Below are 258,394 nucleotides of genomic sequence, written 5' to 3'. Positions count from 1 at the left end.
AATGGTCAAAAAAGATTGTAATATAAATTAGATTATAGTTAGTCTATAGTTACTACAAAATTTAAGAAAAGGATGACTCCTATATAACTTTGTATCTAGCAATTTTTACTTAAAACTGCCTAAAGCAGAGAATATTCATTATTAGTAACTAGAATAAACCCATAAACATTAATTAACACTTTCATACTTGTATTAAATAAAGTGAGAATAATTGTCTATTGTGTCATGCTAAACTTAAAAGTTGAAACATTATAACTGATCAGGTCTCAAAAAAAAATTCATTAAAAGTATGGACATTACCTCAAATTGATATGTTTGCTTAGCAATGTCTCCGTCAAATACTATTTAGGGCTTAAAATATCGCAGCTTAGAGCTATTAAGCGCCACCAGACTTGGCTAAAATAACCGCTTCATCTTAGTTACAAAACAAAGCTTAGGCAAAGAATAAAGTCACTCAAAACGCTGAGACTTTAATAAGCGATCTCTATTATCGGAATTGATTGATTGATTGATTGAATCCTTTACACTCACTTGAGATAAGGCGATATATTAATTATTTGATGGAAATTTTGAGAATACTCCACTAAATTTTCTGTTCTTTTTTGGGGAATAATATTGGAATTGTTCCCTGATTCACAGAAGTAATAATAATAGTTATCAAGACAACTATTAATTTAAAACGCGCATTAGCAAGCAAATACTTTGGAATTTGAATAAGATCCCCTCTTTCTAAAAAATAAAAAACCTATTAAAACATCTCTGCAGTTTTTCTATAAATAAATCAAGAATTACCTAATTGACTATCATTTTTTTTATTATTATTTTTTACTCTGAGAATTCAATTAATCTTAAAATCGAAAGACAAAATTTATAGAGTATTCTGCAAGTCCCATTGCTCTAAATTGCATGTTGAAAATTTTGGAAGGACTTAGAATTTAGAGAGAATCTGAATTTAGTCTAGTCAAAAAAAGGGAAATCATTTTCCCAGGTCTATTTATTTCTGTAATAGAAAAAAACGGCAGACTTTTTTAATTATAAATATATATTCAATCGGCCAAATGGTTACATTTAAAACTATATCCAGGACCAATAATAAAGCGCAAAGTATCGTGAATTCTGTTCCTCCGTAAATAAATAGATTTAAATCAAAACTCTTTACTTTCTTTCAATGACGTTTCATTTCTAGAAAGTACAACATTCATGTTTATTGAGGACTTCTCCAGTCAATGGTGTAGCTTGGCCTACTTTTCCAGCTTAAACATTACCGTTTCACTAAACAATCCCATAGGTCAGACTGTAGTTAAAAAGAAGAACAGAAAAAAGAAAAACTCACTACCGAAGTATTTAAAATATAAATTAGTGAATTGGTGCTGCTTTAATGGTAAAAATAAAAAAATATAAATGAGAAGAATGACATTTTTAAATTCCAATTGTTTGCATTTTGTTTTTAAAAAAAATATTACAAATATATCAGCAGGACAATATCATAAGTTAACTATTGATTGATTATTGATTATTATTATTAATTGAATTGTAAATATATAAACAAAAATTATTAAAAGAAAAGAAATCTCAAAGAGCAAACTTCACTCCATGAGTGATCACTTGCAAAATTGTAAATTTAAACCAATCATATAAAACCTAATTTATTAAAAGTAAATATAATTTAAAAAATGTTTATATGAAAGATTAAAAAAAAAAAAAGGTACGAAAAGAAAAATTCAACATTTTGTAAATAATAAAAATATTTGTAAAAATATAATATAAATAAATATATATATATATAGAGAGAGAAATATACATATGTACGTAACAAGAAAAAATATTTTCTAGATGTTGTAAGATTGTAGGAAATGAAAGGGAAAATCTTGTGAAAATATGTACAAAATATAATACAACAACGTGCAATTAATACTTTCTTTTGTTAAGTACCTAGAGTTTTTCTTTAAATAAAAAAAAAGAGTTAATTTTCTAATTTTAACAAAAAAAAGGTACTACGCGTTTTTCTTTAATTTTTAATTACAAGCCAAAGATTTATTTTGTTTTTGTTTTTTACTAAAAATAAAACTGTTTACATAGGCCAAATTGAGAAAGTAAAAAAAATTCATTTTTATAATTAATATTTAAAGGATGTTAGTCATTGAACTGTACGAATTGTTATGTCAGAATATCTGACCTTTTAGCTGACTGAGGCAAATAATATGTACAACTCAGAAGAAATCAAAATGAAATCAAAGACTGCTTATTTTTCCGATATAGTGCCCTGATTAAAATTACCAATCTTTACCTAGCATTGTTAACAATTTTGTCAAGAATTAAATCTTCCATTCGCTGCTAGCCTGCTGTATTTTATCATCCAATAGTTTTCCGGTAATGTGGTGTGTATGAAACTAATCCAATTTTCGCTCATTTCAACGTTAAACTTGAGACCGAAGAGTGAAGAGGCAATATTATTAACTAGTTCATTAAAAGAATTCACTAGTTTTGTCCTAAATCTCTTAATTTGTCCCAGAACATCATTTTAGGGCAGAATTTGGTTCGTTCCACAATTGAAAATGGCAAATTAAGACTAACTCTAGAATTATCTCAAAAGCAGAAAATCGATTTTACTTTGCTCGCCAAAATAATCTTCAACGCAATCTTGACCCGATTCAATTTGACTGAATTAATTGAAAAATTGTAAATTCAGTGTTTTATCAATTGTTTTAACAATCCTGGCACATTTACAGTCTTTGTTTTGTTGTAAATTTTGTATATATAAATCAGCAAATTCACCTACTGGTAAATAAAGAAACATTTTATTTTTACATGTAACATTCCTACATTGTACTTGGAAAACTTGATCCTAGAATAAAATAACTACAATGAAAAATAAAAGCAAGTTCTGTAGAAATAACTTTTTGGTATAAAAGAAAACACATTGTTCATTTATTTGTTTTATTCATTGATCTTTTGATGAAATTTCTGTTCAACTTTTTAAATTAAGTTTGTGTATTTTTGTTTTGTTAGCGCTATTTCTTTTAATTTATTTTTCCATTGATGTAAAAAACAATATCGAATAATAAGAAGTTCTATATAATTTTTTTTTATATACAAAATAAATAATAAATATTTAAAAAATACTAAATCATATTACAAAATAAAATTGAATATAAAAGGAGTATACAAAAAAGGGTGGTTTTTTACGGGGAAAGAGATGAAAATTTGGAACAGAATTAGTGTTAAATTTAAATGTACCTATTAGTAATATATTCTTATGTAAATCTAACGAAAAGGAAATGTACATCTATTGAACATTTTGCTAGTTATTGTCGAAATTATCATAGTTGGGAAGATTAATTTCTTGTTTCATATACAATTTATTTATTTTATTTTTGTAAATATTTTTTGGGTGGAAAAAAAAAGATGGAAAATGATGCATGTTTCTGCAATTTCTTGTGATTTATGTTCCAAGTCAAAAATGAAAGATTAAACAAAGAAAATTAATGACTGTTAGATTAATACAGATATATTGAACAGGGTTAAGCCTGTAATGGTTAAAAGAAAAATACTTTTTAAAAAAGAAAATGAAAGTATTCCTTTTATTATTGCGTTTTATTTGTTTTTGTTTTATTTATACCTGTTTTTCTTAATTCGCTCCCTTTTTATTTTAGAATTAAACGATGATTTGAAGTTTAACACAAAAGCGGCGAATTAGTAATGAAACTTCAGAGACTGCTTTACTTTACACACATCATCTTGAAAGATTGTAGACAATCTATAGGCGAACAATTTTGCCCAATTTTTTGAAAATAAAATGATCACAACCAGTTGCCTTCAAAAAGAAAAAAACGCACCCAATAAGTTATGTGCACAAATTATTTTTATAACTTTATATTAATGGACTTACCGGACTTCTCAACAATTTCAAAGTAAGTAACAAACAATTATTAGGGAAAGTGTTTTATGCTGTCATTTATTCTCCTAATACTATTGGGAGAAAATTCTATTGATTCCAAATAACGTATTTAAATCGAAAGAAAAAAGTACCGTTAAATATTGTTTCATTAAAATTTATCATAAACACATTTGTAACTTTATGCTTCTGTTCTCCTACAGAACAGTTTGTGACCAAATCTTAATCACTTACTGTTCATTATTTTTGGTGACTGATTCATACTTTCAATAGGATAAAAAATTAATGCCAGTTTCAGTCAAGATAAACTTTATTATGCCGAACTTTCGACCTAGGGACTAGGTCATCTTTAGGGCTAATTGACAATGTACTATTTTACATCATTAGAGGGTTGGTGTGTCTTCTGTCTTTTCTATTCATGGACTGATAAACATTATTATGCCGAGCTTTGTTCAGTTCCTGAACAGAAAAGACAGAAGACAAACCAGCCCCCTAATGATGTAAAATAGTACATTGTAGATGTACTATAGCCCTAAATATAACCTAGTCCCTAGGTCGAAAGCTCGGCATAATAAAGTTTATCATGACTGAAACTGGCATTAATTTTTCATCCTATTATTAATCACCTGCGTTTGTAATTCAACCCTTGAAAACATTTAAGGGAGTCCAAGAAATGTCTTCTGAATAATATTTCTTACTAAGAAGAGATCGATAGGGTCGATAAGAACTTTTATTTTATGAAGAAGTTGATGGTAGAAGGTATTATGAAATTTGGATAGATCTTCCCTAAAATCAATTAAGGATGAAATTGGAATCACAAACATTTTACAAGATAAGCAAGTTCATTCTGAAAAGAACCATTTTCATTAATATTGTTGGGAACTGTACCACGCTTTCCTGATTAAATAGGTTGGATAACAAGGAAACAGGAGAGGAGTATTATTGGAACCGAGAACTAATCGAGATTACCGGTGGATTGCTGGCATTCAGTAAGTTCCAATCAGTAACCTTTAATAGCCTCTCTTTACACTTTCTTTAGTTACCAATTTGTCTTATTATTTTATTAGTGTAATCGTTTAATTAGAACTGCAGTAGTTCTTGTTATAACGAGTATGATATCTTCTAGTAACCCTAGCGGACCAATATGTTATGTTGATGTCATACTCGTATATCCAGAGTAATAAAGAGTCTGATCTGGAAATTAAGCTCAATACTAAGATTGAATAGTAGTCACTGTGTTACTGTTCATCTGGTGTACTTTATTTCAAGTTGAGGTGAATCAATGGTATTGTGCATTAAAATGCCTTTCTTCACCAAGTGTTGAGTAGGCATCAAGAAGTCAGTACGGAGGTATAAATTAATTGGAAGATGTTCCACCATCACTGAATGGGAACGAAAATTTACTTCAGCAATTTGGAACTTTCCATGATGTTTTGTTCTCGAATTACGAAAACCATTCACTGCTAGATAAAAATGTAATCTACACCCAAATTTCGAAATATCTAAAGATTGTTTTTTTTTTTTATTTACTCATCATATCATTTATTATATTCTATTATTACACACGATACAATTCACTTTTATTTTATGTTACACATTATATAATGTTGGTCTCTTTAAAAACTTTACCGGAAGAGCCAATCCCAGCTGCCATCGCCCGTTCATCATTGGAAAGCAGGCCCTATAATCTGTCCTATCCATTTAGCTCTGTTCTATAAGTTACAACGGCTGTTTGACGCAATCCGGGAACATGCGACAATTATATAAAAAGAGTAGGCTCTTCGTGCACACACGCGCGCGCGTGTGTATGTATGAGGAGAGGGGTTCCTATTGTAGCTTCACTGCGCAATTTAAACCTATTAATATTTCTAACACAGCTTAACAGTTCTTGTCAACTACCTTACAATAAATATTTTATAGAATTAACAGCTGGATAGTTCACAAATTGGACCATCTGTTTTGTTAATTTCAATGGATCGTTCTGTGAAGATATCTAAACGTCAAGGTCTGCCTTTATTTGCTGTAATATGAAACACTCGTTGTGATATTTACCAAACTACATTCTAAAAAATATTTATCAAGATTTCAGGCACTAAGTTTACCATGAAATTTTTTAGATTTTATGTATCATGATTGTTTTTAATCTTTACATTACTTGATTCTTTTATTAATACCAACAATAGTTTTTAATTAAAATTTTATTTATAATGTGGATATAATTTTGTGAAATTATATCATGTGAAGGATGTGTGTCTATGTACATGAAACAATATTTTAAGTTAGCTTGCACCCACTTAATCCAAAAGTGCTATTTAAAAGCTTCTAGACAACTCATCTCAGCAGTTCTAAATTATAGAACATTTTTTTAAAATTTCTGTCAGAGTTACTACCTTCTTTACTTCTACAAGATTTTCTGATACTGCTGTTCTCCTCCAAGTAACAGCAAAACTGATTGTCTGATGATAGGAGCATTGTCTGAGCAGCAGAATATTTTATTAAAAACGGAAATATAATAACTTTGGCACGAAAAATATAGCTGACGGAGCAAATACTTGACTCAAATATTTATTTCATAAATGTGCCCTGATTTGCTCTGCTATAAAAATAAAAAAATTCAATTGTTGTGATCTGAGCAAAATGTATTGGTTGTGTACGCAACAAATATAAGGGGGAACTAAGTGAATAAACTTTGTACAAAAGCTTTAATATTAACATAGATTTTATCCGCCAAAAGCACTCATCATCCATCTTCATCGAGTCTGTGTACAAAGCACTTCGCCCTTTGCTATCCAAAGAAGCTATCGCAAAGGAAGAGCAACAAAAGCTATTTAAAGCAAACCTATCAAAACAAGCAGATCCAGACTTTAGCTACCCAAGCATCCAAAGAAATCGGACAATGGTTTTGCTTACAATTCTACACAATAGCAAGAGGAGATAATAGCTTTTTAATGTTGTTTTAAGTCACCCCAGCGATTTTGCTGTGAAAAAAATAAGCCAAGCAACTCACTAATTTATTAAATCTGAACAAAATCACTTAAAATGTACTAAAAATCATACTTCAATTGTACATACAACTTTGTAATTAAATCTATAACTCTGGAGCTCAGACAAATAGACATTTCAGTCTTGAATAATACCACAAATAGTTTGTGCCCCGTCACAATCTGACAATTGACACTGATCTAGACATTCAGTTAATAAAGCAGCTACTAACAACACTAAACTACACTTTTTCATTGTCATAATTATTTTGTACAGACTCTAGTCTCTGCAGCCATTAATGAGAATCCTCCATGCCGACTGCAGCGCCATGACCATGAGATCTCTTTCAGACCTAACCATCCCGTAGTCAGAGAGCTACCAATGGGTAGTTTCTCTCCTCCTGCTACGTTTTGACAGACTTCAGTATTCACATATTTACTTATTGTGTTCTTATTTACATGTATGAAATATATAAAGAAAAAAATAATACAATTTTCCCCCTAAACCAATTAGGTTTTAGGTTTGTGTTAAGTATTTGTCTTGCACTTCTGCCATACACTTATCAAATTGATTGAATAGAGAACTTACAAATTACGATTTGTGAATGTACACTGAAAATAGTTGAGAAATGTTATTAAATATGACAATGTATTGATAAAATATCTAAATGTGAGTAATAAAATGTAAGTTATGACAAAATGTTATGCATTGCTGAATCATCATTGCTTTTAGAACAGAGTCCGATACTAATTCGAGTCGATTAAATGTACCATGTTTCTAACAAACAAAACTTTTCTTATTATCTAAAATTATTCATAAATCAAATGTATTGAGAAAAGTAACTAATAAATATATATAAATATGGAGTAAATATACTTCCAATAAATGTTATAATTACGTGTAGAACAACAGCAACTTTAGTCTAATGAAACAATTGTTTGGAAGGAAAAAAAGGAATGGGAAATAAACAAGTATTTTGTTTCTTTTGTGGTCTATTGCCGCAAGGAAAGTGTGTGACAATACAGTGTGAATATCTGAGCAAACTCAGAAAGAAAAACAGGGCGTGCAAAGTGCAATTCATTGTACCACTCTAAGCATGCACACGAACAAAACCTAAATTAAGGTACGGCCTACCCCACCAAATCAAAGAGGACCAGACACTAAAAACTGATAGGGGAAAGCAATGGCCTTGCTGGAAGAACATGCGAGTTAATTACCGGATAATGTTTAGAGCGGATACAGTGGCCTTCTTTGGAAAGTTGTCACAATTACGTCCGAATGTGTTGTCATGGAAATAGTATCCTGCAACGAAAAGGTAACAATAGAAGAAACTATGCAGCTGTACAATTCCTAATTCTCAGATATATTTATAAAACTCTGTCAGACAAATATAATCTAAATTGAACTGGGACTCAGCTATAAAATTTTAATTTTAATTAATCGAAAAAACCAAAGTATCCAACGGTGGCCTAACCTTAGAATAGCGAAAATAATTCTCCTCCAAAATGCAGGGCAGTTTGGGAATGAAATAGTTATACTTTATTAAAGAATATTGATAAGTTCAGGGAGATAACGACACATCATTTTTTGGTGACTGAATATTTAAACCAAAGAGAAGATTAATTGTTGCCAATTTCGGCCTTTTTTATTTATTTATTTATTTTTTATTGGCTTAAATGTCAAGTTTTCCTCCCTAGGACCTGTCATCTACTGGACTGTGGAACATATTTTACACAGAATCATTACCAAATATTAATTTGATCATAAACTTTACATTAGTTATTTATCTTTTACTTATTTATTAGTATTAGGTCAAAATGCCAATTATTTTTTATATCATCTAATTAAATTATTAAGTTAGTAATTTAACACTATATATTACATACAATTAAACAAGAGAGAAGAAAAAAAACAAACTTTGTTATCTGAAATCTAAAAAAATATTGCCCAAGGAAAATCTCATTTAACAAAGCGGAAAAATTGTTACCATTTTACCATTTATCTTGTTAACTGCCCGTAAAGTTTTACTGGACGGTCTCCTCAGTAAACTGCTTCTCATTAACTTAGTTCGAGAATCAAACACTATAAATAACTTAGTTCGAGAATCAATTCTAAATTAAGAAATTAATTATATTTTTTTAAACCTAAATTAAAAAACAAAAATGTTAGCAGTTTAGATGAAGAAATAGTCAATCAAGTTAAAAGATGGAATTTGATTCTTTGTCGCTCTTCTATTATCTGGAATTTTAATAAAATTTTAACATTTTTTAGTGAAGAAAAGATCCAATTTTTGCCTGACACCTGTGTGCCTCTATCTTTTAGGTGAACGTTTCTAAATAATTAGTCCAGAGATACGGTATTTCCTTTTACGTCACTTTGGCTTTATTTTGAATACCGTCCACCGTACCGTCCTCTGTGACAGAAAGGGGTTTCCTGAAGGTCCAACCATAAACCAGAAGAATGGGAGATTTGATTTTCAGATTCTTATTTAGAGACAATATTATTTTGGTGAAGGTCAACAATTTTTTATTAGATTTTTTTTTTTGTGAGTAAATTTTCTTAGCACTTTCTTTTTTTAAACCAAATAATTGAAAACAAAGACCTTTATTGAAAGAAAGTAACTTTACAAGATTTTATTACTGCGTAAAAAGTGACTCAACCAAATAATACAAAAATAAAGTTCTAAATAATATTCTAAATACTTATAGATAATTATTATAAATTTTAAATATATCTATAATCTAAATAATATTGAAAAATCGCCAAACACAAGTTTAGTTAACTTTTTGTTTCAATACCTAAATTTAATAAACTTTATCGAGATAAGGCCAGGCCACAAATATAGATAATCACATATTAAAGTAGTGATAAAAACCTTGCACCCTTAAAAATATGAATCTCAATCCAAATTTAAAAATTAGATCAGGTCATTTAACAATAACCAATCAATAAACAATTTAAATGTGTATTAAAACAGATAATAATTTAAGGGAATTTTTTAGATCACTTCTTACTAAACCCATCCTATACCGTTTGCCAATTATCTATCCAAGTCTGTTGACTAGTCTAGCTACTCCATAAGAAATATCTATAACGAATATCTTTTAACTCGCTTTCCATCAGGCAAAAACTTATGAGCAGTTCTTCCTTTCAAAGACGTAGAACCAAAAGAAATTCTTTTGGAGATGATGCCCAAGTTTTACTTCTTTTCCTTTTATCACCAAATCCAGTTAGGTCGTCTTAGAAGTTGTTAGTACACATTAACTGTCTTCTTTTTCCGAAGAAGCTCGTTCTCGAAGAATGGACAGAACTCAGTGCTTGTTACTAGTATAGGAAACCCAGCCTTTATGCACGTAAAGTCCACTTCGAGCTGCCTGCTGGGAACGTTTGTTTTTACTTAAATATTGTTAAATTTAAAATTGAGAGAGTGGAAATCATGTGGAAAATTTCTTTTACTTCCATAGTGTGAAAATACAACATTTGCAAGAAGGATGGAAAAGTTATGAAAATAAATACCACGGAGGGTTTGTAAGTGGCTGGGTAGCAGGTGGGAAGGTCCAAATTTAATGTCAAGATTGTTGATGGGTCTACGAGTGGGACTACATCCATCACTTGGATCCAGCACGTGTCTTCTTCTAGTGCTTCCAGAATAAACAAATCCAACTCACTAATTTACATTAGTATTTCGAATGATGTTTATTCATTGATAAATAACATAAATAAATATTTATTTTTTCTTTCAGTGAAATTATCAAATAATAATTTCCAAAGATAAAATTATAATTTTTATTTCTTAATAATCATTACAGGCCAAAAAATCTCTCTCTCTACAATATACAATCACTAAATAGTGATGGTAAACAATCAAAGTAAATAAGGAAGAAACCGTGTGTTTGCAGACCCGGGATCTTCTTGGGTCTTGGCAACGAAGACACAGTTTTCTCTTAATAAATCCTATTCTTCAAACAATAATAAAACTCCTTTTTGACAGGATGTGCGTTTTGTGTAAAATAAAGTTTCAAATTTACTCAGTCTTGTTTATTTATAGTAGCAATTGGTAATTCATTGCAGATGTTCTTTTTATTTTTGATTTTAATAGAGAAATAGAGCGATTAGAGAAGATTTAGATTTACAAGCTATACCTATCTTTTCTTGTCTCTGGTGGTTACTATTTAAGGATATGAATACAATAAAAAGAAAAGATCTTTAGTTCCATTGCATTGCATTCCATTGAATACAGACTGCAGCTGTTGCTTTTTTACTGTAGTCAGGATTTGGAAGATGAGAATATAGTGAATTATGTAACATCCTGCCTCGTAAGTTCAAGTAAGATTCTGTGATGAAAATTTGGAAGAAAACTTGAGCGTAATTTGAATTCTATTGTCATTAATGAGTATAAGCATTGGTAAGTGGAATGCTGACTAGTGCTTTGAAGCACTATTCTTATGTTAAGAGTTGCCAAGAGTCTTTATCGTAGTTAATTTTGAAGTTAAACTGTACCTTTTTTTACAATTTTCATTTCTACGTTCACATCTTTACCTGCTAACTAGTGCTTGTTGATGAAGTTCTCAATAAATTGTTTATTTTATTTTCATGAGTTACATGTACTAATGATCAAAGGTATCTAAATTGGGGTGGACAGCTTTGAAACTGCAAAGAGCTGAATTAATGGGCAAATAAAAGGGACTGCAACATGGTAAAGGCTGCACAGGGTGTGAAGACCGGGTAATATGCTCTTGTTTTGAACCCTTCTAGGTTTATAAACATCAAATATTTGTGTATACATTAAATAGATTTTAGCAAAACGAATTTTCGAGTTAGTTTGTATGACCTTCTATTGAGCTGGACCTCTTTTATCTTCCTCCTAATTTTTTAAAGAGAATATTGTTACCTCCAGCCAATACGATCAACATTGCTCAATACAGTAGTTATCAAAGCTTTGATTTTCGTGGTGATTAGGTTGATGGTAAAATATCATTCTGCTAGTTAAAATGTTTGCCATTCAGAAAATATTTCTCGAAACTTTCTGGTACTAGAAAAAAAGAAGCTGCAAATAAAGAAACTAAACTATTAGATATCTCCTTTTTGTTTTATCTAAAGTTATCACTAATAATTTTAGGTTAAACACAAATTTTCCAGTATTATTCTGCATTCTTGAAGGTCAATAGTTTCTCGTTAATAATTGCAAATTACTATTATAATATTTGTCAAAACAATTTGTCAGAAATTTCAGTTTATAACATATTATCATTGTTCCAATATTTGCTATTTTGCTCATGAAAACATTACTTTAAAGTGTCCCAATCTTCTTTTGAAATATACATACATAGAAGAGTGGGTGGCAAAGCAGCATTAGATTTATGAAGATCACTGTTAGAGCGTCACTTAACTGCAAGATGCATGCATAATGATTGTTGTTTATGTGCAAAGTTAACTATAAATGCGCATATATAATTTATTTGGTAATTACATAATTGTTTTAATAATACCAGCTCACTTAATGTCGCTTATCAAATAGATTGTTCTGTTGCAATCTTGAGCAATAAGGTTGTTATATAATAGACGGATGTATTCATTTAATGAAAATCTCAAAGCATGGTTTTCTAATTACTAGTGTAACCTTCAAAAACTGGAAAGAGTAGTAAATAAATTAAAATTGAAGATATCTTTATGTCAGAACCCAACTTACGTAACTCCAGTGATTTTACAGATCGACTAAAATGGAAAAAAAATAGTCGAATTTTTCGTTTTGTCCAAAATTGTCCGACAAGAATTTAATGAAAAATTTAAAAAAAAATTGACAAATTTAAATAGAGTTGAGAAGTATTATTAATTCTTAATGAAACTTTAAAAAAATAGCTACGATAATAAGTCAATAATTTTAAATTTAGAGTTAAGTTATTTAAGTTCAGTCATATTACGCGATATGACGCGAAATGAAATAATCTATTTCTGTCTGTTCTGAGAATTCAAACAATCGCTCTCTTACGTTGCTTTGCAATTTAATGTCGCCTTGTTTTCCTGAAATCTTTTTAAAAATGCAGGAACTTCTACTGAAAGAAACATGAGACAATACAATCAGACTTTTAAAATTTATTTGATCTGAAAAGTGAACATAATTTTTTCTTCAATGCTTATATTATTTTTAATGTTAAAATATACGTTTTATGCAATCTCTTTTCACAGACTTCATCATACAATTCGTACTTTTGATTCTGAAAATATTTTTTCCTTCAAACTTTAGAAAACTTAAATTTCTAAACAGCACAGAAAAATCTGAATTTCTAATTTAGACAGTTTTTTAAGTCAATCACACTTTATCTAACTTTTGTTTATTTGTCACTTTTTTACTTCAAAGCATTCTGAAAAACTAGCTAGTAGCCATTTATTACAAATAATTTTAGCCATTTCTATGAAAAGCAAATAAAATATTGTAATTACGTTTATATTCTGTAAAGTGCGGTCAAGATTAATCGATTTACTTGCATTTGATTTACTAGCCACGGACTTAAATTACTTGATATAAAGAACTAAAACTCTTTCTAGGCCTGAGAGAAAGTTTAAAAATAATACACTGTCTTCGTATAAAATAGATTTATAAAAGTATAAATGTCTTAGTATAAAATAGAAAATACCGTGATATATGTACATTTGGATACAAAAATCCGGTTACATTTATTTTCGGATCCGGTTATTTTGAGGAAATATCAAATTCGAACATACTGTTTGAGTTAGTTACTCACTCACGTTTACACATACAGACTGAAACACAAAACACTCACATGAATTGAATCACCTTTTTACGAAGACAGGGGCCCTCAAAAACTGCAAGATCGAAACGTTCATTTCAATGCCTTTTGCAGCATTTCAGAGATCATGAAAGTGGGATTTTTTATTTCAACCTTAGGGTTCGAATCAATATGCTCTAATTACTTTACTACTTCTATTATTTCAGCTTTTTCTTCGTAGATATGTTTAGTGTTTTCACCGCTTACTTCAATCGATTATTCCTCATTTAGAGTACATTAAAGTGTTTAGAAGTAAATTCTCAGAGCTATGTTATGAAAGGATTTATTCTTATTCTTGGCCCTGGATTTGAACTGATGTTATAATACGAGGAATTTAAGGAAAACAGGACACCTAATCGGTAAATGGATGTAAAGCTTAACTGAAAAAGCAGGCAATAACTTTAAAGCAAATTCAGTTAGGCTCAATTTGATAACAAGAGTTGATTCGATAATAATTATACCAGAATTGCAATGTCCGTCATTATACTATCTATGCTGCACATCACTGCATGGCTGGTCATACAGCTATGACCCCTTAATTAATTATCTATGTTTAATCTTGCTCTTAAATAACAAAACATTTTAATGTCGGCTTCAGACACGCATGCCATAAAATATGGCTCAAACAGAGAAATGTATGGACTTAATTGCAGCAAATGTGGGAAGTACACTTCAATTTTGAATATTCCTAAAGCTGTACTTTGACGCCTAAAACCATTTATTCAAATAATTTCATTGATTGTAAGAAAAAAAAAAAACCAAGATAAAAACTATTTCTACGACTTATTTAAACGCTTTATCATTCATAATGATAAAATGAAATATCATTATTTATTTAAATCAGTGGTGATTGTAAATCTATCACAAGCTCTTAATCTAACAGCATGAAACTTTCATTTTATTGCCCATTTTTATAAATAATTTGAATGTAATCGATAATCATTAAATCTAAATAGTATTCTTGAAAGGTGAAATTGATAATTTGGAACATCATGTGATTTAGCTCAAAACTACTTACAGAAAAATGAATATATCTGCAGATTAAAGGTGTTTGCTAAGTGTAATCTAAATAAGAATATATATTCGTTTTTCAAACCAATGAACAAAATTACAGATCGTAATCAATATACATTAATAACTATTACATATTACTCATTCGCAAAATTTATGACATAGGTCTTCTCCGACTTCTACAGAAATCTTATTAGATAAACTTTAGGTTTTAATTATAGTATAGTAATTACCACCATAACACGACATGGAAGGGTTATCTAAATTGAAGTTTGCAACTGTAGACTTGGTATGTAAGTTTATATGAACAACTACTTGAAATTTATTGTTTGAAAGGCCTAAAATAAATCAGAACTTTTTAATTAACTGAAAATGATTACTTTACCAGTTAGATTAAAGTTGAGTATTCTCGGCAGTGAAGAGGAGTAATATTCTTATTTTGCAAAAGTTAGATCAAATCTTGTTTCTTGGTTCTCGAGTAATATCTTGAAGTAGAAAGAACTGAATTTTTGACAGACAGTGATCTATTAACATTTTCTCAAGACTTGGATTTAAAATACATATATCCACAAGTTAGTGTCGGATAAGATTCCTTAAATCGAAATATTATGATAATAAGCGATAAATTAGTAGCCAATCTCTGTGGACGATTAAACGATACCGCAAAGCTTAGGTCTATTGCGGTATTCGGTTTAATTCCCTATCTTGGCCTTTGGATTTTATTTATAATACTAAAAAAGTAAAATAATTGCCTATTTTTTCAAGGGGGATTTGCGACCAACTGCCAATTAGGTATCGTGAACGGAGGCGACTAGCAAACATACTTTACTGCCAAGTTCTCATATTAAATCTTAAATAAAATCCAATGCCTAGGCCGGGAATCGAATCCAGTACCACAATACCTCTTAGCTTTGCAGGTCTCGCCTGTATCCGCTCGGCTACCATGGCACCTTTTTAACTTTTACCAATAATATGAACCAATATTATGAACTTCTTAGTAAAGTACGATAGCTTTTCACGTCCTTTCGCGGCTCCATAAACTTTATCGGATGAAAAACCAGTTTTAAAATTAAGTGGCCAGAATTTATTACTATAAACATAAAGAATCTACACATCCTTTGCTCGAGAGTTGTCTATAATAAAACGTTGAAGAAAAGGAAAAGTTAATTTTTTTAAATACTATATTAGTTAGAGATAATTCCTAAAGAGAGCATTCTCAAACTGGAATGGTTAGATCTGGCAACATAGGCCACGGAATGTAGAAATTGCAACGGCCGCCTTTTCGTTGCTTAGCAACCACAGCGCCAATTATCTGCGACCGCCTCAGCTAACTCATTCTCCTCACAATCTCCCGCTAAATCTCATACCCTCTCGTTCTAACAAACTGGCCACTCATTCACTCCATCGCACTCACACCACTTAGGAGACCCCCACCCACACTTTAGCGTGGAAGTGCAGGAGAAGTTCACGTACGTGCACTACACCAGTTTCTACTTACGCACACCCACGCTAGAAATATTCCAGGTTAAAGTTCGGCCAATTAAAATTAATGAAAAAATTTAAAATACAATTAACTTTCTACAAGACCAACTAGAATACAACGTTAAATTATTATTATTATTAATGTATTCTATTTAGGACTCTTTAGAAAGTTATTACACCTACGTAACTCTCACGATCACAATGGTTGACAAAGGAGTATCTGTACAGTTCTATACCTTTAATGATTTCCAAAACTTTCATTGTTGAAGATGAACTTATCTTAAAACATTAATCTCGTCTTAAATGTTAATTCTATTAAACTCGCGTCTGAAAGATGAGCTGCCAAAGCTTCTCTAAATACCAAAAAGCAACAACAGCTGTTTCAGATTCGCAGTAGTAACTATCTTTGTTTCAACTGCGAATTAGATAATCCCGGATTATCCTAAACTTCCTAATATAATAATCCTAATAATTATATTCCAAACACCAATAATAATCCTAACATCCTAAACAGTCTGTAACATCCATCCCTGATCTAGTAAATTATTGTTTAAGATTAAAAACCCCTTTGTTCGGGGAATCTAGGACGAAACTCGTAGCATTTTTCACTGTTTTTTTTGAACTTAAATTATGAATTATAAGAACGACACAGAATATAACATCCAGCCTCCGCTCTAGTAAATGGTTATTTAAGATTAACAATCACTTTTTTCGGTGAACCTAGACCGGAATTTCGACTTTTCCAAGGTTTTTTCGGAAGTAGACCAAACATTTCTTAAGATGCCTGGTTGTTTCTGGTGTTTCCTGGCCTACCCGACACAAACAACATTTATTTACATATACCCAGTGCATCCTGCAGGGATAATTGAAGTGCACAACTACCTACATTTTGTTTAGCAAACCCATAGGCAAATTCTAGTTCAACATCACATACACTTACACTAATACATGTCTAACAGTCTACGAACAAACGTGACACAGAAATGAGCTACAATACATCTTTAAGGTGCTTAGTGAATTTGGATAGTCTAAATCTAAGATTATAGTGAAAAAATAATTTTAAATTTTTGTATCCCTAATCCTTTAGCTGCAAACCTATTCTCAACCACACTTCCCTCCAACCCCCGAAGACGGCTGAGGCGCCGTTGGCCCCGTGACCAACTGGTAGACTAATGATGGTCATCACTGGATGATCATCATTCATGATTGCCACTCCATTTTTATTGTACGCACAGCATATTTACTTATTGCACTGTACGAGTGCAGGTGTAAATTTCAAATAGAAGATAAAAAAAAAAAAAATTTGTATAGATTTTTTACTGCTTCACATAAACTGTATTAATTAGTAGTACCAAGAATGAACTTCTGTTATAAAAGAAATTAGATTAGAGTTAATTAATCTTCATCCGAAGAGAATATATACCCTAAAAGCCGTGGTAAGACAATTGATCTCTTCCTAAGCATATAAAAATAGGAGGGAATTTGTTTAAATATAGAAAGGATTTTCTTGATGACGTCATTCTCTAGAATGTTCTCTTTAATTATGGTCTAGCTTGTTATTATTGCCTCCTATGGTCCTAGCTCTTGAAAACACTATTTATAGAATTAATGAGGATGGTTAAATATAATATAAAAGCGAATCACAACTCTTTATTATGTTTTATATTGATCTATCGTTTTTATTTATAAATTAATCAACATATTTTCGCGTTCTTCGCTTTTATTGCCAACTATAAAATGTAGTTAATATGTAAATGAATACTGAAAATATTATATTTTATTGCTAGTAGAACATAATGAAGATTATATCCTTCTAAACACGAAGTTAATTTAAGCAACGAGTACCTTTTTATTCTATATGGTATTCGTATGCATTCACGCTCTCCAAGTTGTAGATGCAATCTCACTATTTCTAGTTCTAGTGCTAACATATAGAAAACCGGTTTTATTCTTTTACAATAAATTCTTTATCTATTAGGACATTACAAAACAGTTCAAAATCATTTAGCTGAACGTAAATGGAATAAGAATTTCTATAAATGAAAGCGTTTTCATATACCATTAATACTAAACATATGGTTGTATACTTCTTGTCATCAGATAGACATTTTAATGGCAATTACGGTTGTGAATGTTCTACAACTAACTTTGGACACTTTAGATCCAGAATATACACTCTATTTGGAACATTCTTCACCCTTTACTTCTTTCTCCATTTTCTAGCTGGCTGCAAATTGTTCGAACTTAATCTTTAATTTTCTTTCTTTCCTTTAATTTCCGTACTTGTACTTTCATTGGAAAGATACATGTTTTGGGATACACAGAGCCTGTGATTGTTTATTTGTGTTTATATTAACAGAACATTTCAAAATGTACAATATATACATATATAAAAAAAAAAGCACAAACATGGTAATTCATTTTGGACCTCTTAAAACAAAAGTTTTCGGACGAACTAAATCGGAAATACCGTTTTACAGAATAGTTTCTGCTTTTTATTGAAATTGTCTATTAAATTGATTCATAAAATACTAGCGGAATGTAACAATTTAGGGATGAATTCAGCAGTAGCATTCTGAAATTTAGGAATAATATATTCTCTTTAGACATTAACGCTGTTCTGCATTCAAATTATAATCTAGACTTCAGAAAGATAAGTTGTCTAACGCTGGGTGAGCAATATTTGACTCTGAGGGTGCCAATAATTATAAAACATAAATTAATTAGTCAATTGAGGTTCTGGTCAGCCTCGTTCATTTCAAATTACTTCCTCTGGTTTCAGAAACAGTTTCCAAGCAGATACCTCCAATTGCCCTGTATGCAGCATTCCCGAAAGAGAGGATTTACAGCACTATTTATTAAAATGTATGAGGCTGCAATCTTATAGAGATAAATACTTGAATAAATACATCTCTAGTATTTCAGATGTAGATATTCAAGTGCAGACTCTATTAGATGTAGCCGATATTGATAAATTAAATAATTTATTTTATTTTATAACAAGTGCCTTTAAAATGAGAAGTTTTGTTTTGAGTTTATAAAAAATACTTTTATAATTTTGTTTTGTTTCTAATTTTTTGTCTTTTTTTGGTTCTTTATTATTTTTATTCGATTAGAATGTATATTTTTAGTTTTCAATTTAAGTTTTTATTTATGTTTTATAAGGTATTATTTTATTTTATTTAACCAAATTCCATTTTTATAGAGTAGAACCCTGAAATTAAATAAAATTATTCTGTTCTATTAAATTGATTCAAAAATTTTTCCTTTTGACTTTTAATATTTAATCCAGAACTTCCCTTTTGAAACTTTTCTCCAAGGAAAATTCGATGGAGGGTACTTTGCGGAGGAGGGGTGATTCTTTCATCTTAAGTACCATTTTGGCTTATGTATTCTTCTATTTATTACATACTATTTATTGAGATATATGTGTTGATAAAAGTTCGAGTTAGAAGGAAATACCTCAACCGGGTGTAAATCAATTCCTAACTTCACACTAAATGGAATTTCTATTTTTATTTGATTGTTTCGTATTTTCTGAAAACTGGCTCCAACTGTTTTCACCAAACTTTGTAGTTTACATTGTCAAGAGTTCAATTACTTTTATTATTATCATTTTTTTGTAAAGAAAATTCTTTGTTGAGAAGTTTTAGTGGTCAAATCGCAATGCTTTTTTCTAGGAGTAAGGGAAAGAATGAGCTTAATAATTAAGTAGATAATAAGTTAAGTTTTGGTTGATTTACCTCTAAGGTGTTATTTCTGTGTAATTTATGGTTTTATAAACTGTATAATTGTTTGTAAGAGGTATATATGTTTCAAAAATTTGAAGTTCGAAGAAAATTTATGACTTAAACAATGAGAAAATCGTGTGTTTTTAAACCTGGAGCTCTAGTCTGGGCGGAAATACGCCAATTTGATGGTTAAATTCAAGAAGAAGCTGTGACTGCTTAGTTTTAGCATTTCTCTAATTATTTTGTTTTACTTTAACCAAAGCAAAGTTAAGGCGGGAAAATAAGCGCGCCAAAGAGACCTTAAATGTGAGCACGAAGAAATGGTAATACGTGATTGGTTCAAGAGAATTCTCACACAAGATATCCGTCCCCACTTCTTTCGCCGTTAAATGTACCAACGGCTAGAGCCAAGTATCCCACTGGAACTGGAGTCGGTGCGGTGGGCAGGCTCCTCGTCTTATCTCTTCCTCTTCATCCTCGGCCCATGTTAGTGGAGTGTTCAAATCTACACTGAGGTCAACTGCTCTTAGTACATAAAACATGTTAACGCGTTCTTAGCGTCTCAGTAAAACAGTGACCTTGTACGCAAGATTACCACTTGTAACGTATTTTCTAGCTTTGGTTTAACTATTAACTACCAATTATTGGTTTTAAGCTCAATTTGTGATTATTTTTCTCTTGATAAAAGATCTTTTAATCACTTTGTAATGTAGAAAGAAAAGTTGAATAAATCAAAGATTTCACAATTTTTATGAAAGGTCATAATGGAACACATTTAACCAGAATAATGTAGGGTCAATAGAACCTGACAATGTATGTATTCTTGTGAGGTGTATTTGAGCATGTGTGAATTTTTGGTGTATGTTCGCATGCTTGGTGTGCATATGTGTACAAAAGTACCCCTATCGAAGGAAGATTATTTTCATGATGTTGCCTGTACAATTTATATAAACAGGATTGTGTCAATTTTAAATTAAAATAATTAACTCAACAATAACATTTACAACAACAATCTGAATCCGGCCAAAATACGATTGTTTTTATAGATTTTCTTACTAAGGGTGCTCTCTGCTGGTTCAACAGAGAGGACAGGAGTATTGTAAAGGACAGTTTGTCCTGATTCATGACCCGTGATGATCCGAATGATCTGGACCCAGTTATATGACCGTATATATGACCGTACCCAGTTATCTATAAATGCATTTCTAGGATAGTGGTACATATGTGCGTGGTAAATCTATACATGTTTCTTGCATATTTTTTCATTTCTGTTATGTATGTACAGGACTTTCATTGTAAATGGTTAAATGAAATGCATGGATAATGTTAGTTAGTTCATTGGTTATAGATTAAAAGTTCCGGTACGTGACATGAATTTATAATATAGTCATCCATGCATGCGTTATGCCCAGCTACATCTATTTTATGTGAAAAGTACAATTAAACAGAAAATGTTTTGAACTGATATATAATATAAAAAAAAAGGCTAAAGTTAGGTGAATTGCAATAAAAATTGTACAATAAAACAATAAAGTGGTTAATCAAAGTTTGAAAGAAGTAAATATTGTTTCAAATTTTGTCCTAAATCTGAATTTAATTTTACATTTGTATCACAACTTCTGATCTTGAAAGTAACGCTTGCCAGATACTTTCAATTATCTGGAATTCCCATTTCCACCATCTCAAAATCTTTCCACTTAAAGGAATCTCACCAAGCTGTTACCTGAACGTTCAAGGAATATTCAAGTTTTGCTTTCTATTAATTACGATGCTTCAACAACGGAGTAATTTAGGTCCAGAATTTTTTACTATGTACTATCAGCTCCCGACAGCGTTCGGGAAAACATTGACTGCTGTAAATTACTTTTTTAAGAAGAAAAAATCTAAGAACAGCCAGTTGGACACGAGCTCGGGTCACTGCGTGGGTACTGCTTCTTTTTTTGAAGCGTCCAACTATCTTGGAAAGAGGTGGATATGCTAACTTCACTAGAAATACATTAAATTACGTTATTTTCTCTTATTAGCTCATGAAATCAAATCCAATTCCAAGATAGGGAATCAAACTCAGTATCTTATTCTTCCATTCAGTATCCTCACTTCCATCAGTTATTTGGTTCCTTCTTGATACAGATCCTCAAAACAATTGCGATCTAACTTAATGACATCATATAAGTTCTTTGAAAGCAATTTAGCATTTAGCAATTTCATTTTACAATTTAAGTTTCCGAAAACTAATATTTAGCATGTTTGTTCAGAATTTCAACTATAACTTCCAGGAAGATAACTATAAAGTTTTGTTTAAAAAAACTCTACAAGAGGAAACGGAAATTGTAGTTTTTCCTCATTGATATGTAGTTTTATTTACTTCTAACGATCGTGGAGTTCCTTTTTGTATGTATTTGTGTTTAAAAATTTTTATTTTTATTTTCAATGTTTCAACTAATTCAGCATTGGTTTGGAAACTGTATGGCACACATCTGTTTAAAAGTAGGATTGTGAAACTGAAAACAACACTTTTTCTCAACGACTTAAATAGTTGATTTTTTTTATCTTACTTTTCCATGTGATCCATTACAGGATGGACAAGAAGGAATACGATAGCCAGTTTCAGTCATGATATATTTTTATTATGCCGAGCATTCGACCTAGGGACTAGGGTCATCTTCAGGGCTAATTGACAATGTAACATTTTACATTATTCATTCTTCTGTCTTGTTTGTTCATGGAAACATCAACCCTTAAATGATGTAAAATATTACATTGTCAATTAGCCTTGAAGATGACCTAGTCTCTTAGGCTTAAAGCTTGGCAAAATAAAAATATATCATTACTGAAACTGGCAAATTATTTTTTCATTCTATTAAAACTATGAATCAAAACTAATGAACAGTGACAATAGCTTTTATGTTTTCCCTCTTTCAATTCTTTTAAAAGACAAAAAAAAATTTAAGATGATCAAAATTTTAATTAGTTCTGAAACGGGTGCAAATCATTTTTTTCCAGTTCCAGATTTGGTGTGTTCAGATTCCCAAAGTACAGTCACAGACTTAAAAGAAATAAGAGGCAAAAGAAAAAGTAAATAAGACAACGTAAAGAGGTTTATATCTTCTTTTTACTGCCTTAACAGGAAATAATTAGCAGGAAATAAATCCTAATTATTTTTAATAACTTCTTACAAGTTTATAATAAATAACTACCCAAAATATTAACGTCATTATTCTAAAATTTATTTTTAGTTTCGATTAGTAATAGAAAATATATTTAGGTTGCCAAATGAAATTTTGTAATAATTTTCTTTTAGTGCAACTTGTCTCTTGCGTGGATGGCAAGAAATAAATTAAGTTATTTTAATCTTTAATACTTATTACCTTCTATTTTTGGGTTGTTTGAAATCATTTTAGGTGCCAAATAGGACACTGTCTGCAGTTACTGTTTGTTTCCATTACAATGATTAACCAAAACAAATATTTCTTATTTGGAAAGAATCTATAAACAACGCACAAAAAATAAGAGAATAAACTGCATTCTCAAAGTTCGAAACAAACTTTTTTAGATATTTCTCCATCATAGAGAATAGTTAACTGCTCTAAAATTATGAGAACTGATAGTTCATTTAAAAGTGTTTCTACTTTTGTTATATTAGATATGTAAAGTAATCGCCTATTTTTTCAGGCGGGCTTTACGTCCAACTACCAATTAGGTGTCGTGGACGGAGGCGACTAGCAAACATACTTTACTGTTAATTTATTCTATTAACCATTAAATAAAATCCAAGGTTTAGACCAGGGAATCGAACCCAATACCACAATGCATATTAGCTTTGCAGGTCTCTTAACCGCACGGCTTCCGTGGCGTCTTTATTCTTCGGCGGTACATATACTAAAATTATTATATTAGATATGTATACATAATATTAGTGGTTCATAAGTTTGATTCTACATACCATAATTGTGTCAATGAAAGAATTATTGAAGGAAATAGTAAGAGTATTATGTCCGAACTATGTAAAATCAGAACAGAGGAGACCCTAAAGTAAGATGGAAATCAGATTATTGTGGTTATAGCGTCGTACAGGGAAAAGGCCTTATTAGGTTCAAGAAACACCATCATAGAGTGAGTTTATTTAATCCGGAACCTCTGTGTAGACAGTGACAGGAAGATGAAGTAACGGCTACTCGTATTCTGTTTATCAGATATTTGTTAAATTAGAGCCAGAGCAGTTTATATCACAACGAAATCTAGTGATTAAGATCCTGGACCAAGAAAGAAGGGGAAGATCTACTGACTAGATTAACTAGAGAATGGTACCAACAAAAATCTAGGCTGCAGAGCCTTGTTTAAAAGGACCTGCCTCTTGTCACAATAATAATTCAAATCAAAGGATGCATAATGCAATTTTGCAAGGATTCTATTCGCATGAAGGTATAAACTAGTCAATGTTCTGGGCTCCAGTTCTTCATAATGGTTATGAAGGACTTGCAAGTGGCAGTTGACTACAACTAGTTATATTTTATTTGTTACGAGAAATTATGAGCTTCCGCCCGAGCTTCGACATCTACTAGGTAGTTGAAAGTTAAGTCCACTCTAAAAAAAACAGTCTACTTACTTTTTTAATGCCACTTTGCTGGGTGAATTATGTGTTTTCTGTTGTTTTTTTTAAAGCTATTTGTTCATAAAAACTAAGTTTCTAGAACATTTTATATATTTCTGTAAGAATGTTGGTTCAATAGTTTTTAACATTATTTTTTTTAAACTCTTAACTTTTCCGAAGTTATTTAACAGAATGACTGATCACTTTGGTGAAAAAAAGAATATTTATTTGAATAAGAAATACTTCAGAAAGGAAAACTAGCAACCATTATGCGAGACAACTTAGTGACAATTAAAACCCATTAGCGCTTAGAAATGTTTGGAATTTCCGTGATTAACTACAATTAACTTTTCTACATGCATTCCAGTTTAAAAATTGTACATATTTGATGTGAAAGAATGGATTTGTGAACAACTCAAGACATCAATTTTTTTTATCTTGTACATTATTTTCTAGCATCTTTCTAGTCTGAATTGATATTGAGTTCCATTTTGTATTTTTGTTTTTCCCCGAAATTCCTAAAAATGACAATGAGCGAAAAGTTGTCTCTTAATTTCTTAAAATATTTGGTGTTTACAAACTTGTAAATATAGATTTTATTATGAGAAGTTGCTAGGAAAGAGGATATTTGAAGCAGAATGAGATTAGTGATTATTGAAAGCATTGGTTCAAAATTTACTCAAAGGATAGAGGTAAATTTCTAAAATAAATTCATGTAGCTGGTAGGAAATACATCACAAAACTTCGTCTCGTTGCCGTAATTGGCTCTATGACAAGCACTTGCAATTAAGAGGGGTATATCTTTCATTCGATAAGATTATTCTCCAATTCGAGTTAAGGTTTTTTTTTTTTAGACAGAGTTTTGGGATTATTAATCTTTACGTTCCCATTTTTTATTTTATGTTCCACGAGTTGTAGTTTGAGCAAAATGTAACTATGATTTTAATTTCTGGATAATGTACGTATATTTTTTTTGTAAATAAAATCAATCCTACTCTTCAACGGTAAGTATTCTTCCAAGACTTTCCCTTAGAAGAATGGTACGCAATGATGTTGGTTTGGAATATATCTGCCCGCATTGACATACCTTTCAAACTGACCAATTAGTAAAGATAAAAGAAATCTTAGGACAATATGGGCAAGGTAGTTTCCCTAAGAACTCTAGAAGACAATAAAAGAATGGAAGCCCTTTACGTGTTCAATCTGTTCCTGATTATCACAACATTAGAGGCGAATGTTAAATAAATCTATAAAATGCATCGTGTTTTATTGTAATTTCACGTTAAACTTAGTATCAAACCGTGTGACATATATTCAATAAAACGGAAATATTGTCAATCCTAATTAAAGCAAATGAAACATAAAATATTAATTTAATTGAAGGCCACAAGTGAAATTTTATACATCTAATCCTGGAACAGATCCAAACATGTGACTGGTATAAATTGTTGAGATAGTATTTATTTATTTTATTTTTTTCAGTTAATAAGTGATGTAATCGTGCCGATTTCATTGGATCTGTTTTGAGGTCCCAAAAGTATGAAAAAGTGTTTGTTTTTCAAATTAGTATCTCTCTCTCATTTCCCGTTTATGGGTATCTATCTCCAGTAACTCAAAAATAAAAAAATCAAATTACTTAGATAACACTGGAGGATGCGGTTTCCTTCAAAAAATATAGCTAAACTTTTTTTTTAATTGAGCATTAAAACAAGGACTTGTTAGTTGTGCTTGAATCTTTTTTTTTTTTGTTTAAATTAATTTAAGGATGATTTCCAGAGCAAAAAAAAACGCTTTAAAAAATATCTAAAAAGATAAATAAATAAAAGAGAAATGAAATAAAATTCTAAAATATTCTGTTTTTAGCACAAGATAAAATATTCGCTTAATGAATTATGTAAATCGTTCCCGAAGCCCAATTCACGAGACAAGAATTAATACTATAAAAGAAATGGCACAAAAGTTTTCGCAATCATCATCCTTTCTCTCAAAATAAAGAATAATATTCAACATATATATTTATAATAATTGAATTAGAAAATTGAAGTCATTTTTTTTTAGCTTTTATATATAATCTAAAAAATCTATAGGTTGATATATGACCTGAATAAACTTGACAAGTTTAATAGACTAGAACCGGCGTAATAACTTGCATTATTTAAACCTTTCTGGTTTCACGATCAAGAAATACTACTTTGTTAAATTAGGTTTTGAAATGACACTTTTTTTTTTAAATATAATTTTGCATTTTATACTCTACATCATTTTAAAATAACATACTCGTAACAGCGAATCCCAGCAATCGATACTCACCGTAATCTATTTGCTACTAATTCACACTACAATTTCTTCACAAATCTAACAAGAGTGCCTAAGTTCAATGAACATTACATAATGGGAATAACTCTGGTGGTTAGCAGCAAAACTACATCAGAATACTTTGAAAAAGTTACATAAAATATCATCATCATCACAAATCCTCAATGCTTAGCTTGCAGTTGTAAAACGCTACCAGCAGAAGTACTAGTGAAAATGAAATGTATAGATTTTTTATTTTTACAATTATAGGATTATGTGATGCATCTGCTAAATTATTTTAAAATTAGATATTTTGTGATTATATAACATTCTGAATTAAATTTGGCATTTTTATTTAATATCTCTTTCTGTTCGATAAATTAAACAATTTAGTTCCTTGAGATTCTAGAAGAACTTGGTGAACTTCATGAGTGAACTGATTTTCTTAAACATGGTATTCTGCAGGCCACCAAGTGTTATTACTATTAGATATCTCCATTTTAGTGAATCATGTGACATATTTACTTTTCCAATAATATTCAAAAATATTAAGCGTATGAGAAAACGAAAAGCAGAGCCATTATAATGTATCTGAGAGACATCTACCGCCTTTAGAAGGAACTCTCTCGTTTTATTCTTAAATCAATAGAGAAATAATTTATTTTACGCCTCATTTATTTTGTATGAATTGAACCCAGGGCTTTAATAAAATTTATATATTTATAAAATCTTGTAATGGTTTTTGAACATATTTTTTTAAATTAATGTTTAAATGTTCCTCTTTAATGTTTGAAAAATAACTTCTCCTTGTAGTTGTCTCCTGTTAGTTGCAACTTTCTTCTTTTAGCTTTCTGGGTTCTTTTATATTTTCATTACAGGCCTATTAGTTTTAATTTGATTTACAGTTAATTAATGCAATTAGAAAGTCTTTAATATTCCAGCCAAATGACTTTGTTTTAAACCTGGCCCGGATAAACACTTGTTCCATCAATAGTTCTCAAATTCACTTCTGGTAATTTTTTACTTTTTTCCTTAAAGCTTCATCATAGCGACAACTATCCGACTCTGGTTTTACAATAAGGTCAATGACTCCTTTTACCGCCCCTTATTTCTTTATCCCAGTGGATTTCTAAGTGCGGATCATTGCTGCACATTTTCCCTCTGTTTATCCAGTTTAAAAAAAAATTAATTATCTTAAAAACATTAAATATGTTTAGTTATGAACTATTGAAAATTACCTAAGAGGTTTTCAGGTAAGTGAAAATCAAAAGATGAATAATAATAATAATAATAATAATGTGTGTTTATTTAATATTAAATAACGATACAAAATAATAAAGAACAGAAAACTAAGAAAACCACACAATGCATGGACACCAAAAGATGAATATAATATTCTTGAAATGGCGGATTTCCAATAACGTTGAAAAAATTATTGCCAATTTTTTTGTTTTGTTATACGTTAGCTTATTTTCGATTTTCAAGAGTCTCTTGAGTAGTTAAGACGACAGTCAAATGGACAGTCCCTCTAAAGTACTCTTACTCCGATCTCACTCACACATGCAATCGCCCAAAACACACACACACACTCACACTAAATGTTTTTCCTGTGCAGTAATGAGTGGTTCACTTCATCAAACACTTCATGACTCATAATTGTTTATTACTTAAGTAAAATTAAGTAGTTACCCTGAAAGCATGAATAATAACTCCATTTGCCAATTATTTTTGTGGTACAACAAAATAAAGTTCTTACTAATGTAATAAAAAAGAGTAAATTTAATATTATTCCTAACGCTTCTCAAATTGTATAGCAAGAGCTCAACACATCTGTGAAAGTACACTTCAAGTTAAGATTCCACTTCTAGCCAGACAGAAAATCGGTACAAATCTCTGGAGAGACACCTAAGTAGTATGCCATTGTTTCTTTTACTCGTTCGATCTCACTTGCAGGGATACAATTGGTTGCTACAATAAGGAAGCTCGCAATGCCCTGTTTTTCCCGCAAAAATATCTTTGGATCCAAATTAAGAAAATCCTGAAAACGTGATTTTTGTTATTTAATTTGTAAAGTAACCTTAATACCTCTATTTACACCTTCGCTGACGACACTGCCATTCTCTCCACACACTCTGACCCTATCCTCGCAGTACGCTCACTACAGTCCCACCTTCACTCAATAGAACCTTGGTTAGAAAACTGGGGTATAAAAATTATCCCAACTAAGTCTAAATACATAGTCTTCACACTCAAACGTCAAACTCCGCCACCTGTCTTCTTACATCACACACCTATCCCACCAGCCGACCATGTGCGGTACCTTGGAATGTACCTAGACAAGAGACTTACCTGGAACCCCTATACGAGACTTAAACGTACCGAACTAAACAAACGATACAAACTTCTAGCCAGGCTACTCGACAAACGCTCAAAACTCTCACTACAGCACAAACGACGTCTCTATACAGCCCTTCTCACACCAATATGGACTTACGGACTCGAACTTTATGGAACAGCTAAAAAATCCAACCTCAACAGACTACAAACACTGCAATCCAAAATACTCCGCCGCATACTAGACGCACCATTCTATGTTAGCAACCACACTATACATACAGATCTCCAAATTCCACTCATCTCCGAACTTGCCAAAATTCGATATAAAAATTTTCACCAAAAACTCTCACTTCATCCCAACCCTTTAGCTGCAAATTTGTCTACAACTACGCTACCCTCCAATCCTCGAAGACGGCTGAGGCGCCGTTGGCCCCGTGACCAACTGGGTGACTAATGGCGGCCATCACTGGATGACCGTCATTCACGTTTGCCACGCTATTAATATACGTTTATCGCATTTACTTATTGTACTCTGTAGGTACAGGTGTAAATTACATTAAAAGGATAATTAAAAAAAAAAAAAATTTGTAAAATATTGTTTATTGAACCATAATTGCAAAATGTATTCACATTTCCAGTGTAGAAGTAGATTATGAAGGAATAGTAGTAAAAACATTTTTTACTTCATTGTAATAATTTGATTAAACAATTAGTGAAAGTAATGCAATATTCTATTGCCATGGTTACCGCTGCTAATTTTATGCTGACGTGACACGTGTGAAGGGAGAATTAACCCTCTTTTGATTTCCAACCCTCGTTGAAAAGCCTTGGCAAGTTTATACGTTTCACTATTTAGCTTTAGTTTACAAATGTTTATTTTCAAAATTATTAAACATTTGTTACAATATATTACATTTGTATATTGAACATTGTTTGTATTCTTTTTATAATAAAAGAAGCAACAAGGTAAAGAGTAAAAATCGATAACAATTACCTATTAAAAATGGAAATTTCTAAAACTATACATACAAACTTCTTACAGAATGTGGCGAGAAATGTTGTTTAACTAAAAAAAAAAAAATATTCTAGGAGTGCTTGTTGGATCCTAATGGACCACCTTAGTGGAATCCATCAATCCATGGCATGTTAGCGCCGAGGGAGAAGAAGAAGGGCTCAAAATGTAGCCACAACCCAATAGTGTGCTCCATTTATCAAGGGTTAATACCAGATATAAAGTGGTAAAGTGGTTTTGGGCCGGAACATTATTGCACAGGCAGCACACCACCATAAGTAGGTAACGAAATTTGTTACATTAGTCAAACAATAGTAACTGTTTATTGTAATACGTTTACCAACCTATTTGTTTCTTACTACTACTACTACTAAATGTAGGTTTGTTCAAACGTGCTTTGTTAAACAGGTGCTTTTTTTAAGCAACAGAATAAAGAAATACTACAATTTCAAATAAAGTCTCACTTAACTTAATTTACCAGTCGCTTCCACAAGATTACAAATCTTGTTTTCCAAAGTAGCAACTTCTTTCTATTGTAGTTGTTCTCGACTGAAAATAAGGTTGCACAGTCATATGAAACTGATGTAAACCAAAAGAGGTTTTCAGGTAAGTGAAAAAAAAAAATTAATAGAATACAATGCAAGAAAGCGAAACTGTCTCTAGCAAATCATAAGAAGTAGTGAATCGCAGCTTTTTTGGAGAGATCAGTCCAATCCATTAAACAAGGATAAGGAAGAAGTTTCATCTAATCAAAATAGAATTCTGTTACGAGTTAGAAAAGTAATTTTACGAATACCATTCTTTGCTTTTCTTCATTTAGCTGCGCTTACGTTAAGACTGAAAGTACCTCCACATCAAATGCCATCGTTCATCAACCTTTGCTACCATGTCTTGTACCCTTCTTATTCATCCATTCACATTCAACGATTCTTTCAGAAACTGTAATAAATTAAATATATTAATATTTTTTGTGTAAGTGATCAATGAAAATTTTATATAATTATCTTTCTTTCCGTACACACATGTTCTTCGCTGTAAGTTAGGATAATCGTGAACTTCAGATTGTAGCGTGAACTTCCAAGTTTCTGATGAAATTCTGGCTTCTATAATCTGGATTATGCCTGAGTGATTAAAAAACATCATTCAGTAATTTATCAAACAGCTAACGTTGATTTTCTAAACGATATTGATTACTAAACGTGTTAGACTTAACTAAGTACGCATTGAATGCTTTTTTCCCTCAGTTACGAGGACTTTTGCTTAGAGCTAACTCCAGTACTTCGATCGTACTACCACATCTCCTAGAGAGGGTCTAGTAAAAAACTTGCAAGCTGTCAGTGTTTTAATTAATTTGCTAACTAAATTACTTTAAGATCACATTAAATCACAGCATCACTTTAATGTACAGTCTAATGTATTCTAGAATCCGCTTGAAATTACACTTTTTGGGAAATTATTTGAAGTAAATGCGCTAGTTAATGTTCAGTTCCTAGGAGTTGCTAAAATCACGAATTCTAATAAAAATTTGTGACTTATTCAAGAATATTGAGAGTTAGAAACAAGACACTAGAAATTGACACTTTTTGAAGCTATTCTATTCAAAAGCATATTTTAGATAAACATTATTTTGTTTTATTTTTTCAATTAAAGGATTTAAGGATATTTTCATCTAAAGTCATCGGCGCCTGGAGCTTCTTTCATTGCAAGGCCGAACAGTGTTCTCTCTTTGCAGGCAACACCAAATAGGAAGCTGTAAGAAGCTCCTAAAAAGAGAAAATCTAAGAGCAAGCAGCTGGGGATTCGAGCCCATGATTTGCGCGCAGAAGTCCAGTACGCTAATCTCTTCCTTTTACTAATTATTATTATTATTATTTCTTTTCTGAATCTCAAATAACCTTAACAATGTACAGGTTACCAGCCCAGAGCACATTATTAATGATCACAAAGACATTTGCCGACAATTCGACATCTGTTTAACCGCTTTTTTACAGTTGGATGTCAATATTTTGGTTTAATCCCAATGGAACTCTGCCACTTGCCGAAACTCCTTATCGTACAGCAGAACTTCAGGTCGATAAGTATTCGGACTGTTCTGTCAATGAGCAACATCCGGTCGTAGAACAATCTGTTCTGTAACGTAACATTCAAATACAGGTTGAAGCTTATATTGGACGTAAGGGGCACTTCCATTAACTAACCTAATTTTCATTGCTATTATTAATTAATATTATTGTTTAGTTAATTATAATTATAATTATTATTGAGCAATGTTAGACATGTACAATACCCTAATGAGCCATTTTCTATATGACATCTCCTCCAATCAAATCAATCCTCAAAGAATTAAAATAACTGGTAGAAATCTATCATGGTAAGAATAACTTCTTTTACTTCAAATGAAATATTTTAATATTTGTAAAGATATAAAATTAAAAATTAAATTTTATGCACAAAAAAATGGTCAAGTGGATAATACTAAAGATAAACAAAAAAAAGAAGAGCTATCGTGTCCTCAAATCTACAACCACATCAACTAACTTCCAAGAAAGAATTTACTCTTAATTTTAATGCGATTCAATCAAACAATTATGGTATAAAGATTGGCCTATTTTGCAATCTACATACAGAAGTCAAAACCAAATATTATGTAATAAGTGTTAATATCTCTGGACCTTCATAAATCTGAATTCATCTCCTTTACAAGAAATATGATTTTACTTACACAAGTAAGGGAAAGTGAACATTAGATTTCTGGATTAACCAGGACGTCCTTGCTTGCTTGATTCGCAATACTCCTTTAAACAGAAAAAAGGAACATAGAATGGCAATACAATTGATTATTGGAGTTAAAAGCCGATAAAAGTTTGACCCATAATGTAAAATTCCTAGTAATAAATCCGGTTCAATAATACTGTAAACATAAAATAAATTCTGACAATAAATAAAAGCCAGTTTACTCAGAATGAGGGAAATGATCTCACACATTGTGCACAGTAAGTAAATACAATTTACAGAGACACTTGATTTTTAACCGTTGTCTTAGGAATGTGAAAGTTCTATATTTGTATTTATGTACACATTTTAAACCCGCATTAGTTATATATTGCGAATGCTAGATAGATATTAGTGGAAACCCGGATCTGTCTATTTAATTTATTGATAACTTAATCTTGTTTTTTTCATCGGTTTAAACTGGTTTAATTTTAGACACATATTTTCAGTAATATAAAATTATTTATTATTTTGTTAAAGCGGCTACTATATCAACTGTGCTTGTTTTTATTATATCATATAACTCGTTTTGATGTCATTAATTTGTACACATGTGTTTCCACCGTTTCAGAAAAACTTGTTTGCCGTCGGCAATTATTCCATTCTATTCGAAAAAATTAAAATTACAGCTCCATTTCTTTCACAGTTGATTCTGCACTAAAACAACTTACATAGAATCCACTTTATTAAAATACACTTGCTGGAATAGAGGCGATACAAACGTTTTAAGAAATAATTTATCAAACTTATATAGAATTGAACTACAACTTTCAACCCAAATTGTACATTTCGGATTATTGGTCATCGCTATGTGCCTCTATAAAACAAAAACAAACGTTTGTTAAAGTGAAAAAAATCTACAAAATTACAGTAGTCCTTTTTATTATTATCTTGAGGATGCCTAAATTCTGACAGTTAGAATCCCCACAGAAAGTTAGAAACATTTATTCACTCAAGTTTAGAATCGTTTTAAAAAAAATACAAAAAGCAAAATATATTAAACTATTTCTCATTTATTGTTGAACGGAATTCCGAACCAGTAATTCGTAACAAACAAAAATAAAAAAATTGCAATGGATTCCACCTAAAGTTTAAGAATGAAATTTAGCACTAAGAAAGTAATAACAGACAAAAATTATTAAGATAGAGAAATACCTAAATGTTGGTGGAAACGTAAAAAGATGGACCGGTAGCAAACGTTTTTAAGACAAGAATAAGACTTGACCCATTTTATCAAGTGCAATAGTGAATCCAAACTCATTTTACCAGAGAAAGAATTTTGAAGTACGGAGGATAGCTGGAGAAATCCTAATGAAAATAAGAATCCTCGCAAAAAACCTTTGGGATGTGACATTGCTGAGAAATAGTATTAGATCTAAACCCTGGATCAGACAAGAATAAAATGAATGTAACCTAATCATTAAGATGTCTATCTGCGATTAAGTTATGTTGAATCCACTGAAAGCTTCTAAGACAAAAATAAATTATATAAAAGAAAGTAATGAATCTTCTTCGATAAGCGGCATTTTCTATTTAACATTTCGATTTTCGATTATACGACCGCAGACCACACGAATTAGTTCCAACAAAAGTAAATAAATAATTAAAGCTTCATTGATTGCATTAAATAAAGTATTACATCTAGGTTTATGTAACTCCAGTGGTGGAAAAGTACTAAATACTTTTTCAATGATCATGTAGCTCATGCGGGTACCCCTGCCTAATAACACGAATAACATTCACACAACAAAATCTGGCGTGCAGATGAGTTAATAGGTTAACAACTGCTTGAGTTTAGCAAACGTCTGGATCTAGATCATCATCATACATATATGTACATTCTACACTTTACCGTTGTTGTCTACAGAAAATGAACGCACAATGACTTTTAAAGACGCTGTGGTGATCATTAGCTTCTCTCTACATAAACCTACAGATAGATTACAGTGTTATATCAATCCTAAATGAAGTCATTGAAACCATTTCTGTTTTTTGCTTTTAATAAATGATTCTTTGAGTGTATTATGAAAGTAAATAGTTGACTAAATGCATGCTCATACAATATCCATTTTTATTCAACTAAAATTGCCGTAAAAGGTGTGCTAAAGCGAGCGTATTGGTTATATATTCCTTCATTCTGAATAGATGTACCATCATTTCCAGCCCATTCAATCTAATAGCATATTATTACCCATTTTTCTAACAGGGAGTAAAAATTCGTAAGAGGTAATGTAGCGACTAATTTTTCTTTACATCATTTCCAAAAGAAAATGGTTATTTGCATTTACATAATGTGCCTTAGAAATTTACAATTCTATTCATCAGTAATTTTAATTTTTTTCCCCACACTTAGTTCTTCTTTCAGTCTTTAAAGATGAATTTTACTTTCTTCAAAAATATAACAGTAATAATTAATATTAAGTGACAATCACTTTGGCGCTTCCGATCTAGAAGTTAATTAGCGAAAAATAAAAAAAAAAAATTATTCAAATAAATGGTTGCATAAAATTGAATCAATTTTTTATGGATTCTATGAGATCCAAGTCTCATGAACGTACCAAATGTTTCAGCCGAGCATGCGCTTCAGGCCTCAGATGACCACGTTTTACTCATGGTCACTCATGACCAATGATACGTGCTATATTCAATATCATCCAGACTTATCTCATCAAAAACTCTATCAAGGAATAATTGTCGCCATGGTAAATGTTAATCCACTTTTATTTTAACAAAGTAGGAGTGGAGGATAATTACTTCCCTGAATGATTTTAACTAGGATTATTAGAAGTTCCTAAAGAGAATTTAAATTATTGCAAATTATTTACTGCAATCTATTTTAGAGGAATTAATTTGCTGGATTATAATTAGTGGATACTTAGTGTTCGTTTAGGGTGTAAGGATGAGCTGCTGTAGAGGAATGAAATTTTAAGAAAACAAGTATTCACAAGATCTTTAACGAAAGGGATTTTGAGATCATTATGGATGGTGATGTTAGAAATATAAATAACAATATTTAACACACAAAAATAAGCGATAAAATAAAATATAATAATAATTACTTCAAATAGCTTTTCTTTAACAAGCCGGATCTTGGATAGAAATCGGCACCATAAGGAATGTGATCATTCCATGCACTTGAAATGATATCCTGTTTCGAATACTGGCGAATAATACTGGCAAACACAGCCTGGGAGCTGGCTCGGTAGCTGTGAGCTCAGGGCAGTGAATTTCACCACTTAATAATATTCTCATCGCGAATGACCATCAATCTTCTTGATTAGAGGGAATTTAAATTTAATTTTTAATTGAGAAAAATAGTACAAAATACTGTAATGTAGCTCTAGATTGGATCTTCTCCCAGTCGGCTAATATCCCTTCTATCGTTTTAGGATCTCAAACATCTCAAGTCTGACTTCAAACAAATCCTAAGGCTCTTCTTCCTGTCTGCAGATCGCATACACTTTAAAGTTAAAAGAAAGATCCTTATTTACGTAGGAACTCCTAAGTCTCCCATAATTAATTCTTCCAAAAGGTTTGCCAGCATTTGGGTTCTTAAAAAAAGTTTGTATTTTTTTGTGGCAAAAAGAAAATGACATTACAATTGCCGACATAAAGTTCTATTCTTTTATCACTCATCGAACTTTCCATAAAAATATTTCTTACAAGAGAGGTATTCTGAACTTGCATGGAGTTTTGGCTAAAATTTTCTCTTTGGAAAGACTATGTTATACCTTACACGCTCTCAGTATATGCGCCAGCCTGTAAGACAAATTTATTGGACCCGCAATATATGAAAATTCCGAGAAAGAAATGACTGTCACAGGACATTTGCTGTAACATGTATAAATATAATTAGTTTTAATGATATATTGATTTATCAATCATGATTATTTGCGTTCTATACAACCCAAGGATTTGCTAACCAGCTGAAGAGTATGTTAATGCTATCTAGTTGACGAGTAATGCTTTGTGACAGAAACGAGCTAGCCTTTCTTGAGGCATATACAATAATTTGATTCAGAGATCAATACGCTTCAAATAAGTATCCTTAAATTCCTGAACGTATCCTTTGCATGACAAATGAGTCCGAAGAATTTCTAGTTAAGTTCAAGACTATTTATCAATTATCAATGTATACCAAAAATGTTAATAATGAATAGAAATAATTGTAGTCTTAAGGTCACAATCAATCGATATCTAGCAACTGTAGTTATGTAAAACTAAAGGTTTTCTTACTTAAATGTCACGAACTGACTTGTACGCTTTTAATTGATTTTTATATTTATGTAAAAACTATTATATTTATTTAGTTTCTTTAATTAGTATTTTTGTTAATTTATTTTCATATAAATTAATTCAAAACACTACATTGCAGGCAACAATTTCAAGCCAACTACACATTGGTTAAAAATTCAAATTATAATCAATTTTATTTAACCTTTTGCCTTTTTTAGAAGGTGGTTCAAAAATTATCCCCAATTTCGAAATGCATAATATAATAGCCAGCCATTAATTCAGTTTTAGCACAATCTGGTAAAAGTATTTTTTTTTTTTGCTTCTTTTTTTTATTTATATCTTTCAACTTACATTTATCACATGACAGATCTTGAAGGGAAAGCCAGAAGATCTTTCAAAGCCGTACTTAAAAACCCATCCATCTCAGGGAATATTGACAATGATACAATGGTCATGCGGTTATCATATTAACTTTCAAAAGTTTCTTTCTATTGCATTCCTCACTTACAGTAGACTGTAGCTACAGCTAAAGTTGCCAATAACATTGTCCCATTTAAAGTTATTGATATTATAGTTGTAGAAGCTCGACAGTTGTAATCTAAATTTTTCGCTCTTCAGTAAAGTTCTTGAATGAATTTATCTCAATTTTACTTTTATGAAATTTTGCTTAACTTTATGATTTCCTTCTTAAGATGCATGGATACCGCTCCAAATGAAACCAATTCAAATTCAAATTTCGACATGTATACAAATGCCAGAAAAAGTAAATTCGACTGTTAAGCTTTGCTTGAGATATGTTTGTTTAAGGCCGATACACAGCAGCAAGGTACAAAGTTCATCGCTCTAATTGCTTTGACCAGGAAATATCCATTGGTGTGTTGATATGACAAAAGAAATAAAGCGAAAAACTTTGTATATATGCGGTTTAATCCCAGGTGAAAAAAGAAATATGTTGTTTATTAACAATAAAACAAAATTTATTTTATCAAAAGTTAATTTGAAAGCGATTTAAAAGCAAAAACTGCTTAGATCCACTGAAGGTCCGTGTCACAGAATTCATTGGCTCTAATTTCCCATATTGTAGAAAACAAATATTGAGCAATTTATGTATTCGCCTATTACCAATACGTGTATTAAGTTATTTTATCTGACGATATTTCTACAACTCTCCCATATTGATTAATAATCTATCATTTTCTTCCTCAAATAAAGTTTATCTTAAATTGCGACGTATTTAGGAATAAGGTCAAAAGTCGAATATCATTAGAAATTAAATTTTTATTTTTACAAACGTTATGTGTCAGACACTGCCATGTAATATGTCGCTACAAAGGAATAAAAAATGTTCTTATATACGTAGCCAATACAGATGGGAATCTAGATTATTTTATATTGGTCTCCATTATTGGTTATCAATAAAACATTTCGCTCATTTCTTTGAGGCAAACTAACCACACCATCAATTCCACGTTCAAGTAATGTACTACATTCTTTCAACTAGCACGCACTCAAGTTGCAGTTAAATAAATTAACCTACTTTACATTTAAGGAATTATTACTTTCTGTTTTTGTGCTATTTGGTTTTGTTTGCCTTTTATTATGTTTAGAAATTACCAAATGGAAAAACAGAAATATAGTTCATGCTAGCTCAGCATTCTCATCCTGCACACTTAATCAATGCCCTTAACTCCTGGTTAGCAAATCTGGTGTGGACCCACAACCACATTATTTCTCCTCATACTAATATCAAGGTTTTCTTAGAAATATTAATAAATATCGTTGGTATCAACAATAGGTAGACAATAATAAAGAACTTTTTAGAAATGCGACTCAGTAGCGCAACTTAAAAATTACATTTCATGAAAGAATTTCAAGCAAAAACGATAGCGCTTCACTTGAGGAACAGTTTAGGAAATATTAAATAAAATCGCTACAGAATCAAGCATTCAAGGAAGACTTCTTTTCCAAAAGTGGAACTCATTAGCAACGTAATTCTCAGAAATTTAACAAACTCATAACAAGGTATATTTCAGTAAAATGGTGAAATTCCTAACCCACTAAACTGAATTTCTGTCAAGCCCAGAATACTTTTTTAAGACGCTATATAATTAGTAAAGCATGACAGTCAGAATTTACCTCCCTGCTACTCTTTTGGGACTGTGCAACTCTTTGGAACTTGGGCTGCCAAGTATGCTTAAAAGGCCAGCAACATTGGGCTGAAAACTTTATATTTTTAACTCAAAACCAGAAGCTAAGATGCATTTCAAATTCATTAAAAGGTATAAAATAATTCATTTTGGCTGAGGCATTCAAGAACAACGTAGACGGAGAAGAATTTTCTAAACGGAACTTTTAGATGAATACAAAAGTTTATTTGCTATTGACTTACACGATATGTCAAGTGTCCCAAAAAAGTATATATTTACCCAAGAAGACTTCTATGGCCCTCAAGAGTCATCATTGTCTTCCAGAAAGAGTTGAAGAAAAAAAGTTGTTTTTTTCCAAGTAACAGAGCTTCTAAAAAGATATTTAAATTTCACGATTGTGTAAAACTAGAGCTCTCTACTTTCACCGTTAAAGGCATTTAGAAAATATATACAATGGTTGATTGCAAATAAAACAAAAAAGAAAATAATTTTGTAAAAAATGTTTAATAACTTGAAAATTTCAATTTAAGGAATCTTTTTTTTTATTATAACTGAGCTATCTTGATAACAGTTTAAAGAACTTGGGAGTGTTGTGAAGTAGTGTTGCGTAAAAGATAAAATTGTCTAGAAGATTAAGGGAACTTTGTTGAATGTGGCATCGTAATGTGGGTTATGAAATCTGGGCACGTCTTTCTATTTGAACAGATTGCTTAATACAACTGCCTACTTTCTGGAGTTAAATTGAATAAACACTTCAGATATAATATGTAAGTATAAATTCCACGATCAATAGACTCTGTGTGTGAATATGAATATCAGAGCTTTAAAAAAAAAAACGAGAAAAAAGAATAAAAGAAAGATGGCTCAAGTTGATTAAAGCACTTCCTAAGGACAGTGGCCTTGAAAATGAGGTCTAAAACTCTTTCCAAGGAGAAACATTTCCCTGTTGGTTTTACTAATTTTTTGGAACTTTTCAAAAGTTTTCCTTAACTTTTAAATTCTTCGAGTTTAAAGACACCATGTATTCAAAATAGTAACCAATCAGCACTGTTACTATATTTATAGGTTAAAAAGGGCCAACTTAATATTAGAGCAATATTAAGATTAAAATATTAATTAATGATTAAATATTAATTAAAACCACTCCATTGAAAATTCACTGAGGGAAGAAATAAAACTTTTGTGATTATTAGCGCAAATTTATTGAATGGATGGATATCTTCCATGACTTTGTTGAGGTTGATAATAGAAACTCATCCTTTTCTTGAGATGATTTGGCATTGCTCCCAAAATCCTCCCATCTTCCCAATCTTGATAGAAGATAGATTGTTTCACTATAACCAATCTCAGAGCTAATCTCATTTTGGTTTCTTAATGATGCTGAAGATTCTAACTTTTTTTTTTTTTTTGTTGATTTTATAGAATTTGTATTGCCAATCCCAGCATTGAGTTTACAAGAAAATGATTTTTCTTGACTGGGAATTTTTGGCTTCAGTCAATTTAAAAACTAGACCATTGTTACTTTTATCGTTTTAAACAAAATAATCCACAGTTGTAGCATCAAACAAACTGGAAGGTCATCGAAGAACAAATTTGAGCGATGTAGATGTTATTTGAAGTTTTATTAACTTGATAACGAATAGCCTCCAATACATTGCAGTTTCTTAATTAGTATTAGTGAAACTGCAAATGTCATCCCCTCTCATCAGTTTGGATTTCGTCAACAACACAGTCCCATACACCAATGCCATAGAGTAGTGGACGCCATTTCTTCTTCTCTCGAACGGAAACAATATTGCTCCGGGGCCTTCCTTGATGTGGCTCAAGCCTTTGATCGGGTATGGCATCCGGGGCTGTTGTGGAAGTTAAAGAGAAATCTTCCTTCTACTTACTACTTAATTATGAAATCTTATCTTACAGACCGTTTCTTTCAGGTTAGTTGTGGCTCTGCCACTCCTGATTACTCTCCTGCTCTAGCCGGCGTCCCTCAAGGTAGTATACTTGGTCCTCTTCTCTATACTGTATATACAGCAGACATACCGACTCACACTAACACAATACTATGCACTTACGCTGACGACACCGCCATTCTTGCTTCCAGTTCCGACCCTGTAACAGCTTCCACTCACTTACAGACACACTTAGACATACTTGAACCTTGGACCAAAAAATGGCGATTAAAATTTAACCCTCAGAAGTGTCAACACATCACTTTTACTCTGCGACGCCGTACTTCTCCACCAGTCAGCTTTAACTCTGTACCTCTTTCTCCTGCAAATTTAGTTCGCTACCTTGGGATGTATATCGACAAACGACTAACATGGAACCCACATACTAAACTAAAAAGACTGGAACTCAACAAACGGAATAAACTGTTACTAAGACTAATTGGCAGACGGTCGAAACTTCCAATAGAACATAAACGACTATTATACAACACCATACTTAAACCAATGTGGACTTATGGACTTGAACTGTGGGGTTCAACCAAACGCTCAAACTCACAAAAAATCCAGGCCTTTCAATCAAAAATTCTCCGTCAAATTACAGATGCTCCATTCTACGTTTCAAACTCTTCTCTTCATAAAGATCTCAACATACCCTACGTGACTGAAACAGCTAAAACTAAATACCGAAAATTCCATAACTCTCTTTCTCTATGCTCTAATCCTCTAATCCAAAATCTCGCCTCCATAGCTATTCCGGACAACCCCCCACGGCGGCTGAGGCGTTGCTGGCCCCGCGACCATCTCATGGATTGATAACCAACTCAAGCGGGAGTGTTGCCAGTGGGCAGCTTCTCTCCTCCAGCCAATCACGTCCATAGCATCATTCATCGGATTTGCTGATTGCATTGTTTGTTTTGTAGATAGTAAATGGCAAATAAAATTAAAAAAAAAAAAAGAAAAAAAAAGTATTTAAATTCCTTGATTGAGAAAAATTAATGGATATTCAGCAAGATTTGGTTGTGAAAAAGATATTCAACTGACTACGAAAGTAAGTTTAACAAAGACTTATCTTTAAACAAGTATTTATAGGAACTGTCCACTCCGACAAAAACTGCACTAAGAGAGGGCCTTGACACTGAAGCTAAAATTGGCTGATCTAATTGGCTAATGCACTTAGAGTAAAGTTGGACAACCGAAGATCTGAAGGTCAATGAGGCAAAGATTCTGTCTAACATTCTTCTTTTCTCAGGAAGGCTTAAAGTACTATTAAATACACAAAGTAATGCTATTTTCAATTAATAAATGAAGAGTCAATGTACTGCTGAAGCAATTGATAAAGACCGTGCTCGCATCTCCTTAAACACCATGACATCAGTTTCGAATAGCTTTTTGAGATTGTTGAACTAGCAATCAAGTTTACTCCCAAAGTCCTCTGAAATGCACACTTCATGAGTCATTTCTGATTTGTGAAGGAACGATAGATCTCTTAAAAGTTATTTCATGGCAAACCTGACTTAATCATGTCCCCTTCTATAATTGTATTGATCTATTCAAAAGTTCGTTTTGCTAAGATACGCCTTTTTTAGTTTGTTAGTGTAGATATATGGATGTTGGAAGTCTAGAACATTCATTTAGATTTAAGGGAAAGCAAAGGGTTTTTATTTTCAGATATGCCAATTAATACGCTTCCATTTATTCTACAATTTTTCTCATAATATTCAATCATGAGTAAAACATTTTTATACTTTAAAACGTCTAACATTCAAGGGCAACGCTGCAGACGAAAGTCAAATGTTTACATTTTGAAGTAATTACAATTGATGGCGATTTACGATTATATAAGAGTGAGGCGATAATGTTTTCTTTTTACCATTCTCACGCCACTTATCATCCTTTTCTCACACTTTCTATTTGTTAATGCTTAACTCAGTTTTTAGTGATTTTCAGAGTTGAAGAGGATTAATTTTGTGATTTTTTTTTTCTCGGAAAATCAATTGCAACAGTTGCCACTCCATATCGCCAGAGTAAATCGCAAAAAATATAATGTAAACTTATTAAAGTGAACAGCTTAAGTGGAGCTTGATTATCTGCTTTTCTCTCTTAATCTTTAACCATACTTCGCCACGTTCACAGACCATGTTAATCAAAAGTTCTTTAGATAAACTATTTATTTTCTATTTATCCTTGTATCCACCTATAAAAATATCTAAGCAAATTAAAAAAATAGAAATTGTGAGTCTTTAGAGTCACAATTTTAAAAGAAAAGCTGCATTGCCACTTCCGAGGCTAATTAAATGTACGATAGAAGAAGGCTATCATATCCACACAACATACTGTAAATTCCACATAGATCATATTCTTCTGACGTTGGACACCTGCTAACATATCAGTCACTAATGTTATTATACCAAACGTTTGGCATATAGAGGAAGCCCTAACGGACCAGATTTTAAAGCATAAAAAGAGAAGATCAAATAAAATAAAAACTATAGTAATTATGTCCGTTTTTTCATCTCCATTTAAGTGAAAGAAAAATTCAAAGACGTCAATAAAGTGTTCTAGCAAAACTTGACAGTGGCAGGACTTCAGAAAACTGAAGTATGTTTTTTTTTTTTTTTTTTTTAAGGATGAGTCTTGATTTGGCTCTCTCCCTAAGTATTTCTCTTCCCTTATTTCAAAACGAAGAGATACATTTTTGGGTGTTGAGAAAACGTGCTCAAACACCTCAAAATTTTCTACATCTGAATGTTACCACTCCCTTAGGATTTTTTGCTTTTTTCTTACAGAATATTTGCGCAAAATAGTAACAATAGTGTTGATACCGTTACTGTACATAAAACTATTGATTTTTTTTTAATAAAAGATGTGTCATTTATACATCAGGTACTTATTTGATAGATGGACTTAAAGCCTGCCTGAAAAATAGGCATTACTACTATACATTTAGTAAAATTCTATTCTACAGGAACATGATAAACTACTTAACGTGCATGTAATGCACTCTCCGGCCTACTAGTCCACCTTACTTCCATCAAAGCCAGTGATCTCTTCCATTGACTAGCTTTTAATAATATAAGAGTATAATATAATCTTAGTGGTTATATAATATTCCTGTATTAAGGGCAAGTTGTGAAAGTTTTAAACAAAAAATTTCCTGCAGTTATTGAAAGTATAACAGTTTAACAAGATGTTTTATTGAGGCTTTACTGAAGTAGTAAGAAGGCATAATTTGAAATCAGACTATGAAAACTAAATTCCCTATTACAATTATTTGGATGGCATTAACAATACCCAATTAATTAATGTTAGCCAAGCATAGTCTTTAATTATTAATCATTATATCTGTTTTTAGTTTATATCCAACTTCATTTTTTTTTGTTAAACTTGTCACTGGGTATAAACCCGTTTTTAAAGAAATAAATAAATGTTCTTTTTCACTTAAACCTCATTAAGGTACACTTCGCTTTTTGAAAATAAAATGAAATTCAAACAAGACTAGTATATTTTTCTGATAAAACAAACTACCAAAGAAATGAAAACAGCAATTAGCATTTAAGCAATGAATAATTAGTTAAAATTACATAATACACAGTTTTTACAATAGCTCAGTTCAATAAATATTTAATTATTGTACAAGGATGATTAATGCTTACGCCACCACATATTACTGAAATTACACCAAGTAAACGGAGTACACACATGTGGTGTGCATAACAAATTTATTACATACTTATTGTACTTGTGCTTAATATGTTTGTTGTTATAAAACACTTCTAATCATCGGAAAGTACTTCTACCTCATTCTATCAGCTTATACTAAATTATAAATGATTCGTGGTTAATTAGTAACAGTTCTGTGTCTCCATCTAAGCTACATTTACTTTATATTTAACACAGAAATAGGCCTGCATGTTTTCAATGGACATCAACTTGCAATTGTATTACACGTTACTCAGTTGTAGTTTATAGATTGTTATTGATCTTAAAGTAATTTGACCAAAACTAAATTAACTTGAAGTATGAGTGAATGTAACTAGTCTTATAGTACCCTGTTTCAAAGTAGTCTAGCCCTCCTTTAACTGTAGAGCTTGTGACGTTTCACAAAAAGTCCTGTACCTTCGTCAAGTCAGAACTGAGAAATATTTCCGGTTTCATACCTTTGTACTTGTCAAGTAGCATAAAAAAAAGGATATGATGCAGCTCCCTATATTACTCAGCCATTCTGTATCCTTCTTTATTCCACAACAAACAGGCTTAGAGTTTGGCTTACTTTACTCCAATTTGTAAAGATTAGCTTTCATAAATTTTATCCAGCTTGACGATTCTGCTGCAGTTTAGGTCTAAAGTAACATATTTTACACGATAGGGGATCATTTAAATAAAAATACAATTTAAATAACTGTCTATACTTACTAACAGTGCGCTGAATAGGATCTACTCCCAATTACCTAAAATCCAATAATCCAATAATGAACAATGCAAATATTAACCGTATGGCAGAAACTCCTGAACTCTTTATGATAGATATTTTACCAGAGACCGTAAGTTAAAAAAAATTGTTTATTGTTGAGTAAACCCAGCCAACATGATAGTAACAGCTTAAAGAATAAACAGATCTAGCAGTTGTGAATAGAAATCATATACAATACTCCTTAACAAAAACTTACAGTTTAAAATGTTAAGTATAAGGGTTGATTAAACGCCAAAAGGTACACAAATCAGCAAGTACCCAACATTTCATTAATACTTCATTAATATTTAAGTAATTTTACTGCATTAAATTTCATTAATATTTTTTTGAATTTATTAGAGGTCACAGACCCTTATGCTGGCCATTTTCGTCTACAAAATATTTGTTCAAATAGAACACTATTTCTTAGATTGACTGTAATATCTAATCAACAAACTATTAATCACAGGTTAAAAAAAAAAACTTTATAAAAAAAATATGAGGTTAAAAAATTCAAAAACTTTTTTCAAAAATGCTTGCACCAACATTCATCAATGATTTTGTTTATTTTATTTATTTATTTTTATTTTTAAATAAAAATCTTCGGTTTAAGTTCGTAATTCGATTAAAGCAATTGTTACTTTATTTAGTCAAGCGTTTTTAATAATAGGTAATAATTAATCTGGCTTTATCGCAAATAATATAGTTTTCTTCAATTCTCAATCTAGGTATTCTTACCGCAGTGTTATATATTTGGAATATAAGATATGCATATTTTTATGACAGCTAATTATACCAGTATTTTACCTACTATAAGTAAAATTAGAGGGACTACATTAAATTACAATTGAGAAATGAATAATTATTGTTGAATAATTTACTGGATATTACCTATGCGTTATTTGTACTCACAAATACTTCGGTAAGAAGAATTCTAGACTGAAATATTGTTTTAAATCCGTGATTCAAATTTAAACAGTAGCCGACTCTAACTTTGTCTTTTTCTATTTTAACATGCATGTATATGTGACTACTCAGAATAAAGGGCCTAATAAAGATAAATCAGAAGAATAATTTGGAATAAAGCTATAATAAAGTACCTATTTAATTACGAAGACATAATATACATTTTATCATAATTATAACAAAAAATAAAATATTATGAATGAACTAAGGGAAGGGATTAGCTATGCGGTTAGCGTATTGGATTCCCACGTGGAGGTTCCGGGTTCGAATCCAGCTGCTGTCCCTTAGATTTTCTCTTCCTAAGAGCTTCTTACAGCTCACTGGCCGGTGATGGACAGTGTTGTCTGTAACGAGAGAACACTGTCTGGAGGCCGGCAGTGCACTGAAAAAAACTCCGGGCGCCAATAACCTCAGATGTTGACGCGATTTAAATCAATAAAAAAAAAAATTATGAATGAACTGGCCAGCATAAGGGTCTGTGACCTCTAATAAATTCAAAAAAATATTAATGAAATTTAATGCAGTAAAATTACTTAAATATTAATGAAGTATTAATGAAATGTTGGGTACTTGCTGATTTGTGTACCTTTTGGCGTTTAATCAACCCTTATACTTAACATTTTAAACTGTAAGTTTTTGTTAAGGAGATTTTTGGACTTTTTGGATAGATTTTCCTTTTTGTCTGTTTTGCAAAGTTACATATCTGCTTTACAGATTTTATTAAAATTTGGAATAATAAATTCTACCATTATAACCTAAAAAGGTGTTAAGTCCGAACCGTAACTACCACTGGAGCGATCTTTTTAAAGAATGATTATAGTTGCGGTCCCCCAAACCATCCTCAATAACAATTTTTTAGAGAAAGCGTTTTGAATAAAATAGGAAGGTATTTGTACGTAAATAGCAAAATTAAAAAGCGATTTCAGTACTTCCTTTTAAGAGGAGTAAGAAAAATAAACTGCGATTACAGTACTTCTCCCTTAAAGGCAAATATTTTGAATCGAATTCATTGATGTAAATAGGTTCACTCATTGATAATTTTAACGATTGCAGTACTTCCTCTTAGTAGGTGTAAGAGCATGGTGGCACTTCACAGCCACGTAGAGGAGCTTTAACCACTTCTTCGTGGTAAATTTTATCCAAATCGAACTAAGCGTAATAGAAATATTGGTAATAATAGTATTAGAAAAGGCCTTACTTGGGTGGGGCAAACTCCCCTCCTTATGAGTCATAGCGACGAGACTTTTAAAGTGCAAATCTGTACAAAATTTCGATTCGAATGACACTTTATTCATGAAAATCGGTTCACGTTTCGATAATTTGAAACGATTACCATACTTCCCCCTAATAAGGGTAAGAGCAGAACGTCGTTTAAATGTTACGTAGGAGTGCCCTAAACCTTTCATCCTGCCAAATTTTATTAAAATCGGGTTAACATTTTCAGAGTTATTAGTAATAATAATTTTGAGAAGGGGCCTCACATATATGGGGCTAACTCCTCCCCCATTTGATGTACAGCGTCGAGACCCCCAAAAGGCACATCTACATAAAATTCCGAAACGAATGACACCTTATTCATGAAAATCGGTTCACGCGTTTAGGCGCTACGTTGTTTACAAAAAAGGTAACAACAAGAAGAACAACAACAAGAACAAGACCAATTTTTGAAAATGCCGTTTTTGCTCATTTTCAGTAACTTTTTTCTCTTAATATATTAAATCTGGGTCTTGATAAAAAAATTACAGTTATAAAGGAGGACTTGCCCTATAATTTAAAGAAAATTTGGGAATTTTATCTTTTATAGAAAAAGAGAAAAAAATTGTCAAAGTTGGGTGCTTTTCAACGTTACACTTTTTCGTGCAGTTTTTGATGATCAACCCTTATACAACTGTCCTACCGGACAGTTTTAATCTAGCAAAAACTAAATACTTGAAAAGTAACTGCTAAAAGGTTGATAGGTAAATCTGAGACGAAGGATCTAGAATTTTAGCTAAATCCAACAATAGTTGCTCACAACCTGTCTGTATTCGCCGGATGTTCTGCGTCGTGTTGAGGCTAAGCACGAAGCCACACAGAAGAAATTTGGTGCCCATTATCTTGTTTATCAAAAACTGGCTTTTGATAAGAAATGTTGCTACACACCTTCAACTGTAAATAAATTTACAAAATATCTCTGTCAAATCAACATTATTTAAAATTTATGAAATAAAAAGAAATTATCTAATTTCCCTCTACGTTGTAACATAATGAACCATAATTAACTTTATTATACTTGAATTTCTCCTTTATATTACCTAATACTATTATTGTAACAAAGTGAGTAATTTCCTTAAAGTTGATAGTAAATTTTTACAAATTTCTTTTCCTGTTTAATTTTTAACTAGTAACCTCGTTTTTGACTATTGTTATGCCAACAATATAAATGCCAATACATTATCCAATTTAAGCTGATTTTATTGATCTTACTAGCTGGTGAGAAATTTTCTTAAATATTATGTAGAAGTTTAGTGTCGAAGATAATGTTCTACCGATAGATATAGGGTAACGTTCCTTATTGATTGGGTACTGCGAGCTTTAACTCACACCTGGGTCTCGTATTGCTCCTGGCCCAGCCACTACAGCGTTTCAACCAACTCTCCTGTTAACCTCCACACCTGTCCCTCTAAACTATTGACATACTATATATATTTAATACGCTCAATATATACAATAAGTTTCCTACAAAGATACGTTCTACGCTTTTAGGAGCACCAATGAAATCAATACTCACATGACGTTGATAATAAGAGTACGCAATCTTCGTCTACCATAATTCGAATGTCATCACCTTCTTTAAGTGAATTAATTCGTCACGTATATTTAAATTTATTTATTTATTAAAGCAGCATTGTTACCGTTTTCGCACCAAATAAAGATGAATAAAATTTGTTCACTATTTCAGAACGTTTTCTTCACAAGTAACGTTAAATAAATAAATCCAGATATTTCAAAACGAATTTTAAAACTCCATGTCTACCAGCCAGTATTTCAAATCAATCTAAATCTACCAATCATGCTACATGAATATTTCATATTTCAATCATTTCTACGAATACTCCAGTTCTTTTTATAAAAAAAACAAACACAAAAATCAAATGACGATCCAAGTTTTGTATGCCCTCGTTAATTTGTTCAAAACTTTTGATGGATACTATAGAAGCATAAAAGTATTTGGAATTTATTGCTTCAATCTGAAAAATATAGAGCTATTGATTTTAGTGGTGCAAAAGTATTGAAGAGAAGTAGAGAAGATATAGTGGATTCGTTCGAATGATCATTATCAACGCTCTTCTACAGCACTAAAATGCATTTAGATTAAAAACTTTAATAATGTATTTACATAATTATATATTTGATGAACTTTCGAAGTAGTAGTACGCAGCAATTTAGTTTCTTTTAGACGTACGAGGTGCGTGCACTTTATGTTGGCTGAATGAGCTGCATCATAGAGGGCAATGCATATAGTTATTCCAAGACAAAAACATGTCACTCAAACTACAATCAGTTAAATGCATCAGAAACATTTTAACATTAGTTCAACATAATTTTGTACGGAATGTCCTCCCTTTGCATGTCTTCTGTTCTGAGCTACGAGTATAGTAAACCACCGCAAAATTCTTGATTACCCGAAGGAAGAGAAGTCAGAATACTAAGTATTGAATTATGGTTACTTTAACTGGTAAGTCCGACAAAGTGATGTTATTTCTCCAATTGCCTTGCAATAAAACTTCTGCTAACCAACTTCCGAAAGCGGCGATGATAGCTGTTAAATCGAAATAACCTTTTTTTAGTATTCTGGCTGGTGATATGTGTCTTAAGTTTCCCATCAAGCTTTGCAAAAGAAAGTTTACGATTTTGTTTTCAGTTTTTCATCGTAATCAATTTAATTGAAGAAAGATTAAGCTCCTATAAAATATCGATTAATTTCCGTTTCCAACGATTTGCAATTCATAAACAGAGCAGTAATTCAATGAAAACAGATTATTTCTTTTAGTCTACTCCTAAAAACACACTCGTGAAAAAAGAGAGAAATACCTTGTAACGCAACAAGAAATCAACGATGTTCTGGTCCTTCATCTTGATGAAGCAACCATTTGAAAGATAACAAAGCATTAAATATGCCATTTTTAACTCAAAATAACCTGGAGACTTCTTAGAACTTTAGGCCAATCCACTCAAGCAGATTAACTCTGAGTGGGAGGGAATTATCTCCATATATAAGAAGCCCACGCTACTAGCTCGTATTCGTGCGAAGTCGCTGTCCATTCTACTTCTTTATTAGTAGAGATGTTTGTGTGATGAAAATTAGTAATCAAAAGATAATGGAAGCAATTTTCTGCCGCTAAAATTACGCGGAAAAGATTTCGATAAAACGTTCTAAGTCAGCTTCAAGCAAAAACGTTCTTTAGCTCCTTTTTTTTTTAAAAAAAAAATACATGCTAATGTGATATTATATTGTAATGATCTGTTCAAAAAGTGCGATACGTTATATCGGTAAATAGAAATACAGTGTACATCTTGTTTTTGTATCAAAATTAGTCCGGCAAAAGCAACTATTGCAATATTTTGCAAAAAGATGTCTAATCGTATAATTATATAATGAAAGAAGACATAATATCTAAAAGGAAATGATACCGGAAAAGTGTTTAATTAAAACTGTCCGGTAGGACAGTTGTATAAGGGTTGATCATCAAAAAGTGCACGAAAAAGCGTAACGTTGAAAAACACCCAACTTTGACAATTTTTTTCTCTTTTTCTACTAAAGATAAAATTCCCAAATTTTCTTTAAAATAAAGGGCAAACCCTCCTTTATGACTGTAATTTTTTTGCAACAACCCAGATCTTATAGGTTTCGAGAAAAAAGTTGCTGAAAATGAGCAAAAACGGCTTTTTCAGAAATTGTTGTTGTTGTTCTTCTTCTTCTTCTTCTTCTTGTTGTTGTTGTTACCTTTTTTGTAAACTGCGTAGCGCCTAAACGCGCGAACCGATTTTCATGAATGAGGTGTCATTCGATTCGGAATTTTATGTAGATGTGCCTTTTGGGGGTCTCGACGCTGTACACCGAATGGGAGAGGAGTTAGCCCCCTTTATGTAAGGCCCCCTTCAAAATTATTATTACTAATTACTCTGTAAATCTTAGCCCGATTTTGATAAAATTTGGTAGGATGATGGGGTTAGAGCTCCCCTATGTAACATTAAAGCGACGATCTGCTCTTACACTAGTTAAGGGGAAGTATAGCAATCGTTTCAAATTATCGACACGTGAACTGATTTTCATGAATGAAGTGTCATTCGAATCGAAATTTGTACAGATTTGCACTTTAAAAGTCTCGTCGCTATGCCTCATATGGAGGGGAGTTTGCCCCACCCAAGTAAGGCCGTTTCTAAAACTATTATTACCAATATTTCTATAACGCTTTGTCCGATTTTGATAAATAGAAGAATGCTTTGAATTTGATTTTCCTTAACGAGAGGTATAAAAATATTCCTTATACGGAAGCGAAATCCAAGATAGCGATTGTTTTTTCCTTAATCAAAAATTCTCTTACAAAATAAGTGAATTCTCTCGAAGATTTAATTTATTTTTTTGCTAATAAAGAAAGTAAAAATTACAATAATCCTGATGTTATAACTACTAGAGAAATTAATCAACCTGGAGATTTCTGATCCAAACTAGTTATGCGTCATAATTTTTTAACGAGACGATTAATAATTGCAAAGAGTTCTTTTAAAGCAAATGAGCATGTTGACGTTTTATATTTTATAAACGGACATGCAGTCGAATCAGGGAAAGATGCTAGAGACATTGAATAAGGTGATGATTGTCTTTCTTGTGATACATTTTCATAAAGTAACACCCTTTATATTCGCAATTATTTGTTTAAAATATAGCCAGAGAAATTCACTCTCTGTGTTTGATAGGGGAACAGAGACAGGCAACGCATGCTCAATGCTCACTGCTGCAAGCTTACTTTGACGGAAATGAGGTACACAGGAAGTTCTTTATCTTCTTCTCAACCATACTGGGTGCGCTACAAATGGATGAGATAAGTTGGACGAGTTAAGCCCGTCTGTTTTCTTACAGTGTGTGTGTGTGTTTATTGTATGTTCGTATTGTGTTTGTGTGTGTTGAGAGTAACTTACCTTGTGCTCTTCTACATCACAGTATGTGTAGTTTAGGCCTGGCACGGTTCCCAAATGAGTCCCTCATGAGCTTTATCTTCCCTGCACAAACCAAATCCTTGATTACAACCCTTTTGTAAGTTTTGTTAGGATTGATTAATTTTTTATTTACCGAAATAAACTATAGTGCATGAATTCTGGAGGAGAAAGTTAAAGTTAATTATGAAACGCTGCAATATTTTATTATAACACACATAAAGTAGTCAAATACTTTGTAACATATCCTAAAATTGTAATTCTTCCTAATTTCCGTGCATTTCAAAATGCTTAAATTAAAGCATTATTTTATTGTAAGCCTGTGAATGCGCTTAATGCAGTTTTGTTTTTCTTTTTATTTTTGCCAGGAGAGAAAGATTGGTTTGTTTCAGTCCGTTTGATTTGCTTCCGTACAGTTGTGATTCTCTGGTTTTCATTTTGAGGTGTATATGGAGCTGAATATTAAGAAGGAAGTCTAGCTCAAACTCTTACTTACTCGATGACCCCTTAAGTCAAAAATAGACAAAAAAAATTGCTAATTTTTAACTACTGATACACTTGCTTTGGGGAAAAAAGGCAAAATTCAGTTGAAAATGAAACTAGGCATGGTCCAAAAAACCTAATCCCCAGCAGTTTCAAGAGTTGTTGACATCGTGGAAATCAATAGGGTTAGAGATGGCACTATTTTCTAAAGCCGAAGTGGGAACGACAGGATCTTGGGAGGATACCATGAAGAAGACTCTCGTCAGAACATTTTACTCTTCTGCATTAAGCCAAAAATGGCGTTCTTTGGCGTTCTTTTGTCCTTCGAAAAACCAAAAATGAGTGGAATAAGCAATTTTAATCAAAAGATAAAAATTGTTACTTAAAATTCTTTTCTTCTTTGTCATAGGATGAAATATGCTCCTCAACATAACCAGATTTTGAGTAATACGTTTTACAGAGACGTCTATATGGTGTATAAGGCTACAAGAGGATGCCAACAGCAATCTATTGAGCTACAGAGTTAATACATTACATTCAGCTCTACACAACATATATAAATTCATTCGCTCTGATAAACAAGAACAATACTATATAACAAACGAGATTGGTTTAGGCATTATTATTGTTTGTTCACTTTTATTTACCGTTGAACCAGATTCAATCACTAAATTGGCAACATGTAACCGCTGGTCTCTATTTAGTTTATCCCAAATAACAAACCTTTTCTTTTATTTCGATCGCGTCGTCTGTAAATTAGATCTAATATGTACTAAAATGAAGGGAAAAGACTTTCAAGAACTTTTAATTATTAGCGATACCAAATCAGTAAACTTCACAGAAAAGTTGAACGTGGTGAACGAATCTAAAATAATATCCATTACTTGTCCTTTAAATTATACTTTATATGGCATGATTCAAACAAATGAAACAGAACTGCAACAAATGATACATTTTTCAAAACAAATACTAGAAGCGAGTTTTCAGAAAATCTCAGAAATATTAATCTAGTAATGTGATACTTCCAGTTCATCAGAACTTATATTAACATCTATCTATCAATAGCACCTTAATAAAATATCAAATTTGAACTTTTTCATTTATTTAACCCAAAACAAAATTGTGATTAGCACAGAAAAACAAACCAAAGAAACGATTGTTTATTCAACACAATCCAAAATTGTCTCCTCCATTATGAAAAGAAAATAGCATCATTAATCGCCTAGTTTAATAAGATTTCTACTAATTGACAAGCGGCATGTTATATACGAGCAAGAATGCAGCTAGAGACTGAATCCTATGGACACGCCCAATGGCGCACAATTACTAGACCACACTAACACAAGGAGAAGACCAACTTCTCATCACATCCATCGTCAATAAGTCTTAATAGCAATTTAAACTTAATTGAGATGCTTAGCTGAGAAAAAAAATAACAGCCCGACTGGAGTGGGAGATAGTCGGTCAAAAGATATATTGTTAGGGAGAACTCAGCGGAAATTAACTCGTACTAGCACTTTCGGAGGGAGCATTATAGAATATTTCAGATAAACCGGCAATTACTAACTTAAGAGCGATGAGGGTGCACATATACACTCAAAAAAAAAATGTTCCCTTTGAATAGATTCCATGACTCAACATAAAGTCGCCAGTTAAAAAGCATGAAAGAGCAGGCTTTCAATGAAACTAGAAGATTCAATTCACAAATTATGAAACTCAGAATCAGTAGAAATCATGTTACTTCCTCTTTCTCTTAAAAAAAGGAAATACTGCAATCAAGCAGCTATACAAATGCCAGATTTTACTGGAAATGCAAGTTTATAAGATCCCTGTGGGATGCAAGGAAGTTATTTACAAATCTGCTAACTAGGCACCAGTCTGTTATAAGATTATAAAGTGTTTTGGGTAAAGCATGAAATTTTTCTGCACGTTATATTGAAATTAAAAAAAGTTAAGGCGTTCGAAGTTGTTCTAAATTCTGCAACAAAATACAGGAATTTATTGCTGAAGTGGTTAGAACTCTTGTTAGAATTGATTGAAAACAGAAAGAAGTAACCTCAAGAGAAGTAGGTGTTTAGTCGTCCAGCAGTATACAATTGGAAAGATGGTCCATGAATTTTGAGTTAGAAGTCACCGCAATTGAAAAGGCTGCAACCAAACTGTGCAGTAAAAGTCTCATTAGGAAGCAAGTCAAGTCGAATTCTTTGTAGACTACCAAGCATCTATACTCGTCCTGGCCTCTAGCATTTGGGTTTTATGTATTTAGTTAGTACTATCCAAAAGATATTGAACTGCTTATGCTAGCAAAATGAATGATCTTGCTCTAGGAGCTACAGAGGCATTCAGAGCAACGAGCATGTGTGCAGGCTAGCGAAGTACCTAAAAAAAGCAATAGAAAAAATATGTTTGTCCTCTATAAATAAAATGGAAAAATTCGGAAAGCTTTACAATGAATGAATTTGCGCCTCCATCACTTGTACAATCTCTAGTAATCCTTACAACCATCTTCTTCATAAATTAATCAATAATTCATCCTAAAATGGATTCAATTCGAAGTATTAGCATTTTTATACATTAGAGAAGTACGTGACCGCAAACAATTCATTTGTTTGTATATTGCTTTAATAAGTGTTTCAAAATTATTTCGATTACTTCAAAAATAATAATAGAATAATAACTATTGGCTGTTCAAGTTTCAAAGGAAACATTCATCTTAGTTTCACAGAAGAAGATCGGTGCTATTTATTGCTTGATGAGTGCTCCTACACTACCGGCTAATAACATGTTTCCAGGGATAACGTAACAACATAACCACCACTTGCCTTTTATTCTTCTTCATTAACCTTCAACAGTCTGTTTATCTATTTTTACGGCCGTACCATAAAATTTATTGTCTGAGTTTTATCAAAGATAATAAAAAAAAAAGTCCAGAATTTATTAATCGTTAAATTATTTTCATCTCACCTTATTCTGAAACATAATTATAAAACTTATATCTGTATTACAAAAATTAACTTACATTTTCAACTTTCACAATGAAGAAATGAAGGCTGTAACGATGAAATATTCGAAATTGAGGCAGAAAATAAAATTTTGCGATCTCCCGAGAACAAAAAACAAGGGCTAGTAATCACAAGTATTGCTGAGAAACGTCGGAGATATCGATCAGCAAGAATGCAGCTGCATAGAATGGCTGCCCTTTTATTAAATTATTGCGCCATACAGACACAGAAAAAGTAACCGCCTCATTAAGAGGTTCCTTAGGTGTAAAATAATAATAATAATCGTTGGTGGAGTTGCATCTTATATGATGAAAAAATAAGCCCTTCAGGTACTGAATTTTTACAGCTTCTACAACTCCTTTCTACCACTTTTCTATTGGCAGAATTCAAGCAAAAGAAATTCAAAAATCAAGCATAGTTTCGCTCCTGTGTCTAACATTAGGAGCAAGGAATCTTGCACCAGATAAGGTTCGGCACAATCAAAGTTGTTACTTAAGTAATTCTAAAAACAAAACGAAGATTGTTCCTCAAGAAAATCGTATTTGTTTCTTCTTCAATGCTCGGCTTTGATTATTTGAGTAAGCGAACGAATTTGCAGTTTTTCTAACCGCTAAATTTTGGTTACAGTACGGCTTCCAAATAATGGAGATTTACTCTGGATCTTACAGAGCGTAATGCATGAATATAAGACCTTTAAAGTGTTAATTAAATATCAGACTGGATTTATCAAAGTAATTCGACTTTTCTTGGTAAATTCCTTAATATTATTACAATTCCTGAAGATACATTCAATAGATTAAACCTTCTTACACACTCCATCAATATGCTGGTTAAAATAAGCTCCCCAACAAGAACACTGTAAGGTCCGTTATTACTTCAATTTAGGAAAGAATGTTTGGAGTGTATGAAGTCCACAATAAGTTTTTTTTACCAGTCCATTAATTGCTGTATCCTTCTAAATATTTAGGTACAATATGTGCTACTTAGGCCAATCATTTTGGGGATTCAGGTTTATTGATCTTCTGAGTGGCCTCTAATGGAGTTCAAACAGAGATTCTGTGAAAAAAGAGACCTTGCATTTGACTGAAAATCGTACATGAACACCAGAAGCCTCCTAAGTCCTAACTTAGCTGCTTGTAAACTCCGACTGATACACCCATCTAAGCAGAAGAAATGCCTCCATTCCTCTAGGCGAACAATGTTCTCTCTATCAAATACGATAGGAACCAATAGAGTGGTGGGTAATTATTGTAGCAAACAATTTATAGCCAACAACTTGATGGAATACAACTCTTTGATATTCTGTTTTGGCCATTTTCAAACAGCACATCGGCCTTACATCTCCCATTCAAATAAAAAATGAGAATAAACGGTACAGAACTGCAGCTATACTCTCCAATAATAGACCAGACTTATCTCCCGGCGTCTACCATTTGTTTCAATCCTTAGCAAATTTTTTTTTTCAGAAGAAAATTAAATAACCTCAGCGAAGATAATACTGAAGAGCAAGACTTTATTATTTTCAAACATAACTAATGGTGCAGGAAGGCATAGAGATGGTTAACAATCAGTCACAGGAGATTATAATTTAAATTTAAAAAAGTATTAAAGGGATTAAAAACGTAATTCGTACTAAAAAAAAAATACATATATCCCCTTACATTTGCAACATTATAAAGTAAATGGATTTCTTAAACAGTCAATAAAACACAGCTTTGGACAATACAGTGTAGAGTGATAGTATATTTAGAATGAAATTACATGTTGCTTCATCTTAAACATAAACATGAAAGTAACTACTTTGTCCACTCAAGTAGCATGCTTGTGCTTTGCGCAACCAAGCAGCACAATTCAGAGCTCCAATTAGCTGGCCTTGCCTTACAGTAGCTAGAACTACTACCAACTAACAGAGAATGTTATAGTTTACTATAAAAATACTAACTACAATAAAAGAAATTTATTCTTTTGTTAAGACATAGTTTTAATATTTCAGAAACTCTTATTTATTCTATGAAACTTCAACCCACCATAAACTTGTTTCTCACAACTTCTTAAAGAATTACATCATCTGAGAAATAAAAATAATTATTTTTTAACTTTATATGCTTTAGTCATGAACTACTTTTATAAGGTATCCTTCGTGAGAAATACATAACTAACATAAAAATAACATACATTGTGTAATAATATGTATGTTACTGATCAACTAGAGGTATAAGAGTATAAGATCCCCATAGGGTGATAATTAAATCAACATTTGTATTTTAAGTAAGTACACAGTTTATCGACCAAGTATGTATGCTTTGAGTCAGGCGACTCTTTAAGTAAGCGAGTTGGACCAAAAAGTTAAGTTGGAATGCTGAATACGGGTCACAATATCTAAACACCCATGGAATTCTGGTCCAAAAAATTTGTTAATTGTATGAAGTTCCAAACCTATGAGCAGCTAGGTTTGTTTTGGAATCGGTGTATGAACTGGATTTTAGGTCTTGAAACTCCTTCTTATATCTCACTCCCATAAACAAGCAAAAGCCTAAAAATACTTTTAAAAAGAGGTTAAAATATTCAGCAGAAGATTAATAGTAAACAACTTTCACACCATGAAGTTATTCAAAAAGGGCATTGAGGTAATTTTTAAGAATATTTCGAGCTTTGATCATGTGTGTTTTTAGCACACTGCGGGAAGTGCTAGAGATTGATCAAGCTTGAGGAATATCATGAGGATAGAAGTTAAATAATATTGGTTAGAGCCCAGATCCTTGGGGAGTGCTGACTTTAATAGGATAACGTTGGGTCTTATAGTAATTAAGCCACAATTAATGTTCTGTCGTCCAGAAAGCAGCATTATGTTTGGGATAGATATGGAGGCTAAATAAAGTAGTTACAGATAGAAATAAAACGACAAAATACTCCCAAATTGAGGATTACAGAATAATGGTATACCCTTTTATTTTCTTATCTTATTATTACTTTATTTTTGTTACATATTCTTTATTCTCCTTACTAATAAAATACATTAGATTCAATTTTGTTTAGGACTTTTTATTTATTGTATTATCCTTTTGTTCCATATCATGAATTACGCTCAATTATTTTTTGGAGGTTGGAACTTCAAATAGATTACTCAATACTTTTTTTTAAAAAAAAAGGGAAGATTTTGTTATTATTATAGATGAAAAATTTGCACAATAACTAATTTTATGAATTAAATAAGATTATTATTATTTTTTTTTTTTTTTTTTTTTTTTTTTTTTTTTTTTTTTTTTTTTTTGCGCATCGACTGCTTTGGCCATTAGCGCCCACTAATAATGTTCTTTTCACTTTCCAAATACTACTCGAGCTGGGAAGATTATTATTATTGTTATTATTACTATTGATTATTAGATATTGAAATAATCAATAAATTAATGACAATTATTATTCGTTAATAATTAATGTATAACTAATCAGCAATAATATTGAAAGGTTTGGATGGAACTTAATACGTCTTTTTATTGATTTCAAGGCGCCTCTATTTCAAATAATTAGATAATTATGAATTTCAGCTTGTTTGCCTGATTAGACAGCATGCGATTACAGTAAGAAGAGAAGAAATAAAACCATTTATTACTTTCATTTATCCGTTGATTTCTGCTTCGGTATTTTACGACGGGAGCTCAACATTCAAGATCAGATAACTGGATGGTTTTCTATACAAAATGCTTATCTAAATCCTCTATAAACTTACTTGTCTGGTTTTATATTGTCTTATTGCAATATAGTGCATTAATGTCTGCTATTTATAATGTGAAAATTAACAGTTGATGTAACATTGATATTATGCAAGGCTTGGTGACTATTGAAGAGTTATTTATTACCAATCAATCACAGCTTCGTTCCACTATCCAACCTGTTAATAGATAATAATCATGAACATCTTAATGATTCTATCCTCACTGAACAGGATAAAACTATGTATTTATGATAATACGAGTATTATCGTAAGTAAAACTTTCAAGTTCAGGACAAATTAAGTGCAATCAATTAATTCTTATCGATAAAAAATAAGAAAGGTAGTTGTTAGACAAACATCTAAATAATTATATAAAATAGTCTGATTTTTGCCAATAAAGTAAAAAAGTAATTAATTTCAAAACGAAAGAATTTAAAATAATTATCTTTCTTAGTCTCTTGTTGCAAAATAAATCTATTTTGATTGGTAATAGGAGCTCTGAAGTTAGATTACTATACGATTACTACAACGTACTAGTTAGAGTATCATTCTAGGTTGGACATGAAGATGGTGATGATGGTTGGTGGATAGTGATAGCACTACAATCCTTCAAGAGTATCTCAGCTAATTTATTACGCTAAACATAACCACGTCGTTGCAGAGCTTAGGGTAAGCTAATAGACTGGAGCAAAGACACACGATTGTTATTTTTATTTTAATTCTTTTACACAACAGAACGTTGCGCCTAGGATGTTTTCTTCTCACAACATGCTTTTGTCAATCATTTCAGGACAAATCAGATTCCATCTTCTTTACTTCCATATAGGAGGTTGACTTCGCACCTAGGAGCAGGTTAACAAAGACAATATGAGAATTTGTCATCAAAAATATTAATGAGCCTTAATGGAAATAAATCTATTATAATTGTAACCAAGTTCCATCAGTCCTGTAATCAGTTCTATTCCTGAGCTCTGTTCAACTGTAATCTTCGGCTAGAAGTGAATATCAATCCTGCAACATGAAATTAAAAATCTTCAAAGATTTCTCAATTTCAAAAATTTTGTACCATTGCACAATTTCTATAGCAGACAGAAAAGCTAATCTATTTGTAAAATATATTTGAATTTCTTGATTGAACAGTTTTATTCAACGCAATTGCAAAACGCTAAATTAAGGAGCCCAGCAACTTTATTGAACATAGCTGCGCCAACAGTTCTTAGAATTACTAATTTAAACTGATTTCAGGAACAGGTAATATAGAAATAGTATTGAAAAGTATGAATAATAATAAATAGTAGTATGAAAACGTGCATAAGAATGCAATTAGTTAGAATTCATTATTACCTAAATATGTATAAATTAATAAATAAAGCTGCATACCCATTCCCTTTAACAGAATTACATTGAATTGTGGATGAGATTTCAAATTAATATTTCTACTGTGGAATTTATTTAGGACATTGTTGAAATTCAACTTTCGTCTTGGGCTTGGATTTAATTAGTGCTGATGTAGTGGGAATTCAGGACGATCTGTCATTCCACCGCATTTTAATGGTATAACTTCAATTTACCCATGACTCTTTATAACGAGATACTGTGCGGAAAAAATGCATTTACAATTTTAGCAGAGCATTAGCATAACCATAATAAAAATTCCAGAAAGTTTTAGGGACTCAACTAAAGTTCCTGTTATTGATACAAGCATCTTATGTCTAATATTAGATCACGTCACATGACAGATTAATATCAGCTGTCAGAAAAGATAAAAAAGAGGGGAAGTCAGATATTTCAATATAGATATGATTAATACTCACTGTCAGAACGGAAATGTGAAAAACGGGTTTCATAAGACAACTACTCTAACTCTCTTGTCATCCAATCAGCCGAATCAAATCTCTCCCTTTTTTTTCACTATTGCATTCAAAATTATTTTTACTTCACTTATAAATCTCTTTTTAAATAGGTATCAAGTTCTCATTTTTGAAAATACATATTTTGAGGCTTTCTAAGGTTGGAGTAATAATGTAATAGTTATATTTTTCTACAATTTTAGTGGGAGTGTTACATCAGAAAATCTTAGAACAGTATTGATATCGTCAAAGTAAATAATTAAAAAAAAGTACATACTAAAAGCCGAAGCTTTCTATGTGGACAATTTATTATTTTTGACTGTTTTTTCCTTAAAAGAAAAAAAAAAAAAAGATATCAGGGGTAGCTAAAGAGGTTTACCACGATGAAGTGGAAACATAAGGTTGACTTTAAATACCTTTCTAATCAATACTAAGGTTCAAATCAAAGAGTGTTTTTCAATTGCCAGCAAACTATTATACTTCTGGTGCTTCTCTTCAGGAACTGATTGTGGAAGTTTTGTATTATACTACAATAAAGCTCGCTTCGGTGGTGCGTATATTAAAATGGAAAGTTACAGAGAAGAATAGCATGACCCCTGAATTGCTATTGGAAGAACGTCCCTAAACATCCAACTTATTAATCAGGTACCAAATGTACTGTAAAATTTCCTTCAATCAAGACAAATTCCTGAATAAGTGCAATGAAAGAGGCCATATTAAATTCTCTAGGTAATAAAAATTCCAATTTTGAAGCATATTTATTAGTTAGGTAATAGAAAGTTACTATATTAAAAAAAAAGTCTGTATTAAAAGAAATATTACTTATCAAATTAGCACTTTTAATAATATTTTGGAATCATAGCCATAATTATTAATCATGCCATAACTTACACCAAATAGTTTTAAGAAGGTAGCCAATTTTTCTTTTCTTTTTATTTATTTATTTTTGAATGATATGGTGACTAGTTAATGTAATGCAATATGTTTAGTTGGTGAATAATATAGTAAAGACGGTGAACATACCGGAGCCGCCTTTGTAGGCCTTCAAAGCGGCTTAGTGGTTCTTAGTGAATAAAATCCCTTTAGTTTGAACCTTGTCATAAATGACTGAATGTCAGATTGAGGCAGCAGTGAATGTTGAAGAAAGATACCCATCTTGTTTCGTAGGCCTCCAGTTTCTTTCATTTTTTTAGCAACATTACAGAAATTGTTTTGGAGAAAACTCTAGAAAGTATAGAATTTAGATGTTTAGATTGACCATCCTTTTATAATGTATGATAAAGAAGAGATCACATATTATAATGTTCAGAAATGTTAAAATTAAAAATAGAATAAATAGTGAGCGCGGTGAATGATGAGCAGTAGCGGAACGTGACCCAAGGATTGCGGCAGCCCTTGCACAGTTCCTATTTTTATTTTAGATCTATTTTTATGGCGACCTCCACTTCAACTATTTTAATGCCAATACATTATGACATTCTTTTTGATATATTTCAACTTAATGATATCATTACAGTCTCTTTTCAACTTAATTTTGTAATTACCTGTACTTTTTCTAAAAGCTTTTTTTTTTTAAATTGTACCCAGAAGTGAAACGTCAATGAAACAATCCTTCATTTAAACATAAAATGCTTCCCTCTCCTCCTCTAAAAATTCGAAAACAGATACTTTTATTATCTAGAGCCAATAACGGCATTTCTTAATTAATAGAGAAATTACATGGGAAATGTTAAGGAACTTCAAAGTTCAATCAACATGACATTCGTAGAAATAGCTGAAGTAAATAAACGTGTGAAAACCCGTTTACTTTGGTATTTTTAAGGTTTGCTTTTTCTAGAAGGCCACTTCTTAATGAATGCCCTAAAATGTACTAAAAAAAAAATCGGACTAAAGAGTACTTGCCTTTCTAATGCCAAATTGTTAGACTATTCTTTTCTTTTTGCTCTTGTTTCCAACTTAACTTAAAATGATGGTTGCGAGTCGTAGATCTTCTGCTCTCTTCTAAGATTGAGTCAAAATCCACCAAAAAATGTACAACCCTGATTAGGAGAGCTTACCAATAATGATCTTTTTGAAAAAGATCACCCGAAACTAATTGATTCCACAAAAGGGTGGTTGAAGATGAAATGATAGATACAAATAAAGACCTATTTCTGCGGACATTAAATCTTCATTACAATTAGTTCTAAGAGCTGAGAATAACTTTGAAAGAAACTCACTTGCTTTGGTAAGATCTATTTTGAATTATAACACAATTACTGAAATAGGGTACTGCTTATACTTACTAGTCAATAGGCACTCAGCAAAGATTCTATGAGTTTAGGAGACAATTTCTTTTCTTCTTCGAGAAGGTTGAAGGTTTCTTCTTCGAAGGAGGATTTAGAATTTTCATAAACAATTCTATTTGGATACTTGGACTAAGCAATCATGTTTGTCAAAAAAAATCAGATTGTCTCGTGATAAAATGAAGGATCTAGTGAGACCTCATGAAGTTTAATGGAAGATGAAGACTCATTATAATTAAGATTGTGAAGCGCAAATGTAATTAACGATGAGTTTTTTGATCAAAAGAAATATTATAATAAAATATATAATAAATAATGAAGAGAGAGGTGACTTCTTTTTTTAATTAAAAACAAAAAATCCATCAATATTTAATTATTATTTTTACAAAATATTTTATATTGAACAACTTCAAATTAAATATTTAAAATAACGAAAAAGTATTCAGAATAAATTTATTAAAATGATTAAAAATTTATTAAGGAATATTTATATGAAAACCCAAGCTATTCTTCTTACTAAAAAAAAGTCATCTTTAATTAATAGACATAACTTATAGCATCCGTAGAACATGAATAAAAACATATAACCAATTGAAATCATTTTTCATCCGAGAAAACCTTCAAGAATCTACAGCATTAAAATAATTAAACTATTTTAATACGAAACATTCTTTATGGTTTTCTAGTTTTACAATAAAAGTTTATTTGTGATAATTTAAAATAAAAGTTATATTTAAGTTTTTTATTTTTAAAGAGTGTTGATATTGATTTGATGTTTTAATTGCTTTTAAAATCATCAATACTTTTCTAATTGTGTAGGTAAGCCTAAAATTAATATATGGTTTTTTATTTTTACAAACATCAATTTTTTCCTGTTTAAAAAAGATAAGGATAAATTAAGTGGTGTTACGGCCTGATGTTTTCATATTATATATACATACATATCAAAATATGTCCTTAAATCGACTTATAGCCTAATTATTAGGTGTTAAGATATAAAGAGATCATCGAGAACTTTTTACTTTTGCGGTTGCAAAAAAGTTTAAAAAGCACTGCCTTAGAGGACCAATAAAATGTGAAATAAAATTGGAAATATATAGCAAAACTATTGTACTCTGAAGAATTGAGTTTTGAAGTTGATTTGTTTGCTCCTATTGTCTGAAGTTCAGCGATGAACTATAGAGCTTTATACCTAAACACAAGTTTTTATCAGAACATAAGAATTTAGCCCCTGATTTCGACATTTCTTTTAGCCCTTCCTATTCCAAAAAATAAATAACAAAAAAATAAATATAGAATTTTTGTAATGTTCCTAGCAATCTTACTTCAAAGTGAACTCCAACTCTTCATGTTCTTTATTCCCTCAATAAACAAAGGAGAAATAAATGGCGATGGTGCAATCTAGCCTACATACAGAACCCAATTTAATTTTGGAAAAGGGCCAGATAAGGGACACAATTTTTGGCATAAGATAAATCTAGGTCACAGAATAATTTATTTACTTTACCTGGCCAGAGTTATAAGCTCCTTATAAGTAAAGATACCGCCAAGGTGATCAACTCAATAATCTAGCCTCAGTGTATCATGAATAAATAGCAAATATAATACACCTAATTATTAGAATATATTTGGCTAGCCGCCAAAGTATACATTTATAACCAATATTAATTTTTAAATTATTAGTAAAGTGTTAGATAAATATTTATAAAAAAAAAAGTAGAATTTTTTAAAGGTGGATACACGACCATTTCAATAGAAAGGAGGAAACATATCTCCTATGGAAACACTACCTGAGGAACAAGAGATTTCCCTGTGTTTCTACACCCGTCTAATGTATCCGCAAAAATCGTACTACGAAAAATAAGAGCTACTTTAATGACTTCATATTAAAATTTAAATATTTTTAAAGGAAAGTTTGTGATAAAAAGGAGTTTCAGTTCTCAAACTTCATCGAGAAATGTCTATCAAAGCCCTGAGAAAGTCAACTCCGTGCTTTAGAATCCCATTAAGGCTTTTGAATAGAGTAATAGAGTTCCCATCTAAACCAGAACGACACTTTAAAAAAAAAAAAATCATTTACATACTAAAGCATCTGTAGGGCCTAACCCAAGGATCTCAATGAGAGGAATATGCCCCTCAGGGCACACATATTCGACATTGAGTGATAATATTTTTATTTAGCTGTAGAATCATTTCAAGCCCTTAAATTTTAGCCTCATCTTTATCCGTTCTTTAAAATATAAAGGTACAATATCGAACACTATTCTCATGTGGTCTTTTACAAGAATGCCTAACTACCCCCTCTCAAAGAAGTGCCCTTAATTGGATTTCCTGGAAAAATCTTTCAAATAAAAGTTGTAGACCACCATAAGTACCATGAGTCAACTGAGTTAAAAAAAAAAGAAAAAGCGAGCTAGTGTTTTTAAAAAAAATCTTGAAATCTATAAAATCTAATCAATAAAATGTTATTTTCGGATAAAAGTGATGGAGCGTTTTTGAATGCTACGTTGAAATCAGCTTCCGTAGAGGAGCCTAATCTAAATACAACGTTTCAGCTTCAACTTTTGTTTTTGAGATATTATTTATTGTAATTTTTTGAGGTATTACTTTCTCAAAAAAACACACACAAACATGTAAATTAGTATTATAGTGCAAGTGAAAAATAAAATCTCTTAAAAAACACTTTTTTGGATTTAAGGGATATTTATAGTGAAAACTCGAAATTAAAAATGTGCCATCATGATAATATTCTAGAATGAGTAAGTAATTAAAACATTGTAAAATTTACAATGCAGTTTCAATGCGCTTGTTTTGAAGATACACCAGATTAGAACTTGCTCAGAGAAATGTCATCTACAAATGTACTATTCTAAAACTAATCAATTGCTTATAATAAAACAGGGTCAAGCTTAGTTAATATTTCACACTGTGTCAGCAACTTACAGAACAAATTTAGAAAGAAGTTTGTAGAGAAAATCTTGGGGAAAAAAACACAATTCTGTCAAATTTCTTTTTGAAATGAATTGAATTATTTATTGCTTTTAAGTTTACACATTACAAGCAAGGAATTGTATGTGGTTCAAGTAACGGTTAGTGTTTTAAAAAAAATACAAAATAAAACTTAAGAAAACTAGAAAATCTATTGTGGGAAATAAAATATTGATAATGAAACAGGGAGAATAAAAAGGACAAGGCATTACAACAAATAATTCTAACAAATAAAAGTGGTTTTAACACTTGCTTTAATTTTTTTTATGGTAAAAATGAAAAGAAAAAATAAAATAAAGTAGAATCATTTATTGAAAACCATGAAAATTATAAACAAATTACTATGGCTTTATTCTTCTTTTAAGAGATAATCAAAGAAAAATTTTATTTAAAAAAAAATAGCTACAAATACAATTCTGATTATGTTAGTTTTTTTTATAAATTTGTTTAGTTTTCAAATACAGGATGACATATTAGCTACTTGCAGCTATTCCTTGCCATGTTCAAGTGAAAGTGATGAGTAAGAGCCTGCGCAAACCATGCGCTGACAATGATCCAGACTAGTCTTCAAACATTTCGGGAATTAGAGCATGAAGTTACTCCTCCAGAATGACGGCTTAAATTTAACTATCTAGTAAAAAAAAATAAATTTAACTTACTTCCACGCTAGTTTAATAAAATTTCAAAACATTCAGTTGGAAATTTGAATAAAGTTTCAGTGATGTGACCATAGGAATGGAATGAATTTTTATTGGCTAATAGAATTACAAGAGAAATAACCAGTATTTCTCCCAGTTTATGAATAAAACGAAACGCAATCAAGTGTTCCCAATCTGGTTTGGAATTAATTATTCATCAATGTTTATTGAATATTCATTTATTATGCTATTTTAGGGACTGAATTCTGATTTAATTCCCAATTTATATAAACTTCATTAGTGGGAGTTATGATGAATGCCAACTACAGAAACAAGACAGAAAATTCACTAAATGGTTTTTAAGATTTAAGCGGTTAATGAACTTTTAAATTTTCTATTGTTCACTAGACATAATTCTGAAGCAATCTTAATACACATTAGTAAATGATTGTGAATGTCGAGATTTGCATTTCATTAAAAACTTTAATTTAACGCTAATGGTGATTCTAAAACCCCCATATTAAACTAAAATTGACGAATTTTTGTTTACTATCTTTGACTCACCGTTGGATTCTAAAAGATGCTTCAGTATTGTACTAAATTCTAAGATTATTTATCAATTGCTTTAATGCGGCAAATAAAGCAATTTAAGTTTTTGCTTAAACCAATTTTATCTGTGAGTGATTTTATTGGTACAGATTATTTTTAAGAAAAACTGTTGGATTAAGAGAGAATCTCACATTATAATACGACAAATAACCAAGAACTAATCAGGGAAAGGAGCAGCTTAGTAATTAGTTATCGTTTACTGGATTCCAACGCGGACATTCCAGGTTCGAATCCAGCTGCTGGCCCTTAGATTTTCTCTTTCTAGGAGCTTCTTATAGCACACTGTCCGAAGGCCGGCCGTGCGTTGAAAAAAAGCTCCGGATGCCGATTCCCCCAGATACTGACGCGCCCTAATTGCAAAAAAAAATTAAACAAAAACTAGCTCATCAGATTCATCAAATAGGACAAATATTACAAAACAGTACCGTAAAAATTTTATCAATGCGCCTATTATCTACTTATAAATTATTGAATAAGATGATGTAATCTACCAAGACTATTACTCCGAACAGATCAATAAATATATAAATGGATTGGTTGATGTGTGTTAAATACATTCAATACCGTAAGAAAATAATAAATACAATGCTTCGCCATTACAGTTATCGCTCTTTAATTGCAATGATAATTAGGTAGAAAAGTTTACAAATAATTTTTACTTAGTTTTTGTTTTTAGTAATGTATTGTTGGCAAAAGTTTAAAGACTTGAGAAAGAAAGAATGTCACCTAATAATTTGAGGTTAGCAGTTGTAAATAATTTAGCAAGATCAAATAATGTATCATTATTTTTGTTGACCTCTTACCACTTCCAGGAATAGATCCTTTTTTTAAAATAATTTATTTAAAATTTTTCCGGGTTTCACCTCTTAATGTGAACAATGGCCCCTTAGAAGTAAAATTTTATTAAAATGCTTAATTTGCAGTTTTGGTCTGATTTTTTTTTTTTAATACTCTTCATGATAGGCTTCGATAAAGGGTGGCGAAAAATCGAGCCAGTAAGCTAATAAACCATAAATTTATAGCTTAAGGGTTTTCTCTTGAGTAAGCAGGTCTCTTTGTGCACAGCAGTTGGCTCCTGACAAACATATTTCCATCCATTCATAGGGACTTTGTCTCCTTTTATTACACCATCAGTAATTTTATTTTTATCTTATAGAATATGTGTGCTAAATTTAGCAAAAGCCGTGCAGCGGTGAAGAAGCCAATTTACAGTAGAATCTCTGTTGCAATCGGTACCCCTGATAATCGAGAATGTATCTCATCCACAGAATTAAGCGGCAAAAGTTTGAAACACAGATACATTTAAAAACTTGGGAGAGGTACGAAGCTACTTCTTGTGGCTACATACTATTGAAACCATGGTTCCAACCTATGTTTTTACATAATTAAATCATAAATTTTCATTTTTATTTATTGACTCTTCCTCCAATAGTTCTGCAATCGGCACTTTCAGAAAATAATCGGACCTAATCTCTGTCCTAATTAGTTTCTAATCAAGGTGTTATTGTACACATTTAGCAATGTGTCAACCCGCATAACAGTCGTGTACTGCGTTGTTGTGGTATTGTCTCTCTCTTTCAGTAAACAAACTATCTTACGATGAAACTTTCTGTCAAATCAAACTACCTGCAAAGTTTAACAATTTGATTAATGTAGTTGTAATGTACCTCCGTCAGGTTAAGATGAATTTTACATTCACCTTTTTATGAAATCTTTGTACTTAAGGAATTATGCGATGGACAGATTTATATTGCTCAAATAACTTCAGAGAGCAAGAAATTATACAGTGCTCTTTTGAAAATAATTATTAATTAACTTTTCTAACCATTTGCTTTTTAATTTAATTCTCTACTTGAACTTGTTTTGCATTTATTGTGCAATCAAGCAGCCGGATGTTTCTTTCATTAGAACAACATAAACGTAAACCATATTTAGGTGAAAGGATAGAGATAATTCAGTAAATAAATCGTCAGGCAATGAATTATGATGAAAAGTTTTGTCAGCAATGGCTAGAAAACGACTACTTGAAAACCAATTCCTTTATTATTTCTCTCTCGTTTGAGTATTATTGGTGCCCTTCATCAAGGATCCCTTAACGTAGAGAAATAATAAAGAAGTTGCTCTGTAAGAAGACTTTCTCTTGCCATAGCCAATGAAATTGTCTCATCGATTGTGGAAAATATATATTTTTTTGAATTTGCAGCTTTTGATCGGCTAAATGCAATGAAATCACCTTCTAACTAACTGTCCAGGCAAATCACAACTTCAAAAAGTCCTTTTAATAAGACAACTTTTCGTCATTATATACGAAGTGATTCCCACCTTATCGATTGTGATGAAATCGGAAGTCATGGGATAGTTCGCACGAAGTTCGCCATCATTGAGACAGAGTGAACTACAATCATTGACTACCAATGTCAATGTTGCAAAAATCATCGAGCACCTATAATTTCAAAGTTAAGCAGTAAAATAGCACAACCTTAAATGTAATTGCCGAGGACTCCTAACATTTCTGAATAGATCAAACTTCACGCGGAGCTCTTCTGTGTTTTTCTCTTTTCGAAATTTTCTCATAACCATTTCCAAATAACCCAGAAAACTTAAAACTCGATGGTCTACAACCTTGAAATTCTAACATTGCATTAAGAACTTACCTGAAATTTTATAATTTTAATGTTATATTGTTCAGAAAAGTTAGTTTAGACGAAGGCTTAAGATGTAGATTATAAATTACCCTTGAATTACAAATCACATACGAAAAGTTGCTAACGAATTGCCATTTTTCGCTTTTGACTTTTTATTTTTTTAAAATATTTCAAGTTCTAGCCATAAATACCTAAATTGAACTTCCTGATCTTTATTATTGAAGAATTATTTATTAGTATGAATCGATAAAAAATAGCTAGTCACATCTAAGCCTCCATATCATACAGTGGCTCGTAATTCTACCGGTAAAAGTTTTCTCACATATCATTGTTATGCTGGCAATAAAAATTATTAATCCAGTCGCCAAAAGCGGACCAATTATCCAGACCGCGAGTGAACAGACTGATAAAGTAGTGAAGAGAGGTAGAGATTAGCGTGCCTTTTATCAAAATTAATGGCGCATATATTAATTGCTTTGGACTTTTAATTAAGCTGCAGTTATTAGCCTACTCTTGGAACTCTTGGATACTATCATTCCATGTATTTAAATTAATTTTCTGATAGGGAATTCCATGGCCTTCCTTGGGTAGCTTAGATTTAGTAACGCCGGCGTATCTCACGCTAGCTGACGTAACTCTCAGTCATTCAATGATATCGTGTCTGAGATAAAGTGCAGAGTAAAAAAGTTTCCTATTTGTACAGCTGGACATGAGTGTACACATATACTTTCCAACTTGTTTGTATTTGTATTTCAAATAGAAAACACCATTATTTGTACTTATATAGAGGAAAAGATACAGAACACGGACGAAAAAAGTAAAATAGTTGTTTGCAACCATCTCTGAAACAAGCCGTTCTTTGTCTAGCAGTTTTGTAGCTATGTTTTTACCGTATGTTTGAAATACTTCAGACTACAGTACTGTATCTTGTTCTTTAGGTTAATCTTCGTATCAAAACAACAAAAACACTGTATTCTGAAGCAACTTACTCCTCTATGATAAAAATAGTATTTTAGTAAATATTAAATCAAATACAAAATCAAGAGAAATGGTTATTTTTACATTTATACTTTTATAAAAAAAGATATATACTATTATTGTTTCTTAAAATCATGAAAAAATAAGCCAATCATTTAATTTATTAAGAAAACCAATTAATATTTGTTGAAATATCTTTTCAATTGTAGAAAAATTTAAATATATAATATGTGAAATAATAGGGAGTCACTGCACTTTTTACAATAATACTCATTTTGAGTTGGTTGCCGATGCCAAGTTATTATATCTGAACTCAGCACGATTCAATAAGGTCAACGATGTGCTAGTCGAAAAAAAAAACGAAGTCAACAGAAAATAAAAAAATCAGCAGCATAAAACAAAATCAAATTCAAAGCGCCAGTTTACCTCAAAATAATTGAGCTGAAGTTTGAACTCCTCAACTGCTTACCATACCTCGCTCCTATTGACTCCCATTTATTCATTTTTGAGGAATAAAACTTTTATGACGGACCTATGTAATGTTATATAGGCCGTATTGAATTATTCGTTTTCAAAAATTTTCCGACCAATGAAAAATAAAACTAACTACTGGTCCAAAGTTAATCATACTTTTGAGAATATCTTATTAATGTATGTTTATTTTCCTAATAAAACTTTAAATTTGGAAAAGTAATTTTTAATACTTACTTTAAACACTAAATTGAATGAATGTTGCTGCGAAGTCGGCCACATCGACATACATTTATTTATAAATGTTTATATAAATATTATGTTAAATGTATTATAAATATTTATTTTTTCACACTTCCATTCATTTCTTTAGATACTGTTCAATCAATGATTTAAATTACTTACGTCTTCTTTAATGTAACAATATGCAGTTGTTGCACATTTTTATTAAAAGCAACACATAGATTATATGAGAAATGTAATCGTATATGAGAAAAAAATAAGAAAATATCAGAACATTTGATACCAGTGCTGAAGTAAAGCGCTAATAGCCTTGGAAGCTGATGCCGCTATAAAAACAAAATTAAAAAAAAAAAAACATATAAATTATAATTCTTATAAAATATCATTAAAAAATCTAAGCTGTTCCACAAAGAATGTAAAGGCATGGATTGATGAATAATGATTAAAATATTATTGTAGGAAGGAGACGGTAAAGTTTGCTGGCTCAACTTCAAATCGAGAATGTAGACATTTCACTCCTACAGTTCTTGCTTCGAAACAAGTTTGTCTCAAAAAGGAAAGGTAGTTTTTGTGGGTCTATACACGATATTAATTTAGAGAAAGCATCAGAATTGGTTTAGAAAATCTTTATCATCAATATCTGAGAGATAATTCCTCATTGTCGCATAATTTTCAGCCACAAATTATGTTATTATAGTACTCTTTGAATTAAAATTATAAATATTTTTTAAAGTTAAGATGCAAGAACCTATAATATCAACGGCATCCAAAACCTTTTGGACTCCACTGCAGACCACCTACCAGCGATGTGTTAAAAACAAATTATTGAATAGTTTACACCCTACAATTTCAGCTTTTCTTTAACTGTACATAAATGTGACCTGTCATAAAATTAAATTGAATTTCAGTTATCGAAATCACCTTTAAATAAGTTCTCATTTTCGTTGAGTAGATGAAAGCCTGGTCAAGCAAAGGTTTGCTTGATTTGGATTGCTAGTGCAATCCAGTAGCTTTATAGCTACTTAAAATATACTCACTTCCAACCAAGTAAAAATTTCTTGAGGAATGGGAGCTACTTTGTCTTTCTAGTTAAAATGTGTGACATTGATCAAATAGGTGATAAAATCAATGAATTCTTGTCAGATTGAGTAAAATTGATATTCATTGAGGAATCTGTGGTTCCTCCTTGCTTATCTCTTTCTCCTTCCCTTATTTTTTTTATTCTATACAGTAATCCGGATTGTTTGGTGTGTTTAATACTCAAATAATGAAAACAAATCGCAAAGCAAAAAAAAAAGGAATGATAGTAATTTTGGGAGAAAGAAAGATTAAAAATTATATTATTTAAGCTGAGGTAGGTTTATTAAACTGGGCGGTTTCAAGAACAGGTGAAAAAAAAAAAGAATAGCTAAATATAACTTGACTGGCTTTAATATACAATTTACTACCGTAGTGACTAAATCTTAATTAATTATAAATTTTCTTAATATATGTATATTTGTTGAGATTAAAATCTTATGAGTAATAGCAATTAAAAAAAGTACATAGGATAAGAAGAGTAACCAGTAAGTCAAAAGTTATGAAGTGTTGTTTAATATGAAAGGCTACCACTGGGTGCAGCACTTCCTTATTTAACAATTGTGAATTTGGTTCACAAATGTGTGAGATGGTTAACTTTAAATAATCTCTCATGCCACAGAAATTTACTTGCCTCTGGCTCAAGCTCCATTTTTTGATTAACTATTGGGGTAAGAGCCCTTTAATTACAGCAGAATGCTTAGATTTTTCTCTTAGTCTCCACTTTTGTATTAGTATTATGAATAGGTAACTTATCTTCATAAGTTATGCATTTCAATACATTTTTCTTTAAAGGGTTATATGTGGGAAAATTGTACGTGAAAATCACTTTTCTGAATGCTAAGTTAAGCGTAACATACCTAGTCATTTCCTTGCCGATAATGATTGTATAAAACACAATTTTTAAAAATTGAACCCTTAAAAGCATATTGCAGCTTAACTGTTTAAACTTAATGTTTATTTTGTTCCTTCTTATTTACATAACATCAATATGTCGGAAAGAAATGCTTTCGCACAATGACTGTGTCACTGTTTGCAAAGCACATAATCAATTTAAGTACCTACATTAACTCATTAAAGAAAAAACCCAAAAACTTTCTTCTCTAAAGCAATCATTATATCGCCTTCAAGAGTTTACATCCAAGTATATTAATATATAATTGTAACATGCAACATCTTTGAATGTTTTGTTCTTCGAAGTAGTTCTCATTTAGTAGACCTGTGACATTCAATTTTACTTCAACAGTATCCACTATGTCAAATCAAGAGCATTAAATGTTTCATGACCCACTTTAAGCATAGCTTTCTTCTCTTTTATTTCTCTCTCTCTGTTAGAAGGTACAATATTTCTTCCATACAAGCAATATGTGAGTAACGAGAAGTATATTTAATAATAATAGATCTTATGGCTTTATTGGAATAGGAGTTAGATATTTTCCATAATCTAATTAAACTACATTTTTGTAATGACATTATGAAAAGAGAGGGGAAAAAAGACTAAAATACTATTGAGTCGAAAAAATGAGAAATTACAAACTTCAAAGTTGGCTTCAATCAACGACCAAAAATACAATTTATCAAAAATGGGAAAACGTAAGCTGGCACAAATTAATTATAGGGTAAAACTAAATCATCTCCAATTTGTACTTTTAAATGTTAAAAAAGTTAATTATAACCACCATAAATAAAATAATTATTACCTTAGCTAATTACAAAAAGGTTTACTTACTTCAAACAATACATATTATCCACTTTCTCTAATTAAATGCAGAAATGAGACCTAAAAAATTTCAGACTCAATACCGTAAGCTAAATAAAATAAAATACATGTTTTTCTTAATGAAGATAGGCTGGGACAGAGAAAGTTAAACAAGGAAACTGAGCTTTGAGATCAGCACAAGTGCAAATCTTCTAAGTGGGAGAACATGTGTATTAAATGATGAACGTGTAATCACACATGATTCTTAACCAGAGTGTGCTAACCGGATTTGGCTAATTGCTGAAATTTTCTAAAGTAGCATCTAAAATTTAAATAATTTTCGCATACATCCCACTATGAAATATTTATAAAACAGTACTGAGAGATGATGACAGCACAAATTCGAATAAATCATCAGTGTTAATTAAATTGATTTCTCATTTTTTGCAAAATATCAATTTCTGTACGCACAAGGGGTACTGGATCTGAGCCAGCTACATTGAGATTGACACCCGTTGGTACATTAATATAATTTCGTAAGTGGCAGGTAACATAAACGAAGAATTCTAGTGTCAGACATCATCAGCATTCCAACAGAAACCTTAGGTTTACTTACAGCACCCGTCTAAAATGAATGCTTTAACAGGAGTGCCTTCACTGAGCTCTCAAAAAAAAAAACTTCAAAAAACACTTTTCCAAAAGGAGTTATCATAGAGATACTCATCAGACCTACAAGCATTTAACAATTTAAATAGTCATAGATATTACCGCATTATTTAGCAAAAAAATATTTACCTGATTTACTACATTTTTCAAAAGAAAGAGAGGTACACCGGACAATTGACAGTTTTTATTTTTTTCAAGAAGGTATTTAGAAATTCCATCAGCATTATGAAACGGGACAATTACGGCTTATCAGGATAATAAACCGAGATTTGAAGCAAAGCATTTCTGAAAAATGAGCAAATTCAGTTGGGCTCCGTGCAATGAAGATGCCAACAGAGTTTTTAAAAGACCTCGGACCTAGTTTTTTGAGAAAAATTGAGTTAGAAAAAGACCGAGATGAAGTACGAAAATAAAAGAAGGCAAGCAGTCACTTCCTGCAAGCTCGATTTTCGTCAGAAATAGAAGGTGAAATTTTCTAAAAAGATGGCACTTTCAAAAGGCCAAAAGGTACTTTCAAAAGATGCCAAAGAGAATTTTACAAAACAAATAATCAGATCAATCTGAGCTAATTTAAACCAATTTTGGAATGATCGACGGTATCAAAGGCTCTCTTTAATTCGACGATAATTCTTAATACTTCCAAACACGAATAAATGTTCGCAGCTGACAAAAAGAAAACCACGTCGTTAGTACCACTATTTTTGCGTTAAACCTCTTGCACCTCAGGAATAAGGTTTCTAATTCTGGCCCACTCGGCAAGTCTACTATTAATTATTAAAGTAAATCATTTTGTAATTGAATTAAAGATCGCATGTGTTGGGACCACGTCCATTACGGAAGCTTTATTTAGCTTGGCAATTTATGAATACTGATCATTACTCTATCACATTCATCAACAAAGCACCAATAATTTGAAAAACTTCCATAACTGGAGCAAGTATTTTATGACAAAATATTTCCTACTCCTCAACTGGGAATGCATTGTAAATTTAATGCCTTACGCTTTCCCAAATTTGAGGATTCCCAACATCAGTAATAGCTTCCCAACGTTTTAGAAGTAATGCTCTTTACTTAATTTTACCTATGACTTGTACTCTTTCTTTTTGCTAATAACCTTAATAAATAAAATTGGCGTTCTTTTTTTTTTCTTCTTCTTCTTCTCTTTTTACAGTGATTTAAAAAAGTACAACATACAAGCTTTATTCAGTCAGCTATTACCGCTTCCTGAACAACAATTTTTTTTTATTACAAGTTTCTTAGTAAAGCAATAAGTGAGTGAAGTAAATAATTGAAATTTACATAAAACAGAAAATTTATTTAATAAAGACAGTAGTTTTGGCTTTTTTACAAAAGGAATTGTACAAAATTTACTTTTAATCACAACTTCAGAATATTATTATTTATTAATCTTTCAATGTGCATGAGGCACACATCAGTTCAAAAATATTAATACAATAGGCGTTAACTTGGAACTGAGAATACATATCTGATGAAATGTAAAGGCTAAGTTGAATAAAATAAAAATTTATTCTTGAAAAGAGGAATTGTTCATATTTTTATATTAATACTTCTCAAATGGAAAGCTCTTAAATAAAATTTAAAAAAAGAAGCGTAACAGCCTGCGTAAATCATATATAACTCATATTATATATCGCACTTATAATAATCTCCTTAAAAAAAACAAACAAACAAAAAACAAAGCTAATGAAGATTTTTAGTCATCTAGCTAAGAAATAACTTGAGGGCGTAAGTGTAGCCTGTCAATAACATCTTGTGGCATACAATAAGTAGGATTAATTCTTTGTAATCCAGGAACCTGCAGTAGAGAAAGTCCTGCAAGTCCAAACAATGTATGAAAAGGATCTGGAATATCACCTGGTCGATCACTAAATCCACCAGTTTCTACATCTTGAGTGGCTAGTATATAACCAACAAGAGAAGAAGTATCTATCCAAGAAGATCGTCCTAAGACAGTCAATGATGCAAGCACCCACCATGAATAGCAAACATCTGGAAGCTTCTCAGGCCGTCCATTTAGTCCTCCACTGGGGAGCTGACGTTCACAAAGCCACCATCCTAAGTGGTCAGCATCAACTCGTGAAAGTTCTCCTATAATTGAGAGAAATCCAATACAGCAATAAACAAGTCCAGCATGGCTTTCAGAATTCGGCTGAGAGCCAAATGCTCCGTCAAAATTCTGACATCGCATAACAAACTCAGTGGCTTTAGGTACATCAATGGCATCCAGTCTTCCAAGCAGTGACAAGCAAGCTACAGCACAAAAAGAAAACCTGGTATCAATTTCACCCCATTTGTCGCCAGCAAAACTTCCATCTGGTTGCTGCAGGCTTTTTACGTAATTGACTATGCTTTCTATGGGAAGTTCAGATACTGCATCAAGAATGCATGCAATTTGAACAGCTGATAGAGTGTAGAGGAGGTGAGGATCATGTCCAATAGAAGCACTTATTCCTCCTGACTCTTTATCAACACAAGCACTGATAAAATCTAAGAACTGTCTTTTATTCACATCTTCTACTTTACCCATCAGACCGAGTGCTGTTAAAACCCAGTACATACCTGACATCCGTAAGTATTCTGTCGTACAATAGTCATATTCATCATCGTTTGATCCATAAGACAGAATAAATTTCAAATGCTTCTCCGTTAGTAAAGTTTTTGGTCGATCCTTTGCAAGTGTAACATCCTTTAGCAAATTCGCCATAGGTATGATTTATAACAATGTGGTCAAAAAATTCAAATATTAAAATTGTTAATAGGATTTCCAAGCCGGTATTAGCATTGCACAAATCACAAATCTTACAGCTCCTAATGTTGGTTACACAGAAATGACTTTAATCTTAAATGTGATGATAGTATAAATAATTTCAATCTTAATTTTCTAATTAAAATAATATAGGGTTAATTCAACAGACACCTGAAGAAACTCTCAGAGAGATGGTAGGTTATACAATTCGCAGTATGTCTTGAAACATGAATACATCGATTTAAAAGAATAATCACGATTATCTTTTGTAGTTAAGATTTTATTTTTATAAACTTTTATTTCACCATAATTGAGGATTAGTTTAGTTCAAGTTTACTCCAAATTAATTGTAAAAAAAGTCAAAAACTAATTTTACATAAGGGGCCTATTCTAAAAAACGATGGAGAACGTTAAAAGCTAAAAATTTAAGTTAACATCTCAAGTTATCTGATTACAAGTTATCTTTACGAATTACCTAAAGTAATTCTCAATAAATCATCAATAAAATAAATCTCAAATTGTCACTTTACTTGCATCACATCTTTTTCCCAAATTATGTTCTAAGTTTGTTTTTTTATGAAAAAGGCCCATTTGAAATTTACTCTTCACATATTCTGCACAAAATCTGTAGTAAGCGATAATAATGAAGCAGCAGTATCCACTTCTGTTAATTACATAGTATAATGTAAATTATCCATTCTAATGAATCCTCAGTGAGAATTGAAAAGATTTGTTTAAAAGATATAATAAAGATATGACTATTTCTAATTAAAACGTAGATATTAGACTGCACATTTGAAAAGAATGAAAAAAAAAATCCATTTCACATGTAATATTACACAGAGGAGTATAACTGTACAGCTCTTTTCTCCTACAAATCCATTCAAACTATTTTCTCATTAAATGGCGTCACGGTAGCCGAGTGGTTAAAGGAGAGGCCCGCAAAGCTAAGAAGTATTGTGGTACTGGGTTCGATTCCCAGGCTAGGCCTTGGGCTTTAGAGACTCTAGAAATGGTTGTTCAATAATCCCAACGAATGTATAATAATTGACTCTGCCAGGTTCATCATAGTAGGTTGGTAAATAGTGACTTATTAATAACTTTTAATTATAATGTACATTTTAGAGCTTAAAGACATCTTCCAGCTAAATTATTTATAAACACATCAAGGAAGAGCTTGTGTATTATCTATCCTAAATGAATGAATAATTATCAAATGAAAAAATGAAGCATTTACTTCTTAAACCAATTCCTTCCAGAAAAAGACCTTATTGCTCCTCTGTTTTCAAGGATACAGTTTTACTTACTGCGGAACTTCTTTATATTGCTTTTATAGTGTTGTATTATTTACTTATTTTTATACCACATATTTTCTTCCATTTATGAGGCACCTAGGATTTTAAATTCTAAAAATGGTTTTTTGTCAGTATAACACTCAGCTTACATCCTCAGGCTTCACTTCATCATAAACTCATCTTTTAAACTAATCATTTTCTTCTCTTAACATTACAGGGGATCTGGAACAGATTCAAACATTCCTTTCTTATTAAAACATTGTAAATTGGAAAGTTCATCCTTAGCGATTTGCTCCTTTATCACTCCTGCGATAATTTTAAAGAACTGTTAAAAAATATACTCGGCACTTGTTGAATATGTAGTCTTCTGTTGAAGTGAGAACCAAACACAAAGTACGAGTTCCAGTAAATTAAAAGCGCTTGAGATGGATTACAAAATGAGATCAGCAAGAGTTTCCCAAAAGGATGAATAAAGGACCTCAATAGTTTTGGAGCGGATGGAAGTAGATGAAAATATTATCTGTACGGTTCCACAAACGTGTTCTAGTATGTTATAGTCATCTGTAAATGAAGTAAAAAGAAATAGATTTAAACATTACCTTGCGATGTGGTTTTCCCCTGAATATTATAGGAAGTAGCTAAAATGAGATAAAAAAATATATGAAGCCAAATTAAAACAACATCGTTTATTGAATTCAAAATGTACAAAATGGTAATTGATTCAGACTGCAAAATTTTATTTCAATTCTAACCATTTGCATCAGCTAATATATTCATTGTATGTAACTGCACAATATCATAGTTTCTTCGTAATCACTAAGACATTCTTTGAAAACAAAAATATATTTTAACAAAAACAAACCAATTCAAGGAACTCGACAGGTAAAATCCATCAAAAAAATTAGCAAAAATACATTCAAAACGAATGCAAGGAACTTATTTGGGTAAAAATACCTTGAATATGTTAAGTTATAAAGAAAGCACTAAAATAAGTTGATCACAATGTCTTAAAGTTCCAAAACAATGTTTTGACTATTTATGAAACAGTTGGTCATTCCAAAAAATTATTTATTTTTGGCATTAAAACAATACAATAACCCATCGTAATTATATAGCTCTCCTAGCTCACGAATCGAAATTTAGTAAATGCAAATACTTAAAACAAATCTTAGAATAAAACAAACACCTTAAATATTATCTAAAGGAAAAATGGCGTAGGAACGTTACAAAGAACACAATATTGAATTTAAGAAGGAAAAACATTTGAACTCCTGGTTTCTCTTTTAAAAATGACTAATCTTGACTACCTTTAAAAGAGCTGGATAAATCCACGATTGGTAAAGTAAAAAGTAATTCAATAGTAGCTGATACTTCAATGTTCTTTGGCCAAAATGTATTCATTCAAATTGAATTACACTTTCTCTTTGGTATTAATAATAATAAAAGTCATTTACCTTATAAGTAGGTCTCTTGGACCTCCTTGAACATTTAACTGAATCGTATACTTTTTGGGAGAAGTTTTCAATGGGTACTACTGTTGATTCTTTATTAGCCAATGGTACAGTTTTTTCTGGCGTTTCAATCTTAATCTCATTCAAACAAACTACATTACTGACTGTGTCCAGAGAGTTGGAAAAATTTGATGTATTTGAAGGAGACGATTTACCATTTTCAGGTGGACTCTCTGTCTTGATTTTTAGAAGCCCTGGCGATTGCAGTTCCATACTAAATGAAGCTGGGTTCGAATGTGGCACGTGAGTAAAGTCATCTGAATTCTGGTTCATATTTTTTATAGGTGTCCTCTTGTGAGAAAGTTGACAGGTGCATTTTTCATTGATTTCAAGTTCACCATTTTTAAGAGTTGAGTGCGAACATCTTACTACTTCTTTCAATGCAGAGATTTCTTTATTAAGCACAGATATTGTTGAAATGAGACCTGATAACACAGACACTATTGAACCTGGATCCACATTAGAACATAAGTCACATAACCACCAAAGATTTCTACTCATTGACAACACACTCCGCTCAGCTCTGTTAAGTGGTATGCACCTCAAATGAAAGAGAGACTTACATTTTCCTCCGCATAGAACTGTTTTATCTGAACTAATGAACTTTTGCCCACAATGCTTACACGATAGGTATTGCCTAGCAGCCATCTTCTTCATGGTTTGTAAACAACTGACCAACTGAGTGGTAAGTAGTGTCCAGTGCCACTGAGTGGTTGATTTTTAAAGTGCAGATTGTCCACCAAAGTAAGACTTGAATAATATTTAAATATTTTAAAAAAAGTTGCTTAAATAAAGCAAGATAAAGTTGCTTTGTTAAAAGACAAAATACATCTTCCTTTTTCAGAGCAAGACAACATAACTGTAAAAATGGAAAGTTTTAGATTAATCCTGTATACTCTGTTCCTTTTTAATTTGAAAAATTTATCCATTTCAATCCTGTTTATACAAAGAATCCATTAACTAAACATAAAGAATATAAGGATGACTTATTATGGTTTAGGTACATTTAGATATCGTAGTTTGTGCCTCAATTACAAATTAAGAAAGTTATCAGATTAATACCTTATTGATTGTTTAAATGTGGGCAAAAAAGAATTATTTAATTACATATAGAGTATATACGCTATAAAACATTTCATTTTAAATTATTTCATTATTTCTAAATGCACTTTTAAATTGAGGTAGAGAGCAGTTTTGTTTTTTGAAGCTGCATTCAAATGTGACACTTGAGTTAAATCATCTGAATTCTAGAGGGATAAAACTAATCATTAATTTTAAATAATAAAACTTTTTTAATTCAGATAATTAGTAAACCAGGAAATATATTTTGTGAAATAAAATAAAGAGGCCTGTTAAAAGAAATAAATAATGTTCTTTAATTTAATTTGACTAAACATTTGTACAAAACGTTCTAAAATAATATAATTGATGAATGGTTATTGATTACGATTAAACCAAAGTTTGTGAAATGGAATATTTCTTTCATTTTTACGATGATTTGCAGGATAATATCATAAATAACAAGTTAAGAGCATATTATTATTAACTAAAAAAAATCATCCTATTTTCGAACAATGCTCATGACATTTAATTTACTTTATGCATTGACATTTATTACACTAAATATTAATTTTGTATTTTTTAGATATCTAAATCTTATAAAATAAACTTGTTTACCTTTATTAATCTACATGTACAATTGCTCCTGTAACACTTAAATAGAGGAACTGAAATAATACATGAGGGGAATTTCCCCATTAATGCTGAGGCTTTCTAATGAATTTGTCAATTACAGACATCTAAAATCGGGCAAGGCGATCGCCGTCTCAGTCGACGGTTGGGATTGTCTGGTGTTATCGAAGGCGAGGCTTAAGATGAAAGGCAAGAGTGAAATTGTTTGTTATCGTGAAGTGATTAATACTTCAATAAAAGGTGCTTTTAGATTAATATGAATAGTTTTTATAGAGACAAAGGCTTTTACACTTCATGTGAAAATGGTAGAAGTCGTTGCCTAAAGCACTATACTTGTTCTTTGAATATTCTCCAAATTTATTATTACAATATATTGTTATATAATTCAATTTTTTTTCTTCTTATCTGAGTTGATGACTAATGATGTCTTTACTCTTTAACATAGGCAATTTTCTATTTTTGAGTGAGCATATCATTGTACGGGCAGGATAGAGGTCCAATTAAACGAATTTTGTTTGGCGTCTGAAGTCACATTTTCCAACTTTGTAACTGATCTTATTTAACAATAAAAATGAAACAACTGAAGAAAAGAAAAGTGAGAGCGGCCTTTTGAAGGAAGCTCTTTATTATCTTTCCAAGGTTTTTACAATCGTTTAAGGAAACAAACGTATTGGATCATCAGTAGATTGTTTAGATGACTTTATAAGGTGCGTTCTTTGCATCGGTAGCTACCTAACATTCTTCATCAAACCATGAGGACCTTTCTACCCGTCCTAACACCTCTGCCGCTGTTGTTATCGCTCTGTGGCAGTACTTTCAACTGACTCCTTCGGGTTCATTAGTTTCAGCTGGAACTTCTCTTAGTCTAGAGGCTATCTTAACAAGAATAAATAGTATTAATCTGTAAGCCAGCAGTTCCAGCTCCTCTAGAAGAGTTCAAATTTTGAATCCATATCCCTCTAACGCTAAGTGAAAAGACAAATTCTGCGTGATCTCCTCCAGACGGTTTCGTTGGTGCCGTTGGTTCAATTCCCTCAATGCATTTATATTTATATATAACTAAATTACAAAACGGTACCAGTACAGACTGCGGAATATTATTTCTAGTACTTCTGGAATAAAAGTTTGATGGTTTTTGTTTTTTGCAGTAGCTGAAACCGAAGAGGCAGGCAAAAAGAAGATGCTTCTTCAATTTGCCAGATGTTACTCACTTAGCTTGACACACCTAACACAATAAAAGAAGTAAATGGAGGGCAGGCACAGCATTTTCTCTTCAAATCCAACATAGATCATTCATTTTTAATAGGTATGTTACAAATGAGAAAAAAATATTAAACAAAAAATAAAATCTTCAAGAAGCGTAGCTAGAAATATTTCCGTAGAGAGAATCCATACACATGGATACATATTTTATGTATTCTTCAACCAGGAAAAATTAAAAATTGACTCAGCTTTAAAATCTATTTCATTCCATGGCCTATTTACATTACTTCCATTGATTATCTGTCTAGATTTAATCTACTAATTCTTAGATCCTTCTAGCTCACATATGTATGTAAAATTCATGTCTTTAATTTCATACAATGCATTTAATCTTTCACTTTTCTATTTATTATCTAATTAAGTAAATTTAATATCTGGACAAAGTAATTATTGATTAATTTAAACGTAAATTAAAAAACAAATAAAAAAGGGTTCTGGCTTCCAATTTTTAAGATAACACCTAGTGTTGAAAGGATCTCAAATTGCTGGTTCATACATGTTTCAAGTCTAATAATAGAAAAATGACCTAAATTTTTAGCTTTACTCTTAATATGTGAACAACCAAGACATTTTTGAATAGTTCTGTGGATAATGGATAGAATTTCTTTTGGTTGCAGCATTTTTTCCTTTTTTTTCAGTAAGTTTGTTCATTACAATTTAGTTTTAGGGGATATATTTAATAAAATTCTTAACTCTCATCACGATAAGACTTCCTTACATTATTGGTAATGATTATTTGACATTCTAATAGGAACAGACATAATTTAATGAACAAAATTTTAGATTATGGACAAAAAAGTCTAATTTCATAGGAGCGAAGGAAGTTCAAATAATTAACAGTCACATTGTTTTACAATTTTATTCAACATTTTAAACCCTATCAAACCAAAAATGTATCTTTAAACAATTTAGTTTTAATTTGTAGAATCATTGAAAAGAAAGTTTCTTACTTCAAGATTTAACTTATTTAATTTTTTTTATTACAGAGAATAATCTTGATTCGCAGATTAAAAACAGCCGATACTGAAGAACTGCCAGTGAAACTGTTCATCGAATTAAGCCAAACTGAAAAGGAGTTGAAAAACATCTTTATTAAGGAAATACAATATACAATTAACATTTATTTTTAAGCATTTATGAAAAAACAACTGTTATGGGTTTTAAAACAACTTAAAAATTTTTATTGTATAATTTAGTTAAAATGATTACGTTTTAGTTTAACATTGTTCGTTTTCTGTTCAAACAAAAAATAAAATAAATAAAAAGAAGAATTATCGATAGCAAAAGAAGAAAAACATGATTTTTTTAAGTTTCTATTTACTTGTTTAGTATTTAAGTATATACCTACATATATGAAAAACAAAAAATGTAAAAAGTATTGAAAAGGTCTTAAAACTCAAAAATGATATTAATGAAGTAATGAAACAAATGTTGGGTACTAACTGAATTGTATAGATGGTCGTTTAACCATCCGTTACACTTAACTTTTTAAACTGTAAGTTTTTGTTTAAGAGATTCTTATTATAATGTAGAATAATTTATTGTTATGCTTATTATAATTACTCCCAACGGCTTAGAATGTGAATCTAATGTTGCCCATTTCCTACTATTCTTAAAGCCTTCCAAAAAAAATCATACGGAGCTCCCCTGTCACAATATTACTTCGTGACATTAATCCTGAATACTCTATTTTTGGGGTATTGAGGAGAAAATAGATCTTAGCCAGTTTCAATCAAAATTGCCAAGCTTTCGACCTATGGATAGATAATCTTAATGGCTTATAAGTATAAGACAAATACAATGGTAACATATTGACATTTTAGTTGCAATTGTGAAATTCAGCACATGATGTAAAACAAGCAATAATCTATCTTCACCTTGGATAAATGAATATGTCACCAAAAAAAAAAAGGAACAAAATTATTAATATAAAAAACTAACTTTGTAACTTCTTCTTCGCAATTTGTAATTTAAAAACAACTTTATTACTAAAATAGTTTTCAGCTGAGGTTTCGCCAATTGAGATTGGTTGTAATACAAAAGTTTCAATTGAGTGCTAACATTTTAGCAAGATACCAATTCAGTGCTCAATTTCACAATATTTTTTTGTGTTATGTTTGTGTACTGTTCAATTTGTATGAAGATCATTTAGTCACTTGTTAGAGATAGATGGTACCCTTAAATTAGATTTTAAAAGTACAATGAATTTGTGATGAACGATCTGAACAGTTAAACTTCAAAGAATATATTTAATAATTTCAACATTTTTTCTACATACCTGATTATTCAATCACCTCCAAAACTATAGCCATTCTTTGCACAAAGGAGGCGTAGGTATCCTTTTCTCCATAAATTAATTTATATTGCTATGCCACTTTTCTTGCTTGAGTAACCAATCAGAGCACATACTAACAAAATTATTCATAGATTTTAATAAAAATTCTTAGATTAATTTTCATGCAAAATTAATAAAATAACAATTTATAACCCACATAAACCATTCTAATATGATCTAATATTATCTCCACCATGCGAATAAATAGTAAAAATCAACTTATATTTTTTTCATTGGCAAAATCATTCTATACACAATTACGGACTGAAGCTAAAAAATAGTACTAATATTTAACGCTTCCAAAGAAGTTTAGGTTAAAATACTTACATGTTTTATAAGCAGCGGATTTGGCTCTTATATCCACATCGATCGAACCAGAAACGAAAAAATGTGTGGAAAACTGAATTCTACTTCCATTGACATAAACCTAGTTTTAAGAAAATTTATTACATTAAAATAATTCTCCCCTCTAGCCGTAGCTTTCCAAGCAAAATATGCTACTGATGGATCAGACTGGAATAAAGTCAGTTTTTAACTCATCCACAGATCAAGAGTGAGACACAAAAGGACGAACTCCTCTGGAATCAGAATAATATTTTAAAAACTAGGATTCACAAGAAATAAGCTTAAAATATATATATATATATATATATTTTAAAATGTATTGTTTTACTGATTCCATTAGTGCTCTTTATCAGGCGCTTCTGAATATTATTCTGTTATCTGCTAGAAACTCGCTTAACTGAATATTATTCTGTTAGAAAGCAGAAACTCGCTCAAAAGATCTTTACGGATGATAGCAGAAGAATCAGAAACTAAAAGGAAAATAATTTATTTTTTTTTAAAGATTTTTCCAGCTACAGCTAAAAACTCTAATAATTTAAGACCTAACAATTACTAATCATTTGTTACTGAGAATTATTTATATTTACAAACTTTATTATCAAAGTCTGATTTCAATGCAACAGAATGGATGTGAAATCTAAACAATTGTTTCTCAGGAGCTCAACAAGTACCCAATCCAGAAGAATATTACTCCATTTAGTCACTTGTTAGAGATATGTGCTAATTAAAACATAAAAAAGCCAATCGCTCCATCTTTTCCAGAGGTGTTGAAAAATTATTCCACTTAGAGAAGGCTGTCCTCAAACGAAAGAAGAATGGCCAATTGAATCGGTCTGGGACAATTCAGCTAATTTTATTTGTGTGCGAGTATTTTTTAAAAGTATAATTATAAATATTATGTCCTATTTGTAATATTTATTATAATATAGAATAATTTACTGGTACACGTATTATATTATTACTTTTGGAACCTGAGTCTAGTGTGGCTCATTTCCAATACACAAACACTGACTAAAACCCCGCCAGTCATCCCAGTCACAAAATTACTTCATAACATCAACCGCCGAATACACCATTGTTGGGGCATTGTAAAGTGATTCGCTAATAATATTATCATTAAATGGGCAATAGTACTAATTTACTGACACTGAAGGGGGTTAAAATTAAAAACTTACGGAAAGTTTGTGTTAAAATCCACGAATCCTTCAGAACCAGCAGTTTTACCTCTTATATGCCTTATATCCACATGTCTATCTAGAAAATAAATAATAGAAATACTTTAATAATAACAAATAAAACCTTTTTTCAAGGAAAATTTTACTTGACATAACTCATCATTACCGTATCTTTCCAAGCGAAATATGCAACTAATGAATCAACCTGGAATAATGTAGGTCTTCTCACAGCCTACACGAAAATCAAAATAATTAAATCAACTGACTCTAATAAATTGCTTCTGCATAACGTATCACTAAACATTGACAAAAAGAAAAAGGTTATTACTTACATGGAGGTTTATAAAAACCGCCACCACAGCACACTGCTAACTCGAAAATACCTTTCATGACCACCAAAAACAATGTCAAAACTTCAAGTTTTGTATCAGGTTGCAGAAGTGAGCAAGAATTAATTTTTGTTTACGTTCCTATTGCCTATGAGAGTTTACAAAACAAAAGGTTACAACAAGTTATGTATGTTTCCAAAAGTCGCCAAAGGAGCGCTCTGCAAACTGGAAAAAAGCTTAAACAACCTTAAAACATGGTCAAAAAATCAAGTTTTGTATTAGGATACAAACCAGCGTAGGAGCTCGTTACTGTGAAAATTCTTTTTTTTTTATTCTACTCAATTTTATTTAAATATTTAACATATAGGTATATCAATAAAATAATTTGTATTCTTTAAATATAGGCTATTTAAACGCTATTTAGTAACATTACTGTGAATTTCAATCAATTTATAGGCTAAAAGTCAGAAAGAGAGCTGCCCACTTTTTATCATTTCTTTTTTTATTTAAAAAGAATAAAACGTATCTATTTCAGGCCATAATTTCCTAAGAAACTATTTGAAATTATAAAGTTTAGAACGAACTTAAAGGGTATGATAAAGCACTTAGGTTTACTGTAAATATAATTTACAAGAGGCAGATACATTATTCAGTTTTATTTTCTTTCAATTTTGAAAATAAAAATGAGCCTAGGAAAAAAGTTAATTCACTAAATTAATAATTAGAGTGCCCAACATTTAACAGCTGAAAAGATACGGTTTTTGTTTCATACTTTTCAACAGAATATAGCACACTTAGGGAAATTAGAGGGGTATTTCTCTCCTCACTCATTTTTAGGTTCAGATTTTAAAATCTATTTACAAAAATGAAATGAATTATTAAAATCATCACTAATTCTATACAAGTATGTAATGAAAGTGAGGAATGCTTAAAGTCTTTTGCTCTGAACGTTTCCTAAACTTCGAGTATACATTAAATATAACATTATGATATAACAGTGACCAGTTCTTGTTGCTTTAACAATAGAACTTTCGAGTACCCATGGAAAAGCAATTATGTTTTCCAAGAAAATAACAACTTAAGCCATAAATGTTCAATTGAAATGTTAAAAAAATTATAAGTCTCTCCCTTTCTCGCAGTTTCTGTAAATTAAAAGCTTAGAAGAATCAATTAACTTAATTATGTAGTAAAATTAGATTTAAATCTCTTCCTAAAAATAATTATGCTTTTCTAGATTTCTAAAACATGCGAAATTTCATTTTATTCAGACCAAGTTTAGAGACATTACCCATTTACTCTTTACAGCTGCTCATGTACTTACAATAAATTGCAAGCTTAAGATTTTAAAACCTACCTTTTAGGAAAGAAAATTTAGCGGGACATACATTTTTGCTAGGCTTTATTCCAATATTTTACATCAGAAGAACCATTTGTGAAATTACATATTCTGTCAAAAAATTGACTAATTTTCAAGAAATGTTTAACAACTTTCTTTGTTTCTCTCTCTCTATATTTTCACTATCATCTTACCTTAATAATATCGTTAACAATCGCTAAGCTACTGCTTTCTTCTTTAGACTGATCCAATTCTCAGCTAGAGAAGAAAAAGCTCCTTAGGATACTGTAAGGATTGGAAAATAATTCAACAATCTCTGGACGCAATATCGATCTTGTGCTAGAAATTCCTCTTAAAATACAAAATTTAGGATAATCTGCCAGTGAGGGTGGAAATGTTACTTGAGACAAGAATTGATAAATCAAGATTAATGAGCCAACATATGATATGCTATTTAAATAGAATAGAATAGTAAAAAGTAACGAATTATATACTCTACATAATCTAAAAATATTGGAGTCTGTCTCTTTCTATTCGTTTGCACTTCATACGATGTTAAAAAGAAATATCTACATAGTTCTCTACTTAATCAAACTAGTTATATTTATCTCTTGTAAAGTTTTTTTTTTTTTTTCCACTTTATTTGTATATTTACAACTGCAATAATTGTTGCAGTTGTAAATATACAAATAAAGTGAAAAAAAAAGAAGAAAAAAAAAGTAAAGTTAAATAACTTATTGATTCCAAATATCGTTGAAATTTTTACAGTTTGTATTAATTGGTTAAATATCTGACTAATATTGGCATGGAATAAATGGTTATGTAACTTTGTTATCTAGAATATTACTTGTTGCTCTGTAAATGTTGTTTAAATTATATTTTGTAACTATTTAATGATCTTAAGAATTAGTAATGTTTTATCTATAGATGAAATTAATTGTTCAGAATTATATTTCCTTTTTAAATTTAAATTGTGATTAGCTAACTGTATCTTTGTGTAAGAGAACAAATAAACAAATTATGGTTAAACATTGTAACAAATAAAATACAGACTACCTTAATTTTAGAGTTTTGTTCCAAATGTAAACTATATTAATTTTATCCTATTTGGATCTGACAGAATAAGATATGACACGGTGAGTTAAAAAAATATTTCAGTCTTCACTAGCGTATGTTCGGCGTGAGGGTTTCAGTTTTTGAAATAGATCACTAGATTTTTATGTCTATTTTATAATTAGTTTAGATTATATTTTTCTTAGATTAGAAGTACGAGTTGATTTATCTACCAGGAATGAAATGACTACTGGCACAAATTGAACACTTTACGCCTTCTAATCTTTTAATTTGATAAGGTTTAGGTGGGATATAATTTTTTGAAAGTATACCCAATTTTTATTCATATGTTAATACAATGAGTATTGTAATAATAAGAATAATATAAAACAGAACACTTTTGAACATCAAACTAACGGATGAATGTTTTCTTGGCAGAATTACAGTTCCCTTAAGGAATGTTTCCTCAGCGTAGTTTCTTCGCGATATCATCTAGTACTCTACATCCGTTTCATCGCAGACACCAACTTCTATATTATCGCCTGCAATTTAAACTGCAAATGCTTCCTTCAGTGTTAGATTAGTTGAATGTACAGCAACATCTAGTACCAATGTCTTGGTCAGTAATTATCTGTAACATTAAATTAGAATTGAATGGAGATGGTGATGGTAATGATGATAAGAATCACCCATATAATATTGCTATTCCTTAACATGATTACATAGATAGTGTCTTTCTCATTCACTCCTCTACCCTCTAACACTATCTCTCTCAAAAAAAAAAAAAAAGTATTAAAGATTCATGAAGAGCAGCGGATTTGGCAGTTACATCAATTCGATCTACACGTCTATCAAGAACAAATCTGTGGAATAAAACTTACTATTCAACACTGAAAAAATAATATATACCTGCTTCTCAGTTTGCAAGTAGTGCTTTGCATTACAGTTAGAATACAATATTATCAGATTAGGACATCAGATAAAGCCAATCACCAGAAACTGCAGCCAAAACATAAATCACGATTTTCTAGATTTGGTGCAAGTATTTCACAACTTTTTCAACATCCTAGGATTTTTCTAGCAGTCCTTTATGCGATCTTCTGTGTCTCTAAGTACAATAGAACCCGTACACAAACTAACGATTATAGCACAACAGAACATGGTATGAAAAGCCTATAGATTCTCCTTACTGATGAGGTCTTTGCCTAGACAAAAAAAGAATGGCCAGATGAATTGGACTGGGGTTAAACTACTGCTGATTTTGATCTTATACACTCCTTCTAAACGTCCATCCAACTAACATAAAAAAACGAGTGGAATACAAAACACTACATGCCATTAACAAAAATAATTATAATAATAAACAAATATTATTATTTTTTATATAAAACCAACCTTATTTCCAGAAAAGTTTTCTCATTTACATAATTCATTCCGATTGATATAGTTTTCCAACCATAATAAACTACAGATGGATCACACTGGACTAATGATTGTTTGTCATCATTCCATCCACTGATCAATAGAGAAACACCAAAAGGAAGATCTCCTCTGAAATCAGAATAATTAAGAAATTTGTTACTTTTTTGTAATATTGCTCTTTCCATTGTTTGCCTTCACCAGCATTTTCTGAAGGTGATTCCGATATCTTCTAATGAACCGCAGACAATTGAAACCTACTCGAAACGTTCTGGTCATACAATATGTTAGAACCAGAAACTAAAAAGAAAATAATTGATTTATCAATGATTTTTCCTAAGAAGATAAAAATAATATCATAATTAAATGCCTAAAGAATTAGTAAACAAATGAAATAGTGATTTATTTACAAGCATAAACTTTAACATAAACGTCTAGAATAGAAAATAAATAAATGCTTCTCAGTTCGAGAACAGCTGTTAGATTTCAGTTAGAAGAGAATATTATCAGATTAGAACACAGCCAAAAGAGAAGTTACACTTCATCTAGGGCCGTAGGATTAAATGTTTGGTTGTCACAATAATAAACTATCGTAGAATAATCAAGCCTCTAATTTTAAACTTGCTAACAAAATTTTATAAACATTCACAAATTAAAATATATTAAAAACATTAACTAAGAAAACAGTAGGTCGCAACCTTCCTTACCTTGATAATTATTGGTCGGTGTACAATAATTTTAATGCAGAACTGAATTCCTAATTGAAAAGGTTTCTTAATTTTTACACTTGTTTTATTTAGAATAAAACTTTAGCTCGGAGAGATGAACATATTAAAATTATATTACCCCTCACTTCATATTTCTTGATTCTCTGCGTGTGAGGTACAAAAGAAATGATAATTTCTCTTGTAAAGCATTTCAGCAATAAACGCCTGTAATATTTATTCAATATGTTTCATTAGTGAGGCTTTATTTATTACACTTTAGAAACACTAGGGCAGTTAATATCTAATTCTATAATTCTCCAAGAGATAGGTTTTACCCCACAATCAGTTTTAATTTTGATCCGTACAATTTGTATCAACTAAATGTTTCTTTTACGTTTATCAATTGAAAGTTACTTGTTAGTAGAGACAAGTGCAACCCTCATAATAATGAAAACGTGAAGCTGACGGAGTAGTGCAATTAACTGATCAATGAATTTTATGATAAACATTTCCCAAAGTTCCTAGAAAAAGAATTCAAATAATTTAAATAAATTTTAGCTACGTACGTTACTTGAATATACTCCTGCACAACCATAGCCGCCTTTAGCATAAGTTGTTGCGTGTGTATTTTTTCATAGTATTTTAATTTATATTGCTATTCAATTTTTCCGACTTCTTTTGAGCAATAAAAGATAATCTGGACCTATACCTACAAGTTGTCGATAGATTTTAAATAAAATTCTTACACTTATTGTCTTGAAAAACTAATAATAATAAAAAAATGCTTACCACTAATCCATTACAATATGATACATTGTTATCTCCACCTTAAATTGTATTTAAAAAACTGAATTGCATTGATGTACTGATTATGTTGTAATTAAACTTCTAATGTTAACTATAGATAACTGAAAATCTTACAAAATGAGTTATAGGATGGAACCAGAAACTAACGGTTTGGAACGGCAATACTTTCATAAAAATTCAACTAGAGAAATTTGTGTTAAAATCCAAAGATCCTTCAGGTCCAGCGGTTTTTTTTCTCTCTCATATCAACATGTCTATCTAGTCAATAAAAAATAAAAAGATTTTATTTATAATAAATAACACATTTTCAAGGAAAATTTTACATTAACATAATTATGTATGTTGCAGCTTTGAAAGCATAATATGTGTCTGATGAATCACACCAGAATAATGTTACTTTGCTATTATCCTATTCAATAGTTAAAATAAAAAAAACAATGAAATAATGGCCTGAACAAATTACTAATCCACAATATACCAACCAAAAATATACTAAATAAAAAGGTTATTACCTATTTTCATTTACGTTTCCAAAAGTCGCCACCGGAGCGCTCTGCAAACTGGAAAAAGCTTCTAACAACATTAAAACATGGTCAAAATATAAAGTTTTGTATTAGGATACAAACCAGCGTAGGAGCTCTTTTTTGTTTACATTAATTTTTTTAGTTATTTTTAATTTATTTAAATATTTAACATACACATATATTAATAAAATAATTTGCATTTCTTAAATATTGGATATTAAATGCTATTTTGTAACAGTATTTTGAATTGTAATCAATTTAAAGGCTAAAAGTAAGAAAGGGAGCTGCTCAATTTTTTTTTTAAATTTTTTTAACTTAAAATATCTTAAATTTAAGTGCCAAAGCACTAGTTTCAGTTATAGCGTTTTATATTTATAATAAATTTCCTAAATAATAAATATTAACACCATTAAAAAGACATTTTTTTTCTCTAGTAAATGAACAATAATAGACTTCAGACGCCATTATGACAAACTCCGAGCTTTAATGTAAAATCGTTGCAATAATTCCACTCAAATTCAGCAGCAGGCGCCGAATGATAAAGGAAAATTTATTTGAATTTATATCATAAATGGAATTTTAAAAAAACAATGTACATTATTTCATCAAATTTCTCAATTTATTGTTTTATGGAGTTGAACGAGTTGTGCAGTGCGGCTCTATTAATAATAAAAACTACTACTAATTATACTGATTAGCTTTTTCACAGAATTTTAAAAAAAAACCGAGGAAAATAGAGGATGGTTGTAATATTAACATTTTTCTGAGATTTTGCTTACACTTTGATGGCCAATAATTCCGTTTTTAATTTCACTCCAATGTCTTCTATTTTGCTAACCAATTTGTGTGAACTTTATCAAAACCTTCCATTCAGGGATACAATAGCAGTATGTACAGCATCATCTAGTTCCAATGTCTCGGAGTATCTGTAACATAAAGTAACTGACTGATAATGGGCATAAGAAGCATTCATAGAATTTTACTACTTCCTTACATGATTACTCAAGTGGTAGGAACTAGAGAAGGTAAATGAGCTACCAAATCAGAAATCAGATTAACCCCACAATCAGCTTTAATTTTGTACCGTACAATTTTGTATACATTGAATTTTACTTTTACTAGTTAGACACGTGCAACCCCTATAATAATGAAAACGAGAAGGCAACGAAGCACTTCTATTAACTGATCAATGAATTTTGAAACCTACGATTCTCAAAGGGTAAAATTTATATAGAATAAGTATGAAATTAACTACATTATATTAACTACATTTGTATATAATCTTGCATAAAAAAAAGTCCCCTTTAGCATTACTTGAGGCTTGCGAATCCTTCCATAAATTAATTTATTTTGCTATACCGTTTTTCTCGCTCGTTTTCCAATAAACAATAATTAGGGGCATAACAACCAAATTATCGATAGTTATCAATTAAAATTATAAAAATAAAAATTACACAGTCCTACAAAATTATATATATATATATTATATATATATATATAATATATAAAGAGGGTCGTTTGAAAAGTCCGTGTAAAGTCTGAGAGATAGCACTACTGGCGCGTATCGAGGTTATGTTTAGTTAGTAGCATCTCTTGGAAGAAAACACACCAAGTTTCAGCCAGATCGGTCTATTTCTTTGTGTTTGGCATTCGTTTGAATCGAGGAAGTCGAGTGATTTTCAAAAAATGGACGAAAAAGAATTTCGTGTGTTGATTAAACACTACTTTATGAAAGGCAAAACGCCTGAGGAGACTAAAGAGAAGCTTGATAAACATTATGGTGACTCTGCATCTTCGATTAGAACAGTTTATAAGTGGTTTCAAAATTTTCGGAGTGGCCATATGGGCACAAGTGACGCTGAACGTTCTGGACGCCCTGTTGAGGTTACTACTCCAGAAATCATTGATAAAATCCATGATATGTTGATGGATTGCAAATGATCAGTATTTCTTTAATAAACCTGGATCCTACAAAATATTCACAAACTTTATTATTGTTTACAATTACACCCTTTATTATCACTCTATCTTTAAATAAATGAAAGTACACAAAAATTAAAGAGAAGTCGTTAGAAAGCAGCGAACGCATGCTATCTAGCGGTACTTTTTTAAACTTCAATTTTTTGTTAGTTTTAAACAATGCCGCTAGATAGCATGAAGATGCTCTTTAGAAGCATTTTTGGCTGATAATGTGCTTCATACCAAATTAAATAATTAAAACTTTTCTATGTAAATGTATGGCAAAGTTTATAATTAGAATATTATACACACAACAAAATGGTAACAAAGATAAATATTCTGCAATGCTTACACATATTTTAACAAAGCAATAAATATTTATAAATTGATCAACCAGCCCACTCCTATTTCAACTAAACTTTATTAAAAACTTATTATTATAATAATTTAAGTGTTTCTAAAACTATTTTGCTTTTCGAATGTTGATGGGCATATCAAACTGGAAAAATCTTACCAAATTGTAAAGTAGGAATTAATAGTCTTCCTGCATTAGTAAAACAACGTTCTGTTTTTCATTTCCAAAAAGTATTTGTTGTACCAAAAATACACCAGAATTTTCTAAATATTTACAAAAAAAAATGAATATTATCTGTACTTTCGAAAAATTATCAAATTCAATTATTAGTTGAATTTATTAAGAAAAAACTGAGTATAGTGTAAAGATTTAAAGATACTGTCAAAAAGTGTTTAATTAGAATGTTTGGGGCTAATTTAAGGAAGGAAAGATAACAAATTAGTGGTAATTAAGGGGAAATTTCCAAAATACTTTGTTAATGAAAAAAAAAAAAAAAACTTAAGAATTCAGAAGCTACATGAGTACTTTAAAATAGATTTAGCATACATTTGTTCGTTAGCAAATAAAAACTAATATTGTAACGATTATATTTTTGAATTGCGATATTAGCAGTAAGAAAGAAATACATTTAAGTTGACTATGTAACAGATCGGAAATGAAAATTAAAATATCACAATTGGAAAAGTGAAATAATCAAAAAGATCCAATTGGCAATTAGAATATTATTCACCAGAAATAAACATTGCAAAAATAACTCATCTGATTCGGCAAGTTCACTTTGTATAGTTTTACGTAGTAATTTTAGGTTCCAAATAACGCCTGATACTGAAAGGCCCTCTAAATCCCTCATGTGAGCAACCATGCAAAATGTATTGCGTACGCTTAACCAAAAATTCACTACAAATATTGAATAAGAGTTTCACACACCCTAATATAGTTACAAAGTTAAAATTATTATTTCCAGAACAAATGCTTTAAATTGCAGATATCTTATTACTGTATTTGTTGCTAACTTGTCGGCTCTCTCGTAGTCATAGTGGCGTGAGATCCACAGCAGAACCAGATTCCAATCTTCTCGGATCTTGTAGTAGCTACCGAATGCTTCTGAATAGGATGTGCCTTCTCATATGACTCCAAAGCCAATCTCTGAAGATGTAGGATTTATTGCCGGGCCAAACTGTTAGTTCGGAATTGTAGCTATCCTGTCTATGTAGTGTGAATATTGCTTCAGTTGTCGTCAGTTTCAGTTAAGCTTCGCTTCTTTCATTTTTTTTTGTTTACTTTTTCCATGAAGCTGAGCTTAAATTTAGGATGGTCACTATTTCCAAGTATTTCTGGGGTTTAAATAAGTAACTACTGTTCTCTGCTTGAGATACCATATTCATGGCTATTCTTTTTATTTTTATTTGAGCATTTTTTGTTTTTGGCTGAGTGGAAGTGCAGTGAATTTTTCAAAAAAAGTACTTGTAGCCTTTACAACCTTTAACAGATTATTTGCTGCCTTCTCTCTTCGAATTCTGGTAGGATTAAGCTTCCTCTGTATAGTTCCATAGCAATAGTAGCTGTTAATTTTGCTGATCAAGTTATCACATTGAGAGTATCACATGAATTTTGCCTATGCAATTGAAAGTAACTTTTGACACAGGTCATTTTATGTCCCTGATTGTTACTCTAAGTCTCTTCATTAACTTGAAACGCTTATTATTTTTACTAGCCATGTTGTTTCCATTCTTAAGTATTTTATTATGATATCGTTTATTAGATGTTCCATGGTATGTACCAATTATAAAACTGTGCTTCCCTGAGGACCTCGTGAATAATTGGCAGGGTGTTATTTGTTTTATTAGTATAGACAGATATTTTATTAGTAGCTACCTATAAATTTAAACATTGAAGTGCTTAATTTCCTCAATTCATGCCGCAGTTTGTCACTCAGAATGCCAGGTCGTTGCTTGAAGCAAACATTGCACTCTAGGTGTTGTTTGGTTAGGATTTACAAGATAGTTTATCATAATATGGAGGAGAAGCAGCATATGTCTGGATCCTATTGAAGTAAGCATATTACCAAATAGTCCCACTAATTATTGCGTATTGTGAAAAACTATCTTTTTTACAACATGGTGTTTTTTATTTTAAGGTGCTTTAACTACTGAGGTCATAGGCACCCGGAGTTTTTTTTTTTCAGTGTATTTCCGGCCTCCGGATGGTGCTTTTTCCTTATAGACATCACCGGTCAGTGAGATGTAAGAAGCTCCTAAAAAAGAAAAAATCTAAGGACCAGCAGCTGGATTCGAACCCAGGACCTTCGCGTGGGAATCCAATACGCTAACCGGATAGCTAATCTCTTTCCTTCTGCATGGTATTATACTCAGTTTTTGAAATCTGCTTATATTGCGGTAGTAGATTATTTTCTAAGAAATCCAAGTTTAACATTACAGTTTCAGGCGAAACCCTGTTCTCTTGTGATGTTTTTTTTTACTGAATCCTACCTTTTCATAATCAACATACAATTCTAGGCAACCATATTCCTTCCATATTTTTCTTTGACATTTTAGATAAGTAGTTAGACTGAATCTGCCAGTAAGGTTAAAAAGCCTTTATTTTTCTGGGAGCTGAGTTAATTTCGTCCATCTTCTAAGTAGCTAGTACTTGGCCTACAAATGACGTATAAGAACTGAAGAAAGTTATGCTGGCTTTCCATCGCTTATGTATGTTTTTTTAGGTAGTTCTTCGGGACTTAGATGTCTTTAGCGCTCAGTTCTAAAGATGAGAAGGTAAAAGAGCTCAGTCTTCAGTTCGAAGTAGTATTCAGCCTTAATTTTAGTCTTCATATTAGCTTCTGGTGAGCCTAAAAATATTTTTTTCTTTTTTCAATATATTGCTGCGCATTCCTTGAAGGAATACTATTTTGCCTTATTTTTTTTTGAAGAGGTATGCACGTTTCCTGGTTGTTCATGGCTGATATAAATTTAGTGTGTCTTTTTGTCATCTTTTATAAAATTCATTCATCACTTCATCTCGCTGGAAATTAGAACTGACGAGTTCTTCTACTGAACTTACATCGTGTTGAATAGCCCTCATAGATATTAGTAAAATACGGTGGAATCAGTGGTAAATCAAAATTAGGGCAATTTCCTCCCAAAAAAAAAAAGGGTCAGAGATTTTGTTTTTAAAGATTAAAAATTTCTCTTTTTGGGAAAATCTAATAGATTTAATTAATTTTTTTTTTTTAGAGGAATACGTCCAGCGTCCTTGCTGCAGTGTATGGGATAGGCCGATTGGTTGCCAGGATATTGATTTCAGTCCCACTGCCGCTTTTGTCCATCGTTCAACTTCTTGTTTGTTCGTAGAACATAGATGCATTAAAGTCGATTGATAATTAAAAAAGTTATTGATTGTTGAATCATTTAATAACGATTATTGTATTTCAGAAAAGAATTAAAATTGTTAATTTGAAAAATAATACTTCATTTTAGCTGTCGTCAAGTGTGGTTATATTATTAGGGAGTTGCTTAAAATTTTGTTTGGTCAGTCAGAATTATACAGATATTCATTCTGATCATTTGATAGCCAAAATAGTAATTTTATTGGATAGCTCCTCGTTAAATACGTCGAATTAGATAGGGCTCAAGTGGACTTACATTTTTTCCTCATAATTAGAAATAACTCTAGGGCTTTCATCCTTCATCATTTCATAAATAAAATCTTCACGGAATAGAATGGTAATATCGAGCAACTTAAAACAGAATATTTCAATTTACAGAAGTAACAGTAACAAAGGTTTAAAAGTTAAACGATTTCTTCTAGTTATCAATGTTATGCATTTTCCCACTTCTATAGGATTTAGTAGATGCATTTCTAATTTGTGAATATTTTGATTGGTCTCGTCAAAGCGGTCATTTGCCATCTCAGTAGTGGCCTGTAGTCATTGCCGATCCGGTCAGGCTTTAGCCCCAAAGATGGGTCCATTCCTGACTCACTCTTTAAGCCACCCTTGGCTTCACCATGTCTTCAGATCAATGTCTCAATTGGTTTTTAAGAATTTCGACGTTCAGTTGGATATAAACACGAAATTATGTAGACCATTTCCAATTTAGTTTTTTCTTGTACAGAGAGCTCTTTTTACCAGATTTGGTACCAATCATCAAAGCTGGAATGTTGAGTTTAACATACTAGATATGTTACATTAATATGTAACATATCTAGTATATAACAAAATGTTTTATCAAATGGAGATATTATTAAGCTGTTTCCCTAAATGAGTATTTCTTTATACATTTAATTTAGGTTCCTCTTCTTCAGGTATCCGATACAGTAAAACCTCCTCGAACGAACCAAAATCTTTGATACCATCCTCATTCCCCTCCAGGACCATCTTTCAGCCCCAGGTTTCTTTTCTTTAATATATCTGTATCCTTGCAGACGTCTATTAGACATTTCTTAATCAATCCTGAGTTATAGGTTCAATTTAGCTCTTTCTGTTATAATTTGCATTAATAAATTATTTTTTTTTTATCAACTAATTTCTAATCCCTCTAATGTTGACTTTCTAGCTACCCTATCTCTATTTCAATTCTATATTAAGTCCACTTTTGTGACCTCTAACAACATTTTAAATTCCGTTTACCCCAGTTTATTTACCCTCCTTGTCAGAAAGCTTCGCCATGGCGGTCTAGAGCGTCTCTTTCATTTAGGAGTCTGTGAGGGGCTACTGAGCGAAGTGTGATCGCATGAGTTTACTTTTCCAAACTCTGAGAGCCAGACCAATCTTTTGCACTAACACAGTACGTATCTCTCTTTCTACTATTGTTGTACGTATTGTTGTTTGAATCCTTATCATTTTTATTGCCGGTTATCGATAAAACTCTGTCGTGAAGCAGTCTTTCACCTATTCTTCTCCATGTTTTTCTTTTAAAGGTAAAAAATTGAAGAATGCACTTTGTTTTATCATCATTAAATCCAGAAAACTCCAATTTTTAGGTTATCCTAACAGTTATTCCCTACTTATATACTTATTACTACATAAGTTTATTTCTTTAAAAAAAATAGCCTCCACAAAGATATTACATTTCATAGAAATACAAAATATCGTGCTTACCTAATACTATATTCAGCTTAGATTAGTGGAATTCCCATGGTACAGGATTTGCACACTACAAGTCGTACCTGTTGCATATTTTTTGCAGGTGTTTTTAGGTTTTGTTTGTATATTTCCAGCTGGCTTAGGATTCTAATCCAAAAAAGTATTGATTGAATATAAGTACTGTTTAATTTCTTATTATGTGTGCTAGAAATTTCGCTTAGTAAAGAGTACATTTCTGATTGAAGGACTGATAATGAACAAATTTATTTATAAAATAATTATAGAACTTCGGTACATTGATACGTTCTTAACCCAAATAGGGTATAAAATAAAGCAGTGATATTTTTAATGAAAAAGAAAACTAATTTCGTATTTATAAATGTAAAACGAACTAATTCCAAACATAGTTAAGTTTAAAAGAGTTTCATGGAAAGAGGAGATAAACAAATAAAGATCTCAACATGATTTATTATAATAAGGCGTCCCTTTTTAAGAATTCATACTAATGCCAAAGCCGTCAAAACCTACCTGTGTTTGAAAAATTTAATTTAAATCATAAAAGTAGGAAGAACTAAAATGAACTTGTAAACATTTATTAACTTTCTCATTCCTTGTTTTTTTTTTTTCTTACGTGAGATGTAAAACTTCGAAATAAAAGTTTTACAAGGAAAAGAGTTTCTCTTAGTGCCAAAAGGTAAGCCATCAGAGGAATTGTAAAATACAATAATTTTGTACATAATTTCTGAAACTGATAACACTGGTATTTTAAGATTATATTGGGCACCAAGATTAGCAGAATAAATAGTTTCAACCATTGTTTGATTTACGAAAGTTTTTAAGAAATTAATAGAAGTAAGAAGTTTTCTGTTAGTTATATATTAATAAATGTAGGATATGTTTCTAATTTAAACAAAGTTCTTCGTAATACTCCTAGCCTTGGTGCATTTATAGATAAAAAGTTATTTAAAATTAATTGTTCTTTCCATTTTATGCGTTTCATGAATTCAAGGTCATTTCAAAGTAAATATATCATTTTGAAGGGTTATTTATGGAAGCTGCCTCATCTTATACTTGTTGCTAACATAAATAATAAAATCTGCACGCATAAGTTTGTAGTTTGTATTGTTATTACAGATCAAATTCAAGGTGTTAGGGAATTCATTCTTGAATATTGATTGACCATTTCAAAGGGTGACTGATCTAAAAACACCCTTTTGCACATACAATGCTAGCCTACGACCATCATTGTCCCTGCCCAAGTGACCAATGGTGTTGTGCAATATAGCGTACCGACATACTTTAACTGTTTATATTTGTTTTTTAAATTTAAAGCCAGCCTACGTTCCTATGCTGCCCTTAAGCAGAACTCCTTTGAGGCATTGCTTCAGGCTAGTGGCAGACAAAAATTAATATCAATAGCTACTTCCCAAACGTGTGCTATTAGGTTTATCGTTGGCCTGCTAAAAAACTATTGTAAATTACAAATACACATCCTTACAAAGGACTGGCAGAGGATAGCCTGGATAGGTTCTGTCAGGAGGATGAGAAAATAACATTGCATGTACTATTGCTCCACTGAGAAGGGCTGAACTAGCTAACATATTCGGTTTTTCGGAGGAGGAAAATTCACACTTTTATCCAGATCTTTAAAATAATTATTAAATTAACAGACAGGTGCTTTTACCAGCGGGTGCCACAATAGATTCCTCAACTACAGCCGTCTGAATTGCGTTGTTGGCTTTCAATCCTCTTGGTACCTAATATATAATCGTAAAAATTTCCTTGATTGAAAATAACTGTAGTTGATATTAAATAATTTTAGTTTAAAGATAAATTTAATATTCACAGATCAATAAACTGACTCAGTTCTGAAAATAAAAAATAAAAATAAATAGACTGATTTTATTCTTCTAGGATGAACTTTAGAACAAATTATCTTGAATGAAAATTAGAAAAATTGAAGGAAGTAGATAGTTTGGCCAACTATTTGTTTGTTTCTTTACCTAAATGACAAAGCCAGCGTTTTATCAACATTAGAGTATGTACTTTATATTTCAAACTATTCATTTTCTGTTAATAATTAGAATGAAAATGTATATCAGAAGAGCTAGATCGAGTAAAGCAAGTTAAATCCCTCTGAGTTTGGGAGGGGTCTTGAAGGACCGTGTGTTGCACAGACAGAGTAAATGATGGGGTTCGAGCAGGGCGGGAAGAAGGGAGGGGACACTATTGGAGAGGGATACAGATAGAGCGCATGCTCACTTCTCTGTGAGTGAGAAGGAACACAGTGTAGGGCAGAGGAGAGGGGGCCGCCGAGGGGGCATTGCAAAACTGCAGCCGTGCCAGCGTGGTCTCTCCTGTCTTCTAACTAAACTAAATATTCGGTCCACTTTATTCACAAGTTCTGTTCAAATCATCCCCTCACGCACCAGACAGCACCACGCGCGGGCATCCACTGGTGTGTTTATAACAGCGGCACGACAACAACGACCGCGGACTGACCCAGGCTGCCAACTGCCGCTGGCTGCACACGTGTATTTATACTCGTGGGCCCGTGCGCGCGGCGAGCCCGCCATGTATGCCAGAAGGTGAGCATGCCCGGACGAAGGGCCAAAGCAAGAGCGTTCGGTCCGTGGGCTGACCCGGACTTTGTACCACCACCGCCTCCAAGATCCAAGAAACACCGCCGGACACGCCACAAGAAGAGATTTCATCACGCTTTCAGAGTGTTGATAGCGCTAGGACTTGTGCCAACCAAGTCCAGACAGTGCGATCCATTAGGACTCAGGTCAGTCCCTTTTGCTTTTCTTTGTTTGTTCTCTTACCTTTTTTTTTGGTATACTTAAGAACATCTGTTCACATACACAGGACCCAACCCTCCCTTACTTCCTGTGCGTCATCCTTTTAAATCCCCAATGTACTGCACTGAGTTTCTTTCAACCATGGTAATAATAGAGCCTGTACCAAATCTTTTTCCATCATCATTGTTCCGATGAAACCTGTTCTACATTTAACACCTCTCTTCCAATAATTTCAGTTTAAAAAACAGCTAATTTTATAGTATTCTCTTTTTACTGTCTAATATTTATTAAAATAATTTTCTGCATTAGGAAAATGCAAACTTCTCACTTTTCACAGCAAATCTTGGTTTCTGCGTCATTTGAAAATATTTTCTTTAAAAAAAACTTGGTTTTAAACACTAACTAAACTGTGTGTATATGAACTGTGTCAATTACACAGCTGATAAAATTGATATTTACTTAATTGAACTAAGTTTAACTTGAGCCTTAATCGTCATATCTATTTATTTTTATTTTTTAATATTATTGTTTGAAAGCAAATACTTGGAAGTTGTTTACTTAGCAAATAGACCAATTTTTCTATAAATTATTTGTTAATAAGTCAATAAGAAAAGTAAATTTTATTGAGAACAGATGGGTTTGATTTTTTTAAATGTTATTTACGTTATTTTACCAAAAGTCTGTTAATGAAGGAAACGTTTTTTCTAAAAACAAAAGAGAAATTCAAATAAATAAAGATAACTTGGATATTTCCCATAAAAAGAAGCAATAAATGTTGATATCTTTACTGAAAGTTGTAGACGTCACGAGTAGAAAGCGTCAGGGCGTTGAAAACACTAAGATTGGTTCAATACGTGCCATCCAGTATGAAAGACGGTCGCTCCACCCTGTTAGATTTGGTCATAGTCTTCCTAATTATTTACACACTGAGCCAGATCTTCAAAAAGAAAACTATAAAATTGGTTTTTGTCACCGAAACAAGAAGGAACAGTCAAAATCAATACTTATGGGGAGACTAGCCCATTGATTTTTACCTACCTCTCTTACCGGTGTAAGGGTAATCGTGGCTGTGCAAACAGATATTTTAATTTGTATTCATTCTAGAAATAACCAATATGTGGTTACATATTTTAAATATTAATTCTGAATACGATGAAGTTATTTGCAAGATGTATCAGTTAGCAGTTTAGTCCATCATGTCTGTACAGTTCGATAAAACGTTAGGGTCTCACTGAGAAATCGATCTTCCAGGAACTTATGTTAAAACTAGATGACCGGACGTTTAATTCATTCCATTAATTTTTTAGCTTTTACTGGAACACTGTTTTGGAAGAATAAGTCATTTTCACTTCATCATTTTATTATATTATATCATTTTACGTATAAAAAAAAATGAAAAAAAATAGCTAGGTTAATGATTTTATCTGTTTTATTTATAATATATTCATCTTTTGTTTATAATAGATCTATCTGCACTATGGGAGGAAGGGTCCATCAATAAAATCAACTTCTTCCTTAGCTCATATTTTGTGAAAAATAATCATTTCTTACGGTCTACTAAAATATTGATTGATATTTTTGGATAGAATCGAATTTTTACTTCAAAACTTTTCAAGAATCTTGAAGACCACTTGCTTTCAATTTCTTTTTTTTTATTTGATCAACTTCTGTCAGCGTATGAACCTAAATTGGTACATTATACAATCTTCTTAGACCTTGCCGTGGTTGGCAAGGAGTTCTTGCCTTTTTTTTTTTTTTAAATCTCCATTTCATAAACTAAACAAATTTAAAACTTCCCTAAATTGCTTTGTTCCATAAATATTTCCAGGTAATTCTGCATTTAAATGTTAAAGCTGACTTGATGAAGACGCATCCGTTTCTGGGATGAATGTATAAAGCTAATTCCTCTTGTTTAATTTGATGATACTTATTGTAACAATACACTGTTATCATTGATACAATTGGTACAAATTGGTGTTGAAACCAAAGAATTTATTAAAAACTATTGACAATACGAAATCAATGTTATTGATTTTTTTTTAATAATTTATGAAGTAAAATTTATTGTAACTAAACTAATTTATGAATTAGAACACTGAATTTTAATGCTGTCTAAACATGTCAATCTTACATTTTTTTACGCGCCTAATAAGTATCTTTTACAAGATATTGAATTAGTAGGGAGTAAGTTCAATTTCATTTGTCCTCTTTGTAAAACAAAGAAGTAGCAAAGAGAAATTAATTATAAGAATTCATCAGAAGATCATGGCCATTATTTGCAAACCAACATATGGACGATTAAACAAAGTAGAAAAACATTTACCATAAGAAAATTTGCCCTTTTGCGAATTTGAGCACCATTTTTAAAATTTAGAAACTTTCACAATGAAACAAAATATTTAATTGTAATAAACAAGACCATCTAGTTTTTGTTTTTATAAGTTTTCAATTAATATTTTGATTTAATGTTTTGTTGCGTGAGAATAGAGGGCTGTGAAGAGAGAAAGATTATCGATTCACTTCCATTCTAGAGGAGATTCCATGTTGGAGTAATGGCCAGACAGTAACAAGACATGTATACAGCTGTGTGGATGTTGATTATGTAATAAAAAAAGAAAAGTAAACTGAACTGTAACTAGGTCAAAATAATAAATATAATTAAACAAAATTTAGTGTGAAAGAATCACAAATAAATTCCGACCCAATTTTCATACTACTTCATGAATTTCATATAAGTTTTGAACTCAGGTCTCTAGAGCCTTAAAATAAGGTCTTTCTCTGTTGGCCAGTTGTTTCAGTAAGTTTTAGTGCTTCTAATGATTTAGAGATATGAATAAGTTCCGTAAGTGGAAGTTTTATTATGTTTTGGGTACCGACGATTGGATTTGTTGTTAATATTTGATTTTGGTTTAAATTATTTGTGCCTGTTCTGGGATTAATCAAGCTAGGATCTCTAATTAATTTATGTACCATCTTTAATTCTTTTTGTTTATAGTGCTAGTGATAGTTGGTGTTGAAACTATGGTTGAGTTTTGGATAGGGAATTCTAAGACTAAATTTTCTTTTCTGTTTTTCATATTTCTCTCAAACAGTTTCAATCTTTCCCCCAAATATTGCAAAATGTCTTCTTTATACTAAACTCAGAAATCGATGCAATTAATTTTAATGCAATCAATCTTGTGTCATTTTGTAAAAACCATTTTTAGGGAACCACATTATGTCTATTTCTGGGGAAAACTGCAGTTCTGCATGTTTGCAATATTTTCCTCCAACACCTTTGAAAATTGATTCTGTTTTGTGTTGCTCAAAAACAACTTAATTCAAGGAAGATAAATCATAAGCAGTTCCAGCTGGAGGTTATCGATTGAATGTTCTCTATTGCAAGCACTGCTTTATTGGAGTGTATTTTCTATTTTTAATTTTCCATGATTTCCATAGAATTTCATTGAAGTTAACATTTAAATTTCCTGAAAATAAGTACAATTCTAAGGGGACAATTAGTTTCCTTTATCTACTTCTGCCTGGAATTAGAAAATTTGAGGACTCTATTCAATGGGCTCCTTAAGAGAATTTATTCTACAGAAATAGTAAAATTCATTGCAGGTGTAGGCCACACAAATAAATAAATAAATAAACGACCAAGCTGCGCTGTAGATAATATCCTTATCTCAGTTTTGCGGTCCGGTCCGTACCCTCAAACCGCTCAGCACAGTAGGCGCTTATTGAATACGAGTAAATATTATATAAATTTCTGTAGAAGAAAGCTACAGTTTTTTGTTTTTGATTTAAATTGGCGGCGATTCACAGCGATTTCTTTTTTAACCTTTTAGAATCATATTCATTCTAACCACAAGAATGCATTCTTTAAAATCAATTTGTTCAAATTAGAAGTGTCTACTTGTCTAGGAAAGTGAGTTTTCAAAACAGCACGATTACAATATTTTCTCTTATGCTAAACATCAGTAAGAGATTTTATTTTAAAATAAATCTTTAATTTCCCAAAAAAACTATATGAATTCTATGTTTAAAATAGAACTAAGTGTGAAGAAACAAGCAGCGCTGCGTTGTGATGAATTGAGTAAAGAAGGTTTTCGTGGGTTAAAATTTCAATCAATAAAAGTTTCCCGTTTGACACCTACATTTTATTTGTAAAATCTCAAATATATCATTTCTATTGTCATTATCTTTTACTTAGAACTTAATTTTTTTAATCATTTTCATTCATAGCGTTATTTACTTTTTTTCCTTTAAGGGGAAGAAAGTACGTAGATCTTGACATTGTTTTATCGTTTAATATTAAAGGTTTAAAAAAGAACTGAGGTTTAGATATTTTGGTTGAAGTGCATTAAAAAAGTCCATCAGAACAAACTATACAGCAAAGCTGGCTGGATGCCTTATCTCTTTTATAAATGTAGAAGCAGATGTACTAGCTATGATTAATTTTGAAGATCTGATCGAAGGTGCAAATAAAAAAAAATAGGAGAAAACTTTTCTGAACAAAAGTGGAAGTGTTAAAAAGAAATCTTTCTTCCTGTTAGTATTGTTTTATTTCGACCAATTAAATTATATTTAATGGACTATTATTATTTATATTTTTAATAGATACGTGTGTTTGTGGGGTACCAATATTTTTAGGTGTTTAGGAATGATCATGTTTCGCCTCTTAGTATCAAGTAATCTTCCCGAAATTAAAATTAGAAGTATCTTTACAGATTTTATGCTAACAATTCACAGTAAGAGAATGACTATCGCTCACGGTTCTATTAATTTCGTCAAATGGGTATTCTGAGAATTGAAAATGACCTTTCGATTTTGTAATGACTCCTTCAACAATATACTCGTATTATTAAACGCAACAATTATTTATTAAAAATTCTACAAGAAGTAAATTTGACAATTACTGGTTCGAAAATTTTATTAAAAGAAAGTCTACTGAGTGTTTCAAATTCGATTTTATAAATCTAATATTTATTTTAAAATTCTCCTGGTCTCTTCCAGGGCTGAGATATCGTTGTATTTAAAGGTTCTTCGTTCGTTCTTCTCTCCAATAAAAGACTTTCCTTATTACTTATTAAAGCTTGTTTTCCTTATTTGTAAAAGAGATATCCTTGTTAACAGCCAAGTACCTCTGAAGTGATGTTTTCTTTATTTCTTTCCGAAGAATTCTTCCAAAATTTACTCGTATTTTAATGATGTCAAGAGTTCTATAATTAGTAAACTGTATAACACCGTAAGAGGTAACAATGATGTTAATTCTACATCCATATTTCCCTACTTCTTATTTCAACAAAAAATTATATCAGAAAAAAAGTATTTTTTTTCGGGCAGTTTTGCGAATTAATTAATATATTAGGTATAATATAATATAATTACCTTTGAGGGCAACATTTAAGGAATTACAGATGCTGCCCTATCATTTTCATTTCAACGCTAAAGCTTTTAGTTGAATTTTAAATATAGCTGTGATCGAGCACTCTTGTGTTTTGAACATTATTTTTTGCTCGTACTTTGTGTCATAGAACAGTTTCATAGGCTACCCGATTCTTTCCCATTATTTTTACACAACTTACCCAACTGAGGCGCCTTTTCTTATTGTGAAGCCAAAAGATCCGGTCCCGTATAGATTCCTTATCTTCGCATTCGTCTTAATGTTCCACTAATCTCCATCAATTTCTTTAGAGGGATTTTCCTCACCTACACATTCATCCTTCCTAGGAATAATAATAGTCTTGTAGTTTCGCACTTGTGAACAGCGTTCTGAAGTGGAAAAATATTTATTGTCTGCAGCATACTTTGAATGTTTTCTATCTGTATGTCTTTCTGTAACTCCGGTGACAACCGCTCCTAAATATTTAAATGATTTCACGCTAGCAAATTTATCGTTCCCAACTTGACGATTTCCTGTTTTCTGCTTTCTCTCTGTTGCGGTTTTTAGATGGTTTGTTTTAATATCAGTAATTTATAGTACGAGGTCTTTAGTTGTATGATCAAATCCCTAAAAATTCGCAGCTATTGTATTAAGGTTCTTTATACGCCGAAGAAGTTCCAGAAAAAGAAGATTCTGTGTTCGCTTAAAACATAAGAATCTAAAACGTATTAAAGAACAAAAAGAAAACTCTTCTAATGCCAAAAAAATTGTATTTTACTTTCTCTTTCTTCTATTGTGAGGGAGTATCGCGATCGAGTCTTATATTCAATAAGGCAGTTAGCGAAGAATCCAAACATGAGTAAAATTCAATGTTTTAACTCAAAATTTGCTAATTACTTTATTATCACCCAGGGAATGTTTTTACTGTACCTAGACAGTCAGCACAAAAGATATACCAACCATTAATGATAACAACGTATAAGAAATTATAATTGTTAATAAGTATAAACCCTGAAAATGACCAGGTCCTTGGTCAAAAGCTAGCAAAAAGAAAAACAAAAAACAAATAAAGTAAATAAATAAAATAATAAAATAAAATAATGACTTATATTGGTCTATGTTTCTTCCCTAACAATGCAAAGTTAGTTAACACAGAGTTGTGAATGATGGCGAACAAAAGGTACTGATCTGTAACTGGTCGCTGTTGGTGCAATTTTAGGTATTTTCTCTCCAACAGACATTCTGGGTATTGTTGGTAATGAAATGTTTAAAAGTGCGTTTTCCTAAAGATAGATCCAACATTGATGTCTCGAAGATGTTTACAATAGTTAACTTAATATGCAAAACTAGCTCATTTGAAATACAGTTATGACATCCATCGAGAATTTTATCACACACAGCTTGTATTTAGAAATAGATTTTTTTGTTGATTTTAACTTAATCAGTAAATAAGATAAATGGTGAAGTTGTAATTTATTACCTTAAATGTTACCAACTTTTTTTTCTTTTTTTAAATTGTTATCTATAGATAATTTTTGTACTGATAAGCATTATCTATTATAACGCATTAGTTTTCATATTCATATCTCTTGAAAGAAAGTTTTATAAGTCTGGCTGCCTTATAAACCAAAGCTGGAAGAATTATTTGTGTTAAATAGGTAGGAAAATTTTTGGCTACAAACAGTTCAGTGGACTAGATTGTACATTTAAGCCATTTACTAATATTCTGAATTAAAAAACCTCAACAATAAGTTTATACTTTAAAAACTTTGCTTGAGGAAACAACTGTTTTATGGAATTGTTTTACACACTGTCGAATGATGTAATCGATGCCATTTGCTCGCAGTATACTTCGAAATATTTATTTCGGTGAAATTTTGATTCCTAAAATTTGACTGAATCCTTTTTTTCATAAATGAAAATTATTCATTCGAGCAGTGAGAAAAGTAGCAAAAGGAAAATTGCATCCTCAATTTTTGTCCTATTAGTTAGATTCTAATTGTTAACAAGAATTAATAAGGACGATAATATAGAAAAACCCAGTGTTAAAAAAATTCAGTAACTGCGCGTTAACAATTAATCTTTGTTGGCTCTAACCTCAATATTAACTCTGACCTACTTACTTCATCTTGTTTCTTTCTTAAAATGAAGTATCGTTACTATAGGACACTTCGATTATTGTTCAATAATTTTCAATTATTTTAGACTGTTATTCATTTTTGTGTGTTTTTTTTCCACCAGGATTTATGCATTTTCATTATTTTCAAAGATTTAAAGTAATGAAAATTTTTGAAATTGGATAATTTATAGTTTGAAAGTTGCATTACCATCAAAGCCATAGATTTTAGGTTTCTCAATAAACAAAATAATGTTTTTAAGCAAGAGTGAGTTTTGAGTAACCATTTCTCAAATTCGAACTGGTTGAAGTAGTGATCATTTCACAGTTTGCTTCGGATTTCGTTCGACTAACGGAAGTGCGAATTTATAATAAGTTTTAGTCAATTTTCTTGTAAATATTTCGAATGATTTTTCTTAGTTTACTTATTTACCTTCCTAAATATCTCATTTCCTCAACCACCCGATTAATCGGTCTGCGACAGCTGTCAACTAATCCATTAGCTAGTCATATCCGTTGCTACTAATTCAGAATATAGCAATTGATGGGTGTACCTTTGAAGCAAAACCTGTTGTCTTACCGTTAATAATAAGCTAAACATTTCTTTGTACATAACCAGGACACAAATACTCTTCTACTAAACCTTTAGGAGAATTAAGTAAAGTGCAAGAAGTACTTTTAGAAGTATTTTTAAAATTTAGTTTCAAATTTACTCATTTTGAATTTGTTTCATGTATTTAAGGGAATCTATGTGTATGATATTCTATGACTTTCATTTTCTAGGTCCAAAAATATATCAATGAATCCTTTATTCAACACAGAAAGTACGTACGAGTATATATCTCGTATTTAATGCTTGGATTTGTAAACTAGCAATTATAAGCTGTTACGCAGTTATTAGTTTTTTGGGGAAGATGATCCGAGATTAAAACTTGAGAGACACTTTTGAATAGCGAATTCAACTCTGCAATATTTTTTAATTTTCTGGCCTGAACATGTAAAACTGCTTTTTCCCATTTATTTCAAAAAAACGTGTCAAATTGAGTCTACACAATGTTTGTTGTAAATTTGGTAAAGTTAGCCTTGGTTTCAAGATTTATTATTAGTTGGTTTGGATTTCATTTCTTAATAACTAATTACCAAATTTATATGACACGTAGATGTACTTACAAGGATAGTGAGAGGCTCCTCCCATTGTGATATATTTAGACTTAGGTTACTCCCAGTTAGCCGTAAGACTGGTTTTGTACTAGAATTTAAACTTTAATCAAATTGATGTATTATTTCTTAAATTCGCCGCACAGTTTTAAAGTAAAAAATTTTAAAGTAATGGAAATTCATGTTTATTGACACACGTTTGTCTTGGGAAATCTCTTCTTGTCTGTTGGTTGTTGATTGAAAATGGTGTTTAGAGTAAACTTAAAACCCAAGAGAATCTATTTATTAAAACCACCAAAATTTAATTCCATCAAACTGTCATTAAGATTGAGAAAAGTTACGAACATCAAAGATATTTTACCGGAATCATGCCCTCTTTTGTCACTGTTTTAGATTATCCAGAAGATATGCGAACGCTAAACATCGTCGTTTACACCTGCAGATTGACGTGAAGAAGAAATGTTTGAATGTATCAATCTTTAATTGTAACCAGAACTTTTCTTCTAGATGTAAGAGATGGAATTAATTATAACTTAACATCTGTCGCAGCTGATATTCATGCCCAAATCAAAACTAATTTGTAGAACAGAGAATTAGCGAACAAAAACAATTATGGGAATTGTAACACACTTCCGTTAGTCTGTTTTCCGTTACTACATGTAAAAATAAGTTAAGGAAATTTCAGAATCGCATCCACAGTTTATTTATATAAATATTTTAATTAGACTTTTTCAAATTTAATACTGGATCAGAAATTTTTTTAAAAAAATACAATATTAACACCTAATGAATTCATTGCGTATCATCTTAATTAATTATTCATTCTTGACCCTGGTATAATGCCCCAACAAGCATTAGTTGGTCCACTAATAATTGATATAAACTAGTGGACGAAATATAGTTTAAAAGCTTTAAATAATAGCTACTTATAATTTTTGTTAAACTTTTTTTCAAAAAAGTAACTAATTGATTTGTGTTTTTGTCCAGTTGAAATATTTGAACATTCACTATATTTGTTTTATATCATAGCTTTTTAGTAAGACATTAAATTTGGGAAAACTTATTTTGAAATTCTTACTATTTGATTGATTTGTTAAGTATACATATATAGTTAAGAAATACGGAAATTTGTGAAATAGGTTGATAGAAGTTGTTGATAAATTTTGAAGACTTTACTCCCAAATTCTGTAGATTTTAGTATTTTTAGTGGCCTTCGGTTAAAAGAATATTTTCTGATATTTTTAGTTTAAAGCTTCCTCTTCCCACTGTCTAATTTTTCCTCTGCAGTTCATTCGAACAGGTATTTATCCTTCTCCTTATGAGTATTATTAACAGGTATGATTAGTAGAATTTGATAAAAAATGAGAAGTTAACTTGGTAGCTTTACACCTCTCTGATAACCATTGTTGAAAAAGACCAAGAAATAACATTTAACATTTTAAGTCAAAATCTTTTAAGAATGTTCTGACGGAGATTTAGTTTGCATTTTCAGTGTAGCTCATCTCATTCACAAATTAATGAGAAACATCTAGTGACATACTTTTTTATTTTATTCAATATTTGCTTATTTATTTAAATATTAGAATGTATTACTAAGAGTATTGTAAGTAAATGAGTTTAATCAATAAATAAGGCTAGTTTATATCTAAACCAAACTGTTAGCTTTTTCATAATTTGTATTTTATATGTACAGAATTTTTATGTTAACTCAATGAATTTAACCTTTAGCAGCTGTCCTTTATTAGGATTTATTTATTTATTTTAAAATGAGAGATAAATTCTATTTATTTAGATTTTATGTATTATTATGTAAAATATAAAAAAACTTATGCGTGTATTTAGCTTACATGCTTTTTTTTTAGTTGTTAGCCAATGAAAAATAAAAAACACAGATAAATATTACAGAATTATTAAAGCACAATAATTGTCTTCGTTTTCCCAACAATGCTTTCAGACTTTGAATAGTACAGAATGATATTGTTTCAATATCTGTCCAACATTAAAGCATATTTCAAGCATATTCAAGCTGTAAGTAATTTGTATCCTTAGGTATACTATTTGGAATAATCGGCTCTCTGTCATCTGGAGAGATTCCCTTAACTGTATATTAAAAATTTTATACTTAATAACATTTATACATTATTTAGTCACATACTATTTTATACAATTCACATTGAAGTGTTTAGCTATATTTCTATTTTTAACTGGGACTAAACGAACGATCTATTGCACTAAATACATACTTAGTATTGCATACCTAATGCATTTGTCCTTGTAATTTAACCAGTAGCAACCATAGTTCTAGAGACTAACTTACTCTATAAACACTAGATGTAGTTACTAATCAGTCAGTTGAGAACGTCCTTTTCTATTATATCTGTCCATAAGAAAATTCTTCTTAATAGTAGATTTGTATTTTAAAATTTTAAAAATATTACAAGTATCATAGAATTATAATATAGATCTGAAACAGATATTAAGATCCGATGTGAAGATAGTGTTTCTTTCATTTTCTTAAATTCTTGCGTTAATAATCCTATATTAATCTGACGATTACCAAAATAATTTCCCATTTCATTGAAGTATACAGCCTAAGCAATTTTTTCATTGTTTAATATTAATACTAGGGTGTTCTTTTAATACTTATTGCTTTTGTTTGTTTGCTTTTTTAAATAATTTATTACTTGAAATATCGCCATTAAATATTAAACTCTTTATTTGTAATAGAAACTTTGTTTCACCTTATTATCTCTAAAACTATTCAACATAAATTTGAAGAGATTAGTGCATGTATGTACTCTATACCCTAAAAACATTTCGAGGAGTGTCAAGTTCTTTTCCTTGTACAGTATCCAGCCTAGGTACACATAGGTTGCAGCTTAGGACATTTTATGTTAAAAAAAAAAAAGAAAATAAAAAAATATTCGAAGAATATTTGGTATTAAGCCTATATAAAATAAAATGTGGTTTTCCTTAATTTACATATATCGAGCTATTTAGTGTTTCATTTGAAACATTTTCCTGGGATGATTCCTGGTGAAAACTTGCCAGTAAAAGGTGTTGAAAGATTTCCAGTGTTTTGCTATTTGTTTCTTTTTTAAGGAATGAAAATTTTATCTAGAAAATAAAATAATAGATAAATGCAGGAATAAGAAGAAGATACGTTATAAATGAAATGGATTTTGTTAAGGGAGTGAAAACTTACAAGTCCTTGGTGAGCAAGGCCAAAAGAGGTCACCTTCCGTGGCCCAGTTTGTTGTTCCATGTTGTTGGTTAAACTACAAAACACCGACCATTGTTGCTATATTCCATTGGCCAACTACTTGGTGCTCCTCTTACATAGCCTTGACCAGTCGAACCCGTCGCCACCAGCCTAACTTTACCTTTCCACCTTCTTCTTTTCTCACTTACATTAATGTACATACACATAGATTTTGTTTCTTCTTTAAAATTTTACAGCCTTACAAGGATAAATTTCTTTTTCTATTTTAAAATAGATTTGACATTTGCTACTTTCAGATCTTGGATACTATTAGATCCTCAACTTCTCATGATTAATCTTGAGAACTATGTTTAAAAAGTAAAGTCTCCCTATTCGTGATTCTCAAGATTCATCACGAAACATTATAATTTCTTAACAAAGTACTCGTTATTTATAGTAATATCCATAATGCCTAGACCATTGCTTTAAAACTAATATTCTCTTGCATTTTTTATTGCGTCATCAATAATATATTATCTTTGATTGAAGACTGAAAGAAAAGCATGCTGTAAAAATTGGTAGCATCATCTTGTGTTTTGATATCTTTAACAAACTTGTTAACAGGCTGGATTCTTTGTTCTAAATCGCGTTTGTAAAAAAGAGGTTTTGTCACAAAAGCAAATTGCACTCTTTGTTTTAATTGATTCATTCATTTATTCTTTTTGTTTTCATTTTCATTGCGCTTGAAGGTGCAAATTAAGTTTTTCAAAATTATGTCTGCTAAATTAAACCATACAAATTAGTCCTTAGAACTTCGACTTTTTTTTTCCAAGAACTTTATCCTGGAAGCGAAAAGTGGATAAAATCGTTTTAAATAGACAATTTTTCACAACCTGAGGATTTCTGATTTTCAACGTAATTGCTTTTAATTTTTTATACCACTTCAATGAATGATGTAATGATGGGTTCATGTGTTTATTAAGATTTTTGGCTACAGGAGGCTACAATTTTGCTTTTTTAAAGAGCGTTATTGATGCTTTTACCGCCTCATTTTATAGGATGCCTCCAAAATTGGCCTGTGTCTACTGCCGCTCCCTGAGCAGTTTCATCGTCTCCAGGGAACGTATGATGTAGTATGGCAGTCCATCATTTAATTACTATTCTATATGTGCTACTCAGACTCAAGTTTGTGTTTTTAAATATATACTTAGTCGTTTGAAAAAAGTATTTTCCTTAAACCTCATAACTGTTTTTCTTCCTATATTTAAAATCTTTTTAATTCTGACTACAGTCGCCCGAGCATCCTTTAAAAGAATTGGTTATTGAAGATACGTTTAAAATAAAGTATAAACCTTCAAGGATACATTATTTGAAAAATACCTAAATACGATCTGGAGGTAATAATTTGACCGAAACGAACATTCATTCTCATAGTAGAGAAATGTGTTTTGGATCTACCAGCGATTTACAATATTTCAAGTTACGTTTTACAATTAACAATGTTTTTGGTTAAACTCCTTCCTTCTCTTGCAACTTCTTCTTTTTGTATTTGTATTTTTTTCGTTTTCTAACACGCTACATGTGTAAAAACCGATTCATTTTATTGAAAATTATCATTATCATGTATAATTTGGAGGAGGGAAAAGCGTATGATTTTTCACTAGTTTATTTTTATGAAAATTATTGAGACCATTGCATTTTTGGTAAAATTAATGGTATAGCTCGTCTTGGTTATTTGATTGATCAATCAATTTATTTTATAAAATTTTGTTAAAAATTGATTAGCTAGGTAAGTTGTAGAAAATCAGGTATATTTTAAGGTTTAACTGATCAACCCAATTAATTCTTAAGAATTTTTTCGCTCGTGTGATTTCTTACCCAATAAATCAAGCTCAGTTATTGCTTCTCACAAATTGAAAACAATGTTTTCTGTTTTTAATCAGTGGAATAAAATTTGTTATTCGTTTAAAGTTGCATCTTTATCAATGGCGTATGTTTTGTGAGTTTTCCAGATTAATGTTTTAATGTTCAGAAAGGAAAGCAAAAAATTAATATAACCTTATAAAAAGTGAATTTTGGCTTGGCCTGGTGCATTGTATTTACTTTACTTTGTGTGGGTGCATTACATGCACTTCGTAGGCGAAAACTTTCACCACTTTTGTCGTAGTCATATTAGTTAGCCAAATAAGGCAACTTGCATAATATTGTGATACGAAAATTGTCAGCTTAGAGATGTGTCAAAAATGTTTTAATAATTTTACAATTTTTTTTTTTCTCGGAGATAAAAGCATCATTTCCTACTTCATTTATAATTCTTCAAAAGACTGAAGAGTAACTAATTAAGTTTTTTCTAGTTGTGTCAATTTATCATGACGGATTACAATTGCTAAAGAGGCGGACCATACATTTAATTCTACTCCTAAAGAAATCCCTAGGGAATAAATGACTTTGACAGTAGGAAAAACAGAAAACATACCTTTTTGAAGCTGACGTCAGTATTTAGCACTGCCTATTAAGGTACTATTTTTTCTCATATATCTGAGAAGAAGATATCATGTTATGTCCCTAGATTATGTAAATGTGAGTTGATTTTCATTATCAGTTACATTATGTACAAATGGAGTCCCAATAATATCCCAACATTAGATTATGATTAAGTTCTGCATTCCGAGAATCATTTTCAAATGTGTTCTTCTTTAAACGATGAAATTTATGTAAGTGAACTTTACTTGTTGATTTTTTTCGTTTTTGACTTCTGGTTTGTTGGATGTAGGTTTTGAAAAGCTGTCTCTGTTAGGCAATCGCTTAGGGAAATTATTGGACGGATTAAAATTATAGAAAATTTGTGGATTGAAGATTTTTTTTAAAAAATAGTTCTTTAGAATAAACTAATTCTAAAGGAAATAGAAATAAAAATGATTTTAAACGGAAGGAAATAAATTTGAAGACATTCTCATTAAAACAAATATTGCAAACTCCAAATAATCAATAAGTCATAAATAACAAATTGTTATTCCTCAGAAATGATGCCAGCGTTAACTTCTCTGATCTCCTAATTACTAAATGAACTCAAATTTAGTAACCAGTATCTATGTTTTTATGTTAAATAAATTTAAAAAGTACCTCAATTAGTGTCAACTACCGTTTCTTCTTTGTGTGTTGGAAATTCTTATGTAGCGTACCAACCTCTCCTGCACCAGTTTGCTGGCAGATGCACTTCAAGTTTTTTGTTATACGGGCATTGAGGAAGTTAACTGTACTGTTGAGATCTTTTTCTTTTTTCGTCTAAAAAGGCAGTTTTTGGGCGCTTTCTTTTGCGTTGAAAGTTGGGCACGTTCTTGTTGTGGATTTGACGATTTGGCGTAGTAAATTGTTAAAAATACAGTATTTTCTTTTTTAGCTGTTCTAATTATCTTCTTGAAAATCCCTAATTCCCAGATCTGAAATAAAATTTTATGGAGATTTGGAATTTAAAACTTTTCAAATCAAACATTTTGTTAGATAACATCATCCAATTTCAAATAGCTCAGATTTCTCTTTGTATACAGTGAAATCTGTTTTAATCTCTTTAAATATGTTTTAATACTGACAAGCGCCAATTACTCGGGTTGGGCAGAGTTCCAATTAGTAACGTCTGATCGTAGGCATCCGTTGGTTTCCCATCAGCCAACTGAAGTATTTTTCTACCTGTTTTTGGAATGAGACTGCGCTTGGGATTAACTCTAACCCCACTTCAGTGCTCTTTTTTTTTTTTAGGTGACTAGTTATACCTTGATCAAATTAGATTATTCAAAAACGTTAAAACTTCTGTGTAGATGTATCTAAAAAAAAAATATTTTAACTTTGAGAGAGAAGGTACAAAAATCAGTGGTTAACCCTTTGGATTTTTTCGGCGAGATCTCAGGTTCTAATCTATTTGCTGACTCTTAGATTTTCTCTTCCTAGAGCTTTTTACGACTCATTGTCTTCTGATGGGCTGTATTGTCTGAAAGGAGAGAATACTTTCCGGGCGCCAACAACCTTAGATGTTGACGCTCCTTAAATTAAAGAATATATATATATATCAGAAACACTCACATGTCTTGTGATTACCTAATTGGCTGTTTTTCTTCAAAATAATTGAGAATATATTACCAAAAGGTTATTTTATTCTTACTCACCATGTTAATTAAACAAAGAATATGTTATATGTTCTTCAACATACTGAAAATGCAACAACAAATTAATTCTACCCTTGGCCTACCATCAAAGTCTAACCCGATACAGAATGTTCGTCGATTGTAATAACAACTTCATTAAAAATAAAACCACACAGGAACAATTATAGATACAAGTATAGAAAAAGAAATTCAAGAACGTAAAGATTTTGAGATTAAGCCAATTTTATATATAAAAATTACAAATTTATTTATTTTATTTGATTTTTATAAAAGATTGTTTTGATAATTTAAATTTAGAGTTTAAGTGTTCGACTTTTTTTTTTTTGTCTACTTTTGAAATGGTGCAACTCTATGGCAGGTGATTCCATATTGATCCTGGGCTCTGGTATCTCCTCAGCCACAGGAGAGGGGAGCGTAGAGATTAGTTTCAGCTGAGAGGATGTTGTAATTTCACAACTTATGTACATGACATAAAAGTATGGCCTACACTCACTACTTTTGATTTAATAATTGTTACATTATTACATGGCAGCAGGAAAACAAACTTTTTCGAATTCAAATTACTAAAAACTTTTATTTACTATGGAAATCTAATTATAGCGATAAAGAAGTATGCACTGTTTCTTTTGTGGCGTAAAATGAAAATATGTCTAAAAAGTGATAACTGCTACTAGCTGTTTAAAAAAGTTTAAAGGATTGATGCTGCTGGTGTACAAAATCAATGTTATAAAATGATTGAATAATCTTGAAAAGCAGATCAATACTTGAGACGGGTGTCATGTTCATTAGGAGGGGTAAATAGAAGTAATTTAAGTTGGATGAAATGGGAATGTGAATGTTGGCCGAAGTGAAGTAATGATGGCAGCCGGTACGTAGCAGTCAGACTCCAGACGGAAGCTGGACCGTCACCCCCTTCTGCTTCAATATACTTCCTTTAAATATAGTGTGATATTGTACAAGGCAGACCTACATGATCCAGTTTAGCTCGTTCTCCATTCAACTCATCATGTCCTGCCTGTACATCATTCATACTTAAAATTATATCATTTTGAAGTCTGTAATTATTGATTTAATTTTTTTCATGTTACTTTTTAAGTTGACAGAAATAGTTGTGAATAATTGTACTACTTTTCGTTTCCTGCAGCTTCAATTTCCTGTTTCACGAGTACTACTTTTAAAGAAAATTATTTTACCAGAATTGCGACTTTACATAATAGGCTTTCAGCAATTACGATATTCTAAAGTTTTTATTGACATACTGCTCGTAAATCGATAATGCTGCAATCGTACAAAAAACGATTTATTTTATTGAAAATTCATTTTTGAAGGTTCAAGAAAACTTAAGACTCAATAGAACTTATGTAATTGTAAAAGAAGTTGAGATTTTTTCACACATTTAGTAAAAATTCTATCTTTTGAGGTACTTTGTGGTTATTGTAATAATTAGTAAGAGGATTTTATAAGTTTATAGAAAATAGGGTTTATCATGTCTAAATATTGAATCCTGCTCTTATTTGGATACTTTCAGATCTTTGTGTTTCTCTGTCTTAGATCTTCAAAATTCTCAGCAGAACATTCTATCTGTCCATCAACTTCAACGTTCTTTGGGGTTAGTTACAGAAACCAAATTTTTACTAACCTCAAGGGAGTTGAACTCCTTCAATGTTGTTTTATAGTGGAGGATGTCCTCTAAATATGAACTTCTTCCGTATCCTACAATTTGAAAATAATAAATCAGCTAGAATTAAAGAAAATATGCGCTTTCTAATTTGGAAAAATTGAATTTTATTTGCTTATTTTTAATTGGTTGGAAAAAAGTCAGTTTTTATGTAAGCAGTATCACTTGAAGGTAGGGGTATAATATTACGCAATGATTTATACTTGGCGAACTTATTGAACGGTCTGTTATTCACTGATGTAATTTATCAACACTATCCTGTTCGTTTAATTATAATGAATAAAATCTAGCATATCCTGTCCATTCTGCTTTCAACTAGTACAATAATTTGTTTTAATTTTGAATTGTAAAGCCTAAACACTAAATTGGAGCGGAATTGTCTTCACTGGGGCAGAGTTGGACTAGAGCTGGCTAGAAGCTTTATAACTAAGTATATTTTGCCTAATTCCTTAAACTTTTTTTTTTTAGGTCAGGATTCCAAATAGAATTTGATAGCGAATTATGAGAAAAATTGTTCTTAAGATCCAATCAGATTGCAAGCTAGTTTCATTTTGACTATTGAATTGAGTTAACGTCATAATAGTTTAACAATAGATTTTGACATGATTAGGAAGGCGATATTGTACTGTAAAGTAGGTCACTAAATTGCTGAAATAATGCCTCTTTACGCATTAATTAGACATTTATTAAAATTAAAGAATATATTGCGTTTAATTGTAAAATGATATCACCTGTATAAAAAGAAAACAGTTCGGTGACCTTGTCTAATGGATCACATGGCCCAAATCAAGATAAAAATGAAAAAAACTATCTAAAAGTTCTTATAGAATTTCTCTTAAGAGAATCACCAAATATGATATCTAATAATAGGTCCAGGTACCTGGAGAGTAGGATCTAAACGGGTACCAAGCTAAACAATGGGCGTTAATGTAGTCATGTAAAAGGTGGTTCACTCAGTGGTTTTCTCTCGAAACTAAATGATTTTCGCCATCCAATTAAATTACTAGTGTAAGAAATGTGAACGCTGCGCCTATTGTGTCGAGGTAATCCTGAGAAGGGTAATCTGCTGATGGTGAGCAATTAGCTTTTGAAGACCCGATAAGCCACTGTAACCAATTTGCTAAGACGGACAATTGTACCTCTTAAATCTCTTTGTATCCTTAGCCTGCTTAATGATCTTCTCCTTCTGTAGAGATGTTCTCAATGGTTATTAGTTCCAATAATCCTCTTTGTGTTTTATTAAAGCAAGTGATGAATTTTTGATGACTTCTATACGAAGATATGGTACCAGCTCAAAATGTTGTAATACCTAAGTACTTTACTCTTTTCTACCTTCTCTAAGGCTGTAGTTAAAACGACGACGATAAAACGCTTGATGGAGCAGTTGTGACTCTATCTATTGATCAGCAGTGGAACCAAACCTCAGCTGTTGTAGTCTTGAAAATAACCTTATAATTGGCTGATTGCCTTTATTTCTTTTTACAAACATTACAAAATTATTACATTTCATTACAAAAAAGAACATCACAGAATTATTATTATATTGCAAAATACAATAATAAACTAATAGACTCTCATATGAGCAGCAATATTGATTACCAACTATAATTTCTACTAATTGGGGTTTGGGAGCTGTTTCGACCTAATTAAAAAAAATAGAAAGTGATGTACCAACAATGTAAATAAATCTGTTGAGTTTTTGGTGCATTCAAATTTAAATAAAACCTTTGGGACATATCTGCAAAAATAAGAATAATTTGAAAGAAAAGCAAAATTAAATTTTATTACTTTTTAAATAACATTTAATGAATTTTGTTGGACATAAAACAGCAATAAGAACTCACTAGATTCTAAAATATAAAAGAATTTTGTTATTTCATTTAATAAATGCTTATGAGTATTTTTTTTTTAAACATGGCGGTCCAAGCAACCTTGAAAATTTGAGAAATCGTAAGAACAGAAGGCCAGCTGAATGGACGATCTACTCAAGTTTTGTTTTGAAAATTCTCCAGTTTGGAGTGAAACTTGAACAGTGGAGTTACAGTGATTGATCTGGATACTGCGATCAGAGTTGGGCGCTGAAGGCAACAAAATCGTCAGTAACCAACTAAATGGAGTTCAATCTATTACATCAGCATCTTTACGACATAAAATAAAAAAGCTGGTAGTCTGGTTTCAGCTAGTCTTAAAATGGTTTAGAATCATGCAAAGCTAGTTAAAAAAACCCACTAGTTTATCAATAGAATTAGAAATGATGAAAAGTAATTATGCAAGCGTAATGCATGTTTTGCTGTGGCCAATGGTGAAGTCATGGCCTGTCAATTCAGCCCATTGGAATGAGTAAACAATTTGTAAAGAAATAAAGGGAGGTTATTTGATCCTTTGGAACTATGAAGAAGTTATCTAATAAACATTGATCTCAGTTCATTTCCCAACAAGATTCTGACAGACAGGATAAAAAAGCACATTTCTATACATCTAAACCAACCAATAAAAAAAAATTCAAGAACTTAATAGAAATTTAGCTGTTACCTCAGCCAGCCAGATTAAGTACGAATCAGGCATCATCAGACTATCAATTGCCATATCTCGTCGTGCCATAACTGGTTTCGTTTTTTTTTTTGCAACTGAAATTGGCATAAAATCCAACAGTCCATCAAAGGTTGGGTAACCACTAGAAACCTTGATCGAAATATTTGCCTCGCTAATTCTGGAATATCAAATCACATGGCGATACAGTGCATGGGTTTACCTTATACTACATTACTTTGTACGTTTTATTGATTATGGTGACCATTCTCACACCAAAGAAGAGAACAGCTTTAATATTACAGCATTTCTTATGCAAGCAAGTCCAGAGCAGATAGCGGTCAAAACCAATCTTCCAGTAAGTGGGCCTTAGCAGCCACTCAGAGGCCTTAAGGGCTGAAGATTACGGGGATGTTAAGTTAAGGAGATGCAAAACTAATTATTTTGAGTTTGGGAAAGAACAATCTTTCAAATGTTTTCCAAAATTTCGAAGAGACTAGCTTGAAAGAGGATTTCCTTAAGTATGGGCACAGTACCCAATAAAAAAACCACGATATTCTTCGGTAAGAAAAAAAATAGCGAAAGCCATTGAAAATATACTCTATAATTTCTCATGTATGTTGGTTGCCATGGCGAGGTCAAGGAAAGGTCGGAATGCACAAGGGTGTTGACTTTTATTGACTTTGAATTTCAAGGAACTTCTCTCAGTCACGGCTTCTAGGTTTTCAAGGTCTAATGAATGTCGAGTAATATTTCTGCTGAAAAGCTAAATTATTTAAGTGTTTAGTATAATTTTCAGTTCTTGTAAGTACAGTGAAATTCATTTTATTTTAGAAGATAAGGTGATATTTGTCAAGTATTAGGACAAAAGAAAAACTATTGTGCAGTATTTATTTTACGCGTTTTTATAATTAGAACGGACTTAGTCAACATTGATAAAAATTCTTTTCTTTCTTTAATGTTAGTCCTTGAATTTGATGGAGTTGAGAGCGATAAATCTGCTTCATAGTGCCTATCATTGCTATAAAATTGCTATTTAAAGCGAATAGTTCAGCATTAAATTGAGCACAACATTTTTTAATAACTCTATAGCTTTATAGAACAATTTTTAGTAAACATATTTATCAACTTAAGTTTAATGCAAATTACATCTTACTCTTTTGAGTTTTTTGCTGTTGTGCCGTAGATTGAAGGGTTATCAAATCTAAGGATAAAATGGAAAACACGAAAGATTCGCTAAATTACCTATTAAATGAAATTTTTTAAGCATTGTTTATTTTTCTCAAACATTTGTCGCTGGAACAAAGAAGAGGGTGTAGTAAGCTTTTTGACTTAATTAGAAGGTTGTTAATGAGAGACAAAAATCCAAAAATCAAAGGATATCTTAGGTTAATAAATAAACATTTATTGCTATAAACGGTATATTATACTTGAAAATCAATAAAGAAGGTGTCGATTTGATTTTGATTAAGGCCTAATAATATTCATTAAAATAAGTAGACCAAAATATGTAAGAGTTTGGGACAAATGGAAGTGGAGTGACTTCCAGGCGCATCTATACGTCCAGAAGAATCCTGCAAATCGGTAAGATCCTGCTTGAAAGATGATGAAAAAGGAGTTCAGTGATAGATGAGTGAGGAGGCGGTGAGCATGCGCAGGAGAAGAGATGTCTGGCGACGGCGATGGATCTTTTGAATTTACTTCATCCAGCCAATGCAATTCTTTAATATTTCTATTAAGGGAGTCATTCAGAAGGTAGTATAATTTTGAAAAAGCAAGGAGTCAACAAATATTAGCTAGTTCTTGAAAATAAACAAAAAAAAATCGAATTTTCTTATAACTAAATGCAAAGAGTATACTTCTTATATGTATAGATGATAGGGATTTATGATTGGGTTTAGCATTCATCTTATGTTCTGCCCAAAAGCCTTTAGAAACCCAACATAAATTTCAAAATAAAAACAAGTTTATTAAGCAACTATTTTGAAGAAAGGAAGCGGAATCATTACATAGAAAATTCCCAAAAAAATACCTCAGAAAACCATCAACAAAGGAATAACTAGAGTATGAGGCAAAAGTATGAGAAGATGAAGGTTTTAAAAATGGATTACTAGAGAAATTGTTTGCGCCAAAAATGAGAATTGTCTAAGAAAAAAGAAGGAAGATTGACAACTCAAAAGAATGCCGGAAGGAAAGATACCCAGAAATGGGAAGCGTATGGAACTTTCAGAGTAACAGGATGATAGGTAGATCAACCAGAATATGGGAGGTGGAAATTGAGAAACTTTTTGTGGAAAATGAGCTGGGAGGTAGCGATTGAATAGATAGTGGGATTACAAAAAAGTTCATTCGAACTATAAAACAACAAAAAATGAAAAAAAAAAAAAAAGTCCTTCAAACAGTTTGCGAACTGTAACTACACATTTCAATAAACAAATAAGTTTTGTTTACATAGAGGTGGCCGTGGCCTTGGAACAATCATATAAACAAATTATGATTTGAATACTATATTAATAGATAATTGAAACTTGTGATTTAACTTTTGCAACGAGTTATAATCAGAAAATCAACTAAGAATATTTATAAAGCAAAAGTACCCTAAGTTTGGGCATTTATTTTGTACTTATCTTTGGTAAACTCCTAATTTTATGGATTTAATTCAATGTTTGGTAGTGGAAAAATATATATGAATTGTTCTATATGAATTCTTCGCGAAGATCCCGGGTTCGAAACTAACAATACTTTCCGGGGGGGCACCAGTGAATTAGGAGGCTCTTAGGCGCGTCCTAAATTAAAAAATTGTATTCGAAGTTTAAAGAAAATCATTAGAACCAATTTGGACAAAATTGCAGAAAACTTGAACCATATATATCATCAAAAGCATAGTTCCGTTTGACAGATTTCGTCCAAACTCATTGTAGCGTAAACGGTAATAACACCAAAACAAATTTAAGCATCCGGTACATTTTTGTTTTTTTTATAAATCATTTCCTAAAAACCAAGTCAAAAGTCTATTCCAAAAAATGAATACGTTAGTAAAACAGTCACTGACTGGTTGAAAGGAAAGTTGGAATTCGCCAGCCGAGCACTACCATCTCCACTTGACATCCAGATTTGCTCTCCTTTAGATTCATTTTGTTTTGTCTCCTGCAGAAGTGGTTACTTTATCATCGAATTTTCTACTGAAGAATGGAAAACAGAAATGTGCCAAACGGTCTCAAGACATTGTAAATTTGGTTTAAAAGTAATTGCTAGAGAGACGGGTCAAGGTTATGTGAAAACTATAGCTCTATCAACCTCCCTTGGAGACAATGGTTTCCCTGTTATAAATCTATTTAGAGGAGACCTACCTCAGAAAATAGTACAACTCCTAATCATAATACGCAATTTTTAATTCCAGCATAAACAATTTATCCTGAAACAAAATTCCTTAATACTTGAATCAAGAAAAAGATTAGCCTTTCCAATTTTTTTTTCGATTTCTTTTTCTCCTTTCTCAGAGTTTTTACTTCTGCTTTGTTGGGAAATTCCCCGAAAACTTGTTTTCCCTTATTTTACATTTTCGACATGTGCCCTTGTTAGTGGAGAAGTGCCAAGTTAGCGATGTATGATCTATGTGGTTGGTTTGATTCTGTTGTGCTACTGCCAGGTGACAACAATGGTGGCTGACTCTGCAACTTCTAGGATTGAATTTTTTTTATATGGACATATATATTTGGAACGCGGAACCAAACTGACTTTTATGGTTTTCGCTGATGGAGCAAAAAGATTTGCACCACAATTTCTAATAAAGAATGTCTTATAAGAATCACGTGAAAATACAAAAAAAGGTATCACTACGACGAACCAGAGTTCAAACAGTAGAATTAAGCTCTTGCCAAAGAAAGCCAAAGATTAAACTAGAAAAGTTTTCTATAAATATCTTGGTAACTCTAAGATTTCGAGTTTTTAGGAGATTATCCCCCTTAAATTTAAGGACATATTTTAATCTGTTAATTAGATAATTGATTTTTCTTCTAAATCAAAGTGCGCTTGCGCCAAAAATAAATTGATCTCCCTCTCCGAGCATTTTACTTGGTGAAAGCACCGTTGGTACTGGCGCATTTGTTTGACACTTTGCCAAACAGGAAATCGTTTGTATATGGCATTTTCCACAGCTTTTTCGCTGCTTTTATAAATGATTGAATTATTTGTAAGGTTTTACTGCAGGAGGTAAAAAAAAGTTGTTTCTTCATGTGAGCATTATCATTTTCGATCTATCTATGGCATTAACATTAGCAGAACAGAAATCATGAAGAGAAAGTGTAAAATAATTGCACTTCTTCTAGTCTAATCCAATCTGGATTCAGTGGTCCCTTAGAGATGAGTTGCTCTGGAGGGGACTATTGTGCCCTTTGAAAAACTTTACTTTCAGCTAAAAAACATTTAGAAACTCCTGGAAGGAGTCGAGCGAAAACTGCTCTAATTAGGCTTCGAATGCCAATACAAATCTTAGAAATGATTGGCAACAAATTGCACTAGGAGTTTGCATTTTACTAGCATTTTCTTAGTGGAGATAAGTAGAAGTTTCTTACTACTTAAAAATGATAAATTTTGAAGTGTTAATATACAAATAATGATCAATTAGAGGGTTTATTTATTTAGTTTGTTACCTGTGTACTTATAAATGATTATTACAATAGTTATTTTCAAACCTTTAAACGGTAAGTTTTGCTGATCTCTTGACAACAACTGCTCGTTCTGTCTAGTCTGAATACAACTGGAATTCTAAAATGTAACTATACAACAAAATGGACAAAATTAGCGCACCACTCAGTTTTTGTTTAGTTAAAATTAAATAAATTATTTTCCGCTTTTGTTTTGGACGTACATCACTTGTCTAAAGCGATTTAGGGAGACAAGAGGTCATTCAAGAAGAGATGTACAGCAGAGAGAGAGACGATAGGTACATCCGGCACCTGGCTTTGCGAAACAGGAGTCTAACGGGAAATGAGATAAAAAGTCTCATAAGGCAAGTCCGAAATGTTTCCATCTCCAGTAGGACTGTTAGAAGAAGACTTAATGAAAGTAACCTTAGAGCCAGACATCCTGCTCGTGGCCCTCTTCTTACCACAGTTCACAAAATGACCAGGCTTCAGTTTGCACGTAAACATGTGAATTGGACTTTAGACAACTGGAAGAGAGTTCTCTTTATTGATGTGGTGAGACTAGGCCTAAATTCTTCAGATGGCCGTAGTTACAAATGGCTTATTTTTTCAGCCAACAATATTTTGAAAGTCCAAAATTTGCACAAATTGGAAATAATAAAAAAAATAAGGGTGGTGCGTTAATTTTGTCCATCAGTGTACATAGCTCAATAAAAATCTTAAAACAATAAAAGAAATAACTTTATAAGAACGAGAAAACTAAGTTTGCATGTACACAGAAAAACTCTAAAGTCGTCGAAATGAGGAAGTTTTAGATCGTCCATAAGCGATATGTATGAATACCTTGACACTTCACTCCTCTGCAAACAGTGACATCACCGCTAAGATAAAATGAGATAGTCACTGGAAATATAACTGTTATTTATATGCGTTACAAAATTACATATTATTTATATGCGGTTAAAAAATATTTAAGGGCGGTAAATAAAAAGATTATTATTTTTACAGTAGAAAAATACTAACGCCTCTAATGATGTACTATAAATGAGACTATAAGACATCTGTTTATGCATGCTATTGTAAAAATCTGGGAGAAATCAAATGTCTAGAAAATGTGAAAAAAAAGGTCTAGATTCGGGGTGTGCTAACGGTAAATGGAGGAGGATCCTTAATTGTGAAGAACTCAAAAAAAGTGTATGTGATATTCGACGTGGTCTATTAAATAAAAATAGAGAACAAGAAAGTGTGAACATCCGGGGAGCGATAGACAAACAAGTTGACCCAGAATGAGATGGATGGATGACGCAGAATCTAAGTAAGATCGGTGTCAGAATATGGTCAATAAGGGGAAATGAGAGAAGAGAGACAGTTCCTCAAGCTTCTTAGTATGGGATTATTGCAACAAATTAATTATAATTGTAAATAATAATAACAATATGTGAATTTGTAAGTTTTGCAGAAACAAAACATATATATTGTTAAAAAATTTACAATATCCTAAAAAATATGTTTACAAAAAGTGAGAAATCCGAGAACATTGCACAAAACTTAGAATACAGGAGCAAAAATTTCTCCCAATTAAATTGGGTAATTGGAAGCTAGAACTATTGGAAGGAAGGAAGAAAGCTATTTTCTAAAGCTAATGGCAGTACTCAACGTGCAATCAGGCAGTGAGATTGGTGGAAGTGGCAGAGGGAAAATCTGTACGATGAGAGAAAGGTAGAGTATAACCTAGATTCCAGGAAAAAAAAAAAACTGAGTGAATGCAGTTCTATTTTTGCACATGCGCTCAAATGAGTGTCTATACTTTCACTATGAATTTCATCCATTCTGATTAGTTAGGTCAACTGCAGAACGTCAATGAAAGTTTGCATGATTTTTCTTGAATAAATTAGAAACTCATCATCAATTTTCTTGGTTATGCTTACAGATAATTTAAAAGAAAAAAGATACATGTAGATCATAAAAACTAAGATTGTAGTTCTAATCTAGAATGGATAGATTTACGTATTAATTGTAGTGCAATTTCATTTCAATGATCCAATTAATTCATCTACTCGCTTCTTAAATTTCCACAAGAATTAATTAATATAAGGTAAGACTGCTTGCGTGAATTTGGGACAAATTATTTTGGACGAAAGTTACAAGAAACAGAACAATTACAAGATCCACGTACATAAATTCAAAAGAAAACCCACTATTTACTGACCTATTTAAGCATCTTTAATATAAATAATTAGGCCATCTGTTTTTTTGTTTTCCACACTCGAAACTCTGGAATAAATTCAAAATATAGCCGCAGTTGTTTCTTCATATGTTAGTTGTGAAGCTGACTACCTTTCATAGGTTTTCCTTGGTGTTGCAGAAAATAAAAAAAAAAAGAGTCTACAAGTTGGCCTTGTGGTCACATCTTTACCGTGGAAACCTTTTATCAAATGAAAACTGTGAATGGTTTGCAGATAGAAGCATAGAACTAGAAAAGGCACAATACAGCCGTTTTGGTCGCTGGGAAAAGGAAAAATTGAAAATAAGAAACAATCCAACAAACTCTGTAGAAGAATTGTTCGCTTTTATTTTATTTTTTTACTTACGAGTAAAAATGTTATTTTACTGAGTTATGGTTAAGATAACCAAGCTAATTACTGATGCAAGGCAATGCAGATTCATTGAATAAAGGGAAAAAAGTAGATTGTTCCATTCTTATTTTAAAACCCTCGTAAAAAACACGAACACCAGTGACCGACTCAAGCTTTTATGTCCGATTTCAACTGTTGTGGACATAAAAAGCTATGGATTTGTAAAAGAATGCCAGTGTGATATCCAAATTTGTGGATAATGATATTCAATTTAGATCTGTACGTACTTTGTATTTTGTAGAATCAGGCTGTAGTGCTATGGACTTCATAAAGTCCACTATTTAATGAACTATTTATAAATCACAGAAACCGAACATAGAAACCATCTGAATATTTCCAAAAGAGCAAACGTTCTTTTGTTTTTTACAAAAATTGAAGCAGATATAAAATAATATAGTTTCGCATTAGCAAATTTGAGGAACTCATTAATTAATTATTAAAGAGACTTGAAAGTTTTTATATTTCATTTTCGTTCTCTTCAGCTTCCGCAATAGTAGGCGTTGTATCGGTGCAATTGTACAAATGCAGCATCAAGATGAATTTTTATTTTAGTATTATAAACAGACGTAAAGTATAAATAAACAGAGAAATTTAGCTATGCTTATTTAACTAAATATCCTCTCAAAAATTAAGAATACTTTGCAGTTTCGCTAAATGTAGTTAGTGCCAAACTTTTAAGCAATTAGAAAATTCTACGATCAATAAAGATCCAAAAGTGTGGGTTGATATACCCTGGATCTAGAGAGCATCCTGGGTTGAAAAACACGAATTATTGACTACAATAAACTATTTAAAAGGGTATGTCCGGGTAACTGCTGTTTGTGTTATTATCCTGGGATACCTGGATGACTTTGACATCCCTGAAGAAGTTTCTAATCCACTTCAAACTATTAAGTTGAATGTTTTTTATTTTAGCTGCTTTAATTCTAATTTTTAAGTAAAGTTTGACGGTAACTTAGTGTAGTTCCTTTAAAGTAATTAATAAAAATGAATATACTTACAAACTTAATCAGGCATTAAAAAAAAAGTAAAATACTTATTTTAACCAGTACTTTATACAATATATTGTAGCATGTGGGATTTGCTTTCAAGAAAAAGTGTGGTCCCTTACTAAATCTTCTTAAAAAATTTCATTTTTTAAAGGTTATTTACACGATTGTCTGTCGAGAAAATATTGTCCATAGATTGGAAGTTTACTGAGAGTACTTTATTCATCAAGCACGTCAGATTCTGATGTGCCTTATTAAGAAAAAAGATGTTTTATTTTACACATAATACATTTTAACATTCCAAATTTATTTGTACAATTCTTTATGATAAGGGGCACATACACAGCAACATGTACAATCTCTCTCTCAAAAGAGACAAAAGTTCTAAAGTGGGTCAAGGTGGCACGAATGTATTAAGACGTTCTAAATTTTGATAAATAAAATTGAAATAGATTGTTGTATGTATTGCTAATTATTTTAGCAATCTTGCGGAGAAAATTTAACCTAAAACAAAAGGGAAGAAATAAAGTATATGTGGGCAATATCGTAAAATTGACCCATTAAAATTTCCGACCATTAGCTGATAATTATTTTAGAATTTAATAAACTGGCGATGAACCTTGCGAATACTAATGTTGGCATGTGACAACCCCTCGAGTAGAATGTAATCCCATTACAACTCCTGAAGAACTGTGATACTTGTTCAAGAACCTAATATTCTTTTACAAATCTATAGAAGCTAGGTTTTTTGTCTTGGTATTAGATTGGTTTGGAGGAGATGGGATGGACACCTGCGTGGGAGATCAATAATCTTTTTAGGTTCGCACCCTTTTCTACATATATACATTTACGAAGAGGATTTGAAAAGTTTTAATAACCAAAGAAGATTAAGGTTATTCTAGAATCTAGCTGTTGAAAATGTTTTAACGAAATTGTTGTTGGCAAATATTTGCTGTTGCTAATGGTGCGTATTTAAATTAAATTGAAGAGGATTCCTGAGCTATACAATTTTAAAGGGCATCCTCCGAAATCTGCAAATTGTTTCAAATATTTTATTATTTACTTAAAATCAAGTCGTGTCAACATCGAAGAAAATTGATTTTACAAAACCTCCGGTCAGTGTTCTCTCGTTAAAGCAGTACTGTATATATAACCAGATGGTCAACTGTAAGAAGGAAATACTAAGAGAAATTCTGTAGACTGCAGGACTCTATCCTCAGGATCTTTGTGTGGAGTACAGTGTACATGTACATATTTCTAGTCGGATGTTATTATGAAAATTTGACAAACTAGATCCTTAAGCCTCAGCAATGAGAGAAAGTAAAACTAATTACGAGGCCTCTCAGTTTGTCTTCCTGTTTTTAAGAACAAAGAAAAATGATATTTATGCAACCAGGTAATTGATTAAAATGACTTAGCCAAGGTGAACCAGAATTGTAAGGGTTATTATGAATGAAATCGTTGTTGGGAGAGACATATTTGAGTAGGCGTTATGTTTGGAGAATAGGATGCAAAATTGGTGAGATACTGTGTACTTTTCAGTACCTTGTAAAATGATGAACTAATCTCGGGATTACATCTGTGTCAATGAAGGATACACAGTGTAAAGGATCATTGACTTTATACTTCTTCACAGAGAAGAGGTAGTTTTATTTAATTCCTTTTGGTTTTTCACAAGCGTTTATTATACACTGCCGAATTGTTTTTATGATTGATATTTTACTGCTTAACGGAAGTGGGGCAGAATCGTGCAGAGAGAAATCAAAGATCAAGATATCATGAAGAATAGTTTTTACATAACCATCAAACGTTCTGTGTGTATTTGTGCATGTTCAATGGCTCTTTTGTAATACGAAGGTGTTGTATACGGAAGTAATTGATTGTGATTGTGACTCGTTGCTAGATCATCTTAGTTGCGTTTTCTGTTAACATATTGCTTGAGAAATCTTGATAGATAGGTTACTTGATTTGGGGATGCACTATTTATCAATTGGGTTAGAATATTTGACTATGTTTTTCCTTAATACAGGGTGTATACGGAGGAGTGGTCGAAACTTCGGGAGGTGATTCAGCAGCTCAAATGCAACAAAAAATATTCTCTTCACTTTGGCCCGATTCTCAATAGAGTCCAAGATATTTGCATTTTTAACTTTTCCGCCGATGTTCGCGTTTTTCACCATAAAAACGGCCGTAACTTTTCTATCCTTTATCCTACAACAAATCTGCTTGTTCCAAACGAAAGATCATTAAATTTCCTATAAATATGCTCAATACAGAGCCTCAAAACGTTTTTTATAACAATGAAATTTTTACTTGAATGCCTAAAAATTTCGTTCACGAAGACTTTTGTTGAAATTCTCAACTGCATTTTTTCAATGATAAATGAATCAAAGAGTCACATAATTTCAGAAAAAGTTGTGCATTTATTGAGCTTCAAGATCATATGGATTTTTTTGGTTTTTAATAAAACCCTACCCCGAACAGAGGGGTGTAAATGCAGAAAACTGGGATTTTGCGTAACTGACTTTTCACTACTAATTTACTCAAATGTCAATTTTTGGAGAAGGAACAAAAAGAAAAGTAACCATTTTAGTTTTTAACAATTATTATTTAATAAAACGGAAGTAAAAAATAAAGTATCAATAAAATACATTAGTTAAAAAGTACAATAGGGAGGTGCCTAGCTAAAATTGCTACAAAAATTGTTCGAACTATTCAAACAAGGAAATGGGAAAGAATTGTGGAAAATTTTTGAAAAAATACAGTTGAAAATTTCAACAAAAATCATCGAGAACGAATTTTTTAGACATTAAAGTAAAAATTTCATAGTTATTAGATACGTTTTGAGGCTCTGCATTGAGCATATTTACAGAAAATTTAATGCTCTTTCGTTTGGTACAAACAGATTTGTTGTAGGATAAAGGATAGAAAAGTTACGGCCGTTTTTATAGTGAAAAACAAGAATATCGACGGAAAAGTTAAAAATGCAAATATCTTGGACACTATTGAGAATCGGGCCAAAGTGAATAGAATATTTTTTGTTGCATTTGAGCGGCTGAATCACCTCCCGAAGTTTCGACCACTCCTCCGTATACACCCTGTATATTTATTTTTTGATTGGTCATTTTCTTTGTCAGTGATTGATGCTGCCATTGAAAGTATGAGTTGTGCATGCTTCTTTCTGAATGTTGGTAAATTCAATGTTATACAAGATTCAAAGTATAAATGGATACGCATTGATCCAGAAAGAAACTTAGATCTTATTCGGAAATCTCGCTGATTCCTTAGAGAATTACAGTAAGATCTATTTTATCTTGCAAACTCTTGAATCAGCTTTGTTCTTTCCATTTGAATCAAACAATCATGGTTATTAAAATATATAATAATATAAGGAAATAATATATTAGGCATCTGGTGGTATTTTGATTGGAAGATTAGAGGTTTGCGAATGAGTTAATACGGGACGTATGCATTGTAACGGTGAATTGTAAAGCAAGTGTGTGGAACAGAGAGGAGCCGATGGTTAGAGCGAGACAGTTGTTTGAATTGGTACGTGAGTAGCGGTATTTCACGTAGCGGCCGTACAGCTCACGCTGTGTTGGTCCATGGTGCGAGTGGGGCGATATATACACAGGGCGCACTTTGAAGATGTTCCACACACAGCGAATGAAAGTGGTGGGGTAGCCGACTGGCGCGGAGTAGGGTGCCAAGCCGTCGACCTAGTTGGCTCAGTCTGCAACCAGAGCTGTGTGTAGTTAGTGGTGTGGCCGCTAGGCTAGTCAACCTTCAATACTGTTATTACACTATTTCTTGTGTTTACAACTCGTTTTTTTTTTTTTAACTTTCTGTGTTTTATAATCTCTTGGACCTAGCATATTGTTTGGCCAGTTTCCGTTTTAAGCGCCATCTTTATCTCCGGATATCGTAGTTGGACAACATGACCATTTTAAATGTACTATTGAGTCATCTTTATTATTGGAATGATATTCACTTAGTTCCTTCCGTCATCATTTAGTTTTTTTAAATTACGCCCAGATTTTCTATCTGTGTGATTAAGATAGTAAAAACATTAGGAGCGTGGCAACATCTTTGTAATACTTACCTACTTGCCCATTAACACCCGGCTTCTTGGTTATATAATAATGTATATTTGTCCTATTCGTCCTTGAGCCAAAGACGACATTTCGGCCAAGGGTACTAGTGTCCAAGGTTTTTTTGTGTCGCGCTAGACTGTAGGGGTATTCGGTGAGAGAGGTAAGGAGGACCTTGGCTGCGCTACCCTCTTCTACATTTCTCAGGCCACCTCAACATTTAACCCTTCAAATTGAAGGAAAAAATACATCCTTTTTTGGAGGTCATAGTAAAAAGAATTAATCAACTTCAATTGTAAATATTATTTACTGTTTAATAGATAGCTTCATCAGTTGAACTAAGATTTACTTAAACAAGTGTTAACTTAGTGAACATTTTAATCAGTGTTTTACTTTAAATTTAGTAAAAGAAAACGCCTGCGCTTTGTGTAAGCAGCATAAATTAAACCACGTGGGTCAGGAACCGCCTATTTTGCCAGCATCACATGTCGGCATTTCCGTTAAAAGGATGCCCCTACTTTGTTTCAGTTAAGTTTGGTATGTTTATCTTTTTTATTCAATTTTGTTTCAATGTTTTGTAGTATGTAAAAAAATATAATTTCATTTATTAGATAGACAAGGGGATGGGACTAAAATATTTTAATCGTGTGTCAGCACACTGTAAATTTTTTTTTCTCTGAAAGAACTGTGAAGGAGTTTGACGTCATCGCTATATTATAACGTCATCTGTCTTATAGATTGTCCCCGGCGTTTACACTATTGTTTGTAAACCGTTGCTAGGTGCAAACTGTGCCTGAGCAATGAAATATTAATTTCACATAATTATGAATCTAATGACGTTAGATGCACTTTTTGTCTCAGTTCTACGTGATAATAATTATATTTAACGTAAATATATTTTACTTTCACCAACTCATAGGAGAAGTGCGCTCCCGAAAGGAATAAAACTTTCAAATCCTTGGGGAACGAAAATATTTTTGATTAGTGCGTGGCATGAGTATGACTGAATGACATTTTGCAATTTCGGGTGGTTCTCACGAACACTGCTCCAATGACATTCATAAAATCATTACAAAGCTCTTTATTAAGTTTCATTTTAACCATTCTTTTGAGAAGATTTCTTCAAGAGAGGGTGAAAGTAATTTAGACAACCCTTTAAAGTGCGATTCAATAATTTGTACGGTACTTGTTTATACCAGATCCAGGTCCAAAAGTCCGAATTTTAAGAAAATTGGTAGATCGGAAGGCAGTTTTATTGTTTTTAATATTTTCTAAAATAGTTTCAACGATGTTCTTTAAAGATTATGTACTAAGAGCATGGTAATATATCAGTTCTATAAAACAAAATCAGGGCAAGACATTTTAATGAGTTTGAAGAGCTGAAATGCATTGCTATATTCTAAATACTGATTTATTACAATCAATGCTTTTAATATAGAAGGCAATACATTGAAAGTTCTTGAGAGTTTTGTATAAACAATTAGTTTGCAGGAGTGTCCACAAAAGATATTCTAATTCCATCGAAAATTTCATGACAGTGGCAAGCGATCATGGCAAAAATCTCCAAAATTTTCTTTTAGTTTTTTGAAAGTGTCTGCTGTGTGAAAAAAAAAAAAAAATATATGTATATCATTCTTAGAAATAAGTTTGTTTATGAGAAAAATGATGATTCAATGCAAAAATAAAATACAGAAGTTCAGAATTAATAATTTAGATGTTGTTAAAGGAATCGGTAGAAATCAATGAACCTTAGTTCTTCTTCAATGGTTGGTTTATTGACCAACAATCGAAAAACAAAACATAACAAAAAATTGAGGATTCTTTTTAGTGTTTTTAAGCAGTTTTATACAACCATTTCTCGCCATCTGGCCGGAAGTAATGCAATGTTAAAGACATAAGCAGTTAATCTCTCCCAGAATATATGTGTATAAAAATAATTTAAAAATTTATGTATATATTTAAGTCACGTCCGGAGCCTTTTTTTAACTGTTTGTCCTCAGAATAGTATTTTCTGTTAATAGACAACATTTCTATCAACGGACAGTAAGCTTTAGGAAAAGAAATTCTAAGGGGAGCAAATTTGAACCAGGAATCTCTGCTTGGCCATACAAAACACTAACTGAATCTTCTCATCTCAATTTGTAGGAAAATTCCAATTTTGGATGAAATTTAATGCATGAGTGATTACTATATTTTGAATCTAAGAATGTCTCTCAATGTTTTTTTCTTTCCATAATCGCAAACTCTCTTTAATCATAACACGAAACTAAAATAGTTACTTATTAAGCAATCCTACTCCTAGCCGCTTACGTTTTCTTACAGTTCTATGAATAACTTCCCAAGTCTGCTTCATTATACACTTCCTACATCTCAGGTGCTGTGCGTCAGTCAGTTCGGTGCGACGAGTGTGCGAGTTGGTACGGTCACTGAATATCCTTAAAGACCGTCCTCACGCGTCCCTTCTCCTTCAATTCAAGGCACATATAATCTATATTTAGGCCATGATTTAACCCGCTGTCTTAATTTTTTTCCTTCAAACAGTTACTTATTATTATTAATACAAAAATACAATACTGTTATTTTTTCTAAGCTTCCATTATTATTATTAATATTATTATTATTATATTAGCCATTCTTGTAGCTTTATAATTGTTTTTTTAAACTGCTTTTTGTTGAACTTTTGTGTGTTTGCTAATTGTTTTGCACTTCGATTGCCTTTAAACTTAATATTCTTAATAAGGAATAAGTCTACTTTTTCATTTTAAAATTTACTTGAAAGGAAACGAATAATCTGTTAATTGAGACTTTTCTCAATTTACAAATTGTATCCAGAAATCTAGTCACTATAGTAGGGGCGCCACGGTAGCCGAGCGGTTAGAGGCGAGACCTGCGAAGCTAATATGTATTGTGGTACTGGGTTCGATTCCTGGTCTTAGGCCTTGGATTTTATTTAATGGTTAATAAAAAGAAATTTATAGTAAAGTATGTTTGCTAGTCGCCTCCGTCCACGACACCTAATTGGTAGTTGGACGTTAAGCCCCGCCTGAAAAAATAGGCGATTACTTTACTTTACTTTTTAGTCACTATATAGTATCTACTATGGTGAGTGATCGATAAGGATTAATTATAAATAAACTTATTGCAAGGAGAGTGAGTGGCAAGGACCTTTATTATGATATAACTCAATAACTTTAGTAGTAAATGGGAAAAAAGAGAAGTAATTGCCAATATCAGTTTTATTTTTGTCGAATTTTTTTGTGTTTGGGACTAGGTTATATTCAGGGCCTAAGTTCATTAACTAATGTTACACATAGGTTTGATTAAACATAATTTAAACTGTACTTTAACACTATTTTTACAAAATAGGTTTAAAACACTATGTGTTAACCTACAAACGTTAACTGTTGCTTGTTACTTTGTTTGTGGTAGTTTAGATCGCTTTATGTAATAACTAAGGAACGGATTTTTATGTATTTAAAAATGCCAAATATTTAATTAAAATATGCATTTATTTTCGTCAATTATGTGGAAAATATGTGATTTTCTTAAAATATTTTCTGGAATATTTAAGTAAAATGGGCATTTTTTTTTATGAAAATGGAATTTTTTTTGGGGGGGGGCAAGTTATAATTATTTATATAAGAAAAGAACATTTTTACAATTTATAATAATTTATTAGGAACAAAATAATTTGTTTTTACAAGGTTTTTACAAAGAACATTTTTACTATTTATAAAAAGATGTGTTAAATTTTCAATTTTGAAAACTTCACTCTTCGAAATTGTTTGCAACCACATGAAATTTCAAATGTTGGAACGTAAAGTGACGACGATCTGGGCGTAAGACGGACTTGTAACGACTAAAATCCTTTGAAATGAGGATTTTTAAGTTTGTGGAAAGGGATATCTGCTATAACCAAAGCCCGACACAGATCTGTACTCAGAGTAGACTTACTTGATGATGGATATGTAAGGAAGGCTTGATAGGACGTCCTCTCTTTCTTTCTGTTTTTATTCTCTATGTGCGATCCGGTGGCAATATGTTGGGTGACTTGGGAACGTTGAGAGCAAGAAACGCGCTTGTCACAAGCTGTGCAGTACAAAATGTCTCCATCACTTCGAAAAAGTTCTGCTGGAAACTCGCGAAGATATTTAGCAACCAGTTGTTTGTTTGAGGCCGATGTTCGTGGCATTTCACCCAAAAAAGAATACACTAAGTGACCGAACGAAATGAATTGGACACTTCAACGAACGAGCTGAAAGAACAGACAACGTCAGACAACTTCAAAGAACTAACAAGTGCCCGTCACTGTTTAGCAGCATTCTGTGTAAATTACAATAACCATTGTACCCACTATGATTCACAGCCCTACAGTCTGTGGTTCACAGTTCCTGTCAACCACCTCCCAATTATGAAAATATGCCCAAAATGAAAAATATGAAAAAATATGTACACATTTTGATTAAATATGTAGAAATATTTATTTATTTTTAATCAAATATGTATAAATGTGCGATAACATCAAAATATGTGGAAATATGTGAAATAAAAGTAGACTCAAACGGCTTAAAAAGTGTCAGTGTGAATACTACTAGTTGAAAAACGTCTGTAAATTGTCTAGAAAAAAATATGTAAATACATACGAATCCGTTCCCTAGTAATAACGTTCATTAATCAACTTATCTCCAGAAACGAAAGCTTGGGAAAATAAATACAAAAAATAACTTGGAAAATAGGAATAATTTATTTTCTTTATTGGGTGAATAAACCATGAATATTATGCTCTACAAATAAAAGCTTGTTACTTAATGGCGGGCAAAGTACTCTTATTCAAATTTTATTATTTTAAAGGCGATGTTTAGGCGTTTAAAGTCAAATAACGTACTGCTCTGCCCATCTGATTAATAGTGGTTGGTATTGCCACGTATTAGGAGAGCATATATTCAATCACTGTTCGCATTTTTTGGAGAAGAAGGATTTTTTTTTGTTTTAATATTTGTTGAATAATCTGAGTGACTCTTTGATTAATAAGAAGATAATCAGTCTTAATCTAACCAAACAAGCTGTTAGATAACAATGTCCTGCAACATTAAGTTTTTGAAACAATACAGTTTGTTAATATTACCATTTAATTGTCGGATAAACTATTTATACTATAGAATATTGCATTTTAAATTAGCACGGAAACGTAGTAATAATATAACAGTTTCCAAAAAAACAATAACAAAATATCCTTCATAGTGTTAAGTGTTTATATTCTGAACACGTTGCTAACGTTGGGTGCCTCACACACTTCAAGGTGACATTAACAAAATGGGTCACCACGATAAGAGATGTGCGTCTCTTTGACACATCTCTAATTAACAAGTTCTTTTACTTTTTTTGTAATTATTCTACCACTTTCATTGAAATTAAATGGTATTCTGGAGTAGTTAGTGAAGAGGATGTTTCGAAATTGGCGAATTAATAACAAAAAAATTGGTTTTGAAACACTTACACTAGTTTCTTTTCTTTTTTTTTTAGTTTTTGCGAGTTATTGCGATATTTTTAGATAAAGTAAAAGCAAGTTTAATTTTTGTTGAAGCAGGTTTAATGTAAAACTATCGAACTATGACTGTGAGAACAGACGGACTATAGATTTCAAACAAATATAAAATTTAGTGGTTACAGCTCCGATCTCGGAACTCCTACTTAGAGTTATTTAACCGCTGCACTGTAATCACTCCAGCATAATACCAATTTTTTTATTCAGTTCTCAACACAACCTTTGTCAGAAATAACATTTATTAGAGCATCATAATTATCAATGTATTGCAAGAAAATGCTGCCATCAACCTCATCTGATTCTTCTATATTTTTATACATATTTAAAATACTTCATGTTGAGCATCGTGTTCATACTCCACGGCATAACTCGAAACTCCTACTCCTTATTTAGTTGCACAGATTTCGGCCAATTTGGTACATTTACACACTTTTATTGGTAAAGAGTAAATATAATGTAGTGGAAACTCAAAATCCATCAAAACAGACAGAAAGCAAAACATTTTGTGATTGATTTAATATAGTAAAACACTCTTATCCTAAGCCGCATAAATTTTCAGGTTGTTTGCTTGGGGCGCTAATTTTGCCTTGGGTTACAAGTGAAATTGGGTCTAGATCAGGCTGTGCATAGTACACGTGATTTTTTGGACGACTATTTATCTCTTAAAGGAGATATTACTTGTTTTGGTACTTTTCTGCGATTTAGCAGCGAAATGCGGAGATGATATTGTGATATTTGAGTCATTTTAGCAAAATTCTTCATCAAAGTACCATAATTATGTGATCAATAAACTGATTTTGAATACTAATAAGTTAGTGACTTTAAATTTGTATAAGCTAGAGGAACAGCATCAAATAACTTGTTTTATATTAATATAAGAAATCTTTAAAAGTAGTTAGCGAATGCCACAAAACTGTGCACCTAGGTATACTTGGGATTGCTACCTATTATCTTCCTGAACAAAAGGTCTTTCAGGTTATTGTAAATAACATCCATCGGTTGGGCTCTTCTTTCCTTATTTTCATCTCTCAAGTGAAACATGATTCAGTACTACCTAGCAACGAATGTTCTAAATTCATTGCATATTAATGTGTAGTGATTTTCTCCTGTGTGTGAAGTATTTCATATTTCGAATTCCAACGATAAAATAATTTTTATAAGATGAGTGAAATACTACAGTAGTCAAGGAACGAATAAACAAGATTGCAAATAAATCTAAAAATGATCAATATCAATGTAATCGATTTTTCTGAAAAATTTAAGGGCTGGTAACAAATCTTGCAAATTTCTTCCCGGTCTTTTGCAGCAGATTTTATCGTGCGTTTAATTTTGAGTTATATTTCTTAAATTGAATTCTAGAAATATTGTTTTTATTGCTGTTTAGAAAACTATTTAAACAGATATTTTATTTTTTATTTCAAGTCTTCATACAATATACAATATAAACTAAAACAAATTATCTTAATAACTAAAAAAAAAATCAGAAGACACAACTGCTTGCAAGCGTCGCCGGAGTGGGGACCACTGCTACTTTCAAATAATTACAAATTAAATTTAATCTTTAAATCCCTTAAAGCAAACAAACCAACTTAAATAATAATAATTATACATAATAATAATATTGATACTGATTAATATGATAATTAATAATACCTGTATCTTAGAGATAATATTAGAAACATCTTAATTTTTACCTAAAGTAGTACTCGCATGACATAAATAAGTTACTAATTCCTTTGTAATTAACAAATCAATCTATTAATACAGGACATCCAAAATAAATCTAAACTCTCAAACATGATCGAATTCTGCCTGAACAACATTACTAAGCACTATATTTTATTAAACTAATAATTGTATTACGCATTTAACAATTTCGCTCGAAGTTCATAGGCCTCTTTACAATAATTTATCAAGCTGATGCAGTCAGCTCCATTAAGAAGATCTACCATTTCTTCAACTAATGCATTGTTTTCCCTGAACCATTTACTTTTAATATCGCTATAACGCGGACATGCAACCAAGAAGTGATGTAAACAGATATTTTAAAGAAACAGTATATTCTGTTTGAGTTTTGGTACTAATATAATATTGTTGGCTGGAAGGTTAAAAATAGATTACCACCCCGCTGAGAGAGGAGGTATGCAGGTGCGAAAGATCCCATGTCCGGCCATATGCTTGGCACAGCTTTCAGCTTTCTGGTTTTGGTAATTGTTTCATTTTTACGTTCACTGACTCCCCAGTAAGGGGCTAATGCTGAAATTGTGTTCAGTTTTAGAAATCAAATATTTCATTAGAAGCATTGTTTTGCTTTCTCAGCATGAGAGATAATGTTTTTAGCACATGATCAATGAGCATCTAAATAGAACAATAAATTAAAAGTTAGTAAAACTAATACTTATTTTTCAAGCAGGCTTTAGCTATCCAATATGGTGTAGACAGACGAAGGCTTCTGCGAACATACTTAACTATAAATCGCTCATTTATAAAAACCATTAAATAAAAATCCAAGGCCCAGACCGGGAATAGAAAGAACCCGGTACCGCAATACGTATTAACTTTGCGGATCTCGCCACTAACCGCTCGGCTATCCTACATGTAAAAAGGAAATATATCAAATACAAAAAGTGAGCAAGATCATCTCAAACTTAGTATTTCTTTTTGGTAATATTATCTTTTACTTAGATACTAGATGAGCAGACTGTACAACTTTAATGAAACCATTACTCTTTTAACTTGGACATTTCATGGGTTCAATTAACGCCTTTTTAATTTGTTTTCGAATATTTCTTAACGAAAATTGAATTTTGTGACTCCAAGAATCTCCAGTTCGAGCTCATCATTTCAAAGCAAACGCTGGAGAAAAAAAGAAACATGGCGTTTAACAGCGATATATCGAAAAACTAAAAATATTTTTGAATTCCATTTATTGTTCTTCTCCATGGGAAAGAAGAGTTCCATTATTTGTTAAATTTATTTTTGTAAGTAGTTTTGTTTTTTTGACTCGGAAGCCCATGTTTGGCGTCAGAATATTATTCTGATTTTTGTTCTTATAAACGATTTATTCCGTTCCCACAAATTTAAATAATCCAACCTACAATTCTCAAGAAAATGCCACTACTCCTTTTTAGTATCTAATTTTACCATCCATAGTGATTTCAATTCGAAAATTCCGTTACTCCAACTTCTTTCTGTTAACCCTCTCTATCCTGTACATCCGCCTCTTCCTCCAGTAACAGCCTTAAAAATCCACTTCGCAAGCTTAGAAGGCAATGATGGCCTCTTGGTAGGCCTAATGTTGCGTAACATGCGCATTGCAACGGAGTATGACCAATAAGTACTCACTTCCTTTTAGCAATGTAATCGTTTTAGTTCATTAACACTTTTACTGGTGGATAAATTGCTGAGAACTGTAGTTCTGTAAACTAGAAAATGTTCGACCATAATCGAACTAAAAACTAAAAGAGGAAGTCATGCCGATGATTTACACCTGATTTTTTTCACAAATGCAACAGGAAAACAGCAACTTAATTTACTATATTTTTAATATTGGATTTATCTCAAGTTCAGTTTTTTTTTAACTGAAAGATAAGTACTTCCAGATAATTAGTGGTTATAAATGGAAATACTGCCTTCAACAAGTGGAAAAGTATCATATTACTCGGAACCTCCTTGAACAAAATTTCCAAAAATATCTTAAAACTGATTATTCATTACATTTAACAGTCATCAATTTAAACTAAAACCGTTTTTACAAAAATTTAAAGGATTCAGAAATCTTTTCTGTAAACGCCCATCCAGAGAAATTATTTTGTTCAAATTCGAAACTCTGTCAACGCATTTAGTTTTACCTTTGTTTATGTTATGGCGGTTTAAAGCACTAAACGAATTCGTACAAGAGAACAAAAGTTGCACCATCAAACTTGCATTACCATGTTAACATTTTGATCAAAAGCTTGGTAACCAGAGCAATATTAGGGCCAAAACGGAGTACCCACGATTGAGTTTCTATTCTAATCTAAGATCACTTGGAAGTAAACTGTACCCAGGCCAAAAATGTTTCGATCAAAACCAATGATGTAGCCTTGTTTTATTCAATAACCTCAAGGGTGGGTGTGGACTTTCTTGTTCGACTCCAAATCGCTGGCGCTAAACTTCGTGTAAGAACCATATTGAACTTTTTCCCCAGAGCCAGAAGTATAAATCTCTCAATGGGCACATTTCCCGTACTGTGCAGAAGTTAGCTGTATTTAAAGTGAACGAATTCACTAGATTCTCACTTTTCCCCAAACTGAGGCAGCAATATCTCTAAACTTGTTAAATTACTGCACTTATTGCACTCAGCGCATATGGTTGAAGATTGATGAAATGTTCTATTGGTTATTAGTTAAATGTCCAAGTAGAACTCCCTTTGAAATACTTTAAATAATAAAATCACCGCGTATTTATGTTAGAAGTGGCGAAGTCTTAAAATTTATATAAATATATAACAATATAAAGGAAAAGTTAGTTAAACTTCCGTTATTGCAACCTACATTTATAATATATAAATTTGAGAATAAATTTTTATGTTTTCGGTGGTAGAATAGTACTTATGCAATATGTAATGTTATCATCTGCTCTTTGGGATTTATTACGCTGTTTTATCTTAGATTTAAACCAAACAGTTCTTTTCCTGATATTTTATGAAAAAATAAGATTTTATATTTAATTCGTTTTGCATATTTATAAACAACAGTTGTTTAAATCATTCATTATTGCAAAGAAATTTGCTTTAAGTTGCTGATTGGTAACAATTTTCTTTTAATTTCAGCCAAATTAATACTCTGAATTTTTCCCCTTGGAAAGTGAAGAAATTATAATTGATGAAAATCTGATCAAAATTTAGTTCCCTAAGAAACGTTAAAATTTCTTCCACACAGAATGCTGGAAAATAGCGTTTCATGCATTTTCTTTCTTCTATCTCCTTTGTGGGCGTTAAAGTCCTTGTCACCAGAGTCCCTTAGTCCTTCTCCTCCATTCTTCCTTTACATGAAGCACTCTCTCCATCTTTTAACTCCCAGTTTGTTGAGTTTTACTCATCGTGCAGCCACCCCGTTCGGACCTTTCTTCTATTTCCAGAATTGTCAGCCTTCCATTCCCATCCGATCCTACTGTTCATGTAATTATTTCATTTCCTGACGGTTCTTCATTCTTCTCCTTTGTTCTCCTCGCGAGCATAAACTGTCTCACAGAACCATTTCTGATTATAATATTTTCCTTTAATTAAAGGAAGCCGTTCTTCTTCAATTTAACTATTCTGGTTATGCTAACTTATGTGACAGTAATTCTCAGCTTAATCTTATGGTCTTACTGTTCTTCCAAATCCACAAACGAAAGCAGATATTTTCCAGTCTTTTCGAGTAGTAGTTTCTTCTTTGCACTACAGTTGGTCCATCCTAAAGCCATTTCTCTAGAAGAGAAAAAGTCTCCGCTTAGTGCAAATTCTTCTTATATTGCTTCTTACATATTGCATACGCATTTTTCATTAGAGTGAAACACATACTTAGAATGAAATAGGAGAGTTATAAAATCTATTTTTGAAAAGGTTTTTAAGCGCAATTCTATCTTGAATCAGAATAACATTAGCCAATTATTCGGGAACATAAATTTCATAAAACTACACGTATATTTTAAGAAATAGTTTTATTATTTTTTTTCGAAACCCCTCTAATATCTAGTGTTACTTTTTTCTTCGGCAACATAGTAGTCATGGAAGTGAAGGGAGAAAATTGAGCATAGAGCTGTTGGCACGATCTAGCGACCCAAAAAAAAAATGAAGTCTTATAGTTTGTATAAATCACTAGTCTGTAAGAATAATCAAAATTCTATGTTCTATGTAACTAAAAGTTGCCTAGAAGTGCAAGAATCGTTTGGAAGTGATAGTTTGTCCAACTCAAAAGGCAGTACATGATGAGTTAACCTTTCTACAACTCAATATCTATTGCATTCACATGTCCATAATTCTTGAGTTCCCTTTATTCAGTAAGACATCAAAATGGTGCCTTCCGCTTTGATTTAGAAAGATAGAAGGAGCTGTATATTACCTTCTTAGAGTCTATGGGCAGTATTGCTTGATCATTCCTTAATATTGAGTCATTATTGAATCTCTAGGATATGCAGAAATTGTGACGACACCATTTTATTTAAAAAAATAAAAAATGAAAATAAATAAAGTATATTTGAATTTTGACATACTTTTGTTCAATTGTATTATAGTAACGGAAGCTAATTTCTCTTTACCTAAAAAGAAACGGTGTTTTCTTTTTAGTGGTGTTCTACTTCGTTTCCTTTAACTGCGCATTGTTTCTTTTAAATGATTTTTACCAATGGTGTTAATATTGGTTCCCACAGTAATGGGATCAATTTATTATACATTTGAATAATAATTTCTTTGCTTTTTTTATTGGAATCGTTGAACTTTTTTGCAATTGATTGATGAATCCATCTACCTCTAAACCTGTTTGTGATTTATTAAAAAGGCAGCTGGAGAAATGTATTTTTTGGAAACTCGAAAAAGACTAGTGAGGTGATGTTAATTGTATTGTGTGGAAAAACTTAACATTTTCGCTTTTTATTTAGTTTTGATTCGTATTAATAATATCATAAATACATAATTTTTTGGTTTAATTGTGTCTTACAATACAATAAATCAGCGACATTGTTACTGTGACTGCATTTGGAACGCATACTTCATCACAATATATCTTTCTAAAATTATAAATTTTCCTTTAACCAATTATTTAATTTATTGGTACTCAATGTATGGAAATCTGCATTACCTACCTAGTGGATTTGCTCAATGCCATACTCCTTTGAGTTACTATCCTAATGTGCTAAGTTCAGACAGTAATCTGGAAATCCTGAAAGTAAAGTCGGATTTTGATGAGATTGATCTTTAAATTCCCAATTTCAAGAAAAACCCATTATTTTCACTAACGACGACAACTTAATAAAGATGTAACTATAGTAATGATTTACATTTCAGAGTTTAAGTCACTTATCATCCTCATTACTACTCTTGGGCTGATTTCAATCCCAGACTTACAAAATGAATACTTATCACTTACTTTTTCTTTCAGTATTTATCTGAAAACCAAACAGATTGAATGTCTACAAAGACGAACTAGACATCGACCACAAACTGTTGACATTCACTAATTACCAAGCTTAATCATTTTTTTTTTCTTTTTTAAACGATAACATTAAGACAATTATATCACTTGATGAGTTTGGCGTTATAGATCATCTTAGCTTCAGCGCAGTCCTTGTTGGCCGTGGATTGCTTCAATACTCGAGAGAAAGCAATTTTGAAGAGGGGTGTTTTCCCGATATAACCAAGATCTTCGATCGTGTTTGGCATCCTGGATAATTGTCTTATTAAAAAAAAAAAAAGGGTATTCCTTCACACTTCTTTAATCTGCTAACTTTATCTTTCAAGCCTTAATTAGTTAAGCAATCTCTCCTTTCTCATCAACTGCTATGAAATTGTTGACCTTTCTACGTGACATACTTTACTTTTCATAGTGACTTTATCATTCCCTTCATATATCAACATTTCACCAAGATAAAATATCTCCAATTCAATTGAGCTCTTCATCTTACGATAATTCATTTGCATAGTCCATCTCTTTGCTATCTCCTATGACGATCCATCATGCCGACTGAACAGCCTCTGGCCCCTGAAATCATCTTAGGAATTTAATTCTGAAGAGATAGTTGCTATAACGATGTAGTTTCAATTCTCCTGTTCACCATGAACTGTTCTACCTGTACTCTTATTATTTACCATAAATTATTATATGTAGATTATAAATGGCTAAATAAATTATATTTTAAAGGCCAGAAAATTATGGATTACAACGAATTGAATATCAGTGTGATTTCCGTAAATTATTATTCGTGTTCGATGATTCATCGATAATGTAGAGCACCTAGAAATAAAATATTCTCACAGGGGGACCTGGTTATTAAATAGTCCAAGTTATTAAATATTAGTTAGCAATTTGTGATTTATGTTTTAAATGGTAATTTACAAAATTTAAATTTAAAAAATTGTGGCTAACGTTTTTACTTTTTGAAAATGTTTTCTAGACGCAGATTGGACTTATTGTCAATAAGTTAATTTATCAAAAGAAAGATTGTTAATAGACAATTGGAAAGCTCATATTTTTTTTACCGTAAAATAGTAATCTATCCTAATTTGGAGATATCATTGATACAGTATATCTGTAAAGCTTTTTTAATCTGATCTGAGTTTTCTTATAAACCGAGCAATCAACTAAGTTTTGCTCTAGCTTCTCTAGGAAACTCTTTCTGTTAGTCAAAGTTCCTAATTCATCATCTGAGTTCACTTCCCAAGCTCTGTCACAATATGTTTTATCCTTCTTTTTGAGATTCACCAAGAGAGATGTAGAAATATTTCTTTACACCTCCTTAGGTCACATCTCAATCAATATTTTTTTTGGAAAAATAAGTCTGTTCTTAGAATGTTTAAAAATTTATCTGATATTTTCTCTGCCTTAATCTAAAAGAATTCGAAATCTGTTCAAGATTGATTGCAAATTCGTAATTGAGAACGTTTCGTACGTTCATTACTTCAAATTGAAGAATATTATGATTATTAACCTCTTAGGATGAAGCTTTTTTTTGAAAAATAATGAAATGAAAGACAAATAAGATGTACATTTTTAAACTTACATTCCTTAAACCACAGCTTTAGTTTGTTATAGCCTAGAAGTATCTTTTATTAGTTAAAGTAAGCCTTAAAACTCGGAAAAAGTCCCGACGAACTTCTAAACTTCTCAAAAAAACAAGTCGTCTAATTTCTCATTGCATTTGCATATAATTTATTCATTTATTAAAAAAAGAGAGAGTAAAGTACATAACCGCATTTGAGTGGTATCTATTGTAAGCAACTGTCCTACGATATGAGATTCTGTAATGATCAATAATTTTTAGTTAAACACACACATTCAATTTCACAAGGGCCTAATTCAGTAAAAGAGAGGTCGTTTTTAATGAAATTTAATGTTTAATTATTTTTTATATGGAGTTATCGGGAAGTGTAGTTTTAAAATTATTTTTTTCCTAAACTTTTCGCATTTTTCCGCTTTAAACAAATTTAATTAAATTTTCTATTGTTTAGAAAAAATGCAGGATTAGATAAATGCCAATAAATTTTCAAGAACATGAAAATAATAAAATGCGTTTATGAGTAATAAGGAAATCGCGTTCGAAATATCCACTTCAAAGTTTAAAGGTTTATTATTATTATTATTATTATTATTATTATTATTATTGTCGTATACATGAATAAATTTTTCCTTTTTTTTGAAAATATTTCCAAATGGAAAAATTAAACATTAAAACTGTTGAATTCAAATTTTATTTATAATTTTAATTTGTCAAAGCTTTGTTCGTTGATCAAGTTACAATCGGTGCAACTTGTAAAGAATGTTATAATTTTTTGTTGTCTTAAGAAACGTAGAAAGTAAGGTCGATGAAAGAAAAAGAATGAATATTAATAAAAATAATTCAAAACATCTGTTGATGCTGCAGGAAGATGAGTGTACATCTGCTTTAAAACAGCTGGTATATGTAAAAGCGCCTCATTTATTTATCTTATTTTATTTATTTTAAACACATAATCTGGATGATTTACATTATGTGGCATTAAACATTCAAAATATTTTGAAAAGTAGTAACTTTTGTAAAGAATGTGCTTGTTGCTTTTATTTCTCTCACTGCTAAAGTCATCTAACTGCCAAATTTGTGAAATATTCTCTTTTCTCTTGAGTACAGAAGAGGTTTTGATGCCCTGAACTCATTAGCTGCACGTACATTAGTGTATGTGCGTGAATGAGCTGTTTTCCTAATGGCAAATTTCTAACCAAACTCCTGTTGTTTAGAACTATGACGCACCAAATAAACTGTAATATTCCTATTGCTTAAATTCCCATTCACAGTTAATAATTTTCTTTAAATTTGAAATTGAACTATCCAATTAATTAACTTTCCAGGAAATATGTTTGGTAAATAAGAATAAGCCTTAAGTATGTACCTAGTAATACCTAGTTAAAAGTTATTGAGGCCTGTTTCAAGATTATCGCTTCTGTCAACATTTCTCCCTGATGTGATCTTCATTTCATCCAACCATCCAAGACAACATTTTTTCTTCTTGTTCTTCTTCTTTTAGCTTTGCTAAATAGGGTTGTCGGTTCGCTATTCTCCAATCTTCTGTTCCTTCTTGGTGCCAAATCATTCCATTCTTGGAGTTTCAATCGTCTTACAGTTATCTCACTTTACTTTTTTGTTTTCTCTTTCTTCCCTTTTTTTGGAGGCCAAAGAAATCCTACTCTTTTCCAATATATATATAACAGCATTTCTCATTTATCAACAATCACCCGTTAATACAAAAATTGCTAATTTGTTTTAAAAAAAACTGCCTCATTAACTTCTAAATCATCTCTAAATCTATTTAACTTCTATATTTACACATTTTTTAATTTCCAATTGGTAGAGATAGTACGTTAGAAGTAAGTTTAAAGAGTCCAAGAGAACGGACCAAGAGTTCATAAAATTTTTTGTAATTGAAAGTCAAGATCAATGATATTTTAGGCTTTTGGGCATGAAACTTTTTGTAGGAATGTAGAAAAGCGTATTTGGATTAGAATAACTGAATTCCACTAGATCCGAAAATTGTACTTCACTTCCAGATATTTATCAATGGAACTATTTAATCCTGACGTGTAAGAGTAGCGTTTATTTTCAATTGGAATTTGATTATGCGATTCAGTCGCTCTGTGTTGCTTGCTGTATTATTCTACGATATTTAGGAATTAGGCAGGTAGCCTTCTTCTTGTTTGAACAAAAAAGAATTTGCTTTTTGTCGATTCCTAAGTTATTTTTGTACAATAACATTAAATTGTCCAGAGCAAAGTAGGTTTATGATGAGAAAATACTCAAAAACTTAAAATAATGTTTAATTTTTTACATTTTGGGGAATAAAAAAATCGGTGTCATAGAAAATACCTTTGTTTACCAGTACCACCGTCCATCACACCTTTGGTAGTTGGACGTTAAGCCCGCCTAAAAAAAATGGGCGATTAATTTTCTTTATATTTACCAGTAATCATAAATTAGTTCAATAGCAAGAGTAATGGGCAGTATCAACTTGAGTATCTACCCAATATCTTAGGAAGATTAAAAAAAATAAAAATTAACAGTGTATGGCGTTTAAAGCATTCCTTCAATGAATAGTCAGCAATTCGAAGAAATCGCTTTAGGTACCTTACTGCGATTTGATTCTCCTGAACACTATCTTATCTCTTTTCCATGTTATATTTATTTATTAATTTTGTTCAAGGAGACAATTTATTGTCATATCTTCATGTTTTGATGTGCTATAACTATTAATAATCTTTGGAAGGATGAAGTCTATGGTGGTTTATTAGGTTCAAGAACGAATTAGTTGTTGAATGTCGTAATAAATTGAATGAATATGTAATTTGAGTACCGCATCGTTCTGTAATTTGTTCTGTTTAATGAACTATATGATTTAACATTTACGAAATGATGGAAATAATGAATTAATTTAATTAACTCCGTAAATGCATAAATGTTAAATAGTACTTGTTGATTGATTGGTTGAGGAGAACATTCGTGCAGGAAAGATGAGAATTTAACATAAGTTAGTTATTGTCATCCTGCACTTTTTGTAATAAAACAATGAATTCAATATTCCCTTGAAAATATTTAGCAGTAAATTGTGTAATATTTACTGAACAGAACTCGAAAATTATTTTTTATTTGCTGTTACAACATTCTCAGCAATATGTTTTGTAGAAAGAGCGGAGAAATTGCACATGATTTCCTTATGCAAAATCTCATTAATAAAACAAGTTAGTGAATCGTAAATCAACAACTAACGGGCTATTCTAAGTGACATTGAATCAATGTTGATGATTGGGATGTTGACGAGGATTGATGTAATATCTCACAAATTCAATTACGTTATATATGTGTCGAATTGATATTTAGAATACTATGATTTTCCAATTGTTGAACATTTTACAGACTGTCACATCCTGAATTTACGTGCATTTACTAAGATTTCCTACCAACAAATGTCACAAGGTTAAGATAGACTGTTCTTTTTTCCGCAATAGCCAAAGACTAACAAAATCTTCATTGTTTGAAGCTCCATTGACGTCCTGATTCCATTGGAGTTTTAGTAACTTACTTCTTCTCTGACTTTAGCTCTACACTACATCTTTGAGGCTTCCTTAGTAATTTCTGTCATAGATTATCCTTAACCACTATCTATTTCTGAGATCTTCAGAATTCTTCTTTGGTTCTTATAACTTTCTTCTACATTCTGGTCGATTTTCCTGCAGTTTTTTTTAACTCTCCAACTCTATTTATTCTCTCTAGTCATTCCAATCTTTTGGCCTCTCCATGGTAACCAAATTTTGCGAAACATACTATCCTATTAGCTATGATCTTTTCTGTTTGTTTGTTCACATACCATTTACCCGATTTGGGCCCAACAATCGTAACTTCATTTATTCTGCAATACTAATATCTGTACGTAAATTAAAATCAAAATACTGCTTGATGCAGTTTAATGGAAGCAGAGGAGCATCAATAAATATCAATTTAAGAGACTCTCTATGGCTGTTGAAAAAAATAAAAAATACAGATACATTTTATATGCATTTTATATACATAGATTAGAAATTTATAAAGTGTTGATATTTCGATCTCTTATTATAGAGTTATGACGAACTACCAAAGGAACTTCAACGAAGTTTTAATTAACGAAGTTCAAACATCATTTTAAAAAATTTAAAAATCTAATAAATAAGCCATACTTGAATTACGCATTAATAAAATGTAAATACAATTCGTGTGGTTAATTAACTGACATCGGTTAATAATCTAACGTCGTGACTGACCTATTTAAAAAGTGACAAGGTGTCAGGCCCACTCTTAATATTTAACATTAACCCGCTTTCGTTCGTTGTAAATTTAATTATTTATTTCTTCAATGTAAATAACAATATCGTTATAATAATTAAATATTTTTCCCTTTCTCAGCCTCCACTCATTTCTTTCATAAATCATATCATCACTTAGTTAAATATGTCGTCACATTAATTAATTAAAATTAGAAGAGTAACTAATAGTTCGCTAAATTTGCTGTACCTGAGGCAATAAAAAGTTCTAATTGTGATAAATTATTATAACAGTATCTGATACGTATTTTTCTTATCTACTTATCTAAGGATAATATATACTGCAATAACGTAATTATTTTTATTTAATTTTTAATTTCGTTTCCCTTTGCATGTACATATACATAATTTGAAATTAGTAGGGTAATCACCTATTTTTTCAGGTAGGGCTTAACTTCCAACTATAATTTTATTTATATAAGGTCTATTAACAATTATAAGTATCGCATTAATACCATGAACTAAACGTAAAAGCAAGAAATAAACTTCAAGTCCAACTAAATTGAATTTGACAGCACCAGAATAAAATGGAAAACAACTTCAGTCAAGTGATAGTTGTTTCGAGAAAGGTTGTATTTCCGGCTTGTTGTTCTTGATAATGGGCGTTTGCGGATACTGACAGTCCAAGAATATTATTATTGTCGGTCAGTAGGGTGTATCTAAGATATGACAGTAGTTTCGCTAAACCTAAAGAATTTCACACCAAATTACATCTGAAAACTGTGGAGTAATATTTGAGAGTACAGGTGTTAGTGAAGGTTTTAATTCATGTTGCTAGACTTGGATACTCGCAGATATCTAATACTTGAAAGATCTTAAAGAAATGCCATATTCCTCAAAAGGGTATATTTCTTGAATATGCTTACCTCGACTGTAAATTGTCTTGCACAATCTTCTAGTCTTATTAGAATCTCAGCTTCACTGAAATCTTGAACGATTCTCCCAGCAACTATTTCATCTATCTTCGAGATTGGTTTGTTCAGTTAAGAATTGGAAGTTCATAATTAGATGCTTAAGTTTTTACAGTTTATAAAGTTTTTAAACGATAAAAAATGTGACGGAGTCTTTTTATCTCATAATAGATAATATCCTGTTTATCGCGGCCATGTTGATTTTTTATTAATTTCTTTGAAAACCTTCTATAATTTGCTTGTAACTTCTACTATCTCCTGATGTGAATTTGGTGCTTGCTTGTCTAGCGTGCACTTCACTTCCTAGTTCATATACTAAAAAAAGAAACAAAGACATTGGAGGTGGTACGGTTCTTTGACCCTGGCCATATTCTATGTCTGGGAAAGTTTGACTTTCAATTTCACTTGCTCGTTTGACCGCTAGTCTCCTGCTAGCCGTACTGCAGCGCTGTTGGTTTAGTAGTACATAAAATGGAGGAGGATATTAAGAAGACTTGTTCTTCCCGTTTGCTGTAGATGACGATGTGATTATAGAGAATAAAGAACTCGAGGAGGGAGCGAGATAGTACCAGCTACAGAAAGAGATGGAATGGTGGTCGGCAGTGTGACGGGGTCGGAGCGGTTCCGCGCGTGCTATCTATGTCAGAGTTCAACAACCTTCGAGTATATTAACTAGCGAATACTCCCTCTGCCCTGCTTTTCTAGAACTAGGACCGTCTACGGTTTTATACATTACTTTCTCTTACTATATTGAGAGAAAATTTGAGACCATGTCCAAGGTTTCGGTAATAAAGTAGCAGCATCAACGGAAATGTTTGTGTTGTGAAAACGCACAAAGGAAATCTTCAATGCGTACTAACAACTTTCATCGCAATGCATAATTAAATTTCCTTGCCACTTAAAATTTGGACCATAAAAATATGCCCATCAATATTAAACTATAATTAAAAGTATCATATTGAAGCCTCTCAGCTCCTTCCTTGAAGGCTGTACTTTTCTACTCTCTTTACGAGAAGCTCAAGTTTTATTCTTCCACTGCAAGATAGCAAATAGTCTGCAAGTTTAGCAACCTTCTAACAGTGGTGTTCCTCTCCGTTTCTTACCGTCAATTTGCCCCGGATATTGTCTCTCAGTTGCCTGGATTGTTTGTTACCATCTACGACTCCAATGCCAGTGCATAGAAGTAATGTCGATAATGGTCGGATGTTGGAATCATTTCAATCGTCTGCCAAATAAATGCAATAATTTTAACTTAAGTGAATTTCTTTCGACAGGTTTACTGTCCTTAAGTTCCTTAAGAAAGCAACATCTTCGTAAGGTATTTTGTAGTGGAGTTACAAAAAAAAGTACTCCAGATTTTTAAAAAAATATTCATTAGAAAAGTACTGTTGTAAAGGGGCACGATGAAAGACAACTCCAGGTTATCTATTCGTTTTAGTGTTATTCAACAGCCGAGCCATAAGGCTATAAGGTTCGAGCTTTGAGCGCTCGAGCTCTCAGGGTTCATTGGGTGGTTCGAGTCAGAGCTCGAGCTGAAGCCTCACAGAGAAAAGTTAAATATAAAGGCTCGAGCTTTTTTTGTTTTTTATATGAAGCATTTTATTTGTACTAAAGTAATAAATTCATTTCTTAACATAAAATGAACTTATAGCAGCTAATGAATACATATTTTTGTATAAATGAATACAATAATTCCTAAAATATTTGTTGTTCATTGATTACTCGTCATTCCTTAAGAATTTAAAAAAGCTTGCACTTTGTGAGCCTTCAACTTTAGGTTTAAGAGCCTCCAACTTGAGCTTCACGGCTCCAACTTCGAGGGCTCTAAAGCTCGAACTCTGAAGGCTCAAGCCTTAAAGGCTTGAGTCGAAGATCGACTCGGTTGAGCCTTCAGCTCGGTCCTCAACTGAACAACACTAATTAGTTTTTCATACTTTTCGCTCTAACGTTCACACAGTCACTTGGCCCAATGGTTTCTTCTAATTAATTGAAAATTAAAGATAATTCACATGTTCGAAGTAATGAGTAAAGAGAATTGTCCTTGAGGAAGAAAAAGTAGAAATAATTAAGAAATATGATCAGAAAATGTAAATGTATAGATTTGATAAAGAGAGATTCTTGGAAATAGAGGCACACTACAAATGAGATCTAGTTGTGGGTGGTACTATGATCGTTATGGTAAATGCGGCCCTGACCTCGTTTACTCTTCAGGAGTTGCTAATGTATTTCTAGCTAGTAGGATCCAAGAATTAAATATAAAGCAAATTTAAACGTGCCACAAATACTAAAGTTTACGGAAGTATTATTTCTAACGGTTTGTTGTTACATGAAGCAGAAAAAAAAAGAGAATGTAGCACGGGAGAGAGATACATAATCAGGATTGTGTAAAATTGTCTGTAGCAAATTGGTGCTTATTTGAAAGTAGTCAACCAATAGGGGGATCGTTTTCACCGGAAGTCTTCACGTTGCAAGGTTATTACCCTCGGAAGTGCAACTAGAAAAATATATATTCCCTCTTTCTTCATTCTTTGTATTTATTTATTTTTATTGTACCTATTATCGTTTCTCTTCAATAAAGAGTTGTGTTAAAAATATTAGCTCCATTTTAAATTTAATGAAATATCCTGCGATCGTAATGCTACAAAATTTTTAGAGAATTGTTCTTCGTTTTACGTGCCAATTCGAGTCATTATTTTTAATTTTTGCAGCGCTTTCGACCAAAGTACTAGGTCATCTTCAAGGCTTATGCTATTGCAATCATTATATTTTTTTTTACATTGTTATATGTAAAATTGGTGCCGACTGTTCTGTCTGTTGATGTACATACACCTAATTTGGTAATTAGACATTTATTTTTCAAAAATTTCATTGCTTTAAGAAAAAAATATTTAAAGATATAACCCTGATGAATAAATTTATCTGTTGGTATGATTGATAGTAATTTTTGTGCGTGGTTTTAAGTATGAACACGTGTGCATGGAGCAGAGGGTACCACGCTGGAGAAGTTTAACGCTTGCTCACTAATTTGCTCCGTGACTTTAGGACGATGACTGGTATCTTTTTTATAAACATCACTGCCAGTCCCACACGACGTTCTAGATCTACACTTGTGCCGGTTTTTATTTGTGTTTTTTTTTATATATTTACATCTTTCAACTATATCTATGATTTATAATCTGCTAAATTTATGTTCTCAATTAGAATTCGTAGATTAGCTTCAAATATTGAAAACCATATCTAAACTTAGTTGATTACTAATGAAGCTGCGCCTTCAGACGTTTACATGAAAGTAAATAAAAACTAACAGTTTAGTAAAGTTCTTAAAAAGCACTTTATCTTCAAAAACCATTTAATTAAACTAACTTTAATTGAATTTCCTTGTCCATTTTAAATTTTAAGTTCTTTTAACTGTTTTGCTGCGATTTTTTTTTTTTTTAAATAAAACAGCTGTTGTGTCATTTCCGTGGCAGCTATTTGTCACGAATATCTTGTCTTTACAGACAAGGTAAAATGATACAGCTCAAACCTATAATGGTTCAGCTGGAATCTCCCGATGCCGATTCAATCTTTGTACCTAGTTACAAGGCACGTTAGTCTCAGAATAACGTCATCACAAAAAAGGGATTATTTAACTCTTAAAGCCTGTGTATGGACTTTGCCTAGAGGTAATGTATACAGTCTCTCAAATCCTGTTTAATTAGTTCTAATCTTAGTTTTTAGCAATAGTTCTTTAGTACCTTTAAGACCTGAAAAGATGATAGTGTGAAACAAAAATGATGTTATCCTCTACAGTATTATCTACCATATGTCTTTTAATAAAATAAATACTGTGTTTTTGTTTTTAAAATAATGATGGGCGCAAGGTAGCCCGAAATATTTCAATAATGAAAAATAAAATAGAATTTTGAAACTGTTAAGACTTACTAGTTTTAATTCATCGATTCGAGTTGTGTGTGAGCTCTCGTACAGTGAAGTAGTGTACAAAGTTCGTGTCTATTGCAACTACAATTTTGTATATATTTCTATATAACTACAGGGAGTACATTTATTTTTTATTATTTTCTATTTTCTAATTGAATTTTTCCCTTTTTCTGTACATATTTTGCTTTCAGTTTTTCTTATTTTTCTCAATTTTTCTGTACATATTTTGTGCATCATTTTTGTTCATTTAACGAGTTTAATTTTATTTAAGTGGGCTTTGATTATTGGACCATTATGGGGGATTCCCAAGGGGATATGAGAAATGTTCCACCTGATAAGAATGATTTAGGACAATGTAGTACACAGGAAGAAAATATGAGCACTGAAGTTATGGAATTTACTCACTCAGGTGACAAAAATATGACAGATATAAACATGGAAGTAATAGGAAAATCAGATGTTACAGATGAAATCAAGGAAAAAGTATATCCTCAGTTTCAATATGAAACCATTGATAAAGGTCCGTATGTGGTTTTCATTGAGGGTACTGGAAATGGGAACGGTATAGGCCGGCTCCATCCCATGGCCCTGGGCAAACTGATATATAACAGTCATCCAGAAATTAAAAAATTTATCAGCAGTGTTAAAAAAATAGGGCGAAATAGGATAAAAGTAGAATTAATAAATAGAGAAAGTGCTAATTGTTTAATAGGTTCACAGCTATTAAAAGAAAAAAATTTGGTAACTTATGCCCCTACTTTCATATTACAAAGACAAGGTATTATTCGGGGAGTTTTCCATGAATTGTCGGATGAAGATATAGCTAAGGATGTTCAGTCGTCGTCTTATGAACCTGTCATGGTGATTAAAGCGAGACGTTTTTCTCGAAAAGTTGTTGAAGCGGGCCAAACTAAATTTGTTCCTACTCAGACTGTTTTGCTCACTTTTAGAGGCCAGACCTTGCCTGATTACGTCACTTTGCACTATGTCAGATGCCCGGTAGAGCCTTATATTCAAAAAATTAACCAATGTTTTAAATGTCTTCGCTATGGACATAAAAGTGAGAAATGTAACAGCTCAGTAAGATGTAGTAAGTGCGGGCAACAACATCTTAGTAAAGACTGCAGTGCCGACACTCCGGTAAAATGTGTACATTGCAATGGCGAACACTCAGCTCTGTCAAAAAGTAAATGTCCTGAATTCAGCAAACAACAATCAATTAGGTCGTTAATGACCGAAGAAAATCTGTCTTTCACTGAAGCTAGAGAAAAACTAAATAGCAATAGTTTTAGAGGAGCTTTAGTTAATCAGGTGCCAACGATTAATCATAAATCAGTTTTTCCTCCACTTCATACTACTAACAGGGTTCCTCCCAAAAGGTTACGCCCTAACTCTCCTCCTGACAAAGATAATACATCTGAAAAATATAAAAAAATCCTAGCCAGCTATAGTCCAGACTGGTATAAAAGTCAGCCCATCACTAAAAACCCCTATCCCCCGAATTACGAAAATATCCGAGGTAAACCCTCTCAAAAATTAACAGTCGATGTAAATAAGTTTTGTGAAGCTCTATTTGAAATTGTTACCAGCCTAAAAAATGTTGACTCTAGTAATAAAAATGATATATTAAAAGAGATAAAAGTAAGAGTAGAACATTTCGGTTTATTTGAATGAATTTCAATAAACCTCTGAAACTCTTACAATGGAATGCTAGATCGGCTGTCAGTAATAAAGGCAGCTTAGAAATATGTCTAGCCCAGAATAATATTAATATTGCTATTCTCTCAGAAACTTGGTTTCGCCCAAATAAATATATTCATTTTAAAGGTTATAATGTGATTCGAAAAGACAGAAGCGACGGTAAGGCAGGTGTGGCTATTCTTATTAGCAACAACATACCGTACAAAGTTCTCAATAACATTGAAATAGATAAAGTTATGTCTGTATGCATTACGATTCCCTTTGAAAACAAACAAATTTCTATTACCTCTATTTATAATAATCCTAAAAATAACATTTCTTCTCGTAACTGGGAGAAACTATTTAATAAAATACCAAAACCTTGTATAATTGCTGGCGATTTCAACTGTCACCACCAGTTCTTCGGGTGTTCTCAGACGAATTCCAAAGGGTCTTCCCTATTAGATGCTATCGATAAGTGTGGGCTTATTTTATTAAATGACGGTTCACCTACTGTTGTTAATTCAACTACTCAAGTTAATTTATCAGCCATCGATTTAACTTTTGTGTGCCCAGAACTGTCTACTATATTCGATTGGAATATTATGAATGATACTCTTGGCTCAAATCACCTTCCGATAATTATAGAATCTAATGTTTCTTATAAAAATCAGGTTCAAGTTTTTTCTGGCCGGAAATGGAACATAAATAAAGCTAATTGGGAGAAATATGGTGAACTCATGAGTATCTATACAACCGAACAATTAGCCTCATCTTCTCCCCTTGATTACGATCTGTTTATAGAAAATATAAATAAGGCTAGTGATATTTCTATACCTAAAATTAAAACTATCAAAAATTCAAATTTCAACAAACATTGGTGGAATGACAAATGCAAAATAGCTGTTGGAAATAGGAATGCCGCTTATTTATTATATAAAAGAAATTCCAATTATTACAATTTCCTCTCTTATCAAAGGGCCGCAGCAAAGGCAAAAAAGATAATTAAAGAAAGTAAAAGAGTTTGTTGGCGTCAGTATTGTGAGGGTATTAATAAAAATACAAATATAAAGGAGATGTGGCGCGCATTTAAATGTTTAAAAAATAGAAAGATTGCAAATAGACCCCCTATAAGCAATACCGAATGGACCGAAGATTTTATAAACAAGTTATGTCCTCCTTACGTATCTGATGAACCTCTTTCCATTGACCAGTCGAATAATACTCACTTTCTTTTGGAGCCCTTCACAATTACAGAACTTAACTCCGCAATAAAAACTAACAAGAATACAGCCCCCGGCTTAGACAATATTCATTACCCCATGATTGCTCACCTCCCTTGTGTTTCTAAAAACCTACTTCTTTCAATGATAAACAAATTCTGGTTAGACGGACAGTTTCCAGTCACATGGAGAAATTACTTAATAATCCCAATCTTAAAACCATCTAAACCAGTTAATGATTATAATTCATATCGCCCCATTTCGCTATCTTCTTGCTTGTTAAAAACTATGGAAAGAATGGTTAAAGCACGATTTGAATGGTATTTAGAAAGTAACTCCCTATTACCCGAATCACAATTCGGCTTTAGAAAGGGAAGAACAATCTCGGATTGCCACTCTTTGTTACTATCCGATATAGACATTTCATTCACCACTAACAAATCAGTAGTAGCAGCCTTCTTGGACATTTCTGGAGCCTACGACAATGTGCATCTTGGTATATTAACACGTAAATTACTTGCCATGGGATTTCCTCAAAAATTTGTGTATAACATATTAAATATAATAAATAGGAGAAGTATATTTGTTAAAATTGTTGATCAACTTGTTGGACCTAGAGTTGCCCAGCTTGGTTTGCCTCAGGGGAGCATTTTGAGCTGTTTGCTGTACGCTGTGTATGCATCGGATCTTACTAGTATCTGCCATTCCGAGGTTAAACTTATTCAATATGCAGATGATATTTGTGTTTATAGCGCAAATCAGAACACTACTACTTGCGTAGAAAACTTAGATCTCGCTATGAAAAAATTCTTCGACTGGTCCCTAAATAATGGCCTTAACCTTACTGTAGCTAAATGTGTCGTTTGTCCATTTAGCAGAAAACGACCGATACCTATGGGGGACGAAGTTAGACTAGGAGACACTCTATTCCCCTGCAAAATGAAAGTGCGATTTTTGGGATTGTTACTAGACAGAAAACTGAAATGGACCGCACACATTAATGAACTAGTCGGTAAAACAGAAAAATATGTAAATGTACTTCGGATGATTTGTTTTAATAACTGGGGAACCGATCCATCGACCTGCCTTTTATTCTATAGATCTACGGCAAGAGCTATTTTTGACTTCGGTTGTACATTTTATAGTAGGGCCTGTAAAACTAAACTTCAGTGCTTAGACAGAATTCAATACAAATGCATAAGATTATGCATGGGATACCTCAATAGTACTCCTGTCAACGTCATGTTATCGGAAGCAAATGAACCACCTCTGCATTTGAGAAGAAGGATGCTAACAGACCGTTATATCTTAAGAACCATGTCTTTCTCTCCAACTGTTTCAAGTAGAATCAATTCCTTATCAGTAACGGTTTTAACCTTTGCCTACTGGAAAAACAAAGTTACCCCACTAATTGTAGATAGTTTTCTGGAACTAACTGAGTTCCAGTCTGCAATAATTCGTTCTGATAAGATACCAGTATTTCTCTGTGATTATAATTTCTTGACGAAGAATGTATCCGTTGCATACATGCCTGACTATAAAGAAAGAATTCATCTTCAGACTATTAATACATTTCGTGAGGACGTTTCGCACTTTTTACCAAATACTCAGATTATATACACTGATGGCTCCAAAGTGGGGAACAATGTGGGAGCTGCTTTCTACGATCCCTCAAATAATGTTAAAAAAATGTTTAAGTTACCACATTTCGCCTCCATTTTTTCTGCCGAGACAATAGCCTTCATTGAAGCGCTGAAATATATAGAAAAGCTAAACACTAAGAAAGTGGCTATCATGTCTGACTGTAGAAGTCTATTAGATTCTCTGGCCAACATCCATTACAAGTCACACACTTCACATTTTACAATAGAAATAATTAAGTTAATTCACAACATTAAAGTTCAAAATAAACTACTCAAACTAGTCTGGATTAGAGGGCATGCCCACATCACCGGAAATGAGGTAGCCGATAGCCTGGCCAAACGGGCTGGTACTCTGGGAGACATTGTAAATTATAAGCTCCCCTTTACGGATATTAGACCAATCGTTAGGATTAGGATGTTTGATAAATGGCAGAGAGAATATGATTTGATTGATAAAGGAGTTTTCTATAAGAAAAGTAATCCCCTAGTAGGTGTTAAACCTTGGTTTCTTGACCTCAATTTAAATAGAAGAAGCATCAGGATAATTAATAGAATCAGATCCAATCATGGACTCTGTGGTGCATACTTAAATAGAATAGGAAGAGCTAATACTAATGTATGTACAGAATGCGGTACACTTGACGATTTGGAGCACATTCTGATGGAATGTAAAAAATATAGTAGCTATAGAGTCAAACTGTTCAGCTCTCTTCAAAAAAAGATAAAAAGTCCATTTAATTATATTAACATTATACAGGAAGTTAGATCCACAAGCGAAGAATTAACAGAATTTATTAATGAGGGATGTATTAAAGTGTAAGCTTAAATGATTTAATAGTGGAAATGATAGTTAATTTCAAATATTGAACATACTGTTCTTGAATCGTTGGCTAATGGCCACAGGCATAGGCCCAAAAAAAAAAAAAAAAAAAAAAAAAAAAAAAAAAAAAAAAAAAAAAAAAAAAAAAAAAAAAAAAAAAAATTCATCGATTAAATAACCAGCCTAAACTTCTACCATAATCCTAAGATTATTTTGCTATCGAATTTTCTAAATTAAGACCTCATCTAACGTGAGTTTCTGTGTTTAAAAACAAACTATGGCAAGAATGAAAAGTCATAATGTGTTCGTTCATACTTTATACATCATTTCATTTGGATTCCTCCAAGTGACCATTCTAATGCACAAAATCTCTTAAAAGAAGATCACATTGTTGAATATTTTATTATTATTATTATTAGGTATTTGTGAAGTGAGGGTTTCCTCTAATGTGCCACTACAGTATCTTGCGTTCTTCTATCACTTACATAATATTAGCGAATGTTAAATGTGATCTCAAAATCCACCATAAAAGAAAATGGCGTTACCAAATGTTTTATTCCGCTGAAGAATTTTTATTTTTCATGATTCTTTGATTTACTTGAAAAGCACTAAGCTAGTTTCTTTATCTAGATTTTGTATGTTAAGTGCTTGTGTAAAAGACTATTTTGTTCGAATCGTTTTTTAAAGATGAATTCAGTTTATGGCAGCTCTTGGGGTGGGACAACGTTGATTTTTCTCTAAATAGCCACTTCATTCATTTGTTTTTTCATTGTTTGGAATTATCATCTTAGAAATATTAGTGAGAATTGGATATTTTGCTCAGATTTATTTGAGTAATTTGGGGTAATCGATGGACAAAGTGGGAATTTCCAGAATTTTGTTTAGCTGCTGTTTAATATCCTACTCCTCTAAATGGACAGTCTTATCTTTTATCTCGTAATTTAATATTTTCATGATTATTTCATAAGAATTGTGACTTTTGGGTATCAAGGATATGACCTAAAGGTTGTTACAACCTTTCCTCCACCAAATACAGAATGATTATTTTAAGAAGTTGGGTGATATTGCGATCTACCCATATAGATATATGTATATTTTTTAAACAAACATTAAGAATAGAAATAAAATAGGGGATTGTTTGAATCCTGAAGCCTTAAAGATGTTCATAACTGTTACAAGTCGAATGTCGAACATTTCATTGTAACTCCCTAAGGAACTTCCATCCACGAGCAGCGAGCGAAAGTAGAAATTGTTACTAGAAGTGTGCTTACATAACAGTTTGTATCTATAAAAACAAATCTAAAACTAACATACCACAGTTCTTTCAATAATTGATTATTGAAATGGATTTTGGACTTAGTACGAACACCACAAGCTACAAGCACTGTATTTATGATAGCAGAGAGTTCGATGTATAAAGTCCAAGGGAAAATGGCTGAATCTCGTGATAAGAAATTCCCCCAGTTGGTGCGTATCAATGTGAAGGGATCAACGTCATCCTGTTTTAGTAACATCGAATAATACTTTCAATTTTTTTGTACTTCCTTTCGGTCCATTCTGCTACAATTATTAAATTTATTTATTTATATATTTTACAAATTAAAAGCAAGTACTGCTCTTACATACATTTAATCTGAAATAGTAGTTGATGTTTGTAAAAATACTTGTAAAAGAACTGTCATTACGAATGTAGTTCTTGATGGAAGTGAAGAATAAGTTTTGATTCATTTGAATTCCTTCTTTCAAGTTACGTTTTTAAGTTTGATGGGGTGACTTATACCTAATCCTATTACGATTTAAAAGATTATTGTTGTTCTAATCTTACGTATTGAGGTAAATACCAGGTTTATTTATAGTTATGCCGAATCTAAATAATAAACATAAAACTTTGACACTTTTATTAGTGCAGTTGTAAGAATTTGAATCAAAAATTGAAGCCCTTTTGTCCCGGGTTCACCAGTTTTAGAGTCTGTACTGTTGCAGTTAGATGTGGTGGTGATTCCTTGCAGACTAAGGGCAGCACTATCTGGTAAATCCTGGGACCTACGCTTGTCAGAGTTGCATTCTTAAGCGGTGTCCGTTATCTTTCGTAAAATAATATTTAAATTTCTGCTTTATGAAACTAAACGAAGAGGGATTCAAAAACTGGGAGGCACTTTACATTTAATTAAATTTTACTTTCCTTATTTTGCGCTCCTTAACTGGAGTCTCTCATACGGCGAAGCTTTGGACATTCATTCCTAAATTTCTCCCCAGCCGCAAGCTTTATTGATAATAATGTCTATAGTAAATGTGAAATTAAGTAAGCACGCCAAAATTATGAAAATCTTTACTTGTTTACGATTGAATTATGTACTTGTAATTTTTATCTTTGAACATTAATTTTACAAATAGAGATTTGTGTGCTTTATTGAAACATAAAAGAAGTTTATTACATTACAAGATTTGTCCTCCAACTAATTGGACAAACATTAGAGTGAGAGAGCGCTAGTGATTTAGAGGGAATGAGTGAGAGATACGAAAAAATTTTTAATATAAATAATTTCAAGGCTTCCCTGACCTCACGCAATATACTTATTGACTGATTTAACTCTGTGGCACACGCATTTCTAATGATTATGATGGATATATCCTTGAAGAAAGGGTGACCAATGATTTAAGGGCGGACGTTAATAATATCTTTTAGACTTTTTAAATAAACAACGTCCTTGAAGTTAAATTTGTCTTTAGGTGGTATTAGTGATTTACCAACTAACACTAATTCTTGTTACTTTTATTTATGTGTGTGCATGTAGAGGGAGAGAAATCGCAATATTTGAATATTAGAAACTAATTGAAACTGTCCCGTAGGACAGTTCGATAAGGGTTGATCGTCAAAAACTGCTTCTAAAAATCATGTACCTAAATAGTAGCAATAGTTGTTTTTGTGATGTTATTAATCCATGGGTTAAAAAAACAAATCTTCTTTGTCTAACCCTAACTTACCAATGAATCACGCCATATCCGTGTAAGGGCCTTTGTGAACAAACTATTGCTCTGGCAGAGTCAATAGGAGCGGTGCTGCTAGTCAACTACTTAGAATTCTTACAATTTTTCTGTGACTCATCAAAACTTTGTTGAAATGATGAAATCAATTCATTCATTACCGTGAAAATGTATTTCTTATGAATGAATAATTTTTCTTATGATCAAGCATTCTTTAAAAATTCAAAGAAATTATAACTTATTTTTAAAAGTGGGGCTACTTAATAATTCTTTAAAAAGAAATAGCCTTAACTATAATTGCCGATGATAGGCCTGGTTCTGATGGTAAAACTGACTGATAAATCACTCATTGAAAAATTTGAAATTAAATTTTTAGTATTTCGTAGAGGGTAAATAAGTAAGGAGGTGACAAGACACTTCCTTTTTCTTTTTTGTCATTACAGCACGTGAAGGACCCCAATTTTCCATTTGAGGTTTCGTGAAGTACTTAGGTATTGCAGGGTAGGATTGTTGATCCTTCGCCTAACCCGACCTCCTCGAAGAAGGAGCTTACAAGGCTTACTTGCACTTTGCCGAAGCTACCTCCAAAGGAAGATAGCCCTTTAGTGTATATATGCCGTGGTGTGCTTTTTTATGCGTATGTAGAGTAAGTGCATTGTGTATACTGAAAGTGCATGGAGTACCTGTGGAATTGCAACACCAAGGAAGTTGCATGCATCCCTTGATGCATTGATTGATTGAGAAACAAACACTTTGCTTTATCTAAACACATCAAACCAGATATCCTTACCCACTTTTTCCATGATCTTGAAATTAAGAAAATATTGAATTTAAAATGTTCTGTTGATTAACAATTAATTGACTTTCAGATACCGAGGCATCTGTAATAAGTTGCTCATGTTATTAACTTTAGTAAATTCCTCAAATTCCACTTAAATCTCACGAAGAAGCGGTGCCTATAGTGAAGGTGGTGTGTTTTATTGACCACTTCTTCCCTAACTTAATAATAGGAATTATTTTGAGGAAGTAACTAAGCTTATTGGTGCTCGAAGCCTTCTCAATTCTTGGGTGGCATCTCATAATGAAAAATACGGTCCTTCAAAAGCTGCGAACAATCAGCTGTAATAGCATCTAGTAAGAGAAAATTTAGGGTATCTTGCTGGGATTGGTACCCAATACTTCCTAATTTTAGTCCGTGCTACCAACTGAGATTCATTTGAAGTTGGTCATCAGATTCTTCACCGAAGAAATCCTTTTTTTACCATTCGATCTTTGCTCTTTTACATAAAGTGGCCGTTCCTTATAATGTTCCCAGTTTTAGTATCCTGAGATGCTAAACGAACCATAAACATTTAACTGATCTCACAGCTGTGGCACTAGGCGCCATTAAAGTGTGGACGATTAGATCCGTCCAGGTCATCGCATCACTATCTGATTCAAGTTATAATTTGTCTTTGATAGAATTTCGACGGCAGGCATCCTGAACATCGTTCTCAGGCATCCTGAACATCGTACTATCACTAACTTATCTAACTCCAAATTATCATTCACTATATTAAAAAGTTGAGTGCGTATTTCAGAACATTTAAATTGAGTACACGGAAATTAAAGATGTTTTTTTATGCATGATTTGAAACGTAGGAAACACAGTGCTGAGGAAATCTCAAAATTCGTAGTTATGTATTGATTTTATGGTCTAATTCGACAGAGTGCTTCCACTAGTAAATGTAAATACAACATCCAAAAGAATCTGGATAGGCTGAGTTCATTTATTTCTGTGATCATGTAAGACAAAAAAGAAGTTAAAGTAGTGTGAGAGAGGTTGTGGCTTGTTGTATTCACCAATAAATAAATATATTAAAACATATATTTCCCCTGATCGTTCTGGAAAATACACTTTCCTTGAAGAGTCGTGAGTACCATCTTTTTAAGGAAGTGAAAAGTTGATCAAGTAAATTTCACATTATTACAATATCATGTGATGGCCTGTGCGACGATAACCTCAGATGTTTATGCGCCTTAATTAAAAACAAATTAATAGTAAAAAATATTACATGTGATAAAATTAAGCTGTCAATTTTTGAAAAGAAGTAAAACGTATTGTTGGTTTTAGCTATTGATATAAGTGAAAATGAGATATACCTTACTCAGCAGGTAAGTATCGTTTGAAATCTTAAGCTTGTTCGTTAATCAGCAGGACTAGCAATAGTTGGAATTGAATTTCCCACCAACATCGACACAAAATAAAGAAATGCCTTAAGATATCTCACGTTTACAACCTTGCGAGATTTCGTGCTATTATTTTGTTTTATGGAGTTAAGTATTAGTATAAAATTAGGACGAAAATAACGAAGATATTAGTGCCGGCTACATTTTAAGAATGCTGAAAAGATTAACACTGTTTCATTGCTAAGTTCATGAACTTCAGGTAAAATTGAGCTTTTTTAAAAGGTAAGGCAAAGCTGATTTTGAGCTGACTCTGTTAGTCCAATCTGGCTTCGAATCGTCAGACGCGAGCGATAAAGTTGAAGAAGGCTGGAATATTACTTTGCGCATTTTCCTCTACATCCTTTTTTTTTTGAAGGCTCGTTGGCCAAAGCTGATGGCAATACCTCAAACAAATGTTTTTAATGTAACTCACTTTGTGACGTTCGCAGTTATTTGTGGAGTAATTGTCGCCTTTTTATAGTGCCTCTGACTTTCTAACTTGATTCTTTTCAACTTAAAAAAAAAGAAAGTATAAAATAACATAAATTAATTATTTCTATTATAACCTATTTAAAATAATAGCGCAATTTTTAGAAGAGGCATTTAAGAGTGATTTTAATGTAAAAAGTGTTTAATTCATTTAGGGATGTCGTTTAATGTGCCCAATTCCTGTTTTTACAAAAAAGAAGTGTTGTCAGAACTCAAGGTTTCCTGCAGTTAGACGCACGCCTGCCAACGAACCCAGGAGTTCGATGACCGCTACATTTTCAGAACGTGCTTTACCTTTGTCATTGCTACTATCGATCTATTTGAAGTATATTACTATCTGCACATAAAGGTTTTACTATTATGTCTTAGATATATATACCATACTCTGAGTTGGCATTATTAAGGACATTTGAAGAAGCTGCATTGCATTTCCAACTCCCTTTTAAATTAGAGTTGGAAACAAAAAAAAAAAAAAAGAACTCTCGTTTGTAAAGAGATGACCTTCGTTTGCCCTCGCAAAGTATATTATTATTGATACGACCATTAAAAGGTGAGGTCGTCGCTTGAGTTTTTTGTTTTTCTATTAAATGCACAAAAAAAATATTGTAATTTTTCATTCGATTAAACACTCTTTACAAACGAGTCGGCGACCTTGTAAAAATTTGAAAATAGATTTGGCGCAGTAGCGATTGCGCAGTTCTCTGGAAAGAGACTATTCACACAGCTTACTATTGGTTGGTGTCTAATAATGGCCACGAGGTCGACCGCCAGAGGACACCTAAAGGTCAAACATAGATAGGATGAAAATACTACTAACAAACAAGCACTGTGTAGCGCACAATCTAACTAAATCAATGTTTAATGGAAGAATGGAAACATTTAAAGATTGTTTTTAAACCTTAAAGTCAGCCCACTTGTCCACGGCAGCACTTGTTCACACAGTTTCCACTTAGTACTTGGAAACACCGGCAGGTTGCAGAATATGTAACACATTTTAAGATTTAGGCTTTTTTATAAAAGTTTTTGTTTTTAATCTTTCTCATACTTTTACTTCGTCATTTTTACAGAAAGTAGAGTGGCTCATTGCTAGTTTAAATGTACAATCTTCTATTGAGTCTTCTAAAGATAGAAAATAATGTGGGGACAAAGAAATCGTAAGAAATCCTCGCTAAAGTAATGCTCATTTTGTTAATTCTGCGAAAAATCAAGTCAATCTTGAGAATTCGCACAAAATCTATACTAAAGAATTTCTGGGCTTACTTGATGATTCGATGGGTTCTATTCTAGTGATTATGGGATCATCCATAATGGGTAATACCAAATATAATCTCATTGCAGTTCACAAGGACAATTGAACACGACAAGGTTTCCTGACAATGGAAATTGATGCGCCGACCCAAACCTTCTGGGCTTGAGCTCAGACATTCAAAGTATCAAGACTGAGAGCCTTGTCTGGCAACATTGGCCTCGTACAGAGTTCTCCCGTTTCAGACAGCACAGCCCATATCGCACAGTTAGCTGAAAAAGCTGTTAGACAAATAAAAATCTATGTGAAGCAAGTATTGTAACTGATTTTAGTGCACTGAAACCTGCAATACTCTTTAACATTGTCTTCTTGGAGTTTTGTCACTTATAATTGAAGTATTTTTTTCTGTAATAATAGCAGTTGTCTAAACAAGAAAAGTAACGATGTGCTCCTTCAATCTAACATATTGTTTTCTCCTTTACAATATTAAGGATATTTAAATAAATATGTCCTGACTTTGAGAAAAAGCAAGGAAAAAATGTGTTAACGGAAGGAAGTATTAAGTTTCTTTTTACAGATTTTCCACGAATTTTCCAAAATCTTCTCTTTGAACTGCTCAAGCACCCCAGTCTTCAGTTTCGATTAAACAAATTTTATAAGTGAATTGATTTTAGGAATCCCGAAAAGAATTGCCGATTTAGGAATCTCATGTACTTTTATTATTGTCTTTTTATGATTAGATGGTTTTACCAAATTTGTTAACTTTATATTATTCTGACACTAAAATTACATTTTTCGAAAAGTATTAGTGAATAAGAAAGTTTGAAGAAATTGAAATGACGGACATATTCATTTTTCGTTCCACTATTTTAGGAACAGTATTTTTCCTTTCTTCAAAGTGTGATCAACCTTTTTATCAGCCGGAGAGTGGTTGTTAGAGTGAACAGGCCTTGGGTTTGTTATCAGTCCTTGAGAATGTTCATATTCACTTCGACCTCATTCTCCTGTCAAGTTATTCTTTATTCGCATTATTGTTGAAACAGTATTTAACCATAATCCTCTAACAAGAGTAAAGTCTCCTTTTTCTAAACTTTGTTTTTCATTCCAGTTTTTTTTTTTTTAAATGATATTTATTATTTTTGTTTTGTAATTAGGGTTTAGTGTATACTTTATCAGTTAGTGCGAAACATATTGAGGTAGGGTACCTGTTGTAAGTGAAACATATATACGCATAGAATACAAACGTACACATTTTAGGTCTTACCATTAAACTTTCCACCTCTTGCACATGGTCTCTCGTAGTAGACGCATGCGTTTTACTTGCCATTGATTTTCTACGAAATAGCAAACCTCAAGCAGAAAGGGGTTTTTATGGCGGGCGGTGATACTCAGATGACGTCAGTCGGTGGTCAGCTAGTTGGAAGTCATGCCTTATGCCATTAACAAACACCATGCAGTGACAGGGTTCTATCGCAAGCAGGTTTACACATTCACCAGCTTGGAATTGCGCTTTTTAATTTAAACGGACTCCAGATTGCAAGACCATATTTTAAGGTTTGGACGTTTTGTACAATACAATTGTTTTTATCTTTTATTTTTTATTCTGTTTTGTTTGCCTTCGTTTGTTTGTTAGATGTGCATTGAAAACAGTTACATGTCAGTGTTCTCTCGTTCTAGCCACAAGAAGATAATCCTTCACCAGTGTTGAAGTTCATTATCTTATTAATTATTTTTTCTAGATTCTGTTTTAATTTGAAGGAAATTAGCTGTTTGATTTAGATATGATTTTAAAAATTCAGTTCATGTGGGTCACGTTTCCTCAAGTGTGTACGAATAATAGCCGTAATCTTCAACTGTAGGCACTACAGGAACTGAACTTTTTTTAAAATGGTTTCGAATCTACGAAGAAAAATTTAAAATTATGAGAAAGTTAGCCTTGTTTTCACATCTGATCTTTACTTTATTTCTTGAAAAGAATCAAGATTTCTTTAATTTTCTTCTAGGACGAAGTTATTACTTCAATAATAATAAGTGTCTACAAATTTTTTTAGCATGATTCGTTAAATCCAAAATATAAATATTGTTGTGATACTATCTATTCTTGATAAATATTTGTTTTTTAAAAGATGGAATCATTCAATTTCTGGAAAGAGAGTGCCTGGTTATCAGATACTCTGCAGCAGTTACTATTTTACAGTACTAATAAGTTGAAATTCTGTTACAGATTGAACAGAATGCACGTGATGGACACTGAGTGTGAGAAGATTGGCGGGGGTTGCCTTGCGGCGGAGAGCGCTCCTGAATTGGCCAAACCAAGTGAATCACCATTGTTAGTGGGAGATGCTAAAACTCCTCAAGTACTAAAAAATCTAGAAGAAGAAAAAACTCTTGTAAATGGAGGAAGTGATCATCCGTGTACAACGACAACAGAAGCAGTAGCTGTAGAGGAAGAAGGAGAAGAAGTAGAAGATGGAGCAGATGGTGCTGGAGCGGTTGAAGAAATGGATGTAGATGGAGAAAAAGGGACCAAAGAAGTTGAAGAAGAAGAAGAAGAAGAAGAGGAAGAACAGGAAGCTGAAGATGAAGAAGTCGCTGAAGAAGCAGAAAGTAATCAGTTGTTGGCTTCTGAAGATAAAGAAGATATTGGTGAGGAAGTTGATGAAGAAGGTAACGTTAATAGGGAAGTGGAAGATGACGAGGAAGTGGAAGTAGAAATGAATCTTAGTAAAACTGATGTAGTTGAGGAATCCATAGAGAATGCAGACGAAACCAAAGAGGAGTCACTGCCGAAAATTACTGATGTAACTGAAGAAGCGCATTCAACTCCTTTGGTGGAAGCCAAAGAAAACATTAGTGATGATAAAATGAGTGAAGCCAAAACAGAATCCAAGCCTTCATCGCCAGCTTCAAGCGTTCAAAGCAAGGAGGCCAAGGAAGAAGCTGCAGTAATTCCAGTCAATGAATCCAGTGAGCAGAGATCTAGTGTAGGAATTCTAAACAACAAACTTAGTCAAGTAAGTGTGCCAATACTGTCATTACTTTTATTGAAGTGGGTTATGGGTTTGCGAGCTATTTGGCCTGGCAATGGGATTGAGATAGCTGGAATCGGATAGAATGAAAGAAGTGACATGATCCCTTAAAGGACAATAAACTCATAGTAGGAGATATTTCTCATTCCCAACTCTCGCAATGAGAGCCGAATGGCAGCGCATTTCAACCTCAACTTAATAAGCAAGAGCATTGTTGGCCTAACCAATAAGCTCAAGTGGCCAATACTTAACTGTGTATCTGGCCTGCCATACATATAGTCCTAGAATCAGTAGATCTTTAGGTTGTTCTCTGTAACTTGTAAAACGACCCTTCTACATTCTTTTTACATTAATAATCCCAAGCTGCTGCGTGGTAGGCTTTATAAAATCTCTGAAAGCTCTACACTACAATCTCCAGGCAGTTTCACAATCAACTTCGAAATAAATACATTTCTTTAAGGAGATTTTTTTCCGGAATGTTTACTGTACAGTTTTCTTTCAGATGTATAAATCTATGACGATATACCACATAAAAATAATGTTATATAAATTCAAACTTATTTAAAATCTTCCCCAAATTACGCTCTTTAATTTTCAATAGTATATTATACCTGATAGTTATGTATTAGATACTTAAATCCAAAAAGAGAAGCTTTCCTCATTGGTGGTGGTCATGAATTAAAAAACAAAAAACTAATGTAGAACCTGTTGCATCTATCCTCCTGGTACACAGGATTATTAGGATTATGTTTTATAAGTTACACACAAATTGTGAATGTTCTGGCACTAAAGGATAAAGTCTTTGGACCAGAATTCTTTTGAATGCATATTCGTCTTTGCAGATTCTTAAAATTTCTTGTTGAGTTTTGGCGTAGATTATTTGTTATTCTTGTACGAAATTACTTTTCTATTCTAAGCCAAAATGTGAAGTTCTTTCATTAGTTTCTTCTTACATCTGATTTCATCTCGGCTAAGAATGAAAGTGTTGTCAAATTCTTGTCATAAAAAAACTACAGTATTGTGGTAATAAATTGTTTAAAAAAAGTTATGAGAAACTTTAATTATTTATTGGTTTAATTTTAAAGAATCTTATTTGAAGTAATCATGTTTTTAATCTAGTTACAGAAGGAAGGAGAGAAAAGGAAAATTGTAAGCGATAAGGAAGGAGAAGGGGAAGTTAGCAGTGAAAGTGAAAGCGACACCAGCAGAAAGAAAATAAAGGTGGAGCCAGATTTGGAAACTGCCAGTAATGAACCTCCGCCTCCAAGACCTGATCATTCACCACAAGTAGGAATAAAGTTGTGTCAAATATTTAGAACAATTTTTAAGAAGAGAACAAAGTATGAACTATTGGAATTTAGGCTGTATATTCCAAAATAATTGTGATATTTGGATGTTAAAATAAGCCTGGACTTTCAATTAAGTTTAATTCTATTTCATCATTATAGAATTTATAAAAACGGATAAGCTAAAATTATCTGCTTTCCGAAAAATGAAGCAAGAAGTCGCTGATAAGTTTTTTGGAACATAAATAAAGTAATTCAAGAAATCCTTAAGAAAAATTTTGTATCTCTTATAAACATTTTTTTATTTTAATTACTAGGAAATTATTAATTTATAGAAAGCAATAATGAAGATCATATCGATTATTGCATGGTTTGACATGATGTCAGCGATTTTTTGAATATTTTTAAAGAATACTTCAAAAATGTTTTGTTTAAATGAAAGGCCGAGCTTCATTTTTGCCTTAAATTAGTAATGAAGTTTTCGAAACCATTGAATTTTTTACCATTCTTAATTAAAACTTTTTACATTCTTTTTCGTTGAAAAAAATTACGGATGTAAAGAGAAATCAGAAGACCATTCGGGCTACCCAAAATGTGGCAAATCTAAGAAACTGCCCCAAGGCAGTCATAATAATTCAATTCTCCGATTATGAATAATGAAAATACCACCAGCAGTTTGTAATTGTTCATTCAATGAACATCGCCATTCCATAAGCTTCCACGGCCAGAATTGATGCACGCAATATTGTGGTATTCATGTGTTTGTATTGTGTACATTTTAGGGCATCAATTCTACGTTCATTATAGTTCCTAGTAAACTATCCATGAAACATGTTCGCCATGTAAGATTTTATTTGGCATGTACTGAAAAATATTCCCTTTTAATTCGCCCTTAGATGCAGCATTGTTTATTGAAGAGTAAACATCGGCAATTGATTGCTTTTTATCCGAATTAGTGAACCGTGAATAATCTTGGTTTATTTCTCAGGTTATCACTTCTCTTAAAAAAATAATCCTTCTCATCATTCAGTTTGATTTTAGGGTTTACAAATTGTTACAAATAAATGCAGTTAGGTCTGCATTGCAGGATTTATTCCGCACGCATGAGATGGATGGATGTCCGAACCCGGTTAGGGATAAAAATAAACAAGCGACCTATGTCGGATAAAATCAAAGATGTACATAAGATTGGCAGAAACTCAGTTATATTGAATTATATTATATTGAATGTAAACTATATTGCTCGCGAAATCTTTTTTTAAATTATTATAATTGTTTTGTAAAAACGTGTAGTAACATTAGTATGAATCTACTTTAATATCGTTTGTAGACAATAAGATTTTTGTTAAAAATAAGTGAGCGAAAATTAGTTTAAAAATCAGATGAATATAACATGAATAGCGAGTGAGTAGTGATTCATCTAGTATAACCAAAAACTTCTAAGAAAGTCAGTTTAATTCTAAAAATAAAACAATAATCATAATAGGCCTCATTAACGTGTAGTTCACTTTTTTTGGGGAGGGAGGATTATGTTGTGTTTCTGGGAAGATTTCTACTCTCCTATAGTTCATTACTTTGTGTTATTTCCCTAGGCAAAGGATATAGTTTCTCCTTATTTGCTTTTCAGTATCGATTATTTATTTTTTTTCAAAATATAAAAGTGATTTAGTTAGTTAAGAATTTGATGACTGAGCATAAATGAGTTCCGGTTATAATTTAAAAAAAAAAAATTTGAACATTTAGTCCTTCAACATTTCTTGGGAATTACTAAGGGCTACGTAGTTCTGTACTTCTCAAGATATGTTAGAAGTATCCTCCCCTATGCCCTTGAAAATGATTTGATTAAACGTATTAATTTGATTTCTTTGTTTTCAGCACTTGGTGGATGATGGCCGAGAAAGATTTATTCAAGAATTCATTTCCCAGTGTTCACAAAGTGTTGAAGAAATGGATCGTGCAGCTGAAAGATTGCATAAAGAAGTCGAAACTTTAGCTGAATTAGCCCGAGCCAAAGAGCTTGAATGGAATGCAATATTACGAGTTAGAAAGATGCGGGAAGAAATGCTCGAAAGGTTACTAAGAAAGAGAAGATTAGCGACAGATGAATATTTAGAAAGAACACATTTAGAGAATTCAGTGCACAAGGTGCTTATTATTATTAGTATTATTTTTTGATTTTTATTTAAGGGACATTATATCTATGTTCATTAGCACCTGAAGCTTTCTCAGTGCACTGCCAGCCGTCGGGGCAGTGTTTTCTCGCTACAGACAAAACTTGCAAACACTGAACAGAGCATCCTAGGAAGAAAAAAAATCTAAGGGGTAACAAGCCTGGATTTGAACCTAAGACCTCCAGCTTACTACTCCACCGAGCTGCCAACTTTTCTCTGTCTATTATTATTAATTCATTAATGTATGTCGCGTCAAAAATTAAGTTCATTCTTGTCGGAGGAATCCCAGAGCACTATCGGCGCCAGTGATAGCGTTGTCCATCTCCTGACGGTGAGCTGTTAAGGCACATTATAATAATAATTATTATTTCGGCTTATTAGCCGATACCTTGCGGCTCAAGAGTATGGAGAGAGAAAAAAAATGCTGTTTTCCACAAATCTCCGAAACGTGCATTAGAGATACCTTCAGTATCATCATATTTGCTTATTGTGAATTCAGTTATATCAGAATTCAGCCAACAAAAGTGTATCTAAAAATCAAATGTGGATTAGAAAGTACATTTTGTTGCATCTTGTATAGATAAATAAATACATTGCACTATTCATCCCTGGATGAGCCTGCTCCTCAAACGCAATAATTATTTTTAAATCACTTAAATTATGATATTCTTTTATTCAGTTTATTAAAAACTGAAGAAGTATCAATTTTTTCTATGAAAAATAGCTCTGTTTTGTGAAAATTAGTTTTCTTACTATTATTTTTATTCACTATTATTACTAAATACTATTAAATACTTACTATTATTATTAAAATTATTATTTTGTTCACGTTATGAATTATCTGAAATAGTTTTTTTTTTTTTGGTATCATTTACTATTGACAAGTTGTTTTTTAATTATGTGATGTTTTGAGACATCTGATACCCTCCGTAAAAACTGAATTGAAACTGCTATCATATAACAAAAACTTTTAGTAAATTGGTTTATTTAGTAATGTACTCACTTTGATTCTTGAGTTATTTAAAAGTTATCGTACGTTCTGGTTTGACTTTTGATGCTTTTCTGAAGTTAATGAAGCCAAAGTAGTTGTTATAGTTAGAATGGAAGTCAACAGTTTACCAGCGCATCATATCGTCAGTAAAATGCTGATATTATTGAGTCTTAAATTTAACGTTCTCCAAAAGTTCAATATCATGGCTCGTTTCATCTTGCAACCAAAGAATAACCTTTACTCTCTCGAGGTATTAGAGGTCATTAAAAGTTTTTATTATAATATTAGAACCATAATGACAAATTCCTTTCTTTATTTTATTTTGTATTCCTCCCTTACTTGTCTCCCCTCCCATGTTTTAATAGGTGAACTTATCTTATTAATCCAGCCAGTTGCCTTTTGCAAACATTCTTTCTCGTTTACTTATTGTAAGTTTGTACTTTTACTAATTTCTTAATTTTGTTCAATCTTTCAGAATATTAGTAAATTTCAAGGCAACAATCAACTCATGATGGTTCCTATAGTGTCTTCTAGTCCTGGGGTAATGAGCAGTAGAGGACCTCCACCAGTCAGATTACCTGAATATGGAAAACAACAACGCCCAATACTTCCCAAACCGTATGGGAATATTGTCGACCCTAACTGTAATACCAGGGAAGGTAGAAATGGACCAATTGTCGATGTTAAATCCATCATAGCTGATTATAGGTATTTTTGAATGTTAATTTTTATTCTTATTGCCATTAGGTATCTTAAATATAATTATTTCAGTAAAACTTGTTCCAAGTTTATTATTATTTACATATATTAGCTTACTTAAATTTTGTTGTTAATTCACTTTCTTGAGCTAATTTTGTTGGTTAATTTAATTCATAAATTAGACTTTTGACCCTGGTAAATTTTTGCTTAAAATTCAAAAGTGAAAACTTAAGAGCACTTAATTGATCGGGAAAGGCAAATTTTTCGTTTTTCAACTTTATTGAAATTTATCATGAAATTTTTGCAAACAAACGGCCAAATTTACCTTTCCTTGACTTCCTCAGTGTCACATTAAGTGTAAACGGTGGTGGAATTTTTTAAGAAAACTTGTTAACACTTGTTTAAGACAGATATAGTTCGGGTTACAGATCCAGACATCCGGAGAGTGTACCCAGACGCGGACGACGCATGAGAGGAGGACCGCTAATTGAACCACCGCCTAACAGAATGTCCGTCAACCCTTCCTTGATTAGCATGGCGAACATGGCTTTAGGTTCTGGAGCCAGTATTAGGACTGTTTCTGATTCCCCATATAACTTATGTAAGTATGCTTTCCAGCATTATTGAATGAATGATTTTATAGTTTAAGTTAAGATTACTAATTATATTTGCCTACATTTTGTAATTTTAATAATTGTTATTTTTTATTGTTTACTGTAAACCAGAAAATTGTATTTCCTGACTTTGAAAAAGTGTGGCTGTAGTGTTATATATTTGTAGTTTTGTGTATGCTAAAAAAAGAAGGTAATAGCCAAAAGGCGCTAATGGCCAAGGCAGTCGATGCGCCAAAAAAAAAAAAAAATAAAAAAAAATAACAGTTCAATAAAGTGGACCACAAAGACTAAATTTCTTAGTGATCTGGTCCACATTTTAGATTATAATAAAATGAATTAATAATTAATTAATATAATATATTAAATTATAGTGGATAAGTATATTTAACAATTAAACTGTTAAATACTACGTTAAGATTGTGGAAAAGAAAGCACTAGTGTGGAGAGTTCAAGATAAATGTATTAGTTTAAACGTTTCTGAGGTTATTAGTAAGTGAGTGCCACTTTTACTCTCTAGTTTGCTGAAAGTTTGTGCAAGAATGTCTGATTAGTGTCAACATTTTTATTGAAAACGCGAATAATTGCACGACGATAATAAACTTTTATAACTTAATATAATCTTTTTATGTCGGAAGCTTTTAAAAAATTGAAGAATATCTCCTAGACCTCACAACCTATAAATAAGTTGAACTAAGTGACGCATTTGCTAAAATTAAATCATAAATTTGATAATTTTGATATTTAATTATAAATTGTATTAATTATTTATACATTTTATCATTCAGCTTTTACCAACTACTTTCCAAGGTTTAATTTATTTTATTTTTATTTTTTTAGTAGTTCAATCAATGTTGATATTAACGGTTACGATGTTTTAGCTCAAGATCACTCGAGACCTTCAAGTACGGACCCTTCTAGAGGAGGTGCTTCTGATGGTAGTGGAAGTATGGGCTACAAGGATGTTCTAGTGCAATTTGCAAAAATGACAAATCAAGCTGGCGCAGGTCATGGCGGCAAAGGTCCTCCAAACGGTGTACCTCCTCCGCCGCCCCCATATCCTGAAGTAACATTACATCCTGTATCCAGGCCTGGGTCTTCACCTCCAACGCCTCCGTCTTCGTCTTTGTTGCATGGTATTCTAACTAAATCAAGTGGAGCTATGGGTTCTGCGGCTGCAACTTCTAATCGACCGCCAGCCAATTTTTCGCCTACGTTAGCTAGACTGTTAACTGCTCCAGATAGACCCCCGCATCCTGTACAACCTCCACCTCATTTCAGACCACAACATCCGCCAAGAGTATCTATTGCAGATATTCTTTCTTCCTCTAAGGTATGTTTACTATATAGATAGATAGATAGATAGATAGATAGATAATATTCTGTATTTAGTGTATATATACACATTACAGGGGTTCTGTGTTACATATTTTACAAAAGTTCAACTGATAAAATCATAATCATAATATAAATTGAAATAATAAACATAATAATAGCTGTGGTGGCAACTTAAAAATAAAAATGAATATTAATAATATTAACAATAAAAGAAAAATAATACTTTCCACAAGAACAGATAGAAAATAAAATTAAACTAATTGAAAACAAACATTGCAAATAAAAATACTCTCAGTACATTAATTTACTTAAACTTTATTCAATAATTAAACTTGAAAATAAAAATGAAAACAAAAATAAGCGACCACAATTTTTCAATGAACTTAAAAATTCTTTACATATTTAATAAAATTTATTGCTATTATTTATGTTTTATCTTCATTCATTTAGACAGAATGACCTTAATTTTAGAGCTGCTATAATGAAAAAGTACATTTTGTCTAAATGGTTCCTATTTTGAATGTTTAAGAGCCAATGAATATCGTCTTTATCGGCAATAAATTCAGAAAAATAACGCTTCCTGAATGGACTATAATTAGGGCATTCTAGTAAAAAGTGTTCCAGAGTTTCACACTTATTTAAATTGCAGACATTGCAAACAGATTGAGTGTCAATAGAGTGGTAGCCCCCAGCTCTATACCATATTCTTATTATTTTGTCACTAGACACTCTTAGCTGGCTCACCACTCTAATTTTATCTATCGCACTATTGTAAGTTACATATTGTTCAGGTGCACCTAACCCACTTATATGTCTATAAAGAGTGCTGTAACTTGAATTAATAGCCCTCTGAACATCAACTGAAATTTCGTGGTTTTTCCACTTCTCTATAAGATCAGGTAGCATTTCTTTAACTGAATCTACTTCCGTTTTATAAATAACATCTTGTTCCCCAATAATTGTTAGCCACTTCCGCAACTGACCAAACCAATTCCTCTGTGCTCCTTTATCACTTATTCTATCTAATTCTTTTAGTCTTTCAAAACATAGTTTTGGTAATCTGTTTTCCTCCATTGCCAGAACTCTAATCCAAAAAGACAACATTTTCCTAAAGATAGTTACGCTTAAGCGCACCCTACCAGTTTCTAGTCTGACTATGTAGTCGGGAGTACATTTAGGCCAACAGAGGAGCTGTTTAAAGAACCTTACCTGCCCTCTTTCTACAGTATGTAAATATTGTGATGCCCAAAATTCCGCGCCATACAGCAGTGTAGAGGAGACTATAGCATCAAATAGTTTTAGTCTGGCTTCCCAACTTCTGCATTTACTTTTACATAATATATTTATAATTTTCCCAATCTGAGGGGTAGCCTTTTCTAAGAAATACTGCGCTGCATATTTAAATTTAGAATTAGTAGTGAAAGGGACACCTAAATAAATGTACTGCTTGTCAATTTTCAGAGGTTCGCCTTGCCAATAGACATTTTTAATGTTTTTTGTACGGTTACCTGCACTGAACGGCAATATCTTAGTTTTTAAAGGGTTTAATGTTATCGAATTATTTCTACAATAATCTTCTAATAATTTTAATTTTGCGACACTATCAGACCAGGACTGACTAAATAACACCAGATCGTCGGCAAACAACAACATAATTAACTCTTTTTTGTTATTTATATTTATACCTTTGGAATTACGCTCTTCATAAAATTCAATAATATCACTAATGAACAAGATGAACAGTAATGGGCTCAGACAATCTCCCTGTAGAACCCCCTGCGTGATTTCTATCTCTTCTTTATGTGATTTATTTTTTAAAAACATCCCTACGTTGTCATACATTGTTTTCAAAATTCTGATTATTTTTCCGCTCAACCCCAGGCAATACAACTTCTTCCATAGCTTCTCCTGGTCTATGGAATCAAACGCTCTCTTAAAATCGACAAATATGCCGATGAAATAACTTTTTCTAAGACGCGTATTGATTCCCAACATTGCGTGGAGCGTAAAAATATGATCGAGGCAACCCCGGCTACTTCTAAAGCCGGCTTGTTCCTCAGGGAGTTTGTTGTTCTCTTCTGCCCACTGCATTATTCTCTTTGATAACATTCCTGTAAAAAGTTTACATATACAATTGATTAAAGCAATTCCCCGGTAATTTTCAGGATTGGAATTATCTCCTTTTTTATACAGAAGACTTAATTGGATTTTACTCCATAATTTGGGAACTTGTTCATTTTCTAAAATAACATTAAACATATTAAGAAGGTAATGTTGCCATTCTGGTGTCAGATTTTTAAATACTTCATTGGGTACTTTGTCTAAACCGGGAGATTTGTTGTTTTTTGAATATTTTATTACTGTTTGCATTTCACTTAACTCAAAACTTCGGTCAAGAAACGGATGGCTTACAGAGTAAAATGAATAAATTACATTATTTCTCGGCGGATAAACAGTTTTAAAATAATCTAGCCAAGTATTTACGTCAATGTTATCGTATTGCACAGATTTCGTATTGTAAAGTTTAATTGTAGTCCAGAAATCTTTACTATTTCTAATATTACCAAGTTTAGACATCATTTCTAGTGTATACTTATTTTTCTCTCTTTTTAATGTTTGTTTGTAGTTCTTTTTAAACAATAGAAAGTCAAAGAGCAGATCAGAATTATTTATATCTTTTCTATAATTCTTATACAAACATGTTACCTGCCTTTTCATGTCTCTAAGCTCTGAGTTAAACCAAGGTTTATTGTTGTAATTAAAGATATTTTTGAATGTTCGGCTTTTTACTAACATGTCACTCTTTATTACTGATTTATATACGGCTACTAACATATTATTATTTAATTCGTCAACATTTTTACTGTTAAAATATATATTATTACACAATAAGTTTTTATGAAACAAATTTAATTTATTATTATCCCATCTGATACGCTCTTTTCTTGTGTATAATTTATCATTAATGCTTTTATTATTGTAATTATTTATATTTAATGTTAGGTCACACAATAGATGTTTTGATTGTTCACCAAAATAAATTATTCCAAAATCATTAACAATATTTAAAGTTAGTAAATCCACCCATATCAAATCAATTGTACTACTACCATTACCGGAAATATAGGTAAAATTCGCCGGACTATCAGAATTACTCCTACCGTTACAGACGAACATACCGCGCGCCTCCATAGTATCCACTAATTTTCTCCCTCTGTAATTTATTTTTCCATCTAAAACGATTCTTTTTCCATTCATATTGAGACCCTCAAAGAAATCGTTTTCGAAATCATTCAGATTACCTATTCTGCAGTTAAAATCCCCACAGAAAATTTTGTGAACTCTATTAGGGAAATTAGCCTCTAAATTGAGCAGAAGAAGATCAAGCTTTTCAGTACAGAGTTCAACATCAGTATGAGGAGGCCAGTAGACGTTACATAGAATGAAAGTTTCATATTTTAGAGAAAATTCAAGTACTATAAATAGTTCGTTAAATTCAATGACTCTTACATTATTTATAGAATTTTGAACTAAAATAATTAGGCCACCACTGGCTCGGCCTCTCGATTTTTCTCTAATAGCTTTTGAGGTAAACAAAGTATAGTGTTTTAGATAAGAGGGCAGAGTTACGTCAGATGTTGTAAGCCACGTTTCAACAAAACAAATAATATTATAATTACATAACAATTCTATTTCTTTATTATCTAAATTAAATAGCGTTTGAAATCCGTCAATATTCCAAAAACAAATCTTTAAAAAATCAAATTTACATAAGCCTAATTTATAATTCCGATTACCTGATACCTGGGTGTTCCTGTCGATATGAGGCCTCTGCTATACCGTATCTTTACCTGGTTGACTAGCCAAAGATCTCTCTTCAGGATCAAATTCGAATCTTCTGATGAATGACTCAAGCGATCCAAATTTTCTGAGCTGCCCAGACGATGAGCCATTAGGTACAGTTTTCCTCTTCATTGACTGATTCCTCTTAACTTTAGGATGGTTGACCTTATTCTTAAGATTTTCTTCACCTCCACTGGTATATGTTGTAATTTCTTTGGTACTGATATTTGCGGATACACCTGGTGTCTGATTTTCCGTATTTCTATGTAGGCCTCTCTCGCAGTTTTCTAACCTGTATTCCTTATTATCAATAATTAGTCTGTCATGTCTTAAAAATGCTTTGCTGTTATTTTCGCGAGCCTCTTTCAAATATGGTATTAATTTTCTTCTTACAGCTCTTACTTCTTCTGGATAGTCATTTGAAACAACAATTTTTGTGCCTTTAAGTTTTTTGGCCATTTTAAGTATCACCGTCTTTCGCCAAAAAGAATGCAATTTGAGAAGTACTGGTCTACTATTACCTCTACTTTTTCCCAAACGAAAAACATCATCAATATCTTGTGGGGTCAGAGTGACTTCCATTCTAGTAGAGAATAGTTCTATAATAGTTTGCATTAGATTAAGCTTATTCTCTTCCAGTACTTCTTCCAAATTGAATACAATTATATTATTTCTTCTGTAGAGATTATTTAACTTTTTAATTTGACTCTCTTGTTCACTTAATTGTTTAACAATATCTAATTGAGCATGTTCAACCTCAATAATATGTTTATTGGTCACTTCTAATTGTTCTCTAAAGAGTTTTATTTCTACAGAGTTTTTGCGAATTTCACCTTGGAGATTTAAGTTCATTTTCTCAATTAATGCTGCAAGATGCTTATTTGTTACTTCAGAAGACATGATGAATTTACAGAAAAAAAATGGATAATTGTATTCTTTATGATAAATACGTTTTTTTTTTTTTTTTTTTTTTTTTTTTTTTTAATAAAAAATAACTTCTATAATTTAAACAGTATTTACCAGCCAGCTCGGAGATCTCAGTATGAATGTAATGATAACTTCTCCCACCACACCAACTGCACACATCACCTCTTGTCCACTGATAAATAGTTTATTACTATTAACTTTAAAGTTAATTACCAATAACTCTTCAAATACTAGTGCTACCGAAATAAAATTTCGCACTATTAGTCCTAATGGTAAATGAAACAAATTAGTAAATTTTTAAGCCTCTACATTAACTTAAACTTATAAAAAAAACAAGTTGAATAAAGAGCGATGTGAACACGTTGAAGGTAAACACAGAACTCTGTTTACTATATATTTATTTATTTATTTTTATTTGTTTATTTATTTTGCAACTGTAATTAATTACAATAAGCAAAAGAGATGAGGGTAAAGAAATGGTGCAAATACATATGCATGCATATATATCCATATATTGTATTTATTTAGTTTTTTATTTTAAGGCACATAATTTGAGATCATTTGTGCCTGTAGCCTTTTTCAGTGTTTTCGTTATAAACAATTCTGTCATCACCGGACATGATACGTAAAGAAGAGCGCGCCTAAAAACCTGTTGCTATATTCAAATCTAGGTTCTCAGCGTGGAAATCCAGTACGCTATTCCTGCGCTAATCTCTTCCCTTCATGCTTACTAATCTATCGGTAATGATCTTCACTTTTAATGGCATTTTGAATTTCAATCCTATTCATTAAAATATATATGTGTAAGCATATAGAAAACATATTAATAAATATGCAAGTAATTATAAAAATATACATTTGAAGCCTTATAAAGTTATAAAATTTGCTAAACAAAAACCTAAATGGTTTTCATTTTTCTTCTCAAAAGATAGTTGGAAATCAAATACTGAGAGGAAGCGATATGCTAAGTTAATTATTAAATTGTTAAGTCCTTTTATGAAAATAATTAAGTTGGCAATTATAAGGTTCCAAAAAGAGCATGTTCGTCTTAGTCATGTGCGTATGCCATTTCCACCAGCCCTTATCCACATAACTCGTTCTCAAGTTATACTGTAGTATAACTCACGCAGTATAACTATAACATATGACTCACCCTTTGTTAATCTCCTTTACAAAAACTTAAAATCAATAAAAATAAACAGAGGAACCAGGGAAATGTTTTATAAAACAGCCTTTTAATTCTGGCTGCATTCATGTTTTTATTTTTATTTTAATTAATTTATTTTATTCTTTTTTGACAAAAGGCATTAAATGCTTTTTTATTATATTTTTTAGAAGTCACGAAATGAAATTACAATCACACCAGTGTCTGGCAATCCCTCAACCAAAGCTAAGGAAGATGTGGTTCTACTGGTAAGCTCTCTCTACATTATTATTGAAATTATGAGGCAATACACTTTACAAAATAGAATGTTGTATTTAATTTTAAACAATGACAAAACAGATAATTTTTGTAAATATCTTATTTGTGTGCAAACTGTATATAAATCGAAAAAGTAAAATAAAATCCGATAGTAAGGGATTCCTAAATTAATATCACATATTTCAATTTTTTTACTTGACTATTCACTGTATGGTAGTAACCAAACCTTCTTCAAATACTAATTGTGAATTGTAACTTACTATAACATTGATGCTGGTCAATCTTACTCTATAAAACTTAGAATTGCTTTCGACAAATATCCTGGTTATCGAACAATATTGTTATCTTCAAGTTATTCATAAGTAGCATTTGAAGATAACTTTTGAACTGAAACTGGTAATATAGAAAGATAAAAAATAAAAAAATGGTCACGACTACATATTTTAAAAATTACTCCTTTATATAGTACTTAAAAATTTTATTTTACTCTCACCAGTTTGTCGTTAATATAATAGCTATTTGGAGAAGGAATAATAAATATTACAAAAAATCACTTTACTAAAGCTCAATTTTACACCATACCCTTATAAATATGTTCCTGAAATTTTTTGTGGATTGAAGCCTAAGTATTCGGGGATTCCAAAGAAATACCTTCTTTTTTTTAGCAAGATGATGATGAAGCAGAAGTTAGTGATAGACTGGTAATTGATGAAAGTGCCGATAACGAAGAAATACCTCAATGTCAAGGATGCAGGCAAAAACCGGCCCAGTTTGTGTGCGCCGGTTGTGGAAACCAGTGGTATTGCAGTCGTGAATGTCAGGTAAGATAAGTTGAATTGGTTTTTACTTCCTTTAGATATTGTAAGAAATATTGCAATGAGTGTTGATCGAAATAAAAATTGAGTGCTTGCGTGATAAAAATCTGATTCTTGCGATCTGTTCTAGTTTTCGTATTTTTCCAAACCGACTTCTCTCTCTCTCTCTCTCTCTCTCTCTCCCCCCCTCTCATTGAGTATAAGTGAACAAAACATTTCAAAAACGAAAAATCGCAGAAAAAAAATATATGCATTTTTATTTTGTTGGTATTGCCCACTGCAGTCGGTTTTTGGTTTCCGACAAAATTCTTTACCTGGAAGTGATTTATTAATGTTTTTATTCCAGTATTTCGCAATGTCGTAGAAAACTGGTTAAATGATAGAACACAATAAGGCGCCACGGTAGCCGAGCGGTTAGAGGCGAGACCTGTAAAGCTAATTGGTATTGTGGTACTGGGTTCGATTCCCGGTCTTATGCCTTAGATTTTATTTTATGGTTAATATAAGAAATTTACAGTAAAGTATATTGTTTGCTAGTCGCCTCCGTCCACGACACCTAATTGGTAGTTGGACGTTAAGCCCGCCTGAAAAAAATAGGCATTGCACGCACTTAGAACACAATGAAACAAGGAAACACTTTTGTAGGATTATTGATTTTTTGATGGTGTATTATGTCCTGGTAGTCCATAAAGAGTCCCTTACCCTCTTTAGAATATATTAAGTTGCTTTAATCTCATAGAAAATCTTAATTCTGCAGAACATCTGTTGCGCGGACGCTATAACTTACGACAAAATTTTTAGTTTCCGGAATTCATTGAATATTGTTCAACCCGCTCCTTTTAAATTAGACTGCCAACTGCACTTACTAAAACCCTTCACTTTTATTTTTGATCTTGAAGGTGAAGCGTAGATCATACTATCATTTCATGGAAAGAAGTCTAAACCCAACAAGTATAATTTACACCAATTTACAGATTATGTTCCTTTAATTGTTGTGACTTAGTTAAAACGATAGAATCTCCTGGATTAAGAAAACTTTACAATGCTATTTATTGCCTATTTATTTTTGGTATTAAACTGGTTATTTGGTGATAACCGAGTCCAGTTTTGAGGACCTCTGATCCACTTTGTTCCCACGTTCCCAGTTTAATTGATTAGTTTAAGCAAGTTTTTGCAGTTGGCAATCTAATGGTGTCAAAATAAAATGCAATATAAAGCTTCTATAACGAACAGTGATTAATTAACGAAATTAATAAATAATGCAGCGAGAAATTATTGATCACTGATTTGCTATGCCAGAACCAGGGAGTCGTAATTTCAAATTTTTAATGATTGACTTACTTGACGCAGTACTTATTTCGATGAGCTCTCCGAAATACTTATTATAGCGTATCTGTATTTTTATTTTTATTTTTAATGGTATTCCTTTTTTGTTAAATGTTCGTTAGGTATTTTTAATTTATGGAAATTCAACAAGTATTATATTTTGGCTGACCTGAAAGAAAAATCTTTGGATTAAATCCCAAAGTTGAATCCACTTGCTGGTTTTGACATTGCAATACTAGATTTCTTAAGGTTTCGACGATTTATCTATCAACAAAATTTGGACCTCCTGAGGTCATTTTGATGATTAATTAATTTCATGGAGCAGAATATTAAAGTGTTTCAATATGGTAATTTAGAAATAAAATCGGAATGTAAAGATCTCAGTTTATCAAAATACAGCCAGACTTAAAGATCAAAGGTGATTAAAAAGAATTTTACTTGAAAAAACACGGAATATGACTGACCGTATGGCCTAGTGTTTAAATGTCGAAGACTGGCTCCTTGGATAGAGTTGGTCTTTCCTTTTATAGATTTTTCCTTCGGTACGACAGCTAGCCGCCTCGCTCACAGCTGCTGGTTTTAGCCTTCTCAAGCGTTGTAAAACTACTCTTAATTAGTAATTACTGTAGGTCTATCTTAAAATATCCTTTTTCTGTATATATATATTAATTCTCACATTGGTGTTTACCTTTGCAATTTTTATTTATTTCCTTATTAATTTATTTGCGGGATGGTGGCCGCAACTTTATTAATAATAAAAGTTATTCCAAATATTATGTAAATTGTAAAATATAATCCCGTGTCTTCTTCTCTTTTTATAAATAAAATTTGATTCTTGGAGATTTATCTAGTTTCATTAGTTAACCAAGTAGGTAATTAAAACGAAAAGCTATTTAACATAAATGTAACTACTGAGAGTATCCCAAATTAACAAAAATACTGAATACATTCATAATCCGAACGTTCACACAAGGTATGTAGTGACTGCAAAAATTACAATGATGTTGTGGATTATCATTCACTGATTGCTGAACAACCATACTTCTCATGATTTAAACCCTAAATGTATCATATTAAATTTGCTTTTGAAAGAACTGAGATAATTTAATTTGGTTGTATGTACTGAATAGCCTAAATTACCTAGCTGCTTGGTCTTCTGGTATTTCATATTATATTTTTATGAGAATCTTGTACCTTGTACCTTTGATCTTTTATATACTTACTCAAACTTGTTACCTCTTTAAATATATGTTAAATTATTATTATTTTTTGTTTATAGGTAACAGCATGGGAAGAGCATTCTGATGTATGTTCAGGATGAAGTAATTGTATCAAACTAAGCTAAAAATTCGTGACGTGCCAAAAGGATCTCACTGGAACACAATATAAAAATTTAAAAAAATTTGGAAAAACATTTACTACTTCCCCATTTGCTATCCCTATTGTTACCAGTTTAATTTATAATTTTATTCCTTCTTATTGTATTTATATACGGAATTTTATTCCTACTATACCTAGGTATAATTTGACATTCATAATTATTATTTGTTTAGTATTGTGTATATTGTAATAAATAGACGTTTGAGAATACACATTTTTTAATAATGTATCTTATGTTTTTATTTATTTTACTTTAGATTGTAACAGATATTTAAAATTGAATCTTCAATGTAACATTTTAGTTCTTTTAAGAGCCAACTTATTTTACAGTAGTGTTTTTTCATAACTTTGTAAAAATCTTTAAAAAAAATTATCGTTAGATCAGAAATAATTAAGTTAAGAAGAGAGTTTAAGCTGAGTGGTTAAAGCGCTTGGTGTAAATATAGAGATTCTGGGTTCGAATCCTACTGCGGGCCCTGAGGTTTTCACTTTCTAGAAGCTTCCTACCGCTTACTTCCATGAGTGTTGGCAGTGTTGTCTTTAACGAGAGAATACTGTCCGGAGGTCTGCATTACACTAAAAAGGCTCCAGGCTCCAATTACTTCTGATTTTCACGCGCCTTAAATTGTAATTTAAAAAAAGAAAAAAACTCGGTAATTTTACTATCTTACAACTTTTGAACTTGTAAACGCTTACTTCTAACTTATAGTTGGCTACAAAACCTCTACTTTTCTGTAAAAATTGGCTCTCCCGAAATTTAGTTAAAACCAAACCAGAGAAGTCAGAAGTGTACATGATTAGTTGGGTTACATTTGATAATGCCGAAGAAACCTGAGATCGTAGCTATTGAATTCGGTTTGTACTGCTGGTATAGGAAGATTTCGGCATGCATCACTGGATCAATTGCAGAGAACGGCGTGTGACAGATAAGGAAGAAAAAGAATTTTGAAGAAGTTAAAAAAAAACAAATTATAGACTCCGTTGCGTTGCGGTGGCTTGGCCACCTCTTTCGAATTCCAGTGAGATACCACATTCATTTACCCTCAAATGAAACTTATTCCACATTAAAATTGTTTCACCTGACCCCTCAATATACGATAGATCTAAAGTAATTTTGAGTAGTAATTTTAACCTTTCCGTTTCCGTGAGGCCTGTAAATATAAAAGTTTTATCTCTTCCAAAAACAAAATCAAAAAGAACGTAGTACAGTTGAAGTAGTTGTTTTATATGGCATAAAGGAAATTCAACATGCTTCTTTGAAGTTAGATCACTTTATTACAGATAAATTTGTGTTGAAAACTAACTCAAATTGGTTGAAACAATCGCACAATATAATTTCTAGCCCCTTCGCTTTAAATTATATTATAAAACGAAAGAAATAGACAAATAATTAATTAACTAGTCGGATTTTTTTGATACCACGAATTCCAAAAAATAAATAAATAGAAATAAAAATCAAGAAATAGCATATGTTTCTAGTATATTTTTTTAACATCAAGATGTGAACTAATAGTTGTATGTAAAGCATTTTATATAGGAAAATGTTCTTAACATTAGTTTTTGAAAAAAGTTCTGAATGCCTTTGTTTGTTCATAATGATTATTTATAGCAGTATGAGAAATGTTTTGACAACATATATTTTTGCGACATATGTTCTGTGCAAAAATTCAGATTTTTTCATTTACCACAATAATATTGTTACTTTTTTTAATATGAAAGAATACATTGAAAAAAATCATAAGTAATATACGCCATGGAAATACGTCTGTCGTATTATTTACAACATTTGCATTATTGACCATAGAATTTACGAAGCAAGATAAACGAATAAAAAATGGTAGAATCCAAGATGTATCTTTTGATTGATGACAGTAGTAAGTATTGTGTTGAAATTTTTTGTTTTTTTTGTTTTCCTTGTGAAAAATTAGAAATAAATTCTCAGAAAATGAACTCATTAAAGACAGCTAGTTGAAATTAAAAACTTGCTGGCCAAATTATTGAAGGTGTATTTTAGTAATATTGCTTTTTATCGCCACTGAATACAGTTAAAAATTGTTAGGCGGACGATAAATTTAATTTACTCAATTGAGCCGAAAATTTTTATCATGAATTCTAATGAATGTTAGGAAAACTAATTCACCTATGTTGTTACACTTTTACAGAAATTCAGAACTTTGGAGTGAGACATTTTCAGGCTTTTCTCCTTTTTCTATGTTTCTCAGCAAATTATTTGCTAACCAACAGCGTGGAAGCTTATCTGAAAATGGCTGTTAGCGATGGACATAATAATACGGTAATTCCTTAATCCAAAAATCTGGTGAGAACAATTGAACTACTTTCTCTCTCTCTAATTATTAATGACAACTTTTCTTCTAACTGTAGTTACCCTCAAGATAACATAGTGAAAGTGGGGGTGTAGATGGCACAGGTCTGGCCTTAAAGCTCTTTTAGCACTCTCAAACATTAATTTCTCCATTTCATACATCCTTTAAAAGACTTAACACCACACTTCCTAGAAAAACGTTGTAAATAAAATTTAAAATGTTAGTACTTATACTAACTTCTTAAAGTTTTAAAGAACGTTTTGTATAAAATCCTTAAAATTTTATTTCTGGTTAACTGATTTCTCTTTCAAACTTGGAATTCTATCGATGTTTTTAACGTTTCACGTTATTACATGGGTCGTAAATAAGTATATTGTTGCGATGAGTCACTTTAGAGGTAAGCTTGAGAGTTACCATTCCGGTTGAATTTCTCGAACAAACCATTTTTCCTGGGTGTATTAGGATTTGGGTGGGAAAATAAATAAATACTTTGGGCGAAATCATTGCAGCTATCTTAGAGGAAATCACGAAAATTACCAAACCACTTGCTTACTGTAATTTTTATTTTTTGAGGTATTTTGTTCTCAGTCACTTTTAAAAGTTTCTCGAGCATTTAAACTTCTATAATTAGTTTATTTCACAACTTTTTCCACATAATTAACCATTGGTTTTTATCTTGTAACTTAAGATCTTAACATTTTTGTTAAGTTTATTCAACATGTCATGGTGTAGTTTTCCGAGTATTTAAGTGATTCGCGTTTTTCAGTTTATTTACGAACACATATATTATACAAATTATATATACATATATATATATATTTGAAATTACATAAATTAATATTCTGAAAACATTAAAACACAAAAGTACACATTAATAGAAAGGCTAATTACATATTAATCTCCCGTATAACCAAATTTATATCTACTGGACAGTTTTAAATATAAATAATTTCTTTTCTCCATAACATCTAACTTGGTAATGGGAATTTAAACTGCCTAGAAAAATAGCCATTACTAAATATATTTTAGTTTTAATACGGAATAAAGAAATTTATTTACAGACCACTGACTATAACAGGCGCACACTTTCTTCGGATTTTTTCCAATATGCCTTTATCGGAGGTAGCCTACTGGCAGGATATATGGGCACCAAAATGAATAATAAAATATTATTACTGATTGGATTGTCGTACTCATCAATTACAACATTCTTTCTCCCGTATGTGCTGTACTACGGAGGCTACGTAGCATTTGTTCCTATTAGAACCTCTTTAGGTGTTGCGGAGGTATCATTGCATCATCGTAATAAAATATATTGTAAGAACACGCTTTAAATATCAGTCCTTGATTGATTTTATTTTACAATTATCAGGGATTTGCATTACCTATGATAATCGGTCAAATAGCGAGATGGTTTCCACTGTATGAAAGGGCAGCATTTACAGCTTTTATTTTTGGAGGTAATTATGAGCTGAGTATTTATGCGTTTTTGGGATTTTTGAAGTACAAAAATTTATTATTATTTATTTCAATTGTAAAATAAAAAATTGGGAAAATATCCCATCAAAATGTGTTTTGATCTTAGAAAAAACTGCAATTCATTTCCTTAGAATGTTGGTTGTAAATTAAAGTGACCATATATAAATTTAGAATTGATAAATTTTCAATTCGCACGAACAATTTGATGAAAATTCTTTCTAGAGCTCAAGTTCCAGAGAGAGTAGTCCTTATCTAACTCCTTAATCTTTCATTGTACTCTAGAAATTCCTCCTTTAAAGATTTATAGTTATTTTAATTAAGTTGTTGTTTTTAAGATTAATAGTACATTACTTGTTTTTAAGTGTATAAGTTATTACCAGAATGACACTAATAAAATGGTCATAGAGCGAAAATTAACCTTATTTTAATTATTGAAATTTCTCGCAGCATTGTTTAACTATTTTTTCTTAATAAAGTAAATCTTTTTAAATATTTATCTAAAAAACGTTTTAGGCAGGGATTTGGGTGTAATTTTACTGAAAATGTATATGGGATTAGTTAATGCTGGTATGGTTAAATGGCCCAGTATGTGGTTCTTCGCTGGAACAGTTGGTTTGATGGTTTCCGCTGCATGGGGAATATCTGGTGCACATGATCCAGGCAAATGCTATTATATAAATGAAGCCGAGAAAATTTACATTACTGAACACTGTGTATACGAGTATAGAATTGCTGTGAGTATTAGAACTATGTTTTTACTTCCTAAACAAGGAATATTCCTCATTACACGTTAATAATTTGCAATTTATTTAACAATTAAATTAAGGCTATGATTCTTCTTACGAGAAATAACCATGTTAGGAAATTGTGCTAAACTAAAAGGTCCATCTCACCATTTTAGTTACTTTAGTTTTCAATTTTTTTTATCATAAATTATAAATTTATTGCAAGAGAAGATTTTATAAAAGTTAGTAATAATATAAAGCTTTCAATGTAGATTATTTTTAAAAATCAGGAGGGAATTTTTCCCAAAACAGGGCCTCAAATAAAAAGGAGAACATCTTGTTTTTAAAAAGTCACCAGTAAATAACGAAAGTGAGCTTGTGCTGTGCTCCAAGAACTAGAAGTTCTACGCAATTACACATGTCGATTTCTCTCCCGCCTTTCCAAGGTTTGCCAGAGAGCCATTGTAGGAATCTTTTTGGAGGTGTTTTCGAAGCTAATCGTGCTCCATATTTTTATAAAAATGAGTCAGATTAGTCGGCTTTTATACTTTTGACAGGGCTCCAGGGGATGTGTCTTAACCTCGAGACTCTATAGAGAATGGATTGTATTCGTATTCGGGCCCTAAGTTACTATCTCTCAAGCCCAAATGGTCCCAGAAAACATCCCAGCATTAGATACCATACTCTACCATAAATGCTAGTCCTTGTACAATACCAATCAAGCAATGAGGAAACTTCTAGTTTAGAGTAACTTCTTCAGCTTTCCGACATACTGTATGTCAAAGGGCGGAAGCTAGAAGTCACTTAAGTTAAAAATAATTATAGTCGTAAGTTAATGAATATCGCTTGAGCTTCTCCAAGATACCGTTTTATATTAAGTGGTGAATAACATAATTGAAAGGTTAAGTTTACAATTAAAAGTTGTTATGAACTAAGGTGATTTAAGTGTCTTTGATGATAAAAGACTGAATATTATTCTTTTTATTATTTTAATTCATTTTTAAATACATTCTTGCTGCATAAATGATTGATTCAGGGGTTATTTGTGATGGGGAAAAAAACCTTAAATGAAACTGGGTGAACTAGTAATTGATGCAAGAATTTTTTGATAATTACCCTAACATGATGATGATTATTATTTTTAATAAGTAAGCTACTTCTTCGAGCTGAAAAGTAAGAAATAAATTGAATAGTTTTAATTGGTTTTATTGTGGTTGAAGGTTCGTGCTTATAGCTATTGTTGAAATGGCGTTATTTAAAGCGAATGAAATGATTCGTTGACCAAAAAATTTTGTTTCTTCGATTTATTTTTCCGATCTAATTTTTGAGGAATCTAAGATATTTTTTGCCTCCTAATTTTTTATTAAAAAAAATATTCAAATTCGCTGTTGATAAGTGGTTTTTGTATTTGCGGTACATGTATATTTCTTTTCGACAGGTTACCAATTTCTCATAATTTTAAATCGGTTTCATTATCTTTTAAGTTGATTAATTGATTTCCATTTTTAAACCTTCCACATAAAACGACGATTAATTAACTCTACCCCACATTGGGTGCAGAATGTCCAACGATAGCAAAGCCTGTCAAAGTAATCTCACAGTTAAGATAATTAACCACACTCCAAGAAGGAAGAAAACCCAAACTGGCAGTAATTAAAGAAAAAAAAAAAATTCTAAGATGAAAAAAGTTCAAATACCCAGGAATCCTATTTGCTTTCGGTGTCTTAAAGATCACATCAATTTTTCTTTAATTAATAAGGTTCCTTATATTCAATAAGATATTCCAAAATTTTTGCAATAAATTATAAATGTTATTATTTCAGAAAAAGCATATTAAATGGGGATTATTATTGACCAATGTTCCATTTTATGCTCTTCTGATTTTACATGTGGGCTATTATTTTGGTTTTCGCCTAATGTTGTACGAAATACCAACGTATTTATACAGAGTTTATGGCTTGGAGTTGACAGAGGTAATGAATTAATTATATTAGAACAGTAGAACTGTATAAATAGGTCCTAATGAAAATTAGGTATAAGGTTGATTGTTTAGAGGTTCGTAGACTGCAAATTTTATCTACTATATTTTAACTTTTACTATTAAACAGCTTTAATTACAATCCAAAATTAGAAACAATTTTTCAACTCCCTGCTTTAGGTATCGTGTGCAAGAAAGACTAAAATTTCAAATTAATTTTGGCCAGATTGCAAGTGTGCTAGTCATCTAAAGATGACAATTCACAGCTATCTAAACGACTCTTTGCGCAACATGACTCGACTCTTGTTCCCGTTAAGCCAGAGAATAAATTGAGTTTTCTTTCTCATTCACCAAAAACAGTAGGGATTTCTTGTAGAGTACCTAAAGTATGGTCGGCGTAACTTGGATTAGAATGTCTGAACTGTTTCTAGTCTTATTCATGTGCAGGTTTATTGTCTTTAAATTACCATTGGTAATCTTTAAACAAGTTTGGCACGTTCAGTCATTACTCGTTCTTTTCTTTTAAAAGACAAAGTTAGCTCATCAAATCTATATAAAAAATAGGATTGTTATCAAGGAAGGCAGGAAGCCTAGATTTGCCTGAAAATAAACGTATTTTTTTTGTTTATATTCCACTTTTTTGCCCATTGTCCTATAATGTGTAAATATAAAACTTTAACTTGTGTGGGGCTTATGTTACTTACTTATGGTAAGAGTGGTTGTATCATCAAAGTAATGTACATACATGGATATGTAGGCTTGTTCTGTGTATATTATGTACGGCACCGGGACCAAGTGTACTCCTGCTCCCAGCTGAGAGAAAAAGAACTGCTAGACGAATGCTAAACTTGGAGAACTTTTTCGAAAGAGTAGTTAGGTTTATTAATTTGTTATTCACTTATTTGTGGAAGAGAATTAATTTGTACAGCCGTTCTCGATGCTTCTAAAGCTTGGATAAGATAAATAATGCCCCTGTTTAACATTGCTCTATTTTCCAATGCAGAGGTGATCACATTAATTAAACGTTTATTATATTGTCCACATTAGCTTCATAGAATTGGGGAACTCGCACAATAATTGTGAAAACAGATTTTGTCTAATGCAAGATTTGATATCACTCAAGATGAATGAGCCCCTATAAGCGCTCATAATCTATATGCTGTGATCTCTAAGATTTTAGATTTTATCGTCATACTGGACTCAACATCTTTAGCTTTATTTTTATTTATTTATTTTTACGTCGCGCAAGGACTACTGTCTATTCCTTTTCGAGACTCCATCTTACCTCTACATACATATATTGTAATATTTACTAGTGTAAAAAGTGTCAGCTTAAGTTTAGCTTTTTCAAGTCACATTCTGTTACGTGATGAACAAACTATTTATTAGTGAGTGACCAGACATTTATAGATTATGAATGAATAAAAAAAAATAACGCCACGATTCCATGAACTCGCTTGTTGGGCGAAAGGAAGTTTTCCAAAAACTAGTTCGTCAAATTTGCGAAGGAGCTAGTTATATACGTAAAATAGAATTTATAAATGAAAATTTTCATTTCAGGTTGGAATAGTGGCCTCAGTGCCGCATATAACAGCACTCATATTCTGTGTTCCCGTTGGATTTGTAGCTGATTTGATGATTCGCAAACGATTAATGGGATTGGAATTTACTAGAAAGTTGTTTTCTTCCATTGGTAAGTTATTAAGTAAGTAAGTAATTAAGTTTTCTGAAAATAAATAACTACTGCTCTAATGTTCAAGTAGCGGGCTTGGGAATGAAACTAATCTATTAAGAGATGTAAGTGGATAGCATAACACGTTATTGCCTAGGGTTTGGAGTCTTGATCAACTGTATAAGTAATTGTGCCAATATTGGTTAATGAATTATTAGAAATATGCATAAAATGATCCATAAACGTGAGCTCCACTCTTATTAATTTTCAAAAACTTTTTATTTTGTAAAACTGTGCAGTTTTTCAGAATAACAAAAAGCAGTTGAACTAATAAAAGCTCTTTACGAAGTTACCGATACGTAAATTGCCTTGCACGTGGCAAAATCCCTCTGAAGTAGGGATTATTTTTATTTTTAAAATTTCTTTCATTTCTTTCAGGAATGTTTGGTTGTGCTTTTTGCATTGTGAGCTATGCATTTGCTAGTGATCAAAGTTTAACAATTTTTATGAATTCCTTGGCAACTTCATTGACAGTATTTGTAAATATTGGTCTATATTTAAATCATGTGGATATTGCACCAAATTTTGCCTGCCTTGTTATGGGCTTTTCCAGTGTTGTGGCCACCATAACTGGTATAATTTTGCCTGAACTTACGCTGCTATTAATAAGCGATGTGGTATGTAAATATACTAAATTAAGTTGCAATTTTTACAGTTGAAAAATGTTGCATACCCTAACAACAGAGAATGTTTGTAGTAAATAAGCCTTAAATAAAATTACTTAAATTATTAAATAGTGTAAAATTATATCCATTAAAAAAGTGTTTATCAATGCAAGCAAGCCCAATTATAATACATTCATTTTATTGAATTTTAAAAATCCATAGAGCTAAAATTTCGGTAGCAAACATTTTTTAAAGAATACGATTGTGTGCTTTAAGGTAAAATTTAGGATACACCAGTGAACTTTACTTAGAACAAGAATAAGGAAAGAGATGGTAGAACAGTTTTTATTATCTTTCGTCCTTATTTTCTAACATAGATTTCTTGAACCAGTGATTAAACGCAATGCAATTTTTGTCCATCCCTCAAGATTTTTCCAGCAAATTCACAGTAAGTTATGTAAAGTCGAAATCTCTACACAATACAAATTGATCTACCTATGATGATGGAAGTGAGTCCGAAACCGGCCAGGGGTGCAAGAAATAGATACAACAAGAACAACAGATAAAATCAAAGACATTATCCAGCTCTGCGGACCTAACCACATTTTCAATAAATTAGAAATAGATAAACATGTCTTTTTTATAAGTGAAACATTCTCTTGAAGTAAATATAATTACTTTATTTGTAGTCTTCAGCCAAAGGATGGGAAGCTATGTTGTTCATGACTGCTGGAATTTACACTGTGACGAACGTATTTTTCCTGGTGTATGGTTCAAGCGATGTACAGAACTTCAATTTGAGTGGGAGTAGCGTAGAAGGTAAAGCTTTTTTGCTGAACATCATTTAGCTGGAACTGGGAACTTATTTATTATTTTAATTAGTAGCTAATGTTTAGACAAGGGACGCCATCCGCTAGTTGTTTTTGTGTTATCATTAGAGAGGAAACTGCCTAGTTGTGAAACTAATGAAACATCTGCTAATAACTTAATTTCTGTTTGTAAACTAACTTTAAATAACTTTTTGTATTTCTTTACTATTGTGGTAGATAAGTAACCAATAGATAAGACACAACTTTATGTGAATCCACTATTAGGATCGAAGGGGGTCTGATTAGTATTAAAAATAGGAAAGCTTTGTGAGAACCGTGGTGAAAACGTTAATGACAACGAATTCAAATGTTGACATTTAAAAAAATTGCAATATAAAAGTTCGTGGCATTAATATAATAAATCAATTTTACAATTCAGATAATAATGTTTTAGAAATGTCTATTTAGCAATTGCACCGCCATCACTCGCTTGCTGCAACTGCTTCTCACTGAAAATTCTTAAAGTTTGAAAGATTTAAAAAACTATTTTACAGGTCTACAGGCTAAATGCAGACCTGTTCAAAAATGTCTACATTCACGCAGGATTTCTTTTTAGGATGAGTCATGGATCTAAGAAAATTAGCAACCAAATCAAAATTTTGTTTTACTCATTGATTTCCCACAATTGAAAAGAAGTTAAGAACTTAATTGGGAAAAAAAGAAGATATTGGGAAATTAATTATTTTGATTTGGCTAACAATCGTTTTTATCAAATAATGGAACTAAGAAATCGACAACATACTTTCAAGGAGAATGAATCTATTTGATATAAGGAAAAAAAAGGTTGTGTTTAGTCCAACCTAATTTACTGGAATATCAGTAATAGCTAGTAATTTCTTTTAAATTTTCAGGAAGAAGACTTCCTAAAATGCCTGTAAAGCATGAAGCCATTTTTCACCTAAGAGACACAAAAGTTCAATGAAAATCATTAATTCGATGTGGTCTCTGAATTACAATTCTGTAAATAGCTCAATTGGCATTTGAGCTGCGCCTCAGAAAATATAGAAAATTTTATTCAAAACTTTAAGAGTGTAGATATCATTTAATTTTTATTATTGGTGGGTATATTTGAAGGTTCTCGCATATAATTCCGAATTCTGATGGATGCCATTCTTAAAGTACAGTACTCCATTACAAGCTTTATTATTACATTTTTTTTTAATTATAAATAAAGTTTTCTTTTATGTATGAGTCTCTTATTCATTATAAGATATGAAAAAAGCCCTCTGCAAAGTAAGATGAAAACAATCCTGCTGCAAAATATATATGGAAGTGGAATTTTGTGAGTTGGACAAAACAAAAGTTGTCCAGTGTTGGTCATTATAAATAGGTCAGTATAAATAGTTAATTTCAGAAAAAAAAAGTAATTTAAGTACAAAAGGTTAAAAAATAAAGATAAAATAATAATAAGTGTGTTATAAGAGAATAAATTATGTTTATAAAATTATATGTGTTCGCCGATTAATGATGGTCTTAGTTGGATGGCTCTCATTCAATTATTTTAATTCATTTTGTTTATATATGACATGTAATTATATTTACTTACCGCCAATTGGCAGTTGTAAATTAATTAAAAAGAGCTCAAAGAAAAAAAACAAACTAAAATTGGTTAAATTCATTAATTTTGCAATAAAATTTTAAAATTTGGGATCTACTAATTAATTTATGTTCGATTGGGATCACATCTAATACAGGCATGTTTTTATTTTTCCTATTTTGTCTCTTAAAAGGAAACTTCATGGGTTATTTTTTCTAATAGGCTTTTTTTTATTATTATTTATTTATCAAATTCTTCTTTCTTTAGGTTTATCAAAAGGATTGCTAAGGTTTCTTTCAGCTCTTTGATCTCCACTATTGATAGAAGCTGGACCGAGCTGGTTCTCATAAACATTCTGATTTCTTTCTCTCAAGTCTTTTATTTTTCCACTGTTTGTTCTACAGGATATTGACTTTATAAAACAAACTTTGAGATGAATTTTTCAAAGGAAATGAAGTGCTTCAATAAAATAGAGTTCTAGTTTTCTTTTTTTTATTCAGTTATTGTTGAAAATTATCATGTAGTTTTTTCTTTATCAGAAATTATATGAACTTCTTTTTCTATAGAAATGACAATGAAGGAAAGCTTTTTCCATGGTCATTCTTCACAAGAGAATGAAGGGTGTTTTCCATTTCTTAAAGTAATAACGTTAATAACTTGAAATATATATATTTTTTCCATAATTGAACAAGAATTCTTGAAATTGAGTTTCCACAGAGAATGGAAGAGTTAAGGATTCCCGAATTCATATTTTGTTATCATTTAGATATCTGTATAAGAGATCCACGATAATTAGGGAAAATTAAATTGTGGTTACATCATCAAAAGATGGTGGGTGTGTCTGGGCCATAAAACTTTAGGGGCTATACTTTAAAGAAGACGTTTCATCAGAGATCAAAAGAAGAGTACCAACTGGTTAAATCGAGAATTATCCTATTACAAACGAAGACACTCACAATATCATCCCTGAAAGATCATGAACTTCATCTATGTATTTTTTTATTTATTTTAGAAGTCTGATATAACTTAACCACTTGCCCCAATCACCAATATTTATGGTATAGGAGTGATACACAGTGGTTCTTGCGGAGTTAGAGAGTATACTCCAACTAATACTTATCTCAGAATGAAATATAAACTTACGAGATTTTGGTATGCAGACTAAATTACTAATAATATTCGCCACTTCCAAAACGTCCATATTAGAGGCCCTTTACAGTCACAAAAAAGGAGAAGAAGAAAAAGAACTAAAAGTTTATCATTTAATAAATTAAGGATAATCAACACTCGAGCTAAAAGCTCCCGCCAGAAATAAGGAAAGGTCATCAATACTGAAAGAAAAAAAACAAAACAAATATTAAACTATCTTAAGGCTCTTCTGTTGAACAAACTTCACTTGATTCAGTTTTATTTCAAGCAGTGGTTGAAGTAGCTCGAAAACGGAAGGACCATTCTCATCATCTTTCAAAGTGGGAAAAAAATAATTGCTTCGTTTTTGGCCATGAGTCACGCTTTTCACTTGCTGAGGAGGTACTTTTACCATTATGCATTTTTTCATAAAACAATACATTCAATGACAATCTTGAAATTACTTTTGAATTCAATACAATCATTAGATTAATTACTGATTATTGTTCTTTTTCTTCATTACGTCTTTCAAAGCCTTGGACATCAAAGTTACATGCTCAAAATTTATCAACGTATTATTTTTGTTGTCAGGATTTACCAAAAAAGGCTTAGATTAAAAAAAAAAAATGTATTTTCTACTTACAATAAATGATATAGATAAATTAAATTTGAGTGAAGGGAATGTACATGAAGAAGTTTAGCTGATGAATAAATTATCCTACCAAAAAAAAAATCATACCTAATAGAAAAATTAAGTGACTAGTTCATTCTTGGTATCTTTTTGGTCTTCATCATCTACAAAAAAATTGAATACAAATTCGATATTAAAATTTATAAATTAAAAAAAAACTGTTTTAAACTATGAGAGACAGAAAATCCTGAAGTGATATTTCTCACCTCCATAACTGTTAAACGGCTGAAGTGCTCCAGATCCTAATATTAAAAATAGTAAATTTCCTGCAAAGAACACCGCTGCAGATACATAAAATACTATTCTCCATTGTTCAATATTTGTCTGAAAATAAATTAGTATTGGAAAACAAATCCTTAGCAATAAATTCTAGCAAACACAGACACATATAGTATATGTTATATTATAGTATATAAAGATATAGTAATGTGGAAATGATCATTAAATGATATTAAATTTCGGAAAAATCATTGTTCTCACACTAACCACAATTAATTGCAATTACTCCAGCATCATCGCCATGTAAACTGATAAGAAAATTTATTTGAAAAATTGAATTAATTAAATGTTGGTGCATATGTTTAGTGAATGGATTGTTATTGATACTTTTGTTTCACTAATTAGTTGTTGATACTAACACCTACATAGTGCGACAATTGATTCTTTGAGGTCGCAATTGCGTAGACTTTTTAGTAGAATCACATGACAAATAATTGTAATTAATTTTACGATACTTACATAATCTGTAATCACAAATCCGATAAACTGTGGGGCCAACATTGAAGCAATATTTGCCAGACCGTTTGTTATGCCCATTAAAGTTCCGGCAAAATTCGGACATATATCCAAATGATTTATGTTGTGGCCCATGAACATAAACAGTAGTAATACCACAGACAGTGTGTACATACAGATTGCTACTGTCACATCTGAAGTGTAGCCCATTATGACAAGGGCTGTTCCACCACCCCAATGCGCTGGAAAATGTGAATCATAACAGTTAAAAACGAAAGTAAGAAATATTGTTGGTTAATAGCATTAACAATGGTAGTGAGGGATTAGGTTAGTGGTAAATGCACTGGACTTGCACGTGGAAATCAGTCCAGCCGCTAGCCCTTAGATTTCTCTCTTTCTAGGACTTCTTGAAACTCATTATCCGGTGGTAGATACTGTTGTCTGTAACGAGAGAACACGTTTAATGGCCAGTAGGGCACACTCAGATGTTCAAGCGGCTTTAATTAAAAAAATATGTATAAATATATATATGTATATAACAGTGCAGCGATTTGTGTGAAAATATTTTATTTTAAAAACAAGTATACTATCTCAGTTTATATTTCTGGCATCTGTGACCTCCTGAGGGTTGATATTGTATAATTCCTTAAAATATTTAATTATCATAACCTTTCTACTTGATGTGATTTGCTAAGAAATTAGGTATAACCCAAAAATTGTGACTTAGAATTGGGTTAGAATTACTTCGAGGAATCGGGTCAAAGAAGCCTTGGAGGTTTCGGATTCAAACTCCGCTGGCTACTCTAAGGTTTAAAACGAGTTAAACTAGTACCTTCTGGAATACATTTTGTCCGTCGAGAACATTCCTATCACTTACTATTTGAACATAAAAGCTTTAAGAAAACTTTGAACTCCCGTTAAAGTGAATACGTTTTTAAATAATACTTTACGCGACAAAAACATTTACTTTTATCAATGGCAATTATAAAAAATTCTGTCAAATCTTTTAACTTGAAATTATCACTAAATTAAGTACTATAAGTATTTTATATAAATATAAGTATTGGGAAACCAAATTTAATATTACCAGTTCTAGTCTCATCACCATTGACGACCAATGAAGACAGTGCCCTGATCTCAATCTAAGCCTTTAGAAGTACCAAAACAAAGCTCTACACATTCACTTCAACGTCCAATAGCAGATACAAAAAAAATTACAGAGAACTCGACATATCAGATATCCACAACTACTTGATTAAACTAACCAACTTCTTATCTTTTTTTCTTACTTTTACTTTCCTCAGCCACACAATATCAAATAGGCGAGTCCATTTCTTCAAGGAGATTAAAACCCAAACTGTACCAAGATTTTGATTTGTTTTTGCCTTTATGATAAAATTAAAGCAATATGTTTATCAATAAATCCTAACAGGATGTTAAGGTAGTATGTTTTATACTCTGAAAGAACTGAAACATATTTAGTTAGCAAATAATGTTTTTCTGAAATTACTGGAGTTTTTTCGAGGAAAATTTTATCATCTAGCCTTAGTAATAATTAAATTTATTTAAAATTCAGAGTTTGAAAAATTGGATACTTTAAAACATGGAGAATCGCAATAATGGAAAGTCATATGAGTGTAACTGTGGATCTTTTTTTGAGGAAGCGAGTAATAGGCGATAAGATTATATAAAAAAAACAAATCTCATCCATCTTCCACAAAGTAAATATTTCCATTGTGTTTACCTTGAATATATTTGTGTGTTAGATAATGTTCCCTCTTATATTAAAATATTTATGTAAACAAATAATTTGGTGGGAGCAACTGTCCTCACTTTAAATGCTGTCTGCCACACCTGTTGATAATCGCACCGTCGATCATGGAGAAGGACACACGACTAATAATTTTTTTTAACCAAGATCAATGAACCTACTTCCGTTTTTATTTTTAGCACAGGATTAATTTTTATTTTTTGTTTCATTATCTAAAAAAAGATTTTATTCCATTTTCAAACATTCACTTTCCGTTTTGATGACATACCGCGTTTTATATTTTTATCTGCCACTAATATTTATTATCTATCCTTTACCTCTACTGAAACCCTGAGACTTTGAGTGGATGACATATTTCAAGATGAAAAGAAGAAAATATTTGAAGACTTCATTAAAAACAATATTTTTAGTTTATTTAAATTTTTGGCAATTCTAAAAACTCTTCTGAACCCAAATTTGTTGTACCATTCGCTTAGAGGTTTGTTAAAATTGGTATCTCACATCATCAATCAAAGGAAGCAGAATGATTTCTATGCAGAATCATTTGCATAAAATTAATTATAAAAAATCTTTGTTAAAGTCGTTCATTACGCCAGTGGTAGTATGGCATTAATTCCTTTATATTCTAAGTCAAACCTAACAATTAACTTATTGGCTATTCAACCGCATCAATAATATTGATAAAATAATTAGTTTCCATCCGGGTATTAGGAGGCAACCGCAAATTACAACTGTTGTTGTCTCACTTCAATATTACTGATTTGTTATTATAATGTATTTTGCCCTATTATTGGAAGAGTAAAGCTCGCTTACCATCATCCAGACCCCTCTCCGCTATCATACCAAATCTTCCCTCCCTCAAACCGACGTTATCAGGACAGTGTTCTCTCATTTTAGACCAAACTGACCAGCACTTAAGATGATCCTATGAAGAGAAAATCTATGGGCAGAGATTTATAAATATCTATTACACTAGCTAGCGTAAAAACATCAACTTTACTCGCCTATAGTGCTGCACATTTTCCTAGAAAAGGTAATCGATGTAATGTTCTTTCTAATCAACGTGTCAACAATATAAGACGCTGGAAACGACAGAATCCATAAGCATGCGTACGGCATTGCAGATATTAATCCATTCTGTAAAACAAAACAAAAAATGCTTTGGATTAAACAAAAAAATTAATGATTTATTCTCAGAATGATCTCTGAAATCAGTTTGGGCAAATAAAAACTGGAATAATTCTTTAAACTGAATTAATTATATGTAATTGTCGCACTAATTTATTATTATTTTATCAAATAAAAGAAGTGCGCTATTTAAATAACTTGTAATAACTCTTTTAATTTGAATAATTATTGTAAAAATTTACTAAACTCATAGCACAAAAATTGAAATAAACCAAGCAAAGATGATAACATGAGTTTGTTATTTTACTTACATTAGATGCATCATAATGGAAGATATTTGCCAGATACGTAGGTATTTGTGTAGTTAATGTCCAATAACCCCAAGAATTTGCCAATGACATGAATAATATGGCATAGCAAGCATGATTTGTTAACATCTGTTTCCAAGGTACACGAGTCCTCTGTTAGGGAATAATATTAAAAAGTACCATTATTTTTAAACACCTAAGTCTTAATTACTTTTACAAGAATATAAAACATAAGGTCTATATTATTCAACAGATACTCTCCAACTATTACAATGAAACTTACAAACTATGCAGTGACAGTTATTTCTTTTTATTAAAAGCAATCTTTATTGAAAATATATATTTTTGTTCTTGTTGAATTTTAAATATTTAACAAAGAAATTTTGTAAAATAAGAAAGGAAATTGGCTCTAATAATCTTGTTAATTAGAAACTCCGCTAGGGTATTAGTATTAACTTAAATGCAACAATAGAGATTTATCTCTGAGCTCAATTACTATTAAAGCGGATTATTTTTGTCTTAGGCTCATCTCTTAAGCTTCATTTATCTCATAGAAATTATTACTTCGACCTCGTGCTTGAAAATTCCTCTTTCGTTAAGTACTGGTGGCAGATTTTCTTTTTCTTGAAACAATATATTCACATAAACTGTCAACATAATAAATATAATCTTCAAGAATAGACACCGCAACGAACTAGCCAGCCAACCAACGTTCGTCTTAATTCTCTCATTTGCCATGCCAAATGATCAGTTTTTCTATTTTTAGAACATGTTTCACAAAACATGTACACAAGATACCTACAAAATTTCCATATGTTTACGAGACAAATTTTGAGTAACTCAAATAAAATAAACTTACCTTGATTTGCGAAGAATGTATTAATGCTTGCTCAATGTACTCTTTTTCCTTTCCAGAAATGTAACGACAGGTTAGAGGACTTTCAGCTCCATAAAATAACCATAAAATACACCACATGAGCGATACAATTCCATGTACGTAAAATATACATTCCCATCCCCACTTGCTACCAATTATTCCAGAACTAGTGAAGGAGATTAGGGTTCCAACATGTAATCCTAAAACATGTGATCATTAATCACGCTTTATTCTACTTTAAATAAGTAATGTTTCCCGTTTTTATACAAAAATTCCGAGGGCTTACCACCAAGAACAAGAGCACCACATCTGCCTCTCTCTGCCGGCGGAACCCATCTGGACATTTGGCCAAATACTCCAGGCATAAGGACTCCCTATAAAGATAATTCGAGATATGATTAACTTCTAAGAAAATACTCAATTTTTTTAATTATTTCTACTTGTTTACACAAAAGAACTTTCTCACTGATTTAAGAAACTAAGACCTTGTCGAATGATATTTACGGATTATATTTAATGGCGGTAGGTTCTTGAATTCAGTCCACATTAATTCAAAAACCAAGCTACTTATCTTTAGGTATAACCAAAAGTTCTTTACTATTTGTAAGATGATTGGATTCTACATTTTTCCAAAGCAATCTGTGCCGCAGTTCACCTTCTCATTCGAAAATCCATTTTCCATAAACTCGACAAATAAAAGGAAGATACATTTATTTATCTTATTTAAAAAAATTACCTGCAACAATCCAATCAATATCCTTAAAGTGATCAATAGTGGGAAACCACCCCAACGTACAAATAGTGGTAAAAGGCCTGTGGCACAAGCTGAAGTGGCCACACTTAACAATAGCAGTAATTTGTTATTAATTTTCGTTATAAAGAACGTTGACATCAGATTTGTAAACATGTATCCCCAAAAGAAAGCGCTGTAAGCTGTTGACTGTTGAGTTATAGTCAGCTCTAATACCTGTGGAAATTAAATACTATTAGCTACTAGTTTGGTTCTTTGTTTCTTGTATATGAATAAATAAAATAGTTAAAACTTACAGAACTGTGATCAGTGTTATTTTTATCTGTCATTAGAACTATGGCAACGCCCAAATTGATTCGCATTATATAATTTACCGTAACGCATAGGAACAGCATCGCAGTTTGAAAATGACGTACACCAAACCAGTGCCATTTTCTGATAGCTGTGGAAACAAGTTGAAAATAACTGTCATTAATAGCAAATAACTTATTGTGAGATGAGAGCACGTGTCTTCCTTTATCTTGAAGAAGATAATTGGGATTTAATTCATTAAAATTAAATTGATTTTATGACTCTCTAAGGGAAAAAACATTTCTGGGGATGAAAAAGTATCTGTTAATTACAATTGTCTAGGAGGCGGGTGAGAGCAGATTGGTTAGAGAAGCGCTTATGAATTTGAAGTTATAAGGAGCAATCGGCAATCCCGATTTTGTATTAGAGCACACATAAAATATGATGGGAAGTATGTATTGAGGAATTGTTCCTTATTAGCCATATATATTCCATATTAGCTTTCAAGATTTACAAATTATGATTGAAATAAAGAAATACTTTTTTCATATATTTATTACTTCCTTTTACATTTACTGCTATTAAACGTTTTTCCTAAGAACTGTTTCAGCAGACATGACATTTGCATTAGCGGTTATGATGTAAACAGTAAAAACTATTTGTCTTTTCTTTGGAATATTCAGATTATAAACATAATAAAGGAAGATATGACGGGATGGCATTATCCCTATTCTTCCCTTCCTTGTACTCATTTCTGATATAGGAGAGTATTTGTGATAACCTCGCGGCTCTAGGCCTCTATACATGCTTTTTAAGATAATGGTATGAGGAAGCTCTGAAAGCTATGTCGAACCTTATACTAGCTCGGGTGGCGGTAGTAGAAGAAATTAAAATGAAAGAGGCTCTTACGACCCAAGCGGTCGATGCAGCTCCTAAAGTAGCTATCGCGTTCATTCACCAATCTTACAATACTTTAAAATTAAGGAAGTTAATAAAGAATAGCTCTTAACTTTGTAACAGTCATCTACAGCATTGGTGCTTCATTTAGGGGCAAGTTAAGACGTTCTCGGCCTGGCAGTGAAGTACAAAGTTTAAGTTAAAAAATGCATTTATTTCTATGCATAGACCTCTTTTAGTTGAATTTAAGTTGAAACACTCAACTGCAGATGCTTTTATCTCTTCTTTTGACTTAAAACATTTGCCAGCCACAATTTTTTTTTATTTTTTATTTGAGAACAGGTGGAAGTAAGACGGTGCCAAATCTGGTGAAAAGGGTGGATATTCCATCAATACGAAGTTCAAATAACTCAGTTCTTCTTTTACCAAAGAATCTTTGTGGGCACCTTTGATAAAAGAAGATTTTATTTTTCTCTTAAATACTTTTTTCATCTAGCTCAATTTGAAGACTTTAGCAAGATAATCTGTGAATAGAATTCCTTTTACATCCCGGAATATTCTGGTCAAGATCTTTCCAGCAGATGTAATCGACTTCTTTTTTTTGTATGGGTGTGCCAATTGGCTTTCACCCCATTACTTTAATCGCGGTTACCTTTCTGGCATGCACAAATTAATCCATGTCTCATCCGCAATAACAAATCGGCCAACAAATACATTGGATTCTTTTTTTTAAAAAAACATTCATTATTGCTGTTAAACTTATTTAAGCATTACAGTATTCTCTTTACAAAGCTAAGAATTTCCATCGTCTAGTAAAATAACAAATTTCTTAAATACACAAAAATCAATTAAATTTTAGATAAGGTTGATTAAATAAGATAAGGATTTATTATTTATTAACTAATTTCTTTAAACAAATATCTTTTCTTTTTTTTTTTAAATTGAAACTAGGAGTTTAGGGTAAGCGTCGTTATTGATACAATTATTCAAAGCTGCTTATTTTGTGTGACCTAAAATGTACATATTAATATAAAACTTCCAAAGAGTTGAAATATTTTTCGACTTTCACTGAAAAATAAAGAGAACCCATTGTTTCCTTTAAATACAAAAGAAATTAAAATTGAGATTAAAATTAATTTTTTTAGCCTAGGCGAAATACAGAGCGTTTAGTAGACATACTAAATTCGCGATGGATGCCCTAACGCACAAGAGTACTGTAAAACTGGTAGATAAATGCATACAACCAACGTTTATACAATTTGAAATCCAGTTTTTAGGGCAACGGCGAAAATTTTTATGAAACCATTTGCATTTGCTTTGGCTGGAATAAAACATAAATTTAAGGGGTTGGGCAAACACAGAGATCACGTGACTCCAGTTACTCCAGCGAAATATTAGTATCTGTTAATTAAAAGATGAAAATCAAACATTTTGATTTGATTGTTAATTTGTAATTAGAAGTGTTGATATTCCTAAACATACTAACTGTGAATGTAATTATAGTATACTCTGCAGTAGAAATGTAAAATTGGAAATTAATCTCTGATCGTCTAATTATAAAGTGTAAACATATACACTCATTGAAATTGTACAAACATTACTTGTATAAATGTTGGTTATTCGAAAATGCATGAGAACAGTGGAAAGATTAGACGAGTTGGAGGAAGTTGATATAAGGTGGGATCTTAGTTGCGAAATTATAATCTTAATCAGTGGATGAAGGGAGGTGAACTTTCAGAATGTCTGCTGATAAGGCACCCCCATTATCAGATTATCCTGAATTATTGTTTCCAACGTGTTCTCAACCTAATTGCCTAGAAAGTACTGAGCGATACAACTATTTAATTGTAAACACAAATCAAACCACTCAGTACTTCAGAGATTTCAGTAACATTTTACTATAGGTAAATCAAATTAATTAATAATAAATCTACCCGTGATTTATTATATTATTGAAAATCACCTGAAACTTGAACAATGTTTGCAATATACACCGAAATTTATAGCTAATTAAATTGGATGTATTGTGGAGGTATAACTGTAACATGATTTAAATTTATTGTGCGATAGCATTTAGAAAAAACAATAAATGTAAACTAAAACTACAGCACTACTCATGGTATCAAATTTAATAATAAAATACATAAGTTCAATTATTCTTACTGTATTTTTCCGTATTGGTGAGAACAACATCTTGACAACGAAATTTCTTTTCATTTTTAAATTTTTGAAATACTTGACAGTAATCTTTATTTTTATTTTTTGCTAACAATGTATAAAATTCCGTTCTAAATTCTAAAAAAACCGTTCTAGATTCTAAAAATCCGATCTAAATTAAGAAACATCTGGTTCGATCTCTCAAATAGTTTTCTTCTTAAGCGCTTACTCATAAATTTTCTTCAAATTGTAATATTTAAATAATTTTAATTCTCATTTAATATTATAGTTTGTAAAACCACTCTGAAAAGATAACTTATCCTTAGCGTACACAAACCATTCCTTAAAACGAACTTTCTTAAACAAAGAATAAAGGTTTCAAATGTAAGTATTTGATCCTAAGTAAGAAAGTATGATGTCACATAAAACAGAGCTTAGAGTCAGCTGCAGTTGTCAGTTTAAAAATAATTAACAACTGCACATCTCTTATGGAAACTAATCGTCATCGGTATCGTAAAATAACAGTGATCATTTATAATATTGAAGACAACTTTCTTTTTATTATAACTTCTAGTTTTCAAGTAAATCTAACATAAATTGCAGTAAGATAAAGAAGTTTGAGTGTTTGTAAGATAAAGAAGATTTGGCTAAAGCTGATGATAATGTACATACAGCTTTCGTTAATGTGTTCGTCACCAACTTCCAGCTTGGCAGATGTTAGTTTTCGCTGTTTGTTTGTTTTGTTTTATTTTTGCCATATTGAATTGTTTAAGTGGACAAAAAATGCTATTCACGAGGTTGGGTTTAGCCACGAATTCGGACTACCATGTGGCCTCCAGTTCACTCCAGTAACTCTAGTCCGAGTCCAGCGTTAAATTACTTTTTATTTATTGAAAAAAAAGTTTATAGTGAAGTATGACTTTTACAACTTTCGTCATCCATACTAATTTGATAGTTTGAACATTAAGCCCTCCAGAAAACATGAAAGAATTAGGCAGATTAGATGACCGTAAAATAGACCCCTGTACAGTGTTACACCAATGATCCGTCTGAGTTTGGTTTTATTTTTTACAAAAAGACTAAAGAAGTAGGATGCCTTAAATCAACTAAATTTCAAAATCTGTTCCTATATTAAACGCCCTCCTTCAGATGCCATTTGCAGAGGAAAATTCCGCCTACTTGATTGAATCCTAAAAATAGCTAAACTATCAGGCAAAAGCTACCTTTACAGTACAAAATATACCTACTTAGAAAATTTAAAATTGTAAACAAATAATTTATTATTGGAAATAGTTAAATGATCGAGAATTTAACATTTGTTAAACAAAGTTTGAACTTGTAAAAAGGTTAAACATTTATTTTACGAAATTGCACTTTATTGATTTTGTGAATTTTAACGTTATTTAAGTTAAATATTTCAATAAATTTTGAGGTATCTGTTACGAAACTTTCAATTTCCGTTGATTTAGTTTACATTTGAAAAAAATTGTTTACAAGTAAATAATTGTATGAGTTATTTTATAGATTAATTATAGCCATGGTATTTTGTGATTGCTTAAATTATCAAAAAGATAAAAAGAGACACTTGTGGTTGTAAACATGAAATATTTGGCATTATTGCACTGCTGCAGTTTAAATAATTTTATTAGTTATTCATGTATGCAGCAAAGAGCATTGTCTAAACTTATGGAACCAGCTGGGTGAATATGGCAGACTTGTAAACATTTTTTTTTTTTCTTCATTTTGATTTAAAGTGAGTAAATAACTGTCAATGGCGTCCGGAGCCTTCTCGAGGACTGCCAGTCTCAAGAGCTGTAGATTCTATTAGGAAAGGAAAATTTCTAATGGATCACGGCACCTCCTTTTAAATCTCCAAGCAAATAGACAAGTGTAAGGTGGGCGTGCAATCAATAGAAGCACCAATTAGTCTATTTTTAGGATTTTTTTTTTTTTTTTAGGATAAGGTGAACCAATTTCTTTTTGGAAGGCAGAATTTTTGGATTTATTCAGCTCAGTAATGAAAGTCGAGCACCAAGAGAGTGGTTAGGCAAGACCCGCAAAGCTAAGATGTATTGTTGGTTTAGTGGGTCGATTCTCGATGACCAGACCTTGGATTTTTTTAAATATTTAATATGAGAACTTTTTAGTAATAATTTGAAGTTCGGTAGTCTCCACTGTCCACAACACAAGTTTGGTACTTGGTCGTAAAGCCGGCCGGAAAAATAGGCATTGTTCAACTTTTTCCGCATACAAAGATATTCTTAAAACATATTTCTTAAAAAAATAATAACAATAGATAAGTTGGCTTCTTATAGAAGGGCGCTTGAATCGGAAATAGCGATTAACCACTTACAAAAATGATCAAATGAAAATGGATAATTTTCCTGCTAAATAAAGTTTTTTTTTTTTTCAAAAAAGATGACATTAAATACTAATAGTCACAAACTTTTTACAAAGTTTTCCTTTCCCTTATCAGTAAGAAAAACTATTGTATAACTGCAGACTTTTGGTTTAGAATTTTTGTCAAAAATATCTGTATGTAGGAAAAAATGGTTTTTACAAATTTTGTGTATGCGCTCGCGCATGTATATTTATCCAAGGTAAATCAAAAACGGAAAAAAAGAAAATTCAAATTTGATCTATCAGCTAGGTGCTAACAGAGGATGCCTCAATAAGGCTTTGGTCTAAATGCGATTCACTTCCGGAATTCAGTGGATGGTCCTGGAAAATAGCCTAGGATTTTTGGCATTTTTTCTTTTTTACATTACATGTCTGTACATAAAAGTTTTACGGTGAAATAGATTCGCTGTAATATTTCAATTTTATGTTTTACAAACTACTAACTTTATATTGTTGGTAATATTTAAATTATAAATATAAATATTTATATAAACTAAAAAAAGAATTGTAAAACAGAATCTTGAGATAAAGAGAAGTGTTCAACCAGAGTTAAAAAATAATAATCATCATAAAGCATTTCTTCAACAGGTTTTTGTTTAAATCTTTACTTTTCTTTGACGCCTTTACGAACCATTAAAAACTTGATACAAAGAAAAGCAATGAACTAAAGTATCAACGCTTTTTCAAAAAAGTTTGTTCAGCATTAGGAAAAATTTAGCTTACACCAATTTCTCCATTCAAATTTGCTCATATAACTTTATAGGCGATCATATTACTTATAACATTTAAGTATTCAAAGCGTGTCTTTCAGTGAGTATTGAATTTAAATGTATAACACTCTCTTTGCTAAGTAACATCTAAGTTGGTGCTTCACGGCTTACAAAGGTAGTTACGGAGAAGGTATTTAGATGAATAAGCGGTACATATGTCTCATGTAAATGCGAATGAGCAAGCTGAATTATTGTGTATTATTATACACTTATTGTGTATTATTATTATTATAAAGATATAGTTTACTCAGATCATATGAAAGAGTTACTACACATCGTCTAACTCAGTGGTGGGCAAACTTTTTTAATGGGGGGCCACAAAGTTTAAGAAATTCTAGAGGAGGGCCAGAATTATAGAAAAAATGCATTTTGTGTTAAAGCTTTTAATCATAATATTATAAAAACATTACAGCATTACACACTTGTGTAACTACGCGGCTAGTTTAGCTTCACCTATAGGTTATGCATCTATTATTCTACTAAGTAGAATCTACTTTATACTTCTCGACCGTCAAAACGTAATTATAGCGGGCCATATACTATCCATGTCGATGGACCCTCGGCGGGCCGGATTAAATACTTTCGCGGGCCGGAGTTGGCCCGCGGGCCGTACTTTGCCCATCACTGGTCTAACTCATTAGAAATTTTGTGAGCGTTTTAAGTTTAAACATTAGTTTTAGAGCACATTGAAAGATCCAATTCTTGCAAGGATACCCAGATCACAAAGTACTTGAGTAGTTCGTCTTCTAATTGAGATGGTTTAACACATTTAATGTTCGTGAAAAGCGAACCAAAAAATGGTTACTAAAAGAAAATTAAATATATAATCATAAAACTTAGCTAGTTAGTTATGTAAATATTATTTTAATGAAGAGAAGATCCATGCAATAGATGAAGGAGAACTCAAACAAATTATAAAAGGTTCATAACTAAAACCCTTTCTTCCATTTGTAAAGGGCTTACTAGAACTCTTTAAAATAAATGCTGATAGATTGGAGTGGTGATCACTACATGTACTAATAAAAACAGACCGCGTTTCCTTAAAATCTAATGAAGCTAAGAGGATAACTAGTATATTTGAATTATAATCCTAGCGGGGGCCTTTTGAAATTTTGGAGCTGTGCGAAAGGAATAGAGAGTGAATTACTATTGAGGACAATAGCTTTTCAGGATTGGTCTGATGTGGTATCAGAATAAGGATTATTTACTATAACACCCTAAATGCTGTTATATGGACAGGATTTGGATCAATTGAATCAGAAGATCTTAGATTTCTTTAAACACAGAAAATGTCTTTAGAAGCAGTAACAATTTATAATTTATTGAATTCAGTCAATCTGAAGGTTCATTGAGAGATTTAAACGATACCTACATGAAGTGGTCTAGGGACAATCTTGGCCACTGAACGCCTCATCGACGCCAAAACCTACAATGGATGGTTTCTCCACTGACCGCAATGGAAATTGTAAATGTTAATGTAGTCATACAAATATTTTTATTTTTAAAATTAACAAATGTTTCAGTATTTTGCAAAAAGAAACTTCGAATCTAATCACATAATAACAAAACCTTTCACTCTTCCAATTTAACACTTACATAACTGTGAAGGATCCATTGTATGTCGACAACAATTTGTTGCATACACCCTTGTCGACTGGTTTGGTAATCGGTTAGTGTAAGAACTAAATTAATATGAACAAAGGAGGCGAGTTAATCTCGATATAAGGGGAACGAATTTGAGTTCGATGATATGGTGCGCATGGACAACTGATTAATATAATAAATAAATAAATAAATAAAAATAGCATAAAAAAATAAAGTTGCTATTGAAATCTTTCCTGTAATAGAATACAGTAAAGAAAATTTTTATGTTTAAGATTTTCAGGAGAGAAAGCAATGTGAATAAAGAATCTTTAAAAATTAGCTTAAAAGAAACCAATGCATTTTTTCATTTTTTCGGACTCTACCAAAAAATTGTACCAAAATTATTGTTATCTTTACTCGTACATCTTCAGGGATGCCTAAAAGTTGGAACAAACTTAAAGATAAAGATGATTTTTTTTTAGTTTATATTTTATTTGTTTAAATTTTAGCGTTAAATAGGACTTTTTCTAGATGTCCAGACGTAGTATGTTTAATTTTTCCTAATTTCATTGGTTTAACTTTTTCTTTTTCTTTTACAGTGTTGTTTTATTATTCTACTTGAAAATTTGATTGATTTTCTATCTTGCAACACTAAGGGGCCGGAAAGAAACAAAACTTTAAGAATTATAAAAAAAAAAGCGTCATGTAACGGACACAATTAAAAAAAAAATCAACTCCTCAAGATGCAGTTATATAAAATTGTAAGTAGTGAATTCGTTAGCTAGTGTTTAAAAAACTTAATTATAAGACTAGATAAGAATGCTGAAATATCTGTGAACCGATTTACAATTATTTATTCTAAATGATCGAATTCTTTGCATTCATTTCACATAGGCCACGTGGTTGGACAACAAGATTCTGTTGGAAAATAAAAATTGAATCAGTTGAAAATGCGACCTGTCATTGGTTTAAAGTATAGAATACTTCAATTCTTCACCTTTCCCAGTAGTGTTGTTGTTTTTATTTAAAAGAAATATTAGATTATCTGCCATCAGTGTCTCAAGGGCGCAAGAATCGACCCACGTGGATTAAGTAAATCGAATGTTTTGTTTAAATAATTAATGATAATAAATTAACTGTCTAAAATGTTAAATAATTGAAAAAAGGAAAAGAAATACCTAGATTCAAAGATAGATGATTGATCAGCGATAGAAAAAAAAAGTATTTTTGCATTTATTTATAATTACCTACGATCTCACGATGACGTAATTGATGTAATTCAGTTTCTAATTCAGTATCCAAATTGTTCATGGCCATTGATAACATGATTAAAACATAAATGCAAAAGATAAAAGTTACTTCTAACACTGCCAAAGATTAAATGTACTGATCAGGTAATAAGAGGACCCTTAGGCCTTCAATGATCAGTGATAGTAACTAATGAGCAACATACTGTAGTACTCCCTCTGGCAGAGAGATTATTAATCAACCTGCTATCAGCTATTGACAGTTATTGAAATCTTGGGTTTGTTTGCTTTTTTTTTTATTTATTTAAATTTTTGAATTTGTTAAACAATAACAAATTTAAAGTGAATCAATGAAGGGTTTAATAAATACTCGTTATGTAAGCGCATTGTTTATGTTGAAATATAGGTTAAGATGCTTTAATTTAATGCAGGTTTCTTTTATATATTTTTCAGTATACTCAGCTATTGGATTTTAATAATTCACTTAATTCTATTGTGTCCCAGTACTTGGTAATGTCAGCGCGCACCTTAGAAAGAGAAAGGAATGATTACTATTCTATGTCATCCCTTTTGTGATAGGAAGGAATAATCCGGATGGTCTTCCAAGGTTTAAGAAACTCCAAGATATCAGTGGTATGCTAAACCAATTTTTTCCTACTGTTTCTACTTCAACTCAACCTTTATTATTTGTTGAAAATTAGATCCACTGTGTTGGACAATATATTTTGATTTTAAATGTAGTAGAACGCCAATAATTTTAAATTAACCCTTCTGTTGACTCCATTTTCCGACCATGAAGTTGATGGTCTTTCTGGTCTGCTAATTTAGACGTTCCTTATTTTCCAGTGTTTGTGTGTGTAGGCGTTTTTTCGGTACAGACAAAGGTAAATAGTCTTGAAGCAAATTAGGTAGTATTTCTTTTTCTGTGGAGGGAAGAATTGAAAGACGAATCAGGAAATAAGCAGGATGAGAGCCTAAAAAGAACTCGTAGAACCGATGCTCACCATCATCTGGAGGTCATTACCACTTAGAGCAATTCCCTGCCGTCCTCCTATCAACGTTCTCTCAAAATTAACACTGCTTATTATCGAACAGAGAGCTGTAAAAGGTTTCATAACAAGACAAAAATCGACAATTTTTATAGACTGTTTTAAGCAGAAATGTTTTTGGTGAGATGAATGTAGAATAGTATGAATGTAGACCTACTAGCTAGCATACAAAGTAGATTATTTAGTGGTCATGTGGTGCGCGGTCAGTCAACAGTTGTGGCGGTCAGTCACTCTAACACCGTGTAACTACTTAATTTTATTGCAAGACCTGGGTAACGCATTTAAAATATCTGAATGCTACACCTTCTCTAAAATATAATTTTATGCTATTTTAAAACACGACTTAAAAAATATATTTGCTTAACTTGCTTCTGTAAATACATAGCTAACTTTTTAATTAAATTATGTTTTTTTCCTTTGTTATCGGATACGTTTCAAAACCCCTTCATCACTCCATAAAGTTTAAGAAATGAATTAGAATCTACTTAAATATCTACTTATGTAATCAAGAACAGAAATATTTAGCAGTCTAAAAAGAATCTAATCTTTTGTAGCAGCTTTAGATGCTTATACTTCACGAACTCAAAGGTTTTGCCTTCTGCCAATCATTTGCATATTCTTAATATTTACAACGTATTATATTATTATTCGATGATATTATTCTATAATTTATTCTAAAGTATCTATATTTTGGGCCGTTTTTATAAGTTTAAATACGTTTTTCCTTGTGGTTTTCTAGTAATATTGCTTAGTGAACCATAATTAGTACAGTAGAGCAAAGTTGTGGCAACCAGAGTCTATGTAAATTTGAAATTCCAACAAACATTACACACTGTGTTATTAAGTAAATCTGCATTTCATCGCCACGGCCCGGGCTGGAAATACTCTCTCTCATAGAGTTCCTTCCATCTCTTGATGTTCGCATAAAATATTACATTATTCGTAACACTTAGTTTGCAATTCATTGCTACAGCGAATAAACATTATAATTCTGCACGTTTTAGAATTATAAAAAATATAAATAGGTTATGTAGATATAAAACGATTTGTTAATTGGTTTAAATTGTTTCAAATAAAACTGTCCGCAGTTATAGCAGAGCAAACAATACACACTGAAATCATATTTCATAACGATTACTTGTTATTGCATAAAGAGATACTTGGCAAAACGTTCTTGAACTAGAATATTGATGGAATATTGATAGATGGAATCAATATTCACCTTAAATAACTAATTATTTATAAAGTTTGTTGATCTTATGTTAAATCTTGATCATTTCCTCTCTACTTCCTAATAATAAGAGAAATTGTTCCAAGTTCAACAATTTAAACAATTTTTAACAATATAACAACTTAAAAAATTGACTACAAAGTTACTACAATAAAAAAAAAAATAATGAACTTGAAGGCTTTTTGTTTTAAAATATAATTGAGGCGGATTTTATTTGCTTCAATGAACGAGAAGTATTTTATTTACATCTGTAACTGCAACTTTTGCCCTATCTTCTTCCTTATAATAATAAATTAGTACTCGTAGTTTGTAGGCTAACAAATCTCTTCTTTTCTTTGGATAAATGTTTTTATTTTATTATTATTAATATTATTATTATTATTATTTGCTTAATCATTAGCAGCATTGGTGCCATTAGCTTTTTGTTTCCTTGGCTTAATCAATCCTTCAACTCTGCCTAATAACACGAACAATTCTTACTCTAACAATACCTATAATCTCTGATGCTCAATTACATACAAAGGGCTTCCAGAAATAATAAATGAATGTAACTATTTGGGTGTGGCAAACCTAGAACAGAACACTAGTTCTCCATCGTGCTTCACGCGTTCTTTTATTAACAAATAATGGTTTAAGGAAGAGACAATAGTGTATACGAGTATCCAAGTATCGTATAATGGATTAACGACAACCCGCTCTAGGTGGCGACGATTTATTATATTAATTAAATAAATTATATTTAGGAATCTCACACCACTTTTTAAACCAGGTTTTCGTTTAGTATAGTTAGTATAGCTTTCGTTTAAAAAAAATTATGGAAAAAAGTAAATTCACTTATTAGTTTAAGTGATATTCTGATGCAAATTTAATCTCAGAAAAGGTTTATAAAGCGGCGATGTTAGGCGAGAAAGGCAAGTGGGATACAGGTCCTATTTTTCTTATAAACATCAGAGTTTTTTTAAAAATACCTCTTTCAGATCCATATTAAACATAATTGAATGATTGATATTAGGCTCAGAAGTATTGATTATTTGGATCAGAGAACCCATAAACTCTAGCTCTCACTCTTAAGTAAAGTTATGCCCTAGTTTGCAGAGGCGCAAAAAAATCCAAGACCTTGTTCTAAAATCGAATGGATTACTGGAGTACAACAATGCTTCTTAGTTTTATGGGCCTCCTCTCTAACCGCTCGTCTATCCTGGCGCCTTCTTCACACAAAATATAATTACTTATTCTTCAACTATCACAACCCAAAAAGGACTTAAGCCTCTGTCATTATAGCTTTTCATTCCTCACAATTGCTGCCGCTCTCCAACCATTCTTTCCGATTGCCTTTATGTCACCATCACGTCCCTCAACCATCTTAGCCATGATCTTCCTCGGTGCCTTATTTGGGCCCCATATCCTCCGTCCGGTGTAGGTATATCAGCTTATGCAACACAATATCGCTAAAAAGTTCAGCCACTTTCTGGTTCGTCCTGATCCTGTAGCCTTTCTCTGTCCTTATGATTTTTGCTGGCCCACTACCGAAAACTCTGTTCATTTACTTTTGTCAAAAGCCACGAGTCATAGGTGATAAAGAGCTTCAATACTGTTAAGCTGCTATCGACACATTTCTACTTATGATTAAAGTTTGAAGAGCCAACAAGTACTTATTCCGAGCAGCCATTCGTCCACAAAAATCATCTGTCACTGTGCTCTTTAAGGTTAAACTGCACCCAAATATTTGAAATCTTTTACTCCTTCAGAGGTATATTACGAAATATCTTCTTCCTAGAAGCAATCATATAATTGGTTTTCTAGCAGTTAACTTCCAATCCAAACTATTTGTCGCTACCTCCGTTTGTAAGAAGGTCTTCTTAGTTGTACTTGCCAATACCATCACATCACCTGTGTGACATAACCCTTGTACCATCGTAGTGTACAAATTCCCAGCTAGATTAATCGATAGCCTTCTCACAACCGCCCTAAAACAATATAAAGTAACATTCCCAACACTTCAGATTAAATTTTGTGAAAACAAACAATCTTTATGGTAATTAGGACAAACTATTTAACATTAGCGTAATGTTTAATGACGGCCCAATTTATTTCCGTCCAATGGCTTAATGGAAATTTTCATTTAAACACTAATTCAATAAAACTTCAAATGCATAAATTAAAATATATTTATAGTTTTTATTAATTTTAAAACAAATTGAAATTTTAATACGGAAAGCGTCTTGTTACATTTCTCATTGTAGTTGTCGTTATAATACTAATTAAAGTTTTTAAAAGTATTACCGGCTTGGCACAAGTATTAATAAAAGTGGCGTCAAACTTTATAATTTTCTCGAAATACCTGAATGCTTTCATAAATAATTTAATTACCCAATAATTTTATAAAATGAATAAATAATTATTTTCAAAGAGACTAATTTCTAAAGTGCAATCTAATTATAAACTTGGATTAATATTATTACAGAGTCATAATCCACGTCACTACTTGCGCTTATGATGAAAGAGTAAAGAAGTTGAACTCCCTCTCATCTACTACTTTTGATCATGGTTGCCCAACAATGTTTCGCAAAATGAACCCTCGAAACAGTGACGACACTGATCTTCTCTCACTTGTGAGCCGTAGATACTCTAAGGACTCAAAGGATATAAATGATGCATTACCAGGAAACATTTTCTTGAGTGTGAATCAAGAAAAGCACCTACAGGGACCAAAAAAAAAATTTTTGCTATTTGTGGATAAAAAAAGGTTAGAGCCAAGAAGTTTATTATTATGCCAGAACCTTTCTTGACAATTTGCTTAAGAACATACGCTTATTAGAAATTTATAATGTAAAGGTAAAGCTTTATCTTGTCTCTCAACGCCGCTATTTTTCTAATGACTTCTTCAAACACCCCCCTTTTTTTTTTTATTAAAGTGCAGTAAAGCATTTTTAATTATTACTAAACCTAAAACTAGTCAAGTCTAGAATTTACTTAAATGCTAATTTATATTTCAATTATATTCACTTTCTCAGATTTCAAGGTTAGTTAAAGTTATATTATAAGTTACAAACTGGGCATACGGAATTACTTAAAATAAGAAAAAATGGTACATTGCTTAAAAATGAGAATAAAAGAATAAAAGAATAGTTCATACATTAGAATAATAACTTTAATTACTTAAATAAAAATAAATTACCTACATTACAAAAGGAATTCTTGGCATTCAAGAAACTAAATCTGAATTGATTGGAGAAAACGTTTACGTTAAATTTAAATTAATTTGCAATAATGGTCCAGAAAGGTGAAGATTTATTCATTCTCTTTGTCGTTATTTTTATTATGTTTGTTTTAACTTGTTCCAATCAATGGAAAGTATTGTATTCGAATCAGATTTAATGGGGTTTTCACATGAGTACAAGTTCCAAGTATATTTTTTATAAAGATGGATTGCAAGGATTTCAAAATATCTTTATAGTATTTCTTAGATAAGAAACATTAATAATACAAGGACCGTAATTTTGTTTCTTTTCCGGGAATAAAGAAATTTCGGTGAAACTGGTTGATGCATGTTCAACTAAAATTTCCAATCAATGTGTTGTTTCAAACATGAAACGTAATAATCCAACTTGTTAAGTAGTTGTAGAAAGAGGTCTGGTAGCCTTCAACATTTTCTCTCATCATTATTCTTAAGTTTTCACCCAAAAATTTCTTTAAACTCTGGACATTTGACATCATATTTAATTCTTACCAACAAACAGTATTGTTTGTGCACGTTTGTTATTGTGCATTAGACGAAACCTACGCAACCTCTCTCTGATAACTACTCTAAAACCTTTTTATTATAAAAATAGATTAGTAAAAGTTGTAAATCTATTTTATAAGTATGTAATGAATACAGGAAGAAAAGTCAAGGAGCAATTTTGGAGAATGTAAACAATCAATTGAGTGAAATAGTGCTTCCGGAGAGAAATTTTTTCAAATTCAATTTTAGCCACTCTCATTTAATCCACTTTGAGTTAGGGCCTGCATTTTAGAAAATTGAATAATTTTTCAGTAAAAATACATCAAATAAAAAGTTACAGATCCACATATATCAATTAGTATGTGCAAAGTTTAAAACAAAATTCGATCTATCTGCGTAATTTAGATTTATTTGTTTGGGTACAAGCGTACGTAATGCTCTGACGTCTAATTTTAAATGCTTACTAAATATTACTTGGCTTAAATAGAGTTTCAGAATAATGATTAATTACTTTTGAGAGTTGCGTGTGTCCCAGCATCTAGAAATAATCTTAAAATCAATTTTCTCTTTCTCGTTTGACAGAGATGTTTACATGTTACATACTGTTATTAAATTTGTAGAAGAAGAAGTGAAGAAACAGCCTTTATTAGATTGGAACTTTACAAATCTCTTTCCCTCTCTAAATATATATTTATATATCCAGATGGTGGAAAATAAAATTATATTTCCATAACAAAAAGATAAATAAATATACTTAAATAATAATAAGGCAGTCCTAAAGAGATTGTGCGGTAAATTATAGTCGCAATGCAAAAACAAACTTTTCCATCTAATTCTATTTGAAAAAGTTTTTCCCCTCAATAAATAACTTATTTTTCTTTTCAATCTCGAAGTAGCACAAAACCAATATGTACTTTTAATTTGGTACAAATTATCATAACAGTTCAAATAACTTAAAAAGATTACAGCTAATAGACTACTTTTCTTGAATCTTTAACGAAGTTATACTAAATTGATCATATCTTTCTTTCTCAGCTATCTCGGCCATGTACGTGCCTCCGCTAATGCATATTTGAGATCTTTTGGATCAAAGAAATAAAGTTTTTTTGAGCAAACAGCTTTTGAAACTGGTCACAAAATTGAAATCTCATTCGGCCAAGTCATGACTAAGTTTAGGATATGTTAATTATGACAAGGTGCCAGTACTAAGCGAGACCTGAGATTAATGTTTTCAATGTAGATTCTAAGTTCAGAGGATCACCACCAGTAAGGGCTGTTTTCTTATACTCTTTCACCCTACAGCATGACAGATACCCAGAAGTACATCAAACTGACCAAGGCAAATTAGTCTCTCTGTCAACACCTACCCAATTAGGGATTGCCAACAAGGTTTGGTACAAATATCTTGAGCGAAGCCAGACTATTCGAAAATATACTCCCCTTTTTTAATAATTTCACTGCCACACTTCTAATAGTCAACAGTCTTCAACTATTTCAATTAAAAATCTTTGTCATTCTCCCCAGGGACACATTATTCCCTTTGTAGAAATCCTGCAAACAAGATCGCAGTTTTCTTCTGCTAGAAACATCAGATATGATCGAACTACACTATTGCTCGTGCCCATTAACCATTATGGGAATAAAGGGAACACGTCATTAATGAGCCCGGAGTATTACTATCCTTCCTTTCAGATTTAGATCTGGCTGTGAGTTCTGTAAATATATCTCACATGTTAAGAAGAGCGAATACATTTCTAATTATTTTAAATAGCAAGAGAAAGTTTTTAATTAATTTCCAACCTTTTTGTTCCCTGTTATGATTGAGAACAAAACTTATTGAGATGCAAATGAATTGCGCGTGTATAAAATAACTTTTTCCATTTCGCTTTCATATTTTATGGATGATCATTATTTTGAAAAAAAAAAAAAAATCTATTGAAAATACTTTTATAAATGGAACTCTTGAATCATACGAACAAACAAATATGAAGTTTAGACATCATTAAATATATATTCAAAAAAAAGAGATTTATTTTAAATAAAGAGTTGAATTTATAACTGCTGAACCAATTTATCATAACTGGAACGGTTAAAATCACCCACTTCAATAAACTTTTTTTTAATTAACACGCTGTTCTGGAACGCCTGACTATTGATAACATGGTTTTATTACAAACTTCCTTTTTAAAAAATCGGCTTTATCGATGAAATAATAAACAAAATTCATCACAGTTCTATTAAGAACTTATTTTTGTAAAAAAAAATGCTTTATTTTGAATTATTTTTGTTTGTTTTTAAATTAACATCCTATCGCAAGAAGGTTTTCTATGTATAAACCAATTTTTACTTTCATAGATTATATTTTGTTATCAATTGCTGCATTCTTAAACTTAAGACTAAAGTTTTAATTTTAATTATAAAAAAAAAAAATATATACATCTGTACCTCGGAAGGAAAAGGCACCATGTCCATTTTTTTCGATTTTCAGATTTTGACATCATTTTACAAATTTTTTGTTTTTTTTTTACAGGTGTAAAGCACTATGTCCTATGTTTACTATTAAGCGATTTATGTATTTTTAAAAAGCGCTATGATACTTCATTACTTAAGGGTAAAAGGCACTACATGGGCATAAATTTTTTCACAATGGAGATCAAAATAAAATATTTTAAAATATGGGAGGTTAAGTGGCCATACCAACTATAATAATAATGGTGAGAAGTACAGGAAAGAGTATAACCGGAAAAGTGGAACAAAAAATGAATTTGGAAAAATATCTTTATTTGGCTCCCCTGTAAACTTTACTTTTTGTGACATGGTGCCTTTTCCCTCCGAGGTACAGATATATAGGTGTATATACAAATAAATTCGTCTAATCTTTAAATAGATGAACAAAAATTCAAGTTTTTCAACAAGAATTTAATTTTATTTTCTCAAGTTTTTATTCTAAGTAAAATTTGATTTTTCTAAATGAAAAGAAAACTACGGACTTCGTTACACCTGATAACAAGTTTCATTACTTTAGAATGGTTTCTTAACTACTCCATAAATGATCCTATAAAAAAGGAAGGATTTAAGATAGTCAGCTAATAGAATGCTTGATATTTTATATTGCAGATCTTTTACATTTTCGTTGAGAGACCGCTGGAATTCAATGATAGTTCAGAGTAGAATTCTTCAAGCGGACAGAGATTATTTAAACATAGTGATAACGTCGAAAAAACGCGATACAAGTGCCAAAATGTTGCCTAAATCTGAGATAAATTAGAAACTGTTGAAAATTTGTTGAGGCTCGTAGTGCTGGATAGTGTTGATTTCATCTGTTTAAACACGTAAACAACCCTGACCGGCTTTCGTCCGTCATCAAAGGGCTGATTAGTGAATCAACAAGTGTAGTACTACTAAACTAGATTCATCATCTGATGGATAAAATCAACGGTGAATTATAACCGATTTTACAATGAATTCAGTTTTGGCCTAACGAAAGAAGCAAAAATTAGGTTTGTGCCATTAAATGTGATTTACATACACCTTATTTGCAACAAAATGAGTCTCAGATGTCCCCAACCTCGGATTCAAACTCTTAGGAATTATTTAAGCAAAGTCCTACTTTTAGAGACAGAGTAATCTTAATTTTGACTAGTTATTTTTTTTTTTAGGATCACTTTTTTGTTTTTCTATCTGCGCAGAATTCGAATTGGCCATTTATTTTTGTCTTCAATTTTATTATTATTATTAAATAATGACATTTCATTTATGTAATTTCAATAGCTAAGAAAGACTCGTCAAAAGTAAGTCTTAGTTAATTGAAGTTACAATTCAAACTTTAAACTTAAAGCTGAGAAGTTTAAAGTTAAATTAAATTAGTTTTTAATATTTTTTAAGCAAAATTAAACTACTTACCGAAGACCCGCGTCAATATAAATTGCAGATTTACCATTACTAAATAAAAGCGAAGTTCTGTCCAATTAAATTTACAAAAAAAATCACGAATGAAATGAAACTAAAGAATAAGAATTAATCTGTCAGGCTAGACGAACACGAATGAACATCATCATTTATATAATTAAGACATTTTATGGTCACCAAACGTTTTATCGCTTTATGACGGATTAATAAGGCTAAGATAATAAATTACATTTTACAATCTCATAAAAATCTGAGATTTATATTAAAAAAAAAAATAAAGAACTTTACTAGAAGCCGTTATTAATTGAATATATTTTATGATGGTTGGCTTATTTATCATGAATATTGTGGTAATAAATGATATTATTGGTAAGGTGATTCTTTACGAGCTACCAATGAGATAAGGAAACTTCAGGCATTTTTATATGTTTTATTTGTTTTTCTTTTTTATTGGAAAAACTTGGGTAACCAATTCGCAACCTTTTTTTTCTCTATATAAATATTAAATTATTCCCAGCTGTAAAACAGAAAACTTATTTTCATGAATGGAAGCGTAACTGATGTAAAAGCAAAATAAAAGAAAGGCAGTGCTTAACATGCTTCTTCATTATTCCATTCGGAATATAAATGGACCCATTAATGTTTGATTCTCCCACTTTTTTTTGTTGTTTTTGTTCATTCTTTTATCAAACTTTATACCGCCGAGAATTAAGGAAACAATTGGCCATTACACAGATTGCGCCAGATCTCATTTTTGTTCGTAAATTTTGTCGAATAATTTCTTTTTGTGTCTTAATTTAATGTTCAGAGAAAATGTTACCAAACAATTCAAATTTTTAGCGTTGTAAGCTATATCTTGTTTGATTCAACCAACCAATAAAATGTTATATTTTTATGTCTTTGGATGAGATTCTTGCAGGTGGTTAGAAATGCACGGAAACCTATTTATGGCTCTCTGTGATAATGTCGTACTATAAAGAGGTCACGTGATCATGGCAGGACACTGAACAAGGCGCGTACAGGGCAGTGCACTTCAAAACAACTTGACACCTTTTACAGGCGCCTTTACTTGTCTGCAACCACACGCAGTTAAAAAATTAAAGGGCCACTGGAAGAAGCCCACAGTATAACCTTTTTAGAAGAATAACGCAGACAACACTTTGTTATTAGTGCAAAGAGGAGTGTTAATAGTGATGGGGAAAAGAAGTTATGCCAATTTATGAGATAAATTTTTACACAAGACAAAAATTGTGCAAAAATTTAAAAAAAGTAATACAGAAAAATTTTAAATTCTTTTTGATTGCGTGCTTAGTACCTCGTATTGCCACCGTGAGCTTGAATAACAGCATGCACACATCTTGACATGCTCCTTATTAGGCGCCTGATGATTTTTAGTGGAATTCTTTCCCATTCTTCTCTTAGCTCTGGTAATGTCCTAACCCGGGTCAGGACGATTGCGAATGTTTTGCCCCAGCTGTGGTCCCATAAGTGTTCAATCGGATTTAAATCTGAGCTACAAGCTGGCCAGCCGAGAGTCTGAATGTTATTGGCATTTATGAACTCACGTACCATATTTGCAGTATGAGGGCAGACTACATCATGCATGAAAATTAATTGATCTCCACCACTAAGTGCTCTTCCGCGGACCTAGATTCGTAACACTTCATTGATGTACGGCTGAGATTTCAAACGCCCATTCGTGAACACAATCAAGTCACTTTTGTCAGTGAAAGAAATTCCTGCCCAAACCAAATTTGATCCGCCGCCAAATGGTGACGTTGGTTGTAGTGCACAAGGGAGAAAACGTTCGTTTCCTCGTCTCCATACTCTCATTCGCCCATCATTTCTGTACAGAGTAAATTTGGACTCAACAGAGAAGAAAAAACTTTCCTCCATTGCCCGATGCGCCATTTGCGATGGTCCCTGGCAAACAGATTTCTGCCTTCTGCTCAACTGTGCCACTTTTATCGGGTACCTGGAACGCAGACCACCGATTACGAACGGTTTGAGCAGAAATCACGGTTCTTGTGGCACGCCTGAGGTCACTTTGGATAGCAGGTGAGATGGTTTGGCGATTTTTGAGGACTTGTAGCCACATGAATCGGTGGTCCTCATTTAATGAAGTGGATCTTGGCCGGCCCTACTCTGGTCGTCACGTGAGTTCTCCTGTCTCCTGGTATCTCCCCCGTAATCACTGGATTACAGAATCGCCGGCCTACTTCCCGCACTCCTAGGCCTTCCTCAATTAATGTTACAACCCTACAAACGTCAAATTCTCATAGATGCCACCTTAAACTTTGCTGGGGATCCATAACACATAAAACAATAGCAAACACCAGTAAAAACTGTCCACAACGTTAAAGACTTAGTAGAAGAAATAGAGATAGAGTAGAAATAGTCCCATATTGGTCAATATGAACAAAATTAAAGAAAACATGGAGAAAAATGGTCAAAGAAAACAACAGCCTCTTGAGACAGGTCTGAGAGTTTGTCTTAATCCTAACCACAATTATATCTCTTCAAAACAAGTTCCAGAGTGCACTCATTTTACTTGGAAAAACGACAACACAAAGTGGCCCTTTAATTTTTTTGCCATTGTGTATTACCTGCACCAATTCGATTTCAAGTATGGTTAGTTTATTTTATGATTATAATTTAACATATTTATTGCTGGTTTTATAAGTTTATTTTGAAATTATTGTTATTTTTCTCTATTGTGAGTGTATTCACAGTATTTGCCGATCATCAAATTAAAAATAAATGCACACTAATTTATAAAATTTAAAACCTAATCTGGGTTTGATAACTTCTCTTTACTTTGTATATATATCTATAAAACTTGTAACATATACATCTTCCAACATAATCTTACTCGTTAAGACTTAAAATATCTATTCCTCCCGACATTTTCGATGCTTTTCCAAATTGTAATCAATGACTTTTGTTTGACACATTTTTGAACATAGACATTGTAAAAAAAAAAAAATCTTGTACAATATTTGAGTTTTGTACAGAAAAACAAGAAAAGAAAACCAAAAATGTAAATAGAAAAGCTCACTTAAGGAAACAATCTGCGTGCTAAGTGATACCATTTAATGGGTAACAAAAGAACTAACTTAAAAATATATTTACAAAGAATAATCTGTTATTACTATGATTTAGCTGTTTTAAACATTTCTATAGAATCTACAACAATCAAAAACAAGGAGTTTAATTTTCTAACACTGTCGATATTTAGCAAATATTTTAATTTTGTTTCACTGTCGGCATTTTTGGCGTGATATAGAGTTACTCGGGCAATATAGCACTAAATGATTTAAGGGATCAACAATTAGTTTCTGACAGAGCAGGCATTGGTCTGACATTGATTAATAGGCAAGGTTAATTCTGGCTTTTTTTTAAAAATATTTTATGATATAAAATATTATTATTATTTAAAAAGAAGAATCGATTGTTAAATTTCATACTGATAGTGAAGGCCGCCCACTAATAGGATTAAATGTTAAAAAAATATTGATAAAATTGTTATATTTCAACAATAACACGATAAAAGCACAAACAAAAATTACCTTTTACTGCCATACTTCTCAGTATCAGGATAAACGATACACACCAAATTTAGTTACAACAAAAATAGTTACTAAATGCTGTCAACCCAGGCGAAACTATCCCTTTCTTTAAAACTGCAAAAAAGTTAACTTAACTGTGTTAGGAGATAACTATTATTATTCTATTATCTATATACTTGAAATTATAAATATGAACTTGGAACTATTTGTATCATTGCGTTTTTAGACAGAAATTACAACTATTTTGCTAATTACCAACTATTTTTCTAAATACGAATTTTACTATAATTTGACACTTTTATTATCCAAAAGAAATTTTGAATAATAGATATCCGCTTTTTATTTGATGATACAGCTCTTTATTGACAAAACAATTAACTTTTAGAAAACTCTACTTTCAATTCAAAAGCAGTAAATTCAATTCCTTCAAATTAGAAAGTAAAAATTCTACAAATGGCTTGGCCATCAGAGAAATAAAAGATGACTAAAGACAAACTCAAATCTATAAAGATTACTAATTTCTTTAGTTTCTAGAGAAAAAAAAGGTTTGTTAAAAGAATTGAAGGTATAAAGAAATATGACTTATTTATGAAAATAAAGAAATAAATTCTATGATGTTCGTGACATTCAGAGCCGCTCTCGCGTCATTCACTCCCCCAGATATTATGATCATAAAAGACAATACTGCAATAGTCAAAAGTGACTTATTTTTATGTTAAGTTTGCTTCCTTTCAAAAATATGGTTTAGTTGAGGTAAGAACTTTTTTTTTTTTTGTAGGGCTGGAATGAATAAAGAGGCATGTTGTGGACTTTTTGCCGCAAAGAAAAAGGTTAGCAGAACATAAGAGGAAGAGTCCCTGCTAACCCCTGAGTGGGAAACTGACAATTGGAAACAACACCATTGCTAAATAAAACTGAAAATCATGCATTTTCGCCAAGAAAAATAAAAAGTCTCGATCTATAGGAAAAGATTGCTAAGAAAATAAAAATAATAAAAACGTATCAAATATTCTGGAATGAAAGGTAAAAAGCCAACGGAGCGACGTTTTAAAGAAGGCAATGATAGTTCTAGAAGTGTTATAAAAAGGTTTATTAAATTCGTGATTTAAGTTCAGCCGTCTTACGCTTCTATCCGCTTCTGTAAATATAAACTTAATACAATTAGCTGCACTAACCTGGAATACGCCAATATATCGTCTTGGCCGAGTGTTTTGCTGGTCGAAAACAATAACAGATTCTTCCAAAAAAACACATTTTACTTATGTAAAGATAAAAATAAATTTCAGGTGACCTTATCTTGTGAGTCGCTTGTCCTTCATGAGGAAAACATTTCTTGGAAGTATTAACAGAAACACTTTGTTTACTGCATTCTTGAATTAGTTGTATTACACAATAATATATTTCTAATGGTAGCGATTATTCATAAAAATAATAATCAAAAGAAGTAGGAAAATTGTAAAAATTTTAATAACAATTAAGTTATAGATAATAATTTCAAGGTTGCTTTCAAGCAATTTTAAATACTGATTACCTACACACCACCTCTTTACTTTACGATAAATAATGCCTACAATAGAAATATTGAAAAAGTAAAAGAAAATATAAAATAAATTCATACCGACATACAGAAACATAAATTAAATAAAAATCAGTTACCGTTGCATTATTTCCAGCAAGAAATAATAGGTCGGATAAGTCACGAGGAAGAAGAAATGGAAAGAGACAGCTGAGATATTATACTATTTAAAATGTAAGACCATTGGAATAGATGAAGCTGCTATTTTTTTAATTTTTTTGTTACCAATATATTACATATTGAGGAGGCCATAGTGGCTTTAATTAAACGCCAATTGGTTTTTTGTTTTTGCAATTCTCAAAACAATAAATAAATGGTTAATGTAATTAAAAATTATAATAATAACAATTGGGTGATAATGTTCTGAGCTTCAGCTTTAACCATCTCTTACTGATATTCTCTATCTTGTTTGGCCAAATTCAAATCCTCCTCGACATTCCTTAGTCACTTCTATCGGGATTGGCCCATTGGTCTAAACCCTTAAGGAGTTAGATGTAAATTCCTCCATTCAAGTGCTAATGGCCCTGCCACGGCAATCTCTTGATTTTCTTAAGTACTATAACATGAATTATATAGTCCAATGTGTTTAACACCAGATGTTTTAGAATTGTATTTTGCTTTTCAGGAAATTGGAGTAAATTCAGGGATAACTTCCCCGATCTAGCGATATTTTGTTCCGCTTGTTTATATCGGATTGTGCTGTTTGGTAGGTGGCTATATAATTATTACTAATGTAAACCACAAAGCTAAGATGCATCGCGGTACTGGGTTCAATTCCCGGTCTAGGCTTTGAATTTATGAGAAATTTATAGTAAAGTATGTTAGATCGTTGCCTCCGTCCACAATACCTAATAGGTAAATTGGACGTAAAGCCTGCCTGAAAAAAACGGCATTACTTTTTCAGGTGGGCTTAACGTTCAGCTACTGATCAGACTGTTACTAATGTTATGGACACTATTAGTTGAAATCTTGTGCGAATCTTTTGCCAACCTTAGCACAAACCGGCCCTGCTCATTGCTCTCTTCATCGCTTCTTCTCCACTCTATTGACTGTTATTATTATTTGTATGTTGTATTGATTGATTGGCATAGGCTTGTATGTTCATCTTAAAGTGAAAAATAATGGAAAACAAACTTTGAAGGCGAAAAGTATTAAAATCATATGATTTAATTTAATAAATGAACATAAATTAAACATTCTCTTAAAGTTAGTTGAAAAAGATTCGAAAATCATTTCGAGAAATGGTTTTCCATTAACAATAAACTTGATAATGGTCCATCCATTGAGAAACTGTAATTTCCTTGTGCAATCTTGTTTCTCTTATTATCTTATGCAATTTTATTTTATGTCTCATTTGAATTTTATGTTTGTGACGTTAACAAAAGTTTACAATCTTGACATTAAAGTCTTTCCCTTTTCAAGTGGTGATAATCTCTAGATTTGTGAAACTTATTGCTAAATAAAGTCATTTCAAGAGAATGAGATTATTTTATACAATCTCCTATAATGTAGTCGCATTCTATAAAAAGTACCTGTTATTTTATATTTCTTTCTTAATTTTAGAAAATTAAGATTTAGTAATCGGAAGAAATACAGATTCTGGAAAAGACTAAGATTGCTTACTTTTACTAGAATTTAATATTTGTTCCTGAAATATTTCTACTTTAAAAATATTATTCCTTTAAAATCATTGGGAGCAGATTTCGCCAGGTCACAGTCAAAAATTTAGGAAATTTGTTTGAATGACGGAATCATTTAATTTAATTTTTTTGAAGAAATAATATTTACAGATTAATGTTGTGGATAAGAATTACATTTTATTTAAGTAGATTCTTTATGACAAGATTTTATTAGGAGAAATGACTTTTATTTTATGAACTAATAATACAATAGACTTAGTAATTTAGTTCTGCATGCACAAATTGCTTATAATGGGCTTCACCGATACTTTTGAATAAATATATTAATTGTATTTGTTGCAGATATAATTTGAAAAGCAAGAATATTCATTGTACTATGTTCAATTCCCCATTTACTTTTTATTGGAAAGATTTGGAAGTGAATTATTAGTAGCCTCAAAATGGCTCCGGATCGGTAATTGGAGGTAAAGCTCTTCTGAAGAAAAAGGTACTTTTTATTTGAATTTAGGAATTGTCTTTTCTTTGAAAAATTGAATTAAATTGCCCTTTACTGAGTTACATCTGGCCCTTTTTTAACCCTTCTTATACTACTAACTTTTCTGAAACATTTCTCTCAGTTGTGAATTTCAAATGAATTGAAAGTAAATAATAATTTTCAACTTTATAGTGAAAACATTTTTACAGTTGGCCAGGTATGAATGGTCGTACAGTTTGTGTATCTGAATATAATCAAGATGAAAAAAAATTTAAAAGTTATTTAAAAAGGAAGAAAAAGTTAGATGTCTCTTTGAATGAAAACATTTTTAATTTGCATAGTATTGGAAAACTGTGACACCATTCTCCCTTCTCATTCAGCTTCTCTCAGGAAATACAATGTTACGTTTAATTCCTAAACCCTTCCAACTTCTCTCTTTTGTCTTTTTTTTGTCTACAGCAGGTTAATAACAGAAAACTATTTCTTTTAAAGATTAGAATTAAGAGATAAAATGAAATGAATTGGAAAAGAAATTCTCTGCCTTCTTTAGCTACAACAGTTGTGTCTTCATTTCAAATTTAAATACTTTAATTAAGTACATTTTATAATAAAATATGCTTTTCTTTTAAGGAATAATGTTAGAACATTGAAATGTTTTTAAGTAATTCAAATTATTTCCTTCCTCAATAAATATAAGCCAATATAATTGGGAAATCGCGTTTTGCCACTTGCATTCCTATCATAATAAGTTGTTAGCAGGCGAAGTTTCTACAGACTGAAAAATAAGTTAAGCACGCATGAAAAATGTAGATTTGAATTTATTCAGAAATACAAATCAATTTAGGTTTGGTTATTTTTTTTTGTGCGGAAAATTTTACGGAACAAATTAATAGATTTTTATTACCTTTTTTTACGGCGCCAGGATTATTAGCGCCATCATGATTACTCCAGGGCCTAGAGTCTAGGCCAATGAAGGCAGCATAATTCCTACAGCCTAATGTGAAAATTACAACTAAACATTTAATTTGAGTATCGATCCATATTCTTTGCTGTTTTTCATACACATTCTCAGATATTCTGGCCTAAAACTTCATCTTTTTTGACCAATCCTCCAAGTTCTCCATTGATCTTACAAATCAAGGGATCACTTGTGAATTTATTTCAACCGTCTTCTAATAGCTTTAAGAATGCGAACATATTACCGAACTACCTACGTTTGTTTCCTAAATGTGGAGTAGTGCTTGGTAGTAACCTGAGTTGGGACCATCCAACTACCTCTTGGTTGTTCCTTCTGCGCTTACATTGTTGACTGTAATTGGATAATGATCGCCGCTGAACAATATTTCATCGGAGACAAAACATACATTTGAAAGAAATTAATGGATATTACCCCCGAATACTCAGAATTTCAGGTGGGTGTTGGTTTAGTGGTCAAGAGCGTGGCTTTGTAAGTGGGATATCCCCAGTTCGAATCCCGCGTATGAGTACTTATCTGTTAGACAAAATTGTTTTGGAGTAAAGTATGAGCTTCCGCCCTTGTCCACGACACTTAATTGGTAGTTGAACGTTAAGCCCTGCCTGAAAAAATAGGCGATTACTTTATTTTCCTTAGAATGGAATACCTACTCGATCGCTATACGTTCTCTACGGTGATAAAGGGGAAGTAAAAGTATAAAATGAGTTTTCTGTTTAAGCGCTGGGTGGGTTACTTCCCTCTACTTATTAGATTGAAACAAACTCAGCTATGGTCATACAAATATTCAAATATTTTTCAAATATGGATACCATCAATATGAATTAGTACTTACGTTCCATCACGATCAGAACCAATAAACAAGGAAAAGTACAGAATGATGCTTTTAGTCAACACATATAAGGCGGGTATGACACTAAATACAAATACAGTAATTGATATTGCGCTATATACCTTCAAAATATTTTAATAACACTCTATTATTATTCTCAAAAAATTTCCCAAGGTTACGGTTCTACCAAGTTACAGCAATAGAACGTCACTTGCCACCTTATTATAAATGGAAAACTAATACCCCACAGCTTGCGAAAGGAATTTATAAAAATAAGCATCTTTCAATCAGAGATCGAATCTATGAGTTGTAAAACTAATATTTGTAAATTTATTTAGAAAATTATTCTTAGAAATTCGGCTAATTATTAACTTTTTGTTTATTGTTGAAAGCGCATTGCTGAATGACCCCTCGGTTGCATACGATACTTGATCATTTAGATCTCAAATCTGGTCCATCAGTTTTGTTTGGATTAAATTAACAGGTTTTAAAAGTTAAAAACGATTCAGTCCAGCCATTAAATCTAGCTAATTCTTTATAAGAAAAGGGATTAGATTGCTCTCAATGGTTAATTTAGTGGTTAACGCATTGGATACCAAGTGGAGACCCGGGTTTGAATCCAGCTACCGGCTCTGGAGTTTCTTACAACGTACTTTCCGGTGAAAAACGTTTTATCTGTCCGGAGGCCCGCAATGCAAGGAATAAGGTTCTGGGCGCCAATGCCACTAACTAAGAAAGAAACGATAAGAATTTATTATAAAACAAAAAAGGTTTATTAGGGCCGTCCTTTATTTTGGATTGAATTTCCTAAATATTATTTAACATTAGTTCAGAATACTAGGTTCCAGCCTAGACTGAAACACTATCTACAACAATCCCAGTACAGCCTACTCAAAAAACCATTACAATATTTAAACTTATCCAAAGCTATCCTCGGTTCACAGCACATAATATATTCAACCCTGAATATGTCAAGCCATAAAAGACGTTTGACTACTCCAACAAGAAATTTAACAAAATACTCATTTTACATAATAAGAAATCTCATGCTTGTCATTTGGAAGCAAAAAGCTGCGGAAAAAAAGGAATCCAGGCTCTGATCAGACTCATTTTTTGTCGACCATAGTTAAGCAATTTAATTCAATACCCTTAAGACTTAAGTTCACGGCGAAAGAAGTCAAACCCTCAAACAAATTCGGACTTGAAAGTATTGAAGTAAATATTTTTTTTAATTGGAGGCTTAAGAATCTTAAAACTATAAATTTCACATGATTTAATTTCCTTAAATCTCAATTAAAATGTTCTTCATTTTATACATGTTAAATGTGTAAAAGGAAAAATAGATTAATTTATTTTTCAATTTAATAAAACATTCTTCCTTTATTAATTTATATTTAAATTTATTATAAAGTGTAATGAGTTTTTAATTAATTTTAGCTCGCCCATTATGGGATAAATTAGTTTTTTAATTTTCATTAATTATTATTTAGTAATTAAATCTAATAGAAAACTTGATTGTAAAAAAAATTGTAACGATGGGAAGTAGTCATTTTTTCAAAAGCGTTTCCTGAAATATTATTTTATATAGTAGAATAGGCTTTTCATTATATTACTCGAATATACTATCTGTAACTCAGTGTTCAACTTAATAAAAAACCAACATGAAAGGAAAGGAATATAAAAGAGCTTTTTTGACCCTTATACCTGCCAGTCTTTGATAAAACAGTCGAAGGGAATAAGAACTTCATTAAAATCTGCTTGAAATAAATTATTTATTGAGGAGAGCAAAGGAATATGCTTAGTATTTAATAAAGTGCTTAATATAGCACAAAATATAAATATTTTTAGATATAAAACTATATTACTAATTATCAAAATTAATTATCTCCTTACAAATACATACTTGGCCCTATTCTTTTCCCAATATCCACAAGCGCTATTCTAACCACCAGAAACATATTTATGCTTTATTTTCCTGATGACATAGTTATCCTTATATCCAACGAAGTCATCGCGTCTCAAACGCTAAAGTTTCATTTTAGTTTTGACGAATGGTTTGAGAAATGGGGAATTATAATTACCACAGAGAAATATAATCACCTCAAGCACTATTACTATTGGAAGGACCACTTGCTCTCGCTACACCTAAATAGCGAATTCCTTCCTTGATAATGTTCGATACTTGTAACATAATGTGAACAAAAGATTTAACTTGGGAGCTACATACAAAAAGTGAATGGAACTAAACCGTACACACGTTTACTCGTCGTCAGCTGTTCTCATCTTACACTAGTCAATAAAGTTCTTTCTTGCCTACACACTATACTTAATCCTTTGTGGACAAATTTCCAAATATCAGCGACTGCTAACAATCCAATTCCAAATTCTTCGCCGATTTTTTACAATCCAGTATAAAAAATTTCACAATTCCTGTCCTCTCCTCAACACTACCTTAATTCAAAAATCTTCTGCCTATTAATTTTCTGGAAAATCCACTAAAATACTGAGATCACTGACTGAATAAAAGAGTATAAGAATGTTTGTAAATATATTAAATTGAAAATATTTCTCTCTCTTTTCCTACAATTAAGCTCATATCTCCACTGTAATTACTCTCATTTACCTTAATTCTTCCTTATCTCATTAACTATCTGTAGCCTGCAAACCCCTAATTCCTTGGTTGGGTATTATTAAATATTTAGAACTGTCGTCAGGAACAGCAGCTCCACTCTTGCTTTCATCTTTTGCACTTATCACATTTATTTGTTGAATGTTAGTTGAGCTGCAAACATGAAATAAAAATATAATTTTATACTGGGACATCTTAAAAAAAAACTACCTACACGCTTAGAAATTTCATAACCTTGCTACTTAAGATATTAAGATGTTGAGTGGCTTTTTATCTTGGGTTATAAATTGTACACTTAAGAGTGCTTAACAGGAATATATATTATATTTATATACAATTTTAGGCCATATGTTTGGCCTACAATTGTTTATGACGACTTTTGCTGGGTACACTTTGTGCTAAATATGGGGGAAGTCGAGCAACTGCGGAGGCAAATAAAATGTTCATCAGCTGAATACTGAAAATGTTAATTAAATTGTTTTCTTTATTATAGCTGAATTAAACATGAACGTTCTTCATATATACACCTGGATCAATTAAATGAAATTTATCATTTCCATTTTTAAATTTGTTATTAAAGTCGTACAAGAGAAGCATTGTATTATATTGCAGTAACAATTAACAACGAGAAGATGAAATCATATTGCTGTTTTAATTGGCTATTAGTACTAAGAATTAAAAAAAAAGAATTTGAAAGTTTGAACGGATTGAGATAATTATTATACTTTCCCTTGCAGTTATATAAACTAATCTAAGAAATAAATAATTAAAAGAAAATCCTGACCTGTGGCCGCATAAAAAAAAAAAAATTCTTATGAAGTCAGTGGGTAATCTTAATGAATGCATTGGATGCCTAAAATATTCTGTAAGTATTTTATTAATTCAAGGCAATGTTAGTACATATCCATTTCGCAATGCTCATAATTTTAAAATATACTTCAGATCCTCTGATTTGATGTTTTCTTGCTCTCAATAAAATCGCGTCGAGCACTTAATTCATTAGCTGATACATTGGAACAGTTTTTTTGTTTTTTTCAATGAATCGTCTCACCAGTTTGTGTAAATCAATACAGTGCTAACGTCATTTACAATTGTAAGGTTCAAGCTTGTAACTAATTCTATTAAACTTAGTTATAATTAATATCTATTAGTTATAAATTCAATTTAACTTCAAAATTATTTAATTTTTTTCAATGTTTGGTTCCTCATAAGTTTCACGAGGTGCCAAAATGGCTTAATATTGTAATTTGAAAAACAATATTTACGGCCACTATAATTGAAATGTAATGAAAAATTTTTCTACTGTCAATGATTTATGCTGAACACTCAATTCCACTCACATGTTAACATGTTACAACTTTCTTGTAGCAGGGGAATCTTCAGAGGCTACCAAACGTGCCCTTAGTTTGGTACTTTACGTTTTGACCATAAAGGTAGATTTTGGCACTGCATTGTATGCTTATAATTTTTTACTAGTTATAGGAAATTAGGTAAGCTTCGAAGTTGAGTAAACCTGCTTTTTTAAATTGGAGGGTGAAAACTCCCTAGACTTTTGCTACTCTTTTATTAGATTCTTTCTAGATAACCGATGTTTTACTAGATCATTGAGTCTAGTGCTATTTTATAAATATAAAACGCCAAAATGTTAAATTCCAGGACAGAAAAGAATGGCAAATGAAATTGTAAGACGTTTTCTTCACGCAACTATTCTTAATGTTTTCAAACAAACCATAAATACAAATTAAACTAAAAAAATAACTATGTATAATTGCACATCAGACTTAAGTATATACCAAGGACTACTCAGTACTAAGCATTCCTGAGTGGCCGCTTAAAAACTCTAAAACCACCTGAGCCTCCACCAACATTCTACAGACAAACAATTAAGTTATGAACATAACAAATACGGATTCCAAATACCCAGGAAATCTCTGCATGATATTCGTTGTGAAAGAGTCGCTTATGCAAACTTTTTAAAGTCATTTCACGTACACTCATTTTTCAGATGTAAGAGAAATGTATTTACTACAATGTGAAACCAAAGGCTAATAGCAATTAATGCGAAGGTCCTCTATTCAACTATATCCTAAATAACATAGCGTTGAGGTTCAACCAAGCATTGTAACTCCTAATGAGTTCAATCCTTCCAGTCAATAGTTCTTAAAAAATAGGCCTATTTTCTGCCAAGCTGTCTAATTAAGGTTTAATAATACATTATAATTAGGTTATCGGGTAAAAGCAAATTAATTTAAGGAGGAAAGGATTCCCGAGTGCGAATAAAGCTGCTTACTCTTAGGGCTTCCTCTATCTCTTGTTGCTCACTCACTCAAACAGTATTTTAAGAACAGTATTGCCTATAACGACAAAACTAGTCCGAAAAGCGATCGTAGATGATTAAAAAAAAAAAAGTTTAAACAGCTAGACACTTAATAAATAGTAAAAAGTAAGTAAACTCAGTAAAAAATATAATATAATTTATTTATATTTACAAATACAAAAAAATAAAATACAGTTTTTTAAACATTTCAATGACAAATAGTTTGTAAAAGACCACCATGTTGAGCTCTTCTTAAGATTATTTGCAACCTTTTAGTATATTCTAGGGTGGAGTAACGAGCGATTTTCCTCCTTTCCATCTCTTCCACGGACATCTCTGATGTACTGATTTTTGGTGGTGAAAACTCTGGCGGTGCACACACTACCGGAGCTACGGTGACCGCTGCGAAAAGCCCGAAAAATTCTGTTCTTTTCATTTCATCCATTACCTAGAAATTTGATTAATAATTGATATTTTCTTTAAAAATGGAAGTTGCCTTTTGATATCTATTAGTCTGCACATTATTCTAGTAAGAAATTGAGTTATTCCTATTTGAACCAACTTTTATCAAATACTAAAAATAATTGGCTGAAAACAATTCCATGGGCAAAATTTACTACTCGTATTCAGTTTGCTTCGGGATAACAGATTGAGGTTGTAGCGATTGCAAGAATAAATTAAAAATAGGTAAATAACACACTATTCATAAACATTAGTAAAGTCTTATCTAAACAAAATGTTTTTAAATAAAATGTTAGGCAACCAGTTGGATTTGATAATAGGCTGAGAGATTTCTAGATTCTACTAGGGTTTGTCAGAAAGCTTGAGCCACTGTCCCTTATAATAGAAATCAAATTCGACTAACGTAACTCATGAATTATTAGCTCTAAAGATGGTCGCTGTTCAATACTGGCCAGGATTAAAGAAAACATGGCTGCATTTACGGACAAAAATCATAAGTATTGTTCAAGATAAAGCTCCCTTATAATTTGGAAACCTACTTATTTTATTTTTTGTTTTACTATTTTGATCTAATTTTATGACCACAAGATCTCTTATTCAAGCTGATTACACATTATTCACAATTTATCATAATAAAAGTTCTTAGATGAATGATAATTTTGCTTAGTTGAAACCCTGAATGTAGTGTTTTTTTTAAAAAAAACATTATTGGTTTAAACATTTTTCAACTTTAAAAAAATTAAATATTTTTTCTAATTTGCATACTATATACCTCTGCGTTTATAATATTGTAAAATGATAAAACGTTTAAAACTAGATTATTTACAAATTAGGAACAATCAAATTAATTAGGTAAATTCAGTTCATCATCTATTGAGAAGGTAATGGTTTCTAAACATTACCCAAAATTAACTGTACTAAAGCAATTAATTAGACACAGATGATGTTGCACAGTGTCTTTGATCTGTTTCCTCTCTCTCTCATCTGAAATTCAATGGAAAAAGAATTTGACTGATGTGTTCATATTCTCATTTCTTACTTACATCTTTATAAGTAGGCACCTCTAGGTAACCCATATTTCTAAGACATTTCCAAAGTGTTTCTGTATATTCCAATATTAGTCTGTCAAACATAAACAAAACCTCATATGAAACCGATGTACTGAGGAAGTAGTGAAGGTCAAATGCAAAGGAATTGTAATGTGAGAGCTGGAAGTCGACAAATCTGTAAAAGACATAAAATAAAAATAATAATGAACATAATAATTTTTGTAAAGCTATTGGTGCCCAGTCTTTTGCACTACCTACCTACAATATGTATACGTAAACTCAATGGTTACCTGTTGACAACATAAGAGAGAAAACTGCTTCTAACTTTGAAAGAACGATTACCCAGTAACAATTAGGGTAAAATGGAATTGCATCGTCAATCTTGCCAAGAAAACATAAGCGATTAATTATCAAGTCTATGTTTACGTATCAAAAAAAAACTCCAATTAGGAAGAGAAGGAATAAATAGCGCTTATAATCAGTTCTCTGCGATAGTCTACGGAAGACATTGGCAAGGAAGATAAAGTGAAGTTAAGGCAGTAAAATGTATTCGACAGCTTTTACTTTTCCTATTTTTACGTTTGTAAGTGGGGAATTTATTAAGAAAATTAAGTGGAAAATTTGATTTTTTTTTTATTCCTCGTTCCTTTTATTCCTTTTTTTTATCCAGCACCTCGCGGAAATGCCAATTTTACTAAATTTAAAGTAAAAAATAACTAACAATTTTCTTTCAACATATTGAAAACAGATAAATGAACTTTTTAATATAAAATATTCATGAAGGGCTAAGGAAGTTATTTATTTTGTTGGGTCTTATTATTTGCAAGTTGCACTATCTTTTCGTTCAGATTTCAACCCTTATTTACTCGTAAGAATGGAGTTCCTAGTAATTTCTATTTTTTCCAGCACTTGTTTAAGTAAGCTTTTTCTTGCTTTACGTTTGCTTTTACACATGCAATGCCTATCCTGTAGGTAGGGCTAAGAATGACCCAGCTCTCTTCAAAACCTCTCCTTTCAACAATTCATAATTTGCGGAGTCTTAAAAAAGTTTCCCTTAAAACATAGCCAGAAATTCATTCAAATAACCTGAGTTTCTTGGTTATTCTCGCGTCAAACGGAATTTTACTTGTTTTTCCTAACTGCGATCCTACTAGCCTCTGATCCACAGGTTGTCTGCCTCAGATTTTGAAAGAAAATAATTGCATCTCAAGGTTCCAAATGACATAATGAGATTTTTCGAAATTCTGCGACATTAGTGCCTCTCTCCCAACTGCCCTCGAATAGCCAAGTCCCAGCCTAGAGGAATTTATTATACAGTATAACTTGCTTTTAAAATTTTGAATTGAAAAAAGGTGAATGTTAGAACCTTGAGAATTTCGATAATAAAGAGTAAGTCATGTGAATGATTCGCACAAGATTTCTTAGTATAATTTAAATCGACTGAGTCCAAGACCATTATATTTTTTTATTTATTCAACTAAAAAACAAATTACAGAAATATTAGAAAATAAAAGAAACTCACTTTACTGATTCAGGGCTTGAAGATACATTCGAATATTTAAACATAATATTGTTCACCCAAGGATCTCCATGATTCAGTACTTTCAGTTTTGCTGGTTCACTTCGTAATTGCTTCAGCTGGTCAATGGCTACTTCTGACACTTTACCCAATTTGTCAATTATGTCTTTCCTTTAAAAGAAAATCATAAAATTAAATATATGCTGTATGATTTTCAGGAATACAGATTAGACCCATGCAACCATTTATGAAAGTATGATTTGGATTGAAATTAAAACATAAAAAAACATTAATGCTATGAGTAATTGAGTACGACTATTTGCGAATACACTCCTATTTTAGTATATTAAAGTTTATGTAATGCATTATAACCATTTCAAGAAGATAACTTCAAATGAACTTAATTGATAAAATTCAGATAAACTTAGTTTATTTTGTACGTTTTCAATACATTAAAATTTTTTTAGGTACTTTCCAACAGATATATATTGCACAAAATATCATGGAACAAACATGAGTATCTAAAAGCGAGCAATACCATAAAATTATTTGATAGCAAAAGAAAAAAGGCCTTAATAAACCTTAATTCACATAACAGAGCAGGTAATTATTAATGATTACATAGGAAAAAACAAATGAGGCAGGGCAAATCTAAATATTAAAACTATTTTTTTCTCAAATTCGTACTCGAATTTCTTGCGGCTAGTTTCTTTAGAATTATTATATTGAAATTGCTATCTAATAGTAATTTTAGTTCAAGTGATATTCGGGGATCATAGGTTTGAATCTAACACTAAATTCATACTTAAAAATGGGGCGAAGCAAGTGGAGGTCGCATACATAATTTACTGGTCTTTTTCCCAGACGTATTTATAGCTACTTTATGAATTCCTAGTTGTGAATAACAATTGTAACTTCACCAAAATTTAATATTAAAATAAAGTCAATTAGCATATAATTATTACTCTGAGTGAAAATTCAAGTACTAGTACAAGGAGCTGAAAATAATATGAAAACGCAATTAAAGTTGAAATAACAAATACCACAGGAGTAAAAAAAAGCAATAACTTTCTGGAAGTATTAATAAGGTGGCATAATAACATCGAAGTTATATCGTTGTTGTTCGGCAAGTTGGTTAAATATTAAATTTTATTATTGTATTATATTAATTTACAATAAATAAGACCAATTACCTTGAATTGATCTTTTGAATGATAATTTCTAATGTTTATGCTCATTTGATACTTTTTTCGCATTTAATTTATATTAATAAGAGTTAAGTACTTTCGGTTCAATTATTTTCATTTACGTTCCCTGAATTAATAAGGTTTCAAATCGGAATAGATGCAGCATGGTTGCTTTCTTCAAGAGGAATCTAAACTTTTTCAGTAATTAAGAATAGTACTTGACTTTCTAATTATTACTTACCAATAAATTTTATAGCTAATTGGGGAATCTTTATCTTGTAATCATAGAACCACTACTTTTTGTTCAGAAATACTGCTAAGTTCTAAATAATGACAACTTTCTTAATCTATATATTACTATTTTAGCTCAATGTAGAGTAAAAATGTTTGCTGGATACCTGTATCTCTCAAAATAAAGACTCTCCCTGGATAATAACATATAAAATGTATTTATTAATATTTTTAATTTTGTAAGGTCGTAAAAACCACTTTTTAACCAGGTTCGTTTTAAGACGCAAATTTTTACATTTTTCCAAATATATATACGTAATAAGGTTTTTTTTTGAAGAGCAGTTTAAGTTGTTAGATAGCCTTCAGGATAATAAAATGTAGATTTTTAGAACCGCTTGTATTAAAATCTCAGGGTGTTTTGTTGATGATATTAAAAACATTCTGACCATTCTAGATACTAAATTACTTAGATTAGATTGTAAAGAATATGTAAAGAAAAAATTAGTTCCTTACCATTCTTCGGACCAACATGTGTAAATGGCTTGGTGTAAAGATTTAAAACTACTTATAATCAATTCATTTATATCTTGGAAATGACCACCAAACACGAAGTGAGAGAAATCATCAGCATGTATTAACCCTTTCTCTACTAAGATCACCGAGAGTGCATGAAACCTTGCCAAACTTTTGATGACCAAGGAAGCTTCATCATAATCCAAGCCACATTCTCTGTTTCCCATTCGGTAGCCGAAAACCTAAAATCACAAGCAAATAAGAATAAAAAAACTTACTGATTAATGTAAATTTAAATTAATAATGCTTCTTTTATATATTGTAATAATAATAATAATAATAATAATAATAATAATAATAAAAAGACCAGGGAAGGGATTAGCTATGCGGTTAGCATACTGGACTCCCACGCGGAGGTCCCGGTTTCGAATCCAGCTACTGTCTCTTAGATTTTCTCTTCCTAGGAGCTTCTTACAGCTCACTGTCCGGTGATGGACAGTGTTGTCTGTAACGAGAGAACACTGTCCGGAGGCTGGCAGTGCACTGAAAAAAGCTCCGGGCGCCAATAACCTTAGATGTTGACGCGCCTTAAATCATTTAATAAAAAAAAAAAAAATTAAAAGCCCAGAAGTGTTCATGTGAAAAAGATTAGATAAAAGTGTACTCATAAAGGCGACTTTTTATTTGTGTATGAAAAGAGAGATTTCTTAAAAACACTCATTCACTCATAACACCTTTCTTTGGCTGGGCCCCCTAAACTTTATACACACTCCTAAAATTAAGGAAAGAATAAAAATTATTTCGTAAATTAACATTAAATTGAAAATTAAATCTTTTTAATCTTTAACCTTACTACTTATTTTACAATATCTTCCTAATGTAAGTGGTTTCTTGTGAATATAAGTAATTCCTAATACTAGAATTAGGTAATTACTAAAAAACATTATATCTTAGAAGTACAGTTTTTACTTGAACTTTAAACAGCTGATATAGTTTTCAGAATAACTTTCAATGTGGAAGTCATAACAGTCCAGAATTTTTTGAAGTGTTTGAGAGTGCGAAATAGTTACTGAAGAGTCTCCAATTCGAGCCCTACGTTAATGTTAATCTAGCTGAAACAAGAAAACGTTCGGTAGATTTCTTTAGTTTGTACGGAAAAGCATCATATTCAATCCAAAGAGCCAGCAATATTCTTCTACTACGAAAACATGAAGATGCACTCTGAACACTTAGCTAATATAGCAATATACCCCAAATGATAAATAATAAAATAAAATCGGCGCTAATGGCCAAGGCAGACGATGCGCCAAAAAAAAAAAAAAAAAAAAAAAAAAAAAAAAAAAATCATTAAAATTTTGTATGTCGATGCATAATTTACATTTTAGAAAGAGGCTGCTAATAAAAACTGGATCCTAAATTATAATTTGTAAAATTTGCCAATGTTTTTACCTGCAAATCTTCTAATACTATTTTTCTTTCGTCTAGATGACCAAGACAATGCGGCCACAGTGTGTCCTGATATATAGGGAATTCTTTGACTAACTGTTCCATCGTTGGTAGGACCTCGCAATACATCTGAAACAATTGCCAATAAAGACTTCTCTTTTTTTTTTTATATAGAAATTACTTTATAGTCTATTAAATGGAATTTTAAGACCACGGACACAAAACAAGCGACATCCATTTGGTGACTACGAATAATTTAGATAAAAAAAAAAAATAAATAAAACCCTATGGGTCAACACCTTATGGAAACAATCTACACAGGCGCAATTATTACCACGAAGTTAATTAAATTCTTTTGAGCGATTACTTGACATTTTAACGAGGGCTGAAAGCCAAAACATGCTTTAATTGTCTGGTACTAGGAAAACCAGACTTAAGGATGATGTGACGGCAGCAGATTGCTATTAGAAACCGAAAGCAATACGGAAAAACGCTCCTTCCAAATACTCGTAGTATAATTAAGTCCAAGCCTCTGCCACGAGGTTAGGGAAAAACTACAGAGCCCCGCCTAGTGACCATCTGGGACTTTAAGACGAGTTGGCACGAGGTAATAGAAGATTGTGAGCCAGTCAGCTGAATTCTCGTCTCCAGGTTCACGGTATATGTGTTGGTCGTATATATTCATCTGTATCCATAGTATATAGATCTGTTTTGATAAGCCAAGGTCAAAATTTCCTTCGGTAATAGTTCCTATCTACTTTTGTTCCCTCCTGTAACAAATGCACGTACCGGTAATGGACCTGAACCAATTTGTTGTACATGTAAATGCCTTTGAAGTATATTAAAGCAAAGGTACGCAGAGACAATAGAATAAAAACTGATGCTTTCAAACTATATAAATAAGCTCTTCTTCAAACCCATAAGTCTAATTTCACAGCATTGGAGATGATTTTTTAGTAATGGTAGCACTGTAGTTGAATCACTCTGTCTTAAGTAACCAGTCAAATACCCAATATAATGGAGATTTTTGAAGGAATAAGCCGTCACTAATGAATTTTACATTTATGTAAGTTCTGTATAATTTGACATTGCTTGTTTATTTAATGGTATTCCAAGAAGTTAGGGAGCCACTGGAGAATCAGCACTATGGGCTATCTGTTTATAACAATACCCATTGTTTTTAATTTTTGTTTCGTTTTGTTTTTTTTACTTTATGGAATGCGTATTTTTGTTGCATTGCAGGTTTTCAAATTAATAAGAAAGAAAATTGTCTCTTTAGCAATATATTTTTTGTAAAATAAAATATTCGTTAATGGCTAATGCTTAGAAGCAATCAGAGATGTTTTAGGAGAAAGGAAGAAGTGAGAACGTAATGGCCAGAGTTAACAAGAACCAATCTTATGGGTGTTCTCTCTAAGTAAAAAAAAATTAAAAGAAAGAAACACATTCTGACATATTTAGTTTACATTTATTTTTTACTTGAATTGTAAATTCATGTTTAAGAATTTACGTTCAAGTTATTACAACATTTTTTTTTAAATTCACTTAAAACTATCATGATGATGGGTTTATTAGAACTTGGAAATTAGTAGTTAAAAATGCAAACTAAATATTGCGACAAGTAAAAAATGGAAAAAAAATAAATAAATATGTAGTCACAAAATAAGGCTAAATACCCTTCATTGAATTTTTAAATACGTATTCTGGCTGATGAACAACTACATTTTGGCTAAACGGACAGTATTTTCTCTCTAGTTCGGCCTGAAAAATAATGTAATTAATTTCATACTTACTTAAGTATATTTTTTAGTAAAAATGTGATTTAAAAAACAAGTTAGAAAATATAATTTAAAAAATAAGTTTTTTTTCAAGATAAGGAACAAATCAATGACCATACCATAATTTAAACTGTAAAGAGAACTTTAAAGAGGAATAAGATCAAAACAAAGCCTGGGTTCATTTGTGGTTGACATTGTAGCCTGGTACAAGATCAAGGCTGGCACCAGTAACTTTACGAAGTTAGAGAACTTTGCAGAAACAAGAATCAGCAATCCTTTATGGAACCAAGTGATTCAAGGCTTGTTTTGAAGTTTCAGGAGTAAAATGTTAATAAATAGAAATTATACACGGACCTTCTAACCGATATAACTACATTATTCGAATGCAAGAGAATAACAATAAAGTGGCAGAAATAGAACTTAGAATACAGACTAAATAAAAATAATGGCGCTGAAGGACTGCATTATAAGCTCATAACTTAAATTCGGATTTACAGAAAACAGTAAAGCTATAAGTACCTAAAAAACTTAAAATTTAATTTATCATTAACATTTTGTTATGTGTAATTCGAAGATATCATTAAAATATTGTTCTTATCTTTGTAGATAAGATACAAAATTATAATTGTTTTGATAAATCTTATTAACTTCTGACTTTATTATGTAATTCCAGAATTATTTACTTGTACCTCAAGACAGAAATGAAAATGCTGAAACTAGTTTTGATTGATGTAATACATAAAGATATAAACAAAGTATCTAATTTCGGACATTTATTTTTAATCATCTGAGAAAGCTGGGCACTAATCCTAGTGACAGTGAGGTCACCACATTATAGGTTCGTTATTTATAGCAACAAACAACTGAACATGACAGTCTTTTACTTTTGTCTTGCCTTTCTCTTACTGCTTTCTTCGGCAAACCGTTCAAAAAATTCATGAATGCGAAGATTTTTACTATGTTTTGATGCGAGTCAACATTGAAACTGTAAAATGTAAACATGAGCATTAATATTTACCTCCTGACAAGCATCCTTCACATTAAAATCAATTTCTTGGAAACATATTTGAAAATAACGTTGATGATTTTTACATGGTTGCTAAGATGAAAAACTCCCAGAGTAGATGGTCACTTCCCAGCAACCCTGGAGCCTCCGTGAATACTCCAGCGTGGGCTTGCTTGCTCTCCGACAACCACACACAAAGCTATACACATGGTTTTGTTTACGCATTAATAGAAAAAAGTAAACACAGGAAATTTACGTTAAATTCCGGCACACATTTTGAACGGAACGCTCCTTTCTGGACTACTACCCGTCGCTGACAGAATTGCTAGATGGAAGAAAAGTATCTTACACTTCATAAGGAGTCTTATTGACTAAACTGGTTCCGTTCAACCACTTTTACTGACACACCTCCATTAACGTAGAAACTACAAAGATAGGTGGAGTACAAAAACTTGGGTTTAGCGAACCTACAAACTATAGCTTATCATAACAGGTACTGATACACCTACTCTCATTAAAACTATACTGGCACCTACAGTCGAGAGTAAGCATTAATACTTAAAAAACCATAATAGTTCTTTTAGATGTTGTGAATTTGGTTTACAACCCCTATTTAACTTCAAATCCACTAACTGAATTTCAGATATTTACCTTTTTTCTAAAAAAAAACCTTTATACTCTAGCCATTTATGGAGAAACCCACAGGCACAGGAGAATTATTTTTTCATGTTCAACCATTAACGAAGTAAAAGAAAGTCTGGAAGCAATAGCATCCACGATACTTACTCATTTACCAAAATAAAAATTAGATTACCTTGAATTCTGTAGAAAAATGTACATTGACCTGTACAGCTTCCGTAACAATCCTGTCCAATAAAGATTCTTTAACTATTACTGATACTGTTTTATATCCACCTTCTGGTGCTTTAATTTTCAAAGAGATTCTTGTCATATCGCTTGCATAATTGTTATCATCACTCACTACTGATTTTGAATCACAAACAGTCACTTGTCCACCGTCTTGAAAATATTTCTGCACAGTTTGTGCCACAGGTAATGGGTCCATTAACATTACGGATATTTTACCTTCTTTTTCTTATAGATACGTATTTAAGTCTTGGCTAGAAGAATGGATTAAATATTTTAACTGACGTTGTTTGTTTCTTTCTAGTTTTTACTTACGCTTTTCTTTTAAACACAAAAACTGTTTTGTGCTGCCTAGTGAAAGCATAAAGCGATACTGTGCCCAAAATGCAGAAAGGTTTTCGTTAAATGTTGGCCTGGCTGGACTGTGCGGTATGTAATCCCCAGTCTATCCCCACTCGCGTACAGTTGATAGACAATCACTCTCTGATAAGATGCTCTCTGCAATAAGAATAAAGAAATTAAAATTTGATCTTTGTAAAATGACACTAGATTAAATGGTCTAAAAAGTCTTAAAGATCTCATTCAGTTTGAGCATTTATAAATAAACAGCACCTGTTCAGCTGTAGAGCAACTCGGCGTAGTGAGAATGAAGTGAACTCAGCCGCTTGAAACTAGCTGATCACGTGAGGCATGAATGATACAACAATACAGCTGCGTAGTTTGGTCTAGTGATGGGCAGAACGAGTCCGTCTTTGGACTCGTTGGATTTGAATCAGTTCCAGGGTTGGAATCGATTCCAACAACTCGTTCACCGATTCCGGTCTCTGTACTTACCCTGTGCATTAGTAAAAATGTCACGCAATTTATTAAAAAATATCATTAAATGTTAGCTTTCCCAGTTAATAACAAAACTATATTTCTTTAACACACATTGAGTACTATCCCTAATTTCCAATTGCACTGATAAATATAAAATTAACAACGTAACACAAAAATTAACATAAAAATAGACTAGTCAATTATAAAAATTAAAGCAATGCTGTTTAGTCATTATCTAGCTTGACCACTGGAAGACTGGAGTTAACGTGCTTCAAGAGGATCCAAGGTAGAGAAACGGAAATGGGTAGGAAATTATTCCCATAAAAAAAATTCTAACCCTTCAAGCAAAATGATAATTACTCATAAATAAAGAAATATTTATTTACTAGGACTTGTATATCAAGCTTTAAAAATATTATCTTATTATCTTACGAAAAGAAAAAGCTGTGTGCTTAATCTTTAACATAGCGCTGGACACTCTTATTCTTATCTTCATTGGGTAAGTTTAACCGTGTACATGACCGTGAGACAGTCAAAGTAACACTGAGCCAAAATTTAGTATTACCTAATTGGTTTACTTACTGCAGCATCCCTCCCACTCTATCACCAATTTCACAAACATTCATCGATTGGAAATAATTTTTAGTTAAATATTCGTTTTATTTGAATACAAAAAACATTATAACGCTTTCTTAAGATGATTTTAATTTTTAAAATTTGTTTTTGTCCATTACTCTTATATAATACGAAGAATTTCAAATAAAATATAATATACAAACACAATGATCTAGTATGCAGGTGGAGTCAGTCCTCGTTACCATAGCAATGGAACCGTTAAACAACTCCGGTTCCAGCTCCAGCAATTTCTATTGGCTAGATTCAGTGAACGAAAAAATGGAACGAGTCCGGTTTCAAAAGGATTTAAATCACTCCGGATTCGACTCCACCAACTCCAGTGGATTTAACCAATGAAAATGCTAGAGCTGGGCCGGAGTCGTTTAACGGTTCCGTTGTCATGGTAACTACGACTGACTCCACCTGCACACTAGATCATTCTGTGTTTGTATATTATATTTTATTTGAAATTCTTCGTATTTTATAAGAGTAATGGACAAAAACAAATTTTAAAAATTCAAATCATCTTAAGAAAGCGTTATAATGTTTTTTGTATTCCAATGAAACGAATATTTAACTAAAAAATATTTTCAATCGATGAATGTTTGTGAAATAGGTGATAGAGTGGGAGGGATACTACACTAAGTAAACCAGTTAGGTAATACTAAATTTTGGCCCAGTTTTACTTTGACCGTCTAGCTGACATGTACACGTTCAAGCTTACGCCAATGAAGATGAGAGTAAGAGTGTCCAGCGCTAAGTTTAAGATTAAGCACACAGCTTTTTCTTTTTGTAAAACAATAAGATAATATTTTAAAAGCTTGATATTCAATTCTTAGTTAATAAATATTATGAGTAATTATAATTTTGAAGGGTTAGAATTTTTATGGAATAATTTCCTACCCATTTCCGTTTCTCTACCTTGAATACTCTTGAAGTAAGTTAACTCCAGTCTTCTAGTGGTCAAGCTAGATAATGACAAAACTGCATTGCTTTAATTTATATTTGACTAGCCTATTTTTGTGTTAATATTTGTATTACGTTGTTAATTTTATATTTATCAGAGCAATTGGAAATTAGGGATAGTACTCAATGTGTGTTAAAGAAATATAGTTTTGTTATTAACTGGGAAAGCTAACATTTAATGATATAATAATATAATAAATTGCGTGACATTTGTTCTTATGTTTAATCGTTCCAAACCTTCTGCTGCCTCATTTTCATTTTTATTTGCCTAAATTTTTTGGGGCGGGGCGGAATCACTTTTTTTAAAAATAGGGATTTGAATCAACTCGTTCCACCATCGGACTCGTTCCAATGGAACGAGTCCGCTCAAATAGCCCATCACTAGTTTGGTCACCCTGAGCGCACCGAATTATGTAAGAATAAAACAACTGTAGTTTGTAATATTACTTTATTTACATATTGTTTCTATTTTTAGATAACGAAGTTTAATTAGATTCACATCTACCTTTTCAATACTATATTTTCTTTACGCCTACTTATAACTTCTAGGCAGCCCTCTTCCTCGGATCCTGAAGAAAGTTAGTAAAAAACTCCGAACAAATAAAGTTCCACATACAGAAGAAACGTCCCTTTTTTAGGCCTGGCGAACCATTAGAAATTCACTAATTTTTTTGTATACGTGCGATTTTTATAGAATTAATTCTTCTATCGATATATGTAATGTGGTTAAAATATCTAAATAAAAAAATAAGAAGAAGTATGTGAAGAAGTTCCAAGGACGTTAAAACCCATCGGACGTTTACAGAAGCGAAATAACTTGAGCAAGATGAAAAGTACTCGGCTGTACCCAAAGATGGTGTAACTATCAATCAATTTTTTTTGTTGACATGTCATAAAAGTTATCGTTATAACGTACTTCGGGCTAAAGGAGGCCAAACATTGC

The 258,394-nt window shown here is 31.5% G+C and overlaps 6 protein-coding genes and 3 long non-coding RNA genes across 29 annotated transcripts; 4 read left to right on the top strand and 5 right to left on the bottom strand.

The window, feature by feature from the left end:
* The first annotated feature begins 29,858 nt into the window (after nucleotides 1-29,858).
* On the top strand, nucleotides 29,859-38,062 carry LOC141453648 (uncharacterized). Of its 2 annotated transcripts, none has more exons than XR_012458107.1 (5): nucleotides 29,859-29,942; nucleotides 30,202-30,402; nucleotides 35,467-35,598; nucleotides 36,809-36,958; nucleotides 37,825-38,062. It is a non-coding gene; the product is annotated as an uncharacterized lncRNA (long non-coding RNA). The 2 variants fall into 2 exon arrangements; XR_012458106.1 differs by having other exon boundaries at nucleotides 30,202-30,406.
* Nucleotides 38,063-77,482: 39,420 nt separating this feature from the next.
* Nucleotides 77,483-79,166, bottom strand: RabGGTb (geranylgeranyl transferase type-2 subunit beta). The gene has a single exon (XM_074124149.1). It carries the CDS (start codon nucleotides 78,911-78,913, stop codon nucleotides 77,915-77,917), a length of 999 nt encoding a protein of 332 aa, XP_073980250.1. The 5' UTR covers nucleotides 78,914-79,166; the 3' UTR covers nucleotides 77,483-77,914.
* A 3,262-nt stretch (nucleotides 79,167-82,428) lies between these two features.
* On the top strand, nucleotides 82,429-85,832 carry LOC141452135 (uncharacterized). The gene is made up of 4 exons (XR_012457246.1): nucleotides 82,429-82,505; nucleotides 83,557-83,693; nucleotides 84,602-84,759; nucleotides 85,703-85,832. It is a non-coding gene; the product is annotated as an uncharacterized lncRNA (long non-coding RNA).
* Nucleotides 85,645-89,091, bottom strand: LOC141452134 (uncharacterized). 2 transcript variants are annotated; one of them, XR_012457245.1, is made up of 6 exons: nucleotides 88,904-89,091; nucleotides 88,738-88,803; nucleotides 88,572-88,650; nucleotides 87,379-87,478; nucleotides 86,995-87,124; nucleotides 85,645-85,781 (listed from the first exon to the last, which is right to left on the bottom strand). It is a non-coding gene; the product is annotated as an uncharacterized lncRNA (long non-coding RNA). The 2 variants fall into 2 exon arrangements; XR_012457244.1 differs by having other exon boundaries at nucleotides 87,379-87,629; nucleotides 88,904-89,090.
* A 2,514-nt stretch (nucleotides 89,092-91,605) lies between these two features.
* On the bottom strand, nucleotides 91,606-102,268 carry LOC141453008 (proteasome subunit alpha type-2-like). Of its 5 annotated transcripts, none has more exons than XR_012457732.1 (8): nucleotides 102,159-102,173; nucleotides 97,220-97,323; nucleotides 94,337-95,672; nucleotides 94,205-94,242; nucleotides 93,982-94,124; nucleotides 93,416-93,640; nucleotides 92,685-92,840; nucleotides 91,606-91,920 (listed from the first exon to the last, which is right to left on the bottom strand). XR_012457732.1 is itself a non-coding variant. In XM_074125685.1 (4 exons), exons 2-4 carry the CDS (start codon nucleotides 94,023-94,025, stop codon nucleotides 91,917-91,919), a joined length of 204 nt encoding a protein of 67 aa, XP_073981786.1. In that variant the 5' UTR covers nucleotides 94,026-94,124; nucleotides 94,205-94,734; the 3' UTR covers nucleotides 91,606-91,916. The 5 variants fall into 5 exon arrangements, 1 of the variants encoding a protein (XP_073981786.1); XR_012457731.1 differs by having other exon boundaries at nucleotides 94,205-94,782; nucleotides 95,526-95,672; XR_012457729.1 differs by having other exon boundaries at nucleotides 94,205-95,672.
* Nucleotides 102,269-104,397: 2,129 nt separating this feature from the next.
* Nucleotides 104,398-193,314, top strand: LOC141453005 (uncharacterized). 6 transcript variants are annotated; one of them, XM_074125671.1, is made up of 11 exons: nucleotides 137,146-137,812; nucleotides 137,922-138,054; nucleotides 175,471-176,260; nucleotides 177,395-177,562; nucleotides 179,437-179,706; nucleotides 181,199-181,431; nucleotides 181,839-182,023; nucleotides 182,915-183,366; nucleotides 189,477-189,554; nucleotides 190,230-190,385; nucleotides 192,985-193,314. In XM_074125671.1, exons 3-11 carry the CDS (start codon nucleotides 175,481-175,483, stop codon nucleotides 193,024-193,026), a joined length of 2,364 nt encoding a protein of 787 aa, XP_073981772.1. In that variant the 5' UTR covers nucleotides 137,146-137,812; nucleotides 137,922-138,054; nucleotides 175,471-175,480; the 3' UTR covers nucleotides 193,027-193,314. The 6 variants fall into 6 exon arrangements, with proteins under 6 accessions (XP_073981768.1, XP_073981767.1, XP_073981772.1 ...); XM_074125667.1 differs by lacking the exons at nucleotides 137,146-137,812; nucleotides 137,922-138,054 and adding an exon at nucleotides 104,398-104,931 and having other exon boundaries at nucleotides 181,851-182,023; XM_074125666.1 differs by lacking the exons at nucleotides 137,146-137,812; nucleotides 137,922-138,054 and adding an exon at nucleotides 104,401-104,931.
* Nucleotides 193,315-193,465: 151 nt separating this feature from the next.
* Nucleotides 193,466-203,819, top strand: LOC141453007 (putative inorganic phosphate cotransporter). Of its 5 annotated transcripts, none has more exons than XM_074125679.1 (10): nucleotides 193,466-194,959; nucleotides 195,248-195,378; nucleotides 196,471-196,695; nucleotides 196,782-196,869; nucleotides 197,402-197,622; nucleotides 199,437-199,586; nucleotides 201,152-201,284; nucleotides 201,702-201,940; nucleotides 202,618-202,747; nucleotides 203,649-203,819. In XM_074125679.1, the coding sequence occupies exons 1-10, from the start codon at nucleotides 194,920-194,922 to the stop codon at nucleotides 203,717-203,719; spliced, it is 1,428 nt and encodes a 475-aa protein (XP_073981780.1). In that variant the 5' UTR covers nucleotides 193,466-194,919; the 3' UTR covers nucleotides 203,720-203,819. The 5 variants fall into 5 exon arrangements, with proteins under 5 accessions (XP_073981780.1, XP_073981782.1, XP_073981783.1 ...); XM_074125681.1 differs by lacking the exon at nucleotides 203,649-203,819 and adding an exon at nucleotides 203,354-203,619; XM_074125684.1 differs by having other exon boundaries at nucleotides 194,942-194,959; nucleotides 195,248-195,402.
* A 1,763-nt stretch (nucleotides 203,820-205,582) lies between these two features.
* Nucleotides 205,583-240,177, bottom strand: LOC141453006 (putative inorganic phosphate cotransporter). Of its 6 annotated transcripts, XM_074125675.1 has the most exons (11): nucleotides 235,727-235,933; nucleotides 212,020-212,165; nucleotides 211,709-211,939; nucleotides 211,259-211,346; nucleotides 210,955-211,172; nucleotides 210,099-210,248; nucleotides 209,664-209,796; nucleotides 206,892-207,130; nucleotides 206,360-206,477; nucleotides 206,202-206,257; nucleotides 205,583-205,665 (listed from the first exon to the last, which is right to left on the bottom strand). In XM_074125675.1, exons 1-10 carry the CDS (start codon nucleotides 235,803-235,805, stop codon nucleotides 206,214-206,216), a joined length of 1,446 nt encoding a protein of 481 aa, XP_073981776.1. In that variant the 5' UTR covers nucleotides 235,806-235,933; the 3' UTR covers nucleotides 205,583-205,665; nucleotides 206,202-206,213. The 6 variants fall into 6 exon arrangements, with proteins under 6 accessions (XP_073981776.1, XP_073981779.1, XP_073981774.1 ...); XM_074125678.1 differs by lacking the exons at nucleotides 205,583-205,665; nucleotides 235,727-235,933 and adding an exon at nucleotides 240,051-240,177 and having other exon boundaries at nucleotides 206,076-206,257; XM_074125673.1 differs by lacking the exon at nucleotides 205,583-205,665 and having other exon boundaries at nucleotides 206,076-206,257; nucleotides 235,727-235,932.
* A 4,956-nt stretch (nucleotides 240,178-245,133) lies between these two features.
* On the bottom strand, nucleotides 245,134-256,522 carry LOC141453705 (uncharacterized). Its single transcript, XM_074127229.1, has 8 exons — nucleotides 256,303-256,522; nucleotides 255,664-255,886; nucleotides 254,999-255,549; nucleotides 251,404-251,529; nucleotides 249,955-250,196; nucleotides 248,027-248,194; nucleotides 246,499-246,679; nucleotides 245,134-245,441 (listed from the first exon to the last, which is right to left on the bottom strand). Exons 3-8 carry the CDS (start codon nucleotides 255,254-255,256, stop codon nucleotides 245,202-245,204), a joined length of 1,215 nt encoding a protein of 404 aa, XP_073983330.1. The 5' UTR covers nucleotides 255,257-255,549; nucleotides 255,664-255,886; nucleotides 256,303-256,522; the 3' UTR covers nucleotides 245,134-245,201.
* Nucleotides 256,523-258,394: the final 1,872 nt, after the last annotated feature.

This window comes from Rhodnius prolixus, unplaced genomic scaffold (genome assembly GCF_049639745.1).
Source record: "Rhodnius prolixus isolate KJV_2025 unplaced genomic scaffold, Rpr scaffold_3, whole genome shotgun sequence".
NCBI lineage: Eukaryota > Metazoa > Arthropoda > Insecta > Hemiptera > Reduviidae > Rhodnius > Rhodnius prolixus.
Note: the sequence above shows the minus strand (reverse complement) of the source record. Positions and strands in the feature narration are given on the sequence as shown.

Bases quoted from the DNA above. Each gene is read 5' to 3' on its own strand.
- RabGGTb (XM_074124149.1), bottom strand. From the start codon at position 78,913: ATGGCGAATTTGCTAAAGGATGTTACACTTGCAAAGGATCGACCAAAA.
- LOC141453008 (XM_074125685.1), bottom strand. From the start codon at position 94,025: ATGCTAAAGGCGGCTATGGTTGTGCAGGAGTATATTCAAGTAAC. The intron at 92,841-93,981 runs GTACGTAGCTAA...TTCTGATTTCAG, and splicing joins CAGGAGTATATTCAAGTAAC to AGGAGATCTTCCTTTTGGTG.
- LOC141453005 (XM_074125666.1), top strand. From the start codon at position 104,738: ATGCCCGGACGAAGGGCCAAAGCAAGAGCGTTCGGTCCGTGGGCTGAC. The intron at 176,261-177,394 runs GTAAGTGTGCCA...TTTTTAATCTAG, and splicing joins TAAACAACAAACTTAGTCAA to TTACAGAAGGAAGGAGAGAA. The intron at 183,367-189,476 runs GTATGTTTACTA...TATATTTTTTAG, and splicing joins ATATTCTTTCTTCCTCTAAG to AAGTCACGAAATGAAATTAC.
- LOC141453007 (XM_074125679.1), top strand. From the start codon at position 194,920: ATGGTAGAATCCAAGATGTATCTTTTGATTGATGACAGTA. The intron at 196,870-197,401 runs GTAATTATGAGC...AAAACGTTTTAG, and splicing joins TACAGCTTTTATTTTTGGAG to GCAGGGATTTGGGTGTAATT. The intron at 199,587-201,151 runs GTAATGAATTAA...TTTTCATTTCAG, and splicing joins ATGGCTTGGAGTTGACAGAG to GTTGGAATAGTGGCCTCAGT.
- LOC141453006 (XM_074125675.1), bottom strand. From the start codon at position 235,805: ATGTGTTTTTTTGGAAGAATCTGTTATTGTTTTCGACCAGCAAAACAC. The intron at 209,797-210,098 runs GTAAGTAAAATA...TTTGTTTTACAG, and splicing joins TCCATTATGATGCATCTAAT to AATGGATTAATATCTGCAAT. The intron at 207,131-209,663 runs GCGAGTAAAGTT...CACATTTTCCAG, and splicing joins GAAAATGTGCAGCACTATAG to CGCATTGGGGTGGTGGAACA.
- LOC141453705 (XM_074127229.1), bottom strand. From the start codon at position 255,256: ATGTTAATGGACCCATTACCTGTGGCACAAACTGTGCAGAAATATTTT. The intron at 251,530-254,998 runs GTAATCTAATTT...CAATTGTTTCAG, and splicing joins ATTTTTCTACAGAATTCAAG to ATGTATTGCGAGGTCCTACC. The intron at 248,195-249,954 runs GTAAGGAACTAA...TTTCTTTTAAAG, and splicing joins ACATGTTGGTCCGAAGAATG to GAAAGACATAATTGACAAAT.